At 36.0% G+C, this 288358-nt stretch overlaps 1 protein-coding gene across 4 annotated transcripts; it reads left to right on the forward strand.

Annotated features, from left to right (window-relative positions):
• Nucleotides 1–10283: 10283 nt before the first annotated feature.
• Nucleotides 10284–174536, forward strand: LOC105484603 (phospholipase A2 group IVA). 4 transcript variants are annotated; one of them, XM_071077332.1, is made up of 18 exons: nucleotides 10284–10363; nucleotides 51064–51165; nucleotides 66433–66514; nucleotides 88749–88897; nucleotides 89835–89948; nucleotides 102847–102884; nucleotides 106656–106797; nucleotides 119118–119254; nucleotides 125614–125836; nucleotides 126585–126699; nucleotides 133289–133426; nucleotides 133521–133613; nucleotides 137270–137341; nucleotides 142727–142969; nucleotides 151222–151406; nucleotides 163429–163624; nucleotides 165148–165305; nucleotides 173878–174531. In XM_071077332.1, exons 2-18 carry the CDS (start codon nucleotides 51133–51135, stop codon nucleotides 174007–174009), a joined length of 2250 nt encoding a protein of 749 aa, XP_070933433.1. In that variant the 5' UTR covers nucleotides 10284–10363; nucleotides 51064–51132; the 3' UTR covers nucleotides 174010–174531. The 4 variants fall into 4 exon arrangements, with proteins under 4 accessions (XP_070933433.1, XP_011744729.1, XP_011744730.1 ...); XM_011746427.2 differs by lacking the exon at nucleotides 10284–10363 and adding an exon at nucleotides 26102–26188; XM_011746428.3 differs by lacking the exon at nucleotides 10284–10363 and adding an exon at nucleotides 26143–26203.
• Nucleotides 174537–288358: the final 113822 nt, after the last annotated feature.

Here is a 288358-nt window from a genome sequence, read left to right on the forward strand (position 1 = left end):
ACATGTTCATAAAATACAAACTAAGAATTTGAAATGTATATGTAGTAATATATTATTTTTCTACAGACTTCTGGGAAGGGAAGCCTGTAAGTCAAAATAACGCATTAAATGAACGGAAGAAACTAGTGAGAAGAGCTGCTGTGGATGTTTCATTCGAATGCTTTATTTAAAGATCTCGTCTACAACTATAGGAGCTTATTGGATGACAACACAAAGGCTGGTGATGTGACACCCCCTGCTGACCTGCGGGAGAATGTTATGTCGTTATCCTTGAGCATTTACTCCCAAGTCTCCAGGCCTTTTCCATCGGTTATGATGATTGATGATATATTATGTTCCTTCACTTCAGATAACAAGAAAAATCGGTAATTTCGGGAAAGCTTAGAAGTTGGTTTGAGAACTTGGCCCATTTTTATCTTTTACTCTCAGCTTTTATAACACCAAAACAATTCCAGCAATGGATGTGTTGTCTTGGAATTATGTTGTCAATCTTGGATTATACTAAATTATTTGGGCCAATTATATTAGATCAATTTTACAGACACAGAAACTAAATTTAGTAAACAAGACAGATGAAATGATATATGCTAAATCCAGTGAAACTAGTTTTTTATTTGTTGGGTTTTTGTTTATTGTTTAGACAGTCAGATTAGCGGGGTTGGTAGACACTAATGTCTCTAGAGAATCTGAGAGCCTTTTCTATTTTTCCAATGCCTGTAAGTAGGGATCAAAGACCAAAAGTGGTCTCTTTCTGGCCACTTCCAGAAGGGAACGTCAGACCCAATAGCTTTTCTGATAACTGTTGGCTAAGAATTTGATCCAACTTTGGGTTTTCTTCTAATGGACAGAGATGTGAGATCATTTTCTGTCCTTTTAAATTCTTGCGTTAATTCTCTAAAGCTCCCAAAACTTAGTGATTTGCATTAAGCAACACTTAAAGAAAGTGGCAAAGCTGGAACTACAGTTTGATTCTAAGTTTACATAAACTTGAGGATAGGAACTAGATCTTCCTAAAAGTGCTATATTGCCAAGTAGGAATAATTTTTGCTGAAATTTTTGGTAAATTTCTTTGCCAATTGAGGAATTTATGTTAAAGTTCCACAAAAATGTTGACTTTATTATAGCTTGCCAGTGCATATCATTTAAAAGTATATATTTTAGATCTCAAGTTACTGAAAGCCATTTATTCAACGTATTTTGTAAAATATTTTAATGTTATAGTCCCTCCTCTATTCTCTGTTCCTTCATTTGGGACACATACATGTTTCTTATTAAAGAAAAAAAGATGCTAAATTCAGATTAAGTATCTCAGCACTTACTCAGATAAAGTAACTCAGCACTTGGAGTAGGAGCTGGCACATGGGAAGGGACCATAAACATTAACGATCATCGGAAGGCTCCAAAACAGTAGTTCTAAGAAGGTGACACATGGATACCTGGGCAGTTCACAAAATCTTATCAGGAGGTTCACAAGGGAAAATATCTTCATAATATTTAAGTATTATTTGCTTTGCCATCATTATTTGCTATCACTAGTAGTCACTGTACTCTTTATTAGAAGTACTGGTGCCAGTTTTAGTAGTCATTGCATTATTTACCACCACACAATCTCAAAAAAAAAAAAAAAAAAAAAAAGAGTAAGAATGCCCTTGAGAGTCAGGCATGGTGGCTCACGCCTGTAATCCCAGCACTTTGGGGAGGCTGAGGTGGGAGGATCGCTTGAGCCCAGGAGATTGAAACCAGCCTGAGCAACATAGTGAGACTTTACATCTAGAGTTTTTTGTTTGTTTGTTTGTTTTTAAATCTAGCTGGACCTGGTAGTGTGCACCCATAGCCCAGGAGTTTGAGGGCTGCAGTGAACTGTGATTGTGACGCTGCACTCCAGAAGCCAGCCTGGGCAACAAAGCAAGACTCTGTCTGAAAAAAACAAAACAAAACAAAAAATGAAAGAAAGAAAAACAATGCCCTGAGAACTACTAAAAATTAGTAACGTTATTAAATCTCAACTGTTGTGTACGTATCTTTTGATGGAAGGGAAGAATGCATAAAACACTGGCATCATACTAAAGCATGGTGCTGTTTTTAGGAAAAGCACATATGCAATTGAGTTGTGATCCATCTTTTATGAAATACTATTTCGAAAGACCAACTGACAGACAAACTCTGGTTGTTTAGACTTTAGTATTTGGCAGACATTTTCTCAAAAATTAATGGAATGAGTCTGTTGTCACCTTAAGGAAACAACTAATAGGATTTGTTGCCAGTAATAATATTTGAGGTTTCATATGAAAATTAGAATATTGAGAAACTTCCAATATTCCAGTATCTTCCACTATGGTCTTGATAACTTCTAAATACTTAAAGACTTTCCTGATGAAATTAGTAGTGACATTATCAAACATGATGTTTCATTTTCTGTAATAAAATGTGTCATTTCTCTTATTCAAGCAGCAGAGACAGAAAACAAACAAAAAACCTGAAATAAATGAAATATGTCAATATTTTAAAGATTTACATAACTAAATGAACCAATATTTTTCAAATGATGAACACATTATGCTACAAAGTCATGCATAGTTGAAAGATCTATTCCAAGTACAAGACAGACTAATGGATTCTAATGTAAAAAAGTACAAAAAGTTAATTGCTATTTGGTTTAAGATTCCATGTTTCAGCTCACCTTTAAGAAACTGCCACTTGCCAAGTTTTGATTGGTATCAGAAAAGAGTACTGATAATTTTCTAAAAAGGCTGTTAAATACTTCTCTTTCTTCAATGGCATATCCATGAGGTTGGATTTTCTGAATCATATACTTCAACCACAACGATATATTGCAATTGACTGAATACAGAAACAGTATAAGAATCCAACTCTCTTCTACTCAGCCACACAGGAAAGAGATTTGCAAAAATGTCCAATAATATCATTCTTCTCCCTAAGTCTTCCTGTTTGGAAAATATAGTTATTTTTCATAAAAGTGTATTAAGTTTAACATACAATGGATTTATTATTGTTATTTAAAAACAAATATATGGGCAATTGTTTTAAATCGTTCTGTCTTGATATCAACTATAGTAGACAATAGCTATAACCCATATAATCAAAAGTTCTTTCAGGGTCTCAAAAATTTTTAAGAGTGTCAATGATTTTTGAGACCAAAGAGTTTCAATAAATATCTATTGTGTACTTTTTTAGAACATATTATCTCTTCAGTTTAGGACTCCAGAAAATAAGATGGGGACTACAATTGTGTGCAGAAAATCAACCGGAACATAGCAATAATATGATAATGAGAAATTGATTGTAAAAGTTACTTGCTTTGAATTAAGGAGAAACAATTGGTTGTGACTAGAGGTATATACTAATTAATGAATAAATTGTTTTAGAGGCTAGTTATGATTTAGTTTCAGCTAGAGAGTTGTGAAGTTATTGTTTACTGTCTTGTCAGTGTAAGGGTAGTTATCAGTGGAGATATCCATGGTGAAATTTAGGAATATACATGCATTTCAATATGTCTGAACATTTTTTAAAAATATGCTTGAGATTATGTCTATGATGTTAGCTTCATAGGAGTAATTTCTTAGATATCCTTCTTCACTCCAAAAACCATAGTAGTTTCACTACAGTGTCTGTACTGAGGATACACAGACATTTTTTTTCTTGTCATTAGTCCCTAAACAATACAACAACAATTTACATTGCATTTACATTGTATTAAGTATTACAAGTAATCTAGAGGTTACAAGAGGATATGTGTAGGTTATATGCAAACATGACACCATTTTATATCAGTGACTAGAGCATCTGCAGATTTTGGTATCTGTGGGAAGTCCTGAAACCGATCCCCTATGGATTGGTGAGGGATGACTGTATATAGATATATAGGAAGAGATTTATGATGACAATTGGTTCACATGATTATGGAGGCCAGGAAGTCCCACGACATGCCACCTACAAGCTGGAGAACTAGGAAAACCAGTAGTGCAATTCAGTCCAAGACCAAAGGGCTGAGTGCCAGAGGGGCCTGTGGTATACCTCCAACTCCAAGACTTAAGGTCTGGGAGCTAAGGGCTGCTAGTGTAAGTTCTAGAGTCCAAAAGCCCTAGAACCTGGATCTCTGAAGTCCCAGGGTAGAAGAAAGTGGATGGCTCAGCTCTGCAAGAGAGCGCAAATTCACTCTTCCTCCACTTTTTTGTTGTATTTGGACTCTTTATGGATTGGCTGATCCCTGCCCACATATGTGAGGGCAGATCTTCTTACTGGGTGCTTTGATTCAAATGCTAATCTTTTCCAGAAACACCCTCACAGACACACCCAGATATAATGTTTTATTACCTATGTGGGTATCATTTCACAAAGTCAAAATGATATAAACTTTATTATCATACTCCATAAGAGTGTTTGTTACTGGCCAGGGGCAGTGGCTCAAACCTGTATTCCCAGCACTTTGGGAGGCCGAGACGGTAGGATCGCTTGAGCACAAGAATTCAAGACCATCCTGGGCAACAAGCAACAACAAGCAAGATCCCCTCTCTCCAAAAAAAAAAAAAAAGTTGGGTACAATGGCCCATGGTAGTCCCAACTACTTGGGAGGTTGAGGTGGGCAGATCATTTGAGCTTAGGACTTCAAGCCTGGGTAACAGAGCAAGACCCTGTCTCAAAAAATGTGTGTTATTTTATTATTACTTTTATTATTATAACTGTTTTTGTTTCATAGATGTGTTTGTGTGTGTGTGTGTGTGTGCACGTGTGCGTGTGTATTTTTATGTCCTCAATTAGTTTATGAGCTGTTGGTAGGGAAGTGTTAAGTCATTCTTTATTTTGAATACTGCTGAGTAATTACTGTGTAATAGAGTTGAATAAGGCTTATTGGACGTAGATGTGAATTTTCACAGAAAGAAAAACGAGGAGGACTGTGGTAATCCATGAGTGATTTTCACTTGTTTTGTTAAGGCAAAAACATACAGGATGGTGAGTTAGCAATGTGGAGACTAATGCTGCTCTGAGGGATTGTCTCACAGTGACGAAAACGTCTTGCTACTGAAATCTTTTAAACCACAATAATTTTTAAAAGATTCCAAGATAAATAATTCTTATGTCTTGAATTTAGAATGAGGCCAAAATTCTGCAGGGAAGGAATGAACCAAAAAAGAGAAGACGTAAGTATGAATCAACATGAAAAATGAAACTGTATTAGAAAATAAGTTTGGCTAAATTCTGGGAAGGTACCTTACCTCTCTCTCACACACACAAAAATAACTTTATTGAAGAGATTAAAACCAAAGTCATCTACATAGTTCAGTTATTAACATTCAATGATGTAATCTATATAGTTACACTGTTAATATTCAATCAACTGAAGGATTAGCAGTTTATAAAAAAGATTGTGGTACTACATAGAAACCACAAAGAGATTAACACATTTCCAGAATGAGAAATGCTATTAAATTTCCAATAATAAAATGCTGATGCAAATCAGCATATACCATAACTATAATAAATTCTTATCCAATGAGAATGTATATGGTTAAAAATAGGCTGAAATAAGCTGGCAAGAAAAGAAGTATAGCACCACATGTATGTACATATGTGAGAAGACAGAAATACAGTAAATAAGCCTGATAAACAGAGGACTTAAATGGGTATGATGAAATCTGTGAGTGCACCTAAGAAGATGATGTCCTGCCTGTCTCCTTGTTATTGTTTTTCTCCAATCTTTACACCTGGACCTACTTGACCCTGTGTGCAGTACTTGACTTTGTTTCAGATGCTGGAACCAAATCAGGGAAAGGTAATGAGCCGTAAGTTAAGAGTTCGCTGGTCCAACTCTTAACTTAAAACTCTTAACTTATTCTCAAGTAAAAGCTGTTATTAATTCCTCTCTGACTTTGAGCCTTACCTAATTCTCATCCTCTGCCTTTTAAATGATGGAAGTGAGTCAGTCCCTCCTTTGTTTTCTGATTCCTTTGTTCCTAAGACCTGGCTGCTTTAGCATCCTGCTCAGGAGCATATCATTTTCACCTCTTTCCTTCTTTGCTACGATATACGATCAATTCTTCTAAGTCCAAACACACAACCGGTTCTTCCTTTTGCTTTGCTACCAGATATAGAAGAATAGATTACAAGGCTTTGAGCCACATAAATTGAAAAAGCATTTAAAATATTACAAATCAAATTTTCTTTCCATTGAGGAAAGAACGGACATTCTGCAAGAACAAGTGAAAGAAAGTTAAGAAGAACGTTGCACCCTTTACATCTCGGTACTGAAGCACAGGGTCCACAGCAAACCCATCTGCACCTGATCATTGAGCCAGTACTTCCGTGTCACATTCCAGGATACTGGTGGAGTGAAAGATCTAAACTGTGCTCCACAATACCTTTGGAAATACAATTAATTTATTTAGGTCTTTAATAGAGTTTTGTTAAACCCTTGCAATATGCCAACCAATGTGTTAGCTATTAGAGAGTCACAGATGAATGAGCTGTGGTTTTTGCCTTCAAGGAGCTCACTGTCTTGGTTGAAGAGAAGAGAACGAGTTTTGCTAATACATAATCATTGAGGTGGCTTTTGCCTTCAAGGAGCCCACTGTCTTGGTTGAGGAGAAGAAAAGGAGTTTCTTTACATAAGAAATACAAGCTAGGCCGGGCGCGGTGGCTCACGCCTGTAATCCCAGCACTTTGGGAGGCCGAGGCGGGCGGATCACAAGGTCAGGAGATCGAGACCACGGTGAAACCCTGTCTCTACTAAAAATACAAAAAATTAGCCGGGCGCGGTTGTGGGCGCCTGTAGTCCCAGCTACTCGGGAGGCTGAGGCAGGAGAATGGCGTGAACCCGGGAGGCGGAGCTTGCAGTGAGCCGAGATCGCGCCACTGCACTCCAGCCTGGGCGACAGAGCGAGACTCCGTCTCAAAAAAAAAAAAAAAAAAGAAATACAAGCTAATACACAATTATTACAGTGAAGACGTGAGGAGCTTTGGGAGTTGGTGAAATTCAGCCACTCTGATTAGTCACAACGAAGTTGTATAATGTCAGTCACAATTGGGATACAATTTTGTTTGAAAGTGTTTGCTTTTTATCTCCTGAGGAGAAATCGTGAAACTGTGATGGAAGATAAATATAAGGATTAAGAAAATAGTAATCTCTAATTTAAAACTCTTACTGTATAGCTAGGGAAAAGAAATATCTATGTTCAGTGACATTAAAAAATAAAATCAACACTGTAATAATTACAATTTAGTTCAGCTTGAATAAACTGATAAAGGGCCTAATGACAAGAAATTGTTCTTAGAAGGTGATTAGAGAAAAATGTTGAGAATAGTGGAATTTTAAACCAGAACCTTAAGGTAATAATGGAAATAAATTATAATCCTATAGTTAAGTCTAGGTAATAGTTCATGCTATTAGTAAATTTGGTTGAAGGATGACAATTAAATGTTGTTAGCTAAAGTAAAAAGAGGGTCAAATTGCTGATCAATAAAATATGAGTTAAGGGTTGGGATGGAGATGGTAATAACCTTGAATTTAGGCTCGTGTGGATGTAGGGACTTGTGTGACAACCAATGGGCAGGTCTTGAGATTTTAAAACTAAGAGTCTAGTGAAACAGAAATCTAGTGGCTATGAGAGTCTGTAAGGCCAAAATTTATGGTCAGGAGTCAGCTGGCAGAGTAGAGGTAGTGATTCACTTATTCATTCATCAATCTAATGTTTGTTGATCATTTATTATGTTACAAGAAGTGTGCTAGGCAAAAGAGATGAGGCCCCAAACCGTATATAACTTATATCCTAGCAGAAGGAATCAGAAAATAAACAGATAACAAAGAAACAAATGAGAAAATCACCATATAACAGTTGCAATGCAAAAAATAAAAGTGAATAATAATGGAAGAAAGAGACTGACTTGTTCTTTCAAATTTGGGGGTGAGGAAAGGAAGTGGGTAGGGAAATGCTCTTTGAAGAGGTGGCATTTAAACTGAGACCTGAAGTCATACACACAGCGGTGTGTGGTTGGGAAGATCCTAGTCTGGTGGAACTATTCCCAGAAGACCGGCTAAACTCAAAACCCCGGGAGGCCAGTGTGGTCAAGGAGAAGACAAGAAACAAAATGGGTAAGCAGGCAAGATGAATAAGGAGCCCAAAAAGGAAGAACTTCAGGAACTTAAAACACTATTCTGAGGTATATAGAAGCTAAGAACTAGCTCAGAGAGGACAGCGCCAGGGGCCAGGGGCCAAGGTGTGGGCGTAGTTGTAAGGACTCAGTCACAGATAAACTGGGGCAAAGTTAGAATTTAATACACAATTTGCTGTAAGTAAGGTAACCAGAAGTTAGCTTGGAACTGAGGCAATGTTTTCCAATGTAGGCCTTTAATAATTAATAATGATAATAATAATAATGGCTATTATAGTATTCTATTCATCTACTTGTGATAGCCTTCTGTCTTCTTTCTTTGCCTTCATAGGTTTTACTCATCTTTGCCCACTGATTGAAATTGTGTCCCATATTCCTTGGCCCAGCTCCCAAATCTTGGCAGGTTAGGAGTCTTTACTTACCAGTCCCCTAATACACAGTGTATTGCTTTTCCTAGATAATCACATTGCTTTATGTTTGTATTTTTATATGTTGCGCCTGTGTGAGGTTTCTCAGGCTGAAGGCCTATGTCGTATTCTTCTTTGTATCCCAAGTAACTAACATAGTGTCTAAAATGAAAAAGTCCTCAGTGTGTGTTTATTGATTGCATAAATGAATGAAAGCATACATAATGGTTTACTCAAATCCTTTGTGAAATTAGGCAGAGCAAATATATAAAATAGAAATAGTTAAAATGTACAAATATATATAATATATGGCAGGTGGTTTACTTAAATTATGTCTAGTAGTTTTCAGAGTAAGTCAATGTGGTAGCAAGTAAACACATATACCCTTTAGATATGAATAAACTTGAGCTCAGAATGGATAAAAGGTAGCAGCAAGGTCATACATCTGATGATAGGCAAGGATGGGAAACAACGTTGAAGTCTTCCCACTACCAACATATTCTATCCAATTTGCCAGTGCACAGAGTGGATGAGGTTGAACACTTTAATGTGTGTGTGTGAAGAAAGGAACATTTCCTGCTGGAGGGCAGACAGTTCTTGATTGCTATGAACTTATTTTGATTTTGTAGGCAATGAAGAGCCATGTAAGCTTGTGAGTGGTAGGATTAATGTAATATATTATGATGAAAATGATTCTTGAGATAGTTATTCTTACTACTCTGGCTACTTATTAGAGGCTGAATTACAGAGAGACCAGTGAGGAGTTTATGATATCCTCCAGTTGTGGAGTTATGAAGAATAGGGTGGGGGCCCTGGAAATAGAAAAGAAGAAAAAATAATTTAAGTGATATTGAGTAGGATAAAATGATGGAACTTAAAATCTCATTAGATGTGAAATAACAAGGGAAGAGTTCATTCAAATATAACTTCAGGAATATGAGCCCATGGATTTCAAGAGCATTAGAGAATTTGGCACGACATCTAATTTAAGGAAGGGCTAAACGCTGCTTAACGTCCATTGCAAATTTTAAACATTCTAATGTTCATTTAAAAATCGTGAAATGGGTGAATGCAGATCAGTGCACAATCCATGTCTCAGTTCCTCACCTTACCAGCAAGTAAGAGTTTTCTTAGGTGATCTCCAGGATCATGGTCCTCTCTAAATTCGTAAACTTCCTTGAATTAGAGCCACTTATTTCCTCTGTCTAACTCTCTCTTTCCTTTCATCTTCTTATTTCAAAATTGGCCCTGAAAGAGACCATTTCTGGATGTATAAATGTGTACATATATACATAAATGTATGTGTATATATATGTATATAATTAGAAACCTTTTCCAGATTTTGTACATATAAAGTGCATTTTTTGTTTTGTTTTCAAGGCCTGGAAATGTTTGTGATTTTGCTTTTTAGTTTCAGTAAGCATTGCTCAACATAACCACCTGGTATTTTTTAAAATGCTCAGGATGGGGCTGATCAGTGTTCTGTTGTGGTTTCCTCTATAGCAATCATTTGATAAAATTCATCTGTTTACCCTAATTTTAATGATTTCAGTGTGTCACACCCTTCATAAATGGCCAAGAAACCCTGCTGTCCTCAATCATCAAGTTCAAGTATGTTACAGAGTCTTCAAAGTTCATTTTTAAAATTGATACGATAAATAGCAGCATACCAGTTTATGTTAATTACGACCCAGAATTCAAGCATCATGCCTTATCTTAAAAAAAAAAAAGCGGGGGCGGAGCAAGATGGCCGAATAGGAACAGCTCCAGTCTCCAACTCCCAGCGCCAGCGACACAGAAGACCGGTGATTTCTGCATTTTCAACTGAGGTACTGGGTTCATCTCACTGGGGAGTGCCGGACGATCGGTGCTGGTCAGCTGCTGCAGCCCGACCAGCGAGAGCTGAAGCAGGGCGAGGCATTGCCTCACCTGGGAAGCTCAAGGGGGAAGGGAATCCCTTTTCCTAGCCAGGGGAACTGAGACACACAACACCTGGAAAATCAGGTAACTCCCACCCCAATACTGCGCTTTAAGCAAACAGGCACACCAGGAGATCATATCCCACACCTGGCCGGGAGGGTCCCACACCCACGGAGCCTTCCTCATTGCTAGCACAGCAGTCTGCAATCTCGCGGCAAGGCAGCAGCGAGGCTGGGGGAGGGGCGCCCACCATTGCTGAGGCTTAAGTAGGTAAACAAAGCTGCTGGGAAGCTCGAACTGGGTGGAGCTCACAGCAGCTCAAGGAAACCTGCCTGTCTCTGTAGACTCCACCTCTGGGGACAGGGCAATAACAAACACAGCCGAAACCTCTGCAGACGCAAACGACTCTGTCTGACAGCTTTGAAGAGAGCAGTGGATCTCCCAACACGGAGGTTGAGATCTGAGAAGGGACAGACTGCCTGCTCAAGTGGGTCCCTGACCCCTGAGTAGCCTAACTGGGAGACATCCCCCACTAGGGGCAGTCTGACACCCCACACCTCACAGGGTGGAGTACACCCCTGAGAGGAAGCTTCCAAAGCAAGAATCAGACAGGTACACTCGCTGTTCAGAAATATTCTACCTTCTGCAACCTCTGCTGCGGGATACCCAGGCAAACAGGGTCTGGAGTGGACCTCAAGCAATCTCCAACAGACCTACAGCTGAGAGTCCTGACTGTTAGAAGGAAAACTATCAAACAGGAAGGACACCTACACCAAAACCCCATCAGTACATCACCATCATCAAAGACCAGAGGCAGATAAAACCACAAAGATGGGGAAAAAGCAGGGCAGAAAAGCTGGAAATTCAAAAAATAAGAGCGCATCTCCCCCGGCAAAGGAGCGCAGCTCATCGCCAGCAACGGATCAAAGCTGGACAGAGAATGACTTTGACGAGATGAGAGAAGAAGGCTTCAGTCCATCAAATTTCTCAGAGCTAAAGGAGGAATTACGTACCCAGCGCAAAGAAACTAAAAATCTTGAAAAAAAAAGTGGAAGAATTGATGGCTAGAGTAATTAATGCAGAGAAGGTCATAAACGAAATGAAAGAGATGAAAACCATGACACGAGAAATACGTGACAAATGCACAAGCTTCAGTAACCGACTCGATCAACTGGAAGAAAGAGTATCTGTGATTGAGGATCAAATGAATGAAATGAAGCGAGAAGAGAAACCAAAAGAAAAAAGAAGAAAAAGAAATGAACAAAGCCTGCAAGAAGTATGGGATTATGTAAAAAGACCAAATCTACGTCTGATTGGGGTGCCTGAAAGTGAGGGGGAAAATGGAACCAAGTTGGAAAACACTCTTCAGGATATCATCCAGGAGAACTTCCCCAACCTAGTAGGGCAGGCCAACATTCAAATCCAGGAAATACAGAGAACGCCACAAAGATACTCCTCGAGAAGAGCAACTCCAAGACACATAATTGTCAGATTCACCAAAGTTGAAATGAAGGAAAAAATCTTAAGGGCAGCCAGAGAGAAAGGTCGGGTTACCCACAAAGGGAAGCCCATCAGACTAACAGCAGATCTCTCGGCAGAAACTCTCCAAACCAGAAGAGAGTGGGGGCCAATATTCAACATTCTTAAAGAAAAGAATTTTCAACCCAGAATTTCATATCCAGCCAAACTAAGTTTCATAAGTGAAGGAGAAATAAAATCCTTTACAGATAAGCAAATGCTTAGAGATTTTGTCACCACTAGGCCTGCCTTACAAGAGACCCTGAAGGAAGCACTAAACATGGAAAGGAACAACCGGTACCAGCCATTGCAAAAACATGCCAAAATATAAAGACCATCGAGGCTAGGAAGAAACTGCATCAACTAACGAGCAAAATAACCAGTTAATATCATAATGGCAGGATCAAGTTCACACATAACAATCTTAACCTTAAATGTAAATGGACTAAATGCTCCAATTAAAAGACACAGACTGGCAAACTGGATAAAGAGTCAAGACCCATCAGTCTGCTGTATTCAGGAGACCCATCTCACACGCAGAGACATACATAGGCTCAAAATAAAGGGATGGAGGAAGATTTACCAAGCAAATGGAGAACAAAAAAAAGCAGGGGTTGCAATACTGGTCTCTGATAAAACAGACTTTAAACCATCAAAGATCAAAAGAGACAAAGAAGGCCATTACATAATGGTAAAGGGATCAATTCAACAGGAAGAGCTAACTATCCTAAATATACATGCACCCAATACAGGAGCACCCAGATTCATAAAGCAAGTCCTTAGAGACTTACAAAGAGACTTAGACTCCCATACAATAATAATGGGAGACTTCAACACTCCACTGTCAACATTAGACAGATCAACGAGACAGAAAGTTAACAAGGATATCCAGGAATTGAACTCATCTCTGCAGCAAGCAGACCTAATAGACATCTATAGAACTCTCCACCCCAAATCAACAGAATATACATTCTTCTCAGCACCACATCATACTTACTCCAAAATCGACCACGTAATTGGAAGTAAAGCACTCCTCAGCAAATGTACAAGAACAGAAATTATAACAAACTGTCTCTCAGACCACAGTGCAATCAAACTAGAACTCAGGACAAAAAACTCAATCAAAACCGCTCAACTACATGGAAACTGAACAACCTGCTCCTGAATGACTACTGGGTACATAACGAAATGAAGGCAGAAATAAAGATGTTCTTTGAAACCAATGAGAACAAAGATACAACATACCAGAATCTCTGGGACACATTTAAAGCAGTGTGTAGAGGGAAATTTATAGCACTAAATGCCCACAAGAGAAAGCAGGAAAGATCTAAAATTGACACTCTAACATCGCAATTAAAAGAACTAGAGAAGCAAGAGCAAACACATTCGAAAGCTAGCAGAAGGCAAGAAATAACTAAGATCAGAGCAGAACTGAAGGAGATAGAGACACAAAAAACTCTCCAAAAAATCAATGAATCCAGGAGTTGGTTTTTTGAAAAGATCAACAAAATTGACAGACCACTAGCAAGACTAATAAAGAAGAAAAGAGAGAAGAATCAAATCGACGCAATTAAAAATGATAAAGGGGATATCACCACCGACCCCACAGAAATACAAACTACCATCAGAGAATACTATAAACACCTCTACGCAAATAAACTGGAAAATCTAGAAGAAATGGATAATTTCCTGGACGCTTACACTCTTCCAAGACTAAACCAGGAAGAAGTTGAATCCCTGAATAGACCAATAGCAGGCTCTGAAATTGAGGCAATAATTAATAGCCTACCAATCAAAAAAAGTCCAGGACCAGATGGATTTACAGCTGAATTCTACCAGAGGTAGAAGGAGGAGTTGGTACCATTCCTTCTGAAACTATTCCAATCAATAGAAAAAGAGGGAATCCTCCGTAACTCATTTTATGAGGCCAACATCATCCTGATACCAAAGCCTGGCAGAGACACAACAAAAAAAGAGAATTTTAGACCAATATCCCTGATGAACATCGATGCAAAAATCCTCAATAAAATACTGGCAAACCGGATTCAGCAACACATCAAAAAGCTTATCCACCATGATCAAGTGGGCTTCATCCCTGGGATGCAAGGCTGGTTCAACATTCGCAAATCAATAAACATAATCCAGCATATAAACAGAACCAAAGACAAGAACCACATGATTATCTCAATAGATGCAGAAAAGGCTTTTGACAAAATTCAACAGCCCTTCATGCTAAAAACGCTCAATAAATTCGGTATTGATGGAACGTACCTCAAAATAATAAGAGCTATTTATGACAAACCCACAGCCAATATCATACTGAATGGGCAAAAACTGGAAAAATTCCCTTTGAAAACTGGCACAAGACAGGGATGCCCTCTCTCACCACTCCTATTCAACATAGTGTTGGAAGTTCTGGCTAGGGCAATTAGGCAAGAGAAAGAAATCAAGGGTATTCAGTTAGGAAAAGAAGAAGTCAAACTGTCCCTGTTTGCAGATGACATGATTGTATATTTAGAAAATCCCATTGTCTCAGCCCAAAATCTCCTTAAGCTGATAAGCAACTTCAGCAAAGTCTCAGGATACAAAATTAATGTGCAAAAATCACAAGCATTCTTATACACCAGTAACAGACAAACAGAGAGCCAAATCAGGAATGAACTTCCATTCACAATTGCTTCAAAGAGAATAAAATACCTAGGAATCCAACTTACAAGGGATGTAAAGGACCTCTTCAAGGAGAACTACAAACCACTGCTCAGTGAAATAAAAGAGGACACAAACAAATGGAAGAACATATCATGCTCATGGATAGGAAGAATCAATATCGTGAAAATGGCCATACTGCCCAAGGTAATTTATAGATTCAATGCCATCCCCATCAAGCTACCAATGAGTTTCTTCACAGAACTGGAAAAAACTGCTTTAAAGTTCATATGGAACCAAAAAAGAGCCCGCATCTCCAAGACAATCCTAAGTCAAAAGAACAAAGCTGGAGGCATCACGCTACCTGACTTCAAACTATACTACAAGGCTACAGTAACCAAAACAGCATGGTACTGGTACCAAAACAGAGATATAGACCAATGGAACAGAACAGAGTCCTCAGAAATAATACCACACATCTACAGCCATCTGATCTTTGACAAACCTGAGAGAAACAAGAAATGGGGAAAGGATTCCCTATTTAATAAATGGTGCTGGGAAAATTGGCTAGCCATAAGTAGAAAGCTGAAACTGGATCCTTTCCTTACTCCTTATACGAAAATTAATTCAAGATGGATTAGAGACTTAAATGTTAGACCTAATACCATAAAAATCCTAGAGGAAAACCTAGGTAGTACCATTCAGGACATAGGCATGGGCAAAGACTTCATGTCTAAAACACCAAAAGCAACGGCAGCAAAAGCCAAAATTGACAAATGGGATCTCATTAAATTAAAGAGCTTCTGCACAGCAAAAGAAACTACCATCAGAGTGAACAGGCAACCTACAGAATGGGAGAAAATTTTTGCAATCTACTCATCTGACAAAGGGCTAATATCCAGAACCTACAAAGAACTCAAACAAATTTACAAGAAAAAAACAAACCACCCCATCAAAAAGTGGGCAAAGGATATGAACAGACATTTCTCAAAAGAAGACATTCATACAGCCAACAGACACATGAAAAAATGCTCATCATCACTGGCCATCAGAGAAATGCAAATCAAAACCACAATGAGATACCATCTCACACCAGTTAGAATGGCGATCATTAAAAAGTCAGGAAACAACAGGTGCTGGAGAGGATGTGGAGAAATAGGAACGCTTTTACACTGTTGGTGGGATTGTAAACTAGTTCAACCATTATGGAAAACAGTATGGCGATTCCTCAAGGATCTAGAACTAGATGTACCATATGACCCAGCCATCCCATTACTGGGTATATACCCAAAGGATTATAAATTATGCTGCTATAAAGACACATGCACACGTATGTTTATTGCAGCACTATTCACAATAGCAAAGACTTGGAATCAACCCAAATGTCCATCAGTGACAGATTGGATTAAGAAAATGTGGCACATATACACCATGGAATACTATGCAGCCATCAAAAAGGATGAGTTTGTGTCCTTTGTAGAGACATGGATGCAGCTGGAAACCATCATTCTTAGCAAACTATCACAAGAACAGAAAACCAAACACCGCATGTTCTCACTCATAGGTGGGAACTGAACAATGAGATCACTTGGACTCAGAAAGGGGAACATCACACACCGGGGCCTATCATGGGGAGGGGGGCGAGGGGAGGGATTGCACTGGGAGTTATACCTGATGTAAATGACGAGTTGATGGGTGCAGCACACCAACATGGCACAAGTATACATATGTAACAAACCTGCACGTTATGCACATGTACCCTACAACTTAAAGTATAATAATAATAAATAAATTTAAAAAAAAAAAAAAAAAAAAAAAGCTCAACCAGAACTAGGGAGCATGACTGGGTAACACAAAGGAGAAGCATTAGAGGAAAGCATATTATCATATATTAAATACAGAATACAGCTTTGGAAATTGGCGAATTTCCAAAGCAATGTGGCGTCGATTCATCACATTGCCTTTGGAATTAATTGAGGTGAACTATTGAGTCTACTATCCAGAATTTTAAAACCACAAGAGGAAAAAAAGGGCTTAGAATACTAAGTAGAGGAGATTCATTCATTTGAAAATATTTATTGAATACCAATTATTAACATGTGCAGGCATCATGTTGGGAATTGCTTATACAACAGAGCACAAACTAGTCCCTTCCCTCCCAGAGCTTATTGTCTAGACTATAAAACTGGTAAGAAATGTAAGTGTTGTATAAGTGATGAGAAGTTTTAAGATGGAGAATTACAGGTGAAATGGAGCAAAAGGACAGAAGCTAGACTTTGGGCAGAGGAAAGGGGGATGATGACATGGTAAGACCTTTCAGGAGGAAGTCACCTTTAAATTGAAAATTGAAAGTCAAGCAGGCATCAGCAAAGCAGAGCTGGTGGGAAAGGAATGGACTGTGTGTGAAAGTAATTAGATAGGAAAGAGTATGGGATATTCTTGAAATCGAAAGAAATACAGTATTGCCCTGGAGTAAGGAGAAACAGGTGAGGCTGACTTGGATCAGGCTGGGACCAGATATTTTGAGACCATGTTAAAGAGAACAGGTAGCATTCTAAACGAATTGGCGACTCCTAGAAGGAAAGTGATAAGATACTTGTGTACTAAAGTGGTAATGATCATACTGCCTACTGTTAGAAAAAGATATGGAGGGAAAATGAGGAAAAGAGGGGAGCCCATATGTGTGTGTGTATGTGATGAAAAATATGTCGGATTGCTCTAAATCTGCGCAGTAAGGAAATGCTGTCTGGCAGATTTTATTAACTGAAGAGACAGAAAATGGGAGTTTGGGATAATGATTTATCACATTATTATGCAATCTAATGAAGTCTTGCTTCTTGATGATCACACTCCTTATGAGGTTGAAAACATTTGTACTGCAAAAAGAGTTTTAAGAGAGTATACATTTCCTAGCTTTTCTGAAAAAGATTTTAAGCCATGAATCCCAGACTTTTGGATATCAGGGATCAGGAGATCTTTTCCCTCCTTCACCCGCCAATAAACAAAAACAAAATAATTCATATATAAATTTGGAATGCTATTTTAACACCAATGTTTAAATCCATAGTCTCACAGTAAATGGTAAACTTTAGAATTCCTCTGAAAAGATGGTTAATATCATTATTGTGTATATGATTTTTCTCATTTTTTTAGTTTGTCCACAAACTTACAACATTTTGTTACATAAATAATGTTACAGATACTAAATTTTGTAAACCCAGCTCTAACTATAGCAGAGATGGGATGAAAATTGGCACAGCCTTTACCTGTGAACCAAGCATCCCCAGTAACAATAAAGAACTTGAAATATGCCTTAATTCCACAGCTGAGCTGTTTAGGATAGACTAGAAGGAGGGTTACCCTCCCTATTCACAAAGAAGCCATATTATTAATAGTTGCTTATTCATTAAAAGAGGGCAGATGTTCCTCAGCGAGTATTCCTTTGCATGATGGCCGTTAGCTTTGGAAATGTACCCCAGCAGAATGCCTTGATGACCACTCTCATGAGTCATTATGTTTTCATAAAAAGATGCTGAACGTGGCCTCAGAATAGGAACAGAAACTGAAAACCTCCTATTTTAAGACTTCCCTGACTTACAATTTTTCTAAAGAATATACACATAAAATAGCTGTGTATGTATTCATTTAGATTGAAACTATTTAGAAAATAATGATCAAGTGAACATTTCTGAAAACATGTTTGTTTCGTATAGTAGGCATTGTATTTTTGTCTTTACAAATAGAAGCAAAGAGAAGTAATAGGTTATAAGAAAAGTTGATAAGTAATGATTCCCTTTTAACTTTATTCCTTGTTCATTCCTCTGGTGGAAGAAAGCTTTGGTAACAGGAAAATGTAATGCCATCTCTGCATAAAGCAGGTTTAAGAAGGTTTGTAAGTTTAATATTAACCCGGAGAAGAGTAAGGCAAGCACATCTCTTACTAGTATACCAAGAAGAGATTTTTTTCAGAAGCTTAAACTTCTTGCTTCCTTCATCATTCGTTACATATATTAAAACTGCGTGAACACTGTTATTGGGTTAAGTCCTGCTTATGCAAAATGGTGAAGTAAACAAACAAACAAACAAACACTATGGGCTTTGAAATCAGGAAAACTTGAGTTTAAATCTCTGTTTTAACACTTTGCAAATTGACTTCTAATGCTCAATTTATTTATTTGTGAGTAGGCAATGGGAAATGGCTAGAGAAAGAGATAAGTAAATTGAAGTCAAAGGCTTGGTTTGACCTCCTCTGATGTTTAATTTTGGATAAATCACCTATCTTCTTAGAGTCAATGGTTTCCTATTTTTATAGTGGAATGGTAACACTGTAGGCTGTTGTCATGCTGCCAGTACCTGATCTATAACTCTAGCTTATTCCAGAAGTCACACACAGTTCCAGTATATGTCACCCATATACTAGGAGGACTTCCCTAAGCACTCACATGTGACTCTTTGAGGACTTAGAAGCAGAAGACACATTATAAAATTCTAAAGGTTTTCCTATCACAGGCTTTTAAGCATCACTGTGAATAAATGATCAAATAAATGTATGATTTATTGAGTGAATCGGTAATATTTGTTAAGCAAATATCATATCCAAAGAGAGTACTGTGTGAGAGTTGGTGGAACATTCCAAAATAAATGATCATATATAACCTAAACCTTGCTACCCATGTTTAATACAAATATCAGAATGGCTATTAAGGAAAATGGAACTATTTAGAGAGCCAAGTGAAAGGGAGTTTGTCATTTTAGACTGTGATTTAGAGCAAAAGTATCATAACCTCTTTTTAATATCTTAGTGATAAATCACAATATTATCTGACATTGCAGTGCTTTCTTTAACTGTAGCAAGTTATAAGCAAAAATGGATAGGCAACTCTAGAATATTCATCTTTTATTTTAAATTCAGTTCTTGGACAATTCTATTGTTTGCTGGGATGTAAAAATATCTCAATAGGTGTATTAGGGTTTTCTAGGGAATCATAACCAATAGCATATGTATATGTATATTCATAACCAATAGAATATATGTATACACACATACACATATACACACATTCTATCATAGCCAATAGAATACACACACACACACATACACACACATATACATATGCACACACACATATAAGAGGCTATTATGGGAATTTGTTCATGGGATTATGAAGGTTAAAAAGTTCCATGATACACTGTCTGCAAACTGGACAACCAGGAAACCAGTGGTGTAATTCAGTCTGAGTTCAAACACCTGAGAACCAGAGAAGCTAATAGTATAATTTCTAGCCCAAGCCCATAGGCTTGAGAACTGGGAGTAGCTATTGTAAATATCAACTTCCAAAGTCTCCAGTGTCTGAAGACAAGAGAAAATGGATGCCTTCAGCTGAAGAGGAGAGAAAGAGAATTTGTCCTTCCTCTGCCTTTTTCTTTTATTCAAGCTCTCAACAGTTTAGATGATGCTGGCTCACATTGGTGAGGGCAAGTCTTCTTTACTCAGTCTACTAATTCAAATGCTAATCTTCTCCTGTAAAATCCTACAGAAACATCTAGAAATAATATTTTACCACCCATCTGGGCATCCCTTAGATCAATCAAATTGACATGTAAAATTCAACCATCACAGTAGGATATTTAAGAAATATTTAAACTTGTTGTATTTTTCATGTTTTCCTTAATTATTCCATTTACATGAGCAAATCAGTTGGATCATTTTGCTAATGTGGAGTAAACTTGATCAGAATTAATATTTTTGCTTTTTTTTGCATAGCAGCTTTCAGAATTGTTGCTATGAATTGTCTCAAATTATACTCTACCCTAAAAAGTAAACTTGGGATAAATTATGGAATCTAAGGCCAGATCATAAATGTAATGAAATTAAATCCTGGTATGTGATTATCTTTGTTATTTAGGTGAAGATTAAGAGTTACTTGTTTTGCTTTGTTGTGTTTCCAATCAGAGATAGATGACATATATATAGGGAATGAATGAAGATAAATTTTCCAAAGAGAAACTGTTGGATCTGACAATGTATTTGAAAAATCAAATAGCAAGGAGCTTTTGAAGCTGCTCAGTCACTGGTTTTATAAATATAAGCATAGGAATGATGTTATTATCTTAGCCCTAGACAACACAATGTTCTATAAAAATCCTCTACTGACATCTATCAGAGCTCAGCTACATGGGAGGCACTGGAAATTCACTTAGCAGTAATTCTTCCTACTCAGGATTACCTCAAAGCAAAGGACACAGGCTCTGTCTTTCTCACTGTTGTCAGTACATTTAAATTCCAAGAGCATAAGTATTTTTAAAACCCTACAAAGTGCCTGCCAGTCAGTTTCTGGGGTGAGTAATTGAGCTCATGCCCATTCCTACAGAATTACTAAAACTAGACATGCATTTGCTTTACCAAATTTAGAGGGCACTTCGAGAGCAGAAAACGACATGTAAAATTATTGCCACAAGTAGGTAAAATGAATTAGGAAAACCCAGTTTTACCAAAAGGTCCTGAACATGGTTTGTCTGTAGCTAAAATTTTCTAATGTGTGTTAAGTCATATTTATTGTTGACAGCATGACTATTTGTAATTTGTGATAAAATCTGAGAGTATTCTGATTTAATTTTTACATCTACTTCATCTGCAAAAGGAAAAGAGGTATTTTAAAAGCGTAGTAATATAAATCAACAGGTAGTATAGAAAAGTGGATGATATGGGTAGGGCAGTGAAATGACCTGACTTGTAGGAAGGTCTATCTGTTAGTGAAGCCTAGGATGATTTTAAGACTGAAAAGGAGATGCAGGAGTAAAGATCATATGGTAGTATATGTAAGTAATAATAAAGCAAGAGTACAAGTTAATATTTTGATAGTAAAATAGACAGGAAAAATGCAGATATAAACATTTGAAGATAGAAACCAGAAGATAAATAAAGGAGTTGGGTGGGATGAAGGAAGAAAAGGGGCAAGACTGTGACCATTGCTGATGTGGAAGAGAATAGTAGAAGGTTCCTAGCTTGGGTGCTTAGGATAATGGAGGCTTTAATGATCTATTAGTAACTCCACTACCACTGCTCCCTAACAGTCAGAGATTTGGTTGACTTGGGACAAGGCTGAAAAGGTGGCCAAACAAAACTTGCTATGAGACAGTGTGATACACTAGAAAAATTGTGGGCTTTGGAGTTGGACAGACTTGATTAAAATCCTAGCCTCACTACAAATTTTATATGCTTACTTAATATCGGGATTCTAAATAAAGATAATAATGTCTCATTTCATTAATACAATGGTTAGTGACACAACAAATGTAGTACTAACACAAGTACCTGGCCCATTATAGGCTCTATATAAAGAGTAACAGTCAATATTAGTAGTACTTTATTTGTTATAGTTTTCTTAATATATAAAAAAAGGAGGGAAAAGTTTAATTAAGCAGCAATAATTTGTTTAATGCATTCAATTCAAAGGAAGAGAAAATTATTGCTTCCATTGTTTAGGTCAAAAGATCTTTGCAAATGTAGGTGTAACTACTAGTAGATATTTAGCTATTAAAATATAGGTCTTATTGTTCACAGATACGCTCTTCTGAGAGCTGTACTTTCATCATAACATCTAATTTTTAAATTCGTGGTAAATACATTTTAATTAGGGTCCATTTCACCCTTACTTCTTGCTAGTTTTATATTGTCAGTAATTTATCAGTGTGTGTATTGGAGGGCATTAAAAAATGTCTATTCTTTAGTAATGATGGCGATGGCAGTGGCAGAGTGTTATTCGGGTGTCAGGTTTAAGATATCTTTGACCCTGATACCATGAAAAACAAATTCAACAAATGTCCATTGAGCTCCTAATGTGTTATAAACTTCAGGTGAAAAGAGAGTTTATTAAAATGAAAAATACTTGCCTCATGCCCTGATGGAATATAAAATATTTTTTAATTGTATAGCCAAGTATAATACACTGTCAATGCTCTAATGAGCATTCTTATACAAGTGGAATAATGAATTCTACTGGAGAGGGAAGAGGGTAGGGAAATTTTCCAGACAAGATAGTAATTGAGCTAAGCCTTGCAGGATGAGTAGGATTATTCTAGTGGAATTCGATGTGCAAGGAGAATAGTCTCTGTGTTAGTTTGAATGAAAGGTAGAGGTCAATTAGTGGGATGCCAGAAAACTTGACAATGTGAGAAAATCATTTTCTTTGACTTACTATTTTACTAACCTGATTAATTTTGTTAATACATGAAAGGAGGAATGATTAATGTAAATTATAGTCATAGATACAAATAAGTAGCAAAAATATCAATTTATTATTTTACTATAAAAATAGTTGGACCAGAAGACTCAAGCATAGCCTATGGAATAGAAGGATACATTATTTTAAGTAAATTAGTTGATTGGTAACCATTTTCTGAGTTTATCTGCAATCTGGATTAGATTCTCTATTCAACTCTTTCTTAGTACCCTATGCTGGCTGATCATCTTCATTTTCTATCCAGATTTAACTCTCATATAGTATCTCATTACCTTTGTTCAAGTTCATGGGAAACAAAGCAGCTTCATATAGTTAGAGCACAGGATAGGTGAATTGGAAATAGTAAAAAAGACAACAGAAAACAGCTCCGTATAAAGAAAGAAAAATCATTCAAAAGAAGACATTTATGCAACCAACAGACACATGAAAAAAATGCTCATCATCACTGGTCATCAGAGAAATGCAAATCAAACCCACAATGAGATACCATCTCACACTAGTTAGAATGGTGATCATTAAAAAGTCAGGAAACAACAGATGCTGGAGAGGATCTGGAGAAACAGGAACACTTTTACATTGCTGGTGGGAGGGCAAACTAGTTCAACCATTGTGGAAGACAGTGTGACGATTGCTCAAGGATCTAGAACTAGAAATACCATGTGACCCAGCAATCCCATTACTGGGTATATACCCAAAGGATTATAAATGATGCTACTGTAAAGACACATGTACATGTATGTTTATTGTGGCACTATTCACAATAGCAAAGACTTGGAATCAACCCAAATGTCCATTAATGATAGACTGGATTAAGAAAATGTGGCACATATACACCATGGAATACTATGCAGCCATAAAAAGAATGAGTTGATGTCCTTTGCAGGGACACGGATGAAGCTGGAAATTCATTCTGAACAAACTATCACAAGGACAGAAAACTAAACACTGCATGTTCTCACTTATAGGTGGGAATTGAACAATGAGAACACTTGGACACAGGGCAGGGACACACAGGGGCCTGTTGTGAGTGGGGGGTAGAGGGAGGGACAGTGTTAGGACAAATACCTAACGTAAATGATGAGTTAATGGGTGCAGCAAACCAACATGGCACATGTATACATATGTAACAAACCTGCACATTGTGCACATGTACCCTGGAACTTAAAGTATAATTAAAAAGAAAGAAAGAAAGAAAGAAAAATCAATCATACAAACTTCAGGGTTCCCCCTCCCAGCCCCCTGGGGTTTTTGAGCCATGGCTTTTGACAAGTAGGTATTCTTTGTTAGTTAATTTGGCCAATTTTGGTGTTGTTCCTTTTGCTTACTTATCTAGTTCTTAGTTTATTATTCTCTAAAATTTTAAAGATGTGGAAAATAAGTAGCAAACTGTATGAAACTTATTAGCTGGAAATAGTGCAAATGGTAGAATTGGATTCAAATAAGCTGCTGTGATATTGCTCAGTTTCAGATGAGTCCCAGATGACTAATCTTTGTTGATGGACAAATCAAGTGAAGAAGGGTCTTCAGACCTAATTGATGCTGTAGACTGAAGCACGCTATGGAAGTCAGGGCCTATCTTACCTAAGGTGGAAGCAGAGGTTTTTGAAGCCAGTAGGTCAATGCTGAAAACATTTTTGGAGGAAATTGGACAAAGTGAAGATGGCAAATCTGAACTTCTACTATCCACCTAGAGGTCTATGTGAACAGTGAGATCACAAGTTGTGAGCCAAAATGGGTAAGATAAGGAGGCCACAGAACCACAAAATGGGTAAATGGGATTTGGTCTGCACTGGTTCCAGAGAGGAGAAGACATACCTGCAGCAGCCTTTATTCATTATACAGGTGCAGATAAGTCAGCCTCATTTAGTAAGACTGGAAAGAGACAAACGTCTCCCCGCATATTTTAACCCTAACCATAACATATAATGACATTTTCTTTAAAAGCATTTAAATCATTTTTTTATCTTCAATGCATGACACACTATTGGATATCATCTGGAAATATTGAGAGCTATAACTTTTTATTATCGAAAAAGCACTAGAGCACTTTTTTTTTGTGCTCCATAAGCACTGTGAAGCTGCTTTTCCAGGGAGTCTTTCTTTACCAGAGTCTTAGAACAAACATGCCCTGCAGTATAGATTCTTTCACCAATTGTGTCTGGGGGAAGGAGATGAAAACTACCAGTGTGCTTTCTGCTCCTCTATGTAACATACACCTCCTTTCTAGAAATTCAGGGATTTCTTTGGAAAGAGAAAAATTGTTATTATAAATCTATCCTTCTTAAAAAAAATTTACTGGCTTCCCCCCCCCCCCCCCCCGCCACAACCAACGAGAGATTTATAATATGCCAGGTTGAATTCAGGGGAAAAAAATAAAAACAAATAAGGGTTGAATGTTGGGCTACAGAAAGCAGATAATCCAGAAGATTTAATGAAATTATATTCTTTGAAAATGTAAGAGAGTTAGGAGAGTGAGTTCAGTATTTAATTAAAGGCAAAAGCAAGATCCTGTGTTTGCAAAACAAGATATACTAAATGAACATGTCAATCTTTAGAGACATGAATTGATTCTTATGGAATTTGGATACATTTAAACAGCGCAGCTTCTTCATTATAGTACTATAAGGTATTTGGATTTACACTGCAAATTTGCAATTCAGTGTGATTTCATTTTCTTCCCTAAATCTCAACATATATATTACATTATTTGGTATGCTTTTAATCTTAAATTTACAAAGAAATTATCATCAACACGAGTATTCTGAGTCTGGAGTAGAAATATTTGAACAGATTTGATTTTTAAAGTGGCCTGATATTCATTTCAAAAAAATGTACATTTTTATATTTGGAGTTTGTTATAAACTTTGCCTTTTTAAATAATGAAAAATGCTCTAGGTTATTCACGGTCTTTTCAATTTTGTTCTCCTTTGGAAAAAAGGAGGAAGTAGTTACTGCTTAAGGACAAGTAGTAATTTCAGACGCGAGCGCGCACGCACACACACCCACACACACATCACACACACAGAAATCCACGACAGCACTCATGGAATTTAGGACTGGTTAATTTACATATTATTTAAGCATATTTTCTGACTTCAAACTCCTGGTTCTAATAACTAAGCACTGACATTTACAGTACTAGCTTCTATGAGAAGAGAGCGTTCTCCCGCTTCCTCTTTAATTCCACCTTAAAACTTCTGCAAAAGCGCAAGGCGACCAGCCCACATTTTAGCCCCTCCTACCCAGGATAAGACTTTCTCTAGGTCCGGAGCTGAAAAAGGATTCTAACAGAAAGCTAGAGGCATTGAGGAGCCTGAAGATTGTCAGGTAATTCTGGGAACTGTAAGCAATATATTTATTCTTCCCCTGCTCCACTTCTCTCTCCCACCCTCCTTAGCTTTTACTTGATAGTTTACTTGGAAGGAAGAAAGGACGGAGGGGAAACCTCACTGTTTTAAAAAGTCAGCATGTCCTCTGCCTTTTGAAATAAAACACAGATTCGGGACTTCAATTTTCTTCTAACCCACTTACATTTGCCTTCCTGGATCTAAATGCACTGTGGAGTCTAAGATTAAGGTGTTTCTTTGGGTTGGAGTCCCAGAAAATCAGCTTTCAAACGGCAATGAGGTGGCGCTTATTAGCGTTCCACGTGATGACACCCAGTGGTTGCTGATCCCCAAACTTGAGCAGCAGCATGCTGTGCTGTTTGACAGCCCTAGAGAGAGACTGTTGACTCACTTAACTTTTAATTTCTAAAAATTGATCATTTTGGTTACTTATGGGACGCTTTCCTGGCTAGTCAATATTTTGCAGAATTATGCGAAAGAAAGAGGATTGAAAAATTAACTGTAAACGGACTGGTGTTCTGATGATCCACCATTCCCCTAAGTTACTTGGCTTGCCAGGAGGAAAAAAAAAAAAAAAGCTCAAAACTAGATACTTGAAAAGATTTGATCAAATTACATAGTTAAAATTTGAGTGTGGATATTTTAGTAATTTTGTTTCAAAAAAAAAAAAAAAAGAAAAGAAAAGAAAACCAGAAAAAAAGGTATTTGCCTTTGAAGTATCAGTGGATGAATGTTTCTGTCTCCTACAGTTTATAATCATTTTAGTCTTAAAAATAAATTCACCTCCAAAACCAGAACAAGAAATACTCCTTATATGGGTTGATGATGTCAGCATTTATTCAGCTAAGGCAGATGGAGAATATTAGAGGCGTACTGTTTGAATGGGTGTCAATTCTGAAGTTATATTTGCCAATATGATTTGGGTTCAAGGAAGATTTGTATTTTTGTTTCTCTTTGTTGTTTAAATTTGGAATTGTGGCTCAAGGGATATTTGTAGAGGATTGTAGTGAAACAAGCTCTGTTAAGAATTTTAATATTACCTTCTAGAGGTTCCTACACCTTGCCAATCAAGTTAGAGGTTGGGATAAGAAACAGGTATTTACTTCTTTCATTATCTCCGGAAGAGTTAAATTTTAAATTAAGCAATAATTGTGAAATGCATAGAGAAGTGTTTAATGTGCATTTGCTCAAAGGACTTTTACAAACTTCCCGTAGGGGAAGCATATTCTTTGAGATAAGACATTGCATCTTTTTAACGTACTTTAAAAAAGTAAGTTATTCTGGCTGGGCGCAGTGGCTCATGCCTGTAATACCAGCACTTTGGGAGGCCGAGGCGGGGGATCACTTGAGGTCAGGAGTTCGAGACTAGCCTGGCCAACGTGGTGAAGCCCCATCTCTACTAAAAATAGAAAAACTAGCTGGGCATGGTGGCAGGTGCCTGTAATCCCAGCTACTTGGGAGGCTGAGGCAGGAGAATCGCTTGAACTCGGTAGGTGGAGGTTGCAGTGAGCTGAGATCCCGCCATTGCACTCCTGCGAAAACAGCGAAACTCTGTCTCAAAAAAAAAAAAAAAAAAAGTAAGTTATTCTGAGGTGTTTTGCATTTACATTTAATTAGGAAAAGAAAAATTATTAAATAGATTTTTAGCAACTGAAAATGTTCATTCCATAGAGGTTATTTGGCTTATGTTTTTAACCCATTATCTTTCCTAGTGCTAGTGCTTAGAAAGCAGTCATAAAATCGAATCATCTGCATATTAAAAAATATATTCCAGGAATAAAAAAGAGGAAGACAGAATTAGTTGTGGTTCCCTTTCCTCTTGTTTGCTTTTATTTACCATCAGTTTTTTCCTCCTTCTTGCTCCAGATTTTATAGCTTTAGTTTTTAACCTTTTTTTTCTTTCTTTCTCTCTCTCTCTTTCTTTCTTTCTTTCTTTCTTTCTTTCTTTCTTTCTTTCTTTCTTTCTTTCTTTCTTTCTTTCTTTCTTTCTTTCTTTCTTTCTTTCTTTTCTGTTCTTTTTCTTTCTTTCTTTTTTTTGTTTCATCAAAGACACTTTTACAATCTTGTGACAGGTATGGACTCCTCCCTAGAATAATGCACATTATGCCATTCCAACACACACGAATTTAAAAACACCTCTAAAAGTTCACAAATCCCCAAAGACAATTCATATTACATGAAAATGCAGTATTTCTTAGAACTTTGGAATTTTCTGATAATATAAAATGATTAATTAGAAAATCATTTTACTTATAAGTAAGGAACTAACAGTGGATTTTGCAGCACCCACATAGTCATTTACTCATTGGTATTCTAGAACTCCAAGCAACTTGGTGTAATGGAAAAAACTGCTTGCCTGAAACCAAGTAACCTGAGTTCTAGACTCAACCCCAATAATAATTAACTGTACAATATTATGCTTGACATTTTTCTGTAACATCTGTTGTTTTTATTGCTGAATGCAGTAAGTGAAACATAATAAGAAAATCAGATGCAAGTTATTTTTTATTGGATTGTGGGTTGTCTATTTTTACTACTTTTATTCCAAAATTCCTAATGACATTTCCCAGAATGATTAGTTTTTATAATATTATTGTTTATTATAAAGATAAATCACTCTCACTGTTTAAGATTTTGTTAAATATAGAAAATTGCAAGGAAGAAAAAGAAAACATTACCTATTATTTCCCCCAAGGTGCTTTTAAAATGTAATGCAATCATTAATTCAATCAACAAATATCTATTGAGTACCCAGTATGCATCAGCACAGACAGACAAGAAGTTCATGTATATACATGTTTGTACATCTAGGTATGTTTCTATACATACATGTAGTTTTACAAAATTGTGATCACACTGTTCATCCTGTTTTGTAACATACTTCTCCCTCATTCATGAAATACATTGTTAAAACATGATTTTTAAATAACCATGCATTATTTTTTATTCACTTATTTAAAAGTCCCTACTGTGTGTAATGCAAGTAATGGCAATCTATCCATGAACAAAAGAGTACGGTTCTTACTATATGAAATTTTTAGTCTGTATATAGGTTGTATTGGCCAATTATATCTTGTTGGATACTTAGCTAGATTAGTTTTCCACTATTATAAATAATTGTTGGATATTTAGATTGATAACAATTTTCTACTATTATAAATAATATTTTCATCTAGATCCTTTTATATAGATGTTTGCATATATTTTTGTTTATTTCCTTATGGTAGATTCTTAAAAGTTTATTTTCTAGGTTCTAACAAAAATTTTACTACTTACAGGTTGTGAGACGGTAATCCAATTACATTATCTCCTTAAAATGTTGTCTTCTCAACTGTAAAATAGAAACAATAATAATTGGGTATTTTGAGGATTCTTTAAAATACTTAGCAAAATCTCATGGAATGCTAATGATTATTTTTAACATTTTGCTCTTGAGGAATATGGTATCTACTTATGAGCAATATAAGAGAGTAGAGTTTTCTATGTCAATACTGGGTGCCATCATCAAACAGAGCAAACGACAACAAATCCAACAACTTGGATACTTGTTATACGAAAATGGTATCTTGTTTAAATTTACATTTCTTTCTTGAACAAAGTTGAGCAATTTTCATAGTGGCCACTTATATGTCTATGTTTGTGAATTGCCTCTTTCAATGTGATTTTTTAAAATTTTCTGTTTTAATTTCAAATATGATAGATATCAATGGATATAACTTACATAATCATAGCCCTTTTGGGGTCCTCAGTAATTTTGAAGAATATTAAGAGTCTTAACAATATAGATGAAATTTTGAACTGGAAGTAGAAATTCTATAAACATTGTTTTTCTCATTTTTGGAGGGTTATTTTAGTGTTTTCTGAAATCTTTCCCTTAAAAATGTGTGAGAATATGTAGAAAAATGAGAACAAATTATTTTTTATTCTCAAAGACTAATAGTTTACAAACGATGGGAAAACTGAAGAGGGTTCAGAGACAATGGCCAAAACCCAGCCCCAGAGGCATCCTGGCTTGAATAATGTAAAGAAGATATAGTTAGGATGAAAGGTGGTGTGATGACTGTTTAAGTTTTGTAAGGCTGGGGGCAGTGGCTTACACCTGTAATCCTAACCCTTTGGCAGGCTTGAGCCCACGAGTTTGAGACCAGCCTGGTCAACATAGCAAGATTAATTAAAATTTTATTAAAAATTTTGAAAAAAATCAGCTGGATATGGTGGCATGCACCTGTAATCCAGCAATTTGGGAGGCTGAGGCAGGGGGATCATTTGAACACAGGAGTCTGAGGCTGCAGTGAGCTGTGACACACACTGCATTCATGCCTGGGTGATAGAGCAAGATTTTGTTTCTTATTTAAAAAAACGTTTTGTGAGGAAAATAATATTCTTGGTTGTGAACAACCAATTTAGAGAAAATGAACTTCAGTTCTGGCCAACTCTTTGTCTTCTACCGCTTGACTATTAGGGCAATAAATAGTTGGGGGAACCAAAAGGTTGGTTCTGGGGTTCTTTCCAAAGAAGACAGTAAATAGAGCAGAGGTTATTCTGGTCCTGTGATACCCATTACTTGCCTGTTAAAAACGGATGCATTATATATTTGCTACTCTTGCTATGTGATTCTAAGTTTTTTGATTCTTTGTGATTCTTAGTGCAAATCTTACAACATACCTTGAAAATACAATTTACCTTTCCTTATACAAAAAATGAAATAAGCATGAACAACTCAATGCTCACCATAAGCAGATTTGTAAAGTTAACCCTACCAGTCTAATCACTTATTAAATGAATTCGAATGAGCTTAGAGACACTCAGCAGACACCTGATGCTGAAAGTTATCAACATCAGAGTTTAGCCATCACTCCATTGAAGATAATAGACCAAATTGGCTCTCATTTTTCTTCCCATTACTTTTTGGCATATGCAGTTGTGAATCAACTGTTCCGTTTTCCTCAATCTTCCTCTTCATCTGCTTGACTTCTGGAGTCTTCAGAAAAAAAAAAAATTGGTATTTTAGGTAACAGAGTGCTTTGAATTAGTAAACAAATGTCCATAATATGTATTCTTCTACAGTACAGAAAACTCATGTATTTATGATGCTCAGCTTATGCTTGCTTAGGTTTTTTGTTTTGTTATTTAATTTACAAGCTGTTTTCTCATTATCTAGTATGAAAAAAATCAGAGGCCCAGTATTTTTTATTTTCACAGGCTTTGTGGTTGATAAAGAGATTGGTTATGAAGTTTATTTATTTCCACAATAACTGTGTATGTTAGCAGTACAGTTATTACTATCCATATTTTACAGCTGTGAAAAAGAGCTGTTGAAAAGTCAAATGTTTTATTTTCTTTTTTTAAATATCTGCCTTGTGATTTCTATTTTGATGTATTTAAATGTTTAAATATATTGGTATATATTTTTAGTTTTAATGTGTATTATTTGATGTTGTCACACTCTTTCTATTGGAGTTAACATCAGAAAAATTATAAGAGAAGGCCCAGGAAGTCCACTGTCCTGGTGCATGTTTCCATAATAACGCAATTGTTCTGCCCTTATAACTTGATTACTGATTAATGTAGTAGAGGAGGTTGTGCAACTTGTGCAATTTTGGAATTATATAGTATTTTGTACAGTAGTATGTATGCTACTTTAAGAAAATAAAATGTATCACATTTTATCTAAAAATACAAAATGAACACATTTCATGAGTTATGTAAAAAGTACTGCTTTTACCAAATGTTTTGTTTTCAGGTTGGTAGTAGAGAAATTTCTTAGAATTTTCTAAGTATAACCTACAGAACCTATGGCTCTTTCTGGCTCTTATTAAACCTGGCAGCTGGCATAAAGCATTTGTATCTAGATGGTTACTCTGATCTTGGATTTATCATTTGGACAAAAAAATCATTATTATTTTACTTTTCCAAATAATTCAGTAGCTTATGATAAAGCAGATACTCCTCAGGGGTAAAACCCAACCTTAGTTATACACTTGACTTAGTATATATACTCTGATGTGGTAATAAATAATGCATACTAGGTCAGGTTTTACTGCTGGGTGCAACTGTGCCACTAGAAACATTAGGTCAGCACATGGCTTCTGAATTTCACTCAGTAAATTGACACACTTCTATTTGCCCCATACTTTTATGCCCACAGTTTTGACAGGATAAGCAAGTTAAATGCAGTACACAGGCAGTAAACTGGGATGTTCACCCCTTATGGAAAAAAGCATTTTTGCAGAATTCTTGGATCTATAAGAAGAGACAGTGTCTGCCTGAGATAGTCTCGAGGCAGATAAATGGTGTTTTAAGTTTTTTTTCAGGTTTTAGCTTTTTATTTATTGAAACAAAAAGGAAATTCATTTTGTGGACTTTTTTAAACATGTATTTTGTGCAATGTTATGAAAGTATTGAAAAAAGTAATTTTGAGCAATTATGTAAGAATTTATTGAAAAGCAATCAGAGAAAAGTGTCTAAAGATGCACACAGTTATGAGATAATACTGTGTAGACTGCTGCATCTATAATTAGGATTTCTTAATATCCATTATCCTCTTTTGTGTCTACCACAAACCTCAAACAGATTATCAACTTCCTTTTCATTCAACTGACATGAAGAAGACATGGATGAATTTAAAATTTGCTGAGGTAATGAACTTAGATCTCAAAGAGATAATACTAGGAAATTTTGGTAGTTCCCTTTCAATGATCAATGGTAACATATGTTCATATAATAGATTTAAAATACTGTTATATCCTTGATTCTTAGAAGACAATGCCACTAACCCATTTTAGGAAGATTTGTCACAGCAACAATTCTAATTTAAAAGAGGCTTCTTGGTAAATTAAATATTTAATTGGAAAGCTGTTTGATGCTTACTTATAATCTATTACTTGGTACTTACTTTTTGAACTGGTGACAACCAGAGATTTATATTTAATATATATAAAGCTTCACAATATTTACATGCATTTTTCCCTCTCATCTTTATTACTGCCTGTAATGATGCGTCGGTTGTCAATGAAAAGCAATAAAAGAAAGAATCAAATTTGTGAGACTCATTCACTGTTTGCAAAAATTCTTACAATCTGTTTAAAATATGTTTTAAGTTGACAAATTTGATTTGGTTGATCAACATATTATGTATTAATAAGAATTAATAAAATATTAATTTATATGGATTAATATCCTAGTATTAATATATACCCTATGTAGTAATATAATTAATAACAATATTAATTAATTCAGGTAAATCATTAATTATTCAATACACCATATATTACATATAATATGCCTTAATAATTAATGTTGATTAATTGTTATTATATATTGATATGTACATAAGATATGAATCAACCAGGTCAATTTGTTAATCTAGGATGTAATTTAAACAGATAACAAGAATCTTCAAGCACTTTTTATCATCACAATGAAAAGAATGCTCTCATATAAATTTTAGGTTTCTGTGAAAAAATAATTTCTATATACCATTTTATTAATACATATAGTATACTTAGAAAAGTTGTAAGAGTAGGAAAATGCACTTTTTAATACTTAGAAAGAGAACAGGTATTGTATGAAGCTATTTAGATAATACGTACTCTTCATTTTCACTTACCAATTTTACCTCCTGTTTCAAGAAATTCAAATGTTAATGTCAATCAGGAATTGTTGGTCACTGAGCAGTATGCATTTATTCCTTCACTAATTCAGTCAGTTTTAATTAATAACAGCTACATGCTAGGCACTGTGCTACATTTAGGGCATACCTGGGTGAATAAAGCAGGTATAGTTCATTCTGTCCTGGTGGAGACAGATAATAAGTATACAAACAAACATAATAAATTATAAAAAGGAAGCAAATGGGCTTCAATGACAAAGAATAACATGGGAAGGCGGAGAATGGGAAGGGCTCTCTGAGGCACAGAATTGAAGCACAGATGTGAGGGATGAAAAGCCATCTATGGGAGGTGGTAAGTGGAGTGAGAACGGCATGGCTCATGCTAGGGTTCCATTCCAGGCAGAGAGTGGCACTTGTCAATGAGTCTGCAAAGAAGCAACTAAAAAATTAGATGGAAAACCAGGGATTAGGGTGGTGTCATGGGAGCAAAGGAGGGAAAGTGGTTCCAGAGGAAACAAAGAGGTTGAATAAGAAGAGGACAGAAAAGTGATTGCTACATTTGGAAATTTGGAGATCATGAATGATCCTGATTAGTGCAGTTTCAAAGGAGTGGTGGGGGTAGACAGAAGAAGGAAGCGTAAATGGGATGGGAGGAATGCGTGGCGAGGATAGCTGGCTCCTGGATACAGGGTGAGCAAATAACCCTTCAGAGAAGTCTGTCAGTGAAACACAGCACCCAAATGGAGACATAGCAGGGAAAAGGAATATGAAGTCAACAGAGAGACTGTAACAAGTTTGCCAATTAGATCCAGTTGAAAGTAAAATTTGATGATTCAGGAAAGAGAGACATGACCATCAAAATCTCTCCTTAAGGAGAGGGATTTTGCATCCAGAGAGCCACGGCTGGTGCCAGGTCTGTAACAGTAGGAGGAACATTGCCTCCTTTGTGATAAGGAGAAGGGGACCCAAGTGCACCTGCAGGGGAATATGCAGATTTGATGGTGGGAAGATGAGAAACTTCCCTCTGATGCTTTCTGCTTTCTCAGTGAAGGAAGATGAGGTCGCCTGCTAGGAGTGGGAGTTGGGGTGGGGTGAGAAACTTGAGTGAGAGAAGGGAATAAAGTGACTCTTTCCGGTGGGAATACCAGTCCACTAAAGAAACTTAGAAAGATGCCTTGTATTGTAGAGAGCCTCTGTGGGTTTTGAGAATATGGACTTAAATTAAAACTAGCCTTCCAGGGTATGTTGTTTTTCTGCAACATGTTTAAATGCTAAGAGCAAAGAAGCTAGATGGTTCCTCTAGAGTGGGAGTTTTAAAGACGGAAAGAAAAATTGTGGTAATCCATAAAATGGATAACCAGTGGACTAAGCAAAACAAAATAAAAACAACCAAAACCAAAACCAAACCTAAAGAAAAATTCATAAAAATGAATGAGTCTGTAGAACAGAGATCCTTTATCTAAGGTAATTAGTGACTACTAGGGAGTAGTCCAAAACTGGCTGATTTCCAGCTCTAGTAGGTGGGAATTGAGCCTTTGTTCTTTCCAAAGTCTTGGATTCATTACCTTGCCAGTTGCTAGGCCTGATTGTACACTTCAGTGAAACCCAGTTATCTGTTCCAGGAGCCATCATTCTGGAACCTCTTTTTCTTCATGTTTTAGTTGGTAGACCTATTGCTGTTGTCCTTTGAAGTTCTGAATGATTAACTCTTTTTTTCTCTGCCTTTATTGGACTCCTAGCTAAGTACTTGTTTCTGAGTTGTAGCACACTCCTTGGTCTTTGTGCTCCCTAAGATAAGGGTTTATAGACTTTGAATCATTAGAATTCTACAGTGTAAGGATGTGTAAAACATTTTGTGATAATAATAGACCATCCAAAAAGAGGATCTTTCACAGCCCTGCTCTCAGGATGTATTTCTTCACCTTGACATAAATCTTTCATTTTGCATCTAAGAGTCACTTCCTTTTCTTTTCCAAATCTTAGAGTTTTAGAGAATAGCTGGTTACCATAATCAAAATGGTATCTTTTCAATGACTAAAATAATTTTATTGAGCTATTGACTCATATTTCCTCAAAGTTCAAAAAACCATTTTAAAATTTAAAAATCATTAGCCATGTCTCATAAATCCTCTTCACATAAAAATGATTTAGTTTTACACAAATGAAGGCCAGGCTCCTCCATGGATGGAAGCAGTGAGTCTGTGTGGGTCAATCAGGCAGCATGGTGAGAAGAGAGGATGCTTTTTGTGGTCAGATGGACTTGAGATTGCTTATGGCTGTGCCCTTCATTTACTTCTCTGCCTGACACTAACTAGCTGCTTCTTTTTCCTCCTTTTCTCCCTACCTCCCAGAGACATGTCATGAAGTGGAAAGTCATTCTGCACTTTATTCCTAGTCCTGCCCATATTTGTCAGGCTATGGTTTAGCTGCAGTTGTCTAACTTCCTCCTGTCCAATTTCTCATTGGCAAAATGAAGGGGAGAGTATAATATTGGTTTGGTTAATTTCACATTTTCCCAAGGACCCATTGAGGCATTATATCTCATCTGCAGAAGCTCAACTGAAACCTGCTTATTGATTTTACTAATGTACTTTTGGCACAGTTCTCCAGCTTGTTACTCAAAGCTAGAGGCAATATAAATTTCATTTTGAAGCAAATGACAGCACTTTCAGTTCATTTCAACCTGAGTTTATTATATGTAACCCCTAAATATTCAGGATGTGCTGCACGTTCATTATGGTGCAAGCAAAAGTAGGTAGTACAAAAATAACTTAAAATTTCCTATCATCATTTTACTCTTTATAGTAATGTACGTTCCTCCCTCCTCAAAAATTTTCCATGAAACTCTGGAACTATGTGGTAGTAACCCACAGAAGTAGAAGGGGAAAACATGTGCTGCAATGCTCCAATGTACACATAAATGTTATTTAAAGGGTCTGCAGACTGCCATGGATACATGTATTTCAACATAATTGCCTTTTTTTTTTTTTTTTTTTTTGAGATGGAGTCTCACTCTGTTGCCCAGGCTGGAGCTCAGTGGTGCGATCTTGGCTCACTGCAACCTCTGCCTCCCAAGTTCAAGCAATTCTCCTGCCTCTCCTGTAATCCCCTGAGTAGGTGGGATTACAGGTGCCCACCACCTTGCCTGGGCAATAATTAGCTTTCTTTATAAACCAATATAATACTGTTATACTCTATAAAGTGGTCCCTAGGCTTCACTAGATTGCCAAAGGGGTCCATGGCACAAAAAAACATTAAAAGCCCCCAAGTCTACTCCTCTCAAATGCATACACTCTATTTACAGAGTTCTTAATCCTGCAAAATACTAGGTTTCTTGTTTTTTTCCAAAAGTGAATTACCATCACAGTGTCTAAATAACATTTCTAAAACTTCTTATGATCTGAGAAGAAAATGGTAACGCTGAATTCCTATTACAAGTTACCCAGTTCAGGAATTGTAGAATGCTGGTCTTGCATTTAGTGGTCGAACTTTACAGTAACACCTGGAAGCAGGTGTACACCCTTCTGTGCTTCCACAACTCCTGATGATATAGTTTATCATCAATTTATTCCTTTTAAAGATCATAGTAATTCCATATTTTAAACTGTCAGATCAATCTCACCAGCTGCCTGAAATAGTCATGGCATTCATTGAAAAGCAAAGCAAGCCATGAATGCTGATGATTGTATCCAGTAATAAAATGGTTCTTATTAAACGTTTAAGCCAGTTTGATGGTTTTCCCTGGGTGTTTTCCCTGAACTGTTTACCTTAGAAAAAAGATATGGCTTTCCTTGCTGTGGAAACCTTGACAGACTCTGTCACTTTAAAAAGGCAGCAATTAAAGAGGGAGTGGAACCCTCAACAAAACACAAATACTACCTCGGGGAGCATATTTGCAAAACGTCCAGTCTAGAGAGAAAAGCTGTAGAAGTAATGCTGTTGTCAAAACACACTTCTTTTCCTAGCATTTTGTGCCACATTGTTACATATAACGTGTTAACAATAAGTACATCACCATTGTCAGTTTCTCTTAAGTAGAAGGCAGAACATTATCCTTCTATATTTTCTGAAAATGCACATCATATATTTAACATCTATCAATGTGATATTATTCCATAATGGTCTGTGTGGGAAAAGGAATTTTTTAAACAATCTAATATTTGAAAATAAACAATTTATAACTATGATTCAAACCTAGAAAATTACAAAGGATGAAAATGATTCTTCTTCAGCTTTATTGGACCAATCCCAAGGAGAAATTCAGTTATTTGTTTTCCTCACATTCATATCTTGGATCTACTCTGTCCTTCCAAATTATAACTTGGTAACTTAAGATTTTAGCCAAACTGAAACTATATATATGTGATTTTAATATTTGGCTATATTTCCTTTTTAGCCCCAGTGCGTGTGGGGGATAAGATGGGGCAATGAGGATGCCAGTAGGGTATAAAGAAAGAGTACTTGGTTGAAAATGAAGAGGTATGTTCAGTTTCAGCTGTTCTCCTTACTGGGTAACTTGGTGAGGTTTATTTATATCTTGAGGCCTCAGCTTACAAATTTGTACAATGAAGTACTTTCTAGGTGGTGATTATGAATATTTCCTCCTTCCTCAAAATTTCTTGACCCTAAAATATGGCCAGAATGGCCACTTGTTTTTGACCACCAAGAGGTGAAAGAATGGAAAATAACAGCAAACCAGAGTGGTCAAGGAATGAAAGCTAGAACACTGGCTTGGGAGTGAGGAGACATTCTTGCTTTGTTTGTAATGCACTATGTGAAACTGGGCTGGCCAGTTTCCTGATCCTTAAGATGGACAGGTTTATCTGGATTAGTACTTCCCAAATGTGAAGTGGTTAGATGTTATCCTTATGCTTCGTTTATGTAGAATGTGTGTATGTATATGTTGGTGAGGGGCTGTGGGGAGCTTTTTAAATAATCAGATGAGGGTAGCTGCTCCATCTTAAAGGAGCTATGCTCTCTCCTTTATAATCTTCACCATCCTAGTTGAGATGCATATCATATCTTTTGTTTTTGTTTTTTTTTTTGAGATGGAGTCTTGCTCTGTTGCCCAAGCTGAAGGGCAGTGGTGCAATCTCGGCTCACTGCAACCTCTGCCTCGGGTTCAAGCAATTCTCCTGCCTCAGCCTCCCGAGTAGCTGGGATTACAGGTGCCCACCACCACGCCCGGCTAATTTTTTGTATTTTAGTAGAGACAGGGTTTCACCGTGTTGCCCAGGCTGGTCTTGAACTTCTGAGATCAGACAATCCACCCGCTTCGGCCTCCCAAAGTGCTAGGATTACAGGCATGAGCCACTGCCCCCAGCCGCATATTGTATCTTATATCACATCTGGACTTCTCTGGCCGATTTTCTTCCTCCCTCCTCCAGCACCAGTTTTCTCCACTAACAATTGTATGCTGCTTTAGCTGCTATGTTTATGTCATTAAAACATGTCATGGGCTGAAATATGCCCCCCCCCCAAATGCATACATTGGACCCTAAATCCCAATACCTCAGAATGTAGAAGTATTTGGGGATAAGGCCTTTAAAGAGGGCATTTAATTGAAATGAGGCTGTTAGGGACATGTCCTAATCCAATGTGACTAGTGTCCTTAAAAGAAGAGGGAATTTGAACACCCACAGAGACACCAGGGGCCTCAGTGCACAGAGGCAAGAACATGTGAGGACACAGCGAAACACCCCTATCTGCAAGCCCAGGAGAGAGGTCTCAGGAGAAACCAAAGCTGCCAAACTTTGATCTTGGACTTCCAACCTTGAGAACTGTGAGAAAATAAATTCCCATTGTTTAAGCCACTCGGTCCGTGATACTTTGTTATGGCAACCCTCGTAAACTAACACAAAGTGCCACTTTCATCATGCCACCTCCCTGCTAAGACGCGAATAACTCTGTTGCTTATTGTATAATTTCTCAGAAACTCTGCAGGTGCTTCAGGGTCTTTTGTAGAGTGAAAAAAATGACGTAGAAAGAGGATTCTAGGGCCAGCTCAGCCCGTGTTAACCCAGATGACCTGGGAACTTTCTTATTCTTCCTGAGACAGTTATTCTTTGGTAGAGACTGGTGGTGGGAGTCTGCCTTAGTTTGCGTTGTCAGTTAAACAAATTACTTACCTTTCCAAACCTGTTTTTTTTTTTTTAATCTCAAAATTAGTGATAATAATCCCTATCTTATTATAAAAAAAATGAGATCATATATATAAATCCTTAAAGTACTTGGGAAATGTTTAACAAGTGTGGATTTTCAAAATTAAGTATTCATATTAGCAACTGCTAAGATATATTCCAGTTTCACATTCTAGATTCTATAAATGTAATCTACTTCCTCTTGATTGTTTCTTAAGACAAGAGCACATTTATTATCTAGACAGTTTTCTCCAGTACATCATGCAAATTCCCCAGTTTGCTTATTCATCCTTCAGTCAATAGTAATTGAATTATCACTCTGGGCCCTAAAGGAATGCAGGGAGAAGACAGAACTTCCTTTGTGCTCCCAGCTATGGGAGACCGACACATGTATAATGGTAGTCTAGTATACAATATTGTGATAAGAGATTTCAAGGAAAGGTACAAGGGACCTAATCTAATAGATACATTAAGAGATGACTGACTTTAGAGAGTGAATTTATGCAGAACCCTGAATGACAGGCGGGCATGATCCTGCAGAGAAGGTATGGGTAAGGACAGCACCAGTTGAGAGCCTGAGGTGGATGGAGTATCTCCAATGTGGCCTTTTCCTAGAGGAAATGTTTCCTCTTCCTCTTACTATAGATCTAAGCTCTTTCACGTTTTCAAGTGTCAGATCAGTTACTTACCATTTTCTCTGAAGCCCCGTTTCTACTTTAAACCACTAGAATCTCTACCTTCTCTGAAACTCTAGTAGGTATTTCATATATACTTGTCTATGTAATTATAATGAGCTTTCAAGAATACAAATTTGATAGATTAAGAAGCAGTGACTTAGGAATACAAATGGAGAGGGAAATCTTAAAAGGAACAGTATGAATATCAGCCATATGGCACCACCTGTTACTACTGTGGGACTTAGTGGCAGGTTCCATACCATTGGGTTCCAGGCTCAAGAAACAGACACAGTTAATTATTCTGTGCCTTTGTGTCTGGAGTCATGCTTTTACATTTCTTTGGGAATAGGGAGGTGTTCCTGTAGTAAATTGGGAGTATGGTTTGAGAGACACTTTTAATATAAAGCAGCTCATTTACCCATCTGAATTCCTATTGTTTCTTTATTCCTTTGTGACGGTTGGCGATATCAAACTCTTTGTATAGCCTTGGTTTACCAAAAAAGCACCATGAAATTAATTTAAAAGCTTAAAACTTTAGTGATGCCTTAGTAACTATGTATCATTATAAGAATGATGATGATGGAAACATAGTAATATAATGCTCTCTTTGCTTTTAAAATATGTTTCCATATCCAGTGTAATAGAGAAAGCTTTGAATTTGACAGCAGACAAGTTAGTGTCCAAATATGTTCTACTTTTAAAAATATTAATGGATCAAAACATCAGTGTTTCTATTAAAAATTTATTGTTGTATATGAAAATGTACTTGGTCTTTATAAAAGGTGCTCAATAAATTTGCCTACTTGAATTTCTTAGAAATCTCCATAGAGGTTGGGTGCGGTGGCTCACACCTGTAATCCCCCCACTTTGGGAGGCCAAGGTCACACCTGATCACACTGTAATCCCCCAACTTTAGGAGGCCAAGGCGGGTGGATCACTTGAGGTCAGGAGTTTGAGATCAGCCTGGCCAACATGGTGAAAATCCATGTCTACTAAAAATACAAAAATTACCTGAGCATGATGGTGGGTGCCTATAGTCCATGCTACTCAGGAGACTGAGGCATGAGAATTGCTTGAACCCAGGAGGCGGAGGTTGCAGTGAGCTGAGATAGCACTACACTCAATCCTGGGCAACAGAATGAGACTCTGTCAAAAAAAAAACAAAAACAAAAAAAACTCTCTATAGAATTAAATGACTAATGACTTAAGTGCATGAGTTGAAACAGTTCGAGTTGAGGCAGTTTGAAGGGAATCATCACCAGTTTCATAAACAATAATAATAATAATAATAATGATTATTTTGTACATTTATGGTCTTCTAGGTACTGTGCTTGGTGATTTACATATATTTTCTTATTTCATCATCCCATTGTCTCTGTGAGGATTAAGGGCCATTTTCCCCACTTACAGACAAGGAAACTGAGAGTCAGGATCCCGCAGATAGAGAAAGGAGGAGACAATCTAGAACTTGGGTCATTCTGGCTGCAGTCGAGAAGTTGCTGCCACTTAAATGCTGAACTTTTTAATATCTCCACATGTATATACAATGAGTTGGAGGGAAAGCGAAAAGAATCTTTTGCATCCTATCCCTCTTTCCTCCAGATGCCACAACCCTAATAATATCCCCTCCTTTTCCTCTTGTCATATCACTGTACACAGAGAGAGAAGTGACAAAACACTCTAGTCTGGGTTTTTGTTTCTGTTCATTTTCCTGAGAAGTCTATCTTGCCTTGACAACATGACTAAAAGTTTTGGAAAGATCACACACTATTAAACTTTCATTGAATGCCAACAGTTACATTGCATAGGGAAATATCTGTTGAAAAGTCTATCCAAATTTCCCTCTCATTCATGTTCTGAAAGTTTCTAATTACAGGGCAGGGAAAGCAAAAAAAGAAAGAGAAAAAAACCTTGTGAATTGCATATCTCTTACTTCAGACTTAAGAGACTGTGTATACTCACCAAGACTGGTTATTTAGCTTAGTTATAAGAAACAAAGGAACAGAAACCCTGCTATTTTAGGAGTATTCATGAGAGTGGTTGTGCAAACTAGTTACAATAAGGTTTCCAGAACTGAGCTAATTCTGGGACAAAAAACATTTTCCTACTGTTTCATGTGGTTAGTTGGACAGAAATGCCTTAATTTTGCAGAAACCTAAAATATCTGCTGCTACTATTAACAGTTACAGAGAGAGAGAAAAAAACAAAAACAAAAACAAAAAAGCACGGGTGCCTATTCCTAACTGGAATGGAAAATGCAGCCACTGCCTGACAGTAATGGCTAGTGATTTTACCCCGAAGGAAGTGATTGTATTTCAGTAATTTCTTCATAGGATGTCTTTGTTTCTTCCCTTGAACATAACTGTGTAATAAAATTTATAAATATATATTAGATCTGTTCACATGTATTAAATTTTTAAAGTAAACTGTATTTTGGAATAATTTAAGATATGAAATTACAAAAATATTACAGGGTTCTCATGTACCCTTCATTTAGCTTTCCCTAGTGTAACATCTGACAACCATAGTACATTATCAACACCAGGAAACTGACATTGGTACAATGCTATTAATTAAACTACAAACCTTATTTGGATTCCATTAGTCTTTTATATACATTCAATTTTATCCAGTGTGACAACCTCTAGTTTTTGATTGGAATGTTACATCACTCACATTTAATGTTATTGAAAGCATGATTAGATGTTCGTCTTCCATTTTGCTGTTTTCCATGTCTCTTTTTTAAATTCTTCTGTTCCTTACATTAAATAGCTATTTTGTCGTGGCCCATTTTAGTTCCTTTATTGATATTTTAACTATATTTTTGAGTTATTTTCTTAGTGGTTGCTCTAGGAATTAAACTATATGCCTTAATTTGTTATAGTCTACTTCATATCAATAATATCTTTATTCCAGTAAAATACAAAAACTTTTCTGCACTGTAGTTCTAGTCCCTGATCACTCCTCCTTTTTGCTATTATTGTTGTATATATTAGATAGGATTATAATTTATTGCTGTGTAAATGCTATGTCTTTTGAAGAAGTTGAGAGAAGAAAACGAAATGTTTATAGAATATTTTATATTAATCTCTATATATTTATATTTGAAGAATATAATATAGAATATTTTATATTAACCTACATATTTACTGTTACTGTTAAATAGAAAAGGCTTCAGAGAAATGGTAAATAACTGATCTGATATTTGAAAGTATGAAAGAGCTTATTTACTGGTACCCTGTATTTCTTTCTATAGGTTCAATAATGATCTGGTGTCATTTCCTTGATCCAGTATACCTCTATCCCATCTCCCTTTTTTTGTGCTATTGTTTTCATACGTGTGTGTGTGTGTGTGTGTGTGTGTATGTATTGTTGTTTGTGATAATTCTGCCCAGTTTTGTCAATGTGTTTGTTTTTCTGGGAGAGGATTTGCCACGTTCCTCGTTCTGTCATTTTGTAAGTCGGTTCACCTATATATTGGACTTTAAAGTGGAAGCTTTGGCCAAGACCTTAAGCCATAAGATTTAAGATATACACTACTAACATGGATAGTGAAACAGCCTACTCTTTATGTTTTAAAGAAAGCAGATGGACAAGGACATTTATATAATATATAAAACTTACCCGCTTCACTGTTATAAAAGCATTGAAATAGTAGAGATGTGGTAAGAGCTTCAGAAGAGTTTTTTTGTTGTTTTGTTTTGGAAAACACTGCTATGAGTACAGCCCCTCTTCCCTTGGGGCAGAGATCTGGAGAGGAATATGCCTACTAATCACCAATCAAGAGAGGGCCTTAAGGGGACCACTGAGAACACTCGTCAGAGGGTTTAACATTTGTCTTCTGCAGTAGGCTGGTGCCTAGTCATGCTTGGGAAATATAAAGGACACAAGTAGCAGAATAGACAGTTTCATTTAGGAAGTAATTGCATTCTCAGGGTTTGCTGGAAGAAAGAAAACATGTGTGAGTATTGTCCATGGACTAAAGAGAACCTTGGGAAGAAGTCTTAAATTCTATACAAGGCATTTGCCTGGTAGAATGAAAGAACCTCAGAAAAAGAAAACTGGAAGTGGACCACAGGATGCACTAGGGCTGTGGAAAAACACACAAGCCCCCAGCTGGAGTAGAGATGCATTTGCATGTCAGGGAACACAGGAAGAAACCTCAAAAACAGAGAATCTCAGAAGAATCCACAAAAAGCATCTATGAAAGAAAGACTCAGCTTTAACATGTACCAAGCCAAGAGATCACAAAACCAGCTTATAAAACTACTGCCGAAGTAATATTTTTCTTGCCCCTATTCTCACTCTCTGTGCATCCTTTTCCAACTATAAGGATTTAAAAACCAGAGTCGTCAAGCTTGGGAGAGTTCGACCGTAGGCAGGGGAAGGGAGAAGTCAATGACCTCACCCCCTTTCTTCTGCAACAAGCTCTACCTTGAGCAGGAGAGAGACTTTAACTCAACGAACCCAGCATTTCAGTGTCTGCAGTGTCTGGGCTATTTCTTTTCCTCTTTTCCTTTTTCTTTTCTTCTTTTCGTATTCAAGTCAACAGAAAAGTTCTGAGGCTGCCTGAGGTTTCTTCAAGGTAGGAGGAGAGTTAGCCCTGAATAGAATCAAAGAACAAAAGAAAGTTGCTTTGAGATTAAATGCCATGAGTCATGTTTGTTTACTCTCTAGTTATCTTGTAGTTCTTAACCTAGTGGTTTTACACATACACACACTCACACACACACACACACACACACACACACACACACAGAGAGAGAGAGAGAGAAAGGGGGCAGAGAAGGGAGAGAGAGAAACTAGACTTGGACAGTTAGCTATCTTAAGCATATTCGCTTTGGATTTAATATCAGGAGAGTCTCTATCCAAGTCTTGTTGTAGGATACAGTAGTGGATAATAGGTGGTGAACAAAGTGGTTATGAATGAAGTTGCTGGACATGAGAAGAGGAAATAAAATTACTGACATTAAACTTTGGATCCCAGCAACAGATTTCCTCTAAACATTTTGAGTACTAATTTCACCCTCTCTGGAATCTCACTTGTTCTGCTTTTTTTAAAACAAGTAGAGAGCGAATTTAACATCATTTGACATTAAGAATTGTTAGGAATAAGAAAGAGAAACATCACAAGAGGGTGTGGCACTATTCTGTGGATTTTCTTCATGCATCAACCTGGCACTACTTTGAATAATATCCATCCATCCATTGGGCAAATCTTTATTCTGAACCGACTATATTTTAGACATAGTTTTAGGCACTAGGGATGTCTCTATTAATAAGATAAATATGACCACTGACTTAATGAATCTTTAGTTCTCCCAGAAAAGGCAGATGTTGCGTGAGTGGATTGAAAGGCCTGAAGGAGGAGTCCAGAGAACACACGGAACCAGCAGCAGGCAGACCAAATATACTTGAAGGTCACGGAAGGGTTCTCTGTGGAAGTGACGTTGAAACTGAATCCTGGAGAATGGGTCAGATTTAGCTAGGTAAACGGTAGTTGCCTAAGAGGTTCAACATGATCTACCACTGCCTATATTTCCAACCTCATCATAAGCCACTTTCACATTTGCTCACCATTCATCAGCCACATGTCTTCTCTCAGTTCCTCATACTGCCTGCCTGGAACATTATATTCTAAACCCACTGTCTCCTCACTCTGTATGGCTAGCTCCTTTTTAGGGCTCAGCCTCAATTACTCTTTGTTCCTGCCTTTTACCTGTTTCCATAATTTTATACAACTCTATTTCCCATTGTTTCTTTTATTTTTTGGATTCCTTGTTTTCTGATTGTTTTCTAGAGATGGAATCTCCAAGAGGGAAGGGAATGTATCTAGCTCCTCACTTTTACCTCTCTAGTCCCTTGAACAATGTTTGACACATGGTAGTTATGCCTTAAATATTTGTTGACTAAATGAATGAATAGAAGAGATAAGTTACAGCCTTGAGTGGGAAAGAGCTTGATACATTTGAGGGAAAGAAAACCAGTATGGCTTTAGCATAGAAAGCAAAAGAGAGAGTAGTGGTGTGGGGTTGAGGAAGTAGACAGAAATTCAATTTTGCAATCTTTTGCACTGGTATTCTTCAAATTGCTATTAGTGAGTCATGAAATCAATTCAGTGGGCTGTTACCAGCATTTAAACAAAAGTATTAGACTAAAATCAGAGTACATTGTGCTTAGTAAAAGTATCACATGAAACTTCTATATTTTAAATATTTGTCTGTGTATATATTTATGTATTGTATTGTGGTATGCAAAGTTTTCTCTGTTTTGGTTTGCAGTAAATAGGTGTAAGAGCCACCATTGTAGACCATGTTAAGGATTTCTGACTTTTCTACTAAGAGAATAGAAACTCATTGATGATATTTTCCCAGGAGAATAGATTTCAAGATTTCCTTCCAATTGGAGACATTAATCATAATAAAAAGTGTTACTACTTTTAGCAACATGTATGCATGAAAAATCAGGGTAGGCTGCATTTATTGCTACCCCTAGATTGTCTCATTTTGTTTCTACAAAGTAAGAACTATGTGTTATTCACTATTGTTTCCCAAGTGCCTACTATAGACTAGGTAGATAGCAAAGATGTGTTTGTTGAATGAACAAAATATCTCGTATGAAGCTACTGTTTGTGAATGGAATGGCTGTAAGTCCAAGCAGATGCTCTTCTGCTATGCCATTCTCATTATTACAGTTTTTAACACAGAAAACTTTGGTGAGAATAACTACCAGAATCTTGCTTAATTTTTGAGGTTCCACTATGGAGAGTGTCAAGTATAAAGTCTATAGGGCCACAGAGTTTCATGCTATACACCTGGCTGATTCATCTTTTTTTTGCTCCCAAGCACCTTACATAACACAAGGTCTATTGTAGATACTTATTTGTAAGTGACAAATATATAAAAAATTTCTGATTTTCTACTGTCACAACAATAATTACCACAGATAGTGCATCTTTCAAGTAAATATATAATGTTATTAGTGATAAGTCTATGTAATTAATTCTATTGTAGATATTTATTTGTAAGTGACAAATATATAAAAAAATTCTTATTTTCTACTATCACAACAATAATTACAACAGATAGTGCATCTTTCAAGTAAATATATAATGTTATTAGTGATAAGTCTATGTAATCTTTATCTTAAAAGCGAATCATATGCATTGAATATTTATTATGGGCTAGATACCTTTCACAGTAGTGTTATTCACATTGCAAGCAAGTAACCTGGGTCTTAGAATATGAAACTGGAGCTTGAATTAAGGTTATTCTGCATCCCATATCCAATGGTGTTTTCACCAAATTATGCTGCTTCAATAAAGAAAATAACTGGCTTTCCTTCATCCTTTGAATCCCTGATAGTACTGCCCTGGCATTGTCCTACATAGACATTTCAGCTTCTGGAGAGGGAGGACATAACCTCTCAGGAATTACCACTACTGCAGCAAATCTAAAGGTCTTATGCTCTTGGGCCTAGTAGCTTTATGTGGACCATCATATGCATAGAACACTTCATATTAAGAAGTTATTTCACTTCTGAGGGAAAATGATATGAGGGAAATATGGATGGTAAAGATGAAAATGAGGCACATGATTTTATATTATATCATCCACAAAAATATGTTCCACCCAGAGCTCTAGAGTATTAGCTGGATTCTGACTTGGGAACGGATGTGGTTCCCATACTTTGAATTTAGTTGGCATGAAAACATCAGTCATATTAGTAGAAAGTCATTGCTGATCACTTTTAAAATGTTGTAATAGAAATAGCACAGAAAATGCTGATAATGGGAAGTGCTGAATTGTAAGGATCATATCACTCAATATAGATATATATTTCTTGTATTATAAATTTAAGTATAAATACCAGAGTACAAATTACTCTTTTGTAGTTTTGCCTGCATTGTTTTATGTCATCCTTTAAAGATAAAATATAGTTTCAAAAATACTTAGAGCCTAATCAAAGGCACAGTACAGTATAGTAGTAAATGGATAATCATGTTTGTAAGATGTGTGTAATATGTAGTTAACTAGGGAAAAATAATAAGAGGTAAAAGAAATTCATATCGGTATTGATTAACAGTGTAAGATAGTATAGTAGAATAGAAAATGAGGGATGAGGGTAATACAACTTATGGATAAATAGAAAATGAACATCTCTTGACTTGAGCAAAATGTTTTAGTGTAACTGGGCTTGAAAATTATCCCTTTTACATGTATACATATATCCTATCATTCATTCATTATCTAACAAATACGTATTAAGTGCCCACGTGTGCCTACATAGGGACTGGGAATTTCACAATGAATGAAACACACAAAAAACCTGCCTTCATAGAATTTATATTCTAATGAAGAAGGGAGAAGAGACAGATAAACACAACAAAAACTACATAAGTGGATATTAGGTGGCCAAAAAGCAAGAAAGCAGGGGTTTTGCCAGTTTTAAATAATAGGTCAGGGAAGACTTCACTGAAAAGATGATATTGGAATAAAATCCTGAAAGTTATTGACAATAGCAGCTAGGTCAACCAAAATAACAGAAATGTGAAAGCTGAGTGCCTTAGTCTGCTTTCTGCTGCTATAACAGAACATGACCCACTGGGTAATTAATAAAGTGAATAAATTTATTGGCTTACAGTTTTGGAAAGTCCAAGGCCAAGGAGCCAGCAGTTTTGGTGCCTGGTGAGGCTATTCTTTTAGATAGCCATTGTCCAGAGGAGAGGAAGGCTGGATCTAAAATATGGCAGAAGGCAAAAGGGCTAAGAGAGAGAGCCCATTCCATGAGCCCCTTTAAAAAGGTGTTAAACCCACCCATGAGGGTGAAACCCTCATCGTCTAATCACCTCTCAAAGGCCCCACCTCCCAATACCATCACATTGGCAATTAAATTTCAACATGACTTTTGGAGCAAATGATCGAACTATGGCACTAAAGCAGTTTATAATTGGTTAATGTTATCAGCAAACTTTTCTACTAGGTTTAAAATAAGAAAATGCGAAACCAAGATTATAGTAATGTATTATGATAAATTAGATTTATAGTTTGGTCTCATTTTTATGTAAAAAGTTGATTTAAAATGCTGTATGCATTTTCAGCCTGATGAATATGCATGATAAGATAAAAATACTTGTACTTTAGGAGCTTAAGAAGTAAGTGATGAAAGTAAATAGATGTTTTACTTTAAAAACATTTTTTTTTCTTGTTGGTATAAATAATGATGATTGATAGACCAGAATGAAGAATGGGGGGATCTTTATTTTTTATAATTATTAAATAGAGAACCATGGGTGATTTTTACCATTCATATAATATTGCTTCATATTTTTTACAACCAAATATAATGAAGAACCTGAGTTTAAAAACTCAAGGGTGTATTAGAAGATCCCATTTTTTAAAAAAAACATTTCAAATCCTCTTTTTTCCTATTGCTTTAAGTATTATGAAAAAGCAGTGAAACAGCCTGGAAAGATACACATCATAATGAAAATGGTGATTACACTTTATTCTTTGTTCACTTCAGCAGTTTTTGTTTGTGACAATGAGCAGGAATCATTTTTATAATTTTTTAAAAGTTAATGTTTAAAAAGAGAGATCGTTAACAATTTAAAACAAATTTGATTTATTTTGAAATAAAAACATTTTAGAATTTACATACTAAAGATAAACAATAAAGATATTTGAAAAGGTATTCCAAATTAGATGTAACTTATAGAATGCTGAAATATAAGTACATGTTGTTTTATGAAATTTCCAAGACTTGGTATAATGGAATAGCTAAGATGTTCATTCATTAAGTAGTTTTTTATTTGATTTTAAATAACAAAGAGTAATTGTAGAAGAATAAAGGAAAGTATACAGAGTATTTTTCCATGAAAATATTTTTATTTAACTGCTTCCAAATTAAACTGGTGTTTTCAAATAAACAAACATTTCTTTAAAAATGTCATTACTAAAGTTCAAATTCAACATGAATGTACTTTTGTAATTCCTAATAAATAGTTAAGGGAAAAAATCTTTCTTTTTTATTGTGAATTTGTATAATGCTGACCCTACTGAGGAAACAATGACATGTGGCTTAATTATAATATAAACAGTACAAAAATAATTTTAAGTTTCCATAATTTCAACATATTTCTCATAAAATACTTGGCAAATGAAAAGCAACACAAGCCCCGTAGTTTCCTAATAATTATTCACAGTATAAATTTGAACAAGTAAATATGGAAAGTAAACAGTATCATCAAAACACATTTTACCTTTTCCCTAAGTTATGTGTGAAACCCATTTGTATACACGGGGAACTCAACCTATCTAGTGTCCTTGGATAGACTTTTTCTTCCTAAGACGCATACTCATAATTGTTTAAATCTTAGAACTGCATCCAAGAGGAAGCTTAACAATAGTGATTGTTTGTTTTGTAGGTTTTGAAGACGCTAGAGTGCCAAAGAAGACTTTGAAGTGTGAAAACATTTCCTGTAATTGAAACCAAAATGTCATTTATAGATCCTTACCAGCACATTATAGTAAGTCATTCACTGTTTATGAATTCTTTCTTGGAGGGGGACTGATATGTTTCTGTGTGTGAGTATTGCGGGCTTTGCTAGTAAAGTAAAACTGTGACAACTTCAGCATTTGTTATTAAAGTCATATGAACTTAATGTGATACAAAAAGGCTACGGAACATAATAAAACTAATTTATCTCTTCATTTTATTACTGTAAGTTTCCAGAAAAGAGGAACTTGAAAGGAAAAAAATACCCAAACATCCATAATAATAATGGAACAATAAAAAATGTTGTTATCACTTAGCGATCATCAGCCTGCATAGTTTACACCCTTTGCATGACTTGGTGGAAAGAAGAATAAAAGTAAAAGAATTTCTGAGTTTAGGGCTATATTTTGGTTTGCATTTTCAGGGCAATTAATTCTGTAAACTTTCCCTTAGTTAGATATGTTTAAATAAATTCTTCTATGGGTGGTTAGTTTTAGTAAAGAGTTAAGTAATTCATATTTTAGTACGTAATTTTCCAAACTCCAGTGGAAGTATACATGCTCTTTTCTGGTCAATAAACAGAAGAGAGATTTCCTTGCTGAATTCAACATTTGAAACTCAGGTTTATATGAAGTAGATACAGGTTTTATCGATATTTAAGGAGTAATCCATAGCCTCATTTTCACTTGAAATAAAATGCTGTTTTCTTACTCTGCATCCATTTCTAGATATCATCCTCTTTCTTGCTCTCCTTAGATAAAAAGTTTAATATATTATAATTATTTGTAATGCCTTCTTCCCCTCCATTCATAACTTGAACCATTGATCTGGCCTCAGCCATTCCACTTCACAAAAAGGTCTAATTAATTGGCCTCTCTGGTGTTAAGTCCAATAAACTCCTCAGTCCCCTCACTCCTTCTGTCCAACTCTGCTGCTCGTTACTATTTTCTTGAAACTCTTCTCAGATTTTTCTGGTTTTGTTTCTTCTGTTCCTTGCTGTTGGTTACTTCTCAGTTTTCTTAAGAAAGCTCTTCTTTCTGTCTGATTCTCTTCTTTTTAATAAATTGAGGTATACTATATATAAAGTGCATAAATCTTAATTGTTAAACTTGGTGAATTTTTACAAACGTATTTGGAATAAAAATGTATTCCACCCATGAAACCATCACTCAGGTTATAAGCACCCAGAAAGACTTGCTCATATACCTTCTAGTCAATAACTTGCCTCAAAGGTAGCCAATATTTTACCTCTATTATCATGGGTAAGTTTTGCTTATGTTTGACCTTAATATACATTTCTGCAGTCAACATTGCGTCTATGAGATTCATTCATGTTGTTGTGAGTAGCACACTTCCACACTTTTACATTGCCATGTGGTTTTTCATTATTTGAATATGTCATAAGCTATTTCTTTAGTCTACTGATAACCATCATATTCTCTTTGAATGGCAATGGTGATTTCCTATAAATCAGGCAAATATATATGTGTGACTTCATTTCTTTTCTGTTTTATTAGTCAAATAGTCTGTGTTTGCCCCAATGCCAATCTATCCTAATTTCTGTAGTTTGCCCCAATACTGATCTATCCCAATTTGTGTAGCTTTAAAATGTGTCTTTATATATGGCAACGTAAATCCTCCAATTTTTTTCTTCTTCAAGAATATCCTGTCTAGTTTTAGTTCTTTGTATTTCCATATAATTTTTGTATTCATTTTGCCAATTTACACACACATGCACACAAAATTGCTGGGAATGTAATGATTCTACAGAGAAGAGATAATATAATAACAATATTGAGTCTTCCAATCCATTAACAAACCATGAATTTCATCCAAAACTAAATGTTACTTATTTTTATCTTTAATTATCTCAGTAATGTGTTATAGTTTTCCTTAAGAAATCTTGTGTATATATATTTTTGATGTATTTTTTAATATTTGATGTTTTAATGTAATTGTAAAGGTATTTGCAAACTGTATTTTCCAATTAGTTGTGCTTTTTTTTTTTTTTTTTTTTTTTTGAGATGGAGTCTTACTCTGTTGCCCAAGCTGGAGTGCTATAGTGTGATCACAGCTCACTGCAACCTCCATCTCTCGGGTTCAAGTAATTCACATGCTTCAGCCTCCCCTGTAGCTGATATTACAGGCATCCACTACCATGCTCGGCTAGTATTTTTGTATTTTTAATAGAGACAGAGTTTCGCCATGTTGGCCACGCTGGTCTTGAACTCCTGGTTGTTTATGTTTAACAGAAAAATATGAAAAAATTATTTATAATAACCATAATATAAGATAATGTAAGCCCACAACGTAAGGGCTCTGATAAGAGACAATGAAGATGACTCTAGAGTATGTAACAGGAAGAATTAATAACAGGAATCCTTCTGGAAAGGATTTCTAGGGGAAGTAACATATCAGCATAGACCTGAAGGTTAGTAGAAGAAGTTTGTCAGTTAAAGAGAGAGAAAATGACTTTTCTGAATTGGAAAAAATAAGCGTATGTGAAGTAGTCTGAAGGCGCGATATAATAGTACACGATTCAAGGAAATGAAAGAAGTTTAGTATGGTTGGAACACAAAACATTTCAAAGAATATGATTATATTGAATGACTTTCACTCTTCTACTTGATCTGACCAGGTCTTATTACTGACTGCCATGCAGCCCCCACACATGTCTTGTCAGACGATCTGGTGAACCGGCCATTCAGTTTCTTCTTTTAACATAGCAGAGTATATGTATTTAGTTTTTACATTTTTAAAAAATTATACTTTAAGTTCTAGGGTACATGTGCACAATATGCAGGTACATAGGTATACATGTGCCTTGATACATAGGTATACATGTGCCATGTTGGTTTGTTGCACCCATCAACTCATCATTCACATTAGATATTTCTCCCAATGCTATTCCTCCCCCAACCTCCCACCCCCTGACAGGTTCTGGTGTGTGATATTCCCCACCCTGTGTCCAAGTGATCTCATTGTTCAATTCCCACCTATGAGTGAGAACACATGGTGTTTGGTTTTCTGTTCTTGTGTTAGTTAGCTGAGAATGATGGTTTCTAGCTTCATCCATGTCCCTGCAAAGGACATGAACTCATCCTTTTTTTATGGCTGCATAGTATTCCGTGGTGAATATGTACAACATTTTCTTAATCCATTGATGGACATTTGGGTTGGTTCCAAGTCTTTGCTATTGTGAATAGTGCCGCAATAAACATATGTGTGCATTTGTCTTTATAGTAGCATTATTTATAATCCTTTCGGTTTATACCCAGTAATGGGATTGCTGGGTCAAATGATAATTCTAGTTCTAGATCCTTGAGGAATCACACACTGTCTTCCACAATGATTGAACTAATTTACACTCCCACCAACATTGTAAAAGCATTCCTATTTCTCCACATCCTCTCCAGAATCTGTTGTTTCCTGACTTTTTAATGATTGTCATTCTAACTGGCGTGAGATGGTATCTCACTGTGGTTTTGATTTGTATTTCTCTGATCACCAGTGATGATGAGCATTTTTTCATGTATCTTTTGGCTGCATAGATGTGTTCTTTTGAGAAGTGTCTGTTCATATCCTTTGCCCATTTTTTGATAGGGTCGTTTGTTTTTTTCTTGTAAATTTGTTTGAGTTCTTTGTAGATTCTGGATATTAGCCCTTTGTCAGATGGGTACACTGCAAAAATTTTCTCCCATTCTGTATGTTGCCTGTTCACTCTGACGGTAGTTTCTTTTGAATACCAGAGTATATTTAAAAATCAAACTGCATCTGGACATCTAAGGTTCAGCACTGGGACCTTTTCTTGAAAATTTTGTTAACTATAGCAACATATTTAGGCTATGGTAATTACCTATGTGGTAATATTATATTATACCATATTACAAAACGTGAATAAACCACATATTGCTATCACATTTTTCATTACTTTCGCCAATATCAGACTTAGACATCAACTAGCATTCTAATTTATAGCCCTTTTAAATGAAGAGATCTGTGAGCTTTACAGTTTCCTTCATTCTTCTTATTCTTGCTAAGTGTATATGAAAAAAAACCAACTGTGGGTGTGTGCATATGTGTGTGTGTGTAAATTGTTTTTTAAAAAATTTCCTGCTATGGTTTTCACAGAAAGATATTTTTCAAAATATGTAAGTGAGCAAGCACACTCAACACTGAATGATATTAGTAAAAAGGAAAGTTGGAGTGAATCAAGCCAGCTTACTATTAATAGTAATGAGCTCTTGGTGCCAAACAGGCTAACACAGTTTTGGCTGCCTCCAGGCCAGAAGACTGGGCTCATTTTCACCATTCCTGTGATGCAGGGACATGTTGGAGAATCCTGTGGGCTGATGCAGCAATTTGCAGCCAGCAAGCTCACTTGCTTCCAATGGTGCTTGGATTTTAAGAAGCTGGTAGGAAAACAGAGTGACAAATACATGACAGAGTTTAGTTTCCATATGTTTAGAATCATTATGATGTGACTTCCAACCTCAAGGATTTTTGTACCTTCAGAATTTATTGAAGTTTTTTTTGTTTGTTTGTTTGTTTGTTTTTTTTTTTTTACCAGGAGCCATCAATTTCACAAGTAGAGGTCAAGTATAAAATATTTATAACATTTTCCATCTTTTTATTCTGAAAATATGAGTCATATGCCTGAAGTGAAAAAATTCACACCTCTTTCTACCACCTATTAACAATGGAGGGGCACTGTCCCACATCCCACAGAAACTAAGGTTGTCTTCACGTTAGGGACAGTAAACCACGTGGATATGGCAGCATGATTGCATAGTAAAATACAAGAACTTTCAAAAAATATAATTGTAGGATGACTGGAAATTTTACCAAAAATGTAGAAAGCTATTATTCAGATTATTACAGTAACACAGGAAAGAAAACCACCACTGAATAAGTAATCAAAGAACTAGTGTTCTGGTAGGAGTTCTAGTCTTACCAGTTACATGATCATGAACACGTAGACTCTGACTTTTACCTGCCTCATCTGGAAAACAGGGTATGAATAGGACCTGCTGTGTCTGCTTCACAGAGCTTTCAAAAATAGTAAATTGTTACGTGCACAAAATTATTCCTTTGAAATAATGAAATAAGATATTTTCAGAAAAGTTAGATGGTGAGATGCTGTTACTAGAAAATCAGAAATATAAAAGTGGTAAAACTATTATTACAAAAGCACAGGACTGCTAATGAGTTAATAATGAGTTTTTTGGCAAATAGTAGAATTTCTGTGAGCACTCAAAATCTAAAAAATGAAGAAGAAGAAAGCTAGTGTATTGGGGTTCTCTAGAGAATCAGGACCAATAGGAGGTATTAATTCATTAAGTATGTGGTATTAATTAATTTATTATGACAAACAGGAGATATTGATTAATTTGTTGATTTATTATGAGAAATTAATTGATAATTAATTGACTAATGATTGGCTCACACAATTATGGAGGCTGAGCAGTCCTACGATCTGCCGTCTCAAGCTGGAAACACTGTAAAGTTGGGGTGTATTTTGGCTTTCGTCTGAAGGCCTGAGAACCAAGGGAGCTGATAATGTGAATCCCAATCTGAGAGCAGGACGAAATGCAAGGCGATGTCTCAGCTCAAACAGTGAGACAAGAATAAATGGGGATGAATTCTTCCTTCCTCTGCCTCTGTTCTGTTTGAGCTGTCAACAGATTGGGTAATGCCCGACTGCATCCGGGAGGGCAATCTACTTTACTTGAGCCCACTGGTTCAAACGGTAATGTGATTTAGATATACCCTCATAGGGCACACCTAAAACAATGTTTAATCTGGACAACACACGGCCTACTGAAATTGATATGTAAAATTAATCATCACAGCTAATGATAAACTCCTAACTTGTCCTTGATATCATTCATGCCCTGCCACAAGCCTCCCTTAGGGGGTGAAAGTGTGCTAATTCAAAGTAATGTCCATATTTCTGCCTCTTTTTTTTTTTTTTTTTTTTTTGAGAATCGCTCTGTCCCCCAGGCTGGGGTGCAGTGGCGCGATCTCGGCTCACTGCAAGCTCCGCCTCCCGGGTTCACACCATTCTCTTGCCTCAGCCTCCCGAGTAGCTGGGACTACAGGCGCCCGCCACCAAGCCCGGCTAATATTTTGTATTTTTAGTAGAGACTGGGTTTCACCGTGGTCTCGATCTCCTGAGCTTGTGATCCGCCCGCCTCGGCCGCCCAAAGTGCTGGGATTACAGGCGTGAGTCACCGCTCCCGGCCGTTTCTGTTTCTTTACCGCACAACATAGATCAGAAATTCCTAGAATATCACCAGGTTTATCTTTCAGTTCTCAAATTTCTTTTTAGTTCGTTTAAAAATTTTCTCAGGCTTTTTTTATACTCCCACTCCCATATAGTCATATTTCAATTTGACTTTCTTTTCCTTGAACACTGTAAGTATAGTATAGCTGATTAATGGATGGGTTTGTTTCTGTGCCTGTTGATTAATTATGCTGGTTTGCAGACTTGGTGTCATGACTCGTTATAATCCCAGTTATCTTTGATTTTGTGTTGAACGCTATGGTGAAAAATAGAAGTAATCTTTCAGAGATAACTTATTTGCTTCCATCAGGCCCCTGGGGATACTAGCGGTTTGGGACAAATGTAATCCCAGTTCCAGATTGGTTTTCTGGGCAGCTTGTATTACACTAAAATGGGTTACCAGTACATAGAAAGGATGTTCACGTTTAGTCCTATGTCACAATCTATGGAGATTTTACTTTGAAAGAGGAGTGTGGTTTACCGGGGTTCTTATTCTTAGAATGCTGATGAATCTCTCAAGGCTGCGCAGTCTCTTAGTCCTCTCCTCTTCTGGATCAGCAAATGCCCCTATGGCAAAACTGAGCTCACCTCTCTGGGATTTTTTGTGCTCTTTTTCACCTTTGCTCTCTGTTCTGGTAGTTAATGCTGCCTCCCAAGTAGCTGGGATTACAGGCGTGGGCTACCATGCCCAGCTAATTTTTTGTATTTTTAATAGCGATGGGGTTTCACCATGTTGGCTAGGCTGGTCTGAAACTCCTGACCTTGAGTAATCCACCCTCCTTAGTTTCCCAAAGTGCTGGGATTACAGGCCTGAGCCACCATGCCTGGCCTGAACCTTTTATTTGTTGCTTAATGAAAAGAACAAGTAAAGCAGGGAGAAGGTTTTTAAGAAGTGCCTCAAAATAGGGATAAAATATCTAAAATTGCATTTGTTAGCGTATCCATATTTTCAAGTGTATTGGATCTATTAGCCTTAAGGTTCACATTTGAAAATCATCAGTTCTAAGGCATCTTAAATCTGAATGAACATGACTTATCATCTAGGGCAGTAATTCTAAACCAAATAAATATGACTTCCCCAAAGCGCCAAGGATGTGTGAGAAAAACTTTTCAAATGCACATGCTACTTCATGTGTTCTAATGAGCTTCTCTAGAAAGGTGAAGGTGCGCCTGTTCTTCACAGTCCGCTCAGTCACTGTTACTCCAGGAGAGTGTAGATTTCCTCATAAGTATGGAGGTAGGAAAAGGCTGATGTTCACACTTTTTTTTTGTGATGCTACAGCTATTTAGTTACCATTGGACTAGAATCTATATTATACTTACAATTTAGGTGCTAGATATTTGGGAAGTTGTTTCATTTCAGTGTTTTAAGGATATTATAGTCACTATAAATTCATGATGAATATATCATTAAATAAATATTTTACTATTTTCTTTTTTAAAGAAAGGGTCTGCTGTATTGCCTAGGCTGGCCTCAAACTTCTGGGCTCAAGCGATCCTTCTGTCTGAGCCTCTCAGATAGCTGTAACTATAGGTGTGCACCACAGAACCCAGCTAAATTAGAATTTTAGAACGAAGCTGTTAAAATTAATATTTTCTTGTATTGGTTTTCACTGCTAGGGCAGTCCCTGAAATCTTGTTCCTTTTTTGTTTGAAACTTCACTTTTAAAAATTCTGTTTTTAATTGACACATAGTAATTGTACATATATACGGGGTACAGTATGATGTTCCATTATATTATACATTGTGTAATAATCAAATCAAGATTTTTAGCATATTCATCATCTCATACATTTATCATGCCTTTGTGGTGAACACATTAAAAATCTTCTGTTCTATTTTGAAATACGCAGCACGTTACTATTAACCATAGTCATCCTGCTGTACTGTAGAACACCAGTACTTATTTCTCCTACCTAACTTTGTACCCATTTACCATTCTCTCCCCATTTTCTCCTCCCTCCTATCTTCCCTAGCCTCTGGTAACCACTATCTTACTCTCTACTTCTATGGCCTCAACTTCTTTAGATTCCACGTACGGGTAGATCTTGTGCTATTTGTCTTTCTGTGCAAATACCTAATTTTTTTTATTTTTTATTTTTATTTTTTGAGACAGAGTCTCACGCTGTTGCCCAAACTGGAGGGCAGTGGTGCGATCTCAGCTCACTGTAACCTCCGCCTCCTGGGTTCAAGCCATTCTCCTGTCTCAGCCTCCCAAGAAGCTGGGATTACAGGTGCCTGCCACCATGCCCGGCTAATTTTTTTATATTTTTAGTAGAAATGGGGTTTCACCATTGGCCAGGCTGGTCTCAAACTCCTGACCTCAGGTGATCCACCTTCCTTGGCCTCCCTCCAAGTGGTGGTTTACAGGTGTGAACAAAGGACAGGATTTCCTTCTTTCTTATGGTTGAATAGTATTCCATTGTGTATGTGGACCACTTTTATTTATCCATTCATCCGTTGATGGGCACTTAGGTTGATTCCATATCTTGGTTATTGTGAATGTTGTGAATGTTGTAATAAACATGGGAGTGCAGATTTGTCTTCAACATACTGCTTTCATTTCCTTTGGATATATGCCCAATAGTAGGATTGCTGGACCAGATGGTAGTACCATTTTTAATTTTTTTGAAGAACCTCCATACTGTTTTACACAATGGCTATGCAAATTTACTTTTCCACCAACAGTGTATAAATGTTTTCTTTCTCTACATCTATGCAAGCATTTGTTATTTTTGTGGTTTTTATAATAGCGATTCTAGTTGGGAAGAGGTAATATCTCATCGTGGTTTTGATTTGCATTTCCCTGAGGATAAGTGATGTTGAACATTTTTTTTCATAAACTTTTTGGTCATTTGAGTGTCTTCTTTTGAGAAGTGTCTAGTTAGGTCTTTTACTTGTTTTCAAAATCAGATAATTATTATTATTATTATTATGTTATTGAGTTGAGTTTCTTATATATTCTGGATACTAGTCCCTAAACTCGTGATTAAAAGAGGACTTAAAATCTTCCTACTGCAATAAGAATGCACTCTGTATTTGGTTTTATTTTTAAAAATATATACAACTATAGGCCAGGTGTGGTGGCTCACACCTGTAATCCCAGCACTTTGGGAGGCTGAGGTGGGCAGATCGCTTGAGCCTAGGAGTTTGACACTAGCTTGAGCAACATGGCAAAATCCCATCTCTACAAAAACAAAAACAAGAAACAAAAATTAGCTGGGTGTGGTGGTGCGTGCCTGTAGTCCCAGCTACTTGGGAGGCTGAGGTGGGAAGATCATCTGATCCACTGCACTCTAGGCTGGGCGATAGAATGAGACTGTCTAAATAAAATAAATAAAATAAAATAAAATAAAGTAAAATATATACATATATATATAATATAATATATTGCCAAATTGAATGTATATACTTGTGCAGGTGATAAATTTCTTGTTCAAGGGGAGAAGAATCTCAAGTCACATTTCTGATTTTGATTTTCTTTTAGCGATATCTTCTAGAGCTAACAAATTATGTTCCAAATTAGATGTTTTGAGCATTAACATAATTTCTGCATATGGCCAACTCATGACTGATAATTTTTGAATAATACCAAGGTTAGGTATTATTGTTAGACTAAAAATAGATAATGCTGATCATTCTTTAAAAATGTAGGTGAATAATAGCAAAATGCCTGTGCTTCATAGTTATATTAGAATGAAACTCCACACCTGAAAGTGAAACTGAAAATAAGCATCTTATCAAAAAAGCCTCATGATTTGTTAATGACGTCAATGCAGCCATTAAAAAAAAAATTTTGAGAAGGTGCCTATTGCCAATTGTGGTGATCATAATCTCTGCATTCAGTAATAACATATAGTCTTTGTCATACTAACAGTTTTTAGTTTTAAAAATTAGGCAAAGTTAGGTTGAATAGAGAAAAACAATATTTGCATGCAGAATCTACTTTATTTTCCATCAGCTTTATTTTATGATTGTTTCTTTGGTTCTTGTCTTATAACAGTAGAGTTTTAAACAGATTAGGAAGATCATCAAATTGATTTTGTATAAATTGGTTCTTTTTTTCAATGCCAAACATAGTTACATATATCAATATACTTATCCAGACTTATCCAGAATGAATTTAATCCAGTAGTTGTTTTCCTAATGAATAGGAAATTGTAATTTTGAAAAGAAAATCACCTTGGTTTTTACTATGGAAATGAATATGAATGCAGAAAGACACTCAAAGTAATCCAAGACCTGAAGGCAAAGCTTAATCTTCATGACTAAGTCGGTGGATTGAGCTTAGATTTGACATCTCAATTGAAATATGACATCTCTCTCTGCCAACTACCAGCCACCATTGTCCTGAGTCATTAGTTTCCCTTGGAAAACACTGGTTGTGAATTCAGTAATATAATTTCCTCTGGCACTATCCCTGAGATATAACCAAACATCTCCTATCCAAGTTGAAACCTAGCGCAGTCTGGACTAGTTTGAAATTGCTTGTGATAGTGGCCCCAGGAAACATGGTAAGCGATTCTTAAAAGACTATTTGGATAATCATTGACTGAAACTGAACATCTTTCTCCAAGAATATGTGCTTACTTTATTATAGATACTCTCTTATTAATCTTTAAAGCTCTTTGAAAGAGATGGGCACAGACACAGAATGGCAAGGCTGAATTCTAGTGAAAGGTCATCATTTACTATCTATGAGTAACTGCGAAATTACTGAGTCTCTCAGAATCTCATTTTACTCATTTATAAATATAAATAATAACACCTATTCTTTAGGGTTGTTGGGAATATTAAATGACAGTTGGTGTCTACTAGGATGTATGACATATGGTTCACATTCAATGAGTCCTTATAATAAAAACAATCTTTTTGTTCATGTTATTAATAAACATTTAGTATATGAATATATTTGCAGCAACTTCAAAAATCAAATATTAAATAATGGATAAAAATATTGCTAGCCGGGCACGGTGGCTCAAGCCTGTAATCCCAGCACTTTGGGAGGCTGAGACGGGCGGATCACAAGGTCAGGAGATCGAGACCATCCTGGCTAACACGGTGAAACCCCGTCTCTACTAAAAAATACAAAAAACTAGCCGGGCGAGGTGGCGGGCGCCTGGGGTCCCAGCTACTCCGGAGGCTGAGGCAGGAGAATGGCGTAAACCCGGGAGGCGGAGCTTGCAGTGAGCTGAGATCCGGCCACTGCACTCCAGCCTGGGCGACAGAGCCAGACTCAGTCTCAAAAAAAAAAAAAAAATATATTGCTCATAGTTTTTGTGATACAAGGAAGGTTTCTAGGTATTTGAAAATCCATGTAATATTAGAAATTCTTAGATATGGAAAAAAAGCATAGATGATTTTGGGAGGGGGCATCATTATGTGTAATAATTATTATTGAGAGGGTTTCTTTTGCAGCGAAAGCTAATTTTAAACAGATTTTCAAGAGCATTTTCTCATTGTATTTCAGGCCCAGTTATCACCTGTGTAGATTCATTTTCTGCATGTGGATGTCCAGTTGTTCAAGCATCATTTGTTGAAAAGACTATCTTTGCTTTGTTATATTGTCTTTTCTCCTTTGTCAAAGATCAGTTGACTTCATCTATGTGCTTCTCTATTCTGTTCCACTGATCTGGTTTGTTTGTTTGTGTATTTTTTTTTTTTATTGCCTGTACCACACTGTCTTGATTACTGTAGCTTTATAGTAAGTCTTGAAGTTGCATAGCGTCAGTACTCTAACTTTTCTCTTCTCCTTCAATTTTGTGTTTACTATTCTGCTTTTGCCTCTTCATATAAATTTTAGAATCAGTTTCTCGTTTTCACAGAATATTTTGTGATTTTTGTCGGGACTTTGTTGAATCTATAGGTCACAATGGAAAGAAATGACATCTTTACATTATTGAGTCTTCCCATCCATGAATATTGAATATCTCTCCATTTATTTAGTTCTTCCTTGACTTATTTCATATGAATTTTGTATTCTTCCTCATATAGATCCTCTACATACATTGTTAGATTTATAACTATTTCATTTTGGGAAGTGCTAATATAAGAAGTATTGTGTTTTTAATTTCAAAGTCTACTTGTTCATTTCTGGTATGTAGAAAAGCAATTGACTTTTGTATGTTAATCTTATCTCCTGCAACCTTGTTATAGTCATATAATTAGTTCCAGGAGTATTTTTTCAAATTGATTATATTGGGTTTTCTTCATAAACATTCATGTTATCTGTGAACAAAGTTTTATTTCTTCATTCTCAATCTATATACCTTTTATTTCCTTTTCTTATCTTATTGCGTTAAATAGGACTTCCAGTACAATGTTGAAAAGGGGTGATGACAGGGTTCCTCCTTACTTTGCTCCTGATCTTTTTGGGGAAGCTTCCATTTTGTCATCATTAAATATGACATTAATTATAATTTTTTTTGTAGATGTCCTTTATCAAGTTGATGAAACTTCCTTCTATTTCTATTTCGCTGAAATTTTTTTTTATTATGAATGGATGTTAAATTTTGTCGGATGCTTTTTATTCATCTGTTGATATGATCATGTAATTTTTCTTGTTTAGCCTGTTGATATGATGGCTTTAATTAATAGACTTTTGAATGCTGAATCAGCCTTGTGTATCTGACATAAACCCCACTTGGTCATGGTGTATAATTCTTTTTTTTTTTTAGACGGAGTCCACTCTGTCACCTAGGCTGGAGTGCAGTGGTGGTGTCTTGCTCACTGCAACCTCTGCTGCCAGGGTTCAAGCGATTCTCTTGCTTCAGCCTCCCAAGTAGCTGGGATTACAGTCACACACCACCATGCCCAGCTAATTTTTTGGTATTTTTAGTAGAGATAGAGTTTCACTATGTTAGCCAGGCTGGTCTCAAACTCCTGACCTCAGGTGATATGCCCGCCTTGGCCTCCCAAAATACAGACATGAGCCACTGTGCCCGGCCTGGTGTATAATCCTTTTTATATGTTGTTGGACTTGATTTACTAATATTTTGTTGAGAACTTTAGCATGTATGTTCATGAGAAACATTGGCCTGTAGTTTTCTTTTCTTGTAATGTCTTTGTCTGGTTTTGGAATTTGGGTAATGGTGGCCTCCAAGAAAGATTTAAGAAGTATTCCCTCTGCTTTAATCCTCTGGAAGAGGTTGCAGAGAATTGATATAATAATTGATATAGTTTCCTCTTAAATGTTTGGTAGAATTTAACAGTGAAGCCATGTGAGCATGGTGCTTTCTGTTTTGTAAGGTTATTAATTATTGATTCAATTTCTTTAATAGACGTGTCTATTTAGATTGTCTATTTCTTCTTATGAAAATTTTGATAGATTCTGTCTTTTAAGAAATCGATTCATTTCATCCAGGTTATCAAATTTGTGAGCGTAGAGTTGTTTGTAGTATTTCTTCTGTTATCCTTTTAATATCCATGTGATCTGTAATACTGTCCCTTATCATTTCTGGTATTAGTAATTTTGTCCTCTCTCTCTCGCTCTCTCTCTCTCTTTTTTTTTTCTTAGCATGGCTAATGTCTCATTGATCTTATTGATTTTTTCAAAGAATCATTGATTTTCTCTATTTCCTGTTTCCAATTTTATTGATTTCTGTTCTAATATTTACTATTTTTCTTTTGCTTACCTTGGATTTAATTTGCTCTTCTTTTTCTAGTACCCTAAGGTGGTAGCTTAGATTATTGGTTTTAGTTCTTCTTTTTTAATATATGCATTCAGTGCTATAAATTTCCCATTCAGTACTGCTTTCAATGCATCATTCAAATTTTAACAAGTTGTGCTGTCAATTTCATTTAGTTTCAATTATTTTTCTGATTGTTCATTTCATCTATGTATAATAAAACTTTGGCTACTCAGAACTCTTGGATGTTGAAGGTATTTCTTTTTTAAAATAAAGTTGAATAAGCATTATTTTGAAATATTTTTATGCTTCTCTGACTTTTTAAACAAGATATGCTCATTATTCATGTCTTCACCTCTTTGATGCTGTATTATAAATTGGAATATTAATTACACTATTGATGGAGTGATTTCTACAGAAGCTATTGAGTGCTGTCTAATTTTTGTCCCTATATTCTACTACTGCTGGTCCTTATCAATCTGTCTACACTATTGACATTTTTTTTTTTTTTGCCTCCTTGCATTTAGACTGTCGCTACTCACTTTTCAGTATTGTCAGTATCTGAGCCTCTTTTTAATCAATTATGAACTTTTCAACCAGTTAAGCAAGCCTACTAAAATTAAGGGAAGTGACCTCTCCTAAGATTAAAACAAGAAATGCTTGAGTTTTAGATAAAGACTTTGTAACCTTTTCAGTTGCTCCAAGAACTATGTGAGTTCCTGCTTCCTCATTCTGCTTTAGTGAGTAGAATTGTTTAATAACTGTTTCCCATTTAAGTGACGTGTCTAATGAAGTTCTCTACCTGTTAATGTTTATTATGTTCATGCAAGGTGTTAGGCTAATAGCAAATTTTAATATTCTTGCATATGATTTCTAACAAATGCATTACAATTCGTGCAACTTGTTTGCTGGTTATTGCCTTGGGTCCATAGGGTTTTGAAAGCTGTCCTGGAAACGTCATTCAGAAAATACTTTTGATTGATTGCTTCAGTGAACAGCAACAACAACAACAAACGAATCTAGTACGTCTTGCTCTGAGTTCACCTTTATAAGCCAGGGCTTCCTAGTCAACAAGTACAAAGCCTGATTGTGCTCCTAGAATACCTGCAGTCCTGATTTACATTTTTTACCAAGTGCTTGGTAAACCGGACTACAAAGAAGTGCTCATGGTCAAGCTGTAGTGACATTTTAAGGCACAATCTAAACTTCCCAATGATACTGTGATGAGAGAGGAGAGTGGAAAAAGAAACAACCTTAGATCAAATAATGTTTCTAGTATGCATGCTACTTGTTTTTAAGTAGACTGTTTTAAATTAATCTCAAGGAAAAAATGAGGTTCTATGTTGGAAGCTTATTTTAAATTTACTGTCATTTTATTTCCAGGTGGAGCACCAGTATTCCCACAAGTTTACGGTAGTGGTGTTACGTGCCACCAAAGTGACAAAGGGGGCCTTTGGTGACATGCGTAAGTACCCATATTTTCTTTGCTGTTAAACATGTGTAATTATGGTTCACCCTTCAATTGCTTGAGTTCCTTGACAAATCGGAGATTCTGCCTTCTTCAAATGTGGTTATGTTTGTTGAGATCTTTGAATGATAACATTCCAAACAGTTCTCTGATGCTATCTGTCAGAATAGCATTTTACCGGGCCCTTAAATTAGCCAAAGTCACAAAGGGGGCCTTTGGTGACATGCGTAAGTGCCCTTATTTTCTTTGCTGTTAAACATGTGTAATTATGGTTCACCCTCTAATTGCTTGAGTTCCTTGACAAATCAGAGGTTCTGCCTTCTTTAAGTGTGGTTATGTTTGTCTAGATCTTTGAATGATAACATTTCAAACAGTTCTCTGATGCTATCTGTCAGAATAGCATTTTACCTGGGTCTTAAATTAGCTGAGGTCACTTGGAGTCAGACAAAAGGACTTTCTTGTGATGTACACATCTTGGGAATTCAAAGAAATTTTGTTTAATTTTGCTTCTACAAGAGTACTGAGTAAAGACTTTAAACAAGCTGCCTCTGTGAGGTATTATACATTTAGAATTTTTAAAATATAGTTTTTCTCTAGTTCTTATGCCTTTGAGTATGTTTATTTTGTATGCAATAGCCATAGAAACTGGTATAGGACAGCCTGAAATGATGCGAACCACAGCCTGAGGATAATGCTGAATTAACTTGTTTACAGTATCTTCCTTCATGCTTTTAAAAAAAGGCAGTTTTCCTTGTGGAATCTTATTATTTAAATGGTTGGAATTCATGCAGGTGGGAATAGAAAGAATAATGGATACAATGAAGTATTATGACGATGGGTTTGATAACATCCTAGATTTAATAATGTCTTAGATTTGTTACCATCTTAGATTATTAATATGGGAATGGATAATTTAACTCTCAAAACAGGTTTTGGTAAAGGAACAGAGATTGCAATGTATCATCCAGGAAGCAATGTAGGGTTCTCAGCCCAAATGACATTTCAACTGGTACCTAAAAGAAAAATATCTTGGTCATGAGAGCAAGAAGAAGTCCTAGGCAGAGAAAACAGCACGTTCCAAGGCAAAAAAGACCAGAGTGCTTGTGAGGAGCTAGAACAGACCCAATATTACTAGAGAATAGATAACGGGGATGATAGCCTAGGATGATAAGCCGTGGTAAGACAAAGACTTAAGACTGAGATTTTTTCGTTAATGCAATGGGAAGAATTTGGTGGCATTTAAGTAGTAAGTCATACACCTAAATTTTCATTTTTCAAAATGTTGTGATTGTAGTATATTAAATATATTGGAGAAGAATATGGAAAATAGGTTTTTCTTTTTTTTTCAAAGAACAGGAGGGACGTCAGCTTGTTGAAATGGCAATGAAAATGCCAATAAAGAGGGAGGAGTTAGATACTAAGAAAAGAAAGAATGTGAGCTTAAAGCTTCAGTGAATGAGGAGAGTCCAGGAAGCTGGTAAATGTCAGAAGCGAGGAGAGGATTGTTAGATAGAATCTAACAGCAAGAGTTTTGGCTGAACAGTGGTTTTCATGGCAGGTGAGGAAAGCAATGGCAATGTCTTCAAAACTAGCTTCGATCAGAGGTTTACATTTTAAGTTTATCTCAGACTTCAGTTTAAACCATCTAATCATCCCTTTATTAATATTTTTCTGAAGGTATTCTTATTTTGCTTTTTCACAATTCTTTTCATTTTCACCATTTTAATGAGAATTTACTGAAAGAAAGGCCCTTGTGAAAGAGAAGCCTCATTAGAAGCTGTATTTAGAGACTATTACCCACCATAATCTTAAGATAAGGTATGAGTTTTACAACCAAAGAGGTCATGCTGTGTGTTGGAAAAGCCATTCTTAATTCAACTAAATTCTATGTCAGTAGCTTGTCAGACATGCAAAAGATAGAGCTAATTTGACTTTTAAAAATACAGTTATTATCTCTTAGATAAAGCAGCAGCAACCCACCCCCTCTTTTTTTTAATCAATGCAGAGTTCTGTTGTGTAGAGACAATGGCTATTATTGTGCTTAAGATGAGTCCAACAGCAGTTCAAACTTTATGCCCCATGAGTCTCTTTCAACTGGTGTGGATCTGATTTTCTAGCAACTTCTCATGGTAGGCCCAGGTACTTTGGCAATGGTTATTTATTATAATTAGAATAGGGAAAAAAGCAATGCTGAAAATTTCATTTTAAATCTCTTTGAATTGATATTGATAATATTACTAAAAGAACGAACCTGAGATATTAATTCATCTCCTGGGACAGAGAACATTTAGATTTTGGATCCCCACAGTGTACATAACACAGATTAGACTCTTAATTTTAGAAGCTTCCTTTTTAAAGTGAAGGACCCATGGAAGGAATGGCCACTGAAGATTAATTGCTATGGGAGAAAGGACAGTATTATGGCATTCTGTTAGAATTTTTATTCAGCATTTGTAATTGGATTATTTTTGAATTACTGCTTTTTTTGTGTGGGGAGGGAGTTGTTGCCAACCATTTACATCACCTTAATGAGTTCACAGGAGTCAGGAAGAGACAAAAAGAACATGAAGGATTTTTCGAGAAATAAATGTAGTGATAAAGTTACTATGGAAAAGTGAATTGATGATATACAGTGCCAACCACTTTATTTTTGAAAAGTTCCGTAGGAGATTCTAGTGAGAAAAGGCACAGGTATTAGCCATCACTTTTCTGAGAGGAATTTTGTTGATATTTCTTGGAGAGTTTGATCTATACAAATTACCAAATAGCTGAATTTGGGGTGTTTGTTTATAGCAGTTCTTTAAACATAGACAAGAATAGAACTATAAGAATTATTTTTTAAAAGTCCTAAGATCTGTGAAGACCAGGATCACAGAACTCTACATCCTTTTCTGTTGTTTATAGTGTCTGCATTTATTTATAAAGGTAGAGCTCCATAAAATTCTACATCTTGGTAAAGAAGAATGATGGATTACTACTGGAGTTTTCTGCCTTGCTTGTGTGTGTGAGGGCTTTCTCAAGGGTATCAAGACAAATAAAACATCAAATAGTTAATTCTTGGTAAAATATTTATATCTCTTCACCTTATACATATGTAACAAACCTGCACGTTATGCACATGTACCCCAGAACTTAAAGTATAATAATAATAAAGGATAATACTAAGGTTATATCTACTTTTTATTTTGTCCTTTCATAAATCATGCTAGCCCAACTAGCTACATTTAGAAATATGCTTCTGTACTGTTAAAACATCAGAATAAAATCAGCAACACCCAATAAACTGTCTTTTGAAGAATCAGAGCTGACATTTTAATTTATAGCATCTCTTTCATTCCTTGTTTTCACTTGAGGGCATTGACAAGCCAAGAATAAGACAGCTGCCAGTTCCTTCCCAGTCATGGTTGCTAATCTCAGTATTACTCAAATGTAGTATTTATACCCAGTGCTCCAGTAATAACTCTTTCTGCATTCTTATGTTTACAGTTCATAGGAAGAGGCAGTCTGAAGTTCACATTTACACCTGACTCAAAATCATCACTCTATTTTTATCTTTGAAATAAGTAACTTGCATTAATTTGACAATATTAATGTAACTCTTGCTTTTAAACCTACAGGAAGTTGTTGTAGATATGATATGTAACAAGCTACATGTCAACATCATGTTGGGTGCTAAATGTTGGGTGAATGTGTGTTAAACTCTATATTCTACATTGTCCTTTTCCTCTTTTAACAGAAGATAAGTTTGCAGAATGGCTGCAGTGAGTGTAGTATTTCAATTGGTCATAGAATTTTCTTTGTGCCTGTGAGAAACAGAACACACAACTCTGGCCACAAACTCATTTTATAACCAAATGAAATAGCTGACACAAATGCAATAGCTACCTTATTGAATTTCTGCTTCTTTTAGAAAGTGTTGGGGAAAACACAGATCCTGAATGATAATGGAGTCTAGTCTCAGAATTCAGAACTATTAGAGCCATGTTTCACTCCCTGCGATGAGATTAGATAAGAAATGCCATCATGTTTTTTACATGATAAAATACTACAGAATATTAGAGTTTTAGAACTATCCTAATTATGGATATGTATACTGAGGATTCTTTCCTTGTCTGGTCCTTTTATTAGACACATGAACTCTTTTTCTTTACAGAATTAACATCACAAACATTAGAGCTTCTAAGAGCAGTTATAGGATTGCAGGTGGATCTAACTTAAGTATTCAAATGACAACGGTGTTTAATGCTCGCATTTAAACTCTAATAAAAAATACATATGCTTGGGAAAATTATGAACTCATTGTATTCAAGCCAATTTTATAAGATTGTGTTGATTAATATCTTAACTACTTCTTTAAGATTTTCTTAATAACCTCAGGCTCTTAATATTCAAAAAGTCTGTATCTTTAGGTAAATGATATTCTATTTCTGATAACTTCCTGGCAAGATTTGGATCAAGTTTCTAATTTTTAAAGGGTTGTGCCATTTGCAGTTCTCAGGCTGGAGCTAATCTTCCCCAAATGGTGCTTCTTAGATTTTAATGTCCGTATGAATCACTGGGGGTTTTTATTCAAAATGCAGATTTTGGTTTTGTAGGTTTGGGGAGTAGATTCCAAATTTCTAACATACAACTGATGTAGACATTGCTGACCCATGAACCACATTTTGAAAGGCAAGCTCTAGGCAATTTCTTCTAGTTTACGTTTGCTTACCCTGAGATCTACAGGACTTGTGAGCAGAGCAAAGACTTTAAAAATCCATGATGGAACAAAGATTCTAAGACTTCTGTTTTTCACTGATTTTACTTTTGTAAAATAAAATAATCATGAATACCTTAATGCTGTTTATTTTTGAAATTCTTATGAAAGCATGCTTAATTACATAACTCATTACATTATCAATGAGAATGATAGAAATAAACATAAATACCTTAAATCCACAGTTTCATTGTTAAATTCTGAAATTATTTTATACTAAAATCACAAAAATATCAGATTACAAGCCATGAGAAAGGAAGAACATATATTTTTATTGTTTCAAAAGTCACAGTGCTCACTTCATGTTAAATGACTAATACATGAAATGTACTATACATACACACACATTTACAAATATAGTCTTTCCCTCATACATATAAAGGTACCTTCCATAAATAGTTTAATATGTAATTCTCTTTCAGCTTAATTGGTGATTGTGTGATATTTGACTGTGTGATATTTGATTGTGTGATATTTGTGATCCATCTAAGAACCCAGGCAGCATCACTCTAGGTACCCTGCTTTTAACCACTGCAGCATGGTAAAATATTGTTTTATTCTCACCTGCAAAGAGCTTTGGTTCCAATGTGGCACGCCTGTGATGTAATATGTTTCCACTGTATGAAGTTTAGGTAAATCCTTGCTGCTAATGAAAATATGGCGCTTCTCCCAAAGGGAAGTTTAAACTTTCACCTTTCACACATTGTCAGAGAATTGTAAGCACAAAACCAGGGTGATTCCAAACAGAATGAAAAAGTTTTTTCAAACGTTTTAGACCACATGCTTTCTTGTGGGGACTTGTGAAAACCTGAGTTTGTTCTGCTTTATGGCCTTGAGGAAAGAAGGAACCCACTGTGCCTTCGCCTCTCCTTTAGTGGAGATGTGCTGTCTAGGATGAGTCAGCAACGGTTCTGATGTGGGCCTTGTGATGTGAGGGATGCATGTTGAACATTTATAAGATTCGTGAAATAACTATGAAAATTTTTTAACAGTTTATTTTGACAGTATGTTCATACATAAAGTAGATATTCTAAATATGTGCAAATGTTCAGTTCTTTTTAAATCATGCTGTGTTGCTTTTTATGTCTTTGCAGTCCTGTGGAGAAATTTCTGAAAGTGTACACATCACCGTGTAATGGTGTGGATAGTCTCTATATTCTTGCTTAGGGCCATGAAATCTTCCCTTACATGATTTTTTCCAAATCACATTAGTTTTTATTGTGAGCCCCATTCCCTAGAGAAGGTGGGGGAACTGTCAGTGGTCTCCCTCTCTCCAAGGTCCTACAGGAATTCTAGGCATTTATACTTGCCTGTAAATTAGGAGTAGGGCTTGCATAATCTTTGCTGTTTGTCATCACTGGCATCGACCCTTCTGTTAAATGTTGTCTTCATGGATTCTGGCCATCCACTTTTTGGCAGGCACTGAAATGCCTTTCAGAGCAGTCTTCCCCAGCGATCATGCAGCACACCAGGGAGATCTTACTGCTGTTCTCCCGGTGATGGTGGTTAGAGTTCAGACTTCATGGCCATCCTGTAGCCACCATCCCGTGTACAATACACAAGACGCACGGGCTTCTAAAACTTGTAGAAACGAAAGAAAACCCAAATGCATATAACATTTTCAGGAAGGGTAACCCTCTTTCCTTCAGCTTTATCTTTCCAAAGTTGCAGCCTCAACCCTCTCACCTGTAGGGTGATCTGCGTAATCCTCCTCAGAGGTCCCACTTCTCAATGCAAAGTGTTAATCATTCCCTGGGAAAAAGGAGCTTAGAACTCAGTCTTCCTATTTGTAAATGTTGGAGTGAGAGGCAGGGTATTGGATATTTAGGGAAACATTATCTATTTAATCTTTTAAGAGTCTTCTTTAGCAACAAGAGCATGTAGGAATCAGTGTGAAAATAAATGATCTGTTTGGTAGCTATTCTTGAGTTTCACGGTGATCAGAAGCTCCAGGAAAGATGGAGAGGGCAGACTGCTCACGAGCCCTGTGTCCTTGGGCAGATTACTTCTCCTGTCTCTGCCTTCCTCCATCGTGGGAGATATTGTGAGCACTGAACGGGTTGACATATGCAAAGTACTTATATGCCTAACACACAGAAAGTGCTTAATAAATGTGACCCATTATTATCATAGTTACTTCAAACACAAATATGAAAAGACATCTATTTCTTCAACATCATCTTTGTATGAACCAAGAATATTATTTTGGGTAGTCTGTGCATTGGACTAATTTTCAATTTTTCACCTTAGAGACAAGAAATTTCCATTGTGAATTTCTGTGTTGAGCAAATTATCGGACCCTTCTTTCTTAGCTTGAGAGAACAAAACGGAGAATGGTATCTCCTTTGTTAAACTCTTTTCCGAAAACACTTGGGTACATTTCACTCCCTGTGCTCCCTCAGCAGCTGTCTAGACTTCTTTGTAACACTTGTCACATGGGAGTGTAATCATGCACTTTCAAGACTAAGGCCTGAGGCTTACTCACAAAAAAAAAAAAAAAAAAAAAAAAAGCTTAATTCTGAGTCTGGCATAGTAGTAGGATCTCAGGGAATATTGAATGAATGAGTAAAATATATGACAGTGGGTAATTATTACTTTATTTTTTGATATTACTTCCTTTTTTGCTTCAGTAGAGACAGAATTTTAGAAAACAATTTTATACTTCACTTTTTAAAGATTATAAATGACTCTTGTTTCTATCCACCACTAACTAGAATTTTTCTGAGGTTCAATGCACAGGAAATTTTACGACACATTTGAATGAATTTAATTAATCTTTTTTACATTAATTATGGAGTTTCAAATCTTATTTTTTATAAATGGCGTTGCTGTTGATCTATACTTTAGCCAAAGTATAGACCAGCAACCCTAAAATATATCTTTTCTGATATAAATATTTCCTTAACATCAGTCTTCAGGTTATGACTGAACATGAGTTTTAGTTTATTAATGGTTTTGGAATGTTTTAGAGTATCCACCCAAGATTTTAAAAATTCTAAGTATAATGAAATTATTTCCCAATGGTCTTTTCGTGCAAGATAATTTCAAGATGAGTAAAGTGTTTCATAACACATGTCTCTCTCACATCTCTTATCTTGTCTTTTCTGTGTAGTGAAGAAATATAATGTGTTAGTAAGGAATTATTGTTCCTTCCTCATCTGCTTAGAATGTCAGGTAGTTTACAAAGTTGTTAAGTGGTTTTATGAATACAGTTAATCCTTTTCATCTCTATACTTCATTAGATTTTTTTGTTTCTGTATGTGTATTCATGTGTTTTAGGTCTGATGAATACAGTGAATAATATTCTATGATATTTCAATAATATCAATTGTTCAAAAACCATATGCCACTTCTGTAGAGAAAGTATGTGATTAAAACCTAATGGAATTAAATTTAAACAGGGCTAAATGTTTCTTAAATTACCAAGGACAAGTATGTTCTTAAAGTTTTTATGTCTAAGAGAATACCTCTGCTGCTCTAAAAATTTAAACATTTAAGTGAACATGCTTACCATATGTTGTTTTAGTATATCTTAATATCATAAAATCTTTCTTAAAAATAAAAATTAGGTAATGTAGAGACTGAAGTGATGGATTAAACTTAGCTGAGCTGTGGTCTGAGGGTCTTTGTAAATTTTACTGGCTCCTTGGATGCACTTTTTCATTCTCACTCCTCGCTTAATATATCAACATATTTTAATGAAATAATTTGGATAAAATTCCAGACAAAACTATTTTTTAGTTGATGTATAAGAATAATTCAAATCTCCAGATGCAAAATGAAGTGACAACTTTGAGATTTTAACTTCAGAAATGAAATATTAAAGAAATATAACCCAGCACGTATTCCAGCAAGGTTTGACTAATGTCTCTATCAATAATTGCTAAGTGTGTGCTATGTAGTTAGTACTTATTTAGTACCTTGAAAATTACAAGAAAAATAATGTGATATCTACTGTGGATAACTTTATGGAGTGTGTAATTTATAACAAAGAGGAAGCATGGTTTAGTGGTTTAAACAAGGTCTCTGGAACTGGCTTGCTTGGGTTCAAATCTCCCTTCTACTACTTATTAACTGTGTGAACTTGGACAAGTTACTTAGCTATTTTATGTCTCAGTATCTTCAGCTATTAAATGGGAGTAATAATCCTACTATTATTTATGAAGCTTAAATGAAATTATGGCATAGTATGCACAATGCAAGTGTTGGTTAAATAAAAAAAATTTAATAAAATTCTTAGGACTTTACATTAGATATACTTTATGTGTTCATTTCCGTGATACTATGAGATATGTACTGTCTTTATTTTAATTTTACAGGTGAAGAAGTTTGGTTAAAGTTTAGTTAAGTATGTAGTCCAGAATCACAGAGCTGTTACGTTTTGGGGATGGAACTCAAACTTACCTCACTTAGATGTTTACTTGTGCAGCAGCTTTGCCTGTGAGCAGTGTGTGGGGTAGGTGGGAAGATGAAATGGGCTTAAATAACCCTTTGGAAAAGTGTTGCCAATAAGAGAAGACTTTACAACTTGAGTGTAGATTGAGATGGGCTTTAAAACGTCGGTAGCCTTTTAATATATGGAATGAGTAGGGGGTGCATTTCAGTTTGGGAAAAGAAAATCATAAGAAAAATATTTAAAGTGAGATTGACATAATCTGTCCAATATATATTATTTAGGGAACTTAGCTATTTTTATTATTTATGCTAGTGAATAAATATCAAGAATATGTCTTGCTTTAGTGCAAGGGTTCTAAATTGGGAAACAATTTTGCCTCCTGGTGCACATTGGGCAATATTCTAGAGACATTTTTGTCAAAATTGGGTATTTCTATTGGCAACTAGCATCTAGAAGGCAGAGTCAGCACCATAGAGCAAAGAGTTACCTGGCCCAAAATGTCAATAGCGTTAAGGTTAAGAATCTCTTTTTAATGAAAAAGAATAATTTTTCTTGTCTACAGTAAGTGGAATTCATATATAGTTAAATCCATATAGCTAAAATGAATAATATGAATAAATTAATATATTTTATCATAGTATATAAGAATTTCTGGAGAATTACTCTTTCTGTCCAGTCTATAAAGATTCCAAGAAATATCCGCACATTTTAAGCATTTAAAACATTCCAAGCGTAGATACGGATTACAAAGATATTTTTATTTCCCTCCAAGAAGGTATCATAGAAGTTTAAGTAAAATGACAATGCAGGCAACAACAACACTTTCAGTTCTGTTTTAGATCTACATTTAGTCTTCTTCATGTTGTTTTGGCATATATTTCTCCCCATTTTCCCATGAATATCAACATCTTTGCAATAAATCATTTTTATCATATGCCAGCTCTCAGTTAGCTAGTCATTAATGTACTAAATCAATTGCTAGTACAAAATGTACCAAGTTGATCATGAGTGGATGCTATTGTGCTATCTTCCTGACATCCATTTGGCCGATGGCACTTTCTGATAGTGTCATGCTCCCTTACGCTCCCTTAAAAAGGAAATGTGATTTTAGAAAGCACTATTATACATTTTCAGCCTATGAGAAAAAAGGAAATGAAATGTACAACTTAAATTGGAGACTGCCTAATAAAGGAATTTCAACATAGTGTTAATAAAACTGCATTGTAATTTCAAATGAGGGGAAAGGCGTTCCGTATCTGAGTTCCTAGACAATGCTCAAGTTGTTGTAAAAGCTTTACTCCTTTCGCCCCACAGAACTACTGCCCAAGTTCTGTTTACTAAACCACACTGGATTCTTCACTAACTTTTTCAGCTTCTGCACTCCCAGCAATTCCCAGGAGTTGTCTTTCAGCATCTGTAGACATAACGATTCTAATTTTGAGCTCTTTCTGGAGGGAGCAGGGGCTGCTACATGTAACAAGTCCTGTGGTACTCTGCCTATTCCTTGGAGTTATTATGAAGGGAGGTAAGCTGAGGTTCAGGTTTTTTTAAATATAAAATTAATACTTAGAAATAAAAGTTAATTACACATACACTTGGAAGAAATGACTGACATTGATTTATATTACAATCCAAATAAACTGGTTGGGGACAAACACCAGGAAGGTTGAGACCTATTACCAAAGAGTAAAATGAAATTTGAGTGGAGACTGTTGTGCCTATGATAAAGGTCTATAACCTATATGCCTATGACCTCTTCTACAGTATTGGTCAGGGTCAGTCCATCATCCTTTCTTTCAGTAATGTTTGTCAAGTTCCTATGTCTCAGACTTTATGTGAGACTCTTGGACACAGGAGTGAATAGGAAGGTTGTGCTCACTGCTATCATGGAGTTTACAGTTTCATAGAGACAAAAAGAGGTAGAAATTATTAGTATTGGAATATTTGACTGAGGACTAAGTCTGGCCTCAGAAAGACTAGGTTAAAACCCTGTCTCTGAATGAACTTGCTCAACTCACTAAATGCCTTTGAGTCTCAATTTCTTCACCTCTGATGAAAATAATACTTGACCAGCAGGTTGAAGCTTTATGTGGAATTATTTTTATTTTATGCAGATGTATATAGATAAAGCCTCTGGGGAACTTGATTTAAAGTTGCCAGTTTCACCCAAGAGGAAAACCAAACAACTAGTTGACTAGGGAAGTGGGTACTAGATAAGGAAAGAATGGAGAGAACATCTCATTCTCCATATTTCTTAACTGTACCGTGTTTGGACCCTTATCTTGGATATTCTTAGGACAAGAACAACAACTTAAATAAACTTTAGCTATCAGCTAAAATGTCAAAAGAAAACATAACAACATGTACAACTAAAAGTACAGCAATATTCTGTTAGAACGAATATTTCTGCCATCAATATGCCTGTGTGGAATGTTTGAAATGTGTAGATTCCAAAGATACCTCTTTGCCATAGAGTGATGTTCCAGTGAATGGCTGAGAAGGGTCACTGACTAGAAGGAGAACCTTGGGTTTGATGCGGGGTGGGGAGGGAGCCTTTAAGTCTTTCTCACCATATTTAGCCTGACTTGGTAGGCAGCGAAGGTCAAAAGTGTGTTTCAGAAGGATAGTTGTGGTTGCATTATAGAAGGTTCCTTGAGAATAAGCAACTAAGAGATTATGGTAGCAGTCTATGTGAGAGGTGGTGCTTAGTTGAATTGGGGCAATTATTTTGAATGAAATGAAGGAGTCAGATGTTAACATCATTTTAGAAGTGAAAAGCTAAAACTTAGAGACAGAGTGGAAATGTGAATTATGAAGAAAAGACAATAACTCTCATGTTTCTAGCCCAGACAGGTAGAAAAGATGACGACATTAAATAAAATAGGAAAGAAAGGGAGGAAAAATCACAAGTTTTTATTTTAGGGTTTTTTTTTGTATTAATTTTTATCTTGCATTTAGGAAAAGAATGATGAAAATAAATTTGCTTTGTAAATATTGAGTTTGAAGTATCTTCAAGGTATTTAAGGTATTTTTAAGGCATTTAAGAGTAGATTTAAGATCTCAGAATGGAGGTTGGGCTCACAGATGTAGATCAGGGAGACACTGACATTTATGTGCAAGGCAAAACTATAGGAGGGTTAAAGAAAATCCAGAATTGATTCAGAGTAACTAAACAGGATTGAACTATTTCAAAATACATTACTTAAGAATAGATTATATGTTAACATATAATCAAGAACCTCATATTTTTCATGTTTATACTACTTTCCCCTTGTAGCCTTGAGGAAATGAAGGAATGCATTATAGCTGCCATTTAAACCTTGAAGATAATTGACTTTAAAGGATCTAAGATTAACTAGACTACACGATTAATGTGTGCCATGTGATATGATGGGTGCATATTGAGTGTTTTCAAGACTATATAAATAACTGATAATTCCTTTGCAACTTGGTTTTGACTACATGAGCAATACAGTGGTTAAAGGCCTCACTTCCTTTTGAAGAATTCTAATAAGGGATTTGTAAGGGACACAAGAAGAAAGTCCATAGTGTAGTGATGAGTTGAGGTGGAGAAAGCTAGTGAAAGATACAGAGGAACTGTTTAGAGAGGTGGGTAGGAAATCACAAAAGAATGATGTATTAGACACAAAGAAAGATAATTGCACCGAGGATGTTGCATATGTGTCAAGTAAAGTGAGAAAAAGCTCACTGAATTTGGCATTGAAGTTATGTTCGAGAGAATTACCAGTTTAGGGTAACAGAAGAAGGCAGAGGACAGTAGGTTGGAAACTTATGGAATAATGAGATTTAGAAGCAATAAGGGTAGACTATATTTATTTTTCAAAAATCTTTGATGTAGGAGAGAAAAGATCTGGAAGTATTGTCAGAATTGATGAAGTTTTGTTCATTTTTCTTAGGATGCCCAATATTTGTTTATATTTATAAGTTGAGAAAAAATAGCTAAGGCCAAACTAATATTTACAGGTTAAATTTGAGTCTGGGGATTAAAAAATAAGAAATATCTGAGAGCAGTGGGATTGTGAGAAGAGTGTAAGGATCCTTTTCCTTCTAAGATAATAGAGGAAGGACTTAAGTATGAATGCATTGTTAAATTATAAACATATTTTTTGAATTGTGAGATATAGGGAAGGAAAATGGAAAGACTACATCAAGTCCTCCCCTTTTGTTTTTTTCAGTGAAGTGTGAGTCTGAATTGTGTCCTCAAAAGAGAAGTAGTAAGTAGGGTAGGTGACTTGAAAAAAACAGTAAATGAGCAACCATGTGGAGAATGGTGGGTGGAGGGGAAGAATAGGGATTATTATAGTTTGGCCAAGTTAGGAACTAAATGGTCACTGAAGCATGCTGAAGTGACTAATAGCAGAGTATTTACTTTTCCTAATAATAACTTAGGAAACACATTTTCAATTAATTTTTTAAAATGTCTAAAGGAATGAAAAGCTGATGAGTAAACTGGGACTTGAGGGACTAAGATCTCAGAAGAGAAATAAGCCAGGTCGGGCGTGGTGGCTCATGCCTATAATCCCAGCACTTTGGCAAGCCAAGGCAGATGGATTGTTTGAGCCCAGGAGTTCGAGACCAGGCCTGGACAACATGGTAAAACCCCGTCTCTACTAAAAATCCAAAAAGTTAGCTGAGCATGATGGCGTGAACTTGTAGTCCCATCTACTTGGGGAAGGGGGCTAAGGCATGAGGATCACCTGAAACCAGGAGGTTGAGGCTACAGTGAGATGAGATGGCACCATGGTGCCACTGTACTTCAGCCTGGGTGACAGTAAGACCCTGTCTCCAAAAAAAAAAAAAAAAGAAAAATATAAAGATAGAAAGAAATAAGCTAATATTCTGCAAGCCACATTTTCCCTCAATTCGTTAGCTGCATCTAGAGAGGTTGGAGGGGAGGGATAGGGATAAGAAGTAGCCAAGCAGTGAAGATGTCAAGAATTCAGCAGAGCTTTGCCAATCTCAAAGGACTTGGAGTATAAAGACTGGATTTTAGGACAAAATAAGTTGAATTTGAGAAGCTAAGTTCCTTGAGAGAAAGCCTAGAGAAGTATGCCTGACAGCCAGCACCTTCAACGTGAGGCACTAGCCAAATTCTTGATTCATGCAGGGCAACAGCCTGAGAAGCAAACATAAAACACCTGAAAAACAGAAGAGAGTTATTGGCAGTCTCATAAGAGGAAACAAACAAACAAATAAGGAGATCAAAAAGACCAAATTAAAAGGGGCCGAATAAATACCCTTGACTCTAAGTTGGGAGCCTTAGAGTGGGAGTGACCAAGAGGTAGACTAAGCTTATAAAGAATGAAGTCAATTTATTTTTAAAAATTTAATAGAGGATATCTGTCCTACTCTCTCTGCCTGCCAGAGAATAAAGTGGGTCATCTGTGAAGGTAGATCTGGCTCTTCCATAATTTGTCATAAAAAGGTCTGGCATTCAGTCAAAGATTGACTGAATCATAAATATTCAGTGGCTTGCAGAATATGAGCATAACAAAAATAAGATCAAGAAAAAATAGATCCACAGTATGGGATATGGATCTTAAAATAACTAAGAGTAGTATGTTCAAGAAAATAGATGCTAAGATGGAGGATTTTACCGGGAAACCAGATATATAGAAAATAACGAAATGGAAAATTTTAAACTGAAAAACACGATAAATTAAGAACTCAGCAGCTGATTTTATTGTAGTTTGAAAACAGTTAAACAGGGAATTACTGAACTGAAAAATTGGTCAATAGAAAATATCGAGACTGAAACACAAAAGACAAATAAGGAAATAAAATACAGAATAAAAAGATAAGGAATATCTGGGGTATGATAAAAAGCACTGGGAAGAGAGCGGGAATAGGGCAAAAGTAATATTTGAAAATATAATGGCCGAGTATTTTCTGTAGCCAATAAAATATATTGAAAAGCAAAAGAACAAGAGTGGATTTCTTAACAAAACAGACAAGAACCGTAAGATATTAGTTGATATCCTTGAGGTATGGAAATGAAGTAACTGCCAGTATAATCCTGAAGATGTTGAGCAAAGTTCCAGGACTTAGCCTACCTGATACTACAATTTGTCTTAAAAATATTATAATTAAGACAATTTGGTATTGGCACGGTACAGATGCAAGCTTAAATGATAGATTAATAGACTAATAGACGAACGGATGTCAGAAACAGACTCACACTTATGTGACCACTTGATTAATGCAAAGTTTATACTGCAATGCAAGAGTTAAAGGTGGTATTACCAGTAAATAATGCTGGGTCTATGGGTTACATGGGGAAAAAAACTGAATCTTAACTCCTACCTCATACCTCAACCAGTTTAGTACCTGGGAAGTGAAAAGGCTGATAATCATAAAAACTGCTCTAAGATCTCTGTGTGTAATTAGCAGTATTATTACATCATAAATGTATCAAAGGAATGACTAAATCTGAGAATAGTATTCAGAGGCATTTCTTTCAGCAAATTTTCCTTTAATTTTTGGTCTTACTGCTTCTAGTTAGGTCGTTTCCACTTTGTTGATGATTGAAGCATAACATCTGAACATCAGTCCATCACCTTAAACAGATTGCCAACTAACACACCCACACTTAATTTATTCTTGGATTTATTTTCTCATGGCCATTTGAAAATGTATTTTACGTCTGGAGAGAAATAGAAGTGAATGACTGGACTGGGCTTAATCTAGTCTATGGGCAGAATAACTCCTTGACAGAAGACCAGTAACTTTGTTTCCTTCTCAATGTCAAAATGTTTGTAATTTTTCTGTGGGTGTTATTACACTACAGTTCTTTAGTTCCTTGTAATATTATACATTAAGCCTCTGTTCTTCAAATGTATGCATAATAATCACCTGTTCAAGTTGTCAAAATGCAGATTTCCAAGCCCATGCTGGAGAATCTGAGTGAAGGTGCTAAGGTTCTGTGTTTTTAACAGGCACTGCAGATGAGTCCGTGAAGGTCATGGTATTTCAGGGGACTGTATTTGGGGAAACGCTGTTTTAAGCTCACTGTCATAATATGCTATTATGATAGATTAATGGACTAATCATATATATATATAATGGTCATATATAATATATAAATGGACATATTTTATATATATATAAAAAAATAGCTATGTCACCATTGCTATTCAGAATGGAAATATTTTGACTACACATTTGGGAGGACTTTCCCCTTTGGGCTTTTTTTTTTTTTTCCATTTATCACCTAAATTGTAACAAATTACTTGTAATCTTTATTTCAAACAAGAGGTTTAAGTTGCTACTGATGAAGGGAAAATAGGCAAATGGAGAATATTTAAAATAGAACTAGGAGTTTAGAAGCTGCCATGAGTTCATGAATCACATGATATATTACTTGGACAAAGCTGAAATGACAGATGGACCTGTTATGACTTCAGGCAGGCGCCCTTTAACTTCTGAGGTTCAGTAGTAAGTTTTACAACCCTGGAATTCTGAAGCTATTTCTGGTGCATGTAGTTTCATGTCAACTTTATCGGGAGAAAAAAGAACTGTATCCCACACCCCCGATATTTTTTGTTTGTCAAGATTTAGATAAAAGGATGAGATGTAAAAGGGGTTTTTGCCCACATATTACATCTTTGCTTCACCACCTCTTTGGCTGAAAATAATCAAGATTAGGCTGCATTAGTGACTCAACACTCAATTGCCCTATAGGCGTTAATTCACAAAGCCATGAAATAAGTATAGTATACAGGAAAAAACAAATTCTACATTTAACTTTTTCTTTAATTCATTTCTTGAAACTTATCTAAAGTATTGGGCTGTGTTTACTGTCAAAGTGGGCTACCTTCCTTTTCAAATCTTCTAATTCTGTTTGCTACCATGCCAGTGATGGTTATAGATTACACAAAGAAACTGAGCTATGTTATTATTGTAATCCAACTTTAAACCAGCCTTAAACTTCTTTTTATCTTATCTACCACTGTTATAGATGTTTCTTAGCTTACAGTGATTAGAGCTGTTGCAGATTGCAAAATCAAAGTCTGCAGTTTTGGTGGTTTTCCACTGTCCAGCATCCTTTGACATCTTGTCTCTTGCTAAAGAAGCAAGAGGAGAAATTAGAAACATTGCCACTCCTGACATATATTTTAGAAAGCTGACTTACTTTAAAAGTCAAATTAAATAATGCAAATCCAATGTGACTGCTATTAAACTGGATTCTGACTTTTTAAACAAAGTCTGTGGATGTTTTAACATATAAACATGGTGTAGGCATATTGTTTTTATGGTATTTTCTTTATCATTTTGTCAGAGTTAGAATTTGTTAGACATAAGACCCATTGAGAGTCTAAAATGGCGAGAAGATGGATAGATAATGGTTTGACTCATGCTGCTTCAATTTGTCCCTTCCTTTTCCTGTCTGGTGCCTGTCAAGGAACCTCAATTGTAGCCTGCTTCATCTTGTTTGGGCCACGAAGACCTCACCCTCCTCTTTCCCAAAGATTCAAGTAAAGATCAAGTCTGAAAAGGCAATTTCCCCACCTACAATTTGACCTTATTTGTGTGTAATAATCTGGGTGACTGAGTTACTAGTCACTGGGGTAGTGTAACTGCTTATCTTCAATTTACCTTGCCTCTAAAATTAGGCTATTAACATTTGACTCACTTCCATAATCCGATTTTTCAGTTTAGTGTTTGGCTCCCTATCAAGGCTAAACTGCTTGTGAATGAGAAGTTCCTGGCATATAGCAGGCACTCACGTATTTGTTGAATGAATGAATGATGTTTGCCATCTGCATGCTTCCGGTTCCCACGCACTCCTTGTATTCCATGCTGGTTTTCGCTTGGCTTGGTTTTTTTTTTTTTTTTTTTTTCTATTACTTCTTGGAAAATGATTTAAAAAAAGAGCATTGGCCTTATGAGAAAAATCTGGCCCTATGAGATGATGTAGGGCTATGTTTCGTAACACATAATTTGAAGCATTAATTGAATACTTTCCTTCAAATTACATATTTTTTCTTGATAATTTTCTACCAACTGCTATTCTAAATATGGAGTTTTACTTCTGATTTGTAATCCTGAGCGCTGGTGATACGGTAGAAACATGGTTAAGGAAAAGAAGCAGTCACCTCCTGGTTGAAAAACGTGATAATGTTACCCTATGACATGTTCTCTTCTTCTTTGGCCCGTTTCGTATTATCATCCTTCCCAGTCAATCTTTTTGTTTTCTGATTTGTATTCCCTGGTCCTGTTGAGAGGTATAAGCACTGAGTTAGAAATGACAATGAATGGCTATTTCCTTTTCTCTAAAATAGGGTATCAAAAGTGTGATCAGAAGATGACCTACATCAGTGTCAGCTAGACTATTTTGTTAAAAATTGCAAGCCCTTAGTTCCACTACAGATATGCAGATAATGGGTCTTCAGGGATGAAGGTCGGGGTCTGTGTTTTTACAAGAACCCTGCACATTCATATCGCACTCTCACTTTTGCCCCACAACTCTTTACCAATGATGTGTAAGGTCTAAGCCAGAAAATTAAAGGCAGTCTCAAAGGCTGATACCTCGTTTGTAGATGCTTCCATTTTATAATAACAGCCAGCAAACATACACATGCATCTAAAGAAACTGATGGCTACATAAAGAACCAGGAGCAATACTGAACAATTAAGTGAAAGGCATTGATTATGTTTTTTGATGACCATAGTTGTTGTTGACAGAAAACATCTATTTAAAATTTTTTGGGGGGGAAACCCAATCAATAGGTCAGAAACTATTATTTTTGCTTTTCCTTTATTTTCAATTGTTGGATATTTTTATTTGGACCTCTGTACTTCTTCTCTCCCTGCTCCCTCCCTCACTCTTGCTCTCACCCTCTCTTTCTCTCCCTCTAATTCCAACTCCTCTTTCTATAGAATCCATACCGTACCTTATGATCTAATTTTTGTTACTGAGGAACATGATGTAATAAGAGAAATGATTGTTGTAGTCAAATGACCCAGGTTCAAGATCTTGACCTGATACTTATTAGCTATGTGGTATTGAACAGACTGCTTAACATCTCTCTGTTCCTGTTGCCTTGACACTAAAGTAAGTACTTACGTTATAGCGCTATTGTGAGGTTTAAATGAGACTAATGTGTGTAAAGTACTTCGCACAGATACCTGTAGTCATTACTTAGTTATTTGTTGTTTTTGTTATTAATTATAATGTCCACATGGAAAAGCACCTGTTAAATGGAAAAGTCAAGTCCTGAGGTTAGGAAACCTTAAATACTGTAATTGTTGCTTTCTGTTGTTAGCTTCTCAAGATGTACAGCTGAGGAATACAAGATATTTGCCCTCAAGTTGTTTATAGTGTTGTAGGAAAAGACAAGTCTTGTAGGAAAAGACAAGTCTTGTAGGAAAAGACAGATAGATATATAATTTCATCCATAAAATATAGTGTGTCCAGTGCTATAAGACGTTAAAGGATTCGGTGGAATCCTGAAAAAGGAGTGACCAATATTTGCACGGTTTGGGTCACTCACTTTGTTGCTAAGTATATATGTAATGGGAGAAAATTAAAATATTTTCTTTATTTGCAATTGTTTTGTTCTATTTCAGTGGGCACACATATCATACCCTGATTCAAGTGGGTATTTATGTGAAACAGACAAAACTGTTACTGGCCAGGCATGGTGGCTCACGCCTATAATCCCAGCACTTTGGGAGTCCGAGGCGGGTGGATCACAAGGTCAGGAGATCGAGACCATCCTGGCCAACATGCTGAAACCCTGTCTCTACTGAATATACAAAAATTAGCCAGGCATAGTGGCATGTGCCTGTAACCCCAGTTACTTGGGAGGCTGAGGTACGAAAATTGCTTGAACCAGGAGGTGGAGGTTGCAGTGAGCTGAAATCGTGCCACTGCACTCCAGCCTGGCAACAGAGCGAGTCTCAAAAAAGAAAAAATAAAAAAATTGTTACTTCCTAGAGACACCTCATTTCCATCTGAATATTGCCATAATAAATACATGTTGATTTTTAATATGAGTGCCACCCCTTAAAGTTGTTCGGTGCACAATCTGTATAATCATACAAGGCAACTCTATAACAATAAGTGATATTCTTCTCACAATGAGTTCCATTATTTTATCTGATAAAGTAACCAGGATGATTTTTCTGACATTGACAAATATAATCTTTTTTTTAAAAAAAAAATTTTCAATTTGTTTTCCTTTTTCCTTTTTACTTTTTAATTTTTATGAGTACATAGTAGGTTTATATATTTATAGGGTATGTGAAATGCTTTGATATAGGTATGCAGTGTAAAATAATCACATCATTGAGAATAGGGTGTCCATCCTCTGAAGCATTTTTGATTTGTTACAAATAATCCAATTACACTTTTTTGGTTATTTTTAAATGGACAATTACATTATTATTGACTATATTCACCCTGTTGTGCTATCAAATAGCAAGTCTTATTCATTTTTCTGTTGTGTGTGTGTGTGGTTTTTTTTTGTATCCATTAACCATCCCCACCTCCCCTCCAGACCCCTACTACTCCTCCCAGTCTCTGGTAATCATCTTTCTGCCCTGTCCATGGGTTCAATTGTTTTGATTCTTAGATCCCACAAATAAGTGAGAATATGTGATGTTTGTCTTTCTGTGCCTGGCTTACTTCACTTAAGATAATGACTTCCAGTTCCATCCATGCAAATGACAAGATCTCATTCTTCTTTATAGCTGAGTAACACTCCATTGTGTATCTGTAACACATTTTCTTTATCCATTCATCTGTTGATGGACACTTACGGTGCTTCTAAATCTTAGCTATTGTATATAGTGCTGCAATAAACACAGAAGTACAGATATTTCCCCAATAAACTGATTCCTTGCTCTTGAGAATATACTCAGCAGTGGGATTGCTTGATCATGTGGTAGTTCTATTTTTAGGTTTTTGAGGAACCTCCAAATTATTCTACATAGTGGTTGTACTAATTTACATTCCCACCAACATTGTACAAAAGATCCCTTTCCTCCACATCCTTGCTAGCATTTGTTATTGCCTGAATATAAGCCATTTTAACTGGGTGAGATGAGATCTCATCATAATTTTGATTTGCATTTCTCTGATGATCAATGATTTTGAGCACTTTTCATATGCCTGTTTCCCATTTGTATGTCTTCTTTGGAGAACTGCCTATTCAAATCATTTGCCCATTTTGTTGGATAGATTATTAGATGTTTTTCTACAGAGTTTTTGAGCTCCTTATATATTCCGGTTATTAATTCCCTGTCAGATGGGTAGTTTGCAAATATTTTCTCCCATTCTGTGAGTTGTCTCTTCATTTTGTTGATACTTTTTTCCTTTGGTCTGCAAAAAAGCTTTTTAATTTGATGTGATCCCATTTGCCCATTTTTGCTTTGATTGTCTGTACCTATGTGGTATTGCTCAATAAATTTTTGCCCAGACTGTTGTCCTGGAGATTTTCCCCCATGTTTTCTTGTTGTAGTTTTATAGTTTGAGGTCTTACATTTAAATTTTTAATCCATTTTTATTTGATTATTGTATATGGCAAGAGATAGGAGTATAGCTTCATTCTCCTGCATATGGAGATCCAGTTTTCCCAGAACCATTTATTGAAGAGACTGTTTTCCCCCAATGTATGTTCTTGGCACCTTTGTCAAAAATGAGTTCACGCTAGGTCTGTGAATTTGTCTCTGCTTTTAAACCCATGATCTTGTCACTGTCACAGTCCTGGGTGAAGGTCATGCTGACATTAGCTGGGTGACATTGTTATCATCCTGTAGTAGCTTGACTGAGATGTTGACTGCTGTGAACCTGTCCTCTCTAGATGGATGGAGGAATTCTGAATAAATCACTTAATAAACAATTCTCTCTCACAAGACTATTATGAAGGACAGCGACATATGTAAAAATATCACCCTATGATGTTTTTCTATTATGTGTATATTATCTTGTCTCAGACATTTAAATACATCACTACAGATTCATTGAAAATAAACTGACAGCATATATTAATAAAAACATTAGGAACTATGAATCACTTTTCTATCTCCTTCTTGTTTGTGTTTACTATCTGTAGTTGATACTCCAGATCCCTATGTGGAACTTTTTATCTCTACAACCCCTGACAGCAGGAAGAGAACAAGACACTTCAATAATGATATAAACCCTGTGTGGAATGAGACCTTTGAATTTATTCTGGATCCTAATCAGGAAAATGTTTTGGAGGTAAGTGAACCATTTGGATGCTGTTAGATGGTTGTGATTCATGTTGAGAGACATGCTTGAGTTTGTTCTTTTATTGCCTTCTTGTTCCTATTAGCTATAGCTGGAGTTAGCCTGGGCAGCTTGGTAGATTAGAATCTAAATGGTGTCTGTCAAATAATATGAGTGTCTATCAGGACATATAGGAGTTAGGTAGGGTTGGGAAAACTGCCCTCCTCCCCACGTGCTTTGGAGAAAACATATTTTCTGCTCTAAAGGGGAGAATCCCAGTATAACAGAATAAAATTTTTTTAAATGACCTTTTTGAAAAGTGAAAATTAATTTTTCCCAAAATATTTGTATTGACTTTCTACATTAGTGTCTTACTCATATTCCAAAGTAGAGAAGAGATAAAGTTTAATTTTTGAAAACATGATAACTGAATAAATCAATCAGGAAAATGTGAAAAATTATTATCTCATAGCAAACCCAGTACTCAGAAGGAAAAGATTGGCCGGGTACTGTGGCTCATGCCACAGCATTTTCAGAGCACCGAGGCAGGCAGATCATTTGAAGTCAGGAGCTCGAGACCAGCCTGGCCAACATGGCAAGACCCTGTCTCTATTAAAAGTACAAAAAATTGCTGGAAGTGGTGGCACTTGCCTGTAATCCGAGCTACTCAGGAGGCTGAGGCAGGAGATTTTCTTGAATTTGGGAGGTGGAGGTTGCAGTGAGCCAAGATCCCGCCACTGCACTCCAGCCTGGTGAGTGAGACCCTGTCTCAAAAATTAAAAAAAAGAAAAAGATAAAAGTATTGTTACCAATTAAATATTGAGATCTTCAAATGACTGTTAAATGTCATTGGAGAGCTTCATTTTTTAAATTGTGGCAGAAATTATAGATGTTATTTCCAAAGATCCATGGGAAATTTTATTTTTGTGCTCTACATTTTACTCTATAGATTACGTTAATGGATGCCAATTATGTCATGGATGAAACTCTAGGGACCGCAACATTTCCTGTATCTTCAATGAAGGTGGGAGAGAAGAAAGAAGTTCCTTTTATTTTCAACCAAGTAAGTAACACTGCAGAATTATATTCCAACCTTAGGTTAGATAAAGTCTATTGATTCTGGGAAGTTGGGTTTAACACTTGGAAAATTGTATTTATTTGTTTTTAGAATGTTTGCTTTTTAAAGAGAAAATTTTGTTTTTCTTTTTACTTTTTGTCCTAATTTTAAAAATTATTCTGACATCTATAAACTTTGGTTGAGGTATTATATCAAACACTACTGAGGCTTTAATCTCCTTTGTGGCTCCAAATGATGACTTTGGGATTCAGCAATGCCTTTGGACTCCATTGGCAGATTTAATACAAAAAAATTGGGGAGGATAAAAAAAGATGGAAAATCTGAGAGGAATGGTGGGGTGTGGAGAGAAAGAGAGACAGAGAGAGAGAGAGAGAGAGACAGAGAGAGAGAGATAACAAGTAAACTCAATGAAAAATGTTAGAAAATTCAAACTATTCCAAAACCACGTTTAGCAATAAATCTCTCTGGGGGAATAATTTCCGTCTCAGAGAATCCTCAAGTAAGTAGGGACAAAGCAGCGAAAGGCCAGAAGGAATGATGGGAGGTTATTGTTATTTTTGACTTTCTGGGTTTGCTGCATTTCTGAAATTTTGATAGTTTATTTTGGAATAATGAAACCTTAGGGAAATTATTTCGTACAGAATAAACTCATTGGATTTTGAATTCTATATGAAACTAATTTAGTAGTTTATAGTAAGAAATGTAAACAACTGGTGGGCCTGTATGTGTAAGGCTGGTTAACATACTAATTTCTTGTTGTTGGGAGAGACAATGTGTTTCCACACATCTTTAGAATGACTTTCCAAGTACCTCCACTCACCTCAACCTACCTCTCCCTTAACTCTCAGCTACTCCATGTTGCCTTTCCTGTTACTATCCCTAATGAATCTATGAATCTTCCTCCTTTGAGTCTCCGTGATAATTATCTATGGTATTCATTGGGACTAAATTATTTATACTGTTCAATTTTTCATTATCCTCTTGTAAACTAAAATCCTCTAGGTCAGAAAACTTGAAATACTGATTAAATGTGCCTACAGAATTAATTACATAGATGACGTTTATGGAATGAATGTGTACCTATTTAGAAACCAGCTTAGCCCAAATGAGCTTCTTGACTAGTCCATACAATCAGAATGGCCTAGGTACCTTGAGGATGCTCTGGTCCATGCACTCCTTGGTGCTTCCACCTGCTGCAGAAAGCATTTCTTCTGTCTCATGCCAAGAGATGCACTCCCCACAATTCTGTCGACCCCTTTTAATGCTATTTCATTCATTCCTTTTACAAACATTTATTGAAGATCTGCTGTGCGCCAGCCATTATGTTTTGTTCAAGGAATATAGAGAATAAAGCACAGGAAGTTCTTCCGTCAGTTATCTCCCTCTGGGAAGGAGGTGAGTAAGGGTTGAAATGAGAAGTGGAAGTAGGGAGATACATACATGTGATGAAAAGAAATCCCCAGACGGTGAGATAAGTACCAATGAGATATGTATAGAGTGCTGTGGGAAGGCAGAATAAAGAACGATCATTTTGTGACAGGAGGCCAGGGATGTCTCCATAGCAGTAGCCGATTTTGAACAAGTTGAACGGTGAACTGTGGTTAACACGTTGGCATTGAAAGACAGGCTGTTTGGTGTTTAAATTCCAGTTCTGTTCCTTGCCATCTGTTTTATTCTGGGAAAATAACACGTAACTCTTCTGTTCCTCAGTTTACTCACCTATAAAATAGAAATAATATCTTCTAAGGGAATCATTATGTTTAAACAAGTTAATTTTATTTATGTATATATAATATATGCATATGATAATATATAGTATAATGTATATTACATATAAACATATTTAATTATAATTTGATATATTTTATGGTTCAATATATGCTTACATATTATTTAGTTTATATATTAAGCATATAATTCAATACGTGATTGAAAGTGATTAAAAGTATGTTAATACTATAAAGTAATCAAAATAAGTGATTAAATATATTGATACTATAAACACATAGATGTACTCATGTATACATACAGGGCTTAGAACAGTTTCTGGTACATATTAGGCACTATATAAATGTTACTTGTCATTGTTGCTGTTATTACACCTTAAGAAAAGAGAGGATTTCATCAGTAAAGTAGTTATGAGCATTCTGGGCAGAACAGATTGCTGAAGGCCAGAGTCTTGAAAGAAGAAAGCAAGCTGGGGCACAGCAAGATAAACGGCTTGGCAGATCCATTTTGCTGAATCATAGGGAAGAGCGTGTAGAGGTGGTCAAAAGCTAAACTCTTCAGGCCTTAGCTATTGCATGTTGCTAGCATAGGCTCTCAGTAAATGTCTGTTGAGGGCTTTGGAAGCATGGATTGGACTTTCTGAAATCATTTTTTTTCTTTCGTCACTTTAGTCCATGATACACAGACTCCTGATAAGAGAAGATATTGTGGACAACATTCATTTCCTCTCCTCTGTCATTTTTTATGGCTAGATGTGTAATCCCCAGGGCTCTAAAAAGGCTTTCCACATTCCTGAATTTAAAGAAGCTTATGTAACTACTTTTTTAGTGTGCCTGAGAAAACAGTCATCCAAGCAGGCTTTTCTTCATTACTCTGTTTTCAGACTTCTTGGTAGTTTTATCTGAATGATAATCCTTTGAGCTGCAGGGGTAGTTGGGAGAGAAGTAAGCATGATGGCTAAGGGGAGAGTCCCCTGCTTGTTCCTCAGATCATGTGGGAGTGCCCTGTGCAAGCCACCCAGCTATCCAACCTCTGTCCTCAGCTGGGAATCCCAGTCTTCCTGATGATCATTCTACAATGTTTACAGAGGTTGTAAGAGAGAGGAGGTGGTGAGGGAGCAATGGGAGAGAAGAGATGTAAGCCTTGAAGATAGTTATGGCAACCCAGTGGAGGAAAAACAGCACTTAGATTTGGTGAAGAGTGAACAAATTCTTCAAGGCAAAATAGTATTAGCAAAAACTCTTTCATAGTTTTGTCATGCAAACGTTAATACTGAGTCAACATAGAGTGATTTCTGTGTCCAGGAGATGCTGGAGAAATAACAGGAGCTTCCAAATGGAGTTGGGCAGATTCCCAGGGCCCTGCTTTACTCACTTGGAGTCGAAACTGGGAATTGAGAGGATGGACCCTCATTTTGCCTCTGTCATTCATAGCTCTCCAGAATGTTTGAATTGTTATCCTTTCTTTCTGAGTCTTATTTTCTTCATCTGTAAAATGAAGGGTTGGATTAAATTTTTTCTAAGCTCCTTTCTAATTTGTAAAATTCTGTGATCTAGAAAGAATACTTCTCTTCTTTTAAAAATATTTTATTTTTATTTTTATTTATTTATTTTTTGAGACAGAGTCTAGCTCTATTGCCCAGGCTGGAGTGCAGGGGCATGATCTTGCTTCACTGCAAACTCTGCCTCCTGAGTTCAAGCCATTCCTGTGTCTCAGCCTCCCGAGTAGCTGAGATTACAGGCAAGGGCCATCAGGCCTGGCTAATTTTTGTATTTTAGTAGAGACAGGGTTTCACTCTGTTGGCTAGACTGTTCTCGAACTCCTAACCTCAAGTGATCTTCCCGCCTCAGCCTCCCAAAATGCTGGGATTACAGGTGTGAGCCACCACACTCAGCCTGTTTTATTTTTTACGTTAGGTTCAGGAGGTACATGTACAGGTTTGTTATATGGGTGTGTTGCATGATACTGAGGTTTGGGATTCTAATGATCCTATCATCCAAGTAGTGAACATGGTATCCAATACATAGTGTTTCAACTCTTGCTCCTTTCCTTCTCTCCCCACTTTCGGAGTCTCCAGTGTCTGTTTTTCCCATCATTACGTTCCTGTGTACCCAAAGTTTAGCTTGCACTTAAAGTACAATACCTTATTTTCATTTGGCCTTCTTCACCCAAAAGCTTTCCATTCTTCTCATTTTACAGATATGGAAGCTAAGTGATAATAATGCAAGAATAAAAATCTATCATTTATATAGTATTATATAATTTTAAAATACTAACTTGTCAATAGATTGTGTTATTAATGTGAGAAAAATGTAAGCCTCTATTGTGCTCCTAAAATGTTGCTAAATAGTGAAAAAAACTGCACAAAAGTACAATTTTCAAGGAACTAAGAATCTGTTTGGAAAGTATACTTTCATGTGTAAACTGACAGGTAATAATAAACAGTATCATGAGGTATCTATTCATTGACTTACTTGAGAAGTTATTTATTAAACAACTGTTATGTTTCAGGCAGTATTCTAGGTGATAGTATCCTGGGAATTCTCCAGGGAGCTTGCATTCTAATAGGGAAAGTAAACAGGCAATGATGAGCAAAAGAATGATCAACACGCCATCAGCTAATGAGAAATACTGTGAAGAAAATAAAAGTATGCAGTAGAAAACAGTTGGTGGGCAACTGAAGTTTGTAGAGTTAGAGAAGACCCCTCTAAAGCATTATTATTCTTTAAATTTTATTATAAAAATGTTCAATGTATAAAAAGTTGAAAAATTTATACAGTGAACATCATATAACTGCCACCTAGATTCTATAATTACCATTTTACCAAAAAATTACTCTTCTGATGCATTTAAAAGGAGGTAGCAGACAACAGTATACTTTACCCCTACAAACTTCAGCATATCATTAAATAGAGTTTAATATTTATGTATGATAAATGGACAGTGCAGGCAATGTGTACAGTGAGAGTCATAAGAATAAATTATTTATTCATTAATTAATTCATTTTACAAATAACTATTGAGCCTTCACTATGTGGTAGACACTCTTTAGGCACTGCCTATTTCAGCAGAGAACAAAATGAACAAGAATCCCTACCCTCACAAAACTTACATTCTACTTAGCAAGACAGATGAAAAGCAAGGTAAATATGTAAAAGATACTCCTGCCAGATGATGATAATGGCAAGTGCTAACTAAACTAGGGACAAAGAATGGGGCAGTGTGTATATGTGTGTGTATTGTGAACTGTCACAAAGGCAGTTCCAAAAATTTGGTTAAGAAAGGCATCTCTGAGGGTATCTGAGGACAGAAGGCACTCCAAGTAGAAAGGCTCTGAAGAAGAGTTTGCCTAGCAAGATAAGTAACAGCAAGTAGGAGAGTGTGGCTGGAGCACAAAGAAAGAGTGGGAGGGAGACTGGGAGGAGATCAGGTCAGAGAGGTGAAGGCAGGGCTGAGGGAGCAGGATCATTGCGGGTGACAGTGGACATCAATGGCTTAGGCATGTCCTTAAAGAAAGGGTGTGGTTGAGGTGGTTGGGTCTCTAAAGGGGCGGAAGGTAGTCCTGGTGAAGAGAACAGCCTAATTGAAGGCATTGGACTAGAAAGGACGGAGCATGTTTGGGAAACCATGCCTAGACAAGTTTGATGGGAACAGATCATCCGTTCATGAAGGAAGAAGAGGTACATTGGGATGAGACCATAGCAGAGTAGAAATGTGAGATGTAGGAGTTTTGATGTTATCTTACTTACAGTAGTGAGTTACGGAAGGTTCGTGACCAGGTAATGGGGAACTGAGAGGGAACTTCTGACTTTTTCCTCAGAAGCATTAGCAAGCAAAACGTTAGTAGGTAGAGATACCAAGAATGTTGATATGGAAAACAAAAAGGTGGGTGCAGCTTACCACAGACTGCTTCTGTAGAAAGTGACTAGAATGGGGAGTGTAGAGTGATTTGAGGAAAGTCACGCTTGGCACAGCTTTAATGTGTCAAGTAGAGTTGAATGCAATGATTGCTTAGAAGCAGTGAGGATCCGCTGAAGGTGGAAAGCTGAATTATGCTCTTCCTTAGACTGTGATTTTATCACTCAACTTTTATAACTGTTTTTTGGGGGAGAAAGACAATTTTAGGGCTGCCATTGATAAAATCTGGGTTAAATTGTATTTGTTGGAGTCAAAAGTTTAGAACATCAGAATTGTTGTTTGAGAGATGCTGGCACAACCTGCTGCTTTTGACCCAGACTCAGAGTCAGATGGCCACTTCCCAAGATGGAATCATGATTCTGCTACTTATTAACCATGTGATGGTGGACATGTTATTTTTTCTGACTTTGCCATGCATCCTCATCTGTAAAACAGGGTTACATATAGTACCTACCTTTTAGGTTGTGGTTACAGTTAGATAGGTTAATGCATACAACATATTAAAATACTTCCTGGCCCATTAAGCACTAAATAAATATTAAGTATTCTCACTCTAATTATAATTGACCAGATTTAACTAAATATGTATCATGTGCTTTATGAAGCTGATTTAACTGGATATCAAACATACTTATTTGTTTGAACTTATGGACCAAAATGAACTTGTTATTTAAATACTAATGGTAGAACTTATCGATGCAGTGATCATTTGTTTCAAGATAGTTCAGAATGCACCAGTCACTCATGACTGAATGTGTCAAATGTAGTTTGGGGTTACAGTGGCCCATTTTAAAGTGGAAAGGTCTAGAATATTCAGAATTTAGAGTGTTTCAAGAAACAAAGTAGCCCACTTCAAAAGAATCATGAAAATGCTTAGGCTTGGAAGCAGATAAGATTATGCTTCTTTATTTCTCTGGATGAAATTAGTTTGTTTTGTCCAACACTTTGAAAAAAGTTGTCTCTAAGTTGATCTTGTGTTTTAGTTTGCCATCTGTATTTAGAAGTTAGTGTTAAAAACAGCCATTCCTCGTGGCTCCTGTGGCATCTCTCTGATTTTGGCTGATTGCTTTCTTTGATTGTCGCTTACTCACGAGTGCAACTTGAAAATGAATAAGATAGTTCCACAGAAGAGATAGTGACAAAGCTGAAAAAAAGAAGGGAGTTTTTATGGTGAATTCAGAATGTTGTTAGTCTCGGGATGATGTCTTTGGAAAACCATGTATTGATGTTTGAAAACAAAGACTGCAATTTAAATAAGTTGTTGAGACAAAGTGGAGTTTGGAGAGAAAACAAGAGAACGATATAATTTTGTAAGAAAGTTGAGAGACCTTTGGCTGAGATGTTAAAACTCTCAGATATTGATGCAGGACAGAGTTCAAATGTGGCTCAAGTAATTCCTGGCTTTAACAGAGAATGCATTTTTATTTTGGGTTACTAACAATTGAAACAAGTGAGACTTTTATGACTTTTATGGCAATTTATAACTTTTAAATTTTAGGGTGTTTCAGAATGCTCTTGCATTCTTGGGATTCCTCTGTTGGATGGTAAGTTCTGTCATGGAGTAAAACATGACTAGGTTATTTACCATTGTGTATCCAGCCGGGCACACATGAGGCACTTGAACCATTTTTGGATGAATGAATACATGAATGCACTTCCAGGAGGTGTATAAACCTGACAAGTGCTCAGACAGGAGTAGTGAAAGTAATGAAGTTTAAAAGAGAAAAGTTAGACAGTCTGAGAAAAAAGAGGTAGTAGAGTGGTTTGGTAGTAGTGGTTTAGGAAATCTGGCTTATTGTATGAAAGCTAATGGTTACCCAGATCTTCAGAATTTCTGCTGATGTCCACCTAGTAAAAAGGACCTTAAATTAAGGAACATGAGATTATCATCAAATGTAAGGAGGAAACTATGAGAGTGTAGAACATGGCCACAGGAAAGACAATGGTTTTTAAAAGTCTTTCAGGTCTGTTAAGAACAATTATTTTGGGGGGGAGGTAGACACTCCTGAATTATCCTGAGTTCTTGGGTAATGAATTAGATGATTCCTGGTAGGAAAAGCTAATTTATTTTACTAAAAATATTATGTATATCTATATATCACTTAGCAGTGGGGATACATGCTGAGAAATGCATCCTTAGGTGACTTCATTATTGTGTGAACATCATAAAGTGTGCTTACATAAACCTAGATGGTACAGCCTGCTATACACCTAGGTTATGTGGTACAACCTATTGCGCCTAAGCTGCAAGTCATGTTACTGCACTGAATATGATAGGCATTTGCAACACAATGGTAAGTATTTGCATATCTAAACAAACATATCTAAGCATACAAAAGATACAATAAAAATATGGCATTATAATCTTATGGGGACCACTGTTGCAAATGTGTTTCATCACTGAAACATAACTATGTAGTACATGACTATATATTGAAAAATAATTCTCAATTCATACAAAACTGTATCCAGGCCATCACCCATCATTCTATGCGACGAATGCTCCTTCTAACAACCCCACAATATCACCCCTTACCACAAAAACTTTCTTCAGTTTAATCTCTCCCACTCTAGGTTCCCACGCCACCCTTCCCACACCGCCCCTAATCCCGCCCCAAGCAGCTCTGAGAAACATCGCCCTTTATCTCTCCATACCACCCCCAAAAATGTTTGCTGCCCCAACACTTCACCACTATTTTGTTTTGTTTTTCTTATTAATATAGGAAGACAGGAATGTCAGGCCTCTGAGCCCAAGCCTACACATATACATCCAGATGACCTGAGGCAACTGAAGAACCACAAAATAAGTGAAAATGGCCGGTTCCTGCCTTAACTGCTGATATTACCTTGTGACATTCCTTCTCCTGGACAATAAGTCTCTGGAGCTCCCCACCAAGCACCTTGTGACCCCCGCCCCTGCCCACAAGAGAACAATCCCCTTTAACTGTAATTTTCCACTACCTACCCAAATCTTGTAAAACTGCCCCACCCCATCTCCCCTTGCTGACTCCTTTTTCGGACTCAGTCCACCTACACCCAGGTGATTAAAAAACTTTATAGCTAAAAAAAAAAAAAAAGAAAAAAAAAGAAAAAAATTATTTTACTAGTGTCTCATTCAACTTTTAAACATGCAGAATTTATTAGATGTGGGTTTGCGTGTATTGATGGGGTTGTAATTTCTGCTTTGCACTTCGATTGCCTCCTTGGCAGATCCACATCTTGTTCCTTCTTTACACAATTGAGATACAAGGTACAGAAACATGATTCTAAGTAAAAATGACCCTTTAAAAATGACTTTATTTATTATCCTGCACAGGTCAAGTAAATATGGATAAAGCAGAAAATATGTAATTCTCTTGAAAGATGTGCATAATGATTGAATCAATATGATGATTAATTGCTGTTTGTTTCTACCTAGAAAAAAAAATGAGTAAATTAGGGATCAGAGTTCAAAATAATGTTTTATTGAAAGTAAGTGTTGTAAATATTGGAGCACATAAGGGAAGTCATGGCATATTTGAAGAACTCTTTACTAATAGGATAGGTTCTCAAGTTTGAAATTATTTTGTTATGTGCATCTTTTTTGTAATAATCATTTTAAAGCAGGGGTCCCCAATCCCTGGATCTGGTCTACGGCAAGTTAGGACCTAGGCTGCACAGCAGGAGGTGAGAGTTGGGCAAAGGAGCAAAGCTTCATTAGTATTTACAGTCGCTCCCCATCACATTGCTGCTCTGCCTCGTGTCAGATCAGCAGTGGCATTACATTCTCACAGGAACGTGGACCCTGTTGTGAACTACACGTGTGAAGGATCTAGGTTCATGCTCCTTATGAGAATCTAATGCCTAAGGATCTGTCACTGTCCCCCCTCACCCCCAGGGGAAGGCCTAGTTGCAGGAAAACAAGCTCAGGGCTCCCACTGTGTACATTATGGTGAGTTGTATAATTATTTCATTATATATTCCAGTGTAATAATAATATAAATAAAGTGCACAATAAATGTAATGCACTTGAATCACGAAACCATGCCCCCTCCCACCCCGCCACCCTGGTCCACGTTAAAATTGTCTTCCACAAAACTGCTCCCTGGTGCCATAAAGGTTGGGGACTGCTGTTTTAAAGGACCTCCTTATTGTCAGGCACTATGCTTGTTGCTTTAAGCTTCATTATTTCAAAATGACTGTGGAAAGTTTTCAAGATAATTCATAGGTTAGATCCTTTAAAAATTTTTTGAAGGCTGAAATGGCTTTTAGTTTTTATAGTTTGTCTCCTCCAGTTCTGCCCACCCTCCTGTAAGTGAAAATCTCCAATTGTAAACATCTAAAATTGCTTTCCACTGGGGAATTCAAAGATGACATTGCTGCTTTTCACAAGAATACATGTCGACACAGCCTACTCCTTCCTAAAAAAGGTGGAGTTCTAATTAGTTCTAGTTCCTAGCTAGGTATTAGGGTGTTGGGGCAAGCCTGGAAGAGGTGGTCATTCTTCTTTGTAATTGTCTTGATAATACAAGCAGCGTGGAAGCCTGTAATGCAGAGATGCTTTATGCAGTGTGTGGGAAGAAGTTTAGAATAATTGTTTAATGCCTCACAGGAAGTACATGTTTTTATCTGAATGGCATGTTCTAGGTAAAAGGTGCAGAGAGATTGTAAACATCAAGCTTATCATACATAGCATGTCTGAACATCGTGCACCCAGTAAGAGTGTTTTAAATTTCCTTCTGGTTGTGGGTGACCCACTTGGGCAGTGTGGAAGTGAGGATCCTAATCCGTGTGACAAGAACCTTAGCAGCACAGCCTGTAACATTCAAACTGTCAGAAAAATCCTGTGCCGTCTCTTCCTTTATCCTGCCTTTGTTTAAAGAGTCTTGTCAGTCCATCCAGGATCATGAATGTCTTAGCCAAGAAATGTAGATATAGAAAGTGCGTGCTAATGGAGAAGACAAATTTGACTATAAATGCAGCATGGTTGATTTTCCTCTTATTCATGGAGCTGTCAGAACAAACAGGCATTGGATATATTCAAGCATTTTATATATGTGTGTGTTTGTGTGTGTATATATATACACACACACACACACATATATATATATATATATAATTTTTTTTTTTCTTCTTTTTTGAGACAGAATCTTCATTCTCGTTGCCTAGGCTGGAGTGCAGTGTCGTAATCTCGGCTCACTGCAACCTCTGCCTCCTGGGTTCAAGTGATTGTCCTACCTCAGCCTCCTGAGCAGCTGAGCTTACAAGCATGCGCCACCGTGCCTGGCTAATTTTTGTATTTTTAGTAGAGATGAGATTTCACCATGTTAGCCAGGCTGGTCTTGAACTCCTGACATCAGGTGATCCACCTGCCTTAGTCTCCCAGAGTGCTGGGATTACAGGTGTGAGCCACCACACCTGGCCAAACATTGGATATGTAATTTATAAATTGCTTGAAGACCTGCCTGCTGGGAAGCAGCATTTTCTTGAACACTTTCTGTCATGAGGTGGCACAATGAAAGAGGCCTTGAATCTTTCCATTTATTAGAAAACTCTACATAGAGTTGTAATATTGTTCATGTTATTTCCATCCACTCATGATGGCTTTACCTTCTGGAGATAAAAACATTAAATCTAGTATCATTTTAAGGGGCAATTTTTATGTATTTCTTGAAAAAAAATACAGACCATGCTTTACCCATATCTTGTTTTCTTCTAAATTGCATTCCCTGTTTGGTAGCCAATCACCCTTTGACGTTACTTTCATCTGGGCATGCATTATTCCATTTGTCCTAGGATTCTCAATTACTTTATTAACTTTAAAAATATGTATATGCTTCTTTGATTAATGAACATTCAGAGTATTCTATATATAGGAACTGCTGTCTGATTCAGACCATCCCATGATTTTGTCTCCAATAGTAATCAACTATTTCTTGATGAGAAAAGATTGCCTGATGCCCTCCTCCTCAGGTACACACACACACACACACACACACACACACACACACACAGGCGAACAGTAATTTGACAAATATGTGGTATCTGTTGTATGCTAAATACTATACAATGAACCAGTAATAGGAACCTATATAAGACAGAGCTTACAGTTTAGTGAGAGAGGAAAATTTTTGTATAGATGATTTCAATACCTTTTTCTTACTCATAAAATTCAGCTCTGAGAATCAATCATCTGAATGAACTTATTTTAACCTTTTGGAAATCTCCTTCTAGTTTGTGTTTTTCCTTTCCTTGAAACTCACAAGGGTAAATCTAATAATCTATAGCATTTTATATTGATTCTAAAAATTTCCTCTTCACATTTCAAGAGGTATATCCTAGTTCTGTTCTACTTGAACTTATTGAACAAGTTAGCTCTATCTACGTTCTTACACTAACCCGATACAATAAAAATAATAACACGTTTACAACTGTGTAACAACTTTCAAAGCATTTTCTCATTTGGTTTTCATAACAATCTACAGCTGCATTTTTCATAGCTAATGCCAGGGATAATATTGAGAAGGTCTTTCTGTACAACAGATTTACAGTCTCTGGAAACAACTCTTAATATCTTAAGTGGATATTAGTCATTTTCTTTTCCTTTAGACAAAAATTGTCTCTCTGGCAGGATGCCATCCTTCAATATGTTTGATAGCCTCAAATAGTGTTGAAATAAATAAAAACCGGAGGCTTCAGATCTCATTAGTAGATATTTCCTGAGTCAACCACAGTTGGCTGGACCCTAGGTCTACTGCCCACCATGCGTGGGTGTTGTATTTCCAGGTTACTACAGCCTGCACTTGTCTCAGATACACATGTGTGAACTTTCACCCAGGCTGATTCTAACCTCTGGGCTCTTACAGCTTCTGATTTTGTGGCTTGAGGCAGCTCCTAAATAATAGACACAACATCTCAGTAGTTTTTATATCTCAGGCACTTTTTATGTTTTGTAAATAGTAATTGTGGTGAGCTACTTTATTTTACTGAGGGAGGAAAACAACCTAGGCAGAGATAATTCTTGTGTTTGCTAAAATGACTTACTAAGTAGACTTATTAAAAAAATACCAAAAAGTTGGTTTACTGAAATGCATCTGTAGTTTAGGGTCTTCATGGAGCTGTGTTACTTTTATTTTTAGGGTTTTGTTTTTTTAGATTAAAAATAATCTGGCACTCAAAAATTATTCTGAGTTTGTTTCCATTATATAAAACACACATCTACTTTATGACCTAATCTGATTAATATGTCTTTTTTTAGGTCACTGAAATGATTCTAGAAATGTCTCTTGAAGTTTGGTAAGTGCATTTATTTAGCTGGATGAGAAATACTGTGAGTGATCCACTAATTTATTTTAATTGTTAAAGAATTTTATATATATATAATTCTGCAGCTTTGAATATGTAGAGTGCATTATGTTTACTTTGCTTTTTTTAGTTATCTGTTAATATCTACAAAATCTTTACAAGAATATTCTTATAGTCATTATTCTTATATTTTCATATACTTTGCTTATTTTTCCAATAGTTTTGTGGTCATATAATAATGTCAGAATAAGTGCTTTTCAAAAGAGTGCTCCCTCTAGTCGTACATCTATCCCCATAGAAATGAATGCAGTTATTTAAGTGCATCTTCTATTGTTGATTGAGGTAGATATTCAAAAACATAGAAGTGAACATAAACAGGAAACTGTAATAATTTTTATAGATGAAAAACTGTAAATTGAGACTGATTTTGTTCATAGTGACCCAGCCAGACTACTACTAATAACGTTCCATGAAGCATACTGCTCTTTCAAAATGGCCTCCAGAAATGAACGTTAGGAAATCATGTACTTATTTTCAAATGGCGAATTTTAGGGGAGGCAAGTCTGCCTTGATCTAACTGATCTCTGATGTAATAATGAGTTCCCTTAACCTCTCTGCATCTCCTTGAACTTCCCTGTTGAACTTGATTTGACCAAAGTTACTAGTACATATTGTACACAAATGCCACGAAAACTAACTTAAAATTTTCACATCTGGTGATTTGGCAAATGTATGATAATGCATACATTGGGTTTAGGCATTTATTTATTGTAGTCTGATCCCTGGAACATGTGGATTTGACTTAGTAAATGATTGGCATAAATTTCCATAACCTATTAATATATGTCAGCAAATATCAAAGGATAGTCCAAGTTATTGTTTGCATTATTTTGTATTAAGTTCATTCTTGCTTAAAAGTGGTATATTTTGGCATGAGATTAGAAACACTTGTTATTTGACTGACTATGGAAGTAATGCTTTTGTTTAATGGGGAATAGTCTTCACTGAGGTAATTAGGGCCATATTTTTATAATATTAAAAATTTCTTTTTTATATATATTATTTTATGTCAGCTCTAGAATAAAAACTGTTTTCAAAGAAAAATTCAATTTATTCAAAGAAAATTTTTTCATGTCATATCTTCTATTAAAACTAACATAGGCCGGGCGCGGTGGCTCAAGCCTGTAATCCCAGCACTTTGGGAGGCCGAGGCGGGTGGATCACGAGGTCAGGAGATCGAGACTATCCTGGCTAACACGGTGAAACCCCGTCTCTACTAAAAATACAAAAAAAAAAAAAAACTAGCCGGGTGGGGTGGCGGGCGCCTGTAGTCTCAGCTACTCGGGAGGCTGAGGCGGGAGAATGGCATGAACCCGGGAGGCGGAGCTTGCAGTGAGCCGAGATCACGCCACTGCACTCCAGCCTGGGAGACACAGAGAGACTCCGTCTCAAAAAAAAAAAAAACAAAACAAAACAAAACAAAACAAACAAACAAAAAAACTAACATAAAATCAAGAAAGAATTAATTAGAAAGTTAAAAAAATGCATAAAAAGAGAAGTAAATTAGCCATAATTCTATTACTGAATTTATAAAATTACTCAGAAGTTTTTGAATTTTCCTCCAGATTTTAAAAACTGATATCCTTAAAACATCTAGGTCATTATACTGTTCAAAATTTTTTAAAAATCATGATTCATTTTTAACAATTATATATAACAACACAGTATATTAGAGAGAACATGGCTTCCAGAACAATAAGACCTAGATTTAAATCTACCACTTGCTAATTATGTTAATGATTGATAGATTTCTAATCACTTTTTTACTCACTGGTAAAATAAGAAAAGAATACTTTCTAAGCATATCTACTGTGAAAAAAAAGTGTTAATTGGAAAAAATAATTTCCACTGATAACACTTATAACAAAACTAAAATCCTGCAAAATGACTATCTTAGGAACATAAATATATATAACAAAATTATCAACAAATATATTAGTATGATAAGGATTAAATTTCAGTAGTGATTACCTTTAAGGAGCAGAAAATGAAATAAAGTTGAGGAGGTTTCATAGAGGCAACGGCACAGGTAAGATTTTAATTTCTTATAGTGTTCAGAAGATATCTAACCTAATACGTCATTATAAAGAATAGTAATAGAAAAAGAGTGTAGCCCAAGACTATACTTAAAAAATGTTAACTCACTGTCTTACTATTTTCCCCCTTGTTACATAATTTCCAAAATCAAATTTAATAATTATGTAACCTAATACTTTTATATACAGTCCAGCAACCATTTCTTTAAATTATCTTTAAAAATTTTTCATTACTTCCCTTAAAATAGCTCTCCAGAAATAGAATTATTAGGTCAAAAGGAATCTATATTCTATTTATTTTTGAATATGCCATATTGCTAATATGCCTAATTTGAATACTGCTTAATTGCTTTTTAACAAATTTATATTCCCAAAATTGATGCATGAGAATATTAGTGTTATTTTACCGTTCTAGCACTAGAAAATAAGTGTTTAAAATATTTTCATATCAGTTATTTTAATAATAGTATCATTAATAAATTCACTAGTGAAATTAATTTTTTGGTTATTTATTATACTTTCTCGTTTGGGAGGTACCTATATTTATCCTTTGGGAAGTAGTAATTAAACTATTATTTGTAATGATCAACTATGACCATAAGGAACACAGCTCAGAGGCTCAGCAGTCTCATTCTGTATTTTACAAGGAAGAAATATACTGAACTAACAGAAATGAGATTTAAAATTTATTTACAATTAAGGTAAGGCCTTTTATGAATGGTAAAGAGACATATTTTACTGGTGATAATTCTTGACTTCTACCTTTTGGATTTATTCACATTCCAACGTAGGCCGACAGATTTTTAAAAAGTATTTTTAAATTCAGTAGTTGGTATTTAGACTTCAGTATTAAGATATTTCTTATATGTGGCATGGTGAAAGTACATCACATGTTTACTATGTGATCCTAACCTCTCAGAGCCATAGTTTTCTAATTTATAAAGCTGTAGTATATAATAATATATTGTATAATAATGTGTAGTGATTACTCCCATCGTTCTTGCAATGATTCATATGTAATACCTAATGTGGTTTCTGGCATAGTGTAGAGAAATTGCTACTGCCTTTATTAGCAAGATAACATATATATAATTTAAAGGGTTCTAAAGTCCTCTAGTTGTACACTTATTTGTGGTTATCTCAAGTTCTGTGATTAGAAGTTATTTTCTTTGTTAGAGGGGGGCATCCCTTATACAAGGCAATTAATTAAGACAATATTTCTGCAAATATGTTCCTCAGAATGCTGGCTCTTTGGGATGTTAGAAAGTAATTATCATGGTGGAATAGTGAAGGGTGGAGAGATAAGGGAAGGAATTCTTGGTCAAGTAAGTTTGGGAGATCCTGTGCCAAACAAATATAAACAGGGTTCTTTACTGAAGCACTTCCCAGTCTTTGTTATAATATTCAACCTATCAGGGGCTGTTTGTTTGCTTGTTTATCTGAAGCATGGAAAAGTCCTTTTTCTCTGAAAACATGGTGTGGAAAATGCTGCTTTAAGATAGCCATCATTTTATCCTCTTATTTTAGGTCCCTGCTTAGAAAATGGCTTGAGGGAAGCAGTCAGCATGTATCAGTGTGGCTCCTAGGGATTTGGAAGAGCCGGCTGGATGGAAAACCAGACCACTGGGAGCATTGGCTCATGACTTTAATCTGTTTGGTATTACAGCTCATGCCCAGACCTACGATTTAGTATGGCTCTGTGTGATCAGGAGAAGACTTTCAGACAACAGAGAAAAGAAAACATAAGGGAGAGCATGAAGAAACTCTTGGGTCCAAAGAATAGTGAAGGATTGAATTCTGCACGTGATGTGAGTTGGAAATTTTTCAAGTGTTGCTATACTTTAATAATAATTTATCTTGGACAATTTCCCCAAGAATTTTATCCAAATACGGCAATATTGAGATTGAGCATTATTCCTTTAGTTTTTTAAGGTAAGGTAAGTGATTTGTAAATGAAAACTCTTTGAGGAAGGTCATCACAAATAGTGCCTTAGTTGGTAACATTTATCAGCTATAGTTTTTATTTTTACTTTATATTTTAGAGCAGTGTTAAGTTCACAACAAAATTGAGCCAAAAGCACAGAGAGTTCCAATATGCTTCTTCTCCCTGCACAACCTCACAAGTTTAGTCAGGTTCTCCAGAGAAACAGAACCAAAAGATATACACAGTAGATATGAAGAGATTTATTTTGAAACTTGGCTCACATGATTATGGAGTCCAGGCAGTCCCACGCTATACCATCTGCACACTGAAGAACCAGGAAAGCCAGTGGTGCAATTTTGTCCAAGACAAAGATGCACCAATGGAGTAACTCCCAGTCAGAGGCTGGGCAGTTGGAGGGGGAGGTGGGAGTCTTGAAGTCTGAAGGTAGGAGAACCCACAGCAACAATGTCTAAGGGCAGGAGAAAGGGGATGTCTCAGCTCAAGGACAGAGAGACAATTGCTCGCCTTCCACCTTTTTGTTCTCCTCAGGCCCTCCAAGGATGGAATGATGTGTGCACCCATTGGCGAGGGTGGGTCTTCTTTACTCAGTGTGCTGATTCACATGTTTTTCTTTGGAAAACACCCTCATGAGCACCCCCAGAAAGAATGTTTTTCTAGTGATCTGAGTATCCTTTAGTCTGGTCAGGCTGATAAATAAAATTAACCATTATACTCCCCAACTATCAACATCCCACACCAGAGTAGTACATTTGTTACAATCAATGAACCCATATTGACACATCAGTATCACCCAGGTCCATAGTTTACGTTAGGTTCACTGTTGGTGGTCTACATTCTATGGGGTTTGGACAAATGTGTAATGACATGCATCCACCATCATAGTATCATACATAGTAGTTCACTGTCCTAAAAATCCTCTGTGCTCCACCTATTCATCTCTAATCCCTACCCCAAGACCACTGATACTTTTACTGTCTCCATAGCTTTGCCTTTTGTCAGTTTGCCTAATGTCGTATAGTTGGAATCATACAGTATGTAGCCTTTCCAGATAGGCTTCTTTCACTTAGTAATATGAATTTAAGTTTCCTCCATGTCTTTTCATCGTTTAGATAGTGCATTTTATTTTAGTACTAAATATTATTCCATCATCTGGATGTACCACATTTTATTTACTTATTTAAATATATGTATTTCAAAAAGGCATACTTATGCATGAAATAGATTTTATTTTATCAATAGGAAAAATTTAGTCTAAAATATAAAAGGATTAAAATTAATTAATTTAAATGTAGGCTAAAATTAAACTGTGGAAATCATCATTATAGAACAAGAAGAAAACGCCATAAATCTTGTTAATGATGATGCGATTAACAAATGTAGGCACATGTGATGGGGAGAAAAAAAAAAATGTTCCAAATTCTTTATATTTTGTAGTAGAGTTTAATGATATTTAAAATTGACCAAATTGAAGGATCCTACTTTCAATATTTGCTTATAATATATTTGTATTCTAATATTTCTCTATAATTAGGATTATAAAAATCATTAAGATGAAGAAATGATTTATAATCCTAATTATGGAGAAATACTGGACTATAAATATAAACAAATATTGAAAGTAAAATCCTTCAATTGTACTTTGCTTTTTCTTTCCTTAAATTCCAGGAAAATGTAACATCCTTTATTATTCAATTATATATCTTATAATCTACTTTTTGGCTATCTATCCATCATTTATTTCATCTATGTATCTATCAATCACCTACCTAATCTACTTATCTATTTTTCTCTCTATATATCTGTCCATCTTTCTATCTGAAACCTACAAAGATTAATTGCTGCAATGATGCTCATCAAATGATAATGAAGTTTCTTGTTAGTGGCATATCAGGTAATCTTTTACTTATTTATTTAGTTGAGCTTTCCTGTTAATTGAATATGTCAAATGAATATAATTTATTTTCATAAAAATAATATTTTAATTAAATACATAAGTAAACATATATGTGCATAGTCTTATACACTCTTGAATTATTTCTTGTAGGAATTAATTTCATTAAATTTTTCCTAAAATAATTTCATAAGTAAATTAATTTCTTGGAATTCATTCTTGTAGGAATTTGAGATTATTGCAAATTAAGGGCAGAATACAGTTGGAAACGAGACATAAATTCTGAGTAAGGGAGCCAAATGATAACCCCATCCCACATGTGGTTGAAGATTTGCAAATATGTTTTAGGTGGGGGTAGGGTTCAAAAGCCAACCTACTGATGCTAGAGTGACTTGTGTTGTTATAGGAGCAGACTCTAAGATGAGATGCTGCTTAAGGGGAAGTTTTGCTTAAAGAAAACTAAGGAAACCTTCATTTAAGTTTATGTTAAAAAGAGAGAGACTTTTCTTTAATCCTGTATCTTTTTTTTTTTTTTTTTTTTTTTTTTTTAGAGACAAGATCTGGCTTTGTTGCCCAGGCAGGAGTGCAGTGGGACAGTCATAGCTCACTGCATCATCAAACTCCTGGGCTCAAGTGATCCTCTTGCCTCAGCCTCCTAAGCAGCCAGGACTATGGGTGCATGCCACTACACCCAGAAAATTTATATTTATATATATATACACACACACATATATATACACACACACACATATATATACACACACACATATATATATAATTATATATATATAATTTTTTTTCTAGAGATGAGATCTTGCTATATTTCCCAGGTTGGTCTCAAACTCCTGGGCTCAAGCAATCCTTACACTTCTGCCTGCCAAAGTGCTGGGATTACAAGCACAAGCCACCATGCCTGGCCAAATCCTGTATCTTGCTTGTCACCACAATAGATCCTTGTTAGAACTTGTGATTGTTTATCACGTCAGGCTAATTAGTTCTTGAAAAAACTGTCTTCTCTATACATTATTCAGAAATGTATAGCTTCTCTGAAGTTTTTAGTGTGTGTACGTGTGTTTCTTTTAATAGAGATAACTGTTCAGTAGCAATTCTATAACATTTTTCTTTTTGTTGCCATCCTTATTTGGTATTGGTATACCCTCAAAACAGAAAAATGATTTTACAAATTCTTTTCATTTCTAACATTTGTGATTTATTGAAATACTGTGCTAAGCACTAGAGAAGAATAAAGCTGAGATGGCTAGCCCTGAGGAGTTACTTTCCTTAGTGATTTTAAAGCCTTCTTTGGAAGAATGATATTTAAGCAAACAAAACCCATGATGTGTTAAGTTCTTAATAAAGAGGTGTGAACTGAGGGATGCAAGTGATCACAAGAGGATGACTCACTCTCTGCAGCAGAGATGATAGAAATTTCTTTTAGAGTTGAAGACAGTTGGCCATGCCTTGAGGTATGAGCTTGCTAGAGGAAAAAGGAGGAAATTCATATTTCTTGTAAGTCATGATTGTCAACTTTATTTGAGAGATAATGCCTTGCAATCTCAGAGTTTCCCTGCCTAATTTCTTTCTATTTTATTTGCAACAATTATTTTCTTTACTGTTAATGGCTGACTACTTCTTGTTTCCCTCACAACAGATGGACTTCTCTCCTAATGATAGAGAAATAAAAAGTTAGGAGATGACAAATTCTTCATTTCTTGCTATAAAATTGACATACTCCATAACCGATGCCTGTCCTTTGCAACCTGCCTCCTAGTCCAATAGAAAAAATACTCCCTTTGCTTTCAAATGCAGATATCCATCAGATATGGATCCGAAGCTCCTCTTGAGAACCCCAATATATCTGTTATTCATATTTTCCCAGATCACTCTCAACCTGTATTGTCAGCATCTACCTCCATGTGGATATTTCCTATAAAAATATAAACATGTTCTAAACTCAGATATAAAAAGAAAATAAAGAACAAAAAACATTTCCTGGATTCTGTATTCTCTCCTCCCTTCTGCTCTATTTCTCTCCTTACCTTCACAAACGTTTCCAACATTTTCTATACAAACTTATTCTACCTCCTTTAGACACCAGTACTAATAAATGCACAGGGTCTTGTTCTTGCCCTATCTTAACTAACCTTACAGCTGCAAATGACAGATGTCTCCTTACATTTCGAAACATTGTCTACTCTTCACTTACTCCCTTTTCATGGTCTTCATCATGCCTCTTTGGTGTTCTTTACCAGCTCTTCTTCATCTGAGCATTCCTTACCTATAGTAGTTCCTCAAGTCATAGTCCTAGGTCCTCTTTCTCCTCATTCTAGTTCTTTCTTTCATGTTTTGAGACAGTTTCGCTTTGTCATTCAGGCTGCAGTGCAGCGGCACCATCTTGGCTCACTGAAGCCTCGATTTCTTGGGTTCAAGTGATCCTTCTGCCTCAACCTCCCAAAGTGCTGGGACTATGGGGTTCATGCCACCATGCTCCGTGAGAAATATGTTTTTCTAGGCAATTGAGATTTAAATTTAGGATTCTGAGTCAGGGTATGGTGGCTCTCACCTGTAATCCCAGCATTTTGGGAGGCCGAGGCAGGAGGATCAAAACCGGCCCAGTCAACATGGTGAAAACCCATGTCTACAAAAAATACAAAAAAATTAGGTGTGGTGGTGTGCACCTGTGGTCCTAGCTACTTGGGAGGCTGAGGCAGGAGGATCACTTGAACCCAGGAAGTAGGGGCTGCAGTGAGCCAAGATGGTGCCACTGTACTCTAGCCTGGGTGACGAAGTGAGACCTTGTCTCAAACAACAACAACAACAATAACAACAACAACAAGAAATTTCTCTCTGGCCTATGATGTCGCCCAACACCTGTGTGCTAGGGACATGCATATCAACAACTTAGAACCGCTCTTCTGAGCTTCAGACCTAAATATCTACACACTTACTTGATTTCTTTACATGTATTCCTCCCAGCATCTCAAACTCAGCCTATCTAAATCTGAACGCAATGTCTTGTCTTTCTCTGTGCCTTGTATAGAGAGGACTTACATATGTTTGTGTATTTAGAGGACTTGTACTTGTCTTCCCTCTTCCCACTTTCTTTTTATAATGAATTCGGAGTGAACGTCTCAAAACAGAAATCTAATTCAGTCCGTCCCAAGCTTAAAATCCTTCCACTGCTCTTAGACTCTTAGCTCCATAGCTTCTTTCTAGCTTCATTTTTGCCAGTTTATCCCAAATTTCTCTACTCCCTCCCAGTAAGCACCTCTTAGTTCTCTGTCTCTGCAGAATCTTTTCCCGGTTGGAGGTCTCCTGTACAGTGCTTCCTCTCACCGCAATAGGCTTCCCCTATACAACCCCTCTCTCCACTTCACCCCACTTTTAGCTAACACTCTCCTATTCTTTAATGAGCACACAGATAATTTCTTCTGAGACTCTCCCAAATCATCTCCTTCCTCCTTACCCCTAAGTCTAAATTAGTTCTCTCAGTATACTCTCTTATGGCATATATGAACATTCTCTTCTCATCATTTCCCATGCTTGTACTTAAAAAAACTTCTTGTAAAAATATTGGTGAGTGTGACTGTTTTCTCCATTAGAATTTAAGTTTTGTGAGGGCCAGGACAATATCTGTGTTATTCATTTCTATATTTCAAACACCTAGCATAGTTCCTAGTATGGTAGATCCTTGGTGAATATTTTGTTGTATGTATCAGGGCACAGATTTAGTCTTTGCATGCATGGAGTAGCTTTGCTAGAGAGAGGTCACAGTTTTGAAACAGGAACACCAGTATCAGGTTGCTAGGGAAACACTGGTTAAGGAGAAGGTTTTGATGAGATCTTGGCTTAGACTCTTGAGTTAGAAATTCATGTAGGACACACTGGCTGGCATTTTTTCTTAGGTTCTTATTTTCAAAAAGTAAGTTTCTGCTGCCACCTCTAGTCACTCCTCCTTCTGTGGAAATGATTAGTAAGTCTTCCTGGGAAAATATAACTTCACTTCATGTTCGTACAAATGACGGTAAAATAACTTTTCTGCAACAGATGGGGAATGAGGTAATTATGCTTTTTCTCTGTGCTGTCCTTCAAAAAATATTAAATTCATGTGTTTGGAAGTCATTTATGAAATTAAAACTTTTGTTGTTGCTTTTCTTAGTTTCAGTCCACACTGTTCTCTCTTGGCAGAAATAATCAGTTTTAGAAGTTATCAGCACCACCCATTCCCATAACAAAAGTAACATTTTTCTATTTTTATGTTACTTCTTGGATCTCTTAACTTTCCACATCCTTTGTCCCCTATCAAAGTCTTCACTTTCTGTTCAGTACTGGCCAGTTGGCCTCCTTAAGGTATGGAAGAGTGGGCTGTTGTGGCAGTTTGCACAACGAACGAGAACAGTCCTATTCATCTCAATACAAACAGACAGTATCCAGGTTAGACCTCAACGTTGAATTAAATGTTGAATGAATTTGGGCAGTATATATTTGGAAACTTTGTTTTACCTTTGTGCTTCACTTGTAAAATGATGACAATGTCTCCTGTTGGGGTAAGGGGATGAGTACTGATGCTCATAAAGTGTCCAGCAAAATGTATAGGGGCGCATAATAGTTGCTCAGTAAAACAGTAATATTATACATATTCTTGGGTGCTGCCATTCTGTGGCATAACACTCGTTGTCAATAATTGTTAAATTTACCATGGCCTAGTTTTTTTAATTAGTTTTCCTGCCTGTATACTGAACTAGTCAAATAGTTAAGGTTTTTTAAAGTCTAAGAGTTTATTCTCTTAAGTACTGAGATTTTTTTAAAAAATATTGATTTTGTTTATGTAGATGGAAATCTTCCTGAAATGTGTAATTTCTTGCTCAGACTGAACCAATTTGGGCATTCTCAGGCCTGCTTCCTTTGCATTCAGCTGCCACTGTTCTGTGCCCTGTGTGGCCGCTTGAAGTGACTTCTTCACACCGCCCTTTTCTCTTTCCACTTTGTTGCTCTGGAATTCAAATCTGATAAACAAACTTGCTATTAGAACAGTGTCTCTAATTAATATAATTTCTTTATGAGAAGCGGGCTAAGATCTTTTCTTTGAGCAAGATACATGACTTTGTGTATGGGGATTTTTGGTGTATTTTGGTAGTTCAGAAGCCACTTTTTAAAATGTTCTTGTTCTAAAATAGTTTTTGGTCAGAAGAAGTTTTCAGATTGTGGTTGTGTCTATGAGGTGAAATGTCACTATCCAGTCTCTAGGTCCCCTAAAAACTAGCTATATATAAAACATAACAAGGTTGGTTGGGGGAGTATAATCTGGAATGAGAGTAGTAAAGAAATGAAAGTAGAAAAGATTCTTCTTCTTGTCAGAGTATAAAAGAGATAATGCTTTTTCTTAAGGAAGACTGTAAGGACCATATTTCAGTTTAAACAAATAGACAGCTTTGGATGAAAATAGAAGTAAAATATGGGCCTTCAGTAATTAATTCTCCGAGTGCCACTTGGTACTTACATTTGTCATATTAGTTAAGTGAAAGGCCAGAGAAACAGGGATCATCTAGTTGGGGAGGGAGAGGCAGAGCAAGACAGTTTCTGAAGGAGATAAGAGAGATCAACCTTGAGTTGTCAATAAGCATTGCCATTCCTGTTTTTCTGCTTTCCTTCATCGAGAATATTTTCCCATCTCTTTTCACCTTCATTCTGACAATGGCACTCTGTACTATCAATCTTTATTCCTCTTTCAGATGGTAAAGATCGAAAGACAGGCAGTGGAGGGCTCCCTTTAGTGGAGTATAGGAACAGGAACTGAGCAGGCCTGGGCTTGCAAGGGTCAGGTTTCAGGAATCAAGAAATGGAGCTGAATTTTTCTTATCTGAGGAAGTGGTGGGATATAAACAGCCACGGAATAAAACAGAGCTGGAAATTGGTCTAACTGGTCTAGAGAGTAGGTTAGATGTCCAAGGGGCCCAGACTGCAGTCAGCAAGGTGGTGCACTCTGAGGGGCTCAAAGCCCTTGACTGCTGAGAAATAGAAGCTGTGAGGGAAACAGGGTCCAGGAGAGGCAAGCAAATGTCCGCATGTCAGAAGCAATGGAGAGGCATGTAAGAGCAAGTGCTAGATTTGCTGCCGATGTTGTTGCTTACTTTGAGTAAGCAGATTATCCTTACTATTATAATGTGGGTGGGCCTCATCCAATCCATTCAAGGCCTGAATATGACAAAAAGGCTTGCCTCACTGAGCAGGAGGGAATTCTCCAGCCGACTTCCCTTGGACTTCCATCTGCACCATAGGCTCTCCTGGGTATGGAGCTCGCCAGCTCATTTTGCAGATTTGGACTCATCTGGTCTCAATGGTGTGAGACAATTCATTATAATAAATCTCTGTCTATATATCTACTCATCCTGTTGGTTCTGTTTCTTTGAAGAACCCTGACTAATATGGGGGCCAAGGAGAGAAATGTATTTATCTAACTCTCTATGACAAATAAAAATATTCTTGAATACTTCAGAATTTTCTTTTGAAAGGGAGGCAATTAATAATGTCAGTAAGTTTATGTGCCAGGATAATTAAATCAAAACACAAAGTTTTTGGTAAGCGAAAACTCATTTCCCATAATCCTATGAAGGAAGTATGAGAAATATTTATTGACATCATTTATATCTAAATATTAGTGATACTAGGTCCAAATATAACCCCAAACCTTCTCAGGAACACATATTTGATTCTCTTAGAATTAGAGCTATGACTAACAGCTGAACCGTATAACTTTCGTATTATTTCTTTGAACATTATTTCCGAATGAGCAAGACTATTAAAACTCTAAACTTAATCTTTGTTTATTATGTAAAATTGTCCTGACATTATTTGAAGTGATACATAATTTGAAATATAGTTTGATGAAGCATCAGTGCTTTCACTCCATAAAGGTTACCCCTTTCATTCTGAGCAATGACAAAGGAAAGAGCAAGGCATTTTGGTGCCAGACATACCTCAGCTCAAATCCTGGTTGTACTACTTATTAGCTATTAGTTGTTATCTGCACTCCTCACTTGAAAAATGAAACAAACAATGATTTCCTTTTGAGAGCTGGGAAGAGTAAATGAAATAAATTGTGTGAGAGTGTCCGTGAGAGAGTGCAAGGCACATACGATATGTTCTTGACAAATCTAATTTCCCATTCTTTGTTATAGTTCATAGTTACAATTTTATAGTTTTATAATTCATGTTACTGTAGGTGTTACAGAATCTAGAATGTTACTAGTCACTAAAAGCTTCAAGATCAATATTTTTCTACATTAATATATCAAGATCGATACTTTTATAATAAGTAAACTGAGCACAGAGGATTTTCATGGCCTTAGGACACAGCATTAGTTGGGGAAAAGTAGGGGCTATTTGTTTTGAGAGACAAAGTAGAGCATAGTGAAATAATAGCTTTGTTATATGGCAGACCCAACTTTGACTCCAAATACTACTTTCTAGCTTTGTGACATTGGAAAAAAATATATTCTTTGTGTTTAAATTGCTTTATTTTTAAAAATGGGGTTATAGGCCCAGTGTGGTGGCCCATGCTTGTAATCCCAGCACGTTGGGAGGCTTAGGCAACACGGCAAATCCCCATCTCTATGCCAGTACACTCCAACCTGAGTGACAGAGAGAGACTCCAGTGTGGGTGAGAGAGAGACCCTGTCTCAAAAACAAAACAAACAAACAAACGGAGTAATAATATGTACTGATAGGTTATGAAAATTAAATGATATGATATAAATGCATACTTAACAAATGAAGGTAATTATAATCTGCACAGTCAATTATTTGATTATTCAACTTTATATACAAATATCTGACATTTTCCTTCCCCTGATGACAACAGAAGTATCTGAATTAAAACCGTGACCTGAAAACCTCCTTCAGAATTACTTCAAAGCGATAATGAGAACAGTAGGTTACCTAACGCACGAATTGCAGTTTAACAGGAGGCTGTTTCCAGAAAATTCCAAGCAATGTACCATATGCATCTTCAGTGTGTGTCGCACTGTTGGCATTTGAAGAAGTACATCTGGGAGGTTGTTTTCTCGGGATTAGAGAAGCTCTTAAGTTCATTTTTCTAGTTTATCTTATTAAATCTCATGTTGAATAACAGTGCAGGCTGTTTGCTGTGTGTTGAACAGTATGATCTGCTACTAAGAATTTTTTTTCTCTATTCTGAACTACCTGATTTGTATTGGATTGGTTATTTTTAATAATACAATGCTACAATTAACCATACCTAGACTCAAATGCCCCCAAATATTTTTTGAATACAAACAACCTTCCATGTTTTACAGTATTAATCTTGAAATTGCTTTTCCTCAATGCCCTTCATAATCCTATTTTCCCAATTCCCTAATATACACCTGCTACAATACTAAGACCCCAAGTAGTTTGGTTCCCAAATCACATACCCTTTCCTGCTTATGCCTATCTTGACCTGAACCCTAGGCCCAGAACTGAGCACATAGCAATGTTGAATGCTTGCTTTTATTGTTATTATTATTCTTATTATACTGCCTGCAAACTCAACCCCCTTTCAAGGCTGAATTCAAATCCCTCCTTTTCATTCTAACTTCATATCTAGCTTTCTTATAACTACTGCTGCACCTAATACTTTATTGTACTCTATTCATCCTCTGTGTAACGTACTTTAGTTTCCTACCTTAGCTTTATTTCCCCCTCCAGACAAGCTTTTAAGGACTTACATATTTTACTTTATTTACAGTTTAAAAATCTGTGTTTGAGAGCATGGTGTTTATACAAACCCATATACATCTATATAAAGATACACAGACATACACACATATACACATACATACATACACAGGTTCAAAGCCATTTAGATCCTTCCATTGCACTGCACTTGTAGAGTGTGCTTTCATTATGAGGTTTCCAGTTTGCATGTAGTTTGATGCCTAGTGTTTTTTGATTTGAGACCACTTGTTAGAGTACAGCTCTGGGTCAGGAATTTAGTCCTAGGTGTTCTAGTATTCACTGCTCTAACTCTAATAAGATCTGGACTCTGCAGATTTCTCTTTCCCAATTTAAAGGATAAATGTTTGCTAGTATTATTATTATTATTATTATACTGCCTATATACTCAACCGCCTTTCAAGGCTTAATTCAAATCCTTCCCCTTTGTTCTAAATTCTTATCTGGCTTCCTTAGAACTACTATCTCTTATGACTATACAATCTTTTTGGTCCTTCTGGTTGTAAAATAATCATTCCATGAATATATGTATACGTCATATTGATAAGTGGCCACTCAGGGATCAGGTGCCAATACTTGAAACACAATGCGTTCATGTTGTGTTTTCAGCATTTCTAAGACTGAGCACACTGTTTCTTCCTTCACCTAACTTCATGCCTTGGGATTCTTGTTCTGGGTAATGATAGCATCATCTGCTTAAGAGCAAAGCTAGAAACCCTAAGTCTGACCACCCACCTTCCTCTCTTTTACTGCTAACATCAGATCGGTCACCAGATGTTAAAGATGCTCTCTGTAAATGTAACCGGAAGGCAAGGGGCTTACTCAACTACGAATTACCAACTAGTAGATCTTACACAAGTAGCATAATCAGTATAGAACTTTCACCTGCAAAACCAGCAAATACTTTCCTTCTGCTCACCTTACATGATTTATGAGAGTTAAATAAAACAATGTCCCTGAAAGCAAGTCAAAAATTTGCAAAAGGTTGAACACATATAGAGTATTATTATTATTAAACAGAGTAAGTTGGTCATTTTAATAACTTTTTTTTCTAATAGACGTTGCTTTTTTTTGTTTTCTTATATGAAACATTCTTTTCTTTTTCTTTTTGAGACGGAGTCTTGCTCTGTTGCCCAGGCTAGAGTGCAATGGCACGATCTTGGCTCACTGCAACATCTGCTTCCTGGGTTCAAGCAAGTCTCCTGCTTCAGCCTCCCAAGTAGCTCGGATTACAGGCGCCTGCCAGCACGCCCAGCTATTTTTTATTTTGTATTTTTAGTAGAGATGGGGTTTCACCATGTTGGTCAGGCTGGTCTCAAGCTCCTGACCTCAGGTGATCCACCTGCCTCAGCCTCCCAAAGTGCTGGGATTACAGGTGTGAGCCATTGCACCAGGCCTTATTTTCTTCCTTTAAAAAATTAGGCATTACTAAAGTATGAAGTTAACTTACACTTCTTTGGGACAAAATATGGGATGTATAACATAAAGATTGAGACTAAAGGGAACTGTATTTTATGATTTTTACTTTGTGTACAAATCTCTCTGTTGCATCATTTCAGGTGCCTGTGGTAGCCATATTGGGTTCAGGTGGGGGTTTCCGAGCCATGGTGGGATTCTCTGGTGTGATGAAGGCATTATACGAATCAGGAATTCTGGATTGTGCTACCTACATTGCTGGTCTTTCTGGCTCCACCTGGTTAGTATGCATTTTTAATTTTAGTTTTATAACTTTAAATATTTAGGATGTATCTAACTCAAGCGCTAGAACAGAAAAGGGGATTTAGAAAATTGATCATTAACTTTAAATTACAAAACTTTCCAGTTTGATACCACAATCTTCTTTAAACGATTTTTTAAAAGACAAATCCATATTTAATAATAACTTTTTGTTACAAATTTGCTTCTTTTAAGCCACTTTGTAACTTAAAATGTAGTTAAAACATAAAATAAAAAAGACTAATTGAAAATAATTCTAGATAAAAATAGAAGTGGAACAACATACTCCACCCATAATTAATTTAATCTTCTTATAATTTGCTGATTTGTAGTCCTTCAGTGAACACGTCTAAGTCTACATGATTCACTACATATTCATTTTCTTCTTTAGGGCAAATAGAATAAGATGCAAGATACCATAGTATACAGAACAAAGAAAACAATTTTTTGAATATAGACATATAATGTATTTCATTGATTTTCATCTAAATATGAAATTAGTCCTTTAAATGTATTTAAACTCAGCTAAATTTAGGTGGAGACTTAAAACATCCATATGTATAATACCTGTACCCTGTAGGTTTTCACAAATATATTTATAAAACATTTTCAAAGAAGATACTACATACTTTTTGGTTTGCTTACCTCACATAAGCACATTGAAAATCAAAAGAAAAGTCCTTGCTCACATGTCTCAAATAAGAGTATCACCTTATTACTAAAGATCTGTCTTGGACTTAAAAGGCCTTTCTAGTCATTTGGCCATGGCGAAACTCATCTATCAGAATATCGTATTATATATGTCTAGCATTTTAAAGTTTCTGTGTCATTTTATCTTGTGAGAAGGGTATGAGTTTATTCATTTTTATGCTAAAGAAAATTTGACTTAGAAACCAAATTATTTGTCCAACATCACTAGTAGAGCTAGCATATAGACTCAGGCTTTTGATCTGTTATTCTGAGTGCTTTCTACTAAACCACACTCTTTTCTGGGACATCTATATATTTTACAGAGAGTTTCACATTTAAATCATCTACAGTTTCTTAAATGTTTTGAATCAGATTATTTAGTCATGAAACAAAAACGTAGAGCCATCATTGCCGTCTTCTCTATATGTACCCTCAAAATGATTTATTTCTTCTGAAGGAAGGGTGTAGCCCATCATTATTCTTTCCCTTGAAGGAAAGAGCAGGCATCTGCCTGTTCAATGAGTAATGTGTTAGAAAATCTTGGACCCTTACATTAGTTCGCCTACTCAATCATTTTGTTATTATTCTTTGAGTGGTGTTCTTTCTTTGTACTCACTATTTATTAGATCCCTGTTGTCCATCACTGACAACTGTAAGAAGTGTACTTTCTTAAACTCATCTAATAAAGCAAGACTAGACCTTGAGTGCTGATTTGGGGATATAATTGTGTATGTGTGAGCTTGATTAGAGCTATAGTCGTTGCTTTGGTTATAGATTTGGTGCAATATCTTCTTACATTCTCCTGTCAGTAAACAAGTCCTGTAAAATGTAATTAAAAGGATTTTAAGGGGTGCACACACATTTTTTTATATATATATATATACACACACATATATGTATAGTAATTAAAAGGACTTTAAATGTGCACACACATACACACACACATATGTATACTTCTACTCTATCTTTCACAGTCTTATTTCCTTAAAGATCAGCGTTTCCCTTTTTATTTCATTTCCTTAAAAGGTTGCTCATTCCTTGTAATAAATTTTCACTCATAGACCACTTAATTTGCAAAGTTCTTATTTTCCTTGACTTCTCAGGGTATGTGGAGTTGGTGAGGGAGGGATTGGATATTGAGACATTTCACACATTGATTTGTCCTTTTTTCTAATTGTTCCTATCATGCCTTTTTGGTTTTATTTCATCCTCTCTGATTGGTCCCTCCTCCATATATTGTCCCTACCACTTCCACAGTTTCTCTCCTTAATGTGGGCTTTCCCTCAGGGCTTCTCTTTTGGTCTATTATATCAATAGGTTCTCCCTAGGTAATTCCACCAACTTCTACCATTTTATTTATTACCACCAAGAATTTAATTCATGGAACCCTGTAACACTCCAAAACTTCATAGATAAAAAGAAAATAAAACCCTAATAGAGACTGCAAATAACCTGTCATAGAGGAGAATCAAGTAAAAGATGGGATCTAGAGGGAAGGATGCTTCAAGAAGGAATGGATGTTTTAATAATGTTGAAAATCTATAAAAGCTTAGCAAAGGATTGGGTTTGGTTAGTTGTTTTAGCAGGAACCACTAGTAAAAGTAATTAAAAGATACTTTTGGGGGCTGGGTGTGGTGGTTCATGCTTGTAATTCCAGCACTTTGGGAGGCCAAAGCGGGTGGATCATCTGAGGTCGGGAGTTCCAGACCAGCCTGACCAATATGGAGAAAACCCGTCTCTACTAAAAATACAAAAAATTTAGCTGGGCATGGTGGTGCATGCCTGTAATCTCAGCTACTTGGGAGGCTGAGGCAGGAGAATCACTTGAACCCGGGAAGCGGAGGTTGCAGTGAACCAAGATTGCACCAGCGTGGGCAACAAGAGAGAAATTCCATCTCAAAAAAAAAAAAAAAAAAGATATTTTTGAGCATGAGATTGTAAAAAATAAGTGAATAAAACATGAAAGCACAAAAAATAGGCATGTGAACCTCATAAAAGCCATCTATTATTTCAAGTACTTTGTTTGGAAAGGGAAGAAAGGAGCTCAGTCATTGTTTGAAGGGAACATAGGGCCCAGGGAAGGGTTTTTATTATTTTTTTTTCAGAACTTAAGAGAGTTGAGCATTTTTGTAGATGTCTGAGGTGTAGGAAATAATGTAGAGGGATAGATGGAAGATAAAGAAATAGAAGGATCATAGATAGAAAAAGACTCCGGCAGAGACAGGACACAAGATGGAAAGCACAGGTGAAGGTGTTAACCAGTGAAAGAAGAGATGCTCTCTTACCAGAAGAAAAAGTGGTCAGAATGATTCATGCTCACAGTTCTCTCTTAAAAAGTACAGGTGAGAAGGTAAAAAGTTCAAAGGAAGGAATTCGGAAAGACTTGGAAAAACACATTACACTTCTATGTTGTGTAACCTTTTATATTCTGCTGATACATGGCCATTATTTGGTATAAGTGAGGTAATACGGAAATATCTGGAGAAGCCCTGGACCTCCCAGAAAGTTTCCTGTGATCACAAAAGAGAATTTTAGGTAGGACAAAGCTTCCCTTATACCTGCTACTACCTTTATGGTAATTACTTCTGAAATTAATTTTGGATGATAGTTGTGATTCATTAAATGTAAATATTAGCCAACCTGGAGACCTGAAATAAGTGAACTAAAAAACCAGGACAGTAATCCTGTTTTCTTTTACTCAGGATTAGTACAGCTTTCTTCCTCAGCTGTTCTTTTATAGCATGGTAAGGGGCTATTGGATGTTGACTGCCAAATTTGTACAGTATTATCATCTAAAAAGAAGTGAGAGCAGCTCTGCATCTATAGACAACATGGTCCAATTTATTGAACCAACTAAAATAGTTTTTGAGAGTGAGAACTTTCAGTTTAACAGTATGAAAAATTCTTGAAACAATGAAAAAAGAAACAATAACAAAAATTGTCATATAAGGTGTGACAGGATCAAAGGTCAAGATATGTGTTAGAGAAAATTTGTTGTTTAAGGACTCAGCTTGTCTTGTTCCCTAATGAATCTCTCTTACCTAGCACAGTGCCTGACTTTCCTTAGGTCACAGTTGCTTAATCACTAAATGAAGAAATGTGTTAAGTAACTGCATTTTATGGGAAAATTAATTTAGGGGTTTTTAAAGGGTTTTAAGATATTTGCTTAACAGATGTTGAGAGTCTCTCAAGTCATTCCAAATCTTAGTTGCCGATGAGAATCACTTCTGCACTTTTTAAGCACAAAAATTCTAAATGTTTCACCCTAAATGTTTACCCGTGAAGGTTTGGATTCAGCAAGTCCGGTGGTTAGCTACTGATATTTTAAAACATTGACCATTTGATTTGGAGACAGGGATTGAACTGAGCATCGCTTCCTCTCTGGCATGATTTAGATTTAAAGTGTCACACAATCTAAAATGCATTTAGATAAAAAGAATGAGGTGTCTTATCATATAAATATGTTGAAAAACTCGAGGCAAATATTTCCAGATTTTTATGTAAATAAACCTAAGACCCTTTCATTCATTAATTAACTAATTTATAGAGGCCCTGCTATGTCTAAGCTACTGTCTTTTTGAAAATTGACTGGCATAATTGGGAAACATTATTGATAAAGATATGAAAATTAAGGCTTAACTATAGAGTTAAAAATTGGGGTGATACTTGTATGTTTTATTTTTTTACTTTTTGAGATAGTTTCACTCAGATGTAACTGCAGGGACACCATGAAAAGATTATCCAACTCAGCTTGTGAATTCTAAGGAATATGTGTCATAAATACTGAACAAGCAGAGACCATTAACCCAATGCCAATTGTTGAAGTATTCTAGGTTTTTCAGTTTCTCACCAGGGTTTGTATTTCCAAGCCAACTGCTTCATGAGAGGGGAAGAGAGAAAGAGAGAAAGAGAGAGTGAGAATACACCAGATTACCTCAACCTTCAGAGAGCATATTGTGCATTTATTAAAAGTATGAGAAGGTCCAGAATATCATATCTTTGTTGATTTGGATAAATCACATGGTAGACTTTGGAATAACTATAGGAATAAATGAACTGTGTGTCTTTCAAGTATTCAAAGCTGCATTTTTATAGATATTTGGTGATTATACTAAGTTGAGTTGAGCAAGTCCATTTGATTTATCATTACCACATGTTGAGGAAACTGTTTCAAATTCAATTTGTTGTATAAAAATTTTTTTAAGTTTTTTTTTTTCTGCACATGTATTCCATTGTGGGTCTGTTACTCTCCATTTATTAACTGATAATTATTCTCAGTTTGTTTCCAAGGAACTCAAACCTAATAAGGAATTATAATTTATTGTGAAATGGGAATAGTTTGGTCTCTAAAAACTGAAGTCTTGTATAATAGACTAAAAAAAAAAGCCTATCAGGGAGAGGACAAATTGTGAATTCCAGTTCTGCTGTTATAAACTGGGGAGTATGAGCATGTTATTTAAATTTCCCAATGCTCTCTTTCCTGATAATTAAAATAGAATATTTGAAAGCCATTGTGAGTCTTCAAGACAACAGCTTATGAACAATTAACCAACACAGTGTCCAGAATATAGTTGGGGCCTAACAAGAATTAGTTTTCTCCCCTCGAAGGTACGATAACCATTATAATAGACATTTTGATTTGAATCCCAAGGAAATAAGAGATTAAAACATGTGCTATTTTCTCCTTGGTTGGATGAAGTGATGGAGTGTTTACATATTCTATTTTTATTTTGTTATGTGAGTTTCCTAAGCTGTGCTTGTAATATGCCAGGCATTAACTAGTCACTGAGGCTAAAAAAGATGAATAAACAAAATTTATTTCATGAAGGAGGAGGACACAATTTATTGAGGGAAACAGATAAGAAAATGAGTAATTAATAGTCAGCATGAGATCCACCATACTAGAGGTATTGGTTCACAGGCAGGAGCACCACAACTGAATATTTATTATCTAGATATCAAATATCAATGTTCATGGTGATTTCCAGTTTTACCAGAAGTGGCCAAATGGCTGGCAGCCAAGAGGCTTCATAAGAAAGCATTTACTTTAAAGACCTTATTTCTCTTTAGGATTTTGCCTTCAGATTCATAAGTTCAGAAATTTAGAGACCTACAGCTGACAGGGTTTGAGATTTTTGTCTAGTTGGCCAATGGATAATTAAGGAAAAAAAAAATTTGTTAAGGGAATTAAGAATTTACAATAGTTGGGACAACACATTTTCTACCTGTAGATAATCATCATAGAAATTTAGATGATCAGATTCCTTGACTAGTCTTGTAGCCAGACAAGTCAGTTCATTTACATGACTCAGATGTGCTCTGTCATCAGTCTCTAACAGTCTGATAGAGATAACCCATTCCTGACACACTAGATAATGGACAGTAGGCCTAGTAGGGCACCCTCTCTCTTAGACTGTGGATGAAAGTTCAGTGTTTCCTCTGACACCCCTTTTTTACTTTGCCTTCATGGTAGACCAACTCCTTTCTGATTAACACATTCTTTTCTTAAATGTTTTAATATCTGCAATCAGATAATGAAGTGAACCAAATATATCCACCATGCTTTATTTACAGAGTGTGCCTACTTTCTTTGGAGACTGCTGTGTCATGCCCTTTGTCTTTACTGATTGTGTTTTGTTTTCTGTATAGGTACATGTCAACCTTGTATTCTCACCCTGATTTTCCAGAGAAAGGGCCAGAGGAGATTAATGAAGAACTAATGAAAAATGTTAGCCACAACCCCCTTTTACTTCTCACACCACAGAAAGTTAAAAGATATGTTGAGTCTTTATGGAAGAAGAAAAGCTCTGGACAACCTGTCACCTTTACTGATATCTTTGGGATGTTAATAGGAGAAACACTAATTCATAATGTAAGTTACAGTTCAGTCTACATTACTTTTATAACAAGTAGACAGGACATATTATAATATTATATTTTAAATAAAAGAAAACGTAATACATTTTATAGAAGTCACTGGACTCTACTTATTCGTCCAACTATGTGTACTAAGCCCATTCTCCCCACCAGAGATTATAATTCTTCTACCTTTCAACTAATGCTTACTAATTCATTCCAATCATGTAAAGGTTTTGAATGTGTGAGGAAATGCTTTTGTATTACTTTTCTCTGGGGAAAAAAAGAAAAAAAAGGAAAATTCACATTTTAACCCTTAACTGCCCGTTCCCTCCAAGAATGGTAACATTTTTAGATGAGGAAGAATGAAGTTTGCCTGAACAGAGTCAAGAAAGGAAGGGATCATAGAACAGACTCGCTTGATACATGAGTAAATTGATATTTCCTTGAAGATGAAGCAGAGGAGAGCCTGTGACAGGGGGTCCAGGGGCTAAGTGTCTTCCAGGCTCCACAGTTGTTAATTCATTCTCCAGTTCAGATGTAGATGTAGTCTCTAGAGTTATGATGATTTTTTAAATGAAGATAGTTACTTCCATAGAGCTTATTTTTTGTTGTTCATTCAGGACCTAGTAATTTCTAGAAGTAATAAGAGTTATTTTTATTATAAAATTATAAGATTTTGATTGGAAGTACTATTTTGAATAGCATTCTTCCTTTATCCATTTATAAATTTAAAGTCATCTTTTTCTTTCTTCTGTGAACAGAGAATGAATACTACCCTGAGTAGTTTGAAGGAAAAAGTCAATACTGCACAATGCCCTTTACCTCTTTTCACCTGTCTTCATGTCAAACCTGACGTTTCAGAGCTAATGTTTGCAGGTATGCTGTTTCCTTTCTCAGAGCACTTCCTGGAACCTCTGAATTGCAGTTTCCCGTGGTTTTCTTTAGAGGAAGGTCATAAGCACTTTCAGTTGTTTATTTTAATGTATTTTCTGTAACATAAGACTGTGAAAATATAAGAAAATATTAAGTGAGATGATTTTCTGGTTGTAGAGAATATTCCATGAAACTAGTAACTAATGTATTTTCATTTACTGTAATAAAATAAAAATCATGGATACAATCAATAACTCAATTTTAATTACCCATTCCTCAGTAACTTTTGACAAAATAATATGCCTGGTGCTTTTAGGTAGTGCAAATTATCTTACTTGTTGGTTATCTTTTCATTAATTGGGTAATATGATCCACAGTTGTCCCTTGGTACTCATGGGGGATTGGTTCCAGGACCCCCATATGCAAAATGGCACAGTATTTGCAAGTAACCTACACACATTCTTCTGCATACTTTAAATCATCTCTAGGTTATTTACAATACCTAATACAGTGTAAATGCTAGGTAAATAGTTGTTATATTGTTTAGGGAATAATTACAAGGAACAAAAGTCTGTACATGTTTAGTACAGATCAAACGTAGTACATGTCAACAACGTTACATTTTCTGGAATTTTTTTTTGAAATATTTTTGATCTGCAGTTGATAGAATTTGCTGAACTCATGGGTATATAGAGCCAACTGTATGTTTGCCATTCAAAGTGCTGTTGTAATTTTTATAATTCAGCACCTAAAACGTTCTTGTGTGTATTTGTCGTGGTTAATGAACAACTGCCCCATTTTGTTAAAATCTCAGGAGTGAACACTTGTTTCCTCTCAAGCTTTGCGTCTTGGATACTGTAAAAGTGCACAACACTATTCAGGAGGCTGAGGCAGGAGAATGGCATGAACTCGGGAGGCAGAGCTTACAGTGAGCCAAGATGGTGCCACTGCACTCCAGCCTGGGCCACAGAGCGAGACTCCGTCTCAAAAAAAAAAAAAAAAAAAAGGGGGGGGGCGCAATAGCATACTTTTGGGAGGGCTGTGTCAGTGTTAGTCTGCAGCACAATGGCATTTCTGACTGTGGCTGGTGGGCTTCATCCTACTTTTAGGAAAGCTATCTGAGTGACTTCGGACACACCATGAGCTTAAAAAACCATCATGCATGGTGTGTAATTAGCAGATATATATCCAGAATCCTTTTGTAATTTTCAATTTTCTCTCAACTGCCTCTCAGACAAAAATTTTGAATAGTTTACAAAAATTAGCACACATGGGATCCATTCATTCAAATGTTTATTAAAATATTGGCTAAAATGTTTGTCGTGCTTATGGTTCAGAAGGCACTTATCGCATTTGCTATTTTATTCCATATTTCCTACAACCAGGGAGTAGGTATTTTTAGCTCTCTTTAACAGAAGGAAAAACAAAACCTCATAAAGATTAAATAATTTGCACATTGCTGCTTAGAAAGTAATGAGCAGTTCTGAGAACTGGTTTCAAAAATCCTTTATTCTTTTTATTTCACCATACTAACTTCTGATGTATACATAGTGAGTACCGACTATATGGATTATAGTCTGCCAGGCGCTAAGGAAGAGCTCCTTTTTCTTCACCACAATATATTGTCCCTACCCTTGCAAATGTTTGGAAAATTTGCAGTAAGTATTAAAGAAGTTAAGGCACAAGAGAGTATAGAGCTGTTACTATACACTGTCATTTTGACCAAGTTATATAACCTCTGTTAGACCCAGTTTTCTCATCTGTTGAATGAAGATGAGACTTCTCACAATGTTTTGCCAAAAAATGAGACAAAGTACACAAAACAATGGTAGGCCCTAATAACAAGTTCCCAGTACATTTTAACAATTTTGAATGTTCTATGGAAGCTGTGTAAGAAAAGTCAGAGGTCTAGATCTTAAAGATGAATAGTATACATATGTAAAAAACGTGCACATTGTGCACATGTACCCTAGAACTTAAAGTATAATAATAAAAAAAAGGATTTGAATATGAAAGGCACATTTAATTATTGGATTGTGGAGGGGGGCGTGTAGTAGGGGTCAAGGATAAATCTGGTATGATCAACAGCAACAGGGAACTACTCATCTTGGGCTATAATGGAGTTCATAGTAGAGAGTTAAGGCTTTATTATGTAAGAAAAGTAAGCACCATAATGAAATAGCTTTCTCCCCATAGCTATTATCTTGGGGAGTTTTGAAATTTTTGGAATTGGTTGGTATATAACACTTGCACGCTAGTCAGATTTTTGCATGGCCAAATAAATCATCCTTCACCCAGGAAGAATTATGATATGGTCAAAAGAGCACTACATTCTAATTTAGAAGGCTTGTCTTACAATACTTCCAAGCTAAATACCTCAGGCTAGCCATGTGATCTCTGATTCTTATTTTCCTGCTTATTTAAAAAACATATTAACCCTAAGATGTATCTTCCAGAGCTATTAAGGCAATAATATGAAATATGCAGTAGATGAGACTGAAAACTATAAAGAGACATATAAATATAATAGTTTTATTTTTATTGTCACGATTGTTCTGAACTTTTCACAGTGGTTATATTTTATTCTGAAGTTTTAGTCAATAGCTATTTGCAAAGAAAACCTAACTAAAATAATTAAAGAATAAATAATATTTGGGTGAGTGGATATTTTGAGTTCTTTTAGACTGAAAAAAAAGCTGTTTTACATCCAGTTAGTCTTTGGATCTGGATGTGTCTGAGTTTGACATCTGCCTAACTGCAACACTGCTACTGAGATGAGTGGTGCACCATTAACCTTCATTGTTAAGCTTCTGTGATAAAGAGGTTTGAGCTGTGTCTTCCAACAGATTTAGACAAAATCATTAAACATTAATTATGTGAATCTTGTACCCAGATAAGACATCTTAAAGTTCATGTCTTGAGGGTTCAAGTAGCTTTACTTGAGTTATTGAGGAAAAAAGAATAGAGACATGTCTGTAATTTATTCTTCTAATATATGCTTAGATTGAAAGTGGCTATGTAGAAGAAAAAGTTGAGGTAGTCTCTGAATTATAGTTTTAAGAGTCAAATAATCAAATTAGCTTACAGAAGTTTTATTAACAATTTTACTTCAAAAATACTGGGTAATATTTTCCTTCCATCTTGGAATAATTTTAAACACCTTTCATTTAGAAATTTCTTGGAAATTTTCAACAAATAAACATTGGTGTTTAAACTGTTAGAAATTCTTGAATCCTCTACTACATCACATTGCAGAAAGGACTTAAAACATTCATTTAAAAATTTCCATTGGTGAATAAACTGCATTTATGGATTACAACTTATGGTTATGAACTTAGCATGTTATGAAACATCATGCTAAATGTTTTGCCCGGCACTATAGGAGTACAAATATAGTACTTTTCCTCAAGAAAGTTATAATCCTATTGAAAGAGACAAAAATAAAGCATGGAAAAATTCCTATAATATACCTAGACCTGACATATGTATGTAGACCTGACATAAAGGTGAGATATCTTAGAGATTTAGTATAGTCATAAGAAAGGCTTTATGAAAGTGATGAAACTTGGATTTAAGTTGAATGTAGAAGGATCTATCAAGTACAGGTAAAAAGACATCTTTGTGTGGAAACAATATGAGAAAATGTTCAGAAGGGAAGTCAGAGTTATGTTTTGGGAATCACTTAAGAAAAAAAAAAAAAAACTAGTCTAGGACTTATGCACACATTGGTGAAGAAAAGGTGTTGTATTTGGAGGCACCATTAGTCCCAAGTTATGGAATGATTTTAATTCCAGACAGAAATATTTTTATTTGATTTTTATGATAATGGGAAATAGTTAACGCTTTTGTGCAGGGCAATAAAATTATTTATGTAGTGTTTTTGAAAAAGGTACTTTGGTGACCAATGAAAACAGAATGGAAAGGAATGAAACTGGAAGCAGAGATATCATTGTGCTTTTGTGATAAGGCCCTGGAACTAGGGACATACTGATAAGAAAAGAATAGATGGATATGAGAGGCCTAAAAGTCATCGGTGTGAAGCAATGATGGATTTGATAGAGTGATAGCATGGTTTACTGAAATAGGTAAGCTGGCCTGGGAAGAAGGGTGATGAGTTCTTATCTAGGTAAGGGTAGTGGGAGGAGGGAGGAGATGACAGAATATCTGAGTGTAAGGGCCCCAAAGGAAGTTGGAAGTACATGGAGGTGCAAGAGAGAGGTTGGAGTCAAAACGTAGAGTCACCAGCAGGAGAGAATTAGTTGAAAACTAACACTGTGAGTTCTTCAGTGAGGGGTGCAGGGCTCCTCTTAGCTTTTGAGAATGCCTGTAGTTACTGTGTGCCCAGGCCACAGCACTAATCAAGAAGAGATCGCTAGAAAAGTAGGAACCAGGAAGTTGTTATGCTTCAGTTCCCATGATAGGGCTGTGAAATTGAGAAATAGGAAATTACTTGTATGAATACAGGAATTTTCCTAACAACCTCTGATTTATTGCTAGTCATGTCTCACGAATTCCATGTAAATCATTGTAAATCACACCACTTTCTGATGTAGTGTATGTACCATTTGCCTTTAACATATAATGAATTACAATGTTATTAAAGTTGTGATTTCATCTCTTCCTTCACGAAAGGAGGATGTTGTGACCTACCATTGAACAAACAATAAATATAGATCCACAATTCCTTTTCCAAACCTTTGGTGACATGTGTTTTAGAATTCAAAATGTTTGGATTTTAGAGATATAAAGGTACTCATATTGTGTATTACCTAATACCCCAGTGGGTTCTTATAATCAAACAGTGATATTTCTCCAGTAGGATATGTAAATATCCACATCAAGTGGGATAAATGAATTATAAGAGTCCCCACTGACATTCAAGACTGATTTCTCACTAAATGAATTCAGATCAGATTTTACCACCAAATGAGTAACAAAAAAGCTTACGAATTTTGGAATTGTTTGGATTTTGTTTTGTTGGATAAGATATTACAGACATATTACAATTTCAGAAAGAGAAAAGCTAGAAAAAAAATGAAGTGGGACAGAGAACTATGAGTTGGGCAGGGGTGGATGATGTTGGGATTTTGTAATGGACCATCAGCAAAGACCCTAAAATAAAGATTAAATAGGAGCAAGCATTAGAACTGCAGAAGGGAATAGCAAGTGTAAGATGCTGAAGTGGGAATGAGCTTGACTTCTTTGAGGAACAGTAAGAAGACCTGTGCTGCGCGGCTGAAGTGAAGTGGGATACGCAAGACAAACTGTGATAGAACATTGTTAGGAGATGTGGTCACATCTCATAGGCAGTGCGATCTAGGCCAGGATGGAACCTTGTAAGCCCTGTTTTTATTTTCAGTGTAATGGGAAGCTTTCAGATGACACTGGTGTGCTGTGATTTATATTTTTAAAGGTTTATTCTGGCTATGGGATATCAAAAAGATAATAGGTGAACAGAGTAGAAGCATTTTAGGAGACTATTGTGGAGGTCCAGGAGAGGGAGAGAATACAGCAATTTGTATCAGTATGGTCATGGTGGACAGATGGATAAGTGACCAGGTTCTAAACATACCTGGTGATAGTGCCTACAGCACTTTATTTTTCTCATGTAAGCTATAAGGGAAAGATTACCATCAAGGGTAATCCTAAAGTGAGTAGTGGCATGAATAATAGTACCATTTACCAACAAGAAGAAGAATGAAGGAGTTGCAAGTGTAGAAAATGGGAATCAGAAACCAGGAGTTCTTGCTGAAGACATTAAGATGCAGATGATTATTAGACATAGTTATACCCGTGGGAATACATGAAACATTAAGTGGCTACTATTTATTGAGCAATTAAAAATGTGCTATGTCCTCTTCTAAGCTCCTTACATTTCTTAACTCAGTGGATCTTCAAAACAATCCTACACACTATCTACTGATTTTATTCACATTTTATAGATTAGGGACCTAAGACAGAGAGAGAATAATACCAAGTCAGTAAGCACAGTTCATAAGCAGCAGAATGGGATTTGATCCCAGACAGTCCGGCTCCAGAGCCCCCACTCTTAGACAGTATACGTCTCTGGCACTATTACCATGTTTTTCTAAGACATTCAACCTAAAAACTTGGTATTGTAATCTTGTGGAGTTAGAAGAGACGGTAAGTAAAATTAAAGTGAAGGTGAAGAAAAGGTAAATGTTAGAAAACATTTCATTTTAATAGACGGTTTGGATTGTTAAAAAGTTTAATTTCTTCTGTCTGTGCCATGAAATTTATATCTAGTTAGCAGTTTTCGGTTTTCTGTTCTATAGAATGAAAACTGACTTCAAAAAGACATCTGAGTTTTTAAATAGTAAAATGTATCTAATTTCTGCAAATTAGAAGGGATCTTTTTGTATCGTCTTGTCTTATTCACCTCTAAGCGTTTTTCCCCCAACTTCCACACAATGTCATATACATAATGGACATTTGGCTAATGTTTTCATTTTGATATTTTAAATAAGTGCATGAGAATAAGCATGACATTATTAGAGTGATCATTAACTGTGCATACCATGCTGTAGCATTTTCCTGTTAATGGATTGCCTTGTTTTTAAAATGCTTTCAGATTGGGTTGAATTTAGTCCATATGAAATTGGCATGGCTAAATATGGTACTTTTATGGCTCCTGACTTATTTGGAAGCAAATTTTTTATGGGAACAGTTGTTAAGAAGTATGAAGAAAACCCCTTGCATTTCTTAATGGGTAAGTGATCAAAATAAAAATATATCACTGATTTGTTTGACTATTTTGAAACCTGGTACATTTTAAGTTATTTTCCGTTTCTGCTTTATTTTAGGTGTCTGGGGCAGTGCCTTTTCCATATTGTTCAACAGAGTTTTGGGCGTTTCTGGTTCACAAAGTAGAGGCTGCACAATGGAGGAAGAATTAGGTATCCTAAAGATATGCTTACATTGATACAAATCTTGCTACATTGATAAGTTTTATTAACATTTTTGGAGAAAATATTAAATCTTTGTAAATATTTCCGTCATTCTAAATTTATTAATAATTTGGTGAATCAATCTAAATATTTCCTAAAAAATATTATGTAAGGTACTTCTTAAGTATTATTTTCACACTAAGGTTATAAAACTCATAAAAATCATTGATTCCTGAGTCATTTTTAATAGAACACATCTCTATTCATTTTTTGCATTATACTGCTAAACATACTATTTTTATTAGAAAATCCCCTTTTTACCAAATAAGAGTAGCTTTTTAAAGATTAGATTCACCAACAGCTAAATGCAATGTAACACTGAAGTTTATGCTTGTCACAGTTTATTTAACCTTTAAACTTTAACTCACCAGAATCCTGTTAGCATCTTATACTAATCTATACCCAAAAGAAGGAAAAAAAATCAAATCACCCCAGTACACTTAAACTAATGATTTTCAATAAATCTAACCCATTAGCCTATAATAAATTATGAATATTTACAAAACCTGAGAAAGTAGACAATCTCAATTGGGGACCAGTGATTTTCATTCATTATAAGAATACCATCGAAACATGTTTTCTTAAATTAATAAATTTAATTTAAGCAAACAAAAAATGTACATTCAATTTCTTCCAAAAGCCTCGCCACCTGTATTTTAATCAACATTAATTTTTGTTTTGACTGTTTGGACTGATAGCATAAATAAATGGTGGCATGCTAAATCTGAATTTGGAGCCATAACAGCAGGGACCTGGGAGAAGTGCCCGATAGGCTATCAGCACAACTACCTACTATCTCTTCTCTGTCTGGGAAGTAGCACAGATCTATCTGAGAACAGAGAAGGTGACAGAATAACACTGATGACTTTGTAAATAATTAATTTACTTGAAGAATGCTTGCATACAAAAAGTTTACTGCAGAAATTTTTAACAAACTGTCCTTGGTTATCCCAGGCAACATCAGTTGATTCCATTAAGTTTACATGCAAAAGAGAATAAAATTGTAACATTAATTGGAACAGTAAGTTGGCTTATAAGCAGTATTACCACTGCTCCTACAAGAATTGATTTTTAGTTATTTGATAATTTATTTAGTATTTGTATTTAGTGTGGTAAACTCCTGTAGTTCATAATATTTTCAACAGTGTCATTTGCATTTTTGATTAGTTCTTAATGAATAATGGAAAAGTTATCTTATAATTTCATTGGAGCCAAAGATTTTAAAATAAAAATAAAAACAAACACAGAAATAAGGCACCTTGTGCTTGTTTACTTTCTGTCCTCTGATCATCACCCAGTTAATGAGCAGACAAGGTAGGTGGCACTCATGAGCCTGCTGTGACATTTACCACGGGGCACATTCTCTTAACAGTAACTGCAAGGCAACGTGTATAATGATAAAATGATCTTACTTGATTTCTTTTAATGAACATTACATCCCAGATGAATGTCCTGTTCCCAACTCTTCGTGGAAATAACAAATTCTCTCTCTAAATTATGTGAAGATTTAAAAAAAAAAAAAAAAAAAAGAAGAAGAAAGAGAAGATCACATATTGAGGCCTGCTTCCTGTGCCCCTCTGTTGAATAATCCAGATAACCTAGGGTTTGTTGTTTTTTTCTTCTTAAGGCAGGAAGAGAATAGGACTGAAATAACATATCCGAATGTGGGTGAGACAGTGGCTAAAAGCCAAGGAAAAGGAGGAGGTTTATACTAGGTAGTTTTGAGAAGGTTCTTTGTTGAGAAGTTTCCTTAGAGGCCAGCAGTCTGGCAGCTTATTGACTCGGACTGTGTGTCAGACCGAGGAGGAATATCGTGTATGTGTGATCCGCCAGTCGGCAGGAAGCATGTTACCTCAGATTAAGTAAGGATTTCCAGAAATGAAACCAGAGAGGTGACCGAGAGGACTCTGAGGACTCCTAGTGACTACTGTATCCTTTGGCTGACTGAAGTCTACCTCCTAAAGGAGTGTTCAGAGATGATTTTTGCTTTTTTGTTTTCTTCCTTCTGAAGAAAGACTTTAAGGTAAATTGGGCTACAATCAGGTAACTCTGAAAGAAATTATTTACTCTCTAAGGAGTTTTGAATAAATGTGAAAAATTTACACTTTTGAGAGATGGAGTTGTACATTATGCTAGGATGGAAAATATGTAAATTCAGAATAGTTAGCTATTCATATCATGAAGTCTTCCTTACAAATAAGACAGTATTTTGCTGAACTATTTTCTTAAACTATCATATGTGGCAGAAAGAAAGAAAGGAAAGAAAGAAAGAAGGAAGAAAGAAGAAAAAGAAGGAAAGAAGAGAGGGAAAGAAAGAAAAGAAAGATAAAGAAAGGAAGGAAGGAAAAGAAGAGCAATAGAAAGAAAGAAAATGCTTGAGGAAGGAAAAGAAAATACATGTAGGACTAGAAACACACCTAATGTATATGGCACCTGGGATAGATAATTTCTTAACATCTCCCACACCCCCATGTAACAAAATTACTATTGATGATAGTCATGAAATGAAACTAATAATATTAGCTTGTGAACATTTTATCAAATTTCTTATGTATAATTATGCCAGTAAAAACTTAAAAAATAAATGTCAATCCATTGCCTTAAGCATTTATTAACCCTTCCATTACCTACTATTGCTCATTCATGCACATTTTACTTGGAAAAAAAAAAAAAACTAGGCTGGGCACGGTGGCTCACACCTGTAATCCCAGCTCTTTGAGAGGTCAAGGCAGGAGGATCACTTGAGTCCAGGAGTTTGAGACCAGTCTAGGCAATAGAGTGAAACTTCATTTCTACAATTTTTTTTTTTTTTTTTTTTTTTTTTTTTTTTTTTAGTTAGCCAAGTATGACGGCCTATGCCTATAGTCCCAGCTACTCAGGAGGCTAAGGTGAAAGGGTTGCTTGAGCCCAGAGGCAGAGGTTGAAGTGAGCAAAGATCATGCCACTGCAGGCCAGCCTGGGTAACTGTTTAAAAAAAAAAAGAAGAAAGATAACTAGTTATTGTGCTAGATTTTACTGCCGTCTTTGCCTTAAGGATTTCTAGCTGTTATTTTAGTTTTTATAACTGTTCTCTTAAGATGTTCTGCAGGAAGCACAAATTCTTGACACCAAAAGATGAATTTCAATTGATAATTTTAAATATTATTGAAAGTCAAAAGATAATTTATGTTAGTATCTTTCATTCATTTTAAGAAAGCTGTTTTGTAACTCACCTGTAGATTTTAGTTTTATCCTTTATCTTCATAAACACCACTTACAAATATCTAATAAAGAAAAAGGCATATTTTTTGGTATAACAAGGAGCTTCCTATAATCAAGTTGTTATTTTTTTCAGAATTATGATAAACATAAAAATTATCCTCTTTAAATCATGAATTAATAAATATAAACTAATTTTTCATGTGCCAGGAAGTTTTATTTCCAGTGAGAAATCTGAAAACATAATTAAATCTAATAAATCTAGAATTATTAAATGGATTTAAATTTATACTAGTAGAGCTAGTAGATCTCACTCTGTGGTTTTGCTCAGATTACTTCTTTATAATACATTTAATTGTTAATTTTGACACCTGAAGTGCTTCAATTTTTTTGTTTTCTTTTCACAGAAAATATTACAACAAAGCATATTGTGAGTAATGATAGTTCGGACAGTGATGATGAATCACACGAACCCAAAGGTGAGTGAGCCAGGAACTTCTCTGGCCGAGATCCATGAGGAAAGGATATGAACACTTTGTCTGATTTTCTCACTCAAGATGCTGATGGTAATCTCCACTTCAGACACGGAAGTGATAAAATTGTAGTTTTCTATTGAGAGAGAGGATTGCATGTTGCATGTCTAACAAAGTAGGCGGCACATATATATCCCTAATTCGTTTTGTTTTAATACCTTAAGAACACTATAAGTTGAACAAATGAACAGATCTGAGATGGTAGATAGAGCACTGGGCTTCTCAGCATGGTTACTGTGATTTGGGAACCTTTTTAGATAGCTTTAAAAATTAAAATTTTGTCTTCTAGAATTCTGTTATTAAGTAACATGAAAAATTGTATTCTCACTCCATTTCTGACCCTTATTCCACTGGCTACACCCCCTTTCTTGAGAAGGGATTGGTGATGAAGCGGGCTGAAAGTATCAAGAACTTGTTGCGTATATTATTCGGTAGTATAAATGAGCCCTTTTACATTTTGGCAAGGTAGTTTTCAGTTTGGTGTGGATCATGATAGTCGATGATGGACTTGGGGCAGAGATAACGTGAGGATCAGACTGGCAACAAGTATGAAGGTCATATTTGTTTTGAATGTTTTGTGGTAAAATAGATTATTTTGACACAGTGTTTTGAGATAGCTCTTTATAAAAATAGTTTAAAAAGAGCCAACAAACAAACAAAAACAAAAAGAAAAGAAAACAAACAGAAGACTTTATAAGAACTGGATGTATCTGTCCTATTACAGTTTCAATATGATCATCTAGATTTTAGAAGATATTAGATGCTTTCTGGTCCAAAACTTAATTAATTCCACTAGGCATGGAAGAGCCTGTTTTATCCTTGCTTAATTATTACTAAAATTAAAATTCTTTTTTCATAGCTGAGCTGTTACTTCCTCAGAAGCTGTGTCTGTGTGAATTAGAGAAAAGCTGCCTTCTCTGGAGAATGTAGCTGCACAAGGCCATGGCGTGGCTAGTGTGTGGTGCCTTGCAAACATTAAAAAAGATAATTCCTTCCCTGGGCAGCCAACGCTTTCACCTGGGCACAAGGCTTGGCTAGATGAGTGCAAGCTGGGTTCAGCCCTGATTTGCCCCCCTGTCCTGCTGCGTTATGCAGCCCATGATCTGCCTAATCAAATAATGGCCAGCAGCCCTGATCATTACTCAGGAACCCCAAAAGAACCCTGGCCTGGAAGGAAGCAAGTCTTCATCCTGGCTCCTTCATTTTTAAAATTTAAAATTGATATATATATTTTAGTTGTTGAAGTTCTGTTTGTTTTGAATTTCCTTTTAATGAAGGAAGCTAGCCATTGTAAAGGGGATAGATATCATATGCCTAGCATCGCTAGAATTATTTGTGTATTGATTTAGGGGCTACCGAGGAGATAGAATAACAGTTTCTCCATTATTAAGTATTTCTATAGATGGTCAGTACATTTGATAACCCCTACAGTACTAGCTGAGTCTTAAGACTGAGAAATTCAAGGACCGTTGAATATGGCTGCTTTGGTTTTAGGAACAGCCTTGCTTTCAGCATGCTATTTAGTATGTGGTTAAGGTTTTCTTTTCGGCTCTTAGTATTTATATTTTCTCTTTTACATAGAGTTTTTAGAGCAGTTTTAGGCTCAAAGCAAAACTGAGCCCAAAGTATAGAATTACCATATGTCATATGTCCCCTGTCTACCTTCCATCTCCCCATCACCTCCCCCACTATAAACATTCCACACCAGAGTGGTACATTTGTGACAACTGATGAACTTAAGTTGACATTATTATCAGTCAAAATCCATAGTTTACATTAGGACTCAACTGTTGGTATATATTCTATGGGTTTTGACAAATATGTAATGACATATATTCATCATTATACATGTCACACACACACTAGTTTCACTGCTCTAAAAATCCTGTCTCCTGCCTGTCCCCCACTCCCCCTACCCCTAACAAGCACTAATCATTTTACTCTCTCTCTATTGCTTTGCCTTTTCCAGAATGTCTTATAGTCAGAATCAAACAATGATGTAGACTTTTCAGATCTTTCACTTAGTAGTGGACATTTAAAGTCCCTCTATGTTTTTTCTTGGCTTCATAGCTTATTATTTTTTTTAAGCACTGAATAATATTCCACTGTCTGGTTGTGCCACCATTTAGTTATTCATTCACCTACTGAAGAAGGTGAACTTAGAAAACTTGAACTTTGCTTTCAAGTTTTGGACATTATGGATAAAACTGCTAGAAAAATCTATGTTCACAGTTTGGTGTAGACATAGATTTTTCAATTTATTTGGGTGAATACGATGGAGCACAATTGTGGATCATATGGTAATAGTATATTTAGTTTTGTAAGAAACTGTCAAACGGTCTTCCAAAGTGGCTGTACCATTTTGCATTCCCTACCAGCCATGAATGAGAGTTCTTGTTGCTCCACATCTTTTAAACATTTGGTATTATCTATGCTTTGGATATTGGTCATTCTAACAGGTATGCAGTAGTATCTTTTTATTGTTTTACTTTGCATTTCTCAAATGATATTTAACTTGAAGCCTCTTCTCATATGCATATTTGCCATCTGTATATATTTTTTGATGAGGTATCAGTTCAGGCCTTTGGCCCATTTTTGGTTTGGGGTTGTTTTCTTATTATTGAGTTTTAAGTGTTCTTTGTATGTTTTGTATTACATGTTTTTAATCAAATATGTCCGTTGCAAATAATTTATTTCAATCTGTGGCTTATCCTTTTATTGTCCTGAGACTCTTTCATGTGTAGTCAAATGATTTTGAGCAAAGTTTTAGGTATTTTCATCTTTAGTTTCTTCAAACCTATCCTGGAGCCATTACCTTCTCTCACAGAATCATTGCAGTCATTAAATTAGCAAATGCAGACAAAAGGGCTTTAAGTTGTAAAGGGTGATGCAAATGGAAATGTACTATTACTGTTATGACCAGTAAGCAATAAGTATCATTTATATGTTGACTGTTGGTTTTGTCCTACAAGTGATGCCATTATCAAAGGTATCCTGGTATGGAAGTGGGGGCTTATTGGATAATAAGAAGAAAAGTAAGAAGCCATAGCCCCAAAATCTTTGGAAATAATTGTGTATCTCATTTATATCCTGTGTAACTGGAGATAGAAGTCATTCACTTTAAAGCCTGGATTGTTCTAGTAAAAGACATTTTTTGCCCTGTTTGGCATTAGAAAAGTGTAGGAGTAGAAAATAGTGTATTTGTTTTTGGTGACTATATAGTCATCTGGATTGGTTACTGAATGAAAGATCTCTTCATATACTCAGCTCAGTTAAACAAATAACTGTGAAGATAAGGATTATAAATCATGCTACTATAAAGACACATGCACACGTATGTTTATTGTGGCACTATTCACAATAGCAAAGACTTGGAACCAACCCAAATGTCCATCAGTGATAGACTGGATTAAGAAAATGTGGCACTTATATACCATGGAATACTATGCAGCCATAAAAAAGGATGAGTTCGTGTCCTTTGCAGGGACATACATGAAGCTGGAAACGATCATTCTCAGCAAACTATCACAAAGACAGAAAACCAAACACCGTATGTTTTCATTCATAGGTGGGAATTGAACAATAGAACACTTGGACACAGGGCGGGGAACAGCACACACTGGGGTCTGTTGTGGGGGGTGAGGCACTGGTGGAGGAATAGCATTAGGAGAAATACCTAATGGAAATGATGAGTTGATGGGTGCAGCAAACCAACATGACACATGTGTTACCTATGTATCAAACCTGCATGTTGTGCACATGTACCCTAGAACTTAAAGTATAATAAAAAATATTTACTTATGATGGTTTTATGTATGTTTAGTTTATATTTATTGGATATTATGAAGCTGACTATAGAATCTCTTTTTTTTCTCTTTATCTCAACACACACACACACACAGAGCCACACACACATACACACACAGTTTTATAAATGCGTGAATATTTACATACAGGGTTCCCAGAAATCAGAAAAAATGAGGTTTAGGCAGGTGAAGTTATACACTACCATAAATTGTTCTTTGATTTTGATTATGAATAAATAAGATTGATGATGATGATGCTTCTGCTGCTGCTGCTACAACTGTTTCTGCTACTAGCTAGTGTTTATTAAGAATTTAATATGAGCCAGGCACTTTTCTAAGAACATTACATAGATGCATAAACACAGTTAATTCTCACAACTTTAGGAGGTTCATCAATGAGGAAATGAAGGAAGAGAAGGGGAAAGTAACTAGCAAATACTGGAGAGAGGGTTGGCATTCAAGGAGTCTGATTCTGGAGCCAATGCTATAAATGACCATACAACATAGTTTCCCAGGAGAAATGATGTATGCATAGGTTTTAAGGAAAAAGCCATTTAAAACTGCTTCTTTGGGGTGATTGCTGAATTTTAAAATGTTTAGGCATTTGTTTAAATTAAAGGCTTTTAAATCCCCAAACTTTATAAACAAGGATGAAATGACAGGTCATAAGATCAATAGGTCATAAGGGTGTTTATTTAGTAGCAAATATATGTTGAATCCTTTAGCTCTTACTCCTCATTTTACAGAAATCCTGAATGTTTGTTAAACAGGATAAAATTTCTTAAGGTAACTTAAGAAATGTAGAGGATAGAACTAACCACTGTGGATTTTCTGTGTGTAAGTTATATGTGTGCATGCAAGTGCATGCACTTGAAGCCAGAGAAAAGGAAGAAAACAATTCAGGAAAGAAGGAAAGGGGGAAAATGAGCGAAATTTACTCGGGAATCTGAGCATAGACCAAGTGGCACTGGCAAGAATACACCCTTTACATGCACTATAGGTAAAAGGTGAACTAAGAACAACTTAAGAACAAAAATGATTAACTGCAATATTAATCTAGGCAAATAAACATGTTAAACCAAACATAGAGCTTCATTGTTAATTTTAACATTTAATTATCCAGAGAAGATCCCTTTTTTTTATTTTTTATTTTTTTGGTCAGACAGAGTCTTGCTCTGTTGCCAGGCTGGAGTGCAGTGGTGCGATATCGGCTCACTGCAACCTCCTCCTCAAGTGATTGGCTCACCTGGACTCCTCCGGGTTCAGGCGATTCTCCTGCCTCAGCCTCCTGAGTAGCTGGGACTACAGGTGCTTGCCACCATGCCCAGCTAATTTTTGTATTTTTAGTAGAGATGGGATTTCACCTTGTTGGCCAGGATGGTCTCTATCTCTCGACCTCATGATTCGCCTGCCTTGGACTCCCAAAGTGCTGGGATTACAGGCATGAGCCACCTTGCCTGGCCCAAAGATCCCTTTTTAAACATGCATTTTGGAGTCTGTATAGTGACCTTTTCTTTTTCTCCAGGCACTGAAAATGAAGATGCTGGAAGGGACTATCAAAGTGATAATCAAGCAAGTTGGATTCATCGTATGATAATGGCCTTCGTGAGTGATTCAGCTTTATTCAATACCAGAGAAGGACGTGCTGGGAAGGTACACAACTTCATGCTGGGCTTGAATCTCAATACATCTTATCCACTGTCTCCTTTGAGTGACTTTGCCACACAGGACTCCTTTGATGATGATGAACTGGATGCAGCTGTAGCAGGTAAGTGCACAAAATATCATCAGTAGGAGCTAAGGCCGGAGATCTTTATTCCTTCTCTGGAGAGAAGCATTTTAATTATTGTTAACATTTACTCATGTATTCTCAGTTATTACAACCTGCATTTAATGTGTGAAGGGCTTCAAATGACTAGGGTTATTTTTTGTTGTTTGTTTGTATTTTTGAGACAGGGTCTCACCTAGTCGCCCAGGCTGGAGTACAGTGGCACAATCATGGCTCACTGCATCCTTAAATTCCGACCTGAAGCAATCCTCCTGCCTCAGCTTCCTGAGTAGCTGGGACTACAGGTGCACACCACCATACCCAGCTAACTTTTGTAGTTTTTGTAGAGACAGGTTTTTGCCGTGTTGCTCAAGCTGGTCTCAAACTCCTGGGCTCAAGTGATCCTCCTACTTTGGCCTCCCAATGTGCTGGGACTACAGGTGTGAGTCACTGTACCTGGCCTGGATTTTTTTTTTTTAAGAAAAATTTATATTGGATAGGAAATGGCCTAGACATGTCAGTATAGAAAATTTTCATTAAAATATTGAGGAGGACGGCTGGGGAGCAGTGGCTCACTCCTGTAATCCTAGCACTTTGGGAGGCGGAAACGGGCAGATTACCCGAGCTCAAGAGTTCGAGACCAGCCTGGGCAACATGGTGAAACCCTGTCTCTACTAAAAAAATACAAAAATAAAATAAAATAAAATAAAAGGCAGCTGTTCATGGTGGTGCACCCCTGTGATCCCAGCTACTCAGGAGGCTGAAACACGAGAACTGCTTGAACCTGGGAGGCAGACATTGTAGTGAGCCAAGATTGCGCCACTGCACTCCAGCCTGGGCCACAAAGTAAAGCTCTGTCTCAAAAAATAGAAAATAAAAAATAAAAAAAAATATTGAGGGAGACTTTAGATCTTCTCTGTACTGCTCACAGTTCAGTTGCAGAAATTTGGAAACTATTTCCTATTTTCTGAGAGGGATTTAAAGAAGGGAATTGGGTGCTTATAAAATTGTTCCAAACCTTCTGGGAGCAAGCTTTAGGCTGAGCTTTCGGGAATGATTCAAAAACCACTTCAGAATCATCCCCACAAATGTCTTGGCAACTGTGCTTGGCAGGAGAAATAGCGGAAATGTAGCTTCTCTCTCATTTTCTTTTTCAGATTTTATGTGAGTGTTCATCTGTGGCAGAGGCCAGGTCTCAGTAGAACTGGAGCTGCAAGGGAATCCGGCAAACACATTCCTTAGCGTGACTCCCTAGTGCAACACAGGGTTTGAGTAAGCCAGCCTGTAGTGTTCACTAGGCTATTGGAACTGTCTCTCCAGTTCTCAGAAAGGTTAGGTAACTTTCTTAAAGCTGCCCAGCAAGAACCTTGTCACTTTCAGGTTTGTCACTTAGCCAGATCCTCAAGAATAATCCCCTTTGGTCTTCAGTTCCATGCCTGTTATAGATTTAAAGTTAAATTTGCTTTGGTGACCAATCAATACACAATAATTTTTTGGTGATAATTCTGTCATCTTAAATTTTTCTATTTTGCCACACCATCATCTTTTCCTTAATGTCCAAATGTCATTCCTCAATCCTTTATGGCCAAGGACATTTTGATTAGATGCAGTAAAAACTTAAATGGGATATTTCCAAAAACACTTTCTACTGCCTTTTGTTTCAGCATCATACCTAGAACATACTTGTGAAATTTAGGATATAGCTTTGGATTTTGTTGTTGTTTTGGTATTGTTGTTTCTATTTGTTGCTTGACCCCTTAAAAGGAATTGCAGAAGCAAAAATGACCTCTGTTGTTTAAACAAGATTAATGCAAACTCATTATATTTTGTGTTATGTTTATGGCATCAAACTCTAGGATATGAGGTATGTCTGATTATATGCCAGTAATCCCAACAGGATTCACTATGTTATATAGTATATTAACTATTATATTAACTATAATGAAATTCTAATTGTTATAAAGTCAGTATCTATTTTTAAATTCATCCCAAATAAAAATACACTTAACTATACATTCAGTGACATTATTTTTCTTGTTTAGTCACATAACTATGTTTATTGTCATCGCAATACCAATTCAATGTGTCTCTTCTAGAAACGTGCTTTATGGATGAATGATGATGAGCTTAAAAAAACTACAAATTCATAGAGCACGTCGATATATAGGGAATCTTCAGTTATTTTACTCTACAGAAAGGGAAGAACAAAGAAGATAATTCTGTCATTTTTGCTCAAAATTTCTCAACAGAGCTGAGATTGGGACACAAGCTTTTTAACATTGCTTCCAAGCCCTTCCCTTGGACACACACCATTCCCCTTAGCCCTTGGTTTTCTTAGTCATCCACTTGCTTATGTAAAAATGGAAGTTTTCTTTGTGTATACTTTATTCTATTTGTTTTACGTTACTATTTGGATTGCACCAGCTCCTTATGTAGTTTTCACAGCACGTGGTCTACACTCCACATTTTAACAACTTCCTGGTAGTTGTGCAATATTTTATGTAGATTTGGTGGTGTTGGGATTACCAGATAAAATACAGAATACCCAGTTAGATTTTAATTTTAAATATGTATATGAATAATTTATATATAATTCTTGCAGCATTTAGGACATACACTAAATAATTATTTGTTGATTATCTGAAATTCAAATTAAACCAGGCATCCTGTATTTTGTTAGCTAAATTTGGCAACTTTAGGACGTATGCCTCTTCCTTTTAAATTATTTTGCATTTTCATCTTCCTTCTGTCTTTTGTTCATTCTTTCATTCACTTAGGCTTACTGAGTACTTACAATGTGCTTGGTTCTGCACTCCAGCCTGGGCGACAGAGCCAGACTCCATCTCAAAAACAAAAAACAAACAAGCAAAAAAGAATATGAGTTTATTGTGGGTGTTTGCATTTGGAGAATAATAGTTGTACACCACCTTGTCTACTCCTTTGTTCATTTCATGCCCTTTGAAAGAAGAGTTATAGACAGTTTTCATGAAACAACATAAGGAAATATAAACTATCAATCATCCCCAAATATGGCATTATATAAACCAATTTTTTTGAGATACCTGAAAATGTTTGAAGCTAAAATTATTTTAAATTAATGATGTTTGGAAAGAACTTTAAATTTTATTTCATAGTGTGTATTTCATTTAAATTACATTTTATTCATTTTTATGTATTCAATTGAAAAAATATATATGGGGCATTAATTTCAGTAAAAACTTTAGTCAGTTCAGTCAGTTCACAGATTCATTCAACTTTATGATTTACAGGCCAATATTGCTAAAAATAATTTCATTTTAGACTGAATTTACTGAATTAAGTAGTGCTTTTTCAGAAAAAGTCCTTACAAAGATAGATCTGGCTTACTTCCCTCTGGTTGTTTCCAATTTTTAGAATAATCGTATGTTTGGAATGAAAAGTTAAAACATTTATCATAAATTGTGATCATTTTGTTTCATAAGGTCTTCCTTAAAATTCCTGTTTTAAAGAATGCCAACTGAATTTTTATCCACAATTTATTTAAAACATTAATTAAGCACATTTCTTTTTAAATTTTGCAACCCCCATGCAAAAAAAAAAAAAAAAAAAAAAAAAAGATTTCTATCTAATCTAGATATTCGTTGGAAAAATGTTACATTTGTTTACCCTATGATGATTTTGTTTATATAAATTAAAACTTGGATGTTTTGGAATTAAAGCAATCTCTCAACCTAAAATCAGTAAAGGTGCACTATTTTTCTGCCTACTACTTCACCTTGCCGACTGTATTTTGAAAACAGAAGAAATTATAGTATGATAACATTTCCCTCATGTGTTTACTGCAAAATAGTTGTGTACCTGTAGAAACAAATTTTGGAGAACTTGTTATTAGTTATATGACTCCTTTCCTGTTTACTTTTGTGTTTATCCTACTTACTGTGACACACACCATCTGGAAATAAGAAATAAAGACATGAGTTAATTTAGGCTAGAGTTCAAAATACAGACATCCAAATATTTGTACACTGAATCTGTGTGATGTATTTATAAAATGGCCACTACAAATATCCAAAGCTGATCTGCTTTAAGGAAATGTTACATAATTCTAAAACAGAGTTATGTTTTCACAACCATTGGATAACCCCATTAATTCACAAGTTTAGAAACCTTGTATGTTTTAAATTATGGGAGAATATTCTTCCGTAGTGGCATTTATCCAATGCTCTATGACATTTTAGTAGATGTTATACAATAAATTGGGTTCCAGTTCAAATAAATTTGGGAAAATTTACAACTTGATCTCCCTCTTCAGATACAATGAGATACCATAATGAGTTTAAGTCCTACTTAAAGCTGCTTAAGGATAGTACTTTAAAAGGAGACTGGCTTGTATTTGAATCTCAGTTGGATCCTTTACTAGCAGGCCATCTTAGGCAGTCACTTAGCATAAGCCTCAATTTACTTACAAAATAAAAATAACAATGGTACCCATGTTATGGAGTTATTTGGAGGACTGGTTAGCATTTTCATACAAAGTGCTGTCAGTGGGAGCCATAGGAAGGAGAATAGGGAATGCGCAATGTAATTGGCTAGTACTTTAAGTTGTTGAATTTTGTCTTTCTCAAGACATGACCTTATTTAATCATGGCACTCTTATTTTGTATATGAGACATCAGTTTATATCTTGCATAACTATGCTTTTTGCAACACAGTTAGGAAACACTACTTTCTGGTTTGGCTTGTTTTTTTTGTTGTTGTTTTTTGCGACATGGATGAACTTAGTGGATATTATACTAAGTGAAATGAGACAGACACTACATGATCTCACTGTTATGCGTAATCTAAAAGAGTTGAACTCAGAAGTAGAAAATAGGATGAGGATTACTAGAAGCTGGGGGGGATTTGGGGCGGAGGCAGTAGATGGAGAAAGAGGCAACCTTGCTCAAAGGGTACAAAGTGTCAGTGAGAGAGGAGGAATAAGTTCTGGGTGTCTATTGCACAGCATGGCGCCTACAGTTAATAATAATGTATATTTCAAAATAGTTAAAAGACAGGATTTAGATGTTCTTACCAAAAAGAAGCGATAAATATTTGATGTCATGAATATGTTAGTTAGCTTGATTTGATCCACAATGTATGCATGTAACGAAACATCACATTGTACCCCATAAATATACACAATTATTATCTACAAAATAAAAATTGTTTTAAAAATAAAATAAAACAAACAATAAAAGGAACACTACTCACCATCAGTTTATCTGGAAGGTGGGAACAATGGTGTTTAGCTACAAACTGAAGCTGGGAATTGGTCCACATGATTTTTCTCTCAAATGCCCTCACTCTTGGATTTAAGAAAGGATAAAAGGATACTACCAGTTTTTGGTAGTATCCTCTTAGTTAGTCATGCCACTTTCTAAAGTAATAGTGGGACACCGTGCTTAGGGCTTAGACCTTGTGAACCTGGCTTGGAATCTTTTGAATCTGTTTGAAAATAGACAATTTATTTTACCTCTGTGAGCCTCAGTTTCCTTATCTTTAAGATGGCTACCTCCTTTGTAAGATTGTTTTCTTATCTTTAAAATGGCTGTCTCCTTTGTAAAAGTTGTATAAGAATAATAAATCTTACATATGAAATTTCTGATACATAATAGACTCAGAATAAATGAAGTCACCATTAAGAGAAATATCAGTAACCAACTAATGAATTATAACTTTTTAGTAAAATATTTAAAAATGAATTTAAGCCAAAGACTCACTATTTTTACCTTTAAGATGTTCACATATATAATTGTTAACCTAAAAACTTCAGAGGAATAAATATTAAAATTGGGCTCAACAGTCTCTTTATATATTTCTTACATCTTTACATTCCAGGTTCTGTAATAGATAGTCTAGTATCTTGGCTGATGGCAAAGTGCATTCTCACTACTGTTTATATATACTTATTAAGAAAACAGAATTGATCTACAGATAATTATTTAAAGAACTATTTCTCTTCTCTCTCCTTATTGCCCTATAAGTTAGCCTTGGACACAGCCAGCCTTTATTATTTAGCCATATTACCTTATCCTCATCTTTAAAAATAGCTTTATTTTTAGCATATTTAGTTTTATTCAAGACAGTTATTCACACCTTTCCTCTTTGCTTGCCTATTCTGGGCAGTATGAATTGCCTCAGACATAAAATTTATTCTTCTTTATTTATAAGCATCACTAGTAAGCATTTGTAACATTTATTTGTTATTCAGTATTTTAGAAATGGGAATTTTTAACAGATGTGAGGAAACAGATGACTTTGTTAACTGTAGAATGTTAGAAGGATATTAATGTTTCTTTAAAGTATTAATAACTATACCAAAGTCTTATTTTTTCACTTTACATTGAATAAAATATTATGACTGTCTCATTGGTGTTTTTACTTCAACCTTTGTTTATAATGAGGATTATGGATTTAATTGGACAGGAAGAATTTAAAGATTTGCTTTCCTTTTTCATTTCATGCTCTTAAAATGTAATAAGTAAAACTGACTATAGGAGAATTACAGTATTATTCTTATTTAGAAACATATGGAGGGAAACTAACATACACTAGTTTCCTACTGTGTGCTGAGCATGTATGTATGTACATAGGCATTAAGTCAGAGATCCTTATTCATATCTGGTGTGACCATCTTCACTTTATTCTACATCATAGGCCTCCCTCTTGGGCTTTGCCAGCCTTCTTCCTAACAGCAGGAGGAAACAAGAGTGTGGACAAGGGAACAGAGCACAACAGCTGCATGGCATTTTATCCAGTTCAATTCAAACCAGTTCAATTCTGGTCATGTTTTATTTTCCTGGCAAGTGAATTAGGAGCACCACACATAAATGTGAAGTGTAGTGTGTTATCAGTATTATTTTTTCATAAAATTAATGATCTGTAGGTCCTCTTTTTCTTCAGAATCCTTGCCATCTCATCTGTTCTCCTCCCATACTGTCCTCAGACTGCAGGCTCCTTGCTGTCCTCAAACACACCCAGCCTGATTCTGCCTTGGGACCCTTGCTCTAGCTCCTCGCTCTCCCTGGTAACTTCTGGATCCCACCCTCCCAATCTTTAGATGGTCTGTTCCACATCATTATTCTTATTTCCTTGTAAGGTTTTCTTCTCAGAGGCATCTCCATTGACCATCTACCTGAAGTTACTCCTTATTATAGTGTCCTTGCTCATTTTCTTCATTGCATTTATCACTTTATGAACTGCCCTCTTAATACATTTATTTACTTATTGGCGGTGTACTCGCAATATGAGCTCTATCAGAGCAGAGCATGTATCTATCTTGTTCAGCATCTGGAATCATATCTGAATGGTAGTAGACAACATATATTTGCTGGGTGTGTTGGCTGGATGATTTCCTTGGACTCTCACCTTGTGATGGAATGCACACTCAACCCCAAGAGAGGCAGCCTGGGAACGATACAGAGTCTGCCACCTCCCAGCTATGCCACCTTCGAGGTGACTCTTCATTCGCTTCACCCTCCATTTACAGATGTCCTCTGCCTCACCTGTCTGTTATAAGAATTAAACAAGACTATGCATGAGGAAATGTTGAGAAACCTGTAAAGACCTACGTAATGTAAGATAATACTATTAAAGTGGTCATAGCTTAGAGTTAATACCAGGACCTGAACTAAGTGCTTTCCATGCATTGTCCCCATAAATCCTCGCAGCAGCCTTATTTGATAATCCTGATGTTACAGATGAGGAAACTAAGACTTAAGGGTAATAATTACAATTGCTAAAGTTGTATTTAGCATGCCCAGCTCTATTTGTCTCCAAAGCCTGAGGGCCTAATCATATGAAATTCTTTCAAATTTGAAACCAACATTTTTATTTTTTTTATATTTTTTATTTTATTTTTTTTTTTTTTTTGAGACGGAGTCTCACTCTGTCGCCCAGGCTGGAGTGCAGTGGCCGGATCTCAGCTCACTGCAAACTCCGCCTCCTGGGTTCACGCCATTCTCCTGCCTCAGCCTCCCGAGTAGCTGGGACTACAGGCGCCCACCACCTCGCCCGGCTAGTTTTTTGTATTTTTTTTTAGTAGAGACGGGGTTTCACCGTGTTAGCCAGGATGGTCTCGATCTCCCGACCTCATGATCTGCCCGTCTCGGCCTCCCAAAGTGCTGGGATTACAGGCTTGAGCCACCGCGCCCGGCCGAAACCAACATTTTTAGATGATAAATACTGATGAATGATCATTTAATTCATTCTTGTTTTTCTTTTATGTTTTTAAGATCCTGATGAATTTGAGCGAATATATGAACCTCTGGATGTCAAAAGTAAAAAGATTCATGTAGTGGACAGTGGGCTCACCTTTAACCTGCCGTATCCCTTGATACTGAGACCTCAGAGAGGGGTTGATCTCATCATCTCCTTTGACTTTTCTGCAAGGCCAAGTGACTCTAGTCCTCCGTTCAAGGTAAGAATACCTAATGTAGCATTCCATTCTCTACCACATTCTCTTGCTTGCCTTATAGATCTCTTAGTCCCTTTGACTCCAGTTTCTTATTCCTTTAATGATTTTCTACATCTTTATGAGTAATAGTTCTAAAATGCAAACATGATTCAATCAGTCTCCTGCTTAAAGAAACTTTTAAATGATTCTAATGAGCTCAATAAAGGTCAGAGTCCTGAGCAGGACAAGAATAATACAGTGGGTCTGAAGTTTAGGAAGGAAATGAGGCTGAGATTTGGGAGTTAGCAAGTAAATGATCATTAAAACAATGCATGGAGAGGATATACCCTGAGAAGATAAGTGGACATAAATAGTACTTTAAAGAATGCTATCAAGGGGAAAGGAGGAGAACAAAGGAAGTGTGTAGTATTACGAAAATTGAAGATATGTAACAACAAGGAGGTTTTTTGGTGAACTGGACGAGGCCAGTTTCAATAGGGCTGTGAAGGCAGAAATCAGACCAGAGTGGTTTGAGAGATGAGTGGGAGTTAAAAAAAAAAAAAAAAAAAAAAAAAGAATTCTGTAGATTGTTGAGGGAAGGAGATGGACTGTATCTGTAAGAGGCTGTAAGAGGATGTGGGGAAGAGGAAAATTGTGTGTGTGGGTGGTCGGGGGTGGGTTGTTAATAGAAGAGACAAGCATGTTTACATACTGATGGCTAGTTGTTAATGAAGGTATTACTGAAGAGAGGAGAGATGAGATATAGGATGAAGTCACATCTCTGGGAAGGATGTAAGGGTGGGAAGTGGGAAAGGAATCAAGGACACAAGTGGGGAACAGTATTGAAATGTCCACGCTAGGGGAAAATGGCAGCAGATAAAGATTTATCATTAGGTTTGGAAAAAGGAAGTGAAGGAAGTACTCATGTGATGACTTCGAAGTTTTGTAGGTATTGGGAGTCAAGGTTAACTTGAGAGGATAAAAATATGGAGGTAGTGGAGTCAGGCATGTGGGGTGAATAAAAGTCCGCCTCTGTGAAGAAATGAGAAAAGCTTGTGAATGTGGCAATATGGAAAGATTGCTGGACCGTACTTTGGCCTCACCCTCAAATAAATACGCTTTGTTCCCCCTGCCTGGAATACTCCAAACATTCTTTAGACACAACTCAAGTGTTATCTTTCTTGACTTCCACCCATATGGCTAAAGTGCATAGGACTCAGTCAATTCTTCAAATACAGCAATTATCATAGTATAATTTTTATTGTATGTTTTTGCTTACATATATATTGCTTTCACTGTCTGTGAACTCTTTGTGACTAGAACTCTGTTCTCTGTCTGTGTTTATTTTGTTTTAATCATTTGGTCCTAACTGTCATGGAGGTGCTGGCCAAAATATGAGTATATAGGATTTTTTTGTAGGTGAATAAATAAAATGATGTATGAAAGATGGAGTTATTATTTTGATTTTATAGATTAAGAAGTGGCAATTCATAGTGATTAAATGGAACAGTTCATGATCTCCCAACCAGGTGCAATCAGTAATAGCCCAGGTCCTCTGACAGCGTATCTGTTTTTTTCTCTATCATATGATGATTAAACTGCTCTCAAGAGCAATAATGGTTATAATAATAACTCTTAAATATATAGAAAACCTTATGTGTTCAAAGTGCTTTCATACTTCATTTTTGAGCTAGTAAAGGTATTCAGACAAAGAAGCAAGTATCAATGAGATAAAATCTTATCAACAAATCAAATAATCTGTGGAACGAGCACAGTCCACGACCTGGCTGGGGAAGTGTTAGTTAAGAAATGTAGCTCCAAAGCTACAGAATGAGAATTTCTTACCCTTTACCAGCTGCCTCCTTTGTGCACGCTGTTCATGAACTATTTTCTGTGTGGTGTGCTGTGTGCAGCAGTTAGTGGGAAAATATGGTTCCTGATCTCCCATAACATTTTGGGATTTTTTGGGGCAAAGACTTTTGTTCACAAGAGCCACTTGGAGGGAAATTGAGAAACTTACTATTAAATAGTCATTCATACAAGTTTACATAAGTATGTGTATTATAGGGGATAAATATAAGAATAGATTGGTGCATACTGGAGTTAATGAACAGGGTAACAAATGAAATAGGGTGAAAACAGCACAGAGATGGCAATGAGCACATCTAAGGGGCTGGAGTGATCTGATTAGAAGCGACAGATATTCAGCTGCCTTAGAAAGGCTTAAGGAGAGAGTTTAAGATAGGACAATAGAAAATAGAGAATCAGTGGAGGATTTCAGCAGACAAATGACTTCATGAAATTGGAATTTTAGGATGATTAATCTGAAAATGGAAAGTAGGATGAGTTGGAGAATGGAAGGCAAGGAATTAACATTAAGAGAAATGTATTGTAATCCAAGCACAGGATAATGAAATATTACTGCACCAGAGTGGGTGACTATGAATTTGATGACCTACAAGAAACAATGGGGAGGTGGGTTTCAATGGATGACTCTAAGATGATAGCTTAGAAGCTGGTTCTAGTGGTGGAAGACACTGTATTATTCATTTCACCAATGGAGGTATAAAATGTCAAAGCCATCATTTTATGTATGAATCAGAGCTCCACCACCTTAATGAGTTGAAGGAGGTTTTGGAATATCACTTTGTGTCTTTAAAAAGAATCATTATACTTTGCAGTAGTTTTTAAATGTTGACTCATTATTTGTGATTAAGAATATATACTTGTAAAATGTATGAACATTTGGTTTATAAATGCAGTACTTCCAGACAACAGCTGTTAATATTTTGGTATTTTCTTCTAGTCTCTTTTTGCGGGGGGTGTGTGTGTGTGTCTGACTACCAGGGTCGTATAGTTTTGCATTCCGTTTCTTTCTACTTAAAACTGTATTATGAGCATTTTTTATGTCATTAAATATTTTAAAAAACATAATCATAAAAACATATAATAAGATAAATATAAAAGAGATAGATAAGATGTTTATAAAATGCGATAAAAACATATACTATCTCTGTATACAGATATGTGAGAATTTATTTAACAATGCTCTATTTTCAACTTTTAGATTATTGCTATCTTGCCACCTTTTTCTATAATCATTATCCTTGCACATGAATCTTTAATCACATTTTAATTATTTATTTAGGTTGGTTTCTAGATGTGTATCATTTTATGACTTTTAGTAAATATTTTCAGATTGATTTCTAGAGAAGCTTCACCAATTTACATTATATCTAATTACATATGTGAGTCTATTTTACATGCCTTTGCTGGCAGGAAAAAATATTAAGGACAAAGTAAAAAAAAATTTGTACAATATGATGGGGAAAAAACCTCACATTTATGCTTCAGTTTTCTTCCTTTGTGAGACTGAATGGTTTGTCATGCTTATTATATATTGATGTTTCTAAACTACTTTTAATTGGATTATTTGTGATGTTCCTATTAATAAACATTCTTTTTATGTCTTAAGAATATTAAAGTTTGTCTTATTTTTGCAAATATAACCTCATATGACATTTGTATTGGGACTTTTGTTGCTGATGATTTTATTGTTTCAAATATTTATGTAGGAACTTCTTCCATTGTTTTTATTCTTTCTTATAATTTTTAAATTTTTTTCACTATCTTTTCTCTTTTTCATATTAGTTTTTAAAGTTTTAATTTTTAATTATTTATGGATGCAGAATATGTGTACATATTTATGGGGTACATATCAAATTTGATAGAGTCATATGGGGAATGATCAATTAGGGTAATTGGGATATCCATCCCCTCAAGCATTTATCACCTCTTTGTGTTAGTAACATTCCAATTCCGTTCTTTTAGTTATTTTGAAATATAAAATAAATTATTGTAAACAATAGTTACCCAATTGTGCTACTGAACACTAGATCTTGTTCCTTTTACCTTACTGTATTTTTGTACCCATTTTCCATTCCCTCTATTTCCCCTTTCCACTATCCTTCCCAGCAGATGGTAACCATCATTATACTTTCTATTTCCATTAATTCAATTGCTTTTAGTTCCACATGTGAGTAAGAACATGTAATATTTGTCTTTCTGTGCCTGGATTATTTAACTTAACATAATGTGCTCTAGTTCTATCCATGTTATTACAAGTGACAGAATTTCATTATTTTTTATGTCTGAATAATATTCTATAGTATGTAGGTATCACATTTTCTTTATTCATTCATTTGTTGATTGATTCCATATCTTGGCTATTGTGAATAGTGCTGCAATCAGCATGGGAGTACAGATATCTCTTCAGTATACTTATTTCCTTTCTTTTGGATATATACCCAGTAGTGAGATTACTGGATAATATGGTAGTTCTGTCTAGTTTTTGTTGGAACCTCCATATTGTTTTCTGTGGTGGCTGTACTAATTTACATTTCATAACCATGTAGGAGGGTTCCCCTTTCTCCACATCCTCATCAACATTTGCTATTTCCTATCTTTTGGATAAAAGTCATTTTAACTGGGGTAAGATTGAATCTTATTGCAGTTTTAATTTGTATTTCTTTGAGGATTAGTGATGTTAAATATTTTTTTCATATTCCTGTTGGGCATTTGTATGTCTTTTTTTGAGAAATAGCTATTCAGATCTTTTGCCCATTTTTAAATCCGATTGTTTTTCCTGTTGAGTTGTTTGATCTTCTTATATATTCTGTTTATTAATCCCTTGTCAGATGGATAGTCTGCAAATATTTTCTCCCATTCTGTGGTTCATCTCTTTTCTTTGTTGATTATTTCCTTTGCTGTGCAGAAGCTTTTTAGTTTGATGTGATCCTATTTGTTCATTTTTGCTTTGGTTGCCGGTGCATCTGAGGTCTTATTCAAGAAATCTTTGCCCAGATCAGTGTCCTGGAGTGCTTTACCAATGTTTTATTCTAGTAGTTTCATAATTTTAGGACTTAGATGTTAGTCTTTAATTGATTTTGATTTGATTTTTATATGTCAAGAAATAGCAATCTAGTTTCATTTTTCTGCTTGTGGATATTCAGTTTTCCCAGAAAAGGCCATTTATCGAAGAGACTATCCATTCCTCAGTGTATGTCCTGGGCAACTTCATTGCAAATGAATTGAACTGCAAATGGGTGGATTTATTTCTGGGTTCTTTATTCTGTTTCATTGGTCTATATGTCCGTTTTTGTGCCAGTATCGTGCTGTTTTGATTACTGTAGCTTTGTAGTATAATTTGAAGTCAGGTAATGTGATGCCTCTAGCTTTGTTCTTTTTGCTCAGGATTACTCTAAGGGTATTCAGAGTCTTTTGTGGTTCCATATAAATTTTAGGAATTTTTCTATTTCTGTAAAGAATGTCACTGGTGTTTTGATAGGGATTGCATTGGATCTATAGATTGCTTTGGGTAGTATATTCTTGAAATTCATTCTTACCAATATCAGTTAAATAGAGATTGATATTTGATATTTTAATTTTTGTATTATTCTTCTAAATATATGTAACTCAGTGTCCTGGAGTGCTTTACCAATGTTTTATTCTAGTAGTTTCATAATTTTAGGACTTAGATGTCCTAAAATTAATCTTTTTGAATACATTGCATTTGTAATAACACAATCCCCCATAGACTTTTTTTGGCATTATTTTGTTATGCTTATTATATCATATACTATATGATTACTATAGGGCACAGGAGATTTTTTTTTAATCTGTTGTGTTTCATTCATCCATCTGACAATCTGGCAATTCTTATGTCAGTACCATACTGCATTTTAATAACTGTAGCTTTATTATATGCTTACTAAATTAGAGAGCATGTCTCCATTTACTGCTTCTGTAGTACATATAGGCATTTCTACCTGCACATTTTCTTAGATGTGTTTTAAAATCATTTTTTCAATTCTTTTTTCCCCATGCCTTTCTCCAAATTTATATACTTCCTTTTATTATTTATTTATCATAACATGAAACCTACCATTCTGGAAATAATGAATTATATTTTCAGAGATTTAACGTAAAGTAAATTGCAATATATTACACATAATATAGTTTTTCTTGTCACTAGGTAAGTACTTCAGCAAGTTCAGAGTAAACAAAATAATTTTTTTCAGGCTGACTTGGAATGTTAAAAGTGCTTTAAACCTATAAATGTTGTTATTAAAGTATGTATTCCTAAATGAGTCTAAAAGATTGCCAAAGTCGAATTGTTAAATTGATTAAAATGTTATACTATTAATGCTAAAGTAGAATATTTGTTTTATATATAACATAGCAAGATTTGAAAATTTACAAGGAGTCTACATGAAGTTCTTTTGATAGCGGGGGAGAATCCCTAATGTAATAATTGAATATATGCAATATGATTTTATTAAGGTAATTAAATAGCAAATAATTTCCTATTTTTGAGACTGAAATATGGACACTGCCTTTCGCAAAATATTAGACCATAAATGCTGGGCAAAAAATTAGAAATATTGACTTTATTTCACATTTGCAGATAATTCTGGCCCTTCATATAGTTAAATGTCATATTTTGTTAAGAAGATATAGAAAGATGGAGATCATGTCTTTTGATAAAAGCTACCAAAATTTATGTTGTATCTGTGTTGTAATTGGCCTTGAGAGTTAATGATGTCAATGTAAATGACGCTAATTTCTTTAGATTAGTTAGCACACACCCTAGTAGTAGTCCAATATAAAGAGTTCATGATTCTAAATATTATTACTATTTATCTAACAAAAGCAGCTTTGTGTTTCATTTTGTCAAGTTTCTTTTTGTTAACCATACATCTTAGATGTATAATATGTAAATTTAGTATACCATTAGAGCTCATCCAAAGACAATCAATGGGATTGATTGTTCGTCATGAAAATAAGCCAAAGTCTTCATCCTCAAGCATGCAAAATTAACAGGCTGTGAATTTAGGGGAAAATGAAGGGACTTTGGGCTTTATTGGGGAGCAAGAAAGCGAGGAATATAGAAGAATTCAGAGTTTACTACTAGAAATTATATTCCCCTTTATCTTACTAATTTTTAGGGAGAGTAATAGATTTTAGTTATTATGCCATAAATTAGATTATATTGTGTTGCTATACATTGAACATAAATCTGGTTCAGTTTTTCAGTGTTCATTTAAATGCTTAATGACAAGAAGTCAGAACAATGGGTTTATTCTCTTAAAAATTATTCAAGGAAAGAAGGAAGGAAAAAAGAGAGAAAGAGGTGATGAGGGAGGAGAGAAGGAAGAAAGAAGAAAGGAAAATTTGAAATGAGGCAGTCTTCACAAATGAAGGAAGTAATATATCTAAATTAAACTGATCTGCCTGTATTTCATTTAGGGTCAGAATTCCATTTAAACCCACTAATAAAGGAAAAAGTATCTGTATTTTTCCACAATCACCTGATTTATTTGTTGAAACGAGGGCATGACCTGTTTTAGAATCTCCACATAGTGTTCACTTATAATGCTTAGGTTGGCCCACATCACGGCCAAATCAGTCCAAGCATTAGCTTTGCAGGCACCCATCCACAATGGCTGGTGAAGGAAAGTGCACAGCATTTAATGTAGTACTTCCAGTTTTATCTCTTGTACTGAAGTTTCTGTTACAAATTACCCCACACATGGTGACTTACAACAACAGAAATATATTCTCACAGTTCTAGAGGGCGTAAGTTGAAATTAAGGCTGCCATCTCTCTAAAGCCTCCACAGTAGACTCCTTCCTTGCCTTTTCCAACTTTTGGTGGTTCCAGGCATTGCTTGCCTTGTGGTTGCATCTCTCCAATCTCTGCCCCCATTTTTGTATGGCCTTTTCTTTTGTGTGTATGTCTTCTCTTGTATCTCACATAAGAATAATTGTCATTGAATTTAGGGCCCACTTACATAATCCAAGATGATCTAATCTCAAAATCCTTAATTAAATTACATTTGCAAAGAGTCTTTCCCCAAATGAGGTGGTATTCACAGGGCCAAGGGATTAGGAAATGGGTATTTTATACGGAGCCACCATTCAACCCACTACACTCATATTGGTCACTCAAATTGAGAATCAGATGTTTTGTGATGATATTACGTTAAGTTGACATTAATTTCCCTTTACATATTTTGTGAGTTTATGGTAACATCCCTGCGAATAACTACCCAGAATTACAAAGTGCTATGTAAACTCTATACAACATTAGATATAGAAAGTTATTTTCATACCTATTGCATTATAAAGCTCTTGGAGCCTAATACTAGCATGTCTTTTATTAAAAGTAACAGAGACTATAACTGTAAAATAATTAATTCTAACTTGTAGTTTCTATCGGTTGTATTTTATGTTATTTGCTTCAATAATTTTTTAAGATTCTGGAGGTTTACTTACATGCTTATATGCCATCCTTCTCCCTAATCTTCTCCCTAATCTTAAAAATAGGTTTTATATAATGAGAAACATTGTAGAATAGAAAGCATATATTCTTGGCTTGCATACAGACAAAAGAAATCTGGCTTCCTCCAATGACAAGTCAATTTATTATTTTATGTACATATGTGTGTGTGTTTGTATTTTTATAAATAAATGTGTTGTTTCATATATTTAAAGTATGTATTTATATATTTTTTACATGTAAATGAATGAAGTGGCATATATATGCTATCATACGATGTTTTGAAGATGTTTCTGTTATTTAGAAATAACATTTATTTATTATATTCATTTCTATGTTATTTATTTGTTTTTCCTCTCCTTCAAGTCTTCTTAATCGTGTTTTAGTACTCAAAAATGAGCTCATCCAGCCTGGCCAAAATGGTGAAATCCTGTCTCTACTAAAAATACAAAATTTAGCCAGGTGTGGTGGCACACACCTGTAGTTGCAGCTACTCAGGAGGCTGAGACAGGAGAAATGATTGAACCTGCAAGGTTGCAATGAGCCAAGATCAGGCCACAGCACTCCAGCCTAGGCAGCAAAGTGAGACTGTCAAAAAAAAACAAAACGAAACAAAACACCAAAATGAGCACAGACATCTTACAAAGTATATCTTCGAAAGATACTGTCAAATTTTTATCCCACAGAAAGTCATTTTAGTTAGTACTATGTAAGTTTATCTTGTTATTCTATGGAAGTGTGAAGTGTCTGAGGTGTCAAACAATAACCAAAATGGATAGTTATCACAGAACACAATTCTGGCATATTGCTGTGATTTGTGGAGCAGCACTTTTTTTGTTCACTGAAATCTTTTAAAGTACTTTCTAAAACCTAATGTACTTTACTCATAGTCTGTGTCATTGTTTCTCAGCCTTTACAGAGAAAAACGAGACATCAGAGAGGAAATGGTTTATCCATGCTATCATCACTGTATTTGCAATCATCGTTTTTAATCTTTTCCACATCAGGATCCCATAAGGAAAGGGAAAGTTTCCATCTCTTCCTGATTCTAGCATGAAGTGAACTATCTAAAAATAGCCTCACTCTTACGTCATGTATTTCCCTTTTCATTTTACCCCAGCATCCACACATCATTGGTCATACCCTTGAGTCATGTTTGTAAACACTAGAAAGCTCTTTCTTTTCTTTGCCCTCACGCAATTGCTCCACAATGTGAACTTTTGGTTTATTTTGATGTTGAATAATCATGAATGAATAATTGTGAACAGTGCTGGACAAGAAATAACAAGCTGATTAATTCAGCTGAATAGAGGGGAAAAAAAAGAGATTGCTGATAAAAGCTTTCTCAAGTTCCAAACAAGAAATTATTTGCATACATATGGGATTTTCAGCGAAATGTAATTGTATTTAGCATAATAGCTTATGAAGCAAATGCTTTCATATACATTAAATCCTTTGTTCTCCTAGATTTGTATTCATAAGTGGTATTGAGAGAGTTGATCAACATAAAATTCATGACATTCCAGAAGCCAAAAGAGCAGTGCAAGTTCAATGAAAAGTGTATTTTTCTCTGAATGTAAGGCCATATGTTAAAGTACTTGTTTTCTTCTAATGTAAACTACTTAGGTCTTTATACATTTTATCATTTAATCCTCAGCAATCCTATGAGAAAGATGATAGTATTAGCTTTATTTTACAGAGGTAGAAAAATGAGTTGCTGAGAAATAAGGAACAGATGAAATAGAGATGAGATGGGATGGGAGTCTGCTATGTCAGGGATAGTGAATAATCTAGTCTGTGTTTTTTTGTTCCTCATTATCTCTGTGTTGCCTGTAGGGGAGCATCACTGTACACTGCAGCCACCAAAAATAATTTGTTTCTTGTTGACCTGTGGTGTCTAATTAGTTTGTCTCAGGTCATCCAGCTAGCAAGTTTTAGGGTGTCTGTCTTGGAGCTGGGCCTTCACACTGCACAACCCAGGCCCACAATCGTGCAGCCCCTTCCTGCCTTTATCATACTTTACTATAATATCTATTTATCTTTCCTGTTGATTTATAAACTCAAATCTTCAAGGACAGCCTATCTCTTATGCTTAGAACATAGCTCACTGATAATTGTTGGATGAATTAACAAATACTCTGAGGAAATTGTCCAGGCGTACTGCAAAGTCTCACCTTGTATTTTTTCCTGGCATTTATCACAGTTTTAAACACAAAGTGTTATTTGATTGCTATCTTTTGCCCAACAGGCTATAAATCCCATAACAACAAAAACTGTGAATGTTTTACTCACTGTTATGTCCCCACTTCTAACATGGAACCTAGCTGGCCACTATTGACTGTTGTGGAATGGATCAATGTGATGACAAGAGTAGTTAAAAAGAACTTAAGATTCTAGTGACAGTATCCCCGAAACTTCCCCCTCTAGGAATTTTCCTCTCTAATGTTCCTATCTCTCTTCCCTTTCTTTTTCCTCTTTTGGTTTCCTCATTTTTTTCCTTCCATCTCTTTTCTTCTCTTTACTGGCAATTATTTATTAAACATTTGCATAACACTTAATATGTGGTAAGCACTGTTTTAAGCACTGTAAAGTATTAATTTATTTAATTCTAATAGCAATCCTATGAGATAGGTATTATTTATATCATCCACATTTTATATCTGAGATGGAGACACTGAGTTTAGAAACACGCCCAAGGCCATGGAGCTTGTATTTGGACTCAGGCATCTGATCCCAGAATCTGTGCTTTTCCCACTATGATATTCTGCTTCTTATTTATTCCACTCTCCCTGAAGATGCACATAGATGGAAATGAGGTCTCTTCACTACATCTCTCCATATTGATTTATGTTCTTCAGTTTAAACTTAATTTTAGGGGTGCTTACCCCAGTGAGTTAGCCTGCTTTGGTACAGAGACAAACCAACCTCAAATCTCAGTGGCTGACCACGAACATGTATTTCTTGGCCACTTACATGCCAGCAATTGTCAATCACCTGTGGAGGCTCTGTTCTATTTGTCTTCTCATGCTGGTGGGAATGTATAATCAGCTTACCAGGAAGGGAGCTAATACGTGGAAACCATCATACAATTTGCCACGGCCATTAAAGAAGCTCTTGGTACATCTGTACAGTCCTCTGTTGGCCATTACATGTAATAGCAATGCTCTGAGGCCAAAGGTTCAACTTATTTTCACAAAAAGAAGACAAAAAGCTGAGTCAGAGTAACTCAAATATTTTTATATACATAAAATGAACGAAGTTTTGATTGGTACTTTTTAACACTTTGGTGGAGATGATACAAGTGAAAATCCAGTAACAGAGATTCTTCATTTTGCATCATCAGATTCCTTTTTTACTCCTAAGGGTTGAAAAAACATTCACATGGCTATAAATTCTCTGAACCCATAATTTTTTTTTTCTCTAGCAGCTTCTTCAACATAATTGTGCTCAGTTCAGTTTATCAATAATTTTTCAAATGCCTGCTGTGGAGCTAGCCTTGTGCCAAGAATTAACATAACAATAGTGAGTTTGTTTCCAATTTCTTTGAGATGTAATGAGCTTCTTGAGAACAGGGTCGTGATTCATCCTAGCAAGGAGTACATTGCTGGCACACAGTAGACACCTAGTGAACACTGAATAATGGTCAGACCAACTGAATCAATGAAAACTGAAAATTTCCAAATGCATCTTTCCCTCTTTCCCATAGGAACTTCTACTTGCAGAAAAGTGGGCTAAAATGAACAAGCTCCCCTTTCCAAAGATCGATCCTTATGTGTTTGATCGGGAAGGGCTGAAGGAGTGCTACGTCTTTAAACCTAAGAATCCTGATATGGAGCAAGATTGCCCAACCATCATCCACTTTGTTCTGGCCAACATCAACTTCAGAAAGTACAAGGCTCCAGGTATGTAGGGAGTAAGCTGTATTCCATAAAATAGAAATTAAGTAGGGGAGTGAAACTGACATTAAGCTGTTTCACTCTGGCGCTGCTGTACCAGCTATTACATTACTGAATGTCTCCCTTACCTTGATAAATAGATGCTATTCTGAGACCTCAAGTACTTCTCTTCTTACCCCTAGATCCCCTGACTTGCTCACAGTCCAGAAACTGAAAAGTCAGCAACTGGTTTAGCAAAAATCTTTGGGACTTTACTTCAATACTTCGAATTGTGTTTGTTCTGATTGATTTTTAATCAAACATTTTGACTATCACCCTTGTAAGAAAGCTTTTATTTCAGAAAAATCATGCAAATTTCTGGGAATTTTAGTTGACCACAAGATTAACGTAATCTAGCAGTACACAATGGCTAGCAATTTCAGTTTGCCATGTTGTATTTCATAGAAAACAAGAATCAAGTTTGACACGTAGTCTTTGCTGTTTTGTTTTGTTTTTTTTTTAACCACAACCAGAGGAGTCTCTCGACTCTTGTGTATCCTGGAAAATGTTGATTAACCAAAGGAGATCTAAAGATTTACATGCAAAATGCTTACGGCTCCAAAAACCGTATTTTGGGACCAGAAAATGTGTTTTCCATTTTATGAATGGAAAGACACAAAAAATAGGGAGGATGAGTAATGGGAATATGCTGAGAAAAATGGTGTTTTTCTAGATTTCTCAGGAAGACAAAGAAAGGACCAATAGAAGTGAAGATTATTGTGAAGCATATAGTTCAGCATAGGAGAAGGTGGAAAACTGACATTTTTAGCTATCAGTCAGTAGAGCACTTGAAACCCATTGAATTTTCTATCACTGTGAACTCTCAAGGAGAGGCTCACTGAGCAGTTGGCATGTGTAGGGGATTTCCATGGCATAAAGACAGCCACATCATGTTTTAGTTTGGGTTCTCCCAGAAAGTAATTCTGAGAAAAGGACTCAAGTGCAAATAGTTTATTTGGATGAGCTGAGGAACACTCTAGTTTATTAGTAAGGAAATGGGGAAGTGGTAAAGGGAAGGAAGGCCGACAACAAAGTTGCGTTAGCAAGCCAGCTACCACAATGGGAACTTGATCCCCTGGGAAAGACTACGAAATGGAATAGACCTGTGTCCCACAGTCGTGCTTCCCACACACACCAAAAGGCAGGGGAATGGAGTATTTAGATACTAACTCTCTAGAGTCTTTGGTTGACCACCGCCTGGGGAACAGTGTTATTTATCAGAATTTCCAGCCTGCTGCAAGTGGGCCAAGCAGGCTTCTACAGTTGCAGGGCAGCATAGAAAGCCCTCAAGCACAGAGATGTCAGATACTGGCAGTTGGATGTCATCCAGTCAGAACACAGAGAAATGATAAAGTCAGAGATGCTACGGAGTACCTGGCTCTGTGGGGGCTCCCACTGCTGTCTTTATGTGTGTATGTTTTATTCCTTGGATTTTAAAGATATTTTGTAGTTTTCAAAATAGCACCCTTTGTGACTCTTCTGGTATTTAGGTGTTCCAAGGGAAACTGAGGAAGAGAAAGAAATCGCTGACTTTGATATTTTTGATGACCCGGAATCACCATTTTCAACCTTCAATTTTCAATATCCAAATCAAGCATTCAAAAGACTACATGATCTTATGCACTTCAATACTCTGAACAACATTGATGTAAGTATCTCCTGTGGCCATCGACTATGTCAAATGACTTCCATACCATATAAATACACTAATACCTCTTTTTAATTAAAAATAAAAAAATAAGTGTTATGAATGACACCACCCAAAATATGCCACTTTACTTTTCGTGAATTATTTTGCTAATCCTCAGAAGAACCCTACAAAACTGACAAATAAGGAAAAATAAGGAAACTCATTTTATGCTATTATTTTATTGAATGGTGAATACTCAGTTTCTTTCCCAAAGTATCTAATATATTTATTATATGATAAATTATAATTAAGGAAGAAAAGTGATGAAAAGGAAATATGAGCATGAAAATGAATGGAGCCAGAAGTGTAGTTAATCTGCAAAAATATAACATGAATTTTAATAAATACACTTATGATTTTACATGTTTTCTTTTTGTGAATTTGGGCAGTATCACAAAAGGTAACAGCCTTTCCTTTTTTTATTTTTTGAGACGGAGTCTCGCTCTGTCGCCCAGGCTGGAGTGCAGTGGCGCGATCTCAGCTCACTGCAAGCTCTGCCTCCCAGGTTCACACCATTCTCCTGCCTCAGCCTCCCGAGTAGCTGGGACTACAGGCACCTGCCACCACGCCCGGCTAATTTTTTTTTTTTTTTTTTTTTGTATTTTTAATAGAGACAGGGTTTCACCGCGTTAGTCTCCATCTCCTGACCTCGTGATCTGCCCTCCTTGGCCTCCCAAAGTGCTGGGATTACAGGCGTGAGCCACCGCGCCCTGCCAGCCTTTCCTATTTTTAGCCTTTGAGATGTCAAGTACTCTTTGCTTTAGAAAAAAGTCATTGTCATCAGTATCAATCCTTCCTATCATTAGTGTATCTTCTGCTAAGATTCTGTGTCTAGGTGAAATTCTTTCATTTTTAACTTACCATTTAGGAACACTATTCTGTAACTGAAATCATTGACTTGTGGTTCCAAATCATAGTGTCTGACAAATGATTATCAGTTGTGAAAGCTTAAGTTCATTGGCCTGATTGGATTTTGTACATTAGAAAAACAGAAAAAAAGAAATTAAATGGAGAAGGAAAGGCATCATGCCTGATTTGCCAGTCTTTTTGGTGACTGTGTAAATGGCATAAAGGAACTCAGAATATGTGAATGAGTGTTCTGTTTATATGGGCTCTAATTAGATTTTGTGAGCTAATAGAACTCCACACATCTAGTTTGCTTCCTTGTTTCGTTTGGCCTGAGACTAGTAATGATCAATTGTGTGCAGTCATCACAGTTGCACCATAGTATATTTGTCAATCAATATCTTTAATTTTTGTAAATGTGTAAAATTTCCCCCAATAAGCTTTGATTCTTACAACTATAAAATTCTTTTCAGCCTTCATTTACAAATAGATGATAATCCATCTAAAAATGCTTATCAAAATGTATAGCATATGTCATTTTCTCCATAGGTTTGTTTCCTTTTTAGAAAAAATACTTCAAGCAGTGGACATCTGAAATCCACGTGATACATTATCTCTATGGTGATGGCAAAAATTGAAAGGTTAAGAGAAAAATGATTAATCTATGATTTGTAGGGAATGAACAGAAATTCTCAAAATAGAGTTAGTTGCATTTTATAAAACCTCATGCTAATAAAAGAAAGGTAAGAGTTAATATCACAGTCACCCTATTTTTCCAGTTTGACCCAATAAACTCAAAACTAGACATTCCTTGGGATGAAATTTATTAAATTTGATAAGTCTTTCTCAAATGGAAAAAACAGATTGTAGGAATATACAAATGTCGTGTTGGACTTTGGAATAGATATACATATACATATGTGTATCTTAACCAAGTACATTTGTCTTGCTGTTCTAATTTATATAAAGTCTGCTAAACAATTTGCAATAAGGAATGATATAGTTTTATTTATATATTTTACAAACATTCTTCAAAGTAGTTCGTTTGATACATAGATGTAAAAGTCAGCACCTGAACAAAAATAGACTGAATCCCAGAACAACTGTCCTGACTTACACACCTCATCAAATGTTGATTCTTCACAAGCCGTTAATTTAGCAGTTTTAAACATCCGTTTTCACATTTTATTGTGACAAAATATACAAAACATAAAATTTACCATTTTAACCATTTTTAAGTGTACAGTTTAGTGGCATTAAGTGCATTGCATTATTGTGCAACCATCCCCACCATCTGTCTCCAGAACGTTTTACATCCTCCCAATCTAAAACTTTGCACCCACTAACCAGTAAGTCCCCATTTCCCCTGCATTTTTAGTAACAATACTGTCAGATTTTTGTAAGAAGATTGATAAATTCATTAAAAAAATATGAAAGTGAAAAGGACCAAAGTAGGCTAACTCATCTTGAAGAAGGAAAGCAAAGTTAGAAGACTTGCTTTACCAAATAGAAAGACAGAAAGGTAACATAATTAAGAAAACATGACATTGTCCAAGGACAGACAGTAGCACTAAATAAAATCATCCTTAAATAAATTGTGACTATCTATAAGAAAAAAAGTGATCAGATGATTATTCACAAAGGAAAAAACTAAATTGACCTCTTTCACATTATCAACGAAGCCAATTCCAGATAGCCTGTAGATCTGAGTAGAAAAGTAAACCAAGTTTCTAGAATACAACATAGGGGAGTATCTTTATGGCTTTGACCCAGGGAAATATTTTTTACACTTGATGCTAAAAGCATTAGCCATAAAGGGCAATCTTTTCTGTATCTCCAAGTCCTTCAGTTCTGAGAATTAAGTAGTTTGTAATTGCTTCTACTACTGTTTCTGGCACAGCATGTATAGACAATGTCATGGGCATTATATCATCTTTAAATGTCATAAATGTGACTTTGAATAAGCTGCTTACACTTTTTGAGCCTCCCCTTCCTCTTCTCTGAAACAGGTGTGGTAGGATCTATAATTGTAGTAGTGAATGCTTAATTGGGTGATGCATGATTACAGAAGCTGCTTAATAAATGGGAACCTTATCTATACATGTCCTTATCTTGTACCCTTGAAGGTCCATGGGGATTACACCCAAAGACCTTTGCAAATGCCCCAGATTAACAACATAGACAAGTTTGTACAGGTAATGCCAGCTTAGGCAGTAAGTAAATATTTTCTGAATGAACAAATGAAGGTAGGCTTTTTCCAGAATTATATGAACATTGAGACTCATGTTCAAGTAATTCCTCTTTGTGTGTGTGTGTGTGTGTGTGCGCGCGCGTTTCATAAACAGATAAAATTTTCAGTTTTCACTGACATTTTATCTCTGCCTTAGTGTGACTCCCTTCTTCTCCACTTTAAGAAAACACATTTTTATCAGAATCACAACTTTGTAAATGATGGTACTTAAAGAGCAACAAAACTCTGCTGAGTTAGCTAACTCTCTCATTCCCACACCATTTGAATAGAGTAGGAGACCGATTCACACTTCAGCAACAGAGCATATGTTTACTGCCATAGACCATCAGAGTTCTTTGTAAAGAGTGGATGGACATTGCGAATATAAACTCTTACAATGCAAAGTCACTTCTTTGCCAATTTCATAGACAAGTTTTCAACTTTGCAACTGTGACCACTGTGGCTTAGGGCAACATTTCCTCTTCAATTCACTCTGACCTCAATTTTTCCTCCAAAGAGGCCATGCTGTGTCAGCCAGCTGCACCCTCCTATTGCTTCATTTTATCAAGAGATCCTAGCTGGCCTGCTTCGCCAAAGCTAAATTTTAGTTTATCTTTAGAGGACTTCTGCTCTGTTTCTGCTCACGTCATGACAGCAGCCTGGGTTTCTCATAGCATCAGGTTTCTGCTCTTACTCAATCCTCCCAAATTCCTTTTCACTGAACATTGTCTCGATACTTGTACAATTACAGTAGTATTTCATTTTTTTTTCCTTCAAAAACTTAATGTATAGTGACTTACACTGGTAGACGTGATGGTGGCGGGGCGGGGACGGGATGCAGAGACATTGGAGTCTGACCAAATTGGGTATTCAAATCCTTGCTCTGCTGCCTCTTGGCTGGGTGACATTGGGCGTATTGGTTAACCTTTCTAAATTTTGCTTTCCTATTTTGTAAAGGGAAATGATGGTATATATCATGTAGGGTCGGGGTGGGGGTTAAGTAAAATAATATAACTTAAGGGCTTGGCATGAAATAGTAAACTGCAGCAGCTAATATAATTATTATTGTTCATAGTTTTTGGCTTTTAATTAAAACCAGTGACTTGCTTTATTTACTTTGTATTCTCTAGACATACTGATCACAATGCCTGACACCTAAAGTAAATATACAGTACGATTTTCATGATGGGTGTTTAATATGTCATTGACTTACTGTGGGTAGCACGTGTCAGGATACAAGGTGCTGTTGGTTGGAGGGAGGCAGTTTCCAACCGTGGGGAATTTGTATATAGTACATGCCTACCCACGTAGTATGGCTACATACTCTATCTACTGTTAAACCACCACTTTGATCTGGAGGGAATATGTCCTCTGAGATTTCTTTTCTAGGACCTGTTAATTTGCTGTCACAGGAAAATATATGGTTTCCCAGTCTCACTTATTCAAATTATTCATTTGATAGGCATAGTCTTAGAACCATTTATGTGTCAGTTTATTCAGCATATGCCAATGATGCAAAATAATGAGCTTTTTTCTTTCTTAAATAATTTTACAAAGTGCTAAACATTAAATGTTAATTAAAATGAGGATACATCCATATCCAGAAATATTGGTACTTATTTCTTAATTTATTGATATTTCTTCATCTTGATAAGGGTGTATAGGTACAAGTCAAGGTTCTTATCTTTTAAATATAATTTATAAGCTTACTATTATGTATTATTGCCTAATATATTAGTCCATAACTCATCTACCTTTAATGCTGCCTATAATCTCTTTCTGTCTCATTTATTTATTAATTCAACACATATTTATTATTTAGCGTGCCAGAAACTGTTTCAGGAACTAGGGGTACAGCATGGAAAGAACAATTAAAAGTTTTGAGTGCTTCATATAAGCCAAATATTTTCCGTCAAATATTTAACACTCAAGACTAGCCTGTGAGGTGGAGTTTTAATTTGTAAGTTAGAAAACTGAGTCATGGATTACTTAGGCAGGTTGCTGGAAATCACGATGATGTGGGGGAGTTGAGATGAGGCTGCGTGTCTTTTCTCTTTCATTCCTTCCTTTTGAACCACCTGTCTCTCAGGCAGCCTTATTTCTTAGTGTTCCCCAAACACAGCCTTCATTCTAGCAGGGCCAGCCAATTCCCAGATGTCTCTGACGCATGCCACAGCCTCCCATCCTCAGCCTTTTCATGTGATTATTCTTCTACAGAGAATGCCTGGTCTTCTGCTCCACTTAAAATCCCTGCCTCTCCTTTAACTCAACTGGTCTCATTGTCCCTCTGAACTGAGTGCTGGCCTGTGTCAGTCAACCTCTAGTGAGCACCTGCTGTGTATTTATTAATTTTGCAAATATTTATTATGTACCTTCCATGTTCTAAGTGCTGGTATTAAAAAAAAAAAAAAAATGACAAGCCTGATGAACTTTCTGCCTTCCTGACATTTCAGTTCTTATTGAAAAGGCAGGCATTATCCAGCAAGTTCACAGTAATGTACACCTAAATATATTCTCGTGTTCTCCTATATTTGTAAGTTTTACTTCTCTAACAAAATACACTGTAACTTTCTCTCTTGGGTTTATTTTTTATTTTCTATTGTGATGACTCAACATTTGTTTGTAGATTGCTTATAATCTCACCTCTACAAATTTGTTTCTTATGTGGAAGGGAAGATCACATTTTACGTGCTTGTTTTTCTTATTCTCTGCTTTCATTAACAAAGATTTAAGAGATCTGGTTAAACAATAGGAGGCTATGGAATGGCACAAGTGAAAGATGACATGGGATAGGTGGTGGGGATGGAGAAGGTTGAGATATGAGGGTTTTTGCTGGGATAACACTGAAGAGAAGGATTTGGAATCTCAATGAATTTCAGGGAAGAATGAAAGAGATACAAACACCATTTAAAATGGCTTCTTGTATAATAATAAAAACAAAGGTTTAAATTTAATACAATGCCTTTTTGGATATGTGTAGTTGTATCATGTAGGATGCCAAAAGGTTTGAATTTAGTAACTGATCTAGTGCTGGGCTTGGTTTTTTTCTATCACAGAACTGGAACTTCCAAGAACGGTGTTTTCCGCAGTAATCTGAAACACCTAGTTAATGGTTTCATGGTGTGAATATGCCACCTAGTGGTTCAACTTGCACATTCTAATTTGGGATTTTCAGAGTTGGAAGTGTTCGTTTTCCTTTATCAGAATGGCTTGCTCACTCGGAACACGAGCTGGGAACACGAGCTGAGGTCCAATTACGATAAATCCACTAGTCCCTGATGTTGATATTGCTGATTTTTTGATGCTCAAGAATTTATTATGAAGGAATTGATAGCAGCAGTCATTGTCGGTTTAATTTTTTCTATGGTCTTTTTTATTTTAGAGCTTTTTAGGAGTTTAGAAAGCAAATGGTTGGTTTTTATTTTATTTGGACACTTTTATGCAGTGAGGGTTGATGCTTCATGGATTGCTGTGAGGAGAAACCGATTGATATATTTGCTGATGTAGATCTCTAGAAAGGCAGGGGGATTTTTAAAAGAAGATGTAGTAGGACACTTTGGATAGCAGAAACAATTTGCTGACTTACACAATATAATAAGCTCATTCGTGGTTATATACCTGGTGTGTTCATTTCTTATGAACTTTATAGCTTCACTTCTAATTTAGAGTTCCCAATTTTCATCACATATTGTCAGTTTAGAAATAACAAGCATAATAGCTGTTGTAAAATGTTTATGTACCAGGTATTGTGCAAAACACTTTATAGAAATGATCTCCAATTTTATAGAAATTCTCCATTTATAGAAATGATCCCACAAAACCCCAAATTGGTACATTATTTCCATTTTAAAGAAGCAAAAAACAGGCTCAAGTATTTAGACTAATTCCCCTCCATCTCAGACAGCCAAGAAGTGTTTGTGCCTCGTGGCCTTTGGTCCAAGTCTCCTTCACAGGTCTGAAGCATCTTTTGTCATCACAGAATCATGTTTCCCTATTCATAAGAAAAGTAGGATCAGCAAATATCAGTTTTCCTTAACAGACTCATTCATATTTGAGCCCATTTCCCCAGAAGATAATTATATGTATTACATTTTAAAGTAAGGCATATACAAGAATCACATTCCTGTGATAGCTCCCTTTTTCCAAAGTCTGACTGCTTGTTTAAAGTTACTATTAGAGAATAGAGAGCCTTGCTTGTTGGGTGTCTGTGGCATAAAGTCACAGAAAAATAACTGCATGTTTGCACCATTTAGATCTCACATGTTGAAGTGATGCAAACACGATCTCCTCAGGCAATGAGCCGTGCTTGCCCAGTGAGCTTGCACGTGGTAATGGGAGAATCCCTCTGAGCCAAGGCCAAGTGGGCCACAGCAGTTGTGAGTGGGAGGAGGCCATAGCGTCCTAAACTGCTCGGACTTGCCAAGCATTCCTACCTGTGGCAGGGGGCTGAAAAGCCCATGGACTGTACCTTAATGTTGCTTAACAATCCCTAAGGTAGAGAATAAAGGGAACTGTGGAATAACTCTGTGACTTGCCTCTGTTCCCTGGTGTCCAGAAACATCTACCTCATTGGTCATCGAGATGAAATGAGGACTGTCCTGGGGAATGGAGTCTTCCTAATTTTAACAAGGTTCTGAAGCAGGAGCAGAGACAAGATTTACTATTCAGGCCTTCTTCCAAAGCCCATTTCCATTGCTCTTCAATAACTGCATCTACCAAATTCTGAATGTTCTCTTCTTTCCCCAGATTCTAACTAGGTTTTAACTTCATACCAAAACCAGTGTATCACAATTGAAATAGCAATTCTGAGACGTTGTAGCTTCCTGTGTTTTATTCTGGTTACCATTAACATGGGTATATGTAAAGAATATATATAGGATATATGTATGCTGAATAAAAAGTAGTAATTCATTTTCACCAATGAAATCACAGAGCATGGCATTTCCTAGATAGAGCAGGCTCATGTTTTATAACTGTTGGTTCAGTTGGGGAAGGCAGGCAATTATCCAGCAATGCCTTCTTCCTCCACTAGGAAAAGCTTTTACTTTCCTGGTGGTCATTCATTTCTACTTGCCCACTAATTTTAAAGAACATAAATTGTAGATTTAGTAATTACTTGTTTCTTCCCTGTTATCCAACCCTTTTGGCAAAGAGTAGAACCAACATAACTTTACCATGCTACCATTTTATTCCCAAATTTATCAGCACAAAATCTAGAACATTTCCAGGATCCTTCTTTCCCTGGTAAGGGAAGGAACAGTAGCTGAATATAAGCTTAACAAGACAGCAGTGGTGGGATGTTGAATTTAAATGTGTATGCATGACTCATAGATTTATATTCATATATGCCAAAAATACCCTAATAAAAAGATTCATTAGATTTTTGTTTTAATAAAAAATGTATAAATGAGTTCATAGCAGCACTAATTATACAACTTCCATCTCTATTTACAGGTGATAAAAGAAGCCATGGTTGAAAGCATCGAATATAGAAGACAGAATCCATCTCGTTGCTCTGTTTCCCTTAGTAATGTTGAGGCAAGAAAATTTTTCAACAAGGAGTTTCTAAGTAAACCCAAAGCATAGTTCATGTACTGGAAAAGGCAGCAGTTTCTGATGCTGAGGCAGTTTGCAATTCCATGACAACTGGATTTAAAAGTACAGTACAGATAGTCGTACTGATCATGAGAGACTGGCTGATACTCAAAGTTGCAGTGACTGAGCTGCATGAGAATAATACTATTATAAGTTAGTTAGGTTGACAAATGATGTTGATTATGTAAGGATATACTTAGCTACATTTTCAGTCAGTATGAACTTCCTGACACAAATGTAGGGATATATACAGTATTTTTAAACATTTCTCACCAACTTTCTTATGTGTGTTCTTTTTAAAAATGGTTTTTTCTTTTAAACTATTTAACAGTTCAATCTCAATAAGACTTCCCATTATGTATGAATGTTATTCACTGACTAGATTTATTCATCCCATGAGACAACACTATTTTTATTTATATATGCATATATATACATACCTGAAATAAATACATAAATATACAAATAAGCATGAGATAACTGAGTTGTTATTTTTTAAATGAGATATTGGACTATTGCTATGAAAGATTCTCATATTCACTCCTTTCAAATGCAAAAGGTGTTCATCCTAAACTCAAGTGTGAAACTTTTAATTTAATTTAATTTAATTAATTTTTCTGTGAGACGGAGTCTCACTCTGTCATCCAGGCTGGAGTGCAGTGGCGTGATCTTGACTCACTGCAACCCCTCCTCCTGGGTTCAAATGATTCTCCTGCTTCAGCTTCCCAAGTAGCTGGGACTACAGGTGTCTGCCACCACACCCAGCCAATTTTTATATTTTTAGTAGAGACGGGGTTTCACCATGTTGGCCAGGCTGGTCTCGAACTCCTGACCCTGTGATCTGCCTGCCTCAGCCTCCAAAAGTGCTGGGATTACAGGCGTGAGCCACTGTGCCTGGCCGAAACTTTTAATTTTAAATCATGGATGTTTTTCTGAAAAGATGAATATATAATTATTTTCAGAAAGTGGTATGTGTTTATTCATTAAGTAGAAGAAATATACCACTTCTAATGTAACACTTCACTTGGTTAATATTATCCTGGACTGCTTATCCAACAACCAGTGTAGTTGACCTCAGAGAATAATCCAAAAAAGTGGTAAGGGCTGAATCAAGCTTAATAAGTGGCCTGCCTTTTGCATCTGCAAGACCTGTCTTGGGAACACTGTATGACACAACTGTGGCTGCAGTTGCAGCTGAACTGTTCTGGTTCAGAATGTTCCAAAGCTAAGGTCTTCCTCTTCTTAACTCTCTGCCATTCTTCTTTCCTTGAATTATCTTTCTTTAAGCTCTTTATTCATTTTTCTTTTTATCCTCTCACCTTTCTCATTTCTGCCTATGAGGAAAAACAAAAAACAATAAAGGGAAGCCTTGAACATTCATTCTGTTGTTCACTGATTTATGCCTATGGCAAATGAGTGCCTACTGCACGCTGTCAGGCATGTTGCAGGATCTCAGGATCTGGGGGCACAACAGTGGAAAAAACTGACCAAAGTGCCTGCCTAAGGACCTTGCATTCTGGTGGAGATGACCAAAGATGATAAGCATGACAAAGACGTATGTAGAATGTTAAGAGAGTGATGAATGCTAAGAAGAAAATTAAAGCAGGAAAAAGAGGAGATGGGAAGTGTTAGAGGTGTGTAATTTTACATGGGGTCCTGGGGAAGTGTTGCAGGAAGTCAGGGACCTTGAACAGAGGGACTGACTGAAGCCATGGCAGAATTTAGTTCCCCAAATTAATACTTTTACAATTCCTTACGCCTGTCTTTACAGCAATCGCTGAACATAAATTGTGAAGATTTCATGGACACTTACCACTTCCCCAATCAATACCCTTGTGATTTCCTATGCCTATCTTTAATCTCTTTATCCCGCCATCTTCGTAAGCTGAGGAGGATGTATGTCGCTGTGATGATTGTGTTAACTACACAAATTGTTTGTAGAGCATGTGTGTTTGAACAATATGAAATCTAGGTACCTTGGAAAAAGAACAGGATAACAGCAATGTTCAGGGAACAAGGGAGATAACCTTAAACTCTGACTGCCGGTGAACCGGGTGAAACAGAGCCATATTTCTCTTCTTTCAAAAGCAAATAGGAGAAATATCACTGAATTCTTTTACTCAGCAAGGAACATCCCTGAGAAAGAGAATGGCCCCTGGGGGTAGGCCTCCAAAATGGCTGCTTTGGGGGTGGCTGCCTTTTATGGTTGAAAGCGAAGGGATGAAATAAGCCCTGGTCTCCTGTAGAGCTCCCAGGCTTATTAGGAGGAGGAGATTCCTGCCTAATAAATTTTGGTCAGACTGGTTGTCTGCTCTCAAACCCTATCTCCTGATACAACGTTATCAATGACAATGCATGTCCGAAACTTCATGAGTAATTTTAATTTAGCCCCATCCTGTGGTCCTGTGATCTCGCCCTGCCTCCATTTACTTTGCTTTTATTACCTTGTGAAGTATGTGATCTCTGTGACCCACACCCTATTTGTATGCTCCCTCTCTGTTTTGAAAATCGCTAATAAAAACTTTCTGGTTTTACAGCTCAGGGGCATCACAGAACCTGCCGACATGTGATGTCTCCCCTAGACACCCAGCTTTAAAATTTCTCGCTCTTGTACTCTTTCCCTTTATTTCTCAGACCAGCTGATGCTTAGGGAAATAGAAGAGAACCCATGATAACTATCAGGGGTGGGTTCCCCCGATGGGGAAGGCCATAATATGAAGGTGACATCATAGCAAAGAGGTGAAGAGCTGAGGGAGCAAGACCTGTGGCTATCCAATGGAAGAGTGTTGCCAGCAGAGGAAATAACAAATCAAAGTTCCCTGAGGTAGAGCACCAAGCATATTCTGGAAACAGAGAAAGGATAAATGTGCCTAAGGCAGAGTGGGAGGTGTACAATTAATTTTCTCTTATTTGTTCAAACCTTGGCAATATTGTTTGTATTTGATTTATCCTTCCAAATACCTTGTAAAGAAACAAGACCAGAGAAGTTTAAGAAATACGTCCAAGATGACTAAATTATGAACCAGGTCCCTATGCCCTTGACCCTATGGCCTGTATGTCACCATCTGTGGTGCCCTCTAGAAACAAATTAGATGAACACTTGAGTGACAGTCATTATAAAGCTGAGACCAACTAGGACACTTGCTTTCCCTTTGTTCACATGCTTTTAGTTTCTTAACTACAATAACAGAGGCTTTTCATCTAATTCAGCTTTGCCATTTGTTCTTTTATGAATTTACTAGAATTCTGATTTTATAAAAAAACACTGGATGGCCAGTTAAATCTGTATATTTACTTTTTCATTATTTCTTTGTTCCAAAGAATGACTGACAAGTAAGATGTCCCCTTAGTCTTCCCCAAAATTGTCAACATGCCCTAGTAATTTCGGCTTGGCTCTTTGCCTTTTTCACGCAAGCACAAGCATTCTAGTTTGTTCATTGTTCACGCCCATGACAGGGCTGCTACTTTACCTCATCCATGTACAAGCTGTAAACTTTCAGGGTTTTTTTTTTTTTTTTTTTGATAAGCAATGAAAGCAACAAAATAAAAGCTTGGTGTGTGTATTTATATATCTAATTTCATTTCTTCTGAAGTATACAATTTTAAAGTTTTCATAAATATCTTTGTTCTAACATGGAAAACACTTTATAAAAGTTTCAACAGTAGTTCCTCTTTCTTTTTCCTTTCCCCTTCTCTTTATCTCCTTAAACAATTAAATCCCAAAGCCACGGGAATCAATGGGGAAACAAAGTCAGACACCAAAACCTGAGTCGGGAGGGCATCCATACAGAGGAAGGGGTGGCACAGACAGTGCAGCTTGCTTACACATGGGGGAACTGATCAAGTAATTAAATATATGAAATATAATAAATGGGTGCCAGTTTTCTCACTGGAATGGAGTTACAAATATGAAAATGAAGAAAAACAGAAGGTTTCTGTGGTGTTAGCTTGAAGTAGGAGGTATTAGTATGAATTCATGGGTTTTAGTATAAGTAGAGATATATAGAATAAATAGACATGAAAGTGGATGTGTGTACACCCACTGTAGGTCTGTCATTGAGAGGATATGGGAGCAGTGATACTCCCAATGGCAATGAGCACACCTGGTACATAGAAATTGGCTTTCAAATCCCATTATATAATAACAGAAACCTAGGATCCTCAAAGAAGTGGCTGATTCTAGGTCTGGGACAGAACAAGTATAAAATGATGCTAGACCATTTTACTTTGCCACAGAACAGAAGTGCTCAAAGAATGATAAGGGCATATTAGAAAGACACATAAGCTAGCCTGAAGGGACACCTACTGGCTCTTTTTGAGAAAAATTAAACATTCAGATGAATAATGTTAGCAACAGATTAATTCATTGAGTAATATAGGAAACAATGACCCCATTTGATGTAAATAAATAGATTAATAAGGAACCAGATATTTACATAATCTCAAATTACTTCCTCTTATAAAATACTTAATTACAAACGGACAAAAGTAACTTTCTAGTAGAGAAACCTTGCAGACTAAGTAATCAAAATTGGTGTTCTCAAAAGTGAGGCAAACCGAAACTGCTCCACCTGGTAGAATGCAATGAGAATGTAGCATCTCTTCTGTGATAATCCTGACATAGATGCAGCACCTGAATCTAATCACGAAGAAGTGTCAGGCAAACTCAAATTGCAAGAAATGTCAAGTGTAGCCATCTGTCATCTTCAAAATTGTAAAGACTAGGCAAGTCAAGGAAAGACAGGATGTTCTAGACTGAAGAAGACTAAAGAAACATGACAACTGAAAGAAACATGTGATTCCGAACTGAATTCTTCCATTTATGTTTCACCAATTGTTTTATTGCCAGATAAAAGATGCCAGCATAACAACTGGTGAAATATGAACGGGCTCTGAAGAGTTGGTCATAGTAATGTATCAATGTTAATATCCTGATTTGATGCTTATGTTGTAGATACATAGCAGATTATCCTTATCTGTAGTAAGCACACATTAAACTACCAGGGTGATTGAACTTCATGTTAGTAACTTACTCCTAAATGGCTCAGAGAAGAAAAATATCTCTTCTATCACATTTGCAACTTTTCTGTAAGCCCCACAGTGTTTCATATTGTTAAAAAATACTTAAAATTTGCAACAGAATTTCAGTTGGAGGATTCTCTGAACAAAGCAAAGGAGTTTATGTCAGCAGCTCCCATTTCATATCCATATTCTTTAACTCTTTTCTACAGCTGATCAATGCAAATCCTACTATTTATACATTCAATAAAAACAAGTAAAGAAAATAAATCATCAGCTAAAAACTCCATAGAACTGCCTTCACCAAATAGTTTCAGGGTTAGAGTTTTGTGACTTCCTAATGGTTTTTATATTTCTCCTATACCATAATACCAAATTAAAATTCCAATTATTTAATGCCGCCTTTCGCTGTATAAGCATAAGAGCAAAACAAGCAATAGCCAGTAATAAAAATGTGGTGAATAGGAAAGTTGCATTTTTGGTTGAATTCTCTAAACACTACAGATCAGTAAGCATCTATTGTGTCTTATATGTGTAAGATGCCACGCTTGATTCTGAAGAAACTGTAGCAGGTACTGCTCTTGCTCTGTCCAGATTCCCTCTTCCTGCTCACTCATCTCCAAGCTGCTGTGAGTATTGGCTGCTAAAAGTCTACAGCTGCATCCTTATTCTGAGAATTGTTCTCAGCTGATGAGATATGCTTGGTTGGTTTTGACTTCCTCCTGAGGAAACCTGCAACCAATGACTCACTGATGAGGGGCTACAAAGAGCTCTGATGCCTGTAATGTGTATTTATTACAAGTAAGGATAATTCTGTGATGTTTTTCATGCTCAAGAGTTTTCCCTGGGATCAGGCTGAGATTAGTTCAACTAAACCCATTTCTTTGTCGAGGTGTTCTCCTTGTGTTATCTTTCTTCTCTCCTCATCAGGTTCATCATCCCACACTCCTTCAACGTATTACGTGAGAACTTTTATCTCAGTCTCTTTCTATAGAACCTGACCTTAGACAGATACCAAAATACATGAAGCTTGATTCTTGTTTCAAAGAGTTTACAAACTGAGTCATTAAAAATGGGGTAATTATGGGAAGTTTTCATGGAGAATTGGCTTTTAGGCTGAGTATTAAAACATATGTAAAAATTCAAATAGGATTTAGGAGACAGGTGATTTCTCTCCTGGAGTGAGCTTATTACCTTCTTGTTGTGGATTCTATATTCTTCAATGCATTTTAATATTACTTTAGGATTTGTTTGGCATCCATCCACTGACATACATTATGTTCAAGAACTCTTAAAACCTCAAAGTATTTTGGAAAGTAATTTAAAAATACGTTGCAACAAGCTAAATCTAACCAGATGAAATTTAACAGGAACAAATGGAGAACTCTGTACTAGAATTCAACATACCAATAGTAAAGAGGGAAAGAAGATGTAGAACATTAAAATTTTAAGGTAGGTATTGTCTAGAATGTCCAAGAAAAAATGACTCCTAGAGGGCTAGCAACAATGTCTTAAATCCACTCAAAAGACTTGTATTAAGATTATGCTTTGTATTAGGCGTTTATATGGGAACAATTTCACAGCACAGATGGTAGAGCTATTATAGTTGTCTTCAAATAGTCTCAGCTTGGAATGAAAAACATATCACGCAAGTTGCCACTTTCCATTCCAGAATTCCTGGCAGATACAGCAACTGAATGATTTCTTTTTCATTGATGAATCTGGATGTAGTTTTAGATTCCTGCTCAGCTGAGTGCTCCAGGTAAGTCATACCAATTGACTGGAATTGGCAGAAATAGAAAACCATGACTAGGTATCTAGTGGAAGAGCAGTAAGATATTGTGTGAGTCCAAATAAGGAAGAAGTTTCTACCAACGAGATTGTTCAAGTATGAAATAAAATCCGTGATACAAATAAATTTTTATCACTGTGGTTATTCACATATTCACAGGAGATGAATTCTGGGTATTCATTTACTAGGTGAGTAGTAGGGGCACGTTTAGATGGTTTCATGGTACTTTATTACTTAGAGTATATAAGCCGTGGCTCTGTTTCTATTTTAGATGAGGAATTTTGCTAACATATGATAATAAACCTATGGTGATATTTTAAATTGGATAACTAGTTGGAGAGGGAAATATTTTAGGGAAGATTCAACTATTGCTGTGCTAAAACTCATTATGTAAATTATTGTCTAAACCTCTTGAATATATCGCCTGCTGCAAACAAACAGTTTTTAATAATCCCTTTCCCCTAGTGTTTTAGTGTGAGCTAATTTCCTCTTACTCTATGCTGAGTGAATACAAACATGATGGTAAACATATGGAAAACACTATGAACATACCACGGTTAACATATAGTATGTTTAAACATACCATGGCTTACAAGGCCCTTCACATCCATTGCCTAGTCTACTTTTAGTCTGATTTCCTTTCATCCCTTCCTCACTCACCCTAAACTTCAGCTATGCCTCTCATCATGCTCTGATCATTCATTGCATTGTGCCCTTTCACAATTCCTTTGTGTAATTTTTCTCTTCTGGTTTATTCTTCTAGATCTAGTTGAAATATTATTTCTTTAGTGAAATTTCAAGCTTCCCTCTGCAGAGTTAAGCATGACCCTTAGCTCTTAAGTGTGCTCTAACCACTGTGTCTCTATTCAGTGACATCATTATGCTTGATACTTTCAGAGGAAATTGCAAACTCATCCCAGTCCTGGTTTCTGACTTTCATCAGCTAAGTTCTCATTCAGTTAGTTCCTGGTTTAGTTATTAGCATTTGTGTTACATGTACTTGCAATGCTATACTAAACACTAAAGCATAACAGGAAAAAGTGATGATGTTCAACAGCTCCAAAAAATCATGATGAGATGAGGTTAATGGAACAACCACATAATTATATTAAACATAGGGGAAGAAAACTAGAAAAATGAACAAGTTCCCAACAGAAGCCACAGTAGAATAAATTCTAGGTTGAATGGAGTACAGGAGTCCAGAAGACTGTTCTTACAGGTCTCTCTGAAGACTGAAGCAAGTTTCATCAACCTCCAATTTGGCCCCTATATTGTTATCAGAGTCTCCTTTCAAAAATGCAAATTGCATTGTCATTTACCTGCTCAAAAGCTCTTAATGGCTCTTCATTCACTGCAGGAAAATAGTCAAAACTCTAAAGAGACATATGTAGCCTACTGCTATCTAGTTTCTACCTATTTCATTTATCATGAATTCCCTCCCCTCTCTCATTAAACTCATATCCCTCTTGCAATTTATATTCCAATTCACCACTCTACATTATTCTCTCTCATAATTCTTTGCCTTTGTATTTGCTGGTAACTCCATCAGCAATGCCTTTCTCATCCCCATCCCACTGACTTAAAAACATGCCTCCAGTAATCTATAAAACATATATCCTTCTCTGGAGTCACAGAAACATCACTTTCTCTATTACATTGCTTTCTCACTTTCTGAGGCTGACTGAGGAGTTCATTCCTAGAATAGAACCTGGCACACAATCAGTGATAATTCTTTTTGAGTTGATTACATGAGAGAAGAGTTTCAGAAAGTGTTTTAAATTGGCCTAGTGACATGCTTTGGACAGAAACAAAGAGGCTGCTAGTCTCATCTGTTGCCATGGTATCATCCAAGTTTGTGGAGAGAGTAAATGAGCAATCCTAATGGAGTCTGTTTTTGTTTGTTTGATTTTTTTTCAGCTTTCTCAATTCCTGCAATACGTGTTGCTTCTGTTTTCCAGGATTCACTTAATCATCACTTAATAATCTTTAAGTAGCAAAACCCAACACCCAAACAGATAACCAGCACACACACATGCGCGCGCACACACCCCACAGTGGCAATGAAAGACTCTACATGCAACATGCAGTCAGCCAACATGGTCAGCTTCTTTGTCAATTGGGTCATTACTACAAATAGTGCCTGTGCTACTCTGCAGCTTTAAACCCACACTTCTCATAAAATGCAACATAATCAAGGTCTAATTTATCAAAATGAGTTATTGGCAACACAATGAATGTTCTCTTTGTATGAATTATAGCAGCTTTTGTTAATTGCCTGAAATCTGCAAATCTGCAGGAAACATTTGCGATAAATTGATTTTTCCAGACATTGCCTCTGTAATAAATAAATCCTCCTAGTGATTAATAAGTACTCCTTTTGATTTGTGTCCTCCTTTAATTAAAGAACCTAAAGACAATAAAGAGAAATCTCAAAACCACATCTGCCAAAATATCATAGTAAGAATGCAAACCAGACCTGAGGCCCTAAAATTGTTCTGATGACAATCTCCACTGTTGAGACTCTTTCTGTTGCAAATGATAAAACCAAGATTTAGATAAGGTAAGCAAATTTAAAAAAAGAGCTTGTACAACTGAGAATGAGTCTAGTTTCAGGTTTACTTGTATGAGAAATATGCAACATGTCATCAGTACCTTTTTATTCTTTTGAAATCTTTTTCAAGAGCTGTCTACAGTTGATGAAGATCTGGCCACTAAAAAAGAAAAGTTCCCTGTTACTACATAGTTCCTATGTCATTCTTTTAACTTGTGGGCCCAGAGAAAGACTCTTTCCTAGACTCTACATATTAACGTTCAGGGCTGCACACTGAAGTGTAAGTTGAATTTACACACTTAGGATGTGTGTCAAGGTGGGGTTAGTGTTCGTGAGTACCTACTATCTGCCAGGTATCATCCTAGGCAGTGGGAATAAAATGGGAGCAAGAAAAATGAAGCCTCTACTTTTGAGGTTTGCATTCTTTTGAGGAAGATGGGAAGTAAACTAGCCAACTGATGAGGTTCAATACTACTACTACTACTACTACTACTACTACTACTACTACTACCACAACAATAATAATAATAATAAAAATAATTTTATATTGTACATGGGCTTTGAAAAAAATGAAGCAGGTTATGGAGTAAATAATTATGTGGAATTGCAATGGTGGTGTCAGTGGCTATTTTAGCTGGTGAGGTCAAGAAAGGACTTCTTGAAAAGAGGTAACATCTGAGTAGCAATACTACACAGCTCCATGGGTTCTGCTGTGACTACTTGTTTACCCTAGAGGAAAATCTAGAAGAACATTATTGAACTCTTGGGTTCTCAGGAATATACATTATAAGAAATTTTTCAGACATGTATGGTTGGTTGCATTAAAAGACAGTGTCAGACATAAGAAGTATGACTTTTTTCTCTACCTGAAGATGTGGCACCTTAGGAAGATACTCAAATTCTTTGGATTGAGTGCTATAGAATTTCCAAGGTCCCTTTCAGCTAGAAAATTCAATGATTCTGAATTCATTTCTAAGTAATTCATTTTCATATTTTTTTTAACATTCAATAATGTCAGAATGAATGATGCAGGGAGGACAAAATTGAATTGCAGAATCATAATTTACATTAGCCAAATTATACAAGGACATTATAAATAACCTTATCTAAGAAAGACAAAAGCTTTATTCTTTAATGACTTGTTTGTCAATATTTGTAAATCCTATTAACTTTAAAAATGCCTAGTGATGTGGAGTAATTATTACTTTCTAGCTTCAGAACAATCTGTGATTAGATTAACATTTTTTTGATCAGTAAACAGCCTCTAAGTATAGTTGACATAACCTTGGCAGCCAGTGGAACAAATATTTAAAAGAAAAACAATTCTAACAGTTTTCTATTTTGTTCCTGTTAGTACTGGTGCTATCTGATTTAGTGAGACCTAAAGAAATACCTACAGAAATGTAACCTATGAGAACCCCTTTCTCTTATTTATCAGTCATGCTTACAATATGAAGATGCTGATAACAACAATAATAGTTAACATGTATGGTGTAATTACTATATGGCAGGCAGCTTTCTAGGTGCTTTATATATTTATTTATTTTAATCCTCTTGGCAAGCCTATAAAATGCTGCTATTATTATCTTATTTTATAGATGGAGGAGTGGTAGCATAGGAGAGGAAACTGCTCTAGCTCACACCCCCGGTGGAGGGCAGAACAAAGTTTGAAATCTGGATATTCTAGATCACAATTGAAGTTCTTAACTGTATGTGATACTTTATTTTTCCATCCAATGAATGAAAAATAGTATTATTTATCTTGGTGCAAACTTAGCTTAAGAAAAATCGGGAGGTGGGCGACACAGATGTACAGCCATTTCCTCTTGTCCTGCTCTTTTCCTCTCTATCCTGTTGCTCACTGTCCATCCTCTTCCTGCAGCCCCCAAGGGCTTTTTTTTTTTCTTCCTTTTTTTGAGACGGAGTCTCACTCTGTCGCCCAGGCTGGAGTACAATGGCGCAATCTCGGCTCACGGCAACCTCTGCCTCTCCGGTTCAAGTGATTCTCCTGCTTCAGCCTCCCAAGTAGCTGGGATTACAGGCGCCCGCCCCCAAGTTCAGCTAATTTCTGTATTTTTAGTAGAGATGGGGTTTCACCAGGTTGGCCAGGCGGGTCTCAAGCTCCTGACCTCAGGTGATCCACCCGCCTGGGCCTCCCAAAGTGCTGGGATTACAGGCGTGAGCCACCGCGCCCAGCCCAACCCCCAGGGACTCTTTTGCTCTGTTCTATCACCCTCAAAGTATGTGAATCCCCAAAGAAACTAGTATTAGTTATTTACAACTTAGTATCATTGTAAGTCCATGTTTGCCTCTTTCAGGAGGACTTATGTTTTATACTGTACTCACAGATAAAAAAAAGGCTTTGTTTCTGTTAAAGAGATTTCAGATTTAAGCAAGTGGATGGGAGGTATCTCCCCATCTGGTGAGACTTCTTGAGTTTCCAACTTTGAAATCACACTGCAGAAGCAAACCTTTACTCTGTTTATTTAAATGGTTTCCCAGTGTTTGACATTGCAGGAAAAGGTATTCATAAATATGTAAAATTATGAATGAGCCAAGGGTGGCACAATGAATTTGAAATCATCCCCCAGCATGATCTTAGGCTGTAATATATATCAAGAAGCCTTTGAAAAGAGTTAGAAGAGAAAAATAGAGTCAAATTTGAATGGTTAAACTACCTTCCATTGTATCATGAGATATACAAAATGTTGCTCGTAAGAAAACCAGACAATCAGCTCGCCAGCTAGATGAGTGCTTTTGGGTAAAGAGAATGTTGGATTGTCAGGCAAATGGGAAGACCCCTTTCCCTGAGGACCTATGTGAATGACTCAGGTTTCCTTATCTCTGTTCCTACATTCCAGGCAAGAGGGGAGACGCTGAGCCAGACCAGCTCTAAGACAAGTACCAGTGAGTTACTGAATTTCTCAACTCTGGCTTGTGAGGCATCTGCCTGGGTATTTTCTATTTATTTGCCTCCTTTACCTTCTGAATGTCGTCTGCCCAACCAACAGTTTGTGAGTGAGAAATCATAGTGTCGATGCTAGGCTTTAGGAGAGACCACAGACAAGCAGTCCGCAAGGCTTCCACTCTCTCTTTCTTTTCCCTTTTTATGTTTCTTCTCCCGACCTCCTCGCCCCCTTGCTTCCCTAACTTTCTGTCCTTTTGCCTGCCTTTGTTCTAACTAGGGCTCTGAAGCCCAACTGCCTCCTTTTGAATTCTGGCATTTGTACTTTCTTTCTGCATAATCGTGGGCAAATTCTCTGTATCTATCTTCTCTATACTTCAGTTCTTACCTTGCAGGGTAGTTTGAAATAGTAAAAATAAACAAAACAACAACAAAAAAAAACAAAATTAAGTGTCAAGAACTTCGAAATAATTTCTGACACTAGTGGATAATTCAAATGTTAATCATTGTCCTCATCACCATCATTTTTTCCATAAATGTTTACTGAGTCCATATTTATGTTTTAAATGCTGTGCTAAATAATTAAGGTGAGCAAATGACTAAAACATTTCAACTGAGATCCTTCCTTCCTGGGAGCCAATGTTCAGGGTCTCCCAAGGCAGGGAATACGTTTCCCACACTGTCTATTCCCTTAGAGTGTCCCTGCTCTTTTCCCCATCAAATTATACTTGTTTCTGTTTTCAAATTTCTTGGAGAATGCTCTCTTCCAAGTGGTAATAGGTAGTTAAAATGAATAAATACCTGTATATAAAATGTTAATTTGAATCCAGTAAATATGCAGTTGCTTCCAGAAGGAATTAACCTTGTTGTCACAGTTTCCAATACTCAGTCCTATTCTTAGGACCAAATAATTTTATTCCATTTAATCAGTTAATCACACTCAAATTACACCCTAGTCTACTAATTACTTTGCCTGTACATATGGACAGCTCTTCCAACTAATTTTCTTTAGCAATAACACAAAGTAGATAATATTAGGGGAGGAGGAGATGTTTCTACTTGTTCTTCTTGATCTTTGCTTTTAAACCATAGGAAGTACTCAAAGTTCTTTTTGAAAATTGTTTTGTTTAGAATTTATGCAGGTTTATTTTGGCTCCTACTATATAATAGTTCTTGAAGCACCCCCATGCTTCAAAGCTCTTTTTATCAGATGAATGAAAAAGAAAGTTTATAATCCTGTGGCTATTTTGTGTGTCCTTTGCTGGGTTATTTATGGTTATGGCTTCTGTACTAAAAATGATCACAAATATTCGCTTTTAGAAAATGCATGTTAATATTCTTTTAGGTCACTTTAAGTACTCATAGATAAGAAAGTATATATTTTAATTTGTTTATCTATCTTTGATTTGCTCATTGACATGCAGTAAGTGTGTGGATTTCCAGTCAATGATGTAAGATGTGTTAGACACACTTTGGGTTCATCTCTGTAGGTGGTATTTATGCTGGAGAGTTTTTTTTTTTTTCCCTATCTCTCATCTACTTGTCAGATACCAAAGTATCCAATTCCGGTCCCTGTTTTACTCAATTCACTCACTATAAGCAGCACTTAGGCAGAATGACGAACCTGGCAGCCACGAGAGGTTTTACCCACTAAACAGAAGCAGCCACTGACTAAAAGAAAAGGGCAGGACAAGAGAGAAATATTACAAAGACCTACTCTAAACACATCTGTTTGATTTGAAGGTTGAAATTAGATTGTTCTCCTGCCTTTGGGGGCTCTGCCTGCAAAAATTTTAAACAATTTATAAAAATAGATTGTACTGGAAAGTGGATTACTCAGGCAAGTGGGTTTACATAACTCACAATCTTTCAGCTACACGTTTTTGACAAAGTAATTTCAAACATTTTCTAAAGTGATATTACATTCCATTTCACTCTAATTTTTTCCTTTGATTAGCAAATCAGTTTTGCGTAACATGCCAGTGAGTCGTGTCTTAGCATGAGAAGAGCCCTGCCAAGATGATGACAGATTACAAACCATGTGCTAATAGGGTCATGGCGAGGATTAAAGAGATGAAACCTGTAAAACATTTAGAACAGTGTGTATCATAATTTTAAGCACTCACTGCTTATTAGCTATTAATAGTTTTACCCTTACTATTAGAAATTACTCTGGGCTCACCATACCAAGCAGCATTGCCTTACAATTACAGAAGCAAAAACCAGTATGAACAACACATAGGAACCCAGTAAGAATGATGATTTTAACATTAACCCACATAGTTCTCCGACACATAAAGTGTTCTACCAAAGCATTGAAAAATCAACTTTAGATAATTTAAATTAATTGTTACTAAACAGTTATAATAGTGAATGTGTCAGGCAGTAAGATAGGCATTCTGCATATATTACTTTCATGTATAATATTTTTAGGCCATCTTTCTTATCTGTTTGATGAGAAAAAGCAAAGGTCAAAGAGGCTCTAATTACCCAAACTCACACAGCTAGAGAATGATAGAAGTGGTTCTACTTTACCACACTGGCTTATAGAAAGTTTTTAAATAAGTTCTTGATTATGAGATTCTGAGCTTCAAGTTGCCTACTAATTTCCATGTAGCTACTTTTGCATGTGATTTGACTGTTTCAAACTACTGATGATTTCCATTAGGCACTTCATGAAATTCATGTTGATTTCTAATTCCCAGGAGTCCAGATTACACATTACTCTTCTTGTTGCTTATTCAAATAGTTTACCCTCAATGGCAGGTGGAAAAATAGACCCCCCAAAAAATCCATGTTCTAATCTTGTGAATATATTAACTTGATGTGTGAAAAGACTTTGTAGATGTGATTAAATTAAGGCTCTTGAGATGGAGCTATTAGAGTGGATTATGTGGGTGGGCCCAATGTAATCACAAAGATTCTCACAATTGAAAGAAGAGGGCAGGGGGATTAGAGCAGATGTGAGGACAAAACAGATATCAGAGTGATATAATGGGTGGCTTCAAAGATGGAGGAAAGGGCCATGAGCCAAGGAATGCTGGCTACCTCTAGAAGTTGGAATAGAGAAATAAATGATTCTCCTCCTAGAAGTAATGTGTATCTTTCCTGTTTCTCTGTTTGTTGCAGGCCAGGTCTCACTACTGCAGGCCTCCATGACAGCTGTCTCAGTACTGACTGAGTAGTTAAGTTAAACATTAAAAGCAGAAAAAGCCAGTGCCCTTATACAAAGGCTGGAATGTAACAAAAGCCCACTGAAGAGTTTTGCCTAGGCCTTTCCTGGGCCTTAAAGCACGGCAAAATAACAAAGGTATTCCTAATAAGATCCATTTAGGATTAAATAAGTTTCACTGGGGGTCTGAAGAAACTCCCCAGGCCTCCACAAACAAGTTTATTGGGGGTCTAAAGGAACTCCTCAGACCTCCATAATTTAGAAGGAGACAAGATAAGGGTAATCGCCCTAGCCCCTGTACCCATTTAGATGAAGTTAATTTACCGAGGCTCCAGAGGAAGGTCTTCAGGATTCAGACTTTAGTTATAGAGTAGAAGAAGTTAGTCACTTGTCTTTCGATAAATGCACACTTACATGTAGACATACAGCTTAGACGGTTTATAAGCTCTGGAAAACTTGTAATTTTGAGTTGGTCTGGAGAGAATTTTCACGCCTTCTCCCTGTAACCAGTTGGAGAAACAAAAACTCTCTTTCTCCCCAGTTCATCTGAATCTTGTTATTGAGCCACGAGAAATAGTAGCCCCACCCTCAGTTTGGTCTGGGAACAAAATTTGGTGAGCCAGCCAGGAGAGACTGGGATGGTCTTGCATTCCGTGGCCAGCGGCTTACGACGAGACAGTCTTCAGGAGGAACCCAGCAGCTGCTGGTGAGATTTTCCTGGGGATCCTCCCGAGGGCTGTCCCATCCGCAAAACTGCACGTTCCTTTCGCTACTGGGGAAGAACAGAGATAAGGAGCAGACATGCTCAAAAGGTGGGTTAACTGGATCGTATGCCAGGAGGCTGGACTCGTTGAGCTGTTTGTCCGGTACCACCAAGGGAAGCAACAGGAAGAGCTCATACACCCACTTTCATTTTGGTTGAGATCAGGTTTTGAATTGGTTTTGAGTCTGTTTTGCCAGCGTGCAATCCCCCTTGTGTTGTCCAAAATTTGTCTCCACTTGTTTGTGTATCTGTCTTATTCCTTTTGATACCATGTAAACTTGAAAATGGGAGGTATTGGGTCCATTCCTGCTGAAAGGCCTCTGGGAAGGAAAATAAAAAAAAATTTAGGAGTTCAGTGGTTGAAAGTCAGCTTAATTAAAAGTTAACATCCAAGATGTGTATATGTGGGTGTGCATGTGTGCATGTTTGTATTTAGAAGGCCTTCATGTTTTTGTTTTTGTTTATTTCTCTCCTAGGACCTTGTCTTTTTGAGCAAAAGTTTTTTTTTTCTCAGTTGACTCAATTCTGTTTTCTTCATTAACAGCGATTGCGACAGAGGTTACACTGGGATTTTTAAGAAAAAAAATGTAATTTAGACACTTAGAAATGTCTCTGATTGGAAAAAAATTTAAGTGCACTGTAAAAACATCACATAGTCTAGCCTCATAATAATTCTCCCTTTTTGAAAAACCCAGGATTCAGTGTGGGTTCTGCCCAGAGCTCAAAGATCCAGTTCAAAGATGGGTAGTCGATATCTAAATAAAGTTAATCTCCTTATACAGTCCTATGTTAAATTTCTATAATTTTATGTTTGATCTGGCATCTATATTTAATCTCCTTCTAGCACCACCAGACTTTTTCTCTGTGTACCTTGAGATGTACATCTTGCCATTTGATTTTTCACCTAAGAGTTGTTTCCTTTAATATGCAGATTTAGGGCTATTTAGCTGACGACTGCCAGAGTAATAAACCAGGTTATCAAGATAGGAAAAAGGGGGTCTTATGAATCTATAAAATATGTATCTATTGGCATGCCTAATATGTCAATGTATTTATGTCTTGTGTACACCATGTTTCACATAAAAGAGTTCTACTTAATTGTCTCAAAGAAAAATAAAAGTGCTTAAATATTTTAACATAAAAAAAGGAATCCTTTTTCAAGTTTATGTGACTAAAGTAAGATCTTCAATAAGTAAGGTAGCTTTAGCACTTATTGATAAAATAATGTTAGAAATGGCTTAGGAGTTGCCAGCATACATTTTTGTTTGCATTTATTGATCAAGCAATTTCATATTTACTTCTGCCAAATACTATAAGGTGTCAATTTGGCATAAAGGCTACAAAACTATAACTCAGCCCCAAATACACTGATCTTTGCTTGTGTAATTTTTAATAAAATATTAATATTGGTTTAATGAGGATAGCTACATCTTCAATTATTTAGTAAAATACCCTAACTTCTAATCCTGTGGCCTTATACAGTCTAGTCCACAGACATGAAGAAAGTTTGTTCTGGGAAAGGGCTGTTATCATCTTTGTTTCAAAGCTAAACTATAAACTAAGTTAATGAACAAGAATAGCTTGGTGGTTAGACCCAAGATGGAGTCAGTTAGGTCAGATCATTTTCACTGTCTCAGTTACAATTTTGCAATGGTGGTTTCACAACTTTAAATAATGACTATTGCAGTTTTTGTAAATAATCTAGGTAAATGATTAAAATAAATAATTAGATAAATGTAATGGGATAAATATTTGTAAACAAATGTCATAATTTAGAATCTAAAGTTATATTAAATTAAACAACAAATATCTCAATATTGGGGTGTTTTTCAATAAAAATACGGGGTAGGAAAACATTCTTCCTAAAAATTGTGTCCTTTTAAAAGGGAACTAATTTTTGTCTAATTCAAAGCTTATTTAAAGTTTATATATAAAAAAAGGTAAGAGAAACCAGCAGATAAGAGAGATATAAAGAAAGTTATAAAAATAGAATTTTAAAATTATTGGTAAAATAAAATTATCTTCAAAAATGTAAACATTTGGTCTAAATTATGCAGGTCAGACATTAGGTTTGCTAAATGCTTCAGGTCATAAACTGCTTCTTTAACTTAAAATTTGTTCAATTTGTTTTGGAGTGTTAAATTCCAGATAAGGCCTGGGGATATATAAAATTAGCCATGCCCCTAGCTATGCAAAAAGGTATTAAAGAAAAAAGATTTTATATAAGAAAAAATCTTGTATGGTAAATTCTTGTCCTAAAGTAAAATAACTGCTTGTTTAAAAAGAAGACTATTTCATGTAAGAATTTGTAAAAAGAGGAAAGAAACACAAAAAGTGGTTCGACAATTAAAGACAGGTATATTTTAGAGAATAAACCTGAGAGGGGTTTTTGGCCAAGTTAGGTCAGAGGCCCTTTCTCTTACAGACTAAGAATTTTTAAGGATTCAGGGCAGGTGAGTTTATCAGAGGCTTGAACTGCTTCTGTGTCTCTTTGTTGTGCTTATCTGGGAAGGAGAGCTGTGTGTCTGTTCCCATATACCTTTGTGCAGCTGCAGGCATATCCCCACTGAGTCTGCTTTTAGGTTCCCTTTCTTAGTACACCTGAAGGGAAAGGGATGTTCTTATTAAGGCCCACTGTTTTACTGGGGCCCAATGTATAGTGTGAAGTTTGACAGTTATACAAGAGACTTCCCCCACACCTCCCTCTGTGCCTGACCTGTCTTATCTGTGTTTTACTATCTGCTTTTTCTGGCTGTTTGGTTTTAGAAGATAAGTGATTTCCTTGAAATGCATGAGGTTAGCAAAGGAGCTGGAACTTAAAGTGGTGGTGTTTGTCCAAGATGATGGTGCTCCTGCTCTGTCATTTAGGACAAGTCAGAAAGTCAACACATGTCATAGCTTGTCTGTGTAAGTCATGAAAGTATTTATGAAAGGGAATTTATGAAAGAAATGTTGTACAATTTAAAGGTGATTAGGCCTTCTAAATGCTTTATAAAATGCCGCTATGACTCTTACCTGTACAACTTGCCTGCTTTACAGCTAGGTAAGGCCTGGGACACATGGAGTTAGATGCTGGAATAAGTCAAACCTTATCTGCACTTCTATCTAGGTCCTAGTGTGTCCAGAATTGGTTCCTTCTGGTGGGTTATTGGTCTCGCTGACTTCAAGAATGAAATCACAGATGCTCGGAGTGAATGTTACAGTTCTTAAAGATGGTGTATCCAGAGTTGTTCCTTCGGATGTTCAGATATGTCTGGAGTTTCTTCCTTCCGGTGGGTTCGTGGTCTCGCTTGACTTCAGGATTGAAGCCACAAACCTTCACAGTGAGTGTTACAGCTCTTAAAGGTGGTGCGTCTGGAGTTGTTTGTTCCTCCCGGTGGGTTTGTGGTCTCACTGACTTCAGGGAGTGAAGCCACAGACCTTCACAGTGAGTGTTACAGCACTTAAAGATGGCACGTCTTTTTTTTTTTTTTTTACTCCCAGTGGGTTCATGGTCTCGCTGACTTCAGGAGTGAAGCCTCAGACCTTCACAATGAGGGTTACAGCTCATAAAGGTAGTGTGGACCCAAAGAGTGAGTAGCAGCAAGATTTATTGTGGAGAGTGAAAGAACAAAGCTTCTACAGTGTGGAAGGGGACCCGAGCAGGTTGCCCCTGCTGGGTCGGATGGCCAGCTTTCATTCCCTTATTTGGCCCCACCCACATCCTGCTGATTGGTCCTTCTTACAGAGAGCTGATTGGTCCATTTTACAGAGTGCTGATTGGTCCATTTTACAGAGTGCTGATTGGTGTGTTTACAATCCTTTAGCTAGACACAGAGTGCTGACTGGTGCATTTACAATCCTTTAGCTAGACACAGAGTACTGATTGGTGCGTTTTTACAGAGTGTTGATTGGTGCATTTACAATCCTTTAGCTAGACACAGAGTGCTGATTGGTGCATTTGCAAACCTTTAACTAGACACAGAGCACTGATTAGTGCTTTTTTACAGAATGCTGATTGGTGCATTTACAATCCTTTAGCTAGACAGAAAAGTTCTCCAAGTCCCCACTCGACCCAGGAGGTACAGCTGGCTTCACCTCTCACTAGGCTCCACACGTAGTACATAATTAAAATCCCAAACTTACTAAAGTTTTCACCAAAAGTAAAGGTTGCTAAGAGTTAACAGTGTAATGTGTATTTAAGACTATTGAAGGAACAGTTTACATGCAAGGTGTGTAAGGAAATAAAATATACTTTTGGTAAAAACATTATAAGGAGGCATGAGAATGTGGATTTGTGCCTGTATTAAAAGTTTAAAGGATTGTTTTAAATTGGATTTAAAAAATGAAGATTTAAGCAATCTGTGGAAGTTTGATTGTAAAGGAAATTCTGTGTGTAAACATATTGGCTAAAGTTAAAGGCTATTATCCAGTTTTTGTATAAATTGAGCATTAAAATAAAACACAACAGGTTTCTCTTAGGAGCACTAACATACTCTTTAACGAAAATTATAAAAGATTATAAAAGGTCTATAAAAATCTTATGGTCAAATATTAAAATTTGGTAAATATGTCTATGAGACTTTATTAAAAATTGGGTTTAACATTAATAGTACACTAATGTAAAGGTGAAATTTGGTTTATTTGGTACCAAAACCATACAGGAAGCATTTACAAATATTAAATGAGGTTTGGCTTTCTTTGGGCTGTGTTTGTATAAATATGTCATTGGTATCTGTTCCAAAATTATGGGAAACTCCTATAATTCTATATATCTTAGTGTATGTTATCAATAATAATTATAATTGTTATGTCAAATTATTGTGTGCCACAGAGATTACAGATTTCCTTGTCAATCGTGTCTTTATGGCTACCCTAAAACTTTTTGTCATCCATACAAAATTGTTGTCTTGTGTTGGTCCTCTTTAGAAGGAGGCTTTATAATCAGCTGTAAAGCTCTAACAGATGCTCTTACATGCAAGTTAAATTTAGAGATTGTGACATCAGAATAAAGCAAAAACGTTCAGGACTCTCGAAGAGCTAAAATGTTTGTTAATATCCAGTAGGACAGGAATCAACTTCATGAACTGAACTAACATGAGACTGAAGTGATCTTTTTGACTTTTTGCTTAAAATGTTACTAATCCTTTGTTTTGCTTTTCAGAGTCAAGGAAACTTTTCTTTTGAGCTCTTAACAGCTTTTAACAATTAAGTATACTCCTATAAATACAATTTGAAACACATTTGTTTCTCTCTACCTGATTCTTCCAAAACTTGGAAACTATTGTGTGTATTCTTAATTTATGGCAATATAGGTTTTTGCATCTGTGCAATAAGAATCTGTTCTATTTTGTAACAGAGCACAATTGAAAAAACTCGGTTATTTTACCAAGGCTTTCATTGGAATGCTATGTTCTCCCTTAGGGAATCAAACTTGACTTATGAAGCCAATGAAACCCTTGGAAAACTGGACTCATACTTTGTGTACACAGTCCCTGTACAGGGTTTCTGATCTGTGGTAAATAAAGAATGTCACTTTCTGACAAGCCAGGCACCTCAAATTATCTTGAAACCTCTAGAGGAGAGGAATTCACCCAACTCCTGTATTTGCTGGTACAAATCCATGACTGGGCTTCACATCTCTTATCTCAGATTCCTTCTACAGAACAAAGTTCAATCAAAGCCAATTTAAAAGGACTATGTGAAAAATAATTATTCTTGCTGCACTGTATACAAATAATTAGGCCAAGTATAATAAAGTAAACCAGTCCTATCATTATTTGTCTTTTAATAAAAATGGGAAATTGAAGAGAGAAAAATATTTCAAAAACTATAGTATACCTGTTGTTAAATTCTAGGCTTACCTGCTGTTTTTCAATTTTTATTATTTTCTACAGTTTGGATTAAATTCTAATTTTTCTTGCTACAATTCTCCAAAACAATGTTTTCAATTTTTCCTTTTCCCCCATTTTTCCTAATTAGAAATAACTGAAACCTAAGCTGTGCTTTCTTAAAGCCCTGTGAACTGACAACTTAAACTTCAGAAGAAAATAGCAGCAACCTATGTATATGTTGCTGTTGCATACTATTATGTTTCAGCAGGCACTTCCTCTAAGTCCCCGAAACAGAGAGTGCTTCCAGGAACAAATTGACCTCTTCCACTGCAGCGCTGTGTTTGGTGCCCCACAGCAATGACCCTCTCTCAGCAGGAAGTTGCCAGAAAGACAACTCCCTACAATTATCATGGTAAATAAATATACAAGCATGATAGAAATTATGCGCAAATTGGCAGTGAGGATTGTTGCAGGCCAGGTCTCACTACTGCAGGCCTCCATACCAACTGTTTCAGTACTCACTGAGTAGTTACGTTTAATATTAAAAGCTGAAAAAGCCAGTGCCCTGTAAAGGCCGAAATGTAACAAAAGCCCACCAAGAGTTTTGCCTAGGCCTTTCCTGGGCCTTAAAGCATGACAAGATAACAATGGAATTCCTAACAGGACCCATTTAAAATTACACAAGTTTTATTGGGAATCTGAAGAAACTCCCCAGGCCTCCACAAACAAGTTTGTTGGGGGTCTAAAGGAACTCCCCAGACCTCTGTAATTTAGAAGCAGACAAGATAAGGGTAATCACCCCAGCACCTGGACCCATTTAGATTAAGTAAGTTTACTGAGGCTACAGAGGAAGGTCTTCAGGATTAGACCTTAGTTATAGATTAAAAGAAGCTAATCACTTATGTCTTTACATAAATACATACTTACACATAGACATGTAGCTTCGAAGGTATATAAGCTCTGGAAAACTTTGTAATTTTGAGTTGTTCTGGTAATAATTTCCAGGCCTTCTCCCTGTAACTTGTTGCAGAAATAAAAACTCTCTTCCTCCCCAGTTCATCTGCATCTCATTATTGGACTGCAGAAAATAGCAGCCTGACCCTCCGTTTGGTCTGGGAACATGTTGACACGTTGACTTTAACCCTGTAATACCTATTTCAGATATTTGACCTCCACATCTGTAACACTAAATTCATGTCATTTAAAAAGCCACTAAGTTTGTGGTAATGTGTTACAGAACCAAAAGGAAACTAATACATCCCCTTTGCAGCATGCACGAAGTGTCTCTCCTTTTATTTTAATTCTCCTACAAGTTAGAACAGTTTGCTTTTTAGCTTCTAGGAGAGGTTTCTGAACAATTAGTTTGCAATGGTACATATGAGGTGTTTAACCCATTTTCATCAGTAAAGAGGTTTGTGGGAAAAGGATTCAGCCTATGAGCATGAGAAGGAAGAATGGGGGATGGGAGCATAACCCATTAGAGTTTGTGGGAGATTTTACAGGCGTGGGAAATGGCTTCAATTTGAGAGTTTCCCAAGCAATTCTGATAAGGCCCTAAAAGGGACTTGTCTCACTCATTAAAAACCATTGACCTGGTAATAGGACTAGTAAGGACTGAGCAATTCCAGCTAACTGCAGTTCTAAGAGCTCTACTTACACTGACTCATTTATTTCTCACAACAGCCCTGTGAGGTAGATGCTATTGATGTATATTCCATTATACAAATAAGGAAGCTGACACAAAACATAGATTTTACTTAGTTAGACATTTTGCTTACAATAGAATTATTAACAGTAAACTTGTTGCCAAATGTAAAATATGTAAATATTTATGATCGCAGAATTATTTTCAAATTTTAAGTTTTTAAAGGTTTCTCCTTCTGGGTTTGTCTTCAACTTGATACTTGGTTACTAGGTTGCCATTTAGAGTAACAACTGGTGACATAGGTTATAAATGACTATTTCAAATATCTTGTTCATAAAAGTTTTAAGCAGTAAGCTAAATTTGCGTTAAATTTCCACTTGGTGGCAGTTCTTCATAAAAAGTACAAGTTGGCATATAGAGCTCATATCATTGTTTCCAAAAATTTATAAAGACAAAATGAATAATTTGTTTTGGGTTTTTTAATAATTATTCTTTGGGCCTTTTTTTTTTTTTTTTTTTTTTTTTTTAAAGGGGACGGGACCTGTACTGTATTTATCATCCTTTCAAACCAGAAAGAGAATCTCAGTAGCTTAACACATTTGAATTATGATATACGTCCCTTTAAATGAGAACTTACCTTGAAATGCATTTTACAAATAAACCAATCACAGCATACACAGATAGCAGTTGAGCACATGGGCAAACTTGTAAAACTGTTTTTGAATCTTTAAAATCAGGCAATAAATAATAATAATAATAATAAAGGTTCCAGATACTTTATACTAAAAACATTCCAATATTTTTTAGGAAAGACTGACAAAACATTATATATGCCATGAGTTCACCACTTTTAATCACATGACTCTTTGCAATATGTTTAACACTTTCACATTAATGACAAAGTTCTTTCCATTAAGAATTTCTAAGGCTATGATTTGAAGGCCAACTCAAAGTTATCAACTTATTTACTGCTGTAATTTATGGGAGAAAATGTATTTTTAAAAATGTGTTTAGTGCATTTATCAGCAGATACTCACTATCAACCCTAACGGTAAGAACTAAGAACCAACCATTAGAATATATAGTACCTGATGCCAGGAAGTCCCCACCTTAGTACAACTTATTCACGTGCCATTCTCATCCTCTTCTTCTTTAATTACTTTTTTTTCAAGGCTTGCAATAGGTTGTTAAGGTACTAGTCTAGGTGTTTCTAAGACATGACAGATTCTTACAAATGCCCTATCTTCTTAATATCATAGGTAAATTTTATAAGCTCTCTGGTTCACTAGGTGTTTTTTTTTTTTTTTTGTTTGGTTCTGTTTTGTTTTCAGAGATAAAGTCTTGATCTCTTGCCCACAGTGGAGCTCAAACTCCTGAGCTCAAGTGATACTCCTGCCTCAGCCTCCACAGTAGTTGAGACTGTAGGCACAGCACCAGGCTTGGTTTCCTAGTTTTTAATATGTAAATATGATGATTCCTGAATGTTAAAATGTACTTTAAAATGATCAGTGCAGTAGTTTGCCCTAATCATTGAAAACAAAAGATCCTGGTACCATCTGTCAAATTTAAATGTCAACAATGTCACATTTAATGGCTCTTATTTAAGCTATTGAATTTAATTTATGAACTGAATTTTTGATGGATATTCAAATGTAGTTGAACCCTGATCCTATTATAGCACAGTTAACACACAAAGAAAATAGGATAAATAACATGAAGCCTATTGAAGTACTTTCTACATCAATTAACTATTTCACACATCTAAAAGATGAAGTCCCTAGTGATATATTATTCACAACAGTTTTCATGACAATTTGGAAATATAAAATGTTAAATATCAACACTCTATCTTATTTCATATCTGCATTGAATTTCAGCAAATTTTAACTTATTTCCTTATCAGAAAAGATTAAGGAAATAAAAATCAGTTACTGATACTAGTGGATAGAAACAAGCATCATCAGTCAATCAATCAGGGGGATTTTAAATAAGCAGCCAGCCAGTGCTGACAATGTAGTAGATACTCAATATCTCCCTGAATCATCAATTCATAATGGCTGTTTTTATTCACTAGTATCAAGCATTTGTTTTTTAAAAAGTTACTGCAAGGAAAATATGAACAAACATCAATAACATCAATAATTGACTTTTTTTTTTTTTTTTTTTTGCCAACCAGGCTATCTCATTGCCTGGAATTCTTACAGTAGGTATGAATTTAGATGTTAAAGAGGCAGCTTTATATTTCAGGTAGGCAGTGACAGGGTGTACTTGCTGCTGTTCCAATGTCTTGCCTCAACATAGCCAAACCCCGTTTTATTTCATGCCAAAGGCATTCAATGGAAAAAGAGAGGCATAGTTTACACTTTAATGAAAGAATTGCTATGTTTTGATTTGATCTCTACTTTGAGCTATGAAACAGATAGAGGTACTTTGATCTCCCAAGGAAACAAAGAGGAGAATTCTGCCATTTGTTGTTTTTAAGCAGAAAAAAGGAAGAAAAAAAGATTTGTGGAATATTTTTCATTTACATTTATTTTACAATTGTAGTGGTGGTATTGGCTAATATAATGTGATCATGAAATAAAGGGTCTTATTCAGTTTCATAGATTACTGAAAGAAGGACCTAATTAAAATATTTAACCTGCTATTTATATATTGTTTCCAAGTGGCAATTATTACCCAGATTTTCTTTTTAAAAGGGACTATCAAAACACTATATTTTCCCCCACCAAAATGGCTAAAGGCAGATTTGCGTATTTTGCGAGCTTAGCCAGTGGGATGAGCCGTGACTGGGTTTCAGCTCCCAGTTTTCTCTGTTTACAGAAATATTAAATCCCCCAAAATTCTGGTTCTGTAGTTAAGCCGATCATTTTGGTTTTCTCCCTAATTTCTTATCCTAACACTATTGATTTAAATAAAGGAAAGGAAAAACATAAGGAGGAAATAAGAGAGGTTCGGCAATGCTTAGTAGACATATACATGTCAGTTGTAATTTCAAGAATGCTTCCTTGGTGATAATATAAAATTTTCACATAACTTAAGGCTATTCACGTCTTTTTCTTTAAATGCCAGTTTTTATTAAATCACATGATTCAAAATGGGAAGAAATAATATCTTCCTCTGATAAGTGCCTCAGTGTCAAGAACTGTGATGGCACTGAAATGTTACCCTTGCTACAATCTAACAAGTTAGCTTACCCCAGTTTCATAGGTGCCAGCAGAATACATGACTCTGGGGTCAGAGACAAAGGAATTTATTAATCGGGGCACAGCAAGCAACATAAACATCATGTTCACATGATATTCCTTGCCCTCCAATTCCATGGAGGGGGTAATGTTGAACACGCCCAGGTAGATGACATACACACAGTCAGTTTGTGTCACATTGAGTAACATCAAGCTTAGGAGATCCACAATATTATAAGGGAGCTAACAGCAAACCCACCTAACCTTTGCCTCAAAGGAAGGCTATATCTTTACTATGCTGATAAGGAAAGAAATATGCCCTCTGTCTCAGAGGGAAATATTACCACTATTTTTCAAGGCTCTTTGCTCTACAAATGTACTTGGAAAGATAGTCTGGAATAAGAGCTGTCACAAGATGTGTAAAAGTGTGACACGCTCATGGAGAACTGTCTCCTAACATAGGAGATACACACACATACAAACATACAAACATATACACAAATACATATATGATATCTATATGGTATACATATATGGTATATGTATACCAATGTATATATAGCATAAGTAAATATATATGGTCTATGTAAACATATATGTGGCACATATAAATATATATGGTGTATATAAATATATATAGTTTACTAATTCCCTAAAATTATGTAAAGCAAGCTTATAATTCTTGTTTTAGATGTAAAAAAGCAATATTAGCTAAACACCTTGCCTGATTTAACTGAGATTGTAAGAAACAGATTCTAAAATTCAACCCTTTGTTCTACTCAACATCCCATTCTCTATCTGGTCAACTAATGCACCAGTTGCTGTGATAAATAGGGAAAAATATATCTATTCTGTGATGCTGAGTTCTAGAAACAGGGCCCTTTAACTTTTTATATTAAAATTTTAAAACATTTCACCAGAATTTAAAAAATACTAGTGTTCCTGTTCTTCTCATAATTGGCCTTATTACAAATTATATCACATGCAATGCCATTCAAACAAGTATGGAAAATGGTGGTCAATGAAGCAGTATGATTTTTTTCTCCTTCAATCAAACCAATTGTTAAATGTAATTATAATCTTGGAAGATGCAGTTAAAAATATGTTGAATTAAATTGAGCTCTGAAAATTGCTCACCTCATGATTCCTTCTGATTACATCTTGGCATAAATCTACCAAGTTTCAATATGTAATTTAAGGATAATGTATAATTGGTATTGGAACCAATGCAGGTTCTCCACATTTAAATGGAGGCCAATTTTATTAGTAATAACTATAATAACTCTGCTAAATAGATTGTATGACTTTGCTGCTCATTAGGAAATTATTTTTCAGAAAGAACATCTTACTTTTATATATGTAATTCAAATTTTAAGTAGGAAATTTATTAATGAGACAAGTGTTTACAAAGACATATATTTTACAGATATTATAGTCTGGTCCAAATCAGACAATTATTTCCTATGGAGTTAAATTCAAGAGCTTATCTTTCATTGTCTTATTTTTAAAGAATCTTATCTAAAAGAGGCATTTTAAAGATACACAATGAGGTTTAGATCTATGGTAACAAAGTATCAGAGAAGTGGCATGGCTCCCTCCAGTTTCATCATGCAGTGACATATTTTATGAGAAAGAAATGTTTTGTATTAGAAAATCACTACAAATGTGTGCCCTAGACATTGGTATCTACCTGTAGTAGATAGTATCATCCACCAGTGGACTGAAATTAATATACTTACCTAAATGGTAGCAACTCTTAAAAGAGGCTCTCTAGTGAAATAAATACAGAGAAAAGCTGGTTAAGATGTTTTCACAGGAGTTATATTGCATATTAAATAAAGGCATTTGGTAAACTTCCTAATATTTGGAGAAGCCCTGAACACTCGTTAATAATCTTTTTATTCCACTAGAATACCAGAGATCACAATCTTAGTTGTCTTTCTGTTCTCACATATTAGATACAAGCCATTTCTTCATTTAAAAACATTAAATATTTCTATAAGTTTGCAGGCCCCATGTGCACTTGAAGAGAGATAAATAAAGATATCGGGATGGCAGATGGAAGAAGTGACCAAGGGACTGAGGGATTGGAGAATGTGAGAGTGATGCCAGGGAATGAATGATGGAGATACAATATTCATTGGCCCTAAGTTCTTATTCTCTGTGTCTTGGTGTCTTCATCTCTAAAATGAGATTGGTGCCTTCTTTTTATGTTTATTATAGAGATCAGCAAAATTATTTAGTTTGGAATTCTCACAAGTGGAAACTATCATAATTATTTATGATTTCAGCTAACAAAAAGTGATTCTAAAAGTTATATAACATAGGATAATGCATATTTTTTCTCAAAGGTAGTTTCCTCTTAACGTTTTTGTGCTACTTTGATGAAATAGTATACATACATAACCCAGCACTATATCTAGAATGTGGTACAATATATACATATACTTTAATTCCTTTGGAAATTAACACTAAATTGCATTACACTTGTTCAGTTTCTTCAGCAATGTTTTTGTGCTACCACGTGGCAGATATTTCTCTAATTGTTACAAATACATCAGCAAATAAAAAGCAAAAAATATCCCTGCTTTCATACAGTTTATATTTTCTTTTATTTTTCTTCCCTGTGTTGTAAAGCTTACATTTTAAGTTGTAAGAAAATCATTTCACTTTTAGTAAAAGCAAATAGAAAATTACAGGAAATAGGAAAAATGCTCAAAAACGATTACACTAAAAGTAAGTGAGACCTGATGTTTCCTAAATGAAGTTTGGTTCATTTCTTGCAAAGACAGGGTGGGAATGGCAGATCATCAATAAGAAAGCTGCTAGAGCTCTGAACATCTGATTTTAAGATGGAACTTTATATTTCTAAATTATTATATATTAATAAGAGTAATAATACTTTTTTAGAGACAAGGTCTCACCCTGTCACCCAGGCTGGAGTGCATGGCATGATCATAGATCACTGCAGCATCCAACTCCTAGGCCCAGGTGATCCTCTCATCATAGCCTCTCGAGTAGCTAGGACTACAGGTGTGTGCCACCATACCTGGTTTATACTTATTTTTCTACCTAACTTTGTAGATAAATTTGATCTTTGATTCTCTTCTTAAAAGATAAGTTATGTACAGTTAATTACATTTTACAGATCTACATTTTACAGGTCTAGATCCAGTTCAGAGAGAAACTGCATATGTCAATAGAGATAAGCAACTCAATATTGGCAGAGGAACAGCACAAAGTAGATATGACTTCTCACAAACAGTGCTTACTATTCCTAGTTTAGAAGGAAAATGATAATATTGCCTTTAATAGGCAATTGCAGCAGAGCATGACTGATGCTGAGAAATTCCTGAAAATATGCAACCTCCTAAAATTGGACCAGGAAGAAATAGAAGTCCGGAATTGGCCAATAATGGGCAGTGAGACTGTATCAGTAATAAACACTCTCTCCAAAAAACAACAAAACCGAGGACCAGATGGATTCACAGCCAAATTATACTAAATGTGCAAAGAACTTACCAATCCTCGTGAAACTGTTCCAAAAAATCAAGGATGATAACATTCTCCCTAACTCATTCTACAAAGTTAGTATCACCCTGATACCAGAACCAGACAAGGTCACAACCAAAAAAGAAAACTACAGATTAATGTCCCTAATGAACATTGATACTAACATAGGAACAGAAAACCAAATACTGCATGTTCTCACTTATAAGTGGGAAATAAATGATAAGAACATATGAACAAAAGAAGGAAATGACAGACACTGGTGTCTACTTGGTGGGAATAAGGAGAAGAGCAGAAAAGATAACTGTTGGGTACTGAGCTTAATACCTGGGTGATGTAACAATATGCAGAACAAACCCCCATGGCACATGCTTGCATATGTAACAAACTTTCACATGTACTCCCAAACCTAAAATAAAAAATAAAATAAATAAATAAATAAAACAAAAAAGCAAAAATCCTTAATAGAATATTTGCAAACTGAATCCAGAGGCACAACCAAAAGACAGTACACCATGATCGAGTCAGCTTTATTCCAGGTATGTAAGGCTGGTTCTACATCTGCAAATCAATAAATGTGATTCACTGCATAGACAGAATTAAGGATAAAATTTAATCTTCATAGAGATTATGTTTCCTTGAAAAGAGGTAATTCTATTTAAAGTGAGATCTTGAGAATGAGAAATAGGATAAGGCAGCATAGTCTTTGGTTCTATGATTCCTAATTATTCTAAATACAATTTGCAACTTTGTATATTTTGAATGAGCTACAACAATTTGTTATCTTTTTCCTGTGTTGTAAAGGGGTACTACTAGATCCATGGTAAATCTTCAACAAATATGGATATGTTCCTGATTTGGAATGACATTCATACAGGAAAGGAGTTGCTGAGCTAGATGACAAAAAAATATGGCTTGATGATTTATCTAGTTGGGTAATGTAGTCTTTCTTTGGGAAGCATGGTGGTTAGAATTAAAGATCCTGTTGATGGACTTAAGCCTGGGCTGAAATTCCAGCTCTACTAATGGATATGTTTATCTTCTCCAAGCCCCATTCTTCTCAATGTACAATGGTGATAACAATGATGACTACTTCATAGCATACTTTATGCATATATCTACCACTTCGTCATCTCTCAGTCCAATGTTAACTCTTATTAAAGAGTTCTTAATCTATTAGACACCCTATCACATGATACGTTGCTCAGAAGTCCACCCTGAAAATGTTTAGTATTTATGAAAATCTCAAATACCAATAATATTAAGAAATCCTAAAAATCTTCATAGAATAAAGAGACAACACACAATTAGTAAAGGGTAAGGCCATTTTGAATCTATCTTCTCTCATTTTTCTTATATTTATATTTGATATTTATATGTATGCATGGAATAAATTCTTAAAATTTGTGTTTTTCATAATTCTCTTAAGAAGAATTCATACTCCCATTTAGAATGACAACTACACATGTTGTTCGCTTGTTGATTTACCTTAACATGACAGTCTAATTAAATTAATTCCTAGGGAGATAGGTGTGGGGAAAAGAAAACAAAGGAGATTCTATGGAATGTAACATAATTGGCTTTAGGCCTGAGTGTAAAGGAAACAAATCTGTTATGCAGATGATGCCATGATGGCAAAGTACAAGATCCCAGTTTACAAGGTTTGCAAGGAAAGTTCACTGATAACATCAAAAGATAATGATAAGGCATTTATATACTGGGAGCAATCATCAATTATCATAATAACAATTATTATTAGGGAGGAGTAGTCAGAAAAGATAAGAATTACATGGAATGTTTCCTCTCCAGGGAAATAATCTGAAAGTGCTGTTTGGGTTTCATCAGGCCACTACCGAAAACATAGTTTTTAAAGATGAGTATAAAGGGGATGATTTTCTTGTGGTGTGCCAGTGACATTGCCTCCTCAAGAAACCTTTTTAATTTAGCTTTATGGAAAGTAATGTAGCAGAATTCAGCCAAATATAATGGCTTCGGGAGCCAAGCTGCATATGTTCATAGCCTGGTTCTCTCATTTCCTAATGGTTTCATCATGAGTATATTGTTTAACTTCTAAATACTTCAGAATATTTATCTATAAAATAGAGATAATAATGATCTTTACTTCATAGGGTTTTCTAATGATTACATAAGACAATTAATATAAAAAATTTAGTGTATAACATATGTTTAATATATGCTATTATGACTCCTACATTAGATTAAAATGCCTTAAAATAACATAGCACTTTATAATCTTAAACCTTTTTTTCATTGCCTCATTTCAACTCCAAATATCCTAAGGTAAGAAGTTCAGTGTGATCCTCTTCCCTGATGAATTAGCAAATTGAGATTCAAAAAAATCCAGTGACTTGCCCAAGTCATATGGTTATTAAATGAGGGACTGATTCTATAATGAAGTATCTAGGCTAATAGACTTTCTATTTTAACATCTTTACCTCGTTATGTATTCACCATCACCACGAGTGATGATTTTATCACAGGATAAATATTTGACAAGGTTAACACATGAATGGTATAGACAGCAAAGGCTATGGATTTAAAGGAGGGTCAGATGGAATAACTAGACTGGGGATCTGTAGGAACAATTCAGGGAATAAGCAGTACTGGAATTGGGTCTTGATAGAATCTTGGGAGGCACAAGAAAGCCACTGCCTCCACTGCTCCATCTCCTCTGCTTGGTGAGGCCCAGGTGGCTCCACCACCAGATCTGCCTTATGAGATCTGGGAGTCCTATGAGAAATGCTAAATATGGAAAGGAAAGACCACTACCAGTTACTACAAAAACACACTTAAGTACATGGACCATTGACATTATAAAGCAAACGCACAATCAAGTCTGCATAATAAACATCTAAAACATGATGACAGGATCAAATTCAAACACATTAATATTAACCTTGAACATAAATGGGCCCAATGCCCCATTTAAAAGGCAAGTTGTATAAAGAAGCAAGACTCAACAGTAAGCTGTCTTCAAGAGACCCATCTCACATCAATGACACCCATAGGTTCAAAATAAAGGGATGAAGAAAAATCTACCAAATAAATGGAGAACAGAAAAAAGCAAGGGTTGTCATTCTAATTTCAGAAAAAATAGACTTTAAACCAGCAACAATTAAAAAGACAAAGAAGCTCATTACATAATGGTAAAGGATTAAATTCAACAAGACTGAACTATCCAAAATATATACATACCCAACACAGGAGCACTCAGATTCATAAAGCAAGTTCTTAGAGACCTACAAAGGGATTTAGATAACCACACAATAATAGTGGGGGACTTTAATACCCCAATGACAGTATTAGAAAGACTATAAGGGAGAGAAAACTAACAAAGATTATCAGGACCTTAACTTGACACTTGACCAAATGGACCCAATGCATATCTTCAGAACTCTCCGCCTCAAAACAACAGATTCATCTTATCTACACATGGCACATACTCTAAAATCAACCACACAATGGGCCATAAAACAATTCTCAACAAATTCAGAAGCACTGAAATAATACCAACCACACTCTCAGATCACAGCACAATAAAAATAAAAATTAATACTAAGAAAATAACTCAAAACCATACCATTTCATGGAAATTAAATAACCTGCTCCTGAATGACTTTTGGGTAAACAATGAAATTAAGGAAGAAATGAAGACATTATTTGAAATGAATGAGAGCAAAGATACAATATACCAGGATTTATGAGACACAGTTAAATCAGTGCTAAGAGGAAAGTCTATAGTGCAAAATGGCCACATCAAAAAGTCAGAAAGATCTCAAATTAACAACCTAACTTAACACCTGTAGGAACTAGAAAAACAAGAGCAAGCCAACTCCAAATCTAGTAGAAGACAAGAAATAACCAAAATCAGTTCTTAACTGAAGGAAACAGAGATATGAAAACCCAGATAAAAGATCAATTAATTGAGGAATTTGTTATTGGAAAGAACAAATAAGATTGTTAGACCACTAGATAGACTTATAAAGAAAAAAAGAGAAAAGTTCCAAATAAACACAATCAGAAATGACAAATAGGACATTACCACTGACCCCCATCTAAAAACAAAAAGCTCTCAGAAATTACTACAAACATCTCCAGGCACATAAACTAGAAAATCTAGAACAAATGGACAAATTCCTGGAAATACAACCTTCCAAGACTAAACCACGAAGAAACTGAATCCCTGCATAAAACAATAATGGTTTCCAAAACTGAATCACTAACAAAAAGCCTAGGACCAGTTGAGAAAAACCCAAGGACCAGATGAATTCAAGGCCAAATTCTACCAGATTATAAAGAAGAGCTGATACTAGTCCGACTGAAACTATTCCAAAAAATTAAGGTGAAGGGATCCCCCCCACCTCATTCTATGAGGCCAGCATCATCCCAATACCAAAATCTGGCAGAGACACAGAAATACTAAAACCGGGCCAGTATCTTTAATGAACATCAATGCAAAATCCCTCAACAAAATACTTGCAAACCAAATCCAGCAGCACCTCAAAAAGCTTATCCACAACAATCAAGTAGGCTTTATCCCTGGGATGCAAACTAGGTTCAACATGGGCAAATAAGCAAATGTGATTCACCAATACACAGATCTAAAGACAAAAACCACATGGCTATCTTAATAAATTCAGAAAAGGGTTTCAATAAAATTCAACACCCCTTCATGTTCAAAACCCACAAAAAATTAGGCACAGAAGGAACATACCTCAAAATAATAAGAGCCATCTATGACAAACTCACAGACAATATCATAATGAATAAAATCTGGAAGCATTATCCTCGATAACTAGAATAAGACAAGGATGCCCACTCTCACCACTCCTGTTCAACAGAGTACTTGAAGTCCTAGCCAGAGCAATTAGGAGAAAGAAATAAAAGGCATCCAAATATGAAGATAGGAAGTCAAACTATATCTGTTTCCCAACAATGTGATTCTATACCTAGAAAACCCCATAGTCTCTGCCCAAAAGCTCCTAGATTTGATGAAGAACTTCAGCCATTTCAGGATACAAAATAAAAGTATAAAAATCATTACCATGTCTATATGCTAACAATGTCCAAGCTGAGAACCAAATCAAGAATGCAATTCCATTTATTATAGCCACAAGCAATAAGATACCTAGGAATATAGCTCACCAGGGTGGTGAAAGGTCTCTACAACAAGCCTTATTAAACTGCTCAAAGAAATCAGAGATAACAAAAACAAATGAAAAATTCTTCATGCTCATGAATAGGAAGAATCAATATTATTAAAATGGCCAAACTGCCCAAAGCAATTTACATATTCAACATTATTCCTATCAAACTACCAATGTAATTTTTCAAAGTATTAGAAAAAAAGTCTTAAAATTCACACGGAATCAAAAAAGAGCCAAAATACCCAAGACAATCCTAAGCCAAAAGAACAAAACTGGAGGCATCACATTACCCTACTTCAAAGTATACCACACAGCTACAGTAACCAAAACAGCATGTTACTGGTAAAAACAAACAAACAAACAAAAAACAGTCATACAATGTCATACAGCTCAATAGAACAAAATAAAAAGCCTAGAAATAAAGCCATACATCTGATCTTTGATGAAACTGACAAAAACAAGCGATAGGAAAAGGACTCCCTATTCAATAAATGGTGCTGGGTTAACTGGCTAGGCATATGAAGATGATTCAGTCTAGACTTCTTCCTTTCACCATATAAAAAATTAAATCAGGAAGGATTAAAGACTTAAATGTATAACCTAAAACTATAAAAACTCTGGGAGATAACATTGGAAATACCATCCTGGACATAGGCCCTGGCAAAGATTTTATGACAAAGATACCAAAAGCAATTGCAACAAAACCAAAAATTGATAAATGAGACCTAAGTAAACTAAAGAGCTTCTGCACCACAAAATAAACTATCAGCAGAGTAAACAGACAACCTACAGAATGGGAGAAAGTATTTGCAAACTGTGCATCTGACAATAGTCTAGTATCCAGAATCTATAAGGAACTTAAATTTACAAACAAAAAACATCCTCATTAAAAAATGGGCAAAGGCCATGAATAGACACTTTTCAAAAGAAGACATACAAGTGGCCAGCAAGTGATGTTGAAAAAATGCTCAACATCACTAATCAAAAGGGGAAAGCTTATACACTGCTAATGGTAATATAAATTAGATCAACCATTGTGGAAAGCAGCTTGGTGATTCCTCAAGACAGAACTACCCTGGACCCCTTCCTTACACATTACACAAAAATCAACTCAAGATGGATTAAAGACTTAAACGTAAGACCTAAAATCATAAAAATCCTAGAAGAAATCCTAGGCAATACCATTCAGGACTTAGGCATAGACAAGGACTTCATGTCTAAAACACCAAAAGCAAAGACAACAAAAGCTAAAATTGACAAACGGGATCTAATTAAACTAAAGAGCTTTTGCATAGCAAAAGAAACTATCATCACAGTGAACAGGCAACCTACAGAATGGGAGAGAAGTTTTGCAATCTATCCATCTGACAAAGGGCTGATATCCAGAATCTACAAAGAACTTAAACAAATTTACAAGAAAAAAAAAAACATCAAAAAGTGGGCAAAGAGTATGAACAGACAGTTCTCAAAAGAAGACATTTATGCATTCAACGAACATGAAAATATGCTTATCATCACTGGTTATTAGATAAATGCAAATCAAAACCACAATGAGATACCATCTCACGCCAGTTAGAACAGCAATCATTAAAAAGTCAGGAAACAACAGATACTGGAGAGGATGTGGAGAAATAGGAATGCTTTTACACTGTTGGTGGGAGTATAAATTAGTTCAACCATTGTGGAAGACAGTGTGGTGATCCCTCAAGGATCAAGAGCTAGAAATACCATTTGACCCAGCAATCCCATTACAGAGTATATACCCAAAGGGTTATATATCATTCTACTATAAAGACATTCACACATATGTTTATTGTGGCACTATTAACAATGGCAAAGACTCGGAACTAAACCAAATGTCCATCAATGATAGACTGGGTAAAGAAAATGTGGCACATATACACCATGGAATACTATGCAGGCATAAAAAACGATGAGTTCATGTCCTTTGCAGGGACGTGGATGAAGCTGGAAACCATCATTCTCAGCAAACTAACACAAGGACAGAAATCCAAACACCTCATGTTCTCATTCATAAGTGGGAGTTGAGCAATGAGAACACATGGACGCAGGGAGGGAACACATGGACGCAGGGAGGGAACACAAGTCCTGTCGGGGGGTGGGGGTCTAGGGGAGGGATAGCATTAGGAGAAATATCTAATGTAGGTGATGGGTTGATAGATGCAGCAAACCACCATGGCATGTGTATACCTATGTAACACTACTGCACGTTCTGCACATGTACCCCAGAACTTAAAATACAATAAAAAAAGAAAAAGAAAAAAACAAAACAAAACAGAACAACAACAACAACAACAACAACAACAACAAAACAGAACTACCATTAGACCAAGCAATCACATTACTGGGTATATACCTAAATGAATATAAATCATTCTACCACAAAGACACACATGTGTATGCTCATTGCAGCACTATTCACAATAGCAAAACATGAAATAAACCTAAATGCCCATCCACAGTAGACTGGATAAAGAAAATGTGGTACATACACACCATGGAATACCATGCAGTCATAGAAAAAAGTGAGCTCATGTCCTTTGAAGCAACATGGATGGAGCAGGAGGTCATTATCCTAAGTGAACTAACGCAGGAACAGAAAACCAAATACTGTATGTTCTCACTTATAAGTGGGAGCTATACATTGAGTACACATGGACACAAAGAAGGGAGCAACAGACACTAGGGCCTACTTGAGGGTGAAGGATGGGAGGAGGTTGAGGATTGAAAAACTGTCTATTGCATACCATGCTCATTACTGGTTGATGAGATAATTTGAACACCAAACCCCTATGACACACAATTTACCTATATAATCAACTTGCTCATGTGCCCTTGAACCTGAAATAAAAATGAAAGATAAATAAAAATGACAAATAAATATAGTGTCAACTTCAACAAAAATAAATGAATAAATAAAAATTAAATATTATTTCTATGTTAAAAAAGACAAGAAAGCCACAGCAACATGACTGGTGCATTAATGCAGACTGAAGTAGATAATGGATGTATCAGCTAAAATTGTAAAATATTTTTACCTGTAATTGAAAAAATATAATGAAGACACTGTATATAGCTAATGATTAGTTCTCACATATCTAGAAACATTCACTTCTCTATTTTGATCTTAGCTTTGTAACTTTAAGTGGAGAGAATCAGCCTATATTCTAATATTTAAGTTGCTCCATCACTCAGTGTAAATTGCCTGCCTTCAACAATTATGGCAGATATTAGGTACAGCATGACAGGAAGTAAATAAAATCAGTTTTGCAAAAGGAAATATGTCTTTTCTGTAGCTTTTACTAATGTCACTTTGGAAGATCTTGAATATCAGTTTTCCTGTTCAATTATTAAAGACAGTAGATTTGTGAGGCTTAGTGCATTAGTTTTGAATTTTGTTTCATGCTTTTTTTTTAATAGTAAGATGCTCCTTTAATTATTCTGGACAATAACTTCAGTAGTTTTCTTTTGACTTGTTACAATCTGCCAATGATTTATAAACATGCAAATATAATTACTGAAATCTTTTTTGTATGTTTAAAAATAATTGAAAATGATGAAGTGGTAACTTACAAACTTGTCATTTAAACATAAAAGCATTGTATTCTAATTAAAATTTCTTCATCTTTCTAAAGCTACAGGCATATAAACTTTTGGAAAATGATACATATTTTATTAACAGAAAATAAAATACCTGAAAATATGCATCATGCTATTTGGAAATACATGTGAATATCGATATAATAAAATTTACTGAAATTTTGCTTAAATTAAATTTTACTTAATGACAATATTTATTCTTATAAAATAAGTACTAGTTAAACATTTATGTTTTTATAACCATTATGCTCAAAAACATATAAAAGTCAAAGCCTCTTTGATGTCTCTAAAATAAAATCAGTATCTCCTGGAAAAGAGTCATGATACTTTCATTACAATATTTTTTCCACCAGATATCAGCTACTGGAATGTCAAAAGTAAGACTCTAGGAAGATAAATACAATACTAGGGAAAGTCAGTTCTAACTATATTTCGATTGTGAATCCTTTTGAAGCTCTAATGGAAGCTATGGCCCCTCCTTCCAGAAAAATGTACATATGCACTGTAGGTCCTATGTTTACAAGTGAACTAAGCTGTGCAAAAGAAAATTTGCCTTGTGAGTTAACTGATGTAGTCAACATATATTCAAACTGCTTAAAAAGTCAACAAAGGTAACTTGCCTGAAAAGTACAGGAGAGATAAAGTTCACATTTGGTGTAGGTCAGCATGGCAGGACAGATAGCAAAATAACTGAGTTAATTGAAAAGAGTTTCAAGAAGGGACTATTTAAAGGTGACACCAGCAAAATGACTAACTAAAGCTCCTAACACTCCTCCCCCAACAAAAAGCCAAAACAGTGAATAAACAACTACATTTCAATCAAAATTACTAAAAGGTAGCACCAGAACACAGCAAAGAAGCACCAGAAATCACATATAGCATAGAAACTCAGGATGGCCACATAGAGAAGGGAAGGAAGGAAACGTCTCACCTCCACCATCCCATCTAGCCACTTGGAATCAGATTATAATCAGGAGGAACTTTTCCCTGTAGGGAAAATTTAAGCAAGAGGACTCCAGCGTCCTCCATCGCCATTGTGGACACCTGCAGTCCTAGCTTCTGGAGATTCCCACAGTTCTCCAAGGCTTGAAGCCCAGAGGAGGGAGCTCCCATGCTCCATATATGAAGATACCTTCAGACAAGGAACTGATGCTGTGTCCTCTCCACCATGGCCCATGCTATTAATGCTCTGTACTATCTCAAAACAAGAGCTACTGCTAGAGTGTGTCCTGCTATGGGATGAGTCATTGCATCCCTCATTCTCCGAGGCTTGGCTGCCACTGCACTCACACCCATCTGGTAGTGTACCATCCTCAAGCAGAGTTGCTACTACACCTTACCTTTCAGGGTCAAGCTACCATAGGCACTGGTGCATCCTCCCCTGAGGGCTCAACTGAAGTAGTGATTCACCCCCTCAGAGACCTGGAGCCTTGAACTACCAGAGCAGTGGTGCCTCTGGCCCCAAATAAAACACTGAGCCCCACCTTCCCGGGGAACTCAGGCCTGCACACTGGAGTAACCACACACGTGCTGCCATAGTTGAGATAGTGCTCTGCCCCTGGGGATCTCAGGCATCTGGGACACCAAAGCATTTGCCCCTGGCCCTGGTGCCTCAAGTGAAGCAGCACTGCAGCCCCCAGGAGTTATGATATTCTGGCACACTGAGGTAGTTGCACCACCCAGCATCACAGCTAACATAGTGGTCCACCCTTAGGGATCCAAAGACTGCTAACCTCTATAACTTCACCTTCTAGGGCCAAACATATGCAGCATCCCACATCCAGGAAATCAGAGCCTTGGCTGAGCTATTTCACCCCATCCTCCTGGCCAAACAGCCACAGTACCCCACCTACCTAAAACTGGACTGTCTCTCATAGTCCAAGCTGCCGATGCACTCTGCCTCTCTCAAGATTAAAGTCATCACTGTGTTGCTCTCTACCCTTCAGAATCCCCCACAGTGGCATCTTGCCATTCCTGGGTCCTTGCTGCTGCTGCACTGGCCTTACGGTGCCTGGGCTACTGCTGGACCCTGTTATCTCAGGGTCCACAATGACCACTATATGGTATCTCATGCTCTGTCATTTCTGAGTCCTGAATTGCAGCTTTGCCTTGCTCACCATGGAGCAAGGCAAAGCTGGAGCACCACATTTTCTCCCTAGAGCTATGCCAGTGCTGTGCCCTGCTCCCCGGGGTAACAGCCACAATTATATCCTAGTCTCTTGGGTCCGAGATTCTGGGGTTTGTCTTGGAGCAACAGATGTCAGCTTATCAGGAGAACTTCATCCACTCATACCTTGAACCTGTACCTCAACTCCCAAGTGCTACAGTAATTTTGTAAGATCTTGAGCCCAGGAACCCAGATCCACAGCTGTTTCAAGCACCTACGTCCTGGATCTTAGTGTTTCTCTGGCTGCCTCAGAGCCACATCAGACCCAACACCAAAATAGATCTCTTCAGCTAAGACTCCCCACTGTTAGAGTCAAGAAAAGCCCTTTCTCTAATCAACAATGCAGTCAATGTCACTGCCACAAACCTCTGCTGCCTAGACCACTGAGGCACTGCATTCATTACTAACGTTGATTAAAATGAGGAAAGTGCATGGAGACTACACCTCTGCACCTACACAAAACCATAACCACCACACCTCAAACAACTGGCACCTCAGTCCCATCTGCAGGTGAAAGTCGTGTCCTATGAAGGTCACTCTGTAAAGTTTGAAAGAAGTGACCAAAATGCAAGATGGAAGACATCAACACATGCACACAAGAAATATATAAAAGCAAGGAAACATGACATCACCAAAGAAAGATAATAATTCTCTAGTAACTTGTCTCAAAGAAGTGAAAATTTATGAATTGCCTGAAAAGGAATTCAAAATAATGATTTTAAATAAACTCAGCAAAATGCAAGAGAATAAAAATAATAGATAGTTCATGGAATAAAAAAATTCATGACCTGAATGAGACATTTAACAAAGACATAGATGGGATCAAAAAGAACCAAACAAAAATTTTGAAGGTGAAAAATTCAACCAATGAAATGAAAAATTCAATCAATGAAATAAAAAAATACAATTGAGAACTTCAATAGTAGGCTAAATGAAAAAGAATAAAGAATCTGTGAACTTGAAGACAGGTCTTTTGAAACTACTCAGAGGACAAAAATAAAAGACAGAATGGAAACGAGTAAAGATAGCCTATGAGACTTATGGGACACCACTAAGGAAACAAATATATCCATATTATATGCTTTCATGAAGAAGAGGAGACAGAGAAAGGGACAAAAAGTTTATGTAACAAAATAATTGCTGAAAATTTCCCAAGTTTTGGGAGAGAAATGAATCCAGATCCATGAAACTCAAAGATTTCCAAATAGATTCAACCAGAGTTCCTCTCAAAGGCACGTTATAATCAAACTGTCAAAAGTCAAAGACAAAGAGAAAACTTAAAAACAGTAAGGGAAAGTCTTCAAGTAACATATAAGGGAATTCCCATTAGATTCTCAGTGGACTTTTCAGCAGAACTCTTGCAGACCAGGAGAATATCCGATAACATATTCAAAGTGTAGCCAGGTGTGGTGGCACGTGCCTGTAGTCCGAGCTACTCAAGAGGCTGAAGCAGGAGAATCACTTGAACCCAGGAGGCAGAGGTTGCAGTGAGGTGAGATCACACCGGTGCACTTCAGCCTGGGCAACAAGAGTGAAACTCTGTCTCAAAACAAATAACAAAGTGCTGAGAGAAAAAAAATGTCAATCAGGAATACTATATTCAGCAAAGCTATCCTTCAGAAATGAAGGAGAAATAAAATCTTTCAGAGACAAGTAAAAGCTGAGGTAATTTATTATCACTAGACCTGCCTTAAAAGAAATGCTTAAGGGAATTCTTCAGGTAGAAAAAAAGGATAATGATTAGTATCATAAATACATGCAAAGTATAAAACTCATTGGTAGAGATAGTCAAATCCAGAATACTCCAATACTGTAATGGTTATGTGTAAATCATACATACTGCTAGTATGAAGTTTAAAATTAAAAATGGTCAAACACATACTGGTTAAAGAGAGTATTTTAAGCTTTTGGAAATCATGAGATGAAACACTTAGAGCTATAGATCACTGCAGGAATCCAAAGTTTAACTTTTCATGACCCCACCAGAAGTCCCATGGAGGATATAGGAAGTGCCTGCCATTGCCAAGAAAATTCTGCCTATAACATCAGATTATGGGAATCTCAGAAAAACAGGGATTTCCACTGGTTGCTTAGAAGTAAAAAGAAGACCAAGGAAATTATGTAACAGGTTAAGGTGACTTTAAACACACATTTAAAAAAACCCATTCAGTTGGGAATAACACAAAACAGTCAGTGTTCACTATATTGTTTTATGCCTGATGCATGCTCTTTTAAAACCTCATCCTTCTTCAACTGGGCAGCATCTAAAAGAAGGAATTTTCCTAGTTAATTGTAGTGTGACAAGGACTTTTCTGCTTTTAAAATGTTAATTTTTTGTTGTTTGGATTTCAGATAGATCCAGTTCATATTGTTTCTCTTAAACTTTAAAATGTGATTTTTTTTTCTTTTTTGCTATTGTAAACCCTTGAAGAAAAACGTATTGGTTTTGGTTTTCAATGGTGATATGTACATATTCTAAGGAGAAGTTTTAACAATCTCTAAAGTTTGAAATAAATTACAGAATACACGAAATATTGGGAGAGTGGATATTTTTGACCTTTGAATGATTTATTGAATTGGCCTTTTGCTTATTCTTTAAGTTGGAAATGGTTAAAATTAAAGAGTAATTATATACAAAAAACAATGATAAAAAAAATAACTCCTTTTCTCCCTGGTTCTGGGTTGAGAGCTCAATTTTCCATGTAAGTATTAAAAAGCTAATTTCATGCACAATCCACTTGAACCTAATTTTCATAGCAGAGAGGGATTTTAATTGTTCCTTCTTTTATATATAATAAGCTGTAGGAAAAGCAAATGTCATTAGTTATCACAAGATCTACTGCAACAGTTTTGCAAATGATGATGATACATTTAGCAATTTTCCAAATTATGATACCTGCAACTTTCTTTATATGTGTTGTATTGCTTAGATGTATGAAAATTTCTGGCAATTGGAAGAAGCCAAAGTGCTACCCATCTAATCTCTTCATCCACACTCACAAAATCTGCCAAACTCCTAAACCTGAGACATTTATTTGAGAGACATGAGTGTTTTTTTATAATAACTCATCTTCACCTTATTATTGTTGACCCCACAGAGGTATTTTGAAAATATGTTTCTGTATTTTTTTGGCTCTACTGTAAAACAAAACAAAAAGAAGAAGAAAGCTCCCAACAAACAGAAGCTATACAGTTTTATGGTGCTATACTAGAAAGCTATTTTTGTGTGAAGGAATATGACTTGGTTTAGAAACAATATCAAGTTTGGGTTATAAGGGGAAATAAACTGTAGTCCTTTTATCATGACCTCTGTGATTAATTAATAATTCAATATCAGGAAATTATTCCTTAGATCTAATTTCTTAATTTCATAAATTGAAAGGATTAGATGCAATAATTTCTAACGTCCATTTTAGTCAACTTAATTAAATGGTATTACAGGAGTCCCCCTTTATTTGCAGTTCCCATTTCATAGTTTCAGTTACCTGCTGTCATCTGTGATCCAAAAAAAAAAAAAAGGAAAATTTCAGAAATGAACAATTCATAAATTGTAAATTACATGCCAATCTGAGTAGTGTAATGAAATCCCAAACTCTCTCCCTCCCTCCCACCTGGGACATGAATCATCCCTTTTTCTATCATATCCATGTTATGTGAGTTACTTGCCCATTAGTCACTTAGTAGCCCTACAGCTGTCTCAGTTATCAGATCTACTGTTGTGGTATGGCAGTGCATGTGTTCAAGTAACTGTTATTTTACTTCATAAAGGTTCTACAACATAACGGTAGTGATGCTGGCAAATTGCTATAATTGTTCTATTTTAGTATTAGTTATTGTTAATCTCTTGCTGTGCCTAATTTATAAATTAAACTTTATCATAGGTTTATATGTATAGAAAAAACATAGTATATGTAGAGTTCAGTACTATCCACCCACTCAGGCATCCACTGGAGGTCTTGAAACATATTTCCCATGGATAATGGGAGACTACTATAGTTACGCTGCTGTTTCCAGGCAGTGGTCATGAACTTGGAGGCTATTAGCTCAGTTGATGCAGACTTAAGGTCCTTTAATAAAATAGGAGATGAAAGCTAAAACTAACATTTGAGTGGCACAGCCATTTTCTTGCAACGTGCAGTGGCATGACCATAGCCACTGGTTGCCACTGTTCACTGCTTTCCCCGCTGGTTCAGTTCCAGTGCAAATCTGTAAGGGCAACGTTCCTTTGAAAGACTTAATGAATCACATATAATTGTAACAGCCAATAGATTCTAAGGGGTAGTCATTTTATCTTTCAGATAGACTTAATCTAGCATTTTTATATTACAGTATCAGCTCTTTATCATATTGATAAAAAATAAGAGAAGAATGATTTAAAGTTTATTATCTCAGGTGTGATGTGAATTGCTGACATTTTCATTGTGCTGAAAAACTAGAGCAGAAGGACACATGGTAGCAGCAGGAAGCTTCTACAACTATCTTGATGACTTGTTACTTTGACAGTTTCTATGAGAACCCCAGCTGTGACCAAGGTAAGTGGGATGGTGTCACTTTGACACTGCAGCTGCCCTGTTGGCAAGTAGAGTTCTGTGTGATCCTTGGGAAGACAAAATATATAACATTTCAAAGAGGGGCCACTTTACTGTTAAATCAATACCCGCAAGTCTTTAATGAGTTGAGTGCTGGAAACAAAGTCTTAATTCATTGTTTGAAAAAACTAGAATCTCTGTTTTACCAGAAGTTGAGAGAGACTAAAACTGAAAGACAGATGTGTGGCCAATTAGGTATGTCAGGCTCTTTCCTTCATTTTTATGTCATACTTGAGTTCATAGTTTTCTAAACCCATTCAAAATTAATGGACAAAGAAGACAATTTACAATTGATACTCAACTATTGAAAAATGTTGTTAGATCAGAGCTGAGCAGTTACTTTAGGCTAGTTGGGAGAGCATAACAAAATACTATTATTTGAAGCTATAAATATTGAGGCAGGAGAGAAGGCATTTAATAAAGCAGAAAAGAATGCAATAATGAGAAGTGAAGTAATGCTTACAGTCTGGCCATTTTATTAGGAATAACTACATGACATTAAAAGCTCCTACAAAATGGGATATTCTTGTGAAGAAAGCTGTGGAAACCTCACACTTGCCAAGTTCACCACTGAATTCAGGAAATGGGACAATAATGGATTGAGTAATACAGTAAAGGCAGATTTGTAGGTGATGTCATAAAGAGCAGAGTAATTATTTCACTATCAACTTTATGATAGGTGCCTACTCTTGGCAAATACTGACTTGTGTCTTCTTATTTCTTCTTCTGCTGTGTCTCTTTCTGCTCTGAGACCATTACAGCAGGCAGCCTGCTCTCTCAAGCTGTCCACATAATTACTACACATCACATCCCCCCATGCTTTTGAGGCTTTGTGACGACTTTAGCTTTTCTCTTACCTTTCTGTGTCCACCTACAAAATTCCATAACTAACAGATAGTGAAGCGATAATGACCAATAGTGGTTAACATGTGATTTTAACAAGGGCCTCCTTCATACTGAGCAGATGCCTAAAGTAATAATTCTCTAAAAGGAAACTGCAGACACTGCCTGGTCAGCAGCAACTAAAGCCTTTAAGGTACCTTTCAGGCCAGATGACATTCCATAGGTGACCCATTCTACACAATCATTCATTATAAGGACTCAGATTACCAACTGGACTTTTCAAATCTCTCTTTAGTTTACTGAATACATTGATTAAACTAAGCTTAATGTTAAGCATGGGATTCCACTATTGAGAGAAATAAATATTAAAGCAAACTGTATCAATTATCGGTTAGAGATGAACAGTTTTCACTGTTTGCAAGTTTCCTACCTGATTCACTCTTTGTTGGTAGCAATGGAAGTACAGTTCCCCCTTTTCCCTTCTACTCTTCCTGACTCTTAATCCTGAATTTAATATCCAGAAGTATTGTTTAGATTAGAAGATATTCAATTACAAGAGTAAAATTTTCAAGAGATAGGAATAAACTTCAAGCTAATATTGCATTTGATGTGTTATTATGAGGAAAATAAGTACTATATCCACCATATCTTACTTTTACATTGAGTTTTTATATCAAAGCTTGTATAAACTTAAATTCATCATGTATTTTATTGACAAATGGATAAATTAATATTAACCCAATTTAAAACCTCTGAGATGAGTTTAAGATTATTCAAACTACCATTTGTTCTGCTAAAGATGGAAAACCAGAACAGTTCATAATCCCAGAGACAGGCATTTCAGCATTTTTATCCGCTCAACAGATACAAGTTTCACGATTACATGCTCATTTTTAGTAGAGATTGGCAGAAGCAGATCAGGTTAACTGGAGGAAATTGATAACAGCAGCCCATGCATTTGAGGTTTCTAAGAATAAACTGGCAAGTTAAAGCAGTTGTAAAGTGGTATTTTCTTTTTTGATTTAAAGATTCATCAAAGAAAAATATGCACAAATTGTCCGAGGGAAAACAGTAATGGAGGAGTGCACATTATGAACATTGATTTTTACAAACTTAATAAATAATAATAGCTAAGGGATATGGAATTGTTAAAATATGAATTGTTAAAATACAAGTCTTTCAGGGTTCATCTAAACCTCATGAAACCTTAAAAATTTGCTGTAGTAGAGAGATTCTCTACAAGGCCAAGGTTCAATTATATTTCCAGGGATATGACTATTAAGTATTCCAGAAATCAAGTTTAACCTTCAGCATCTTTTTTACAAAATTAATCTTGTTACCTGAAAACTGCCAGTCGAATTTGAAAAGCTGTCCTAAGATTTTTATCAGGATCTAGGGTAGGAAGTTGAATGAGAATTGCTCAAGAGTATGCACCCTTGGAGAAAGCTTCTGCTGTGAGGTTGGGCTTGCGGTATGAACTGTCTTAAGTAAATTACAATAAAGGGAGAGAATGTATACTTAAATGATCCTTCCAGGGGAGGAAAGAGAACACTTGAATTTGAAGGAAAGAACAATGTTGAATGGATAAATTATCATAGTTTCCAGAGGAAGAAGAGTGTCCTCTCAATCAGAAAACTGGTCCCTTTCCTGGAAATGATTGACTAGGACTCAAAATGTAAAACTTCTATTGTATTATTTATTATCTTTTTATTTTCATACTAGACCTAAACTTTAGAAAGATTACTAACTTTCCTAATCCCTGTGTTGGGGCTGTCATAACAAAATACCACAGACAGGATGGGTTAAACAATGGATATTTACTTTCTCAGAGTTCTGGAGGATAGAAGTTCAAGACTGAGGTGTTAGCAAGGTTGGTTTCTTCTGAGACCTCTCTTCCTGGCTTGCAGATGGCAAGCCAAGTCTTCTTGCTATTTCCTCACATAGCCTTTCCCTTGTGCATGTGTGCATTGAAGATGGCTCTCTTGTGTTCTAATTTCTTCTTATCAGGACACCAATCAAATTGAATTAGGGTTCACCCTAATAATCTCATTATAACTTAATTATTCTTTAAAAGCCCTACATTCAAATACAGTCCCGTTCTTTAGTAATAAGGGTTATCGCTTCAATATATGCATTTTATAGGGAACAAAATTCAGTCCATAACAGGTCCTCTGTCTAGCAACAAAGGGAAAAATAAAAATAATTTTAGCCAGAACTAAGTCAATATTAATCTCTGACATATGTCACATTCAAACGTAGAGTCCTGAAGACCTTCAGTCAACCTACAAAGAAAAATTAGCTGGTTTGTTTTCTTTATCTTTCTTTCCCAAACTAATTCTGCCTCTCCTTAATTCTCTTGAAGGCATTAAAATATTTCCCCACAGGAAAATGTAAAACCCCCACTCTCCAAACCTAGAGAAACCTAGAAACTAATAATTCTTTTTTTTTTTTTTTTTTGAGACGGAGTCTCGCTCTGTCGCCCAAGCTGGAGTGCAGTGGTGCGAGCGATCCTGGCTCACTGCAAGCTCCGCCTCCTGGGTTCACGCCATTCTCCTGCCTCAGCCTCCCGAATAGCTGGGACTACTGGCGCCCGCCACCGCGCCCGGCTCATTTTTTGTATTTTTAGTAGAGACGGGGTTTCACTGTGGTCTCGATCTCCTGACCTTGTGATCCGCCCGCCTGGGCCTCCCAAAGTGCTGGGATTACAGGCGTGAGCCACCGCGCCCGGCCTAGAAACTAATAATTCTGATATTGGTTGTAATGTAGCATCACAAAAGGGAAGTTATAAAAGGAAGATGAGATAATATCCACCTTAGAACTAGCTCTGTGTGTGTACGCATGTGTGTGTGTGTGTATTTGTGTGTGTGTGATCTTTCTTCTCTTCTATTTATTTTCTCATATTCTTACAAGTATAGTTCAGAGTCCTATAACTTTGAGACCTCCAACAGTCAACTAGTTGCTGTTAGTGGATGTCCCCAGTTTTGAAAGAGATCTAGTTGCTTCTAGCATTTCATTTTGGCATCATACAACTGGGATTTAAGTTCATTGTGATCTGAACTTCAGCAGTGGCTAGACAGATTTCATAATTCATTATTTGAATAATTAAATAGGCTCCCTGATTACCTATCTTTCTTGCTTACCCCAAATCTGAGATGGAAAAACAGCCAATAAAAGTAGTTACATTGTGTTGGTTTTATTATATCTGTTGCTCTAAATAACATGTCTTCACATGTTTAATCTTTTGAGTAAATATTTCCTGTTGGGGAAAAGCTTCAGAGAGGATAAAAGGAAGTAATGATTTGCTCAACTCAAGTTCTTCTCCAAGCAAGCAACTCCAGAATTCCTCACCTTACCTTGCACTAGGTAAAAGCTAGCTGGAATGTTTTACACTGAAAATTACAATTCTCAAAATAGTTACCCAGTTTTTCCTATCAGTGCTCCTGATAAGAAAATCTACCCAATCTACTCTAAAATGGCAGGCAACTGCAAGTAGAGAGTGGAAGTAAATTATCTGAACACAGGTTGAGAGCTACTAGCTTATATCAAAAGGTTATGAGAAGGGGGATGGGGGAGGGATAGCATTAGGAGAAATACTTAATGTAAATGACGAGGTAATGGGTGCAGCAAACCAACACGGCATGTGTACACATGTGTAACAAACCCGCACATTGTGTACATGGACCCTATAACTTAAAGCATAACTTAAAAAAAAGGTTATGATAAGGAGTAGATAGAAGAGGGTAGGATGGAGTGGAACATATGAGAAAGAATCTGGCAGAGAAAGTACTTGTTTGCACAATTCAAAGGGCACCGTTAAATATTTATGTGATTGTCCCATCTGGAGCACAACTCCATGGAATAAGAAATACGAATGGTACCCCTGAAGGAGTCTATTCCTTTGGACTGGGAATCTGATCCCCTGAGGGAGAAGGGATTTTTTCCATAACAAAATATATACATTCTTGGAGAAATGTATGTATTTTCCTGTAGTGTATATTAGATGTAAGGAGATTCATCTTGGCGAATGTGCTCTGACATGGCTGTAGGCTCCAGCTATTTTACTCCTGTTGCTAGTTATTTTAAAAAATTAAGCACTGTGTCTGTAAATTAACATCTAGGAAATTCCTTTCCTGAAATCGTCTAATGTTTCCATAACAGAGTGAACTCTGGTAGTAAAACATAACAGAATCCTTCTGTTCTCAATTAACACAACAATCCTTTTATTCTGTTGTTCTGCCTCTGAAATACAAGACACAGGGAAATGAGGATTTACTGAAAGAGATCTTTGGGTTAAAGGTTCAATCAGTAAACAAATTTATTGTCTACTCTCTAAGAAACTCAGTAACTTTTTTTAGAAATTGCTTCTGAAATACAGATTTTTTTGATGACTAAAAGGAACCCAATTAATACACAGGGCCAAAGCAACAATGACTATCATAAAAAGATACAGCAGTAGAGAGATTAGTAGGTTAAATGTAGCTCTCAAATATCCCAGTGGAAGCAAGAAAGTCTTTCATAGAACTTAGTGTTGAAAAAGTTATGTTACATTAGGTGTATCTAGTGGGATTAGTATCATAGTTACATATATTGTACTAAGTGCAACAATTCATGGAGTATTTAACTGGCAGATGGGCTAGATTGGAAGGCACAGTATGGTTTAATTTGCATGTCTGGTACCTTGGTAGGGAGGCTGGAGAAAAGGGCTAAGCTGGAACGGTTTTCTAGAGCTCCTTCACATGGCGTATTCAGGTCTGAGGGCAATCTACCTCCTTACATGGTTAATCAGGGCTCTAGCGACAGTGTTCCAGAAAAACTAGAAAAAAATGCAAAGAGTTTATATTTTAGCCTTAAAGATCTCATTTTTTTCACTTCTACTGCATTGTGCTGAATAAGCTAATCACTAAAGCCAAGTCAGATTAAAGGAGAAGATATTTAGAACCACCTTCTCCATAAAACAAATGCGAAAATATCTACTGCCATCTTTAATCTGCCACGTAATACTACCCATAGACAAAAATAATTCAGTATAAGTAGGTGACTGAAGCCCAGGATGTCTTTAAAAATATTAGCTATTCTTTCTTTACCTCTTATTTTCAGAAATCTTTCTATAGAGCACAGAAGAGTTTTTTGTTTTTGTTTTTGTTTTTTTAGCAATCTGACCATCTTCTCTAAATTCTTTAAATAAATATATATATATATGTGTGTGTATATATATATATAAAATCAGAAAATTTGGTTCACATTTCAATATTTATAGGATACTTGGATCTCAGGATTGAATAGAGCTTAGAGATAATCCTCAGTTCCTATATTGAATTACCATTTCAGTTAGCACTAACTGCAGGTTTCAGCTTTGGAAGTAAAGCAAAAGAAAGCTGGCCAGCACTTGTGAGGACTGCCCATTTTTTCCTGTACTCATTAAATAGCAGTGTGCAAGGGCATGACTCATAAACCACCACCACCTTTGACAGGTTGGCTTTAGGAATAGACTTATTATGCAACTTCAGCAATAGATCTTCAAATAGCTTGGGGACAGAGGCTGTGATGTGAAGTTTAAGAAGCATACTTCTGCAAAGCTTAGTTGTAATATATTTGAGACTCAGTGGGGGTGCTAAAGTAACCTGCAGTCAATAAAAGGATAGTCTAGTTTTGGGAAACAGATGGCAGAAGTGAAGATAAGACTATATAGAAGTTCTTCTATGATGAAAAATGAGGCAAAATGTTTACTGAAGAGAATTAAAAAAGAAAAGAACTGAAGAGAATTAAAAAAGAAAAGAACTGATGGTTAAATGCAGGGTGATTGGTATCCCAGAATGTGGCAGGGAAAAAAAAAGGCAGAGTGCAGAGGTAGAGATCCATAGAAAATACCAATTGTGCATACAGGGTATACAGCTACTTTAAACACTTTTTACAATGAGATTAAGTATAAATTGTTGAATAAAAATTTGTTTAACTCAGAAAGACACAAATAGAAAAATGTAGACAAAGAAGAATAGAGGCATATCCATTAAAGGAGTATATGTCCATTTACCCATCCACATACAGATGGACAGATACTCTTCCATGCACACATGCACACAACCATACCAATGAATTCAGAAGGACTCACCTACTTTAGTACTTTAGACACTTTTGAAATGAAGTAAGCAATTAAGTGTTCCATAAAGAGAGACATACCAACGTTGACACAGACATAGAAACCCAAATACATTGAAACACATATCACAGATACACAACTGCGCCTCTCTTTCTTATAACCTCTTACCTACCCTGGAGTCTTTTAGGATTTTCCCAGTAAAGTCATTTAAAGCTATATTTCATTTTAATATCATGTGAAAATATCATCACCTAGAATTTTCCTAAAAACTTATATTAAACTCATCAGAGGGTAGATTTTGGCTCAAGCAGTGGATATTCCTTATTTCTGACTTACTTTTAGTAACATCATAACTGTTTATTACTATTAGCTCATACTTACTTGAGTAGTTTAATACACCTTAAAATTGCAAGAGTGCTGTTAATGTCCTGTTTCAATAGAGTATTAATAATTATATAAGCAATAAGACATTTACATAACAATTTATATAGTGTAACTCCTGAATTTCTTTTTCAAGAATATTAAGTATTTTTAATGATAGGAGAAATAAATCATTCTATCCATAATTACAAATTTTACCTTTCTTAAAATTACACATTATTTAAGGACTGATTTGATTTTACCACTGCAATATTGTTTTTCTAGCCATTTAAAACTATTTACATTATTTTTAACATTAAAGAAAAAAATTGGTAATACATACCTTGCTCCATTTTTGAAGTTCATGACAATCTCAAATATGAAAACTAATTGATCACTAGGATGTAGGTAAGCTGCTGATCATATATCATGGTCATTAAGAAAAAAGTACTTATTTTGCATAGAAAACATTACATAGCTCATCAGAGGAGATAAACATTTTCTAAATGCTTTAAAAATGGAAAGATAAAATTTCTCAGATTGCTGAAGAAAAAGTCTACCTTTTAAAGTTTATTGTCAAAATGTCCAAAAAGATCAATGCAGATTTTTATTGTATTTTTTGTTTTGTTTTGTTTTAAGACAGAGTTTTGCTCTGTTGCCCAGGCTGCCAGGTTGGAGTACAGTGACACGATCTCAGCTCACTGCAATCTCTGCCTCTGGGTTTAAGCAATTCTCTGCCTCAGACTCCCGAGTAGCTGGAATTACAGGTGTCCACCACCACACTCAGCTAATTTTTGTATTTTTTAAGTAAAGATGGGGTTTCACCATGTTGGTCAGGCTGGTCTCGAACTCCTGACCTCGTGATCTGCCCACCTCGGCCTCCCTGGTGCTAGGATTACAGGCAGGAGCCACTGTGCCTGGCTGATCAATGCAGATTTTATTTAAGCATCACAAATTATTAAAACATTGTTTAAAGCTCTATTTTCTCAACTCGTTACTAGATGATATGAACTGTCATGTTATTTGTGGTAAAAACTTAGAACTGAGTTTTAAAAGACTGCCAAAGACCTATGATTTATGATTTACTTATGAGCCATGATGGAGGGATGAAGTGCCAAGATAGGTACTTGGTAGGTAGTTTTAAGATCATTCTTGATGGATTCTTACTTTTTGATATTCATATACTTGTGTACTTCCCTCCTACATGGAGAGAGATGTCTTGTGTAATAAGAGGTGTCTTGTGTCTTTACTGATAAGATATTGTAAATAATATGGAGAGTGGCTTCCAAAGCTATTTCGTAAAATAGATAATAGAAGTAAGTAAGCTGCCAAATCACGAGGATATTCAAGCAGCCCTATGAAACGTCCTTGTGGTAAGAAATTGACACCTCCCAACGGTAGTTACATGAGGGGCCATCTTAGAATCAGATCCTCCAGTCTCAGGCAAGCCTTCAGTTGCTGGCAACCCTCATCAGCATTTTGATTGCAACCCCATGAAATGCAGTGAGCCAGAAATAGCCAGCTATGCTATCCTTGAATTCATGACCCGAATAAACTGTGTGAGATTATACATTCCTATTGTATGGTTTAGTTGCTAAGTTTCAGAGTAATTTTTTATGCTGCATTTCAAACTAATATAAGTACATATTGATATTTTAGGACTAAATCCAACACTTAATGGCTGAATAGCATTGTTATAATAACTTATTTTTTCTGGATCTAGTTTTCCTATTTTATTTATATATATTCATTTTATAAAAATGAAAATATTATATAAAATATATTCATTTATATAAATTACGAAGTATAATTAGATGATCTCTAGGATCCCTTTTAAATATAATAGCTATGCATATTTCTGAATCTATGAGACTGTGAGTGTTTTGTTAATCAGGTACAATGATTTGATTTGAATATTGAAGAAAGACTGCTTAGTTATTCATTATGTTATTCTCATTTTATATTTAAAATTACTTAAAAGATAAACTATTTTTAAAAGTAGACTTAGCAAGCTAACTCATACAGAAATAATTTTATAATTGACATGTCTATTACAGAAGATACATTTATATATATATATATATATAGAGAGAGAGAGCCTATTGATAAGAGGTAAGGGAAAATGAATTAGCATATGATTCTTAACTCTGGAGGCACATTCAAATCACCTGGAGAGCTTTTTAAAAAATACTCATGCTGGGATCCCAAGTTAGACCAATTAAATCAGAATTTCTGGTAATGGAATGAGGAAATCAGAAAAATTGTTACAGATTTCATAGATAATTCCAATGTATGGCCAATATGAAGAACTGCTGAGACATTTGAAAAAAGTAGTCACTAGATTGAAGACATTTTGGAGTGGATCTACTGTGGAAAAATAACAAAATAAAGAGTATTCAGAAGTTCTGCTGGAAACCTCTCCATGGGAAGAGGAAATGCTGGTTCTGGTCACTCAGAGATCATTAACAGAAGGTCTGTTCAACTGCCTATCCTTGGAGTAGTCAAATAGCTAACCAAGTTCCTGTCGGCAAGAGTGGAAAAAAAAAGCCTGAGGAGTTTGTGTCCACCTGGTTTATGTACTTACAAGCTAAAGATTATCAGTTAAACTGAAAAAATTCCAGAAGTTGAGTGTAGAGAAGAGAATATAACCTACGTGGGTAGGTAATAGAGCATTGCCAGAATATTAGAATACTTATTATTAAAACAAAATAAGAAAATATTTTGTTAGCTTTTATGGAATAATTTGGACAGTTTTCTTTTCTGTCTTTTATTTTCTTTTTAAGTAAGAGTTTGTTTTCTAATCTCACCAAAAATGCATAGGTCAGCTTTTTGGATCTGATGGTTCTCATGATCTCTGAAGACAAACAGCGCCAACTGGCCACAACCCTTACATAGCAATAACATCTCAGTCACTTTGCAAACACCATTAAAAGAAAGCACTTCACACAGCGGAAATAAAGCACAACAGTATTTAAAAATTAAATGATAAGTTGGAGAATTTTGCAGCATCAAAAATAAAGGACTCAGAAATCAAAAGGAAAACGGATTATACCAGGAAAAGTATGAGCAAAAGACATGAGCTGGCAAATGAGAAAAGAAAAAACACAAATGGTAAATAAGTACACAAGAAGACATTCATCATCATAAGTAAATAAAAGTTTGCTATTTGTAGGATTAGCAATTTTTAAAAATGACTATATTGGTAATATGATGCTTCCATTCACTTAGGAAGTTAAGTGTTTCAACTGAAGAACAATTTAGCATTCTGTAGTTACTTTCAATATGTGTAAATGTATTAAGCCAGCAATTCTACTCTAGAAATGTACTTTTAAAATATAAGTGGATGCGTGTAAAAATAATTGTCTCTAAGAAGTTCATTTTATCATTGCTGAAATTCAGACAATTTGAAATGCCCCAAATGACATTAGAAAGGGGGTAAGTATCACAGCATATCTATAACACAGTTTGAGAGTACAGCACATCTATAAAATGAAATATTTAGTCATTAAAAATAATGTTATAGTGAATATTAATTGAAACTATTATCCAAGGAAGAAATCCAAGTTATATCCAAGTTATGGATCATGAGAGCCTTAATATATAAATGGACAATGGCCAGCCCACATATGACAACAGAATTCTGACCCACTACTTTTGAGCTCCCCGCCTGGGAAGACAGACTACAATCTCTGCAGCAAATAATTTGCAACAATGAAGGTTTTGTTAATGACTGTCTTTTCTTCTGTCTCTCTCTCTCTCTCTGACTCTCCCGACTCTATACACATCTTTGTGCTTCTAGCTTTGAACCACCCAGAGAAAGTCAAATATGTTTCACTAACTAGTCACATAATATGCCCAGCTTCTAGTTAGCCCTCTTCCAGCTTCCCCATGCCAAAAAGCTTCAATCAGAGCATACCTAAAACTTTTTTTTCTACTACAAAGCTTTCCTACTCCTCTCCTTCCCTTTGAGTCTCTGCCAAATGCAAGTGACAGTGGCTGAGTCCCTTGCTATAGCAAACTGAATAAATCGCCTCTGTTCTCATTTGGGAAATCTTTGATTGTTTCCACAATATCATAATAGTATGTAAACTTTGTGGGCGTCTGTGTGAGCAAGATCCGTTTCTGAGTATATGCCTGGGTAAATATCTGAAAGATAGTCACTAAGATATTAAACTTAGTTATCTTTTGGAGGTGAGGTGCAGGGCTATTTTTACTTTAACATATTTTGCATTTGCATTTTTCAATGAGCACATATAGTTTACGTAAATAGAAATAAAATCATTGTAAGTGTACAGATGAGTTGATCATTATGTTAAATATTGTTAGACTAAAGATCTTGTATATAAAACATACATATTTCTATCCATATATGAGTTATGTGATGGTATTTGGTTGATTGGACTTTTCCTTTTCTCAATCATTCTCTAAAAGTAACTTTTCCATATTGGGTGTCTGAAAAGTTTTAGTCTGATGAATATTCTTTAAATATGAAAAATAGACTGAGTTGAGAAATGTATTTTTAATTATAAAAATGATTAATGTGTGTTAACCATAAGGGGACTCTCTGATTCAATAGTCTCCATTGTTCAGCCATAACTCAAATAACTATTATCATTCCAGAGCTAGAAAAAAAAATCCCCTTAGATTAATAAATATAAATCTTTATGGTCATCAATTTCCCCTGATGTTTCTTTAACAAAGGCCAGAAAGATTAGATTTTTGAAGGGAGCATTGCTCATTTCTGTCAACATCTGATTATTTATCCTCCTTAGTTAAACAAAACCCTGGTTATGACAAAGGCTAAACTTTGAATAAATCTGCAAACTTAAATTATATAGCTGAGGGAGAAAAGAAAGCATAAATAATAGGGCCAACTTCTTTCACCTGAGCAGAATCTTGTTCTTCCTAATTAAAGGTGATGCTACTGAGCCAGTCACAGGAGGAAATATGCTTAATCTATTTCAAGGCAATGAGTTTCTGCTCTTGCATCTATCCTTTATTTCCTGGTCTCCCTTTTGACCTTTTCATCCACAGCACATGGGACAGGTACTAGGGTCCCATGAGAAAGACAAATGGCCAAAAACCACAGATCTTACATCCCCTTCTGTACCATTGCATTTTGTTTTTCATGTTGATAATATTGCCATGAGGACTAAACAAATATATATGTGTGTGTGTGTGTGTGTGTTTATAGGAGTATACATATATGTATATATATTTGTGTATAAATTTGTGTGTGTGTGTGTATATATATATACACATGTGCGAAGTATTTAGAAGGCAGGCATCCTTTAGCCAAACATTACATATATAATAATTACTGCTATTATTTCATGTTCCAAATTGTTTTGCAATTAACTCTGATATAGACTAACATACCACCAGTGTGTTCCCTTTTCTCAGCTTGGAGTACAGAACAAGACTCTATTTCCTTTATTGTTAAAATTATGGTAATTTTTTTAACTCTAATGAATTAAAATAGTATTTAATAGTACAGGGCTTCCTACTGCAAATTGCCAGGATCCCACACAGTTTGCCTGCGCTGGTCCAAGAATCAGTGTTCCCGTGGCTTCCTCATGGCAGGAGAACTCAGCTGTGCCAGCAAAACCATCGCCTGCAAACACTGACCCTGAGTAGCCCTGTGTGCTGGGCCTGGTTCCTCTGCACTAAGCCCAAGTCTGGTTTCAAAGCCATAACCAGCTTATGGGGGCAGGTTAGTGCAAGTCTCCATCTGCCTCAGGAATCCTCTAAGGTAGCAGGGGTCACTATCAAGACAAAATTTTCCCTCCCCAAACCACCACAAAGGACAAAAGCTTAATTACAAAGAGCTACTCTAAACGTCCTTTCTATATCAAAGAGATTCTTCCCCTACACTGAAACAAAAAATTCAATTCTAAAGGCCCAAAGCAGGGAGCAAATTGTAAATGATGGCACTGAGGTTTAACATAAATCAATCAATGGCACTGAGGTTTAACATAAATCAATCAATTGACGATTAGAAAAATAAATAAATGAAGTGAGGAATAAAGTAAAATCTGGGACCTAAATTTCCACCAAGTAACCTGATACACATGTATCTTGGTTGACAAGAAAAATATTAAACAATGCTCATTCTTTTGCATTGTTTTGTCTTATATGGCATAGATATGTCCGTCAGGTAAAAAATTTATGGATATTTGCGCCTTTTGGTGGAAAAAGGATTATTTCCAATTTGAATATTTCCTGCAAATGTCTGTATTAGAGTTCTTCAGAGGGACAGAACCGATAGGAGAGAGAAGGAGAGAGACATATAGGAGTTTATTAGGGAGAATTGGCTCACAGGTTTACAAGGAGAAGTCCCGTAAATGACAGGCCATATGCAAGCTGGGGAAAAAGAGGAGCTGGTGATCGCTCATTGCAAGTCAGAATGCCTGAAAACCAGGGAAGCCCAGAGTGCAGCCTGCAGTCTGTGGCTGAAGGCCCAAAAGCCCCCGGGAAGCCAGTGCTGCAGGTCTCAGAGTCCAAGACTACAGAACCTGGAGTCTGACGTCCAGGAGCAGGAGGAGCAGAAACGAACACCCCAGCAAGGAAAGAAGTATCAGCAAGCAAAGGTATCCTACCTTCTTCTGCCTGCTTTGGTCTAGCAGTGAGGCAGCTGATTGGATGGTGCCCACCCACTTTGAGGATGGGTCTTCCTCTCCCAGTTCACTGACTCAAATGTCAATCTCCTCTGGTAATGCCCTCACAGACACACCCAGAAACAATGCTTTAATAGGCACCTAGGCATTCTTTAATCCAATCAAGTTGATACCTACTATTAACCATTACAATGTCTTCCACAATGTTAGGAATGGTTCATTACTTCCTGTATCATTGCATTTTTAAACACACCCATTGCCCAAGCTGTATCCTTACCCTAACCTCACAGCAGTGTTGTGAAATTATTCGATTTACCTGTTTTGAAATATCTTGCTTGTTTCCTCAATAATTTTAATATTCTGAAGGACAGATCTCTATTTCCATTTCTTTGCATCCTTCTCACTTTTTGAAGTGTTCACCATGAAACTAATTTGTCTAATTTCTGATTTCAGTGTGTGTCCCAAAGTCACAGTTTTGTGCCTAAAAACACAACAGCTATTTTCTTCGATAAAAGCATGTCAAAATTACTTCCAAGTTTACAAGCACAACTAGAAAACTGCAGCAAGTTCATTCAGTGTAAGCATCTTGGTGTTCCTGAAGTTCAGCTTTGCTAATTTGATCTGCTGGTATTGCATTTATTTCAAACCAATGCCTGAACAAGTATCACACAAGTTGAACTCAATTATCAGTGGGAGAGATGCTCTCCTCCCTCATCTCCTCTCAGTAATCTAGTCATATGCTCAACTCAGTACTCTCCTTATCAATGTAGGATCAATTTCTGAGGTCTAGATATAGGGAAGCAACTGGCCAGAATTTTGCCCTTTGCCTCTTCACACTTCTGAGTCCTCCCCTGCCTGATGTTAAAGATGAGAGTACTTCCCAATCCATTAGTCCTCCAGGCTTGCCTTAGCACGAAGCTCTAGGGACAGAGGATATGTTATGGTAACAGCAAGAATAATGGAAATGAGACTTGAAGACAGGTATAAAACTTTCTAAATGCTAATTCTTTTAAACCAATTCTTTCTTCTTCAATGGCTCAGCTATGTCATTGAACAAAAAGACTGGGATGGTTACAGTCTCCCCATCCCCCTCTTAAAGGTGACAATGAAGACTATCTTTTTGTGCTTGCCTGTGAAGATTTCAGCTACCTAATGAATTCCTTTGAAGTGAAAGCTTGTCTTTCTTCACTTTGTTATCTGTTCTCTTGATGAAGGTAATCCTTGGCTAATAATTTCAGTAAGTCTTGAATAGTAGTGATTTTTAAAGGCTTTTGCTGAATATTTGTGTAGCTAAAATAGTTGCTATTAAAAATTCAGCCAAGGGTCATGGAAATTTGGCCTTGGCAAGTTCCTCTTTGCCTTTATTCAAGGATGATGGAAAATAACAACAATAAAACAGATCCAGAGTGTTCATATGGCTGCACATAACCAGTGAGAGAAAAATAATACAGGACATAGTAGACATGACTAGGGTGCAGACACTTATTAGATATTCACTATGTCGGTATGATATCTTCTCAAATGCACCCTTTCTGTTAAAGTACAGGAGAACATGGGTTATATTTGAGACTGGGAGATTTGGTCATTGCATTTGCTTTGGGCATCAAGTGAAGACAATTTGCATTCTTGGGAGGAGGGTGTCCACACATCAGACTCTAGCACTAGGATGTAACTTCCAAGAAACTCTGAGTGGGGAGAGATTTTTGATAACTGTTTTGCCCTGCCACAGGCTGGGATGGGGATTTGCTCGTTTCTGTGTCAGATCCAACAATAGATTTGATATCCTCTAGGCCTCAAGAAATAATAAACACAAAGATAACTAAAGTAACTCTCACATAGCTTTTTGAAAACCCAAAACAATATAACTATTAAAACTTTCAAGAAATCCAGGATCCTCTGCACTGAATAGTTAACAAGTACTTATGTCACATAGATGTCTAAACTAAATTAGCATTTTTATAAATATAGAGAGTTTTGGTTTCTTTTTAGTTGAGGTCATACTCTTGCTATTATTCGAGGGACACACTTCTGGATATCAGGATGGATGGGCATAAAGTATAAAGCATATGAAAATGGTTTTTCAAAACTTTACTATTATTCAACCCAAGAGATGATGTAACATCTTGTCATTTTTCTCAGTAGATTAAAAAGAAAAATGACCAATGTTTTCTCTAGTAAATTATTTCAAAAGGATTTAATCAGTTTCTCTGAAGTGTTAAGATGTATTATGTCATACCTGGCAGAGAGATCCCTGAGACCCTTTTAAACCACCCTTAGTGCATTTTGTGACTTTTGTTACAATAGCTTGAGTATTGTTATTGACTTGCTTTTTTTGAGGTAACTCACTGCTGAAACATTCCACAGGCCAGATGTATTCATTTGGTTTATTTCCAGATAGAGGCAGTGAACAGGTGCCTTATATCAAAATGACAATGTATCTCTCATGGGCTATACTTGCTGGTGTAGGTATTTTTTGTTTTAAAAGCTAATAAAAACTCTTCTCTGAAATGCAAGACCCGTATATAAATTCAGCACAGCTATAGGGAGAATGTCTTTGAATTATCAGTGAAAGGATATTTTAATATAAATTTAAAACATTTTAGTTTGCCAAAAAATGTCCTGAGTTGCATCAAAAATTAATTAATTAGAAAAACAAGTAATAACAACAAGTCAAATTAAAAGATGGCAAGAAGATTTTATAACACACAATTTAAAAATAAAGCACAGAAGAGGAATGACAAATTTCTGTTAAAATATTATTTGTACTTATATGAGTTGACAGTCACTGGAAAAAAAAAAAGAACCAACTTCTCAAATGAGGATTGTCACCTCGAGCTAAAAATCTATTCCTTATAACTAGTTTACCTCTCTCGATAAAAAATCAGACCTCCTATATATAAACATATTACTGTTTTCTATATTTGGTTATATCTGTAACAAGACACTCTAAAGGTATGTCTTTTGGGAGGAAAGTAAGCCTATGTCAAACTAGAAATATTTTGTGCAGCAAAGGAAACAACTAACAGAGTGAAAAGGCAACCTACAGAATGGGAGAAAGTATTTGCAAATCATATAACGGAGAAGGGGTTAATTCCCAAAATATGTAAGAAAACTCTTACAACTCAACAGCAAAATTACAAAACAAAGCAAAAAACCACCTAATAACTAGATTTAAATAATATACTAAAGGTTTAAATAGACATTTCTCCAAAGAGGACATACGGGTAGCAAACAGGTATATGAAAGGATGTTCAACAGCACTAATAAGATGAGGAAATTCAAATCAAAGCCACAAAGAGATATCATCTCACATCTGTTAGGATACCAATTATAAACATAAAAAAGACAACAAGTGAGGATGTGGAGAATTTGGAAACCTTGTATGCTATAGGTGGGAATGCAAGATGGTGCAGCTTCTGTGAAAAACAGGATGGAGGTTCCTCAAAAAATTCAAAATATGATCTGGTAATCTCAATTTGGGGTATTTATTTACAAGAATGGAAATCAGGGTCTTGCAGTGATATTAGCACTTCCATGTTCATTGCAGCACTATTCACAATAGTCAATAAGTAGAAACAGCCTACATGTCTATGGAAAGTTAAGTGGATAAAGAAAATGTGGTATATAAATACAAAGGCATATTATTCAGTCTTTAAGAAAGAAGAAAATTTTGTAATGAGAAAACATGGATGACCCTTAAGAACACTATGCTATATGAAGTAAGCCACCCAGAATAACAGATGCTGCATGATTCCACTTACATGAGATGTCTAAAATTGTCAAAATCATGGCATCGAAAAGTGGATTAGTCATTGCCAGAGGCTGGGGGGAGATAAATCAAGTGCTAATTAATGAGCATAGACTTTCAGTTAAACAAGATAGGTAAGTTGTAGAGATCTGCTGTTCAGCACTGTGCCTATGGCCAACAATACTTCGTTGCACACTTAAAAAGTTATTAAAAGGGTAGATTTCCTATTAAGTGTTCTTAGCACAATAAAATTTTTAAAAATTGAAAAAATATATATTGTAGTCACTCTGACATACATTTAAGGGTACAGGTTTTGGTTCAAGTATTAGAAATTTATATATCAGTTTTGCATTGTATACTTTCTTTAATGATAAATGACACTTAAAGACAGTTTCTGAAAACAATGTTGCTGATGAATTTGACAAGCCATGGCTATGAAGAGCAAAATTAGTATGGATTTGACTGTTCTGCCCTGGATTCACTCATCTCAACATAAAAACACATTTCCCCTGTTATTCTCCTTCCTCACCAGTGTAGCAGGTATGCACCTAATCATACAAACTGAAAGGTACAAAGAAGTAATTTTTGCATAAGTCTTTCTACTCAGTGCTTCCATTCCACCAGGAGTAACTGAATTTTATTATCAGTTCATCTCCTTCCCCTAACATATATATGTACTTTAATATACTTTATCTTGAGTTGTGTCTAATCTTTGGGGATTTATGCATTAGCAATCTCCAGAGAAGCAGAACCAATAGAAGGTTTTAAAATATTATACGTTATATATAATATATACATATTTATATATGTGTTGTATATGTTTACATATTATATATTGGTTCCAAGGCCTCCTGGGAATATCAAAATCTATGGTTGCTCATGTCCCTGATACAAAATGCCAGAGTAACTGCATGTAACCTATGCACACCCTCTAGTGTACTTTAAATCATCTCTAGTTTGCTTATAATACTTAAAACAATGTAAATACTATATAAATAATTGTTACACTGTATTGTTTAGGGAATAGTGACAAGAAAAAGTGCATATGCGTTAAGTAGAGAAGCAACATTCTTTTCAAATATTTTCAATTTGAGAGTGGTTGATTCCACAGATGTGGAACCTACCGATATGAAATGTTGGCTGCATGTGTGTATGTGTTTGTGAGTGTGTGTGTGTGTGTGTGTGTGTTGTCCCTTCTCTGCATGTATGTTTCAATCATAGTAAAAGTAAAGAAAAAGTAGAACATATAATTTTCATTTATTCCATAAAGTAAACATACCATCTTTGAAAATAGTGAGCTAAGAAGGAAATAGCTTCAAATATATAACAAAATTACTTAGGTGGCTTCTAGACATTTGGAAGCTCTCCTGATCATTACTGAAGCTTATTTGGTGGCTTGTTTCTGTTTTCCTGACTTCCCATACCATGGTAGGAAACAAGTCTCTCTAAAGTTTAACCTGTGCTCCCTGTGGGATGCTTCTTGAAGGCTCCTGTGGTCCTGAACTTTTGATGACTCTATAAGCAAATACAGAGGTTTTTTTTAGGTGTCCACTAGATGTCACTGTTCACCAGAAAAACGTGACTAACGCAGCACTGAAACAAACAGGTGTTAATGATTTGATTCTGAAAATAGAAAAGGAAAAAATGAAAAAGAAACAAGTAGATCTACACTACAACCTGATCTTAGGCATGAAATAAAAACTCTCTTTACTTTAGGCTAGAAAATGGTCATCCTTTAGGCGCTTTTAATTTCACTAACATTTTACCCCTATTAGGAGTCAGGGCAGGTGCTTCTAGTCACAACTATTTAGTGAATAGACCACTGAAAGCTGGAACCTGGGTTCTACCCTAGGCCTTGCAATCAGAACATCAATGTTACTGGTCAAGTTCCTTAATCAATTCATCTTCATTTCTTTTCCTATAAAACAGGAAGTCAGATATTCCCACCAATCAAAAAATACTATAATCTTGCTTCAAAAATTTTAGATAAATGCCTTCTCAAGGTTACCATCTCTTAACTTGAGTCTGCACTAGAACCCAAGTCCTTTTTCACTCCTTAACGCAAGCCAGAGTGCACTAGCACATGAAGCATTCCCTGAGCTGCTTCATTCATGAAGCATGCATGAATGTATGTATGAACATGAAAAGAGTCCCACTGACCATATTACCTTTTGCAGCCATTTTTCTTTCTATTGTTCAACAATATGTTTACAGTTTAAATGTTTACAATTTAAAAATAGAACTATGTTGGATTTATTAAAATATGTTTTTGCTCTGATATTTATTTATGTTTGGGAAAACTGACTTGGCTTACTTTTAAATACATTTCTTATTAAAACAAAATATAATAGGTATATGCATATACATATATGAATAATAAAATGAATGCATATACATACCATTCAGCTTTACAAAGTAGAACACTTTTCATACCTCTTTACACAAAGAGATTCAGTCCTTTATTTCATCAAGATCATTTAAGAACTAAATTTGCTGCATCAAAGTAAAGATTTTTCTCCTAACAAAAGGTTATTTCTTTCTGGATTTTAGCTTTTAGTAGCTTCATACTCTTAGTTCACCCACAAGTCTCAGAAGACAAGCAGAGGCAATTATGTGTCCCTGTAGGCTCCCATCCCATTCTTATTCTCCTCTTAGAGAGAAAAATCAAGTTAATACTGAAACTGCATCTTTTTCTACTGCCTGTAATCTTTTATTTATTCAAAATTATAATAGATTGTAATCCTCATCAATGTTAAAATACAAATTAGTTCATTTTTCAGGGAACCTTGAGGCAGAGAGTATAACAATAAGAAAAGAGGAAGCTTTCATGGCTCACGCCTGTAATCCCAGCACTTTGGGAGGCCGAGGTGGGTGGATCATGAAGTCAGGAGATCGAGACCATCCTGGCTAACACGGTGAAACCCCGTCTCTCCTAAAAATACAAAAAAATTAGCTGGGTATGGTGGCAGGCACCTGTAGTCCCAGCTACTTGGGAGGCTAAGGCAAGAGAATCACTTGAACCTGGGAGGTAGAGGTTGCTTGAACCAAGATCGTGCCATTGCACTCCAGCCTGGGCGACAGGGCAAGATTCTGTCTCAAAACAAGAAAAAAATGGAAGAGGAAGGTTTCATAGTAGCCCAGAGAGGAGAAAGTGCTAATGGGAATTTTCTAAGCAGGTAGATATTTTCAGGAAAATTTCTGAACCTAGAATGTCTAAATGTAACATTTGAATTTATTGTTATGAGCTCTCAGTTGGGGCTCATACTGTGTGAAGGTGGCATTCCGGGGTGAGAAGAGCATAGGGCAGCAATGGAGTCAGACAAAAAACAGAGCGATAATTCAGATGAAGAAGGGATCTGAGTAAGAAATGATGGACAACAATGTAAGCTTCCTATTTCTCAGTCTATTTAAGGTAATTTTATGAGTCATTTAAATTTAAACATTATTAAAAGCTTATCCCCAGTGTAAGAGTTGAAGAAAGAAGAATGAAACATGAAAAATAGCTCAACAGTCAAAGACAGGTTTATTTTGGAGAATAAACATGAGAGGGGCTTCTGGCCAAGTTAGGTCAGGAGCCTTCTCTCTTACAGACTAAGGGTATTTAAGGGTTTAGGGGCTCATGAGGAGGGGATGCCTTATCCTCCTAGGGCCCAACAGTTCAGTTAGGACCAGGTGTGCTGTCTGTATATAGCAGAGTTTTTATGAGCTCTCACCCCATTCCCAGAACACATCAGCCAACTTTTAGTCTGTGTCTCTTTGTCTTGCTTATCTGGGAGGGAGAGGTTTTGTGTCTGTTCCCATACATCTTCCTGCAGCTGCAGGCATACCCGCAGTCCCCTCCCCACCTGCCCAAGTCTGCTTTTAGCTTACCTATTTTAGTGCACCTAAAGGGAAAGGATTGTGCTTATTAGGGCCCACTATTTTACTGGGCCCATTATATGAGTTTGAAGTTTGGTGATTACCCAAGAGACTTTCCCCACTCTTTCTGTGCCCAAGCTGTCTTTTCTGTATTTTACTGTCTGCTTTTTCTGGCTTCTTGTTGTTAGGAGAGAAGTGATCTCCTTGAAATACATGAAGTTAGAAAGGGAGTTGGTACTTAAATCGGTGGTGTTTGTCCAAGATGACGGTGCTCCTGCTCTGTCACCCAGCACACTAGAAGATTTAAGATACCCAGAAAGCTGATATCCAAGCTACAGATATGCATAAATAGAACATGCATTTATTGTAAATACCAGTGTGTTTTTTCAAGTGCACACACATGAATGATAAGGTTCACTAATAAAAGCTTTTAGATTACCTGGGAAACTCATTCTTTGAGCTTCTTTGTGATTTGGTTTCATTCCTTCTGTAGAACTTCTTGGCAAACCTGGAAGGTCAGGAACATTTCGCTGATTATTTTAAGCCCAAAAAGAAGTTAAACAGTGCACGTCTCAGTTGCTGGCCACTTTGGCAGCCTCCAAACCAATCATCTCTGCCACCCTTCCAAAGGGTTAAGAACAAGACCATGCTGCAAACTGAGCAGCAATTACATACTGACTGGGAAAATCGCCAGTCATTCCTGGTCTCTGACCCTCTCTACATGGTGTCCAGCTACTCTGCCTTTGAAATTTATACCTTAATCATCCTTCACATTTGACAGTGTTTTGCATTTTTTAAAGCACATTTAAATGCATTCTTTCTCTTGGATATTATCCCCACTGCAGACCTAGATTGCTAGGGCAGATAAAATCAACTGTGTTTTGCACATGGGAATCTAGGATAAAGAAATATAAAACTCCTTGCTCGAGGTCATACAAAACTCAGAGAAAATCTGTATTTCCTGTCTCCAACACAGGTGAGTGTTTAGAGGCAGGAAGCTACTTTCCGTCTCTTCACTTCATTGTTGAGATTATAACTCACCAAAGCCCAAATACCTCTAAGTCCCGAATCAGAGCTATCACTGTTTCCCCTTTGTATCTACTCTTGCTGTGTCTTTTTTGTGTGTGTATCTTTATGCCCGGGAAAATAAACTCCAGGACAGTTAGAAGAAAATGATGAATTAGTTATTTCTGCAACATAAATAGTGAAATTTGTGATGGGACTTAGAATTCGACTTCCAAGTTTCCTCTTTAAGTAGAAACTTCAGGAATATTATTCACAGAGTTACATGAAATATCACAAATCCAGGTGTATGTGAAATGCTAACTTAGCATTTTCCCAAGTGTGATATTAATGAGTATGTTATATTACAAAAAAAATGATTCCATGTTCAAATTAGTCCAAGTCCTTTGTCAAAGGACCTGCCCCAGTATCTCATATGTGTATATTCCTCACTGATAAGCAGGATGATTAAACCATATATTTCCCCAACTTGCTTTACCACCGAAATATTTTTTTAGATAATGTTTTCAGTCCAGATTATTCTGTATGGGAAGCTAGATTAGAGAAAAGAATGTTGCAATGTCTCCGGTACTTCTTTGTATCATTCTTTCTAAGGAGTTACTGCAGTTTTACATATTTCATAATGAAATCAAATGAGAGTTGTATAAAATCTTCAGATAAATTTTGATTAATTGTTTTAATATTTAAAATAGACAAAAATTTACTTTTTCTTGATTTGTAAAAGAAAATAGAGTGAAGAAATTTAATTTGTAGTATGTGTTTGTGCAAGTCACAAATCTCCCGAACTGTAAAAGTTGAACCTGACAGAGTTCTAGTACTCACTGAGGATAAGAAAAAGGATAAAAATGGAAAGGGGAAGTTCACAGAAAACATGTAATTTTCTCAAGTATTCTCAGTGGAAAGGCTGCATCCTAAACGATCAGAAATCCTGATGGGCCTGATTGCTCCTCCAGCTTCTCTCTGGTCAAGATTGAATTTCCCAATAGTTCAAGACACCAACTGGGAGCTTATGTTTCTCTCTGCAGCTTGCCTTGCACTGATTCTGGAAGCAAATTGAAGATGTCCATTCCCAGATAGAACATGTCAGATTGGATTGCAAGCTCAGTGTATCTTTGAAAGGCAATGGTTTAACTCCTACTTCTCCAGGACTCTTACAACTGGTGCAGTTATGAAAAGAAACAAAATCACAATCATTTTACTGACATCACATGTGGTGGCAATTAGTCTTAATTCCAAACATTTTTCTAGGACTTTGAAATTTTCAAAGCACTTTCACTTACTCTGAACTCTCATTTCCAATTCATAAGAAGTGATGCACAAGGCAGAAGCAATGATATTTTTTTTGCAAGAGATCCAATGACTTGTGCAAAAGGATGTATACGCAACAGGGGCCGGATCCATGATCTCTGTCTCTCTGGTCAGTGTTTTTTTTTTTTTTTTTTTTTTTTTCCATTACATATACCAACCTACTTCTTGGAATGAGGCACCATTTCTAAGGTAATATCATAATAAAATATTTTGGTTACTAGTTTTGGCAGTTACTGTGCTAAGCTCTGACTTAAAGACACAATAAACTATGTTTACATGTCTCTAGAACTGTGTTAAGAACTTTATATCAACTTTATATAATGATCTTTGAAATTTGTGCCACTTTCTTTATGTATATATTAAACATACATTATTTTTTACATGCAGGCATTATTACACAAAATAATTTTTTTTTTGAGACAGGATCTTGCTCTGTTGTCGAGGTTGGAGTGCAGTGACACAGTCTTGGCTCACTGCAGCCTCGACCTCCTGGGCTCAAGCGATCCTCCTGTCTCAACCTCCCTTGTAGTTGGGACCACAGGTGTATGCCACCATATCTGACTAGTTTTTTAAATTTTGTAGATGGGGTCTCACATTGTTGCCTAGGGTGGTCTCAAACTCCTAGGCTTCCTCCCAAAGTGTTGGCTATCACACCTGGCCACAAAAGAATCTTAAATATTTGGTTTGGAGTGCCTTGGCAATTGCATATATCCATGTAACCATCACCCAAAACAAGATATTGAATATGTCCATCCTCCCACAATGCTGCCCTGGACCTCTTTGTGGTCAATTTTCACTCCTCACAACTCTAGACAAACCATTTTTAATTTCTATTACCTTAGATGTTCTTGGGCATCACATTATTATAACCATGGATTGTATGCTCTTTGGTCAGCCTTCTGTCATTCAATATTTTTTGACATTTTTTCATGTGGTGATGTGTATCATGGTTTGTTCCATTTAATTAATGAATAGCATTTCATTGTATTAATAGATCATAAGTTATTTATCCAGTATCCTATTAGTAAACATTTTGATTGTTTCTGCTTTTGACTATTATGAATAAGGCAACTTTGAACATTCTTCTACAAACATTTTTGTGGATACATATTTTCACGTTTTTTCAATAAACACCAGCATTAAAATTTCTATGTCATAGGTAGGTATATGTTTAATCTTATAAGAACATGATATTTTTCCATTCCACATTTCTTCCAGAAGCAATGGGTGAAAATTCTGATTTCCCAAAATCTGCACCCAATTTGATGTTGTCGGTTTATTTAATTTGAATGATTCTGCAAGGTACAGAATGGCATCTTCTTGAAGTTTTACTTTTAGTTTTCCTGGTGATTAATACTGTTGAGCAACTTTACAGGGTCTAGTAGTTATCTGTTTATCTTCTTTTATAAAATTAGTGTTTAAGATTTTAGCTTAGTTTTTTTTCCATTTTTAAATTTATTGCTGATTTTGAAGAGATTTTTGTGTACTTTATATATGAATCATTTGTCAGATAAGTGTTGCAAAATTTTTTTCCTCGTGTGTGGTTTGTCTGCTGTAATTATCTTAATGGTATATTTTAATGTACAACAATTTTTAATTTAATGAAATCCAATTTATCATTTACTTTTTTATAGTTTGTGCTTCTGCAGCTCTGTTTAAAAATTCTTTGTCAACTCTGAGATTTTGAAGATACTTATCTAAGTAACTTTTTAGAAGCTTTATAGTTCTGCTATTTAGGTTCGTGGTGTATGTTAAGTTGTTTTTTTGTGTATGAAATCATGTAGGGTCAAGTCTTATTTTTTTTTCACATTAGGATATTTATTCCAGCACTATTTGTTAAAACATTACATTCCCTATTGAATTGTTTTGCTGCCTTTCGCTAATTACAACTGACTTTATATGTGTGCATCTCTTTATGAACTTTCTATTCCATTGTATTGATTTTTATTTGTCCATCCTTTTCATAATACCACGCTATCTTGATTACTGTATTATTATAGTAACTCTTAACATCAGGCAGCAATGTAAGTTTTCCAATCTGGTTTTTATTTTGCAAAATCGTTTCTATGATTCTAGATCCTTTGAATTTCCATATACGTTTTAGAATTGGTTTGTCTCTTTCCACACAAAAACATCGTGCTGATATTTGTTTGGGGTTGTGATAAGTGTATTGATAATTTTGGAAAAGAGTAGATATCTTAACAGTATGGTGTCCTCTAGTACATGAGCACTGGATAGCTATCGATTTATGTTTTATTCATTTTTTTCTCAGCATTGTTTTCTACTTTTCAGAGCATACATTTTAAAAATGTTATTATAAATTATATATATTATTAGATTTTATTTTCCAAGTATTTGTTACTAGTGTATGGAAATACAATTATTTTTACATGTTGACCTTGTATCTTGTGAGCTTACTAAATTTACTTATTAGTTCTTAGGGATTTTTTAAATAAATTCTAATTCTATAGTTTTCTATGCACACAACCATGTCATTGCTGAATAGAGTTTACTTATTTTCCAATCTGATTGTCTTATATTTAGTTTTCTATTTTCTTATTGCACTGCTAAGAACTTTTGTGTAATCTGAAATAGACACAGCAAACATCCTTGTGGTGTTCTTGGTTTTAGGAAAAATGAATTCTAATATTTTGCTACTAATTATAATGTTACCTATAGGTTTTTCATAGATGCACTTTAACAGACTGAAGGAATTCTCTTCTATATTTTCTGAGATTTTTAAATATCTTGAATGTATGCTATTATTAATTTTTAATGCATACTTTGAGATATTTATTCTGTTAATATCTTTATTATTTGTTAATATCTTTATTTTGTTAATTCTGTTTATTCTGTTAATATATGACTTACAATTGACTATTTTCACATGTTAAAGCAACATTTGCATTACAGAGTTCGATTCCAAATGGAGTTTATCTTTATATGTATTACTGGATTTAATATACTACTTTTCTTAAAGGTTTTATTTCTATCTTTATATGGGCTATTAAACCATTATTTTATTTCTTTGTAATATCATTGTCAGATTTTGCTAGTAGAGTTATGCTGTACGCCCAAAGAAGTGCAGAGGAGGGAATATCTTTCAGCTCTCATGCTCTCCTTTCAGCCTTTGGCACACTCTCTCCTTACACGTGGTGAAGGCCTGCAGGAAAGGTTTGGCAAACAGACTTGCTCTGTGCCTGGGGATCCTTAGCATTGTTTAATGGTAGCCTATATGAAGCCATTAAAAATTGTTAGGAGTTTGACTGTCTATGGTGGTTTTCTTTTACCACTCTGCCTGGGATGAAAGCACCTCTGGTCTCCTCTCTCCTAGGAAAGGCTCATCACTTTCTGGAATTCAGTTTACTTAGTTTTCTTTTCATTGCCAACTCTTGAATAGTTTTTTATAAAACTATGACGATATTGGGTATCCAGACTGTTCTCCCTGTTAGGGTAGGAGTGATGGTCCCATTGATTTTCTGCTCCAAGATCTCACCGTTTGAAGTTATTAAGCTTGGATCTGGAACGTAGTTCTTATCTGACTCCATTATTCATACTCTTAAAAGATTATACATAGTCAAGATTCATCACTTTTTACATTTAGAGAAGAAAAATAGGATAAAAAGTTACAGATGTTTCCCAACTGATGGTGGTTTGACTTATGAGTTTTGAATTTACAGTGATGTGAAAGTGATACACATTCAGTAGAATGTCGATAAATGACATGGCATATTCAATACTTTATTATAAAATAGGTTTTATGTTAGGCAATTTATCCCAACTGCATGCAAATATGTGTTCTGAGCAGATTTAGGGTAAGCTAGGTTAAGCTCTGATGTGTGGTTGGTTAGTTGTACCTGTAGTAAATGCATTTGCCATGTAATATATTACAATGGGCTTATTGGGACAAAATCCCATTCAAAGTCAAGGAGCACCTGTACATCTATTTTTGAGGAAACCTCACACTATCTATTTTTACTCTTTCCTGAAGCATAACTGTACTGCCAGGCAAGGATTTTCTAAATTAACTCTCCTTTGACCTTCATTGATCTACCAAGAATTTGAACGAGTATTCACAGAAGAGTCACTGCTTACTTTCTACAGGATACAAGTTTGAAGAAAAGTCAGCATGTACTCTGCACCTCTTAGAATGAATTGAGCTTTTGCTCAAAATGAAATATGGACATCTGAACTGTTAATTGTAAAGAGAAGGAAATTTTTTTCTATATGTTCAATGCTAGGAAGTTGCAATTTCCAAGATACCCATTTGTATGTATTTGTACAAATGGAAAATTTTTGTCCTAATGTAATGAGAGTAAAATGCAACTCTGGTGTATTTTAAGTGGAAAAAAATAATTAGCATTAAAAGACAACATATTGTTGTAAATGGAGGGAAGATTTGTCTTTCTTGCTTTTCTCTGTCATCTCTGGCAGAAGGCAGCCAGGGGATCATTATTTCCTTCTCATTATTAAGGACCCCCAAGTACTTTTGGCCAAAGTCACTGGAACACCTTCTTCCCTTCCTGCTGGTCAAATCACCAATTTTTCTCCCTAGCCCCAGGAAATAGGCTTTCTGACACCAATTTCTTATCTGTGAATTCTAAGATAATTGTTTTGGTTTTTTGAGTTTCAAGGAAAAACTAGGTCTAGAAAATGGAACTTTTTGAGGGGCGAGGGCTAGATGAAGTCTGGTTACATTTAGAGCATTCTAAGCAGCTGGGGAAATGTAGAATTTACTTAAGTAGGAAAGAGCTGAAGATATTTTAATCTAAAGAGAATAAATGCTATAAAACTTTACCTTATTTACAATTTGTCACATAATCAGCCTAGAATTGTGAATAGAATAAGTATTCTGTATATTTTATTAGCTATAATGGAAAATTTCCTTGAGCTTTGAGTAATTAAATAAGATTAGTTAAAATGAATTCCTCTATGTATTAATGCAGCAATCATTTATTACATACTGTGTGCCAAGGGCTTTTATAACCGACTCCAACATGCTCATTCTTCAGTGAGTAAAAAATACATTTAAACATAATGAAAACACAAAACCAAATCATATATACCACGTTCTTTGGGAGCAAAGAGGAGGAAAGTAAACAGGTACCTTTCCAGACAGGGAGATTGAAGAAGGTTTTAAAGAAGTGAAAGTTGAACGGAATTTGAAACTCTATATAAAGGCATAAAGATAGAAGCAACTTCCAGACCAAGGGAATAGGACCTCTTAACTGTGATGCCAAAATAAAGGTATGGATGAGCAAAGAAAAGTCTGGGTGTGTACATAGAAATGCATATAGTAGTTTAGTGCAGCTAAGTGTGATGGGCTTAGGGCTAGAATGAGATGAAGAAATCAGGTACTGAAGGGATTTCTAAAGCTTGAACTTTATGCTGTAGAAAACAGAGTGTATTGGAGAAATGCAAGCTGCTATTAGAAAGACTGGGATTTTTTAATAAAGTAGAAAAGAATATTCTTATAATTATATCTTGCATAGTACAATAAGAGTAGCTGCCCTGGTTCGCAGCCTGGTGAGTTGCAGAGAGGTGATGGGGGAAGGTTTGGGCGGTCCTGTTACTAAAGTTGACACTACTAGCAATTATGTTATTTTAATTTACTAAATCCCCCTCTCTCTCATCATCTTTTTCTCCCTTTCCCTGTCTCTATCTCCATTTCTTTCTATCTCTATCTCTTTGTGTTAGTCCATTTGCACTGCTGTAAAGAAATATCTGAGACCAGGTAATTTATAAAGAAAAGAAGTTTATTTTGGCTTACAGTTCTGCAGGCTGCACAGGAAATGTGGTGCTGGCATCCGCTTCTGGTGGGGGCCTTAGGGAGCTTGCAATCATGGTGAAAGGCAAAGGGGAAGCCGGTGTACCACATCGTAAGAGGGAGCAAGAGCAGTGCCAGGGTTTTTTAAACAACCAGTTCTCGTGAACTAACAGAGCAAGAACTCATTAATTACCAACAGGAGGGCACCAAGCCATTCATGAGGGATCTGCCCCCATGACCCAAACACTTCTCACCAGGTTCCTTCTCCAGCACTGGGAGTCAGATTTCAACATGAGACTTGAAGGGGGCACCCATCCAAGTCATATAACTTTTTAAAGAGAAGACGCTCTTACAGGGTGGCCTAGCTTTGTAGGCACGATCACAAAGACCATGCCCTTCTTGGGACAGTCCTGCTTGATAAAATTGTGGTAATTTCAATCATTTGGATTTAGGGTTTTTTTTTTTTTTTTTCAGTATGTGTTATACAAAAGACAAAAACTTCAGAGATACTAATAGAGCAGGATTTGGATGCAGACTTTTGAATCAACAAAGAAAGGGCACACCAGCCCATTTCTAGCTGTGCAATGTTTTGGAGGCATGGATGCAGTTAATCAGTTACAATGATATTTTTGATTTACTTATACGTAAAACAAAATGAAGCCATTTCATTTGTGGTTAATTGTAGGCGACATGCAAAGCAAACAGTGGTGTTAGGATTATGTTCTAGCTGGGAAATAAAATAACTTCATTTTTTTGACATTGAAAATAAAAGAAAAACACTTGCCGCAATTACATTTGTATTCCTGAATGCGAACATTTTCAGGACCCTAGGGGAACATGAGAGCTCATAGATCCACTTCCTTCATAGCAGTCACTTTTTTCTTCTCACTCAAAGCTCATTTTACTCTGTTCTGTCTTTACTGACATCTAAGATCCCCTTTATGTAAACTTTCATTTTGTATTTTATTTTATTTTGTGGGCAGCTGAGGTACTAATTTTCCAGTTTAAAAATATTAAAACACTTTAGTAAAATTTAAATTCTTGAAAAACAAACAAAACACCAGCAAGACTCTGGAATGTTGACTCTATCTGCTATAAAACAGCATGAACTGGACTAGAATTTTACATCACAGCCTGACCCAAAGTGTTGTTTGATTTATTTTCATAGCTTTCTAGTCTCTCTTTTTCATATTTTTTGATAGCTAGTTGACATGATCTATTTAAAATAACCTGGGCCCTTCTAGGTCCTTCGGAGATGGAACTGCTGGGCATGGTGTAGTAGGAAAGGTGTTCAGGTATCAGTCACCTCCTTTATTGCTGGAAAACCCTGGTGCTTTGGTTACACACAAGTTAAAATTGTAATAGCAAATCACTTCCTTAGCGTGGCTGATAGTCTCAGAAAGAAAAAACTCAGGGAACTGTACATACTATAAATGTATAATGTTAGAAATTCTGACTCTTATATTCACATCTCCTTTTGTTCTCTTTCTTTTCCTCTTCTTGCCCTCAAAAGAACTTATAGTATGTATCTGAAATATACAACTAGTATGAACATTATTTATTTTGCCAGATTATTTGACAAGACATGGTGGTGTATGAATTAAAACTTATGCTAGATTCAATAAATAAATAAGAATAACAATATGAGGTAGGCAATTATTGGAAATTAATTAGTGAAATATCATTTAAAGTGGGCCTTACCTAATTGGAGTATTCTACATTTTCATGTAGATTTTATTTTATATTATTTAATGTTACCTTGTTTCTTCAATAAGATTTGAAATCAGTAGAATTGGCAATAAGACTAAAGAACAGCATAACTGGTTTTAAAAGGGGGCAAAACAACAGATAATTTAAAATAGAAAAATAGAACCTTATATTATATGGGGAGAAGTCTGTATCTTGAGAGAAAGAACACTAAGGAGTGTGTAAAATTACCAGTGTATCTCCAGAAAAACAGACAAAAACAAACAGAAAATTGGCAATAATATACTAGCATATAGTGAATTTCCCTTTACACGGCTCTGAAGATGTTTTGTGTGGTCCACTAAATTTAGCACAGGGATTTCAGTATTAGAAAAATGGAGATAAATTAGAAAGGGCTCATGAACAGAAAGATAGATAAAAGACTGTGGAGTTTACCCATTAGGAAACATAATTGAGTGAAAAATATGGTTTGACTCAGCACTAATATAAGATACAGCCTCTAAGAATGTGATCGATTTGAGTAACCCAGATGCATGGTATTTAATGAGTGTGTGTTACAAGCAGTAGGCAGTGGACAGGCTTTTCATTCCGTGGTCACAGGAGTCCTAGCTAGACAGTATTGCTGGTTGTATACATGCCCTTAGTCTTCTGTGAAGGCAACCAGAGATTTTAAGGCTAGACCAGAGATTTCTTAGCCTTAGACAAGAGGTAATCTCTTGGATAGTACAGAGGTTATCTAGAGGCATCCTAGTTAGCGTAGACTCCCAGCAATGCTCAGAGTGCAACAAACCCTCCGCATCAGCTTACTGACAGTGAATGTGGGAAGCCAGAGCAGTGTCTCCAAGAGTGTTGTGTTTCCCAATGTCAGAAATTGTCAAGCTGATATTTATTATGTTGTGAAGACTAGAGAGCTGTGTTTTTCAAATATTGTCCTACATGTCAGTCACCCCAGAGGCAAGGCCTTTGCCTTTCAGCAAAGCTATTATTTCCCATGGGGATCATGATAAAGGTAGCAGAGAATTTCAAACTCTCAATGATGAGAGCAGAGGGAGTTGTGTCAGCAGTAACATTGACAGAGACGGCAGGAATGTGAGTTCCATCCAATATGGAGAAAGAGCTCAGAAGCACAGTGGGTGAGACGTCAGAGGGATATGTATTGGTTGTGACAGAGGACATCTCAATAGTGTGTGGCTCCATCACTGTTCTAGAACCAGGGGAACTTTGGAAGCAAATTGTGGTATCAGCGGTGCAAAGTGCTCTTCCTCCAGCTGGTGAAGACTACAGCTGCTGTTGTAGTCTTGTAATGGGTGGTACTGGAAGCTATTCTTGAGGGGTGAGACTGCACTCTTGGGTATTAGGAAAAGTAACACAGAAACTTTCAGAAGACTTACCTGAGTCGCTAGGGCAGAGATGACATTGTCTGATCTCCATGGGAATCATGAACAAAAACTTGGCATGGGGCCTCCTATGTCAAAACATGATTGAACCAGGTTTTTGTTTTCAAGGAGTCAATTTTGTCTGATTTAAGATTTCTAAGGGAAGAATGACAAATGGCCCCTTTATCAGCTTCATGCAATCTGATGAGTAGAAGGTGATTGCAGAAGCATGGGCAGGTCGGGAATGGGGTACATCCAAGTACATTAGGAATATCTATGATTTGTATCTACAGATACACGTTTAACTATTTAATCTCATTTTCTCAAACTCAATAATCATATTTCTGTGAAGGGAACACAATAATAATATTGACTGCTTTTATATGTTGTTATGTATACTTTCATCTCACTGTATGTGTATGTATGTTTGCAAAATGTGATATTAACAGTAATGTTGTACACATAGGTGATATTAACAGTAATTGTTTTACACATAAACAAATATTTATGCAGTGTTTTACAATTTTACATGTGTTGGTGTTTGCTTATGTCCAATCAGGTGGTCCGAGAATTTGGAACTGCTGTCGTGTCTAGGGGTCTAGTCTGTGCTACTTAAGTATGTGCCATCACTTACCCCATACACATCAAGAGAAAATATACTATTCTTGTAAGTGAAGAACCTGTTAGACACTTATAGTTAGGATAAATGTTTTTAGAAGCTCATTAAAAGAAAACTAACCTGGCCAACATGGTGAAACCCTGTCTCTACTAAAAATACAAAAATTAGCTGGGTGTGGTGGTGCATGACTGTAATACTAGCTGCTGGGGAGGCCAAGGCAGAAGAATTGCTTGAACCTGGGAGGCAGATGTTGCAGTGAGCCGAGATTGCACCATTGCACTCCAGCCTGGGTGACAGAGTGAGACTCTGTCGGTGGTGGGGGGGCGGGGGCAGTGGGAAGAAAGAACAAGGTGAAAATCTGATATTCGTGTATTTTTTAGAAACAAAAATGGAAAACAAAAATGGTATGGAAGCATGAGGATTATGTACCTTAAACAGTTTTTCCTACAAGTGAAATATGCAACAGGGGATGAAAAGGTGAAGCCCAGCTCGTCACAGATGTGCCAGTTCAGCTCAGATGAGTAAAGGGTTTTGATGGCTAATACGAGGCTTAAAGGATACTTATTGGTTCTTGCCTTTTATGGGGAGGATTTCTCTAGAACTTATCTGAAATTTAAATATATTTTGTGAGAAAAACAAGGGAAAATTTCAAGGTCTTCGACAACGTAGGTTCAAAGATACTTCTATACAAACAGTATTTCAGATACAGTATTTGTTAGGTTGAAAAGAGGTTTTTATTGTTATCCTAATGCATAATGAGAAAAACTGAGACTGTTATAAACCAACATGCTTAAAGATGATTCTGCCTTTTTTTCTTTAAGCTGACCTTAGCAACACAATTGCAAGAAGAGTTTTAGAGACACCATGTCTCTTTCTATATGTTACTTGGGAAGAAGGGTGAACTATGAGGAAAGACTCATCTTCGGCTGGAAAAGCATCCACTCTTGGCATTGAACCAGCATATTGGATCAAAGAAAACTAGATTGTGCCAAGGAAAAAAGAATTGCATTCTCTAAAGGGCACTGCAACATAATATTCATTGTTTATTTTCCCAAGAAAGAAAGACAAAGAAAACATGTTAACAATAGCTAATTTGATATGATGGAAATATAGATATTTATTACATTATTTTCTATACATCTGTATATGTTTAAGATTGTGCACATATGCAATATGTTTGAGTAAACAAAACTGTTATATAAAAATCTCCCATCACTTACATCTGAATTCTTAAAGTGCATGTTAGAGTGTAGAAAATGGTAAATAGTAAATACCACAAAGGAAACCATAGATTAGGACATACAACATTTTAAATCATGCTTTCTGCCACTTAAAATGATAAGCTAAACACTTACAATTTTCATTTTTTCCTGATTCCCTATTTTTATCTTAGCACTTTCTAGTTAAATTGAGTGAAAGTCAGTGAGTGCTCATGAACTGTGTCCCCCATGCTGGGCAGTGTGTGTCACTGGGGCTGTGCCAGGTGGGAGGCAGGGTGGCCTGGTGGGTACACAGTGGGAGCTGGAGCCAGCCTGTCTGGTTTTGCAGCTTGGCTCAGCTCCCAGCCAGCTGTGTTGTTTGGGAAAAGCTATTTCATGTTCTGCACCTCAACTCCTCATCTGTACAATGTAGAGGTAAAAGTAACACCTACCTTCTAAATTGCGAGGTATAAATTGTTGTGAAGAGTAAAGGTGTAAATACATATTTAGTACTGAGGAAGGGACCTGACTCATAAGAAGCGCTCAATACATGCTCATATTATTATCAAGGAAGAGAGACTCTTGTGCTTAAGGAGATGGATCTCTTGTGGTTCACAATCCTTTTTACACAGAAGAAAAAATTACATTCTTTCGATAAACTAAAATATCTCAAGGGGAATCTTTCCTTGATCAGCTTCTTCCAGAGACTTAGAAGGTATAATAATTGAAATGGAAAAAAAAAGTAATAAAAGTGGAGCTCAAGATCATAAAGAAGTTAAAGACATTAAAGAACCTTAAGAAAGGTACTGATCTGACACATATCTGAAAGTATTAGCATCGTGTACTAAGTAAATGACTGTGTTAAAGCAATGAATACTAATCAATCATTTTAGAGTTTTATAGTCTTCAGAAAAGATGTCCACAAAGAAGAATAGACCATGCTCCTAGTGTTATTTGGAAAAACAAAAGGGGAAAAACAATATCTGAATGGAGAACACAAGAGAGAAATAAACATTTGAGTTGGTTTTGATTCAATGGGGCAAATTGAAAAACAAAATTGTGTAAATAAACTAGCAACAACTCCCATTCTCCATGCCATACAACACATATACACAATGGTGAGGATGTGGCACTATTTTTGGATTTGATTGACCCCCGTATAAATTACTGAATAAACAAATCACATCTTTAAAAAAAATCTTATGGAAATAATACAGGGTTGACATATACTTTAGTTACCCCATTCATCAGGCTTATCATGTCCTACTGTGGGCTGTAAACTCAAATCCATGGGAAGGTAAATAGAGCAGGTAACAGAGGCAGGTGCATCTGTTAATTCTCTGCACGTGTGGTGATGACTCCGGAAAGCACATCCTCTCTAAAAGTGAAAGCAGTTACTTCTGGCCAATATTCAGGCTCAGTGTTCCAGAAACTGGGATACTTATTTGAAATCTTTTAATTTTAAAATCTTCCAAAAATGAAATAAATTCCATTTTGCCTAAAGGTTTTTTTTTTCCTGTTTTTTTTTTTTTTTAAATATACTTTTACAATTACCCTAATGTAACGTAACTCCATGAATGTGATTTTCCAGTTGTGACTTGGTACATACCAAAGAATGCCAGTTTTTATCACTTTGTAGATAAATAGAATGGCTTGCTGTTTCCTAACTATGCCCAGTCCTGTCCTATATCTGATCCTTTTCTAATATTATCAAAGAGTTTCCTACCTTCATTTCTCTGTTTAAATTCTACTTTGCACAAATGCTGTGACTACTTGAGACTTGATGCAGTTAGTTCCAGTTAAAAGCAACTTTTCTAACTCAAAATCTTCATAACATTTTACTTATGTCTCTTATCTATAGATTTCTACCTTCTATAAGTTATTCTTATATGAGCAAAATAATACTTACATAATGCATGCTTATAGTAGTAACCACTGCTTTCATTTTGGTATATTTCTTCCACTCTTCTGCAGAGAAATGAGACAAAATAATCTACTAAGATCTAAAGTGGCTGTATAAATTTAGCCATGTACTAACAGTATGAGAAGTCCTTTTTTTTTTTTTTTTTTTTTTTGAGACGGAGTCTTGCTCTGTCACCCAGGCTGGAGTGCAGTGGCCCGATCTCGGCTCACTGCAAGCTCTGCCTCCAGGGTTCACGCCATTCTCCTGCCTCAGCCTCCCGAGTAGCTGGGACTACAGGCGCCCGCCACAGCACCCGGCTAATTTTGTGTATTTTTAGTAGAGACGGGGTTTCATTGTGTTAGCCAGAATGGTCTCGATCTCCTGACCTCGTGATCTGCCTGCCTTGGCCTCCCAAAGTGCTGGGATTACAGGCGTGAGCCACCGCGCCCGGCGAGAAGTCCTTTAATAGCATTAAGTAATTTCATTCTTGTTTAGTTCTTGCTAATTTAATAGGAAAAACATGGTATATTATACATTGAGTTTTTTTTAAGAACAAATGTCCTGTTTATTAAGATTTGTGCTATATTCAGGCTAAGACTATTTTTGTGATAGAATATATGATAATAATATCAATTATGTATATACTAAGCATTATACTAGTCACTTTATAGATTTTAATTCATTTAATCCTTTAGAAGACCCTACAGTATGTACTATTACTATCCTGATGTTATGGAAGATTGAGATTCCAAAAGGTCAGGTAATTTGCCCACAATTACATAGTTACTAAGCGGTAGAGGCAGGACTAAAACCCCCTTCTTACTGTGGTGATATATAGCGCCTCAGTATGACATTTTCAATGTCCATTTTGTTGTATGGATGTAGCTTTTCAAGTAGTGGCTTCCCGTCACGTTTTGTGCACAGGTGTGGCTCTTAAAAGCTCAAAAGATCAGTTGCAATTTCTCTCCAGCTTTCTAGAGAAGCTGAGTTTATTTAAAGTTCCTGTGGAACCATTTTATCAGACAAACATCTATTATTTTTCTGATTGATAAAGTAAGTTTTGAAAACAATTTAAGCTTGAATTTAAGAAGGTTTTAGGGTATCTTGTCATCATAATTTGTGTGATATTCCATTGACTTTTTTTTCTTCTTTCATAGTAGATCTGTGTCCAAGAACCTTCTAAGAATAAAATTATAAGGAGTACTTTCACTTGAAGTGAACATTATATGCAGAATATGGATAAATAAGTAGGCAGCTCAATATTTTAAAGCCAAGATGGCAGGACTTTCACATTACGGCTTCTTAGAAAATTTCTTTGTCGGTTCTGGATATTAGCCCTTTGTCAGATGAGTAGATTGCAAAAATTTTCTCCCATTCTGTAGGTTGCCTGTTCGCTCTGATGGTAGTTTCTTTTGCTGTGCAGAAGCTCTTTAGTTTAATGAGATCCCATTTGTCAATTTTGGCTTTTGCTGCCGTTGCTTTTGGTGTTTTAGACATGAAGTCTTTGCCCATGCCTATGTCCTGAATGGTACTACCTAGGTTTTCCTCTAGGATTTTTATGGTATTAGGTCTAACATTTAAGTCTCTAATCCATCTTGAATTAATTTTCATATAAGGAGTAAGGAAAGGATCCAGTTTCAGCTTTCTTCTTATGGCTAGCCAATTTTCCCAGCACCATTTATTAAATAGGGAATCCTTTCCCCATTTCTTGTTTCTCTCAGGTTTGTCAAAGATCAGATGGCTGTAGATGTGTGGTATTATTTCTGAGGACTCTGTTCTGTTCCATTGGTCTATATCTCTGTTTTGGTACCAGTACCATGCTGTTTTGGTTACTGTAGCCTTGTAGTATAGTTTGAAGTCAGGTAGCGTGATGCCTCCAGCTTTGTTCTTTTGACTTAGGATTGTCTTGGAGATGCGGGCTCTTTTTTGGTTCCATATGAACTTTAAAGCAGCTTCTTCCAATTCTGTGAAGAAAGTCATTGGTAGCTTGATGGGGATGGCATTGAATCTATAAATTACCTTGGGCAGTATGGCCATTTTCACGATATTGATTCTTCCTATCCATGAGCATGGTATGTTCTTCCATTTGTTTGTGTCCTCTTTTATTTCACTGAGCAGTGGTTTGTAGTACAAATTTACAAGAAAAAAACAAACAACCCCATCAAAAAGTGGGCAAAGGATATGAACAGACATTTCTCAAAAGAAGACATTCATACAGCCAACAGACACATGAAAAAATGCTCATCATCACTGGCCATCAGAGAAATGCAAATCAAAACCACAATGAGATACCATCTCACACCAGTTAGAATGGCGATCATTAAAAAGTCAGGAAACAACAGGTGCTGGAGAGGATGTGGAGAAATAGGAACACTTTTACACTGTTGGTGGGATTGTAAACTAGTTCAACCATTATGGAAAACAGTATGGCGATTCCTCAAGGATCTAGAACTAGATGTACCATATGACCCAGCCATCCCATTACTGGGTATATACCCAAAGGATTATAAATTATGCTGCTATAAAGACACATGCACACGTATGTTTATTGCAGCACTATTCACAATAGCAAAGACTTGGAATCAACCCAAATGTCCATCAGTGACAGATTGGATTAAGAAAATGTGGCACATATACACCATGGAATACTATGCAGCCATAAAAAAGGATGAGTTTGTGTCCTTTGTAGGGACATGGATGCAGCTGGAAACCATCATTCTTAGCAAACTATCACAAGAACAGAAAACCAAACACCGCATGTTCTCACTCATAGATGGGAACTGAACAATGAGATCACTTGGACTCAGGAAGGGGAACACCACACACCGGGGCCTATCATGGGGAGGGGGGAGGGGGGAGGGATTGCACTGGGAGTTATACCTGATGTAAATGACGAGTTGATGGGTGCAGCACACCAACATGGCACAAGTATACATATGTAACAATCCTGCACGTTATGCACATGTACCCTACAACTTAAAGTATAATAATAATAAATAAATTAAAAAAAAAAAAAAAAAGAAAATTTCTTTGTCTATTTCCGAACTTGCTCAGAAACGTTCATATTTCTAGCTTTGTTTTTTGCTTCTTGGAATAAATATTATACTGCTATTGGCAGCAGATTTGGGAAATACACTTTGACCAATTATTAAATGCATTTAGTAGCAACAAGGAGAATACTGGTAGTAATGGAAGATCTCAGGAGGCTTCCTTATAATTCCTTTGCCCCACACCCCCCAGCATGAAAGGAACAAAAGACGCATGGTAAGCTGACTCACAAGAGCTATTCACACGTCAGCATCTGTCTCTGTAATGGTAAAACATTCCATATTTTACCTACTAACTTCTCTGGTAAGTCATCTTTTTCCATACACCATCTCAAGTGTGTCATCTTTTATGACATGTGGGTCAGTCATATCCCTCCTTTGCATTCAAGTTTCTCATCTTTTTTTACCATATGCTGCAGAAGTCCACTCTTCTCTCCACCCCTCCAGGACATCTTTTCCTGTCTGTATGTCTGGCATGTGACAGCGTTTCCCTATAGTGTGTTTAGGGAGGAATATCTCTTTTTGACGTGGATTCCATTTGTGACATTTTTATGTCCCCGGATCATCTACATTTCAATTTTTTCAGGACTCAGTATTCTTACTGTGGATGTTGTTTTTAACTTTTATTTGTCAGTTACATGCTACTTTACTGTTACAAGTACTGTCAGTGAACATTCATTGTTGCATCCTGAATTTTGTGTTCAGACAGTGGACACAGATTTGGCTTTATGTTTTTGAATGGGGATGCTAAGAGAGATTGATGAAAGAAATGAGTTATCTCCTTTTTACATTAGGTAGAGATTTTCTTCTTGTTGTTGTTCCCATCAACGTCTCCAGTTTTTTTCCCTCATTGCCTTTTGACTCCTAGCCTCAATATAATTCTCTGGAAAACTACTGTTTACTTAAGTAATCTCATGCCAAGAAGGAAGATTAAAAGGTATGTGTACCTTTTAATCTGCACATGCACACGTCGGTTTTTTCAGTAAAGATTAGAAGGGGAGAAGAAGTAAACCTTCATTTAATGCCTGCAATGCTCTAAGCATGCTAATATGTGTGTGTTCACATATTAATTTTCATGTAATTGATACTTATTGTAGTAGTATAGATAAAAGCACAGACTGAAGCTGAAACATTTGGATTAGTATCCCAGCTTCAACATTTGCTAGCTATTTGACCTTAGTGAAATCTCTAAACCTCATTGTGGACCTGATATTAGTATTTGTTAAATATGAACACTATCATTTGTTGAAATTGTTATTGTGGAGTTTAAACAAGTTAAAGGTGAATGCTTTGGTTTGAATTCTGGTCCTCTTTATATAGAACCTGGCATTTGCTCTGGAATCTTTATTATTATTAGGCCTTAAAGTAACTGTGCAAAAGAGTAATCACACCCATTTCTTTCTTTCTTTATTTCTTTTTGTTTGTTTGTTTGTTTTTGTTTTGCTTTTGTTTTTGTTTTGAGGCAGTCTTGCTCTGTTGCCCAGGCTGGAGTGCAGTGGCATGATCTCGGCTCACTGCAACCTCCGCCTCCCAGGTTCAAGCGATTCTCCTGCCTCAGCCGCCCAAGTAGCTGGGACTACAGGCATGTGCCACCGCGCCCAGCTAATTTTTGTATATTTAGTAGGGAAGGGGTTTCGCCATGCTGGTCAGGATGATCTTGATTCCTTGACCTCGAAATCCCCCCGCCTCAGCCTCCCAAACTGCTGCTGGGATTACAGGTATGAGCCGTCGTGCCCGGCCCACGACCATTTTTAAAGATGAAATAAATAGTTCAATGGGACAGAATTAAGGACTTTCTCTGTTATAAAATACCAATTAGTGACAGTGACGGAATCAGGACCAAAATCTGTGTTTTAGTTAAGATATAGGTTTGGCTGCTGTGAAAAAGACCTAAAATACCATGCTAGAAGATGGTAGACATTTTAGATCTTATGTAAAAGTCAGCTGGTTTGAGGTACCAGCAATATTTCAGGAACCCACAATTCTATCTTCTGACTCCACAATTCTTAAGGTTTGTCGTTGTTTGGATGTCCAAGATGGCAACAGTAAAAAGGAATGGCGTGCCCCTTTCTTTGAGATAACAGTTCGCAGGTCTGGTGGCACATTAGAATCATTGCAGAGACTTTTTATGAAATATTCATCCCCAGTCTCTACCTGTGAGAGATTCTGACACAGTTGATCTGATAGACAGTAAAGATATTGATTTTTTTTTTTTTTTGGCATTTTAATGCATCCACAAATTAATATTTATTTATTTATTTATTTATCTTTAAACTTTTAGTTTAGGTTCAGGGCTACATGTGCAGGTTTGTTATATAGGTAAACTTGTGTCACGGAGGTTTGATGTAGAGATTATTTCATTACCCAGGTACTAAGCCTAGTACCCAATACCCAATAGTTGTATTTTCTGCACCTCTCCCTCCTCCCATTTGTTTTTAAGCAAATGTTTTAATTGTCTCCTATTCACGCTGCTGGTGAGGGAAGAGATTCCTGCCCTAGGTTATAGTGATGGCCAAACATACAACACCTGACATTGAATGGATGAGATTGACAGCTGTTTATTAGTCACATGTACTCACAGCCCTGAGGGAGGAGGACAACACATGCTACACAAGGCCACGTGAGGTTTTCCTTGGGAATGGAGTGAATAATCAGGAGTTATGGGAGGAAGGCTTTGTAGTATCAAGAGGGAAAGATGCTCCCTAGTTCCCTGAAGGGGATGTCATTGGTTTATTTGAATAATTCTGTGGGCTGTTGGTAAACTGAAACCCATTACTCAGAAACTGTAACTGGGTTCTCTGATAAGGACGGTTGTTTGGCTAGGGCACCTTACCCACAGGAACAGAGTGAGAAGGAGAGCTTGCAACTAGGTCATTTGTGGTTCTCCAAGTTTACCAGATGTTAAAGCAGCACATAATATTGAGCCTTAATTTTAGGCTTTATTCTATGACAGTCCGTGACAGATTTTTCCGGTTAACTGGCAGTTTTCTTCCATACGGTGATTCAGGGATTCATGTGCCTTCGCTATCGTGAATCTTTTATCCCCTAGGGTCTTGTCATCATTTACTTCCAATCAGCTGAAGAGAAAAGGCAAAAGACAACATAGAGTAGGCACATTTATTTTTAAGAAAGGATTGGGCCAGAAATATCAAACTTCACCTTCTACTCCATGACCACACCCAGGAACAAGGTGATCCGGGAAATGTAGTCTGGACTTCGCAGTTTTCCTGATTTAACCTTTATCACTTTAGAAGAAGAGATGGGGTTTGGATCAACTGTCCATCATTACCTTAAATATCTCTACTATGGTCCAGGAATGTATCTTTTTATTATTTTATTGTGTTTTTTCTCTGATCATTGCCCAGAGTTTAACCCTTTATCTGTCTTATATTTTATTTTCAGTGTTTCTGTACTCATAATTCATAATCCCTGCTTTCCCCCCACTCCCCGCGACATAATTAGCACTTTTCTTTCATGCTCAGCTAACTGGACTTTGTCTGCTTACAAAATCTTTCCAGTCTACTCTAGAAATTTTGCTCTAAATTTCTCTATATGACACTTCCTTTGAATTATTTGATTATAATGATCACAAGAATTTGTGAGATTTCTTGCATTGCTTTAGTATAAACTTATTTATTTATTAGTATTCCACTTTTCATATTTAGATTACTTAATTAGATCATAAATGCCTAAAAGTTAAGCACAGTGTCTGATGCTTACTTACGTTTGTTGACTTTTTTTATAAAATAGGAGAGTTTATGCATTTGAAATGCACATATATTCATACCAATAACAGATTATATAAAACTGGTATATTTAATGCATACAACTTCTGGGATATACTCAAAATGCAATTCTATTTTGATCTCTCCTTCTTTATTTAAATTTTATTTAGCAGGTTTTTTTTTCACTGCCACTGTGAAAAATAAGAACTGTGGTAGGCATATGGCTTTTATGATCGATCCTAAATAATAGAACACCATAAAGTCATTTTTATTCACAGACACTCTCAAATGTAAATTAATTAGAATTTCCAAGCCAATATATTCATCTTCAGTCTTCATTCAAATGTGACTTATGTTCCTTGTTTTCCCGTAAGCACTTACAGGGAAAGGTGAAAGGGTTCATCTTTCTTTCTCTGGCTATAATGCCTTTGTCCAACATTGTTGTCTTTCATTTCCCATCTCTGCTAAAGAAACTTGATTTGGAGAGTTCATGCATTTAGGTAAGACTCTATAGGTCTCTTTTATACACATTAGATGATTCCTATTTTACCTTATTACATTTCATAGTAATTTTCTCTTCATACTCTTTTATTATTTAATTATGTTTCTATCTCCCATACATTCTCTCAGAACTGTTTTCTAAAAGTTTCACTCCTTTTCTCAGAAAAGCAATGCATTTCCTAAGCCAAAAAGTTTCTCTTCTCCTTCCCAGTGGATGTTCAAGAAGAGCAAGATTCTCTTTCTTCTTTTCATATGTCTGGTGTATGAAATTTTCTGATGCCTTTATCAATTGGATTTCTCACATAGTGTCTAAAGACTCAAGTGTTTTCCTTTATAAGTCTGATTTCTTCTTTCTATATACTACAACCTTGCCTTCTTACCAACACTGTTTTTTTTTTTTTCCTGAATGAGGCCAGAAGTCTCTACTCTTCTACTCTATTCCTATGCATGATGTCTTTTCTTTCATTGTAGGTGGTAGTTCGTTCTTTCTGGTCATTCTTCTTTCAGCTCCCAGGAGCAGCACCCTTCTCTTTACATGGTCCTTCTGTAGCATCATTTACTACTAGTGTTTGAGCCTCATGGGCAAATTCTTCCCTTTATCTCTCAGCACATGATGCTTTATTAAATCTATTAAAGTTCAGAGAATTATTCTTTGTTTTCATTGTATTAAACCATTGCTTTTACTTCCTTTTGTTCTAAGTTACATGGTCTTTTTCTTTTGCGAACTGTCATTTCTCTTACGTTAAATGAGATTTGTCAACACTTCTATCTATTATTCATCAGTTTCATATTTCACATTTATGTCTACAGTTTGGATTTCTCCTTATAACTTGAGGCTATTTTACTTACCCTTGTGTGGTTAAGAGTTTCTAAGCATTTCATTTCTTCTGCTACCTTGTAAAATTTCTTTTTTTATTTGGTACATCAGACAGAATGCATTATATTCTCCCATTCAAATAGTCAGTAGCTAATTTGCTATTTTATATTATCTTGGCAGTATATCCTTTTTCTATATGCAGTGATACTATATTTTACTGAATGTTAATCTGCATAGATATAATTTTTTCCATATACGGTCTTTCTAATATTATTCAAAATGTTTAGATATTTTGTTTGCCTATTAAAACATAAATAAATCACAATTTTTGATACAACATGAGTAATTTGATTTCTCTCATTTTTTAATAGGTAATTATCACATATTGCTATTTATATCTCAGGACATATTACCTTGTAAGATTTAGTTTTTGTCCCTAGTATCTGTTTTCTATATTATTTTTCTTTGTATCTTTATTATATTCTCATTTCTTCCAGATTATTTTTATTCAATTAACCTGTGACATACAGACTCCAAAATAAATAATGTAATCTGACCATAAATGATAGTGTTTTAGACATTTAAAAACTACATAATATACAATGTTTGCCCTCAAGAAAATCATAATCTAGAAGGGGAAATATATGCTTAAGTCAATAATTAAAATCCAGCGTGATATAAGTAGTAGTAGAAGTAACACGTGAACAGAGGAGAGAATTATTAACTCTAAAACACAGGGGAATGCTTTACAGAGGCAGGTGACTCTAAGCAACACTAAGGCCTGTAGCAGGTCTTCATATAGTCAAGCAAGGAAGAGATTCCTGATAGATGGAATGGCATGCACAAAGTGTTTAAGCATGGAGCCGCAAGGTTTGTGGCGGCCACAAGTGATTCAGTGTTGCTAAAGCAGGAACTGGTTAGGTTGATGTGGGTGAGCTGTGAGAGACAAGGATGGAAAGGCAGATGGGTGCAAGTCATGCAATATCTTACCTGTCATTCTCAGTTCGAATGTAGACTTCAGTCTATAAGTGAGAAGAAACCACAAGAGGCATATAATCATGGGAAATGATTTGGTCAGATAGAACAAGATTTGGTCACTGTAAAGCATGGGTTCTGAAGGTAGCAAGACAAAAGTCAGCAGGGCCAGTTATGAGGCTACTGTCCAGAAGAAACATGTGGAGAGGCCGAACAAAATTTGTGGTGATGGAAAAGAAAAGGATGGACATGGACCAGACGGACATGCACCTCAGCAGGAGAAGCATCTAGGATGATGAGTAAATTGCTGGCTTTGAGGATGAGCTACCACGCTGGGCTGGTTACCCTGGAGGAAGAACAGCGTACTCCGTGTCAGTCTTATTTATTCTCTGTAATGTAAATGCAGAGTTCTATTCTATTAGGAAGCCTGGCCTCATAAGCCTTGTACATCCTCAGGCTGTTCACTCTCAGTTTTGTAGCTCAACACAATATTTTTCTGTATAAGAAATACTGGCTCACATGCCGTTGAGGCAGCTAGCAACAATCCAGGGCAGTTGCAAGTGGCAGATCTCCGAATTGCAGTGGTGCAATTCACAGCAGCCTGTAGCTTATGAAGTGACTTTTCATGTAGTTTCCTTATGCAGGGACTGTTCCACAGAATCGAAATTTTGGTGGCACAGGATAAGCATGATTTGTTATATTTATGCCCCCAAAGCTGAATCAGTGTTATTTTATGCTAAGCAGTTTTATTAACATTCTAGTTAAGTGATGGATTCTATGCCTCAGATATGAATAAGCATTCCGTGAGGGTAAGTAGGATGCCAACTCAGAAATAGGCCATAAAACAAGTTTCCTGGTAAAACTCATACAAGAATGCACTGATGTAAAGTTTATATTTTTCCCCATTTAAAAATCCTTAAATACCATCTTTTTTAAAAAGTAGAATCTGGGTTACCGTGTCCTAGAAGAGCCTAATAATAGTCTTCCTTAGCTTGGATGCACCATCTGTTCACTCTCATCACTCACTTCATTTTTCCCTCAGTAAATCCCGTGGGTATTGTCTTTTCTACCTAGTCACTAGAAGTACTTTTAGTTATCTGCCAAAGTTATCCAGATGTTTCAAACATCCTTCTAATACGTTCCAGAGTTTTATTTTGGAGTTTTCTTTTCTTCGTCTGGGTAGACATTTTTTTTTCCTTTTCTTGTCTTTTTTTTTAACCATGTTCCCCACGGTTATCTTTCTCATCTATCATTCTACGTGTTCAAACCCTCAGCTGAAAGGGAGTGTCTTAGATACCCATCACCAATGCACAAGGTATATCAGCTTCCCTTCTCTTTATAATTATTATTTTCATTCTTGATATATTCCTCAAGGCTTCATTTAAAACAATGCTTCCCTGAAGAGTGTTTACATTTCTGTCAAGGAGCACAGAGTGCCTCACTTTTCCCTAGTAAAACTCAAGAATATTTATCTTATCAATGTTCCCGTGAGCACCATCCTTGCGCATAGCAGTTACCAGCAACATCGTTTCCAATACCTCATCCTTCGCCTCCCCTCTCCGCCCTGCCACATACATCTCTGTGAATTCCAGATGCACCTCCCCTCCACCCCCCATATGCTTCATCTGTTCCCAGTGTAATCCAGATGCCTTGTATTTTCTTCCAGGGAAATGCAGCATCTTTGTAAGCCATCCCCCGTGAGTCATTTTTCTGTCTTTACATCCAAGTCTGTTGTATTTTTCCCCAACGTGCCACAGGTGCATATGGCTCTTCTTCTTCCTAGCACAGATGTATACTTCCTTCACCTTATGTTCTCTTACCATTGCTGTTTTATGTGCCCCTGGTACACATTTTTACCTCACATGCTGCCCAGTTGTATTATATTTTCTCATTGCTAGCATCCATCAATATTGCTCGCTTTAAGGGAGCAAGTTGCTTCTCTTGTTTTAGATGAACAAAAGACTTTTTCATTTTTCTTAGTTTAAGCATGTCTGACTTTTTTTCTAAGGCATGTTATGTGGATTTACCTTTTGGTACTGTAAGCGTTTCTCATAATCTCTTCCATTCCAGTGGGAATATGTAGTGTTGTGCCTTTCCTTTGAGACAGAATTTGGGGTCATCATTTGCCTTTTCATTTGTATTTATTATTGTGTTAAGAAAATACTGGTTCAGAGTTGACTAAGAGCAAGGTCTAAAGCTGAATCCTATGTTTAACGGAATGAAGAAGGCATAGTTAATGGGTTAATTGTTATATACAGAATAATATCATCTCTAAGCTTTCAGATAAATGGGAAAAATTTCTTATACAATATTTTATATCAGTCAGAACACACAGAACAGAGCTCTATATGTCTACATTTTACAGAAAGTATATAGGTATTCCTCATCATAAACTAGCTATTCTGACTTTTTGCTGGAAGCGCCCTTGTTTAATTGTACTGGGCTGTCCTTCTTCCCTGTATTCCATGAAGACCTATTCCTTCAACATGCCTCAATTCAATTGTTCCCCCATTAGTGTGACAGAGCAATGCTGGAGTGATCAAAAGCCTCCCTCATGCTGAGCACGTTTGTTTGATCTGCTCAGAGTCTTGCTTACAGTTTATCTTTAAATAACCAAAATGCTTACTTTTCATCCTCCATGATATGCCTTATGAGTAATTGTCTGCATAAGAACTATAACATATAAATTGCATTCATTGACTTTTTTGTCTCCCAGTCAGGTCTTCTACCAATGTACTTTAGTTCATAATAATTATGCCTGTAACCCTACAACTTTTCCCCTCTGCTGCAGAAAATATCTATGAACAATGATCATTATCCCCCACAGTACTGTTAGGGGAATTGTTTTTTGTAAATGTTAAATCTTTATGGATCCTTGCTCCCATGTCAGCTTTGAACCATTTATTTGGTTTTGAGCTGTCTAAAACCTCTATATTATCTTCATCTGTCCCACTGCTTAATTCTTCTTTGTTCTTCAGAATATGAAACCTTTAGTCTTTTTTCAATTCGAAGACCAGACTAACACATTGTTCATATTTTTAATATTCATCCTTCAAATATTTATTGAGCACATACTGTGTACTAGGCAATCTTCCAGGCCTGATAAGACAAAAATGAACAAAAGTTCCCATCTTTATAAATCTTACATCTTAGGCAGAAATACAGGAATAAATTAATAAGTAAAATGCAGTTTACAGTATTGAGAATGCTAACTGCTTGTGGGAAAAAAGACTCAGCAAGAAATAGTGGTAAGAAATGTGTAGATGTGTATAATGGCATGTGTGTGTTGGATGGGGCCCAGGGAAGGCCTCCTTGAGAAGGTCACAGTTGAGGAGTGAGAGAGTCAGCCCTGATGGTATCTGAATGAAGACGATCTCAGGTGAACAGAATAGGAATTCAAATGCTGTCACCCGGAACTACGAACTGATGTGCTTGGGGAACTTGGAGAAAGTCCGTGGGGCTGGAGTGCATTGTGAGGAGGAGAGTTCTATGAGATGAGTTTAGAGAGGTGATGGGGTTCACATGAATGAGAGTCATGTAAGGCATTTTTGGTTTTACAAATCCCACAGAGTGAGGCCTTTCCCCAAATGCAATCTTTATTTCTCATAGATCCCATAAGTATTATTGCTTCTTTCCTTTTCCTAAGGGCCTCTGATTTTCCCTAATGGTCTATGCCTCTCTCCCTCCCTTTTCCTTCGCTCTTGTCTTCCTTCTTCGCTCCCTCCTTCCCTTCCTCCCCTTTCCTTCCTTGTTTATCTTTCTTTTTTTCTCAAGATACTCTTTTTTTCCCCAGTGATTTTTCTTATGAAACATGGCACCTTATCCTCAATTATAAATGCTCCTCCCATCTGTGAAGATGATGGACCCCCTAGGATACCAATTTTTCTAAAAGCATTGCATTTCTTATTTATTTTTGAGACACAAGAAGACATGGGCATTCAAATGTTTGCTGCAGGAATGACAGGAAAAGATGTTATCTCTTTCTGCACTTCAGGACCATTCTCTGTGATTTCCAGCCGTTTCCTTTCTTCCTTGGCTCTTTTATGGCTTTAGGTGCACCACATAGATCAAATGTTCTCCTTGTGAACTTAGGTTCCATTTATCCTTTTTTATTCTTATTTTTTTTAAGTTGGCTTCTCCAGAGAAGCATACCTTTTTGCTCACACTCCTCAGAAAGTCACCTTTTATCTCTGAACCTGCCAGAGGCAGCGTATCTTTGCTTGCTTACTACCTGGACTCTGTCTTTGTCTCCCTTTGGCACTCTTTCACCTCGGGGGCATGACAAATTGTATGCAACTGACTTTATATACATCCTCAATTGCTTACTTCTTTCTGTTAACTCTCTAACAGAGTACAAGGTGAGTGCAGAATCCTCCATCTACAGAACTGGAAGGGATTCCATTTAGTCCAGCGTTACTTGATAACTGAAGAAAAAATAGTGTTTTCCTCTTTGCCCCATATTTAAAAAGGAAGCACAATGCATAATTGTGCTGTTATTTTTCTCATGTGCATTTGCTGTAGGTGGTGTGATGTTATTGTAAATTTACCCTAGGTGTGCCATCACAGTGTCTTTCTCATCTTCTACTATCCAAAAAATACTTAAAATCCCACTTTTTCTATGAAAACTTTCTGAGTAACACCAGGCTTTTACTCTTTGGCCCTCTCTGAACTGCTTTATTCCTCATGGTTGATGTTACTTACTTGACATTAACCCGTATTGTCTAATACATACACTGTTTGTATTTATATTATTCTTGTTTCTTCTAGATTGATAACTCCTAGGGACATATTTTTTCTCTCTTTCTTTTTGTGCTCACCAAAACCCTTTAAAGCAATGCTTTTCTCAAAGTAAGGACTCAATAGTATATTAAAAATTTAAATTATTATTGATATTATTATTTTTTAGATGGAGTCTCATTTTGTCACCCAGGCTGCAGTGCAGTGGTGTAATCTCAGCTTACTGCAACCTCTGCCTCATGGGTTCAAGCGATTCTCCTGTCTCAGCTTCCAAAGTAGTTGGGATTACAGGTGCCTGCCACCAGACCTAGGTAATTTTTGTATTTTTAGTAGAGACGGGGTTTCACTATGTTGGCCAGGCTGGTCTCGAACACCTGACCTTAAGTGATCCACCCGCCTCGGCCTCCCAAGGAGCTGGGATTATAGGCATGAGCCACCATCCCAGACCCTGAATTATATTATTTAGCCTGTTGGAAGCTTTGATGTTCCATGTTTAGGTACAGTTCAGATGGACTCCTTTCTCTTTCTTTTTTGGGGAAGAATATTTATCACTGTTGACCCAGAGAAATTAACTTTGATCTCTTGTTTTATTTTCTATGTATTTACTTTTCTTGAAACATTTCCTAGGCAGTTGTTTCTCTTCATAACTAAATTAAACCAACTTATTTCTTCAACATTTTTCCTTTCTCTGAGTTAACTTTCCTCTTGCATACCATCACACACAAAGACAGCATTTGCAGCTCACGTGCCTTGATTTTCTGCAAATATCAATTTAATAATTGTTCTACTTTAACAAAAATATTTTTTATTATATAGTATTTTTCATACTGAATACAAAAGTGATAGATATTTCTTGTGAACAATTTAAAAAACATCACCCAGTAAAATAGCCCGATGTGCAATACAATTTCCTAGAGTTAATTATGGGGTGTGTGTGTGTGTGTGTGTGTGTGTGTGTGTGTGTGTTTGAGTTTATACTCTGTTTCTCTTCACAAATGTATAATATACAATCTGTTTTCTCACTCATTCTTTTCACGGCATTAAATTGTACTCTACTATAACATTTTTATTATATTGTTTGTGATATTACTGAAATAACGTGTTTTTTAACTGGATTAAATATTTAGAAAATATGTAAATAAGACAAAATAAAAATTGCTTATAACTAACTACCCAGAATAATCACTGTTTATAATTTCATCCATGCAACATATTGTGAACTGCATTACAGGTCATTATGTATTTTCTATTATGTCATTTTTAACATCGGTAAAACATTCTTTTCTATGTATATTGAGTGATTTTTAAAATCAAGTTTGATTATTAAATATTAGTTTCTAGTGTTTTTCTCTTACAATTCTGCAATTTGCCTCACCGAAGAAAATTTTTGTTTCACATTCCTCATTTCTTACTTAGGATAAATTCTCATCTTGAATTGAATATCTGGGCCAGGCTATGTGCTGCTAAATTGTCTTCCAGAAAGCAATACTTCCATTTACATGTCAATCAGGTAGATGAGAGTCATCATTTGAGATCTTGATATTACAGAGTCTTTCATGTTTTTACTTTTAGTTTTTCCAAATTGATAGGCATCATAGGCTATTATATTATTTTTTAACTTTATATTTTCTGAAAACAATAATGACATTAAACTTTCCTAAAGGATTCTCTGCTGTGTTTCTTCTTCTGTAATTGTTCTCATTTGACTAAGGTATTAAAAGCTTTATTTTGGAGAGATACTTCAATATTAAAATTAGTAATGTTTATCATACAGATTGTAAATAGCTTTCCTGGTTTGCTATAGATTTACTTTTTATATTTCTTTGTGGTGATTTTTGATATGCAAACATTTTATTTAGCCACTTATGGATTTATTGTTACATATGAACACAGAAAGGGTGTTCTGTGCCTGAGACTAGATAAACATTAACTATATTTTCTTTTAATTACATTTTTAATATTTAAATATTTACCAAATTTAGAAGTGAATGGAGTATTTGATATGAGGTAGGGAGATTTTGCTCTTCTCAGAATGGTCCCAACTGTGTTTTTTTCTTAAATAATCGAATTCGTCACAGATTTGAAGTTTATTTTGTAGAATACTTACAGGTGCAAAATACTTCTTTTAGGTTTACATAGCTTTATTTGTTTTCTCCTTTACATTTGATTTATTTAACGTAATTCAACTTTCTTCATTTGATTCCTGGCTGTATTTATTTTTTCCTATCCAGGATATAGCTGCATCCTCATTTAGCATTTATATAAGGAAATCTTCCTTCTCCTGGCCTCCTGCCCACCCTTTGTTATCTTACCCTTAAGCTATATCATTTGATCCAAAATGTGAAGATATTTTGATTTTCTACCAAGGTAATCTTATGAGAATGTTGCATTCTGTGTGACTGTTATTTCAGCATCTCCTGAAGCTCTTACCTTTCCCTACATCCATCAGAGATGATTTTTCTGAAATTCATTTTCGGTTGCATCACTGTCCCACTTCCCTTGTAACCCTGAAACATGTTGGCTTCTTGTGAATCTCAGATTTTTGTTTGGTTTTGGTGTTGGTTTTACCTTGGGCATCTTTTCTTTGCCTACACTGTGTGTCACTTTTACTGTTTTTGAGTCCAATGCATTGTGTACCATCTCGGGGACTCATGCAAATTCAAGCTCCTGCCTTGTCCATGTTACATGCGTTATCATCTCTTTCCTGACTTTATAGGTAACATAATTTCCTTGACATGTGTTTCATAGTAACTCAGTTCTCATTTGGGGCAGTTCCAGTGCCATATTTTTGTCAGCAGATTATTTATTCCCCTTGTGTCTCACCTGTTTTTTAAGTCTTTCATTTAAATATACCCCAATGTTATCACTGATCCGTTTACGTACCTAAGATGCTTTACTTTATCTCAGTTTCTACCTCATGTATGTCAATAGTCTTGTTCCTTCATCCTACGTAGCTCACCAGATTTCAGTTACTTTTTTTCTTTCAAGTATGTCTGCTTTTATTTTTTATACTCTTGAGACAGATAGACTTTTTGTTCTTTACACAGTTGTCCTTATTTTTCATCTCCCCCTTCAATAAATGATTTGCTTTTGCCTTTAGTTTTTTGTTTTTTTCCTTTTCATTTACTTGTTTTTCTGTATTATGAACTCTCATATTTCATATCTCAATTTCTTCATATTCAGTGCCTCTTGTCACCTTTGTATCTGAGGAGCATTATGTTGTTCTGTAATCCTTCACATATTCTTACAGCGAAGTTAAATAATGTTCGCTGTAACAAATGATTCGCTTTCCCTTTTAGAACCACAGTAAATACTCTTTTTATATTCAGTTTTTAAAGTGATAGTCTGTTTGCTCTTCTATTTGTATTCCATATCCTTTTATTTTGCTTCAATTTTAATTTCATGGGTCTTTCATCTTTTGCCTTCCTTTATTATTTATGGATTCTGTATTTTCTTTTTTAAAATGCTTGAAACACACTTGTTGTCCAATAGATTCTGAATATATTGTTTTCTTAGTTCTTACATACTAAATTATCTTTGTGATTTAAAAAATCATTTAGTTAATGAATATTAAAAAGTTGTTTATTGATCTATATACCAAGAACTCAAAGGATACAGAGGAAGTATTGAGGGAAGACCAAGAGGGGCTAGATCATCCAGGGAAGACTAGAAGAAATAAACATTTTAGCAAACCATAAAGGATTCATAGGCTTTGGATCACTTAAAAAGATGAGAAAATGCCAAGCACCAAAATCTTTCTCTTATGGTTCAGACAGAACAATTCAACTTTAGAGACAGACCAGACTGTAGTGATTCAAAGGCAGTCAGACATTAACAATCACCAGCATATCAAGTCCCATTTATTTTCAGTGATGAGATACGGAAAAAAATATAGATAAAAAATGAACTGGAAAATGACCCTTAGAACTCTACATGAGGTGAGTTCCTATAAAGAATTATAGTGATATGTCCCAAATGCTTAGAGGGCTACAACTTCCCTTCTGTTATCACCATTTTTCTTAATTTATAAATTGTTGTTGCCGTATTTCCTCTTTTTAATCTATTATTTTAAATCCATCACTGATCAGTCTGTAAGTCAATGAATAGAATTCAGTAAACTGTACATGGTATAGTAGATAAAAAAATGACTACTTTCAGGGAGATTTTAACCTCATGTAGATTCAAATAATTGAAACTTTAATTCTCAGTAGGTTGAGTATAAAATAAAGTGATAAAATAGAGGATCAAGCTTTAAAGCCACATGAATCCAGTAAATACAAAAATAAGTGATGATAGAATTAGTCAAGAAGTAATTACATAGGTACAAAAACAGAGCTGGACCTTGAAGGTTACAGATCAATAAAATAGAGGAGGTCTTAGCTGTTGAAGTTGGTGGTTAGTATTATGTTCATTTTAAAATGAGCATCAAATATTGAGCGTGTACTACATGCCAGGCTAAAGACTTTTAGACACTGAGATATAATCGTGAACAAGACAGACAATATTTGCTCAAATGAGGTTTACATGCCTTGGGGAGAGCCACTCAATAAAGAAATAAACTGGTAAACAAAGGAGCTGATATTACGTAGTGGAAGGTCTGTGAAGAAACTAAATAGTGTGATGTTGCAGAGAGAGACTGGGAAAAGGAAGCTAATTAGTTTGGGTAGTGAAGCACTGCCTCTTAATGTGAAGTCAGTCACATAAAGATGTGAGTGAAGTATGTTCCAGACAAGGAGAGAAGCATATTGGTAGAGCTTAGGGCAGAAATGGGCTTGGATTTATTCTGAGAATGGAAAGAAGGTTCGTGGTTGAAGTGGAGAGTGGTAGGAAATGAGATCTGAGAGGCAGATTTGGGCAAACCATGCCGAACCTTGCTGGCCATGATGAGGTGCTTATTGGCAATTGGGAATATTTCTTTGTGAAGTGTTTGTTCAAACTTTTCTCCTGTTTGTTTTTAAGTGTGGCTTTTAAATAATTATCCAGTTTGAGGTTCAAGTATCTTCTTAAATCTTAAGCTGGATGTCTTTTACCAGTTTTATAAAATTTTATCAGGCACAGTTTCTTTGAATATTGTTTCTTTCTAATTAAATTAAATTAAATTAAATTCTTTCTAATTAAATTTCCTCTGTCCTGGAACTATGAGTACATCTCTGTTAGACCTATTTACCCTGTCTCTTAAACACTTTTCTATATTTTCTACCCTCTTACGTTTTGTACTGTAATTTCTTTTTATCAATTTTTTAATTGATTTTATTAGTCCTGCATCCTTTCTGCTATTTTATTTATTGCATTTTTTTCATTTGTGTGATTTTTCTCAACTGATTATTTTACTTATGGATTTTAGTTCTCCATTGAACTTCTCTAATTTTTTTCCAATTTTCCTGAATCATATTAAATAGCTACTTTAATATATATTTGCTTAAATATATATAGTTATTTAAAAGTCCATGTATGATAACTCTAATATCTAGATTTCCTGTGGGTCTATATATGTTTTCTGTTTATTTTTCTAATGTATAGTCATTTAGCCTACTCCTTGGTGTGCTTGGTCGTTTTTATTGAATAATGGACATGTTATGTTGACAATTTAAAAATCTCCAGGTAACACTTTCCTCCTCTGAAGAGCATTTAATTTTTTTATTCAAGTGAAGAGAAGGCAATCAGACCATGTTTAGTCAAGTTAAGTCCCTTTAGAGTTTGCCTTATTCTTAGAGTTCAGCCCTTTAAAGTTTTTCACTGAACGTCTGCGCTGCCTACCATACCACCTTTCATGAGTGCACCTTGGACTCCATTTTCACATTGGGAAATTGCTGATATTTGTTGATTTTTAGTCTCTTACAGTTGTTTGTTGCTTTATTTTTTTGGAAACTGTCCTTGTGTATGTGAAATTTGGAAGCCAACAAATGCTTCTAAGGGCAACTTCATATAGATTGTTTGTTTCACTTATCTGTGGTTCTCTCTTTTTTCATCATGTTGAATTCTCAAAATCTGTCTATTTTACAGCTCTTAATTTTTTTTCTCCGAGGTCAGTGAGATGGTTCCAAACTATTAGGCAACTTTTTTTTTTTTTTTTTTTTTCTGGTATATCCCTGTGACTAACACTTCAAAGTTAGAAATGCTTCTGAAGCTCTTATTCACCTCTATTAATTTCCCTTTTCTCTGGAATTTTGACTGTCTTTTGCTACTCTTTGATATCTTCAAAAAGCTGTTTTGTGTTTTGTTTTGTTCCAATGGGTGTATTAGTCTCATAGTAGCTACTTCACCATACCTACGAGAAAAGACCCCTCTTTAACGTTTAAAATAAGAGTATTATCTACACTACTTAGTATTCTACCATATTTGACATTGGACTCCTAAAGTACTTAGAGTACAGACATATATCTATGTGACCAAGAGAGCTCATCACACAGAACACTTACCTGCAGAACAGGAGAGGAATCTGCCCTAAACATCAACTCCTGCTTTTCGCCTTATACTGATAGGAAACTCGTTCGGGTCAGTATTATGAAGGCCATTTGTTTACATATTAGTCACAAAATATGTAATCATTTAGGTTCATTGTCAAAGCAGATAGTTGTACATTAAAGCTGTTGTTTAACAACAGGGGATGGATATATACATCCCTCTTCAAATATTTACTTTATAGGATAGGATGATATAAAATAGATTATCTAATTAATATGAGACACCTGAAAATCCCAGGAAGCAACAGCATGGACAATGGCCTGGAGGATAGAGTTTTGCACATTTATGGAGTCCAGAGAAGTCCAATATGTTTGAGGAGTAGAATGTTGAAAGAGGCAGCAGAAGCAATTAATAGAGGTCAAGGATTTGTAAGCCATTTTGAAGAGATTGGACTTTGACATCAAGCCAATGGGAAACCATTTAAACTTGTTCAATCAAGATTTAAATTTGAAAATGATTCCTGTGTTTCTATGTAATAAATGAAATAGAATAGGAAAGAAAAAAGGAGACAATTTAGGAAGCTATTAACGGTAGTTTGGTTTATGGTGACATTAGCATAGATAGTAAAAAATGATTGTATTCAGAATCTACTTTGGAGGCATAAATGGCTTGATAATTGACAGTGGGTGAACAGGAGGGATGACACTCCTATTGTGGCCTGGGCAATAGGAGGTTGCGGGGGGGAAATCCATCACCGAAACAGAAGAAACTAAGGCAGAAGTCTGTTTTCAAGAGACAATGATAAATTCAGTTTTCAGCAGGCTGGGTTTTAGGCACCTCTGAGATATTCAAGTCAGGATGTCTAGCAATCAATTAGGTATACTTTTGTGGTTGGGAGAAAGACCGGGATTATGGATACAGATTTAGAGTCATCATCATAGAGATGCTAACTGAAGCCATAGAGGGAGACAGGAGTGTTTCTGGCAGTGCAGGGGAGTTAAGGTGGAGAAATAAAGAGAGACAAAACTCTGAGAAATGCCCACATTGTGGGCATGATTATTTTTTAAGGGTAAAAAGCAAAAAAGAGTAAGAAAGAGTGAGAGTGAAGAGGTGTCAAGACTGCAGCATGATGGATGCTGAGAGCAGAGAGTCTCAGGAAGAAGGTGCTGTCTCAAGTTTCCAAAGCTGGAATGTGTCAAGAAGTGTCAGAAACTGGGAAGGGTCGAAGATTTTACCTACTTGCAAGTTAACAGATTATTCAGTCACAATTTCAAGGATACTAACCAAAGACATGAGACTCTGGAACCAGAGCCAAAGGACTGTATTATCTGTGGCTGAGCAGGCTCAAACAGCACGGGGTCAGGAAAGAGTGGGCCTCAGTGAGTGTGGCATACACAGAGAGCTTGCATCACAGCTCTAAAGCTGCGGATTTAGGAAATCCTAGTCTTTCGTATTTTTCTGCAAGCAAAGATGCTCATATTTGCGAGACGGGGACATCTTCATTATATGGGACAGCAAATAATGGGTCCTCTCTCAAAGGAGTCCTTATGTTCCAAGAAGATACCATGTACAAAAATCCTTGAAAATACATTCCAGAACAAAAGGCTATCAGTGCCTTTGCTTTCATGATATGCAAAAATGTGTGGGATCCCTGGAGAATTACCTCCCAAGGGAAGGATAAAAATAATCACAACACAAACTAATGTATATTCAACGTATATTTTGTGCCATACACTGCATTAATTACCTTTTCTCTAAATAACATGTCAAAACAATTCGATTAGGTAAGTTCTTTTTTTATTTTCACTTTACAGATGAAATCTAATACTAAAAGATTAACAAATTTGCCCATAATCACAGAGGTAACAAGTGGTGAAGCCATTATCTGAACTTGGATACTTTGACTTCTAATATCTATCATGTCCTGACTCATGTCAGGACATATGTTTAAGCAAAAAGCATATAAGGCACGTTCATTGGCTGCAAAATAATGGTCAGTGATGACCACACTGAAAGTCATTTCAGTGCAGTAATAGGAGCAGAATCCAGATTGGAGTAAATTGCAGAATGATTGGGAGCAGCATGAACTGAGATAGGGAGCATAAAAAAACCTCATTTAAAACCTTTGATTGTGTAGATAGGGTAGCAACAAAACAATCAAGAAAGGGTTTTTTAAAAAGTATATGGAAACATTTTTGTCTACTTATGCCTGGGAATGTCAAATAAGAAAGGAAAAAGGTAACCTGGGGTGCAGAAGAAGGTTATTGACAATATTGCAAGAGACAAGGCCAAATAAAATAGAGTGGCATGCACACATGGGGAGATGGGTGAGCCACCTCCTCTGTGATTATAGGCAGGTTTTGTAGCTGTGGTGGGGTTGGGTAGCTCCTATTTAATGGCTTCTCTTTGATCTGTGAGGTGGAAGGTGAGATTTCCTGCTGAGGTTAAAATGCAGGTGGCTGGAGGAAGTGGTCTAAATTTTCAGAACAGAGTAGCTTTCTGTGAAGGACAGACAGGCAAGGAGTTTAATGTGAGTTTCTTTAGCAGTACTCCAGTGCTAATTTGCCAGAAGTAGAAGAATAGGGGAGATCAGGATATGGAAACAAAGTGTAGTTGATGTGAATGGGCCGTGAAATCAAAGCTGGACAGGAAACTAAGTGAAGAAAGAAGTGAAGGTGGTAGGAAGCATGTAGATAAGAAAAAAGCGAAGGGTGGTCCATGACTTTATTTTTCATTTAAAAAAATATTTAATATTTAATATTACTTAAAATGGTGGGTGATGTGTGAAGGTATCCCAACATGATCATGCAGTGGCATAATCATGACTCACTGCAGCCTTGTCCTCTTGGGCTCAAGAGATCCTCCCACCTCAGCCTCCAGTGTAGCTGAGACTATAGGCGTGTGTAACCACACCCAGCTAATTTTTGATTTTTTGTAGAGACAGGATCTTGCTATGTTGCCCGGGCTGGTCTCAAGCTTCTGGACACAAACAATCCTCTGCATTGGCCTCTCAAATTGCTGGAATTACAGGTGTGAGCCACTGGACCAGCAGGGCTCTACATTTTGGTAAGGTAAACACTGGTGTGGTGAAGTAATTGAGTGCCCTTTTTTAACAATTAAATTATGTTTCATTTTGGCATCAAATACCATAATCTCTGTCTCTTTACATCATGTCAAGCATCTATGACCACAGACATGAGAATTTGAGAATTAAACTCCTGAATCTTTTTTTCTCACTGAACAGATGTTGACAGTGGGCGGTGCCTACCACATGCAAAGATAAGGCACCATGTGAGGTTGCCAGGAAGAAAACTGCAGCTAGGACAGACCACCTAAGTTGTGGGAAGCTCTCTGCTAAAGGAAGGAAGGTTTCCAAGGAGAATAAAATATGTGTTCTCAGGGAGTATTAAAGTACTAGTGTTGGAAAACAGTGAAGCACACCTGCTTTCAGGATTGGCATGAAATCCAATGTTGATATTGATAAAGTTTCTATGGAAATGAGGTTTGTTTTCATTTGCCCTCACCCCCCTCTTCTGTGCTTCTTTTCATGTCTTTGCAACTACCTTCCTTAGGTACCTATCTTAACCCCATGGTTGTATTGCTTTTTAGCTAAAACGTAAGAGAGGATACTTGACAGGCTTTCTCTACAGCATTTGATTATAGGGTGAATACATCCTCTTGAAATTTGCTGTTATAATTTCCCTCACCTGCTGTTGTTCTACATTTTAAATGGTTCTTTTTCAATCTCCTTAATGACCTTCTCTTTCTCTACTTATCTTGTGAGATCTGGTGTGCTCGCCTTGATCACTAATCATTATAGAAGATTGCTAATTGCTTACTCATATCTATTGCTTTCCTGTATGCTAGTTGCATATTCATTTTCCTCTTCCTCCTTAATAACAGAACTTCTGTGTTCATCTGGATTCATTGTTCAACAGGCTTAGATGTTCTCTCTTCCAGCTAGATGTGACCACGTGGCAAGGGTAGCCAACTATCCTGATTTGCCTAAAAGCGAGGAATTTTCTGTGATGTGTGACTTTCAGTAATAAAACTGGAAAAATCCCAGGCAAACCTAAATGAATTGGTCACCTTACATGTGACTAACATCTAGCTTATATGTGAAGGAAGAGGAGTGTGGGTATAGATTTCTCTTTTTTAAAATACATTTTATTGTGTATAGTGGATTCTTGAATAACGTGGGAGTTAGGGGCACCTGGTTCTTGAATTTCCCTTCTTTATATCTCGCATCCAATTTATGGTCAATCCTTCTTAATAATATATATAAAATTTGACCTTTTAACTCTAAACTTATATTGGTTTAGCTCCTCATGATGTCTTTCTTGGATCAATAAATTGTCTCAAATATTTATAAAGTATATAGTGTTATTAATAGTGATATCCAGAATTGTATTTTTGAGCATATCTCTGATCATGTGCCTTCCTAAATTAAAATCTCTGTTATTGCCTTCAAGGTATAATATAAAATCAATAGCTAAGCCTATGACGTGCTTCAGAGTTGGCCTGCTCTAGCTCTGTGGCATCATCTTGTGCCAATCCCTCATCACGTGGATACTAGCACTGAACAGTTCTAGTCCGCAGAGATGACTAGTACTGTTGTCTTGTACAGGACAAACACACTGGCTTTTAAGTATGCCGGGGACTCCCTCAGTGCAGGGCCATTGCACATGCAGCTTCTTCTGTTTGGAACACCCTCTTCCCCACTGTGATCAAATGTTAAAACAGAGGTTTCCAAAATTTCTTGGCTCATGACACTGTTAGGGTCTCAGTAATTTCTCACAGTTGTCCATCGGTGCTCATACATATTAATGTACTAACAACTCAGTTGCCATTTAAAAAGAAATATACTTATGTTGAAAAAAATACTTTATATTTCTTTCTTAAATAATCACCATTACTTATCAATGATATATGTTCTTCTGTTGGGTGTTACAGAATTTCTCAAAGTTTAGTATTGGATTGGATTGGGCCTCATCACCCTCATTTCTCATTCCACAATGATTTTTGCATGGTAACAGCTTTTCATCTAGAAACCACAGAAAATCCAGCTCTGCAAAGATACTGCATCATCAAAAGAAATATACTATAATCCAGTGTTAAAACTGTGAACTCCCTTGAGGTCATATGCTGCCTGACATTAATTTCCTAGCAATTTAAAAGTATCTCATGATTATCCAAAGAGTTTCTGCATGCCCTGGAATACCTTGACACATTGTTTGGGAACCAGGATGCTAAAAGAATGGCACTGAAAATAGTACCATAGGAATGTATTAGGTCATTAAAACTATTGTTTCACAAAGACCTGTACTGATTGTTATATTCAAGACATGGTAATTGTAAGTTACTGTGAGCTAAGAGTCTTTTTGTTTAAGATTCATCTTAGACTTTCTTGTAAGTCTAAAACTTTCTACATTATATGGTATTTGAGTTTAAAGGATGGATTGTATATGTCAGATTAGTGAGGAAGACTAAAGTTAAGGCTAAAAATATAGACAAAAAATTCCTCCCTTATCTGACTATATGGCACTGTAATGAATATTGAAGTGTACCACCTAGATTGCCCCCTCAAGTTAGAAACATGCATTCATCAGATGCTGGGAGTATTGACTGCTGATAGATGGTGGGAATTACACTTGGTCAAAATGAGCTGTTTTGCACAAAATTATGTTCTTCTCTGGAGGCACCCTATGTCTGACGACTATTAAATATGGCAGTACAAAGACTCAGTTTCCTTGCCTAAATTGGGACATCTCTGAGAAGCCATTGCTTCTCCACAGCTCCCCAAGGACCTGGCTTGCACCTCTGTTAAACTGTATCACAGTTCATTCTCTTCCTCTGCCTAATCTTGCTTACCCCATTTACTCTCAGATTTTGGTCCCAAGAGTGCTCCTCAGTAAACTAGTTGCTCACAAATCTCTACCTTACCGTGGTGATAGAGTGCCTTACCTAAGGCAAAATCATATCGAGTGTCTTCTACTTAAGTGTTATATTACTTATGAATATACCCTGCTGTATTGTTTTTGGGTTGGTAATTTACTTGAGTTTATACTGCCCTATTAAGAAGTCATTACACTGTCTTAAGTACAAACTCTTAAAAACAATACATTGAACTAAGTCTTAATGCCACAATATGTTTTTCAAAAGTTTCTTTTTCATAGTATAATACGACAAAAATTTTTTGAAAAAAGAGCATGACATTTAGCTTCTGACACACCTCCCCTCCCAATAAAATTAACACATTCATTTCAAGATATGGGAAAATCTTATATTTCTAGGAATTGTGGTTAACATATTTTAACATTTAAAGATAATAATTGTAAAGTTCTTAATTGTTTCCAGTGAAAAAATTGTCTTCACTATATTTTCCTGCATGCAAATACATGCACAAATAAGAATATAACAAGCTTTTCTTTCTCATTTTATTCTCCCCAGGGACATAAAACAATGACTTTACTAAAATGATGCAACGCAATCTTCAGAGAAGTTGAATGTATGTAATTTCAGGATTTTAAATTTTTGGCATGTTGATTTTTTAAATGATTAAACCATCAGGAATGTGGTAAATAGCAAAGGGCTTCACAATCCCAGTCACTGTAGAAAAAGAGCCAGCAGAAAGCTTGGCAGTGGTGTGCCATGTGGAGAAAGGCAGAGAGTTGGATCCAGTCTTGGAACTGCATGATTCAGGGTGGAGGAGCATCAGTCATTAGTGGGATATTATCTGGCAATTCTGGAGGGATCTTGAGTCATTTTGCAATAAGTTCCAAGCACACATAACACAATTCTTATGGAGTTAGTGCTCTGACATGAGTCTGGCATTTTTGGGTGGGTGCATATCATGAGCAAAAAGGAAAGATGACCCTGGATCCACAAAACATATTTTTAAACTGTATGTTTGCTATTTATTTTTAGAATGCTTGTGGAAAGAGAAAAATAAATTGCTCAGATTACTCATTCAAGGGTAAAGTAACTTTAGAAAAATTGACAGTGTAACTGTTTCAATTTTATCTGTATTTGAGTCAATTTTAGAATAATCACATTCAAGATAATAGTTGAAAGATAACTGTCACAAAAATTTTAATCCGTGATTTATTTTTGTCAAAAGATGGTGTTCACGTATCTGTTAAGATTATTTAGGGAGATGTAAAGGAAAAAATAAAATCATTCTTTCCATGAATCCGAAGGTATGAAACCTAGGGCTGTGGAATCATGGCAATATACTTGCATTTTACCATATTGCATTTGAAATGTAAACAACTTCATTTAAAAGATATGCTCCTGGAAATGTATTATTAAACAGTAGGCTCTCACAAGAGAGTTAACATGCCAAATTAAATCACTTGTAAATAAATGCAAGATTCTGCAACAATTTCACTATCTTCCATTTCAACAACAAAGCTGGAATGAAAGTATCAGAAGGACAAAAAAGTAAATACTAAAACGATACATCAAAGGCATGGTTTACATGCTAGTTTGAAACTCAGAATTTATTTATCTATTTATTTATTTACTTATTTTTATATTATTTTACTTTAAGTTCTTTATACACGTGCTGAACATACAGGTTAGTTACATAGGTATACATGTGCCATGGTGGTTTGCTGCACCTATCAACCTGTCATCTAGGTTTTAATTCCTGCATGAATTAGGTATTTGTCCTAATTCTAACCCTCCCCTTTCCCCCAACTTCCCTACAGGCCTGGATGTGTGATGTTCCCCTCCCTGTGTCCATGTATTTTCATTGTTCAGCTCTCACTTATGAGTGAGAACATGTGGTGTTTGGTTTTTCTGTTCCTATGTTAATTTGCTGATAATGATGGTTTCTAGCTTCATCCATGTCCTGACAAAGGACATGAACTAATCCTTTTTTATGGCTGCATAGTATTCCATGGTGTATATGTGCCACATTTCTTAATCCAGTCTACCATTGATGGGCATTTGGGCTGGAGCCAAGTCTTTCATATTGTAAACAGTGCTGCAATAAACATAGGTGTGCATGTGTCTTTATATCAGAAGGATTTATAATCCTTTGGGTATATACCCAGTTATGGGATTACTGGGTCAAATGGTATTTCTGGTTCTAGATCATTGAGGAATCGCCACACTGCCTTCCACAATGGTTGAACTAATTTACATTCCCACCAACAGGGTAAATGCATTCCTATTTCTTCACAGCCTTGCCAGCATCTGTTGTTTCCAGACTTTTTAATAATTGCCATTCTAACTGGCGTGAGATTGTATCTCATTGTGGTTTTGATTTTCATTTCTCTAATAACCTGTCATGTTGAGCTTTTTTTCATATGTTTGTTGGCTGCATAAATATCTTCTTTTGAGAAGTGTATGTTCATATCTTTTGCCCACTTTCTGATGGGGTGGTTTTTTTATTGCAAATTTGTTTAAGTTTCTTGTAGATATTCCTTGTGAACATTAGACCTCTGTCAGATGGATAGATTGAAAAATATTTCTCCCATTTTGTAGATTGCCTGTTCACTCTGATGATAGTTTCTTTTGCTGAGCAGAAGCTGTTTAGTTTAATTAGATCCCATTTGTCAATTTTGGCTTTTGATGCAATTGCTTTTGATATTTTAGTCATGAAGTCTTTGCCCATGCTTATGTCCTGAATGATATTGCCTAGGTTTTCTTCTAGGGTTTTTATGGCTTTAGGTTTTGCATTTAAGTCTTTAATCCATCTTGAGTTAATTTGTATATAAGGTCTAAGTAAGGGGTCCAGTTTCTGTTTTCTGCATATGGCTAGCCAGTTTTCCCAGAACCATTTATTAAATAAGGAATTCTTTCCCCACTGCTTGTTTTTGTCAGGTTTGAAGAAGATCAGATGGTTGTAAATTTGTGGTGTATTTCTTAAGCCTCTGTTCTATTCCTTTGGTCTATAGATCTGTTTTGGTACCAGTACCATGCTCTTTTGGTTACTGTAGCCTTGTAGTGTAGTTTGAAGTCAGGTAATGTGATGCCTCTAGCTTTGTTCTTTTTGCTTAGGATTGTTTGGCTTTACAGGCTCTTTTTGGTTTCATATGAAATTTAAAGTAGTTGAATCTAAAAATTAATTTGGGCAGTATGGCCATTTGCATGATATTGATTTTTCCTGTCCATGAGCATGGATTTTTTTTTCCATTTGTTTGTGTCTTTTCTTATTTCCTTGAGCAGTAGTTTGCAGTTCTTCTTGAAGAGGTCTTTCATATCCTTTGTAAGTTGTATTCCTAGGTAGAGGTAGTTTATTGTTTTTTTTTCTTTTTGTAGCAATTGTGAATAGGAGTTCATTCATGATTTGGCTCTCTACTTGTCTATTATTGGTGTATAGGAATTCTTGTGATTTTTGCACATTAATTTTGTATCCTGAGACTTTGCTGAAGTTATTTATCAGCTTAAGGAGTTTTTGGGCTGGGATGATGGGGTTTTCTAAATATACAATCATGTCATCTGCAAACAGAGACAATTTGACTTCCTCGTTTTATATTTGTATACCCTTTATTTCTTTCTCTTGCCTGATTGCTCTGGCCAGAACTTCCAATACTATGTTGAATAGGAGTGGTAAGAGAGGGCATCCTTGTCTTGTGCCAGGTTCCAAAGGGAATGCTTCCAGCTTTTGCCCATTCAGTATGATATTGGCTATGAAACTCAGAATTTCGTTGTTTTGCTAGGTAATCATGAAGATTGTACCGTCTATGTCTGCATAACATGTGCCACTTAGCATCTCCACTAACAATATTGAGCATCTACTATGCACCTGGCACTGTAATAAGTATTTTACATTCAGGATTTTACTTTATCCTTACAAAGCTTTAGGAAGTATTATTCTTATCAAATCCATGTCATAGAGGAGAAAAGTGAAGCTAGTGATGACCTCATCGAGGTTAGTGATGGCAAACAGTGGGGGCCAATATTTGAATCTAATTCCAAATCTCACTGTCTTAACCACTATGCTATAATAACAGCTCTGTAAATATTTTGTTTAAAATTTGAATCTCAGTTTATGGAATATATTATTTTAACTTTTTCGTTGTTAATCCTGTGTGTAGTTAATTACTTTTCATAAACACATTTGAAAGGGTAGCATATCTCCTAGAGTCCTACATCTTTGAACAGAATGCCAATAATGCCACCCACCAGTGGTGTCATCTTGGACAGACTTCTATATCTGGAAAATAATAGTGCTTACTTTAAGGACTGTTGTGAGAAATAGAAATAATACATTTATAGTGTTTATATCCAGAAAGTACTCAGTATATGGAAATAGTTATTTTCAGCAAGGATCTAACAAAATGTAATTGTTATTGTACAGGCAAACTCTAGGTCCTCAGTAAGAAGAGAAAGTTCTGTGTGGAAAATTACTAGGCAAACATTCATCCTTCAAGTAAAATTAGAACACATATTTCTGTATAGGCATGTTCAACCCCCCAAAAATTAATTAAATATATAACTTCAGAATTATCTCTGTAAAGATGATTTTAAGTTGCAAAATAATTCTTTACTGAAAAATTCACCAAATGATACATTTTGAAGTTTCAATTTGTTTTAATGCATTCATAATGTAATACAAGTGACATGTTTTGTAAAGTAATTACATAAAATGAGATGAAAGTTAAAATGATTATTCCAAATCATCAAATCCCAGTACTTTCATTATCAAATCAAGATTATTTCCAGCTTTATGGTATTAATTATTCTGCATATTTCTTTTATACATAGAGTTCTAGATTAGTTTATTTCCTGAGAAAAGGCCTGTGACAAATCATATCTGAATCAAATCTTACTGAATTTAAACAATTATCCTGGAAATGACTGCACAACAAACTTGTAAGTGAAGGCTAGACATACAATTGAGGTAGTCAGGTTGTTTTGTATGTTTTCTATTTTGAATAGTATTAGATTTAATTTAAACCCATATATGTATTCCCAAATACCTAATTATGGCTATTTCCTGTGAGATTTTTTTTCAAGTTAAATTTGAAAGTTCTCCAAAGTCATAACACAAATCTATGTTAAAAAATCTTGAGTCCCCTGGTTTAACATGTCACCTCCTGCATTTTATTACATGGATTAGTCTTTAAAAATGAAGAACAGCTGGCATTTGCCTGCTGTATAGCATCCTCCCATCCTCTTCTTCAGGCTAAATAACCCCAATTCCCTTAGCTTCTAATTCTAAATCCTATTTTCTAGCATTTAAATCACTCTGCTGATCAACCTGGCCCTCTTCAAATTTACTCACCTCTCTGTTACGCTAAGCAGTCATAATTCATTAACTAGTTTTCAATCAGTAATAAAGCAACTGTCACTCAATATGTTCCCTGCTGTATAGGAAATGACCCAATAGAAGAAAGGCCACTCACACATACAAACAGAGTTGTATCCAACTATGCTTTGGATGTACATAGTTGCTTATATTCTTATGTATCAACTTAAAGATTTGTGTATCATGCACTATATGCCAAGCCTATGCTACTATTTATCAGACTCTTATTGGCATCTGCAATATTCTTTGGCTGATGATGATGGTGACATAGGGGTGAGTAATACAGACTTTTTCAGGTGCTTATATTCCAGTATGGGATTCACATAATAAGTAAATACAAATAAAATGTAATTATTATAAAAACTAAAATATTAACAGTGCTAAGAAGAAAATTAAAGTACTTAAAAATAGAAGCAAGTTTAGGCACAGGGCATGTAATAATAAATAAGAAGTCAAGGGTGTTTGTATTGACTGGGAGATAAAAGTTTGAATCTATAATAATATAATAAAGACCCTGATAAAACCGAATGTTTATTGAAAGCTTA

The sequence above is a fragment of the Macaca nemestrina genome, chromosome 1 (assembly GCF_043159975.1).
Source record: "Macaca nemestrina isolate mMacNem1 chromosome 1, mMacNem.hap1, whole genome shotgun sequence".
Lineage (NCBI taxonomy): Eukaryota > Metazoa > Chordata > Mammalia > Primates > Cercopithecidae > Macaca > Macaca nemestrina.

Coding starts and splice junctions, on each gene's coding strand:
- LOC105484603 (XM_011746426.3), top strand. CDS start 66,546: ATGTGTAATTATGGTTCACCCTTCAATTGCTTGAGTTCCTTGACAAAT. Junction 133,614..137,269: donor CACAATGGAGGAAGAATTAG/GTATCCTAAAGA, acceptor TTCTTTTCACAG/AAAATATTACAACAAAGCAT. Junction 142,970..151,221: donor ACTGGATGCAGCTGTAGCAG/GTAAGTGCACAA, acceptor TATGTTTTTAAG/ATCCTGATGAATTTGAGCGA.